Below are 287,763 nucleotides of genomic sequence, written 5' to 3'. Positions count from 1 at the left end.
ACTATCAGATTGACATTGAGCATCAGATCTGTAGATGAGAATGTGAAATGTCCAAGGAAAGCAAAAACACCATCTCCTGTTCTCCTTCTGTCAGCCCTGGCAAGCAAAATGGAATTTCTGTCATTTCCTAAAATTGCTTGTTATTAGCACCCTCAACCTTGTAAAGAGAAGGGACAAGAAACTAGAAAAAAAGAGCTTGTTAACCAGCTCTAGCACAGTGGCAGGGTGTTTTTTCTCTTAACTCAGCAACTCACTTAGTCCACTTAAGACAGTGTGAAAGGTTTCTTTATATTCCTCCTGTTTGAATGAGTTTGTAGGAGACACTGTCTTCAGTGAATTGCTTTTATGATTTTTATCCCAGTTATTTTGTTCTCTAACTTGCAGGCAAGGTGGTCACTGTTGGAAAATGGTCACCTATATTTGATGTCTGGTAGGAACAACTGTTCCAGGACAAAGAGAGAGAAGGCCCTGTCTGTATCTTTTCAGAAGCCCACTTCAAGGACTTTGATGGCAGCTCCCATGACAAAAAAGACTATCCAAAATACTGCTCAGCATGCTTTGTCTCAGAATCCTGTTCACAACTCAAGTACAGGCAGATCATCTGCTTCACCACTTCGGCAGTCTCGCATGCATTTACACAGCTGCAGCAGGAAGAAGGTGTTTCAAAATTCTTTTAATAAAACATACTCTGGGGACCTCCTTGACAAACATGCAATTTACTTCACAGAAAGGAAGCAGTGTTTTACTCCTCAAATCTTAAAGACATCACACCAATCTTTTCTTGCAAAACATAGGTATTATAATCCTCCTCCCCAAAAAAAGATCTCCTCCCTTGGCAAACCATCACTTAACTCAACAGACATCAATAATGGAAATAAAAGAGAGTTGCACAGGTAACTTTGTTTATACATCAGTGCTAGAAGTAAATAATTTTACTATCATGTAAAGAATAACTGGTTTTCACCATGCTTTTATTCTTCCAGGTTTGTAGAAGATACACATGTGAGACCACATTCCGTTCACTTTCCTCAGCAGCCAGTTGAGGTTGGTGTACCCAGTCAGCTATAAAGAAAAAGAATGGAGCTCACACAAAGGTTGTCCTGGTTGTGTGGAAATGAGATGGATAATGGAATAATTTGCTTTGGGTAATACAAGCTAAGAGCAAATAAAAAATATTAAATCATCCTGTGAGAAGTCACTAAGATTTCAATTGAGAAATCTAGCATGTATGACTTGATAGGGACAACAAGGGTTTGTGAGTAAACAAGGAACAACAAAAGTAACTAGTCTCTCTGAGAAACTTAAATGAGGCATTCTATGATGTGGGAGACTTAATCCAACACAAATCTATTCTTAAAGCAGAGTTTTTCCCCACTTGACTGACATTTTGCTGCATTCTAAAACATTTCAAGCTGTTATTTCAGCTTTTTGTTGATTTATAGCCTTTCAGTCCATCCAGATAATAACTTTGAGTCCAGAAGTGTCCAATCAAAGAGCTAATCACTCAGCCTTGCAGTCAGTACTGTAATGTGGAAGTTGCACTCCATTAGTCACCTGGATTTTCAAGATGAATGAAGGTTCAATTTAGTGAATTTTATAGCTCTTAAAAATAAGGGATGCTTAACAGTAGCTAAAGCCATGTATGACAGAGAGGTTTTTGTATGATTACTTGGCCCACTTGCCCCTTTACTGAATCAATATTGAATTTCTACCCAGTTCAGCCAAGGCATCACAAGCATGATTTGCTACAGCCTTAGGCTAGCTAGGACTACTCCATTTCTTCTTCCAACCCACAATACCTTCATTTTGCAATATTATTAAGAGAAGCTCCCATTCCCATTTGATAATCCAGAGCAAAAGATAATTTCAATATCAATCTGGTTTTCTAAGTCTTCTTTCAAAGATACAAATGTATTTTGCATGGCATTTTAAGGAAAGAAAAAACTATCTTATTTGAATGAAACCTGCAAATAGTTCCTATGTTGTCAGAACTACTAATTCTCTTTATAACATTTGCATAATTTTTCTCAGGTTATGCAATCTTATTTCCATTTCTGCTAACACAAACCTACCTGATAATACTTTTTATTTACAGTGAGAGACTGACACTCAATTTTTTTCATATGAGTTGCCATGGCATTTCAGTATGATGTTGTTCTGATTTTGAAATGTTATGAAATCAGAACATTTCCCCCAGGTGCTCTGAATGGAAATTTAAAATATATATATATATATATATATATATATATATATATATATAAATACAAAAGATAATGGAGAAAAAAAATTATGCTACTTTTCCTCTTGGCTTGTGGCAGAACCAGGAATTGTGGATTCCTGATACTGGAATGCCACTTTCTCCAGACTCACATCTTGAAGAAAAGCAAGTTAAGTATTTGTTTGTCCCTTTAAACTATTTCTAAGTTTTACAGAAAAATACTGAAGTAGGAATCTAGTGGAAAATTGTACAAGAGCCAGTTACCAGTGGCTGTATACAACAAGTAGAAGGGTCTCTACTAGGGGTACAGGATTCAGCTACTGCCTTGGAAAGTGGAATTAGGAAGTTGGAAGAGATTTTCTGAGTCATACCACCTAGCTCCTTTTTACTGTAGGCAAATATGTTAAGAATAAGTAAATAAATAATGTTAATAATCATTTATCCTTTTTACTGTAGGCAAAGAGAATAGAATAGAATAGAATAGAATAGAATAGACCAGACCAGACCAGACCAGACCAGGTTGGAAAAGACCTTTGAGATCATTGAGTCCAACAAATAAACAATGTTAATAATAATTTATCTTTTGATACCTACACTTTGCTCATTTAAACTATTTTTTTAACTGATTAGTCACAAGAGGAATAGATATTATTGACTGATGAAATCAATGGATTCAAGTAATAGGAAGCTGACCAGCAGAGCTGTGAAAAATAGTAATTTAAAAATTATAAACCTGAATAATAAAAAAATGCAGATTAGTAAATAGATTCAGCACTTTTCAGTTATGTTGGAGAAATTCTTTATTTCACTTAGTTTAGTTACTCTAAAACTACCAGCTCTTTGTGTGGTATTTTAAACCTTATTTGTTGTGTTCAGTGTATGCAAATGAAAGATGCTGACAGCTTGCATATTTCTGCAGAGTAGAAGAGTATCTTCATTTCCTTCAAGATCTTAGACATGGTATTTTGATTAGAGGTTGTTATCATAAAGAGTAAGTTCTTTGTGTTTCTTATTTATTCATTTGAGTAACAAAATTCTGACCAACTATTTAATGTACAGAATTGGTACTTTTAATGACATTAAAGTGAAACTTGAAGTCAGTTTAATTTGAAGAAAATTTTTGTGACTACACTTTATAGAAGTCATGATTTAAACTGAATTGATAAACAGAAAATATTTGCAGTCAGCCTCCTCTTTCCCAGTGACTTCTAGTAGAAACATGGACAGGTGATGTTCTCTGACCTTGTTCTCAAGCTCATTCTCTTATATAAGATGGTGATAGATATTATTGCTACCACAATCTCATTCCAGTTCCCAGTCAATCCTGAGCTAGCAAGCCATGGAGCTACAAGGAGTCTTCCTTAGCAAAGTGCATCATAGAAAAAAACACCTTTGTACTTAAGAGCAAGAATTGCTTTCTTTAGGATGTTTGTACTATCAGGTTAATGATCCACACATAAAGGCTGGGGCCAAATGCAACCAATGTTGCTGGCATCCAGCTGCAGCATCCTTTCTTGGTTTCATTTTCTGTAAGCGACATCCTGTTACACACACACACTTCACACTCACATTTCTAATATTTAGAGAGCTGTGATAAACCACAGGCCTGTTTGTAGGCCTGCTAAAAGTGACAACATTTTGTGCTCCTTTTCTATGCCATTTCCTGCCCTGCATCTTAAATGGGAGAAACTCTACCTTTGGTAGAGAATTTAACCCCAGCATTTAAGTCTTCAGTCTTTGTCAAGTGCTATACTTTGATGCTGGAGAAGTGCTAAACCCCTGAAATCAATCAAACCAATCTGACACCAAACCAAGATATGTCCCTTTCTATCTGGAGGATTTCAGTTAAAATCCTTATGGCTCTTCTAAATTTTATTTTATTAAGTGGCTCTTGAGACAAGCGGTTAGCAATCAGTCAAAGGTAAGATCTTTTCTCCTTCCTTCTAGATAAAGCAGTTTTAGACAAACTTCAAGGCCCAAACTAAAAGTGAATTTTCTGGTTACATTCAGTTGAGCAGCAGCAGGTTTGAAAAACACTGACTCAGCACACATTGAAAAGATTGCCAAGTATCATGCCTGCCCATACAATAGAGTTATAAAGAAAACCTCAGAAAGCTAATGTGTCTCAGCCTCCATATTAACAGGAGGATTATTATCCCTCAGAGGAAAAAAAAAAATCTCTATAGATAGTGAAAACCAAACAAGAGAATAAAACCTTGTACCTGTATGGAATGACAGCAGCAGGGGTCATGTGTGTGTTCCATATTAAGCCCAATTCAGGACACTGTGGGGTGTCCCTGATCAGGTTTGTACGGTGAAAAGGTCACTCTGTTTGCTTTAAATAAAGGTTGTTTAGATGCTACACACAATTCCCTCAAAAATAAAGGTTACTAAGAATACATTAAAAATCATCCATTGTTTTCTTGGGTATTCTCTAATAACAGGACTTAATTTCTCTGCAGAATAAACATGAACAATCAACAGTGGCCTTTCATTTTAAATCAGAAGTCGAATTTTTAAATGGATTTTGTGACATACTAGAAAAGATAGTACTAATGGCCTTAGCTAACCAGCTGCAGGATTGATGTGACAGACATATTTCTTAAATCTCCATTTATTTAGATTAGTTTCTCTACAGATAAAATTGTAAATGCCTTCCAAATTCAAATATACAGTACACAACCAAAACAGCTCTTCTGAGACCTCCAGCTCATTGCAGATACTGTCATTGTTTATGGTTATCTTAAAATTAAACCATTGGGTTAGATTCAACTGAGTTATGATTGAACTGGAGACCTAATTTCCCTAGTCTGTTAGGTCTTTATTTTTATCAATGTTCATCAAAATCAGCACATCTTGTGCTTGCAGCTGGTCATAGCCATTGTAGAGGGAAAAAAAGTCTTGAGAGGACTTTCCAAACACATATCTCCCTAGTGCACCCAGTTAACAAAACTCTGACCACCAAAGTTCAAATTGTCAGTGTTTCCTTTAAAAATTACTGAAAAGGAAACCCTAGAACAAAGAAACCATGCAAATGAATTGCAGACGTCTAAAAAGTGTTGGCTAGAGGCAGCTCAAAAGTCCTTTCTGAGCAATTCAGAAAGGAAGGACAGCTATAAAATAATGTGAGAAGCTGCCTGCAGTAGTGTCCAACACCCAGGTACTCTCAGCGGTTTCACCCAGTGCATGAAAGTAACAACAGAGAGAGTTAGGCCCCACCAAAATACAGAAGGGAACTGTGGGGCAGTTTTAGGCTATGCCTTTAAAATTCAGTTACAGATTTTGAGCAGAAAAGTAGAAAAATATAAATAAATCACTATTGGGTATAAAAAAGGAAAACAAAAGATTATTCTAAACAAATCCTTTGGGTGGATATCTGGAATAAGAGGAGCTGTACCATAACAATTCTTCCCTTTTCTCTTCTCTTCTGATCTCTGGCTGTTTTGCTTTGCTTGGGAGAGACAATCCACGTGCTTCTGGCTGACCTTGGCTAAGTCTAACCCACTGCTTCCCCTCTCCACTTCTCTCTCTTTCGGGACAGGGGGTGGGGGAGCAGTGGAACAGCTTCCCTGGTCTCTTGACCAGAGGAGTTTTTGTGTTGTTTCCTAATTGTAAATGTCTGTATCATATTGTAAATAGTGTATATTTTGTACACATTCATTGCATTCTGTTGTAGAGTGTTGTTTTTACTTGTAAATGCATCTTCATTTGCTTCTCACTGAGTTGGTCTGGCAAAAAGTTGATGCTGGGGGGAAACTTCAATCCACCACAGGACTGCTACTGGACAGTGGAGACAAGCAATACTGTTATATTTGTATCAAATGTGGAAGAAGGATTGAGATCACACACACAAAAGACTGCCCCTGGCAAAATTCCTGACAAACTGCATGCACTTAGAATAAGAACATTCAACGTGCCTTTTTTTAAAGGGTATTAAAAGATGTATTTCAAATGTACAGTAAAAGTAAGAGGCATAACCTTGATGAGGTGAGCAAAAAATGTCCATTTAATATTAAATACTCTGTCATCTCCAGTGGAAATGTTGTGTAGCAACACTGAGCAGCAATTTATGGCAGATCACCTGCTATGCAATTTAAATACAAGGTGAGGAGAAACTGCTTCTACAAAAGCAGCAGTAAGGGTGTTTTCCATGGAGGACTGTTAAAAATGGATTTCTGTACATTTCTGTGTATTACTCTAATAAGTTTTCTAAAAGATTATGTACTTAGTGTGCAAAATGCCTTTAATTACATAAAACCTGATTATGAACCATCTTTGTTGCTGTGGCTGCTATCTTTTGGAGGAGACCAGCAAGAAAGACTTGTTAGCTGTGACTAGATCCAGTAAGAACACTTTAGATTTTAATAGCTTGGTTTTAGGAGTGTGATCACCAGAGCAGAATATAAATTCTAAGTTCAACATTAAGGCTCCCCATCTGGCACCTTCTGAGAATTATACTCCTCAAAATGCTTATCTGAACATCTCACATGCAGAGAGGGAAGTGGCCTTTGGAGAAACAATAGGAAATGCCAGACATGAATACATAGCCACTGCCCCATCTCTCTGTGCGAGTCTGGCACCTGATGAGTGAAACTGATGAGTGAAATTACCTCTGACTGTTTTAATCCAGATCTTCAAGCACTTTCATAAGAGTAGGACTTATAACTGCTCTTTGAAAAAATTGAAAGGAGATATTGTTTTCCTTTTAATAGTCATTCATATGGTATTAGTGGAGGTGTTGTTATCTTTGCTGTTACTCTAGACTGGTTGAAGCATTTGCCCATAAAACAGGGTAGGCAAATTACAATTCCTTCCCCAGACTGGGGACACCCTGATCCAATACCACACCTCATCAGCAAATGATTCAACTTGGCTTTTGAACTAATTCCTCTAGGTTAGACAGCAGGAGTAAAATGGGAAATATTGCAGCACTCATAGGCACTACTTAATAACTGTGAAACACAAAATCTTCCCTCTTTATAGTCTCTGTATTAAATCTAAAAACAAAACAAAACAAAAAAAAAAAAAACAACCCACATCCCTAAGGGCCTGGAGCAGAATTCTAAGCTCCACAGAGGCTGTAGGCTATTTAGTCAAACTCTCCCATTTCCATTGCCTGCAAGTTTCTTGTCTGACAGTCCCTGCCCTGAGCACAGGGCTTGGGTCATAAGGCTTTTTCATCCCACACTTCTCTCAAGTCTTGCAGGGAATAGAATAGAATAGAATAGAATAGAATAGAATAGAATAGACCAGACCAGGTTGGAATGAAGCTTCCAATTCTACCCTGGAGAAGGATTTGACTCATGATGACCTCTCTAGATCTGACTTTAAAGGCATCTGTACAAGAAGGCATCGCATTTGGTCTGATGATCCAGAGGGTTTATGGTTTGAACGTTGCATTCCAAAGTTCATATTTCAACATCAGGTTCAGGTGGGAACATTTCTGAGAAACTGGTGTAGTTTCTTAAGTGGGTGACCTTTGCTTGTTTTGGCAAATTTTGTAATGCTGCCATTTAGTATTGTACTTTCTTCAACACTAGGAATGTGGGAGTTATGCATATTCTTTGCATGATGAATAAATAAGAATCAAATGAATTGTAAAGGAACTAGAATGTAGAAAGTTATTTTGTCTTTCAAAGTGCCATGATTAGGAGAGAAATGGTGTTTTGGTATCTGTTTAGATGCTGGTCTGACTGACAGTCAGTAGGTGGAAAAAGTGTTTGAAGAATGATCCAAGCTGAAATTAGTGAATTTTAAGTCAGGTCTGGAGTGGGGTGGGGAAATCAACAAATCAGCAGCTGCACCTTAATTTACATCTGACTGGAGGATGCTGAACATATCTGCAAGGTCAACTCTTGCAAGACTCCAAGTGCCCTAGAGATAGAACTGAGAATCCTTCAATAGGAGACTGGAGTTACTTGATTCTTTCCAGAAGGATGAGTTTGTAAAGAGCAGTGGACTATTTCTATATCCTAATGAAATATGTTTGGCATCTATCAATGTACTGTTGTACACCTGAGTAGAACTTAAGCCTGGTGTTTTCCTCTCCAAAAATATTGACTGAAGTCTTCTAAGAAACTCAGGGGGGAAAGGAATTAAATTAATTGGCCAAGAACAGATTCAAAGGGGTTTTAAACAGTATATTTGCATGTTCAGTCATGCAACAATGAAAGGAAAAAGACCAATACTGTCTCTATATATTAGAAGGACATAGCATGCACAGGAGAATGAAATGCTCTTTGGAAAGAAAAAGTGATAAGTGTAAGCATAACCTACAGTAGGAGAACTCTGTGGGCAATGACATTTATTAGAATAGATATAGTTCCCACAAGAGAAGTGACAGAATTTGAGACTTTTAAAACTGAACTGGCCAGTGGATGGAAAGGAGTTCCTAAGTGACTGGACTTCTTGTCCTACAGAAATATATTTTTCTCTGTTGTCTTCAAACCAAAGTATTTTTATTCAGTATCACTGTTTTCTGGACCAGACAGACAAAATAGAATATGGAAACATTTCTCAAGGTCCTTGCCTTATCCTTTTTTACCCATGCTGGATATCTGCCAACTTTTTATTTGGGTACTTCCTTCTCTGGGCTCTGTTCTTCTGAGTACTTGCTATCCAAAACCGGCACCACTTTCCATGTTCCTTACTGGCAATTACTCCAGCATAGTGTCTGAGATATGTTCCCTAAAACAACTTCCACTCTGGCCTACTGCCAGCTAATCCATTATGAAGATGCTTAAATGCATTCAGCTTCATTGCCTGATCCACTGCATTGCAGCCAAGCGATCCTCCCCGCTTACTAGGAAATTCAAAGCTGTAGCACCTGTAGCTTTGAGAAAGAGCAGAACTATCCCTCTTCCAGGGAGAAGGTTATGTGCTCAGTAGGATGTTACATGGTAAGTGAGGGGAAGAAGAAAGGAATTAATTGCCTAATTCTGTAAGGAAAGCAAAACCAAAACACAAAATCAACAACAACGGACAGCAACATCAAAACCCCAAACCCAAAAACAGCAACAACAAAAAAACGTTAAAAAGATGGGAACTGCATAGCTGGGTAAGAAAGTGTGAAGAAAGAATATGGGAAATGCATATATGGAGGAAAGAAGGACAGTGCCTCAAAGAGCCTTTAAAAATTACTAGCACCTTCACATTTGAAGTTAATCTCGAGGTACCAACACAGCATAGTTACGGTGTAAAGTGGTGCACAGAGGGCTGTTCTTTTACCAGACTCCAGCCCAAGGCAATTTTCAGTCTGGTTCATCAAGCTATGTCTGAAAAGCAATTTCTTTGCTTTAGAACACGCAATTTCAAATAGTGTGCCCAGGAGAAAGCATGCACCACTCCTCCCACCAAGATTTATTTCTGCTGTTCATACAGTTTTACTGCTTCTGCAGACTGTATTCTGTGGTCTGCTTAGAAATCTTCAGCTGAGGGTTCTTTTTCCTTAGAGTCTAATCCATTCCTTTATGTTCTAGAACTATATAATTTATTTTCTAGCATACATATTAAGAAACTGGAGAGTTTTTCCAACAAATTTTTGCAGAACAGGTTCCCCTACTTTCTGTAGTAATTAAATAGTCTCCACTCAATAAAGATTGTAAGAGGCTTGTTTCTTGTCATTTAGCCACTTGCTCAAATCCAGCATCAGGCTGTTTGATGTTTTAGAAGTGCAAGGATGATGTTTCAGGTGCACAACAGTGGAGTCAAAACCTGATCCATACTCAGAATTCAAGAAAAATGTTTCCTTAAAAAGAAAAAAAAAAAAAAAGGTGGTTCTTGCTAAGAGTTATAGCTAAAGAGTAGCTCTTGGAATGCAGAGGAGTGGAAAAAGATGTAATTCCTGGGCTTGAAATAGGCACTGAAATGGGTCTGTAAGTGCAACATTGCAGGAAACTGACGGGAAACAAACACCGGGCCAGAAAGGGTGCAGGATCTGGTGCCCATCTGTCTTCCAGTGAGCAGACTCTTCCAAATAACTTATTTACTGGAATTTTAAATATAAAGCCAAAAGGTTCTGAAGACACAAAGTATCATCTTACACTTAGTTTACACCTTTGCTTTTAGGAGCATCATAAAGCATTCATTATCTAAAAAAAAAAATAAAAATAAATAATTTAAATGCATTGCAAAGACACCAAAAGCTTCAGCTCAGGTGTGGGGCAGGTGGAAGACAGCTGATAAATGGCATCTAGCAGTGCTACCAAACATTTCAGGACAGGTACATAGACAGCTGAATGTCACAGATTAATCTGAATGGCCATCTTACTCAAAAGTAAGTACTGTGTCCAGTTCTGTGAGTCCGGTTCAGTGCCCCTCAATTTAAGAAGGATATTGAGACACTTGAGAAGGGCAACAAAGCTGGGGAGAGGGCTGGAGCACAGCCCTGTGAGGAGAGGCTGAGGGAGCTGGGGTTGTTTAGCCTGGACAAGAGGAGGCTCAGAGGAGACCTTCTTGCTCTCTACAACTACCTGAAGGGAGGTTGTAGCCAGGTGGGGGTTGGTCTCTTTTCCCAGGCAACCAGCACCAGAACAAGAGGACACAGTCTCAAGCTATGCCAGGGGAGGTTTACACTTGAGGTGAGGAGAAAGTTCTTCCCAGAAAGAGTAATTGGCCACTGGAATGTGCTGCCCAGGGAGGTAGTGGAGTCATTGTCCCTGAAGGTGTTCCAAAAGGGATTGGACATACTTGGTGCCATGGTTTAGTTGGTAGGTTGGACTTGATGATCTCCGAGGTCTTTTCCAACCTTATTGATTTTATGTAAATTATTTGCATTGATTACTGTGTGAGTATAGCTTCCGTGATAAGATCCCACAAGACATTTCAGTGTCTTTCATAGCCAGTAGGGAAAAAGTCTATTTTTAAGAAAAAAAAAAAAAAAAAGAAAAAAACAAACACCACACACACCAACAAAAACAAAAATTCCTTTCTAATGTACCATACCTTACCACTATCCTGAGTCACACTGGAGCAAACACAGGAGAAAGCAATCTGTGCTTAATCCCTCCTGCTATCTCCTAGGTGTTCTTTGTCCTTCCCTTCAGGTGCCATACCCTTTCTACTTAGCCCATCACATCTTACAGGGTCGCCTTAGGAGGAGATATACTAGCAGATGAGTGTGGTTTTGGATGCTAATGCAATAATTACCCATTTAATCATCAAAGTGGACAAGCAATTTACCTACAGTCCCTTTCAGCAGTGTGCACTGTTACCGTTTAAATACAGATTCTCGGAATGCTCTATAATTAGATAGCGCACATGGGAAAGTTTTAAAAGAAAACCAGTAGAAATGAAAATGGCTGCACTGAGATGAACACCAGACCCAAGTTTATTCTTCTCACAACAGAAAATGTCACTGCTCTCGTATGTGGAAACTTTCTTCCAAACCGGTACTGACCCATTGGCTCCATCCCAGGCAGAAGGGAAAATGTCCCATGAAAAATGTTCTCTTCTGCATGGGATTGAAGTAGGAAACTTCTCTTCTGGCAAAGTGGTGTGGTTAATATTTTTAGAAATTCCAGTGAGGATAGCTTTATTTCAATTTCTTAAATTTCTTCTGAAGTTTCAGCTGAACATACTCATTTCACTGCCTGCTCTGGCAGTACACACTGCATAGCTGAGTATACTGACATGTTGCTCCAGTTCTTCCTACTCTGCATGCACATTCAGCTATCTGTGTGCAGTGGCAAATACCAGTTTCTTCAAGGACACAGGTATCTGTCTTTATAAACCAGGGTTTCCATACATGGAGACAACTGGAAAACATACATTAACCAAGTTTACATGATGCTCATCTACCTCACAATGACAGGACACATGTACAACAGAATCTTCGTACCTGCATAGCTGACAGTTTTGACTATTTTAGCCACTGAAACCAAGCCTAACCAGACCATGGTTTAGTTATGTCAGCAAGAGGAGAAAAGAGAAGAAAAGGTGACACTCACATAGTTAAAACACAGATCAAATCTTCTGGCTCAGCACTCCAGAGATCTGGCCACAAGTGCTCACAGTCCTCAGCCTTGGCTGCCATACTGAGTTTTTCCCTTTTGTTGAATGTTAACTTCAGCAGTCAACTCAGCAAAACAGAACACAAAAGCTATAAAATTACCTTCTAATATTTGCAAAGAGCAGCCTTGTAAATAGGTTTAAATAACTTTTAGATTATTTCACACACAATTATAAGAATCACTTTAGAGTCACAGAAGAGGCTTGGAAGTTGCTCTTTTCACTGTTCTTGGGCATTTCTTAATGACTATCAAGGCCATTTTACTTATCTAAAGGTAAATAAGCCCTTGACATTAAATACTGAAAATCTCATCTGTCAGTTTGACAAAGCATTTGCATGAAGAAAACCACAGGATCTTTATCACAAGGAGTTTGGATTGCTCTTTACTTTCTGAACACCAGAGCAAGAATATGCTGACGTAGAAAAGTCATTCCTTTTGAAGCACTGGATAATATGCATTTCCAGCTCATGGAGAGTGGCTTATCCTTTGTCCTTAATGTTTCAAAAAGAACAACTAGTTTTCTGTTAAAGTTCTTAAGACTGAGTTCCCATCCTAATGAGCTTCACATTTAACTAGTTTTAAGATTTTTCCAGTAAGTTTCTCAAAATCTGCTGAACAGCTTTAATCCCACCCTTCCTTTTTCCTTTTCTACATGACAGCTTCTAGATTCCATTTTGTGTTACAAATACCCACAGGCCTTCTTCCAAGGAACAAAGAGAGGCTTTCAGGATTATCATCTCTTAATAAAGTAAAATTCCATGGAGATGCACTAGTAATGGATTAACCCATAATCCATTTTCCACTTGATTCATTCTGTTACACTAGTAATTTTTCCTGTCTTGACCAAGTCAAATCACACAGGTGAGGCATTCTCAGTCCATTCTGCAATCATCTGCCATTCAGAATCCACTCTTGTGTTTTTCAAGACAGGTGAACTTTTTGACTGCTTACTGACAAGCGGGAAGTCAAACTGCAGATCATATATTTCATCACCATTTCCCCTTCTCCCACTATAGTTGTGCTGGAACGTTAATCTATTTTATCTATTAATCTATTTAACTGTTATCTGGAGATGTTCAAAAAAGGACTGGATGTGGCACTTGGAGCCATGGTTTAGTTAGTCATGAGGTGTTAGGTAATAGGTTGGACTTGATCTCTGAGGTCTTTTCCAGCCTTATTGATTCTATGAAATTACCTGTTGTCCTATCTCTGAGGAACCTGTGCATGTGGTAGGCATAACCTTAGACTATATGGGGTACTAGGCTATGCTTTACTCGCAGTCTTACACATTATTCTTAGAAAGAAAAAGTAAATGTGCTGCTGCCTTATGCAATGTGTTCTGTGGAGCTCTGCTTCATGGTAGCTTACTGCATGCAGGCTCTCATTTTCCCACAGGGACTTTGGACAGAACAGGCTATACCAAGGGAAAGGGATAAAGGTGAGAACCAAGTGCTTTCAAGGAGTTACCTGCACTGTAGAAGTCTAAAAACATTCCTGTACAGGCACAGAAGTACCCCAGATGATGCTTGAGCATTGCTAGTGCTGCAATAGTTGCAATTTTGTAATGCAGTACTTCTAACTGCCTAGTATTTAACATAGATGGAAACAGCATTTGCAATGTTAAAGCCAAACTCTTCACTGCAGTTACAAGAACTTCCCTGTATTGTGTTGTGACTTCTATCTCAGCTCTTGTGCTGTTACTGTGGCACTGTGTCAGGCATGTGGCCTTTTGCCATAGCCAGCTGAACAGTCTCCTCAAATGACCAGCTCTGCTTTGCTTACCTACAGTCACTGCAGTTTTGGCTCAATATTGCATTGCTTTTCACCACCCCTTTAAAAGTCTTGCCTCTGCACTTCTTCCCAGCGTGGGATGCACTTTCCAGAGGGATTTAGCTATAGGAGGGATAATCTGGACTGCAAAATTTCTTACAAATGAAAGATAAAAGTCTCTGAGACTATTTCAGTGAGCTAGAGAAAATAAATGAATGAGATAGTGGGGACAAAACTGAAATACCTACTTAACTGAAACCTCATTTCAGTCTTTTTCTCCAGTTAATTAAGTATTGAGGAAAATGGATGCAGAAAGCACATTTTAAAGCAATCAAGTACTGCCAGAAATCAAACCAGCAATTTGAAGAGAGTACAACACTGCTCTCTGCCATCTGACAAAATAAGATATTTGACATGGAACAATATGTGCAGTACTGGTTAATTGAGAGGCGAGGAGAAGAATAATCATAGCTGCATTACTGAATTTATAGAAGTATCCCTGGTGTACCACAGGGATGATGTGAATTTGTGGAATTCTCTTGCCTGCTACAGCAAGCCAGCAATCACTTACATTCTCATCAACATTTTTACAATGTACCCTAGGCAGCAGTGCAGAAATAGCAACTGTGGTGGCTGAAATCAGGAGACTTGCCCACACTTTCCTCTGCTGGTGAAGAGATATGGGATAAGAATCAAGTGGGGAAGAAATTTTCATTAAGGATTGCTCTCCTTTGTTAGAGCTCATCGGAGCACCATGCATTCTTTACCAATTCAAAGACTAAGGAATACAGCTGTTACAGCACTAATCCTACAACAGGGTAGGTTGTGTATTTTTTCAAAGCATCAGACTTAGAGCAAAGAGAAGACTTTACTTTTCCCACCTTTTAGTTCTAACTTATCACCAAATACAATGAACTCTATCCACAAACTACATTAAAGGTCCCTACTAACCTAAAGCATCCTATGATTTTTGGAGCTTTGGCAGAACTTTCAATGCTATCACAGAATGTTAGGGGTTGGAAAGGACCTCTAGAGATCATCAAATTCAACCTCCCTGCCAAAGCAAGATCACCTAGGGCAGGCTGCACAGGAACACATCCAGGTAGGTTTTGAAAGTTTCCAGTGAAGGAGACTCCGCAAACACTCTGGGCAGCCTGCCCCAGGGCTCAGTCACCCTCACTGTAAAGAAGTGTCTCATGTTGAGTGGAACCTCTTGTGTACCCATTGTTCCTTGTCCTATCACTGGGTACAACCAAAAAGGGACTGGCACTTTCATTTTGACACCCACCCCTCAGATATTCATAGATGTTAAGAAGATCCCCTCTCAGCCTTCTCAAGACCCCCCCAGGTCTCACAATCTTTCTTCACAGAAGAGATGCTCAAGTCCCTTAATCATCCTTGTAACTCTCTGTTGGACTGTGTCCAGCAGATCCCTGTCTCTCCTGAATTGCAGAGCCAAACAGTGGACACAGTATTCCAGGTGTGGTCTCACCAAGGCAGAGTAGAGGGGGAGGAGAACTTCCCTAGACCTGCTGGACACACTTTTCCTAATGCACCCCAGGATGCTGTTGGCCCTCTTGGCCACAAGGGCACTTTTCTAGAATAAAATCAATAAGGCTGGAAAAGACCTCAGAGATCATCAAGTCAAACCTATCACCCAACACCATCTAATCAACTAAACCATGGCACCAAGTGCCACATCCAATTCCTTTTTGAACACCTCCAGGGACAGTGACTCCACCACCTCCCTGGGCAGCACATTCCAATGGCCAATCTCTCTCTCTATGAAGAATTTCTTCCTAACATCCAGCCTAAACCTTCACAATATCAAATGCACTTACACTGTATTTCATGTGGTACTCAGCGAGCCTTCTAAATAAAGGAACCCTGAAACACCATCCATCCAGTACTGAGAGCAGATTCTCACTAAGCCTTCATCTCTTTAATTTATGAAGCACAGCAGCAGAAAAGCAAAATACAGAAAGCTGCTGATTTTTCTGTGCACCCATCAGTCATCAGTGCACTCACCTAAGTATTTCAGCAGCTGAGTTGTCAAGGGAATATTTGTCTAGTGTTAGAAAAGTTTCCAGGAAGACAAATAAAACAATGCAAAAACCTAAACAGACTTAGAAAAACAGGATGCAGCCATAAAATAGCTAAGTTCCATATGATTTCTGAACTCTGCGCGGAATCAAGTGTTTGGGTGTGCCTGTGTGTCAGACAATATGCACACGCACATATATACAACAGAGGAGATGTGCCTGTCTCCTGCCACTGAAAGTTTATAGATATAGATCACAGAATCATAGAATCACCAAGGTTGAAAGAGACCTCAAAGATCATCAAGTCCAACCTGTCACCACAGACCCCATGACTAAACCATGGCACCAAGTGCCACGTCCGATCCCCTCTTGAACACCTCCAGGGACGGTGACTCCACCACCTCCCTGGGCAGCACATTCCAATGGCGAACAACTCTCTCAGTGAAGAACTTTCTCCTCACCTCAAGCCTAAACTTCCCCTGGTACAGCTTGAGACTGTGTCCTCTTGTTATAGATATAGACATAGATATTCCATACTTTAAGCAAATCCATGACATTGCTTTTGAATACTGCTACACTTTCACAACAGTGCACCACGTATTCATCAACATCTTAAAAAAAGCCCAATCAGCTGCTTCCAATTACTGTTTTCTGCAGCCTTTTGCAATTTGTGGCTATTTAGGATAAGGTAGCAAAAGCAGAGGGAGATGGATTCATTTTAAGGGTTAGACAGATGAAATATCAAACAGCAGAACAAGGATAAGGCAGCTGAGACCAGTTCTGTAACAAACTGAGAGTGTTCTCGCCACAAAGGTGGCACCTGGGCCATGAAGTGACACTACTTTTCCTACAGTACAGAGTATTTACATTGTTCAGCTATGTTTCCCTGTCTATAAAAGGAACTCATGCAATGTATAGTACACAGAATATATCCTTTAGATGTGTGTTGCACTTTTCTCTGTCACTGCTGTCAAGGTTTTAGGGTCCTATAGGATTAGTGCCCAGTATGCATACCTGAGACTAGACAGATTTGAATTTACCGTGGCTTCACCTGGCATTATTCTTCCTCTGTTTAAAGTATATTAATTTCCATCTCTTGTAGGGGACATCATCAACATTAGTAAGATGGAGAGAATGTGTTTCTTTCTTCAGCTCCATCCTTCCAGCCCACTGATATTTTCTGGACGAGCAGACCCTTCTGAGTGATCTTGCTATAAGCCAACAAGGACTGTACCCAAGAGTGGAACTACAATGCAGTGCAAAGCATCTTCTAGAAGGTGACACTTGAAAAGTAGCTCAGCCCCATGTTCAATAAGTGGCATTTCTCCTACTAAGGATTAAGGGTTTTTAAGTGCTATGCAAACTCTACCCAAAAGGTAGTTAATTAGAGTGTGGCTGTGCCATGGGAAGCACAGGACTGTCTCAGGCCTGCCACTCCTGTGCTGCTCCTGCGCTCAAGGCTTGGGGAACTCCTGATGCAGCTGGATGGGCTCCAGAAGTCACAGCGGGATCTGACCTGGGAATATTTTAAATTCTAATATATGAGAGCTCATTTCAAACACTGGCCTCTAGTAACAATTCATGGAACTGCAGCAGCCAAACAGATCTCCCTTTATGTTTCCCTTTCTTTACCAGGTAAAAAAGAAGTCTAGTTCAAAAGCTGAAGAAAGAACCAAACATGACAAAGGAATCAACCCCTTCCATCAGCTGTATGGGTGCACAGCAAAAGGATACCAGCATTCCTGAAGACTTACAACTTTGGGCATTTGAAAGAGCATTCAAAATTAATTAGGACAGCAAACTAGATTTTGCCCCAGTTACAATGTAAACCTTGGGCAAACAGTACAATAAAGAGCAGCAAATGCATCTTCCTTTGATGTAGCACAGGATCACTACAGTAATAATCAGCTTAGCATGCTACAAACAGTACCAGGGCACCAAAGACATCTTTACAGGAACTTTCACAATCAGATTAGAAAGCCAGACACAAATGTTCATTCATTTGTTATGGATAGCCACACTGGCAAAGCATGTCCTGTGCCATCCCTTTACAGGGAATTCTGATGAAGCATTTTGATTTTTTTCTACTACATGCTTGATTCATGGGCAGGTTGAAAACTGGTTCTGATACATGAGCTGTGACCTGAAGTCTCATCAGTCTGCAACATGATGTAGATATAATTAAGTCCCATTTTCAATTGATTTCAGTATTGTAGTAACTTAAGATTTCTTCAAAATCTTAACCTGTATTAGCTCATGTACCAAAAAGCTAAGATTAACTAGTACAATTCAAACTACTTACTGAAAAATAACAGGCATTGCAATCTTCCAAAATGCAAATATTTCACACTTACCAAAATCTAAGGGCTTGTAAACTACAAGCATCACCAAGTAGGAAAATAAGTAATTATTAAAACCTGTCCTTTCTTTTAGTGACATTTACTTACTTCAGTATAAGAAAGTCATTTAAACGTGTCTGGGAAATATTAGACAGCTTTCTAAAGATAGCTATTTTTTTTCCACATTCTTTTCTAAGTGGAACACTTTTCAAGGCATCAGATTAAAATAGAAAAACAATGATTGGGATAAAAGAAAACACACCAGTTTTCTTGCTTTTTTCCTGTTGTCTGCTACCAATGTGTTTTCACATCCACACTCTCACCTCAGTAGCTAATTTTTTGGTTTTAGGATAGAATAGAATTAACCAGGTTGGAAAAGACCTCAGACATCATCAAGTCCAACCTATCACCCAACACCATCTCATGCCCTTGGCCTCTGCCCATCTGTCCAGCCTGTCAAGGTCCCTCTGCAGAGCTCTCCCACCCTTTAACAGATCCACACCTGCCTCCAGCTTGGTGTCATCTGCAAATTTACTGATGATGGACTCAATCCCCTCAGCCAGATCATCAATAAAGATATTGAACAGATATTGATATTGAATATTTTTATTGCTATGATTCTACATATGATCCCTAAATAATTTCAAGACAAAAACCTTACCTGAAATAATTTACCTTTTTTGAGCAGCTTTGTTGGTACAGAGACATAAAATGAGGCAATCAAAATGCATTTTTTTTTTAAGATGGACCTCTGTTTGCTCATTAAGAGAGTTTTTATCTTTGTGCATCATATGACTCTCCCTAGTCTTATCAGGGGCAGTTTTTGTTGGTTGCATATACTGGCAAAGCGGTGACCTTAACATAGGTCCTTAACTGGTCGAAAAGCTGTTACAGTCCAACAGTTACCTGTAACACAAACAAAAATCTCCTGGTTTACTGGTCATGGAAAACCATATTAGCTTTCTGTAGCAGGTCAAAAGACTAAATACTGAGAATTTGCCAAAACCATATCCATAAATGTCAAAACCAGATAAAAGTATTTTCAATACGTCAAACCACTTTAAATATACAACACCGTGAGACTTGGTATCAGTCGTTCTGGTGTGGTGTAAGATGCAATATCTGCTGCACACAGATGGCCAGCTATTTGCTAGGAGCAGGAAAAAGCTAAACCAGGAAGAGACAGTACTCTGGATCTGTTTACTAAGATACCAGGTATTGTGTACTGAGCTCTGTGTTTCATTTTTCCTGTACATACTCGGAAAACATAAAACATAACTGTCACTTCTTTTACTGACATCTAGACATTTTAACTGATGTTCAGTCAAAGCACTTGATTTAGATTCTGCATTAAATTCACATAGGAAAATGAATAAAATTGTGCATGAAAATGACAGGGCATATCTTAAACGCTCCGAGAAATTTGCAATGGTTTGAAATTGGGCATCTGAAATTAAGCACACAAGAGTACCTGTCAAACAGGAGGAAACAAGGCAGAGAGGGAGCTGGGGGTGCTGGTCGACGGTAGGCTGAACATGAGCCTGCAGTATGGCCAGGCAGCCAAGAGGGCCAATGGCATCCTGGCCTGCATCAGGAACAGTGTGGCCAGCAGGAGCAGGGAGGTCATTCTGCCCCTGTACACTGCACTGGTTAGGCTGCACCTCGAGTACTGTGTCCAGTTCTGGGCCCCTCAGTTTAGGAAGGATGTTGACTTGCTGGAGCATGTCCAGAGAAGAGCAACAAAGTTGGTGAGGGGTTTGGAACACAAGCCCTACGAGGAGAGGATGAGGGAGCTGGGGTTGCTCAGCCTGGAGAAGAGGAGGCTCAGGGGTGACCTTATTACTCTCTACAACTACCTGAAGGGAGGTTGTAGACAGACGGATGTTGGTCTCTTCTCCCAGGTGGCCAGTACCAGAACAAGAGGACACAGTCTCAGGCTGCACCAGGGGAGGTTCAGGCTAGATGTTAGGAAAAAGTTCTACACAGAGAGAGTGATTGCACATTGGAATGGGCTGCCTGGGGAGGTGGTGGAATTGCCATCATTGGAGGTTTTCAGGAGAAGACTTGATGGGGTGCTTGGTGCCATGGGTTAGGTGTTTAAGTGGTGTTGGATTGGTTGATGGGTTGGACGTGATGATCTTGAAGGTCTCTTCCAACCTGGTTTATTCTATGATGTCAGGGGTTGGAAGGGACCCAAAGAGATCATCAAGTCCAACCCCCCTGCCAGAGCAGGGACAGACAGAGGAGCTCAGCCCCAGTAAGGAGGCCCAGCCAGCACCCATGGATGAGACTGGAGCAGTCATCAAGCATTGCCCTAACAACCGGGGGGCCACCAGGCCCCCCGGCCTTTGTTGTCACCACCACCATCACCCAGTGTGCACCAGGGGCACTCACCAGTGATGAGAGGAGGATCCCTCAGCCCAGATGGGCTCAGCTTAGGGCTTCTGCCTTTCCTGGTGGGGATTAAAAAGGGGAGTGGGTGGGAAGGGCCAAATGGCCACACCTGGATGGGAGGAGACTCCAACAGAGCCCAGGTGCTCTGGGTTTGAGGGGAAAAAGACATCTAAGTGCCAGGTTCTACACATTGGCCCCAACAACCCCATGCAGTGCTAAAGGCTGGGGTCAGAATAGCTGGAGAGCAGCCAGAGAGAGAGGGACCTGGGGGTAGTGGTTGACAGATGACTAAACATGAGCCGGCAGTGTGCCCAGGTGGCCAAGAGGGCCAATGACATCCTGGCCTGAATCAGGTACAGTGTGGCCAGCAGGAGCAGGGAAGCCATTGTGCCCTGTACTCAGCACTGGTTAGGCCACACCTTGAGTCCTGTGTCCAGTTCTGGGCCCCTCAGTTTAGGAAAGATGTTGAGTTGCTGGAATATGTCCAGAGAAGGGCAACAAAGCTGGGGAGGGATCTGGAGCACAGCCCTGGGAGGAGAGGCTGAGGGAGCTGGGGTTGCTTAGCCTGGAGAAGAGGAGGCTCAGGGGAGACCTTCTTGCTCTCTCCAACTCCCTGAAGGGAGGTTGTAGCCAGGTGGGGGTTGGTCTCTTCTCCCAGGCAACTAGCACCAGAACAAGAGGACACAGTCTCCAGCTGTGCCAGGGGAGGTTTAAGATGGATGTTAGGAAGAAATTCTTCCCAGAAAGAGAGATTGGCCATTGGAATGTGCTGCCCAAGGAAATGGGGGCATCACCATCACTGGAAGTGTTTAAAAAGAGCCTGGATGAGGCACTTGGTGCCACGGTTTAGTTGATTAGTGTTGGATTGTAGGTTGGACTCGATGATCTCAAAGGTCTTTTCCAACCTGGTTAATTCTATTCTATTCTATTCTAAGGCTTATTTCACTTTTCAAACAAGACATACCAATTACTGTATTGATATAAAGCATGAAACAACACGTTTTGATAGTTTCAATAAGTGATGGAATGATATTATGAGCAATTCCTCCAGGAATTCCCAGGCGTACATCATCTCCGAATAAACCAAACAGATATATCCAGCAATGTCCAAGACAGAAGGGCACAAATTCCTGGAACTGATGATTTCTGCATATTTACACACCAAAGGAAAAACAACCCTGAAATCTTAATTTCTCCTATACAGTTGAAGGTAAGGAGTAGCTTGTCCTTAGCTTGGACAATACAAGCATAGGCAAAGTGGAGGACTGTTTGGGAAATCCCTCCTGCAGTTAAATTAAAACGATTTGTCCCTGATTACTTGTTCTTTGCTGTAACCTTGACTACATTCAGCAAGGGCCTGCAAGCCTACACCATGCTGGCAGGTGATTACTATGCAATTTTTTGTGGCCAAAGCTTCCTTTCTTTTTTGAACTACTGATTTTCCTTACGGGCAGCACCCTCCATTTGTTTCAAAAGTTAAAAGGAAACATACATAAATGAGTGTAAATAAAATTTATTGGCATCACTAAATGAAACAGCAATAAAACACAGACCTTCAGCCAGCATCTGTAAGAAGAAGCAAATTTTGGCAGGCAGGGTAATTAACCCTTGAAACAACACACAAGAATTCAGTGGATTCAGTCTCACTTCAAAATACAGCTCTGTATCTTCCACTGGGTGCTTTCAGGCCTCAAAACCTATATGTATGTATCCAGAAAACTATGTGGTGCTTGCCTTTACTTACTTTTAGCATCTTGCCAACTTATTTTATGTGCTAACACAAAATAGCTGCATTTTGAAAACAAAAGTTGTTCCCTTGCTTTATGGCTTCACTTCTGGCTGTGCAGCAGATTCCACTGATTCCCAAGAGAATGCTTCTGTGTAACCTGGCAAACTGGAAGGATTTTTATATACTGGTGTATTTCTATGTAGCTCTTATGTAAGGAGGAATCAATATACAGTAACTGCTTACTGCTCTTTCTGCTCTCTTACTGCTTAGCTTGAGACAGCATGGTTAGAAACTTTCTGGATTTCAGGCAAAAGGGTTATTTCTGTCCTAAAGATAGAATGTTTTTCTATAATTTGCTGAGTATTTGCATCAGCTTAGAAAGAATGCCTTATTCTGATGTACTGTGAAACATTCAGCAGTGTGGCATTACTGAAAGCACTTGCAAAGTTACTGTAAATTTCACTTACTCATCTTTTTTTAATAAAACTCAGCTTTCAAAACCCAATTCTGTATTTTTTATTTGTTTTGATAACCTTAAAATCTGGCAAGCATTAACATTAAAAAGGCCAGGTTCTTGACCATCTAAATAGTCCCTAATTATATGTTTAACAGCCTCTCAATTATCTGTAGTTATTTTATAGCATTTCAAATCTGGAATTCCAAGAAAAGTTCTTAGCAGAAAAATGTCAGCCTCAAGTCAAACTCCCAGAGATTAATGCCTTTGCTGTTTGCTTTTTCTGAAACCTAAGAAACCACAGCATAAGGAATATCTGCTCTTTAGCATCCATTATAAGAAACTGAAAATACGCATATGCTTTACTTACATTTCTCAAAGGGTCATAAATTACATCACAGGAACAATTTGCAGACTGAGCGTGGTGAAGACCTCTGTGATGCTTTAGTGATTTAGTATTTATGATCTTATCTTCACTGTGTTGTTGAGAAATGTAAAGAATGCTGATATGCCCTCAAACTTACTTAAAAAGATTAATATATTTGGAGAATGTATTCATTTTTCTCCATGGCTTTCACATTCAGATACATTTTAAGTTATCTTTTGTGGTTTGCTGCCCCCAAGCAGCAAACTCACCAAGCTCGTCTGGTCTGCATTTCTGTATTTCTTATGTGGCCAAAAGCAGCCTCCCACTTGGGGAAGCCAGACAGAGACTGCCTCTTAGACTTATGGTTCTGCGTAAAATGTAATGGCTAATCTTGGCTAATGGGGATATCAGCAAACCCTGAAAAATAAGCAGTTTCTCTGAAAAATAGCTAAGAGGTGGTATTTCCTCAAACAGGTCTCTTTTTTCAACAACAGGGATAAAAATAACTGATTAAAATCAGTAATCCGTTCTATGGATTCAAAAGCTTGATGGACAGGTCTTGTGTATTCCAAAATTCATATGCAAGCCCTGCAAAGTGTAGCCAAGGTACAACAATAATCATAGAATCACAGAATGGTTTGAGTTGGAAAGGGCCTTAAAATCTAGTTTTAACTCTCCTGCTAGACTAAGTTGCTCCAGCTCTCATCCAGCCTGGCCCTGAACACCTCCAGGGAGGGGGCATCCACAACCTCCCTGGGCAACATGTTTCAGTGTCTCACCACCTTCACTCTGAAGAATTCCTTCCTAATATCCAGTCTAAATCCCCTCCCTTCCAGCTCAGAGCCACTCCCCCTCATCCTATAACAAGAAGCCCTTGTATGAAGTCCTTCCCCAGCACATCCTTCAGGTACTGGAAAGCCGCTATAAGGTTTCCCTGGAGCCTTCTCTTCTCCAAGCCAAACTACCCCAAGCAATGTTTTTCCTTCACCTCAGCATTTATTGCCTTTATGCTTTCACAGAGCTGAGACAAATACCTCTGACTGGTCCCATTTTGGTGCATGGTTTTACCCTTTAGAGCCAGCTGGATATGACCGTGCCTGGTACAGGGCAGCCCTGACCCTCATTTGCAGAGTACCCCTGTAGCCCTTGACACCAACCACTTGACATTCAGACCTTGCATACCTCTGAACTGCCTCTTTGATCTCCTAAGGCGCCACAGTGAAGGAACTGCGTGGGGCTATTGCAAGAGCAAGCGTGACTCCATCACAGGACAGTACCCCAGCATACCCGGCTTGTGGCCTTTAAGATTTAGATTCATTCACATCCATTCCCCTATAAGTTCCAGTGAATGGTACAAATAATGCTTTTTAGATGGCTAGAGCAAGTCCTCAGTCAGCAAAACTCTGTTGCTTTTACACATCATAACCTTAGCCTCTAATATGTACAACACAAGGAACTACAAAGTTGTGACTGTCAAGATCATTTAACTCTTAGCAGAAGGGCAGTTATAAAACCATAAATGATTTATGCTGCTCTAACACTACAGCTCCACAAACACTGACATGGCACTGGCACACCTTCCATTTCCACTGCTTTCACCTACTAAAAATAGTCACCTACTTACTCAGAGTAAAACCAAGTCAGCAAAACAAGAGGGGGGAAAACACCTGCTATGCTCAGAGAATGTTTAGCTTTAAGTGTTTTATAAATACCTTTTTTCACTACTGCTGGAAGCACATCTGGCTCATCATCTGTGTTCTCCTGATCCAGCAGATTTTGAAAGATATTACCCTTTTTTTCTTTGATGAAGTCTCTGGCACAGGGGATCTGGGTTCTTCATCATCTTTCCCATTGTCTTCATATCTCTGCCTTTTACTAGAAAGCTTAGTAGTATCTTCACCTGACCTCATCTCTTTCTCTCTTTGATAGACTGACTGTTCACTGTTAAAGAGTTATCTGAATTCAGCAAAGGAGTGGTGACAACAGCACTTTGCTGGGTGTTTCAGCTGAGCACTCAAAAAAATTACTTGTGTTTGAGCAGTATTTCTCCAAGTTTTCATCTGCTTCTCTGATTTTCACTTCTGCGGATTCCTGTCATTCTTCCAGCTTTAACTGAATTTATTCTGCAATGGCATTCTCATCAGCACCTTTCAAAGCAAAGTATCAATGTTCATATGACTGACATTAAAAAAGCTGCACATATAAGAATTTATAATGCAATGGTCACACATCTTTTAATTATATTTGTTCTGTAACCATGCAACTATAACAAAAATATGTGACAGTGTATTACAAACTCAGTAACATTTTAGAGATAACATATTTGCTGGAGAACAAACATGCAAAATTTGAATAGAATTCTTGACCAATGAACAGGCAAACAGCCTCCTTCCACAGCCTCCCAGTACTTCCCAGTACCATCAGAGCCACCCCCCACCCCACCCCGGTGCTGCCCAGTACCTCCCAGTAATCCCCAGTGCGCCCCTCAGCTCCTGCACACCTCCCAGTTCCAGCCCCCCAGAGTCCTTCCACAGCCTCCCAGTACCGTCCAGACCCTCCCCAAGTCAAGCACTGGTCCCTGGACACTTCAGACATGGGTCCAGCAGGAACCCGCCTGCAACATGTGATGGATGCCTCGGGGTGAGCATCACAGCCAAGAGATCTAACCAAAACGGTGTGAGAGACGTGGCACTGACCTCTGGCACGTCCCCCACCGTGGGGCAGCCACCAGCCAGCAGCACAGGGGCTGGGGTGGCTGCAGCTGTTTGTGGGGGCATCCCTCCACCACCCTCAATTTCTCTAGCAGAGCTCCCCTTTTGGGGGGAAGGGGATGTGTACAACTGTGTGAATGTGTATAACTGTGAAAGGAACGAGCTGCTGGCTGGGCAGTTTCCTTTATTTTCTGCCTTTTGGGGGGGTGAATCAAAGAGAGTGGGGGGATTCTGGGTGGACTGATTATGGCACGTGGGGCAGGGGGATGATGCAGCAGGGGAGCAGGGGAGCGAGGGCTGGGGGCACACACCCCACACCCCCCAGAATGCTGAAAATTCTCGGAGGGGATCACAAAATATTTTAAAATATTTAATAAGTACAAGTGTGAGGCGATCCGGAGAAAAAGTTCTCATTGTCATCTAGAGAGTGAAGAATTGGATTGAGTTATATGTTAAAAAGCTTTTGAAATGAGCCCCCGGTCTCTTCTCTCTTCTTAAAAGGCTTTTAGAATGAAAAAAAAAAAAAAAAAAAAAAAAAAAGTCACATAGGAGCTTGAACTATCAACAGAGCCTCTGTCTATACAAATTTTTAAAGTGGCTTTTACGTGCGTCTGCGCTGTGGGGTTTAATTTAAATGGGGGGGGGAAAGCCCAGGGAATTGCCCCCGCGTGTGTAATCGTCGGTACTGCAGGTGTGCGGCGGCGTGAGCAGCCCCTTAACAGAGCTCAATGCTGCCCCCGCGTGTGTAATCGTCGGGACTGCAGGTGTGCGGCGGCGTGAGCAGCCCCTTAACAGAGCTCAATGCTGCCACCGCGTGTGTAATAGTCGGGACTGCAGGTGTGCGGCGGCGTGAGCAGCCCCTTAACAGAGCTCAATGCTGCCACCGCGTGTGTAATAGTCGGGACTGCAGGTGTGCGGCGGCGTGAGCAGCCCCTTAACAGAGCTCAATGCTGCCACCGCGTGTGTAATAGTCGGGACTGCAGGTGAGCGGCGGCGTGAGCAGCCCCTTAACAGAGCTCAGTGCTGCCACCGCGTGTGTAATAGTCGGTACTGCACTTGTGCGGCGGCGTGAGCAGCCCCTTAACAGAGCTCAATGCTGCCACCGCGTGTGTAATCGTCGGGACTGCAGGTGAGCGGCGGCGTGAGCAGCCCCGTAACAGCGCTCAATGCTGCCACCGCGTGTGTAATAGTCGGTACTGCAGGTGTGCGGCGGCGTGAGCAGCCCCGTAACAGAGCTCAATGCTGCCACCGCGTGTGTAATAGTCGGTACTGCACTTGTGCGGCGGCGTGAGCAGCCCCTTAACAGAGCTCAATGCTGCCACCGCGTGTGTAATCGTCGGGACTGCAGGTGAGCGGCGGCGTGAGCAGCCCCGTAACAGCGCTCAATGCTGCCACCGCGTGTGTAATAGTCGGTACTGCAGGTGTGCGGCGGCGTGAGCAGCCCCGTAACAGCGCTCAATGCTGCCACCGCGTGTGTAATAGTCGGTACTGCAGGTGTGCGGCGGCGTGAGCAGCCCCGTAACAGAGCTCAATGCTGCCACCGCGTGTGTAATCGTCCGGACTGCAGGTGTGTGGCGGCGTGAGCAGCCCCTTAACAGAGCTCAATGCTGCCACCGCGTGTGTAATAGTCGGGACTGCAGGTGAGCGGCGGCGTGAGCAGCCCCTTAACAGAGCTCAGTGCTGCCACCGCGTGTGTAATAGTCGGTACTGCACTTGTGCGGCGGCGTGAGCAGCCCCTTAACAGAGCTCAATACTGCCACCGCGTGTGTAATAGTCGGGACTGCAGGTGTGTGGCGGCGTGAGCAGCCCCTTAACAGAGCTCAATGCTGCCACCGCGTGTGTAATCGTCGGGACTGCAGGTGTGCGGCGGCGTGAGCAGCCCCTTAACAGAGCTCAATGCTGCCACCGCGTGTGTAATAGTCGGGACTGCAGGTGTGCGGCGGCGTGAGCAGCCCCTTAACAGAGCTCAATGCTGCCACCGCGTGTGTAATAGTCGGGACTGCAGGTGTGCGGCGGCGTGAGCAGCCCCTTAACAGAGCTCAGTGCTGCCACCGCGTGTGTAATAGTCGGGACTGCAGGTGTGCGGCGGCGTGAGCAGCCCCTTAACAGAGCTCAGTGCTGCCACCGCGTGTGTAATAGTCGGGACTGCAGGTGTGCGGCGGCGTGAGCAGCCCCTTAACAGAGCTCAGTGCTGCCACCGCGTGTGTAATAGTCGGGACTGCAGGTGTGCGGCGGCGTGAGCAGCCCCTTAACAGAGCTCAGTGCTGCCACCGCGCGTGTAATAGTCGCCACTGCGTTGCTATGGATACAGCGCATGCGCCGCAGCGCGAGTCTGTTCGCGCCAGCGTGATCGCGTCGCGAGAGTTGCTATGGATACAACGCATGCGCGCCAGAGCGCGTCTGTTCGCGCCAGTGTGGTGGAGCCGCGAACGTTGCCGCGGACACAGCGCATGCGCCGCAGCGCGGCTCTGCGGGCGCGCATGCGCCAGTGCCGGGGTGCCCTCGGTGCGTTGCCGTGCGTGTGTACAGCGCTGTGTTCCGTGCGCACTGGGACAGGAATTGGCACGGAGAGCCCTCGATTCGGATTCTGACTTCGTTCTGTGCCCCACGCTGCCTGCGAGCCGCCATTCTTTGGCGGGGCAGGGGGCCCGGCGAATTCGGGGAGCTTGCAGTCGGTTTCCGGTGTCGCTGCCGGCCAGGCCCCCAGCCCTGTTCCTTCCGGTGTCTGAAGGTGATCTGGGGGCATCCGAACGGCTTTTGAGGGTGACAGATGAGGTCTGGGGGCACCTACAAGGGTCTGTGGATATCTAAAGTTCTCGGGAGGTCATCTAAAAGGGTCTGGGGTCGTGTGGAGGCGCCTGGGGACCTCCGAACGACCCCTGGGGAGCTCTCGGAGCCTCTGCAGGGTCCCGTGGGAGCTAGGGGTGTCTCGGTGTGGGTTTGGATTCGAATTTGTGCTGCAGACAGTGTTGATAATGCAGGGACGTTTTAATTACCGCTGAGCAGTGCTTGCGAAGAGCCAAAGCCTTTTCTGCTCCACCCCATCAGCAAGAGGCTGAGGTGCACCAGAATCTGGGAGGAAACACAGCTGGGACGGCTGATACCAGCTGACCAAAGGCACATTCCATACTCAGCAAGGATTTCCCATACTTAGCAACGGTATTTCACATGCCCAGCAAGAAAACTAGAGGGCAGATGGCCAGTGGACTACTCTCCAGGAGTGGATTAACATCAGTCAGCTGATGGTGAGCAAGTGTTCATTTCCATTTCTTATCCTCCTTAGGATTGCTATTATTGCTATTGCTATTATGACTATTATTATTATCCCAACCCATGAGTTTTCTCACTTTTACCCTTCCTATTCTCTTCCCCCACATCCTGCTGGGTGCAAGGAGCGGCTGTGTGATGCTTACTTGCTAGCTGGCAAATGCCCTCAGGGCTGTGATGAACGTTGAGCCTGCTTGTGTGATCTTCCTAGGCACACTTATGTGAATACAGCATTCAGGCAGGTGCTGTCTGTTTGAAATATAAAGTTGGACGATTCAGTCCTATAAATGTGATGTCTGCTGTTAGCCACAGTTTGGCATGTTTTCCTGAGCTCAGAGCGAGACAGCAATAACACTCATCTAGGTCCGGAAACTAACATGCTAAGACTGATCAGTGGTAAAAGCTGTGAACAATTTAAATTACATATAATTGGGGTTTGGACACAAGGTCATGGAATTATCAGTAAGAGAGAAGCTCCAGTTTCAGAGGCCTGTATTTCATGTTGTAAGTATGTCCCAGGCAACCAGCACCAGAACAAGAGGACACAGTCTCAAGCTGCACAGGGGAGGTTTAGGCTGGATGTTAGGAAGAAATTCTTCATAGAGAGAGTGATTGCCCATTGGAATGGGCTGCCTGGGGAGGTAGTGGAGTCACCATCACTGGAGGTGTTTAGGAAGAGACTTGATGGGGTGCTTGGTGCCATGGTTTAGTTGATTAGGTAGTGTTGGATGATAGGTTGGACACGATCTCAAAGGTCTCTTCCAACCTGGTTTATCCTATTCCTATGCTATGCTGTGCTATGCTATGCTATGCTATTCATTCTACAACTGAACACAAGAACCATGAAGCGCAAACAAAATGATTTCCTGAGCTTATCCAAATCCCAAAGCTCATGAAATTCAGGCCTGCCTAACTATAGTTTTGGATCTCTTAAGGGGAAAATGAAGAGAATGAGAATTCTTTAGCTTTCTCTCTATTTTTTGTTTCCTTCATACACTTTGTCTTGCTTGGATTTGAGTCACAGCTGTGACATTCAGTTAGGTGGTGAACATGTACTAGTTGGTATGACACCAAAAGAAGGAAAAAAAAAGGAATAATTTGTCATAAACCCCCCAATTCCTGTAGGATTTCAAGTTCCTACTTAATAATATACAGCAGTTTGTGGTTTGGTTGTTGGTTTTTTCCTTGCTCTGCTGCAAAGATTTTGATGGCAATTTATAGGTATTAAATACAACCAGAGCGAGCCTCTAATTGACCTGGGAATGCAGTGAGAACCTTTTGGGAATTGGTTCTGCTTTGTTACTCCTAAAGCTATGAACACATACACACACACAAAGTTGTTAACAGTTTCTTTGTGCATTCCAGGTCTTGTGTGTTCAAACTCACAGTATATCCTGGGCCATCCAATTGCTATTTCAGTTGACAATTTTCAGATTTAACATCCAGTTTGCTGACAGAGGATGTTGGGTTTGTAGGTCCTGGCAGTGATAATTCTCCAAAGACGAGCTCTGAGGCCAGCTACAAGGTTAGGTTTGGATTCTCCTGGGTTTTCACACAGAATGAGTCTCACGATTCAAGTGGTCTGATTTCACAGCTGTGTTTTCTTCTCTCCGTGTAGGTGACAGGATGACCTCACTAATGAGGAGAGACACCTTATTAGAAGAGGAGACACAGTTTGACAGGCCTGGAACTGTGTTGGCCACCAGTGCTGTTCACCAGCTGGGAGTCATCCACAGGGATATTAAACCAGAGAGCCTTTACTGGGTACAAGGGTAAGTGGTGCAAAATGCCTGTGCTTGAAACCCCACAGTCTGCAGCTGATGCCATGCAGAGTGGTGCTCGAAATAGCTCTGTGCAAATCTGCCATGGCCTCAGAAGGCTGTGCAGTTGTTAAACCTTTTTTTTTTTTTTTCCTAGCACAAGTCTTTCTGACTTGTTTTCTTTGATTTTTATTTTTGCTTTCTTTAGGGTCATGTGAAACTGTCTGATTTTGGGCTAAGCACAGCTGTAAAGAAGGCTCAGAGACTTGAGCTCTAGAGGAACCTCACACACAACCCACCAAGTGACTTCTGTGAGTATAAGGTGTCCTTGTTCAACATGGAAATAGATGAGAGCTGAAGCCAGAGCACACCATAATTCATTTCTGCTGTGGTAAACAAGATTGGTCAGGCTGGCTGCATTTAATGGGGAACTGTAAATGCACCTTCCCTGCTCATGGAAGCTTTGATGGGAAAGAAATTATTATTTCTTGGTAATGTCAGTATGGTTTTGCTCATATGTACCTGGACACAAATACAGTTTTGTGCCAATGTCAGTGAGGCTCCAGGAGCACTCATTCATCAGGGACATGGTTTTCATGTGCTGATTTAGTGAGGGTGGTGACCATCTCAAGAAGCTTTTCATTAGAGTGAAGTTGCTCATCAGCTTGTCTCCAGGTGAGTGTTTTATAGAATAATAGAATTGTTTGGGTTGGAAAAGACCTTTCAGATTCTGGAGTCCAACACCTCACAAGCTCTACCAAGTCTCATGCCAAACCCTGTCCTGCAGCATTACATCTCATTGTCTTTTAAGCATCTGCAGGGGTGGCGATTCAACCACTTCCCTGGGGAACCTATTCCAGTGTTTGAGAACCTTTTGGTGAAGAAGCTTCTTTAATAGCCAACCTAAACATCCCCTGATAGCGCTTGAGGCCATTTCTTCATGTTGGGGGGGACACTGAACACCCCCTCACCCCAGATGCTGCAAGACCCCAACATCTAAGACCCCACAATTCCACTGAAGACACCAGATGAATGGGGGGACCACACTGAGACCATCAAAGGGTTTAATTTATGAGGGAAACAGACAGAAGAGATTGGTGATTGCCAGCGATAAATGCACCAACTGCAAGGTGATCTTGGGGTCATCAGTCCTGGGGGACATGCTTAAAGATGCAGAGCTGTGCAACGGCTCTCAGAAGAGAAAGGCAGCAAAGCTCAGCCATGTGCTGAAGGTGCAAACCTTACCCAGAAGGCTGTCCCTGCCTCAGGTGATAAAAAGGAGGGCAACCCTTCACCTGTCTCTGTCTTTCCTTCCATGATGCCACGTGGGGCTGAGTGAGAATGCAGCAGAGGAGCAGTGAGGGAGGGGTGAGGGCAGCCTCCCAAAAACGCTGCTTGCAGTCCTGAATGAAATTCCTGTACATTCTTGGAGGGGATGGAAAGCCCTGGAAAAGTGCAAGTGTGATAGTGTGATTGTGAGGTGTTCCAGCAGAGGAAAAGCTGTGCTGTTTGTCGAGAGATTGCAGAATGGCAGTGATTTGTATGCAGAAAGGCTTTGACAGGACCACCCCTGTATCTCCTCTGTTATCTAGAAAGGCTTCCAGAAGAGAAAAGCAAATCCTGAGCAGAGCCACGGGGGGGGGGTGGGGGTGGGGGGGGGTGAAACATAAATATAAATTGTGCATATAAAAATAAAAACTAGTGGATTTTCCTTTGTGTGTCTTGTTGGTCTAAAATTCACATGGAAATAAAACTGCACAGAGCCAAGGGGAGTGGCGTCCCACGCACAGGCGCCGGTGCCACATCAGTGCGGAGTGCTGCCACCCTGTGTCTCATTGTGGACACTGCAGGTGTGCAGCGGCGTGTGGCCGACGGCGGTTCTCGGTGCTGCTGCCTCCCCTCCCAAGTGCCCTGAATGCTTGAAATGGCGGAGAAGTCCTGGGGGGGTCGGTGGGGCAGGAGAGAGCGGGAGATTAAAAATTACTTAAACTTGTAGCTGTTAGTGTGAGGAGCTATACTAGAGAAAGCTCTTGTTTTGATAGGGATACAAAACATATTAATCTGTAGTTTAGAAAGGATTTAAAAGCAAAAAGCCTTTATTTACTCCCTTTTAAAGAGGATGGAAACTGGCAGTGCGACGGGGCCAGCGCTTCCCAAGCAAGCTGGCGCCTGCGCCGTGGAGCCTTCTGTGGCTGCAGGACCGGAGAGGCGAATTGCTACGGCCTGCGGGAGTGCACTTTGCAGCGCCCCGCGCGTTGCTGTGGCTGCCGAGCATTGCTATGGCCGCTGCGCATTGCTATGGACGCCGGGAGCCGCTATGGCCGCTGCGCGTTGCTATGGACGCCGGGAGCCGCTATGGCCGCTGCGCATTGCTATGGACGCCGGGAGCCGCTATGGCCGCTGCGCATTGCTATGGACGCCGGGAGCCGCTATGGCCGCTGAGCATTGCTATGGACGCCGAGCGCTGCTATGGACTCCGTGCATTGCTATGGACACCGCGCGTGCGTCTTCGAGTGGCGCCTTGTTGCGCATGCGCCGCGGAGCCGCAGTCGTCCGAGTTGACCCGCGGGCAGCCGTAGGCACCGAGCCCCGGGCTCTGTCGCTGTCCTCGCTTCGTGTCTCGTTCGCGGCGGCGGCGTTTGGATTCATAAAGAATTGTGATAGTGAGAAAAGTTCAGTCCTACACACACACACACACAAACCATAGCTAATTCAGTCGGAGAAGCGAAATGGAAAAGAGCTGTGTTTTACAAGCAGAATGGGATGCAGAGAATACATAACACAATGTACAGTGTTTGCAGTGTATACAAAAATATACAGCAAAGAACGTAACACAGAGAACTGTCACAATAACTGATATTTTTGTTACGTCCCTGCCTCCTCATTTCGCAGCAGGGGGCAAGGGTCCTGCTGGCACAAGAAATCTCCAAGGCAGGACAGCCCCAGGCGCGGCAGGGAGCCGGGGGCAGGGAACCGGGGGCAGGGCAGGCTCCCGCCGAGACGTGGTGGCAGGTGCGGGGCAGAGCCGAGCGGCGGAGGCAGGGGCGGCCTGGGGTGTGCCGAGCGGCTGCGAGAGTCCTGAGGGACAGGGAAGAGGGCTGGGCGGGGGGGGCTCGGAGCCGGGGCGACTGTGAGCGCCGCAGCGGGGCCGGAGGCGGCACCAGGCTGTGCGCCCCGGGGGTCCCCGCGCGCCGCTCCAGAGCTCTGCCGCACCGCAGCGCTCGGCGCCGGCGCTGCCCCTCCGCCCCGGTCCCGGGAGGAATCGGTGCGAGAAATGAAACGGGCAGAGGCGCTCGGCTCTGCCGCCAGAGCTGAACCCCAGCCTGGGACCGCGGAGAGTGCGGAGGCCGCCCTGGGGCAGAGCTGCGGCCGTGAGCTCTGGCGGGCGCCGCGGAGCGCCGTGCGGATCCGTGCGGCAGAGCCTGGGCAGTGCGAGAGAAGGAGCAGGGAGAGCTCGAGCAGGGGGGGCTAGAGCGGCAGAGAGGGACTTCTTCAGATTCCTTACTCAATTCTGAGGTCTCTCCTGCGTAGCTCAGACCAGCTACAGATGTAGATACATTTAACAGAGGGAGCAGCAGAGGCGGCCGAAGGCTCTGCGAGGGTCACACCGGGGAGGCGCAGAACTCCGAGCGCCCCGAGGGGCGGGGCGGGGTCTGGGCGGGAGCCGCCTCACCTCCTCCGCGCCTCGCGGGGCCGGCACGCGCCCAGAGCCCCTCCCAGGGGGTCGGCGCGAGAATTCGAACGGCCAGAGGCGCCCGGCCCGGGCGGGACCGACCCCAGCCTGAGGCGCCGCTGAACTTGGTGGGCTTCGAAAATGGCTCTCGAAGAGGATCTGTGGCACAGCTCCGGCTGTTAGAGACCTGGCAGGTGCCTCGGAGAGGGTTCTGCGGATCCGCGAGGGAAAAAAGCCCAGGTGCGTGAGGGGACAGGGAGAGCTGGAGCGGGGCAGACCTGAAGGAGCTTAGAGGGGTTTATTTATTTATGATTTATACCTGAGGCACTCTCCTGTGGAGCTTAACCCACACGTCCATGGAGATCTCGTTAATGGAAGGAACACGAGGGGTGGCTGCGGGCCCGAGCGGTACCTGCGGAGCTGACTGTCAGCACCTGAGGCGCGGGGCGGGGCGGGGCCGCCCACCTCCCCTCAGCGGGCGGGGGGCGCCGCTTATATCCGCCCCGGGCTAGCACCAGGACCTCCCGAGGGGATTCCACCGGCTGAGGGAACTCCGGCTCTGTCGGGAAGGCTGAACCCGAGGCGGAGGCGCCGGTAAATGGGGTGGGTGCGAGGGTGGCTCTTGAAGTCTGCGGGGACAGCGCTGGGGCTGCCGGAGAGCCGGGCGGGCAGCGCCGGGGAGTGCGAGAGGGACCAGAGCCGGGCTGGGGCCGCGCCGCGGAAGGAAGGAATTGGAAGGGACAGAGCTGTGCGGCTGTGCCGCTGGGCAGGGCTGAACCCAACCCCACGCTGCAGCCCCGCAGGGTTTGGTGTCTGCGAGGATCTGCTCCTGCGGCAGAGCGGTGGCTGCCGGAGCGCAGGGAAGGCACCGCAGGAGTTTTGGCGGATTTGTGATGGCACAGAGGGAGACTGGTCGGGGGGAGGGGAATTAACTCGGGGACAAGTTATATTTCACTCAAAATTAAAGTTATTTACTATATAGCTTAAAACTTCGTGTGTGCGTGTTAGTGTGCTTGTTTTTTTCGTTATTTGACATAGAACGAATGTTGGGACGGAAAACAGATTCAGGTAAAGAGAAGTGACATATTGGAGGAAAAAGAGGAGAGGATCTCTGGGAAAGAAAATTAAAAAAAAAAAAAAAAAAGGAGAAAACCCAGAGGTAAATAAGAACACAGAGAAGACATTTTGGAGAGAAAAAATTGCACATAGTTTCTAAGGGATGAAAACAAAGATTTAGGAGGGAAAACCTGAGGAAATTTCAAGGGAACAGAACTGCAATGCATGTGAAATGGGAGGTAATCCATAGGGGAGAACGTGAAAAATATTCTGGGAAAACCTGGCGTAAACAGGAGGGGACACAGGAGAATTTGGGAGGGAAGACCTAAGGCAAATATCTGAGACAAAACACTGAAAAGACCAGCAAAGGTAACCTGTAGGACAAAAAACCAGAAGATTGCAGATGCAAAAAACCAGCGTATCTAGGAAGGAGACAGGTTATATGAAAGGGAACAGATGAGGAAAGATGAAGAGGGGAAAGGTGATATTTTGCAGGGAAACAAAAAGTAATAATGGACAGGCAGAAGGGATATACTACACAGAATTACAAAGAAAATTTTGAAAATCAAGATGACATAATTCAAAGAGAAATTGTTTTAAACAGAAAAAGGTAACTTTGTCACTTGACAGCAATAATCCGTGTTATCCTCAGAAGGAGAGGAATTCCCATTACTAGAGTTCTAACTGTCCTCCTCCATCAGCAGCAACAGCAGGCGCGGAAGGAAGAGGAGGCACAGAAGGAAGAGCGGCGAGGCAAGGTGCGGCAGAGCAAGAGGCGACGAGAAGAGGAGCAGCGTTGGGCCGAAGAACAGGACAACGGGGGAAAGGCGTGCCCTGGGCAATGAGACTTCCCTCCGAATTTGGCTGCGGTAACACAAGATCTCTGCCAGCACCGTTAGGGTGCCCATTGCGCTGGGCGACCTCCCTGTAAGCAGGGCTTGGTCCTTTGCTTGTGCTGTTTTTGGCCTTTTGCCACCTTGCTCCTTTAGGCTGCCCGGAGACCGGCAACCCTGTAAGGAGGGTGCGTGCCAGCGTCTCCAGCCCTGTGGGGGAACTGGAGCTCCCTGGACCCCAGCCCCCCCTGTAAGCAGGGGAGGGCCCTTTAAACAGCCCCGGTAGGTTGCTGGCGGCGTGGCCAGCGTGACCCCCTGTACTCGGGGCGTGTCACGACGTTTGCCCCTTGGCATTCCCGAGGTCCCTCTGCCTCCACGCATCCCCTGGAGGGGCCGAGTCTGACCCTCTGCTCTCCCGCTCGGGGTAAGGATGTCTGCCCCACCAGTGGCTGCCCAGAGCTTGCTCCCCCTCCTGGGAAGGGCTGTGTGTGTGGCCCCCCACTCCCACCCCTGGACTCTGTGCGCCTGAGTCTGCTTGTCCTTTAGGTCCCTTTGAAAAGGCTGCAGGGTAGCTTAGCCTAGCTTAGCTTTAGGCTTCCCAGGAGGGAAAGAGGGGCTCTGGGCAGTTGCCGGGCAGCCTCCTTGGGGGCCTCGAGCGGGGTGGGAGCTCGGCTTGCCCCTCCCTTTTAGTCAAAGGACCCAGCCAAGCCGCTTATAGTCGTGTTGCGGCAAGGTGACCCACCTGTAGTTCAGGGCCTGGGTCTCTGCCTTCATGGCAGCCTGTTCTCTCGGCGGCCCGTCAGCTTAACAGCCCCGTACTGGGGGCCGGTGTGAAGAGTTGTGGAGCCCTCCGGCCCCTCCCGGCCCCTTCTGTCCCCAGCAGCCGCCCGAGGTCCCTGTAAGCAGGGCAGGGGAGGCAGCTTTAGGCAGCTGACAGGAACCAACCTTGCCTGGCCCTTAGAGGGCGGAAGTCAGTCCCCGGGCTCCTGAAGAGGTGGTGCTGTGCTGCAGCCAGGAGGGCCGGCCCGTAAGTGGGGCGCAGGCCAGAGCCTGAGGCTCTCAGTGGGGCTTTTTGGGAGTGCCGGGCCGAGAGCGACTGCCCTGTAGGCAGGGAAGCGTGTTGCCGGTGCCCGGCGGGAGGTTCAAGACGGGACCCCCCCTGTAATCAGGGGGGGTAGATCTGGCCCCGGCCTTTCAGAGGCTCAGGGCCAGGAAACGTGTGGTGGAGGTAGTTTTTCGCTATGAAGGGGTTGTCAAGGATGGAGTAGTTATGATGTCCTTGTGCTGTTTGTTAATTGTCAAATTCTGCAAATATTTTAATTGCTGTCTATTTTGGACATATTCATAGCATTTCTTTGTCAATTGTAGTTTCGGTTTCTAAATACAGCTGCTGTTTGCCTCTACTGAGCTAGTCTGTCAAATTTAGTGCTGGGGGGAATTTTCAGGTGTCCACACCAACCCAAACCATGAATCTTTGTTTTCCTATCAGTTCAAGCAACTGTAATCATGTTTAAGAATCGGTTCCAGATGTTTGTCACTCATTTGTTTGTTTATTCAGACTGTTAGAATGTCCATCCATGCTATGGAAAAAGATTGCCAGTGCTTGGTATCCTTCGCCAAGAGCCACAAAACTGAGCAATTATGTCAATTGCTGCTGGGACTACCATTGGCACAAGCTTTGCAGTACCTTATTTGTTGTTTTATCTTGCTAATTTGTTTGCATCATCTTTTGGGCGTGGTGCTGATGGCGTTTCTCTTGCAGTTGGATGGGCCAGTGCTAACTTGCCTGTGGTTCAAAGAGAAAGAATGGAATGCAGAGAAACTGAAGTATCTGTAAAAGAAAAAGAAACCAAACAGCATCTTGTACTTAATTAGGCTGTTAAGATTTCCGTTCTGGTTAGGAATCTGCTTCCTAGTTGGTGTTTTATTAATTCCTCTAGGGCAACCAGAGCAATTATCAATAGTTACACTGACTCTACTGCAGTCAAATCTTACCTTTTATTTCTCCAGTTTCCAGCAGTTGTGCCTCCTAAGGTTGCTTTTTTGGTTTGTGGTTTTTTTTTTTTTTTTTTTTTTTTTTTGGTTTTTGTTTTTTTTTTTCTCTTTTAAATAGCGGACACAGCCAACCCATAGTGATCTGCTTTGGTTTAGGCCAATTAAGGATCTGGAAAGGGTTTGCTGCTGCCTGAAAGGGATGTGTGCTTCTAGATTAATATCCATGGTTACTAGCGATGCAGTTTTCCTGTGTATTCAGCAAGATGATGCAATTAGCAAGATGCTACCCAAGATTTTGACTGAATTTTAACATTCAGGAGTTCCATATTGAGCTTTATGCTGCTGGATTGTGCAGTTAACACAGTCTGAGTCATAGCAGTGAGGCTCAGAATTAATTCCCCATATGACTGTAACAAGATGGACACCGTGAAGTTCACTAATCCTGGTAATCATATAATGAACACAGCACTTCCAGAGCTACTACCATGAGATTGAGCACCTGAAGCAAAGTCTGCAGATGACACTATACCCTAGTTGGAATGAAGACAATTACAAGCAGCATCTAGCCAGGGATGAGGATTTTATAAGGAACAGTGTTCTTCACTCTATTTCACAGAATCGTAGAATAGCTTAGGTTGAACAGGACCTTGGAGCTCCTCTTCTCCAACCTCCTTCCCAGCCTCTTAACTGGTCTGCTCAAGGCCTCACTGAACCTGACCGTGAACACCCCCAGGGAGGAGGCATTCACAGCCTCCCTGGGCAACCTACTCTTCATTCTGAAGAACTTCTTTCTCAGATCCAGTCTAAACCTGCTCTCCCTCAGTTTAAACCATTCCCCCTTGTCCTGTCTCTGGACAACCTTATGAAACGTCCCTCTGCAGCCTTTTTGCAGGATTTCTTCAGGTATTGGAAGGCAGCTCTAAGTTTCCCCCAGAGTCTTCTCTAGGCTGAACAACCCCAGCTCCCTTATCCTGTCCTCATAGCAGAGCTGCTCCAGCCCTTGGATCATCTTTATGGCTTTCCTCTGCACTCTCTCCAGTATCTCTGTGTCGTTATTATTTCTAGCAAGAATAATGATACCCTACAAAGTCATGTTTACAGCCACTTGGTGAGACCACAGCGAGCTGAAGTGATTCAGACAAAGTCTGGTTTTCCCCCACTTCCATTAACAAAGAATGTAGGGAAATGTCCATGAGGTCTTCTCAGATCACAAATGCATTGTTTGTAATGAACAATTGATGCTAACATCTCAGTCACATGAAAGCACTCATTGCTACCTCATTCGCTTTCATGTGTTCTTAACCACGTGGCTTAAGCATTACTCTTTACAGGGTCACCCATATCATCAATCCTCTTGGAAAATAGGAGAAATAGGAAACACTGGAACTAATTCACAGAACTCAGAATCAAAGAGTTGCAGAATTTTAGGGGCTCAAAGAGACCTTCAGAGATCATCCAGTCCGAGCTCCCTGCCAGAGCAGGATCACACAGGGCAGGTCACACAGGAACACATCCAGGTGCGTTTTGAATGTGTCCAGAGAAGGAGGCTCCACAACCCTTCTGGGCAGCCTGCTCCAGGGCTCTGGCACCCTTACAGTGAAAAAAATTTTCCTTCTGGTCACATGGAACCTTCTCTGCTCCAGCTTGCACCCATTGCCCCTTGTCCTGTCATTGACCATCACTGAGCAGAGCCTGGCTCTGTCCTCCCAACACTGCCTTTCACATCTTTATAACCACGAATGAGGTCACCCCTCAGGCTCCTCTTTTCCAAGCTAAAGAGGAAGCTGAGGAAGCGTCTTTGCCTCTGCAATGTCTGTGAAAGGCCTTTTGCCCATGGGACACTTCTAGTCCCAGGCATATTTGGAATTCTATACATGTTTGCATGCTTATGAAACTGCTGCACAGAATCATAGAATCACAGAATCAGCCAGGTTGGAAAAGACCTCAGAGAACATTACGTCCAACCTATTACCTAATACCCAGTGCCTCCTGACAACTAAACCATGGCTCCAAGTGCCACATCCAATCCTTTGTTGAACAGCTCCAGCAATGGTGATTCTACCACCTCCCTGGGCAGCACATTCCAATGGCCAATTACTCTTTCTGTGATGAACTTTCTCCTCACCAAAACTTCCCCTGATGCAGAAGGATAGAGCCCCAGCTCTCTCAGCCTTTCCTCAGCAGCATCTGTGTGGCTCTGCCCTTGTCTTTAGGAATGCTCCCAAAGCTGAGGATTTTGTCCAGAGGCAGTGAGAGCCTTGCAGGCACATTCTCATGAAACCCAGCAACCTTCCCTACAGTTGCAACAACCATAGTTGCTCTATCTTATGCCTTCAGGCAAGACTTTCTTTGGAACTCTTTGGAGAGTTTCTTTGGAATATGTGGCCTCTCCCTAGATTAGCATTCATTACAACACTTAGTCTAACCACAGCTGGGGAAATGTGTGCTTGTGCTCTCCTCTTCTGCGAAGCACTGGAAGTGTTTTTCATGTCAGTGATGAGGGGAATGGGTGGATGAAAGCCTCTAAAAAGAGGACAAAGCTCATGCTGATTATTTTCCTAGTTGAGGTGACCTTTGGTAGTTTCATGAGGGAAGTGTAGTCAACCATGCAGAGGTTTTAAAATTTTCTGATGAAGTTCAACAGGACAAGTGTAGAGCCCTGCACCAGTACAGGTTTCAAACCTCTTGCACTCACCAGTAGCTGCCACAGAGCTGCTTGCCCACCAGGCAGGAGGGGGCCAGCAGTTGGGACCAAAGCCAGGGATGATAGATTTCTGATAGTGCTGTCGCAAGTACTCTAGGTGACCAGGGGAGGGTGTTAGGAAGAAGAACTTCTGCATGAGGGTGGTGAGACACTGGAACAGGTTGCCCAGGGAGGTGGTGGAAGCCTCATCCCTGGAGGTTTTGAAGGCCAGGCTGGATGTGGCTGTGAGCAACCTGCCCTAGTGTGAGGTGTCCCTGCCCATGGCAGGGGGGCTGGAACTGGATGATCCTTGAGGTCCCTTCCAACCCTAACAATGCTATGATTCTATGATTGATTTCTGTTGCCATTACCTGGTTAGACAAAATAAAAGGCTGGATGATGGTATGCCAGGAGTGTGAAACCAAACTGGTCACATTAAAGATACTTAGAAGTCACACCAAGCCAGACTGTCTCTTTTTACTCTCCCACAGTGACAACATGGGAGTACTCACCTGGTTCAGCCACTGGTATTCAAACCCTGCCACGCTTTAGCAGCTCTGTAGGGCAGCGTGTGGTTCACGGGCTGGCAGTAGCTCTTGCTTTATTTACACAGAGTAAAGCTGTTCCTCATTGCAGTGGGAAGCTTTAAGAAAGGACAAACATGGGATTATCACTCAGAAGTTGTTAGCTTCTTTCTTTGTGCCCAGAGCCGTGTGTGAGGCCACCCATGCAGCCTGAGCTGGGGTTAATTGGGGTTGCAGGCAAGAGTTCTTAGCTTCTAACCCCATGCTCATTTACTCAATGTGCCTGCCAACTGTGCTGTATATAGAAGAGCTCTTGTAGCAGATTTTCCCTAGCAGACACCACGGTCAGTCCCTAAGATGGCCAACAGTAAGGAAAGTCCTACATACTTCTCTCTCTTCTGCTAATAATGACTAGATAATTAATCTATAGTTGGCCAGCCTGGGCACAAGCATACTGGGAGAGGTTTAGAGCAGTGCCAGTAAGGTCAGCAGGTTGCCCTCAAGCTGCTTCTACTAAAGAGGGTTCACTGCTATGCTCAGGGTGTTGCTTGTTTGCTAGTCAGTGGGGGACATAAGAAAAGCTCTCACACCAGCACAGGAGAGACATAGACCTGCTGGAGCAGGTCAAGAGGAGGGTCATCAAGATGATCAGAGGGCTGCAGCACCTTTCCTGTGAAGACAGGCTGAAAGAATTGGGGCTGTTCAGCCTGGGGAAGAGAAGGCTTCAGGGACACCTTAGAGCTGCATTTCAGTACCTGAAGGGGACCTGCAGGAAGGCTGGGGAGGGACTGTTTAGAAGAGCTTGGAGTGATAGGATGAGGGGCAATGGTTTGAAACTGGAGCAGGGGAGATTTAGGTTGTACATCAGAAGGAAGTTCTGCACAATTAGAGTGGTGAAATACTGGAAGATGTTGCCCAGGGATGTGGTTGATGCCCTGTCTCAGGAGATACTCACGATAAGGCTTGGTGTGTTCCTGGGCAGCCTGATCTCGTTGGAGATGTCCCTGTTGAGTGCAGGGGGTTGGACAAGATGACTTTCATGGGTCCCCTTCCAACCCAATGCAATCTGTGAATTTCAGCACTCAATGAGCAAGGTGAATGTTTTTCACAGTCCCACAAGATGGCAGGAGATGCACAAAAATTCATCTTGGTCAGCTGGAAGGGCTTTGCAAGCTCTTATAGCTCTGCTCTTACAACGCCTTGCTCTGGGAGGAGTTAAATGAAACCATGTTTCTTAAAAAGACAGGAGACTCCTGGCAAAGACACATCAGTGGCTGCTCATGGATCTCTTAGGAGCAGTGGGATGTCTTGTCAGTGACAGACCCATGTGGAGGAGTGTTTCGTGTGGGAACAATATACAGGACTTGCTTTCTTGTAAGGAAGTGTGTGTGTGGGGGGGGGTTGTGTTAAAGAGAGAATGAACAAATGAAAAGTGGACAGAGGGAACTGCAACTGGCTTGGACAAAGTTTTTATTTTTAATATCAGGCTTTGCAGACACTGCAGCATTCCTTACATTACTCACAGCATGAAGATATGAGAAAGCCACAAAAATTTAGACAGTTTGTCAAGAAAGGTCAGGTTTTATTCCCTTTAGTTTGCAGCTGAATTCTCCCCCTGCTAAGGTTTGGTTTGTTTGGGGGTTTTTTTTTTGTATCCAAGGGCATAAATAAAGCCAAGTTCCTGCACCAGATCATATTCCATCCCTATGATGGTAATAACCTAAAACACTCCAAAATGATTGAATTCAGTACTAATTAATAGCTCCATGAATGAATTGGGTGCTTCATGAAACCAGTATAAAGAAAAGGTCACTGAAAACTGAGTGAGGTTTCTACAGAAGTATTTCTGATGTAGGAATCACTGAGGGTAGTCTTTGTGTGATCAGTTTCAGAAGGCAGAGAGAGGAAATATCCATCCAATCACCCTGAAATCAGCCATCTCAATAAATGAGCTTTCCTGTGGCTACACAAGTGAGTACCGATTCAGAGGCCAGAAGAGACCAATTTCAGTGATGAAGAAGATTGATCCCTGAACTGATGAATTTCTTTGCCTGCAGAGATCCCAGCAAGGATCTCTTTTCCAGGCTGAACATCTCCAGCTCCCTCAGCCTGTCCTTGCAGGAAAGGTGCTCCAGACCCCTGATCATCTTCAGAACCTCCTGGACCTGCTCCATGAGGCCCATGTCTCTCTTGTGTTGGGAGCCCCATAGCTGGACACACTTCTTTTGATGCAGTCCAGGATGCCATTGGCCTTCTGACACAAGAGTTCCTAAAATCACAGTCTTTGTCCCTGATCTATCAAATCTTCCCCTTCATGTCTTCTCCTCCAAATGTTTCTATAGGGCTAAAGCCTCTGGCAGGCAGTGTCACTTCCTATGTTGCTTCAGGCTCCTCACTGAAAGTATATTGTTTAATTATAAGCCCTTAAATATTTATGGCATTTTTTTGCTCTGTGCTGCATCTGAAATATATCTGTGCTTCATTTGTCTGCTCTCTGCTTGGTTAGCAGATGTATTTTTGTATCTGGTTTGTACTGGCTAGGATACATTATTTTGCAGCCTTCCCAGAAGCAGTTGATACTGTGGCACTGACTGCCTTTGATGAACTTACTTCATCTAGGACCCAGCTCCGTCTATTTGACTGTTACTGTCTGTCCTCTTGTGGACAGAAACCAGAGTTGGTTCAGCCCCCACATTTAACAGTTCATTTGCCTTATGTAAGAAGGACCAGCTTGTTCTGCTGAAGAAGGAAGCTTTTGCAAAGCATACTAGTCCTGAGACACCCTGGGCTTTAATTTTGATGGAAGTAGTTTTCATCTCCAAAATTCAGATTCCCTTTCCAAATATCCTGAAAACTGGTCACATTCATGGAATCACAGAGTGAGTTAGGTTGGAAGGGTCCTCAGAGAGTGTCTACTCCACCCCCCCTGCCATGGGCAGGGATGTCTCTTAACCAGACTCAGCTGCTCAAAGCAGCCTTGACAACCCCCAGGGAGGAGGGATCCACCACCTCCCTGGGCACAATGTTCCAATGTCTGATAAACTTTTCAGTGAAGAAATGCTTCCTAATATCCAACCTAAACTTCCCTTGGTGCAACTTGAGGCCATCTCCGCTTGTCCTTGTTGTTTGGTTGAACAAGCCCACAACCTTCTTTCAGGTTGTTGTAGAGAGCAAGAAGAGTTCTCAGGCCCCAAACTGAAATGACTATCAGTTTTACTCAGACAAGTGCAATTAAGTCTTCTTTGGGTAGTTAACACTAGAAATTCATAGAATCACAGAATGCTAGGGGTTGGAAGGGACCTCTAGAGATTATTGCGTCCAACCCCTTGCAAAGCAGGATCACCCAGGGCAGCTCATACAGGAACGCATCCAGGCAGGTTTTGAATGTCTCTAGAGGAGGAGACTCCATAACCTCTCTGGGCAGCCTGCTCCAGGCCTCCAGCACCCTCACAGTAAAGAAGTTTCTCTCCTTTTGAGATGGAATTTCCTGTGACTGAGTTTACATCCATTGCCCCTCATCCTGTCACTGGGTGTCACTGAGAAGAGCCTGGCTCCATCCTCCTGACAGCCCTGCACACATTTGTAGATGTTAAGGTCCCCTCTCAGCCTCCTCTTCTCCAGGCTAAACAACCCCATCTCCCTCAGCCTCTCCTCACAAGGTGGAGTCTTTTCCTTGGTAAAAATGAGGTCCTCCAGACCCCTCACCAGCTTTGTTGCCCTTCTCTGGACACATTTGAGCATCTCAACATTTTGAATTGAGTGGCCCAGAACTGGACACAGTACTCAAGGTATGGCCCAACCAGTGCTGAGTACAGGGGCAGAATGACTTCAGTGGCAGGCTTTCCTGAAGCACTAAGCATATTCTTGGCAGGCAAACTGTTTGTTCATCTGGACGTAATAAGGAGCTAGACTCTGGCTGATGTGGTGGCTCAGCACAGTGAACCACTTGCACAGGACAGGCAGGGTTTTTGTTCCTTCTACCCAATTTCAAATTGCAGTAGCACCTTGGAAGCAGGTCGTGGTCCAAGTGTCTTGGTAACAGCAGCTGGAGCATAGAGAGGAAAGGGAAAGGAAGGTTTCTAGGAGTCATCTGAACAGCTGGTTTCTAGGGGAGGGGAGGGGAAGGGCAGGGCAGGGTATCCTCAACAAACTGGAGCAGGACAGAAAGCATTCCAATCCCTTAGTGTGCGGAAGGAAGAAGATGAAAATATCCACCAAGGAGGGTGTGAGAAGAGGCATGGGCTCAGCAGGGACTGCTAACAAAGAGAAGGTTGGCACAGTGCCCCAGTGGCACCCCAGTAGAGCAGTGAGCACCACTGCACTTCCCTGGAGGCTTTTAGTTTACTCTTTATCACTGCAGGAGCACCCAGTGTTGCACTAGCTGGGCTGCTGCCACTTCCCTGCAGGAGAATGGTTATGGTTGGAACTAATGATCTTAAAGGTCTTTTCCAACCTTAATGACTCTATGATTCCACTATTCTGTGTGAATTCAAGCAGCACAAGTCAGTGTAAGCTTTTTATCAGGCAGAAGCAGAGTCTGTACAGTTGTCAAGTCTCTGAATCCCTCATGCTAGTGCTTTTCTCTGACACTGTGCCCCATATTTGGGATTTGGGTAAGCTGACAAGAATGTGATTTCTATTTAAAGAAACCCTGTCTGTTACATTTCTACTCAGTAATAAATGTGGGATTCAAAGAACCAACACCGGGAAGAAGCAGTTGGCCAACTTATACTTTGAGTCAGCTCCAATAAAACACCATTACAATAAAACCCCCAAACAAAACAAACAACAAAACCATTCTTATGCAATTCCTCATAATCTTCCCCCCAAAAAATTCCCTTGGCCTGGTATTTCCCACGTTTGGTCTTTGCCCAAATGTGAATATTTTGATCCCTGCCAATTGTTGTCAGTCAGTTTTCAATTACACGAGGATGAAAAAAAAATAGACATTCCTTCCTAGTTCTACAACCAGGAGCATATTTTCCCATAGCTGTGCTGAAGCAATCTGAACACAGAAACCTAAGTCAAGTTGTAAAAAGCTATCAGTAGGGCACATCACCTTCTGTTAGCCTTGGGAATCCTTTTTAAGTCTTACAAATGCATTTTTACCAAGGAAAAGACTCCTACGCTTGCACCTCCTTCCACATCTGTGCTGCATGTGTACATTCAGTCATAGATAATTACTTTTTGTTGAAAGCCAACCAATTCCTCCTTAGCCCCATTACTTTTTCTGAACATGCTCTTTGATAAAAGAGAAAACTGGGTTCTGTTATCTCAAATTTCTGCAGATGGCTTTCAGAAGTACTTAGGAGGGTGTAATCACTTTATTCGCAGCACTTTCCAGCCAATCACGCATGTATCTCTTTAATGTCCTCACCCACATCCAAAATTCCCATTGGAGCTGAGGAATAGGCCAGAAAGGATCCAGTAGGGCACTCAAGTTCTAGACAGCACTGAGAATGGGCAGTGAACAGCAGCTGTGAAGAAGAAGATTCCACAACACGATGTTGGAAACCCAGCATCTGACCTTTGTGGGGGCAAAACCCCACCTGCTGTTCAACCACCAACTTAAGGCTCTTTGCTCTCTTTAAGCCTTGATTTAAAGCACTGACAGTGACCTCCCATCGTACTGACTAATACAGTTGCATCTTCACTTCCCAGTTTCCCAGTCAGTGAAGCACCATGCTGCTGCTCCTCAGAATTTACTGCCTTCTTAGCTCAGCTGGTAGGAGCATTTGCACACTCAAGTGCTGCTCAGTGCAGCATGACAGATTCAGCATCCTGCATCTAAACAAGCTTTGCAAAATCTAAAGCCAAATGAAGGAAGAATCAATGCAATGAAAGGATGTTGGTTGTAATTACAGAACCACAGACTCACAGAATTAACCAGGTTGGAAAAGATCATTGAGTCCCAACACCATCTAATCAACTAAACCATGGCACCAAGTGCCTCATTCAGTCTTTTTTTAACAGGAATAGTGACTCCACCACCTCCCTGGGCAGCCCATTCCAATAGGCAATCTCTCCTTCTGGGAAGAATTTCTTCCTAACATCCAGCCTAAACCTCCCCTGGTGCAGCGCAAGACTGTGTGCTCTTGTTCTGGTGCTGGTTGCCTGGGAGAAGAGACCAACTCCCACCTGGCTACAACCTCCCTTCAGGGAGTTGGCAAGAGCAAGAAGGTCTCCCCTGAGCCTTCTTTTCTCCAGGCTAAAGACCACCAGCTCCTTCAGCCTCTCCTCACAGGGCTGTGCTCCAGACCCCTTCCCAGCTTTGTTGCCAGCACCAGAACAAGAGGGCAGAGTCTCAAGCTGTGCCAGGGGAAGTTTAGGCTGGAGGTGAGGAGAAAGTTCTTCACAGAGAAAGTAATTTGCTATTGGAATGTGCTGCTGAATAAAAGAGGCAAAGGCAAGAGAGGAGAATTTCTCTTACGCAAACAGAACATGTGTTGGCCCGTCCACCCATGACAGGCACTAACGAGACTGCCCATTCCTGAAGCCCTCAGGAGAACATACAGATGACCATTTAAACCACCACAAGGGAGTATGTGTACTACATGGACCAGTGTTTTCTGCTTGGAGAGGGTAGAGAGCAAAAGACACAGGGCTGGAGATGATATCGATAACAGGCCAGGGTTATTGGGCTTGTCCTGTGCCTCAGCCTTCCTAAGTTCTTCAATGAAAATGCTTGGAAAGAGCTAGACTATAAAAATTCCAGACTTTACTGTTGGCGTAATTGATCTCAGATATGTCACCACAGAAGGAGACAGAGGAGTACTCATGTAAGACATACAGACCTTGGAAAGAAACCAAGCATAATATATAATCTTTCCTTCCCAGAAAACCATTCACAGTGGGTTTGGAACAGGTTTAGACTTTTAAAACCTGGTCTTTGACCTGCAGAGAAAAAGCTCTCGGGATCACAATAAAGAACACTTGGATTCATCCAGTTTTGAAATAATTCCTTGATCACGGAATCATAGAATGGTCTGGGTTCAAAGGGACCTAACAAAGGTCATCCAGTCCAACCCCCTCTGCAGTCAGCAGGGACATCCTCATCCCAGTCAGGTTGCCCAGAGCCCTGTTGAGCCTCACCTTGAATATCTCCAGGGATGGGGCCTCAGCTACCTCCCTGAGCAAGCTGTTCTGGTGTTCCACCACCCTCATGGTGCAGAACTTGTTCCTAGCAGCCAATCTAAATCTATTCTTCTCTAATTTCAAACCATTTTCCCTCATCCTATCACTGTGGGCCTTTGGACACAGTCTCTCTCCAACCTTCTTGTAGCCCTCTTCAGGCTACTATTAGGTTTCCATGGAGCCTTCTCTTCTCCAGGCTGAACAACCTCAGCTGCCTCAGCCTGTCTTCATAGCAGGGGTGCTCCAATCCCCTGATCATTTTCGTGGCCTTCCTCTGGGCCTACTCCATCATGATACTTTATATCATAGAAAGGGATCTGAGGTACTTCCTCTTGTAAAGATTTTTCAAAGGATCTGAAATGTTGCCAACAAATCCCAAACCAAACCAAACCAACCAAACAATCAAACAAAACCCCCACAAACCAAAAAACCTACCCAGAAACAAAGCAAGCCAGAGACCAAATTCAGAGTAGGCACAAGTAGGCACTGCCCCATTTGAATATGTGATCTGGGACTTAGAGGAGAAACATTTTTGCTCTGGTTAGAGGTGTTTGCCAACATCCTATAATTATTACAGTCCCACTGCAAGAATTTTTAGAAGTTTGGATTTATTTACTCATCATGCTGTATGCTTCTGGAAAAAAAAATGTTGTTAGTTGTTGTCATTGGCATTTTACCTCTGAGGCGGCTGGGAAAACTTGGTTTCCATTCCTAGTCATATTTTCCTTTGCAGCTTCCTCAGATTCCTCTTCACCTTCCTTCATAAACGGTGATCAACAAGCATCCAAGTTGCTCTCTACAGCTCCCTGAAAGGATGTTGGAGTGAGGTAGGAGTTGGTCTTTTCTCCCTAATATCAGCTGATAGAATGAGAGGAGATGGCCTGGAGAGGTTTAGGTCAGATATTAGGGAAACTTTCTGGACTGAAAGAGTGGTCAGGCATTGGAACAGGCTGCCCAGGGAGGTGGTGGAGTCTCTGTCTCCACCACCTAAGTGTTCAAGAAATGTGTGGACATGGCACTTTGGGATATGCTTTAATGGCCATGTTTTTCTTATGTTGATGATAGGACTTGATGATCTTAGAAGTGTTTCCCAAGCAAGGCACTTCTATAGTTCTGTGATCTTCAGTCCTCCTGCCCCTTCTTTTTTAACATTCTGCTGACTTTAATCTTCTTTGTCTAAGGAGTTCTTACCTCCTCTTCTTCTAAGCTGTTGCCACATCAGTAGTAGAGACCACAGCTGACAGTAGGAGCTGTCATACAGCATCCAACACAAATAGTCACTTCCCTTGTATGCCTCCTCTGCTATTGTTTTACACTCTCAGCATCCACCTCATAAGCCACCAGCACATGTGCCCCAGACTAATTGCTAAGGTCTTGATCTGTGGTCTCTTGGTTGAACATCAAAGAGCAACTCATGCTGGATTCAGCAGCCTGAAAATCAGACCCTAAGAGACCACCAGAAATCTCCATCGGGGATGGGAGATGAAGAAAAGCAAAATGTAGTTTCCTCTGGAAATTCAACCTTGGGCACAAGCTGCTTACTAAGTTAGTCTAAAGGGCATGTGTGTGTTGGGGAGAACTTGTCTAAACTTTGTGTATCTGTGAGTGAAAAAGCAGGAGACATCCTGTGGTTCTCTGTAGCTGCTTTGTGGCCCAGTGTCTAGGAGCTGTGACTCAGTGACCAACTAGCTGCCTTAACATCTTGTTTCATTGTCTTTTTCTCATCATAAAGCTTTGTCTTCACCCCCACTGCTGGAAGGACACTGAGGTGCTGGAGGATGCCTAGAGAAGGGCAATGCAGCTGTCAAAGGGTCCAGAGGAGTCTTATGAAGAGCAGCTGAGAGAGATGAGGTTGTTTAATCTGGAGAAAAGGAGACTGAGGGGAGACCTCATTGTTTTCCACAACTACCTGAAAGGAGACTGAAGTCACGTGAAGGCTGGTCTGTTCAACCAAGTAACAAGTGATAGGACAAGAGGAAAGGGTCTCAAGTTGCACAAAAGGAAGTTTAGATTGGATATTAGGAAGAATTTCTTCACTGAAACGGTGATCAGACTTTAGAACATTGTGTCCAGGCAGGTGGTGGAGTCCCCATCCCTAGAGGTATTTAAGATACAACTAGAAGTAGTGTGTAGGGGTATGGTTTAGACCATGACGCGTCAGTGTTAGGCTGATGATTGGACTAGATGATCTTAAAGGTCTTTTCTGAGCTAGGCAATTCTGTAAGCACACTACAGCACCTGCAGGCATGCCTTGAATGGAGACTGCAAATGAAGTGGCTGCTGCTCAGCCGCTGAACACCTTGAAAGCAACACTGACTGACAAAAGTGAATGCTCCAGGCAGTCTGCCTTGTTATGTGGCTTCCAGGTGAATGAAAGATTTAGCCAGCAAGAGATTTTCAGATGTGCCTATGCAGAGCTCAGGAAGCAAATCTGGGTGCCTTATGAAACAGACAGAGGTGTGTGGGATTTGAGGAGTACATGTGAATACAGAGGGGAAGGAAACAGGGATATTCTGAAGAAATTCTGGGAATCCCAGCTCAAAAAGGACAAAGAACTACTGGAGACAGTCCAGTGCTGGGCCACTAAGGTGATGAGGGGGCTGAACATCTCTCATATGAGGAAAGGCTGAAGATGCTGGGGCAGTTTAGCTTGGAGAAGAGAAGGCTGAGGGGGAATCTTAATGCTTACAAATATCTAAAGGGTGGGTGTCAAGAAGATGGGGCCAGTGGTCCCCAGTGACAGGACAAGAGGTAATGGGCATACACTTGAACACAGGAAGTTCTATCTAAAGGCGAGAAGGAACTTCTTTACTTTGAGGGTCCCAGAGCACTGGACCAAGATGCTCAGAGAAGTGGTGGAGTCTCTGTCTCTGGAAACTCCTGCACATGTTTCTGTACAACCTGCTCTAGGTGAACTGGCTTTAGCAAGAGGGTTGGACTAGATGATCTCCAGATGTCCCTTCTAATCTCTATCACTTTGTGATTCCTTGTTTGAATCAGCATGTGCTACCAAGGAAAGACATGATTGTAGACATCAGAACATATGAACTAAATCTCCAGCTCTCTACAGCACTTACAAAGTGGTAACAACCTTGTCTGAGTGAGCTGATAGTCTTCAGCACTCATGCAGAGGTGTTCAACCCTTGCAGCACTGAGCATATTAGGAGGCCAGCTGGAGAACTCATCCCTGGAAATGCTGAAGGCCAAAGAGGTGGTGACTAACAGACTCTGGGCAGAGTTTGAACCAGCATCACCCAGTGCTGTGGATGCTGAAGAAGCAGAACAGCAGCACCCAGTGCTTTGGCTTTTTAAGGCTTTTGAGCTTCTCCATCTCTGTTTGACTATCACTAGGCAGGAAATTGCTAATCACCTTCCCATGGCAGAAGCAGCTCAGCTCCTCCAGAGCAGAGGAATGAGAATTGGCCACAATAACAGGAGCCCCAGAACACTCCCTCCCTGGCACTGGAGGGGCTGAGCTACAGCCAGCAGTTAAAGGCTGATTAACCTAACTGCTTGCAGTCAGTATTTACAGCCACTTCTCAATTGCCCTTACACTAGCAAAAATGAGATGCTGTCAGCATAAAACTTAAGAAAAAGAATAATAGGCATTTAATTATCTGTTTTCTTTTGATATTAAGTCAATAATCATTTAAACAATTACATTAACAACACGATGTTATTTTTTTTCCTAGCCCTGTAGTGCTACTTTTGAATTTTCCTCCCATGGTTGGGAAAATTTGGTTTCAAAATGAGTGAACTACACAATCCTGGCTTGAACTGGGGGGGGGGGGGGGGAGGAGGCATTGTTCCTAAAAAGAGCTGTGTGAATATTTTAAGTTATTGAGTAGGAGGGGTGGTAACAAGAACAATGTAAGAACTAAATGATTGTTATTTCATCTTGTCTAGACCTCAGTGCTGTCACACATTTGCCCTTTCTCCTCAAGCAGGGGTTGTCTCCCTGATGGGCTCTTCTGGGAAGCTGTCTGAGCCAACACAATTATTGTGTCAAACTCTTCTCTCAAGGACCAAATAATGGAAGCAGGCTTTGACTGACTGTCTCCTCTGATTGCTAATGAACTGCTTGTTGCAATTAGCTCTTCTAGCTGGGCTGGTGGAGGAGTGTGTTTAGAAAGCTCTTTAGGAAGAAGAAACTGGGTAAGAAGCAGATGGTTAATAAATAAATAAGTAAACTATAAACAAAAAAAACCCCAAAGGGGCAGCGGGGGGAGAGAAGGAATGTTGGTAAGGTGGAAATTCACAGATTTCACAGATTGCATTGGGTTGGATGACCCAAAGGTCATCTTATCCAACCCCTCCCTGAACTCAGCAGGGACACCTCCAATGTGATCAGGCTGCCCAGGGACACATCAAGGCTGGTCTTGAATGTCTCCTGGGACAGGGCCTCAACCACATCCCTGGTCAACCTGGTCCAGTATTTCACCATTCTCAGGCTGAACAGCCCCATCTCTCTCCCCCTGTCTGATAGGAGACATGCTGCAGCCCTCTGATCATGTCAGTGGCCCTCCAAATACCGAAGAATAGAATCAGAAAGAACATTTCCGTGGCAAACTATTTGTGCAGACCTAAAAAGACTGCTAAGAATACAGGGGAAAGGTTGACCCCTTCTGAATACCGTTTAGCTCCGGGGGGAGGGGGGTCACGAACACCGTTGATCCTGCGCTCCTCGCTTAGGAGCAGATCACCCAGGGCAGGAGTGAACAGGAGAGGGCAGCATCGCTTTAAACTTAACACTGACGTGCTTGGGAAGCTGTACGTGGACCAAGAGATCATCGCGGGACACGATGCGATAGAGTGAAGAGATTGAGGCAGGTACCGCACTGGAAGAAATGTCTGTATGGGCAGAGGATGGAAAAGAGCAGAGGTGAAGAGCAGAGGTGAAGTGCAGAGGGGAAAGCAACGAGACCGTGGTATTTCAGCAGCGATTTTGGCTTGTTCAGCTGCCGAGTAAAGCAGCCAAAGCTGAGTGTGAGGCAGCATGTGCCAAGTGGAAGAGACTTCTAGCAGTTCATCTGCATGGATCCACAGATGCATTGGGTTGGAAGGGATCCTCAAAGGTCATCTTCTTCAATCCCCCCTGCCCATCTCCAATTAGAAACATCTTCAACTAGATCAGGGTGCCCAGGGACACATCAAGGCTGATATTGAGCATCTCCAGGGTGGGAGCATCCACAACCTCCCTGGACAACCTGTTCCAGTGCCTCACCAGCCTCACTGGAAAGAATTTATTTCTAATATCCAGTCTAAATCTGCCCTCCTCAAGCTTGTCCTCCTCATCCCTTGTCCTATCACTACAAGCCCTACTGAACAGTCCCTCCCCAGCTTTCTTGTACGCTCCCTTCAAGTCCTGGAAAGCTGCTATAAAGTCTCCCTGGAGCCTTCTCTTCTCCAGGCTGAACAGCCCAAATTCTTTCAGCCTGTCCCACAGGAGAGGTGCTCCAGTCCTTTGTGGCCCTCATCTGGACCCACTCCAGCAGGTCCACATCTCTCTTGTGTTGGGGGGCCCACAGCTGGACACAACACTCCAGGTGAGATCTCACCAGAGCAGAGTGGCAGAATCCCCTCTCTCTATTTCTGGCCAAGCTGCTTTTGGTGCAGCCCAGGCTGCCATTGGCCTTCTGTGCTGCAAGTGCCCATTGCTGTCTCGTGTCCAGTTTCTCATCCACCAGCATTCCCAAGTCCTTTCTGCAGGACTGCTCGCAATCTCATCATACCCCAGCATGTACTGGTATCAAGGGTTGCACTGACCTAGGTACAGGACCTTACACTTTGCCTTATTGAACCTCATGAGATTCTCCTCAGCCCAGTTCTCCAGCCTGTCCAGGTCCCTCTGGATGGCACTCACCCCAACCTTCAGTCTTATCAACCACACCACTCAGCTTGGTGTCATTTGCATGATTTCTGAGGGTGCCTCAGTCTTGCTGTCTATAGCATTACTGAAGATATTGAACAGCACTGGTCCCAGTGCAGACCCTTGAGGGACACCACTTGTTGCCTGTCTCCATCTGGACACCCAGTTACATTCCATCTCATCCAGAGATTATTATACTCTGACAGGATAAGGAAACATATTTTGGAGATGCACAAATGGCACCACATGGCATCAGGGCAGCACCTGGATGGCCACACTGCCCTGCTACCCATTGAAACACACCAAGCACATCCACTGCACAAGTGCAGGGCACTATTTTAACAATACAATGCATGTCCAAGATGTAATCAGCAAGGCAGAACTGCTGACTCAGCTTCTGTTGAAGTATCAATACTTTGCTCTTGTGTGTTGTTTCAAATCAGTGTGTTTGGATCTATAAATACATGAAAGCATCTTACACAGGAGCCTTGCTTACATCACCAGAAACACCAATGTAGTGACTTAACAGAGGACAAAATTTGGTCCATTAACTTTTATTTGTCTTCTCTGACAGCAGTTATTAAGAGGCAGTTGTGGATTAATGAACTGCTCTGGGTAGAGTTTCTCTCTCTGACATTTAAAGTTATGCAGCATGCAAAATCACATGGCAGAGAAATTCCCACACACAAAAAATAGCCATACCTATCAGCTGCAGGCTTGGCTCTGCTCCCTCTCTGCTGCTGTGTCCTGCCTGCTTCAGTGAGGACAGAGTCATTCTCTCTAAAATGGTCCTCTACTGTTCCACTGCATCTGCAGAGCCCCACAGGGTTTGCTGCACTGCACCCTTTCACGTCAGGCTCACAAGCCAGAGAAGACTACAAGCACCAGTTCAGAAGAGGGTAATGGTACGGTCTGCATTTAGCCCTCATCTGGGACTAAACTACAGCAGTGTTCTATCACCCAGTGACTCCTCAGCAGCAGGAAAGAGGGATCAGGAAAAGGAGAGGAGACCCACAGAGTGAAATGATAATGGATGGAACAAAATAGCAATACAAGAGATATCACAGTATCACAGTATCACAGTAACTAAGGTTGGAAGAGACCCCAAGGATCATCAAGTCCAACCTGTTCCAACAGACCTCACAACTAGACCATGGCACCAAGTGCCACGTCCAATCTCCCCTTGAACACCTCCAGGGACGGCGACTCCACCACCTCCCTGGGCAGCCCATTCCAATGACGAATGACTAGCTCAGTGAAGAACTTTTTCCTCACCTCGAGTCTAAACCTCCCCTGGCACAGCTTGAGACTGTGTCCCCTTGTTCTGGTGCTGGTTGCCTGGGAGAAGAGACCAGCCCCCTCCTGTCTACAACCACCTTTCAGAGGGCAATGAGGCAATGAGGTCACCTCTGATCCTTCTCTTCTCCAGGCTAAACAATCCCAGCTCCCTCAGCCTCTCCTCATAGGGCTTGTGCTCAAGGCCTCTCCCCAGCCTCGTTGCCCTTCTCTGGACACGTTCAAGTGTCTCGATGTCCTTCCTAAACTGAGGGGCCCAGAACTGGACACAGTACTCAAGGTGTGGCCTAACCAATGCAGAGTACAGGGGCACAATGACCTCCCTGCTCCTGCTGGCCACACTATTCCTAATACAGGCCCGGATGCCATTGGCCCTCTTGGCCACCTGGGCACACTGCTGGCTCATGTTTAGGCGGGTGTCAATCAGCACCCCCAGGTCCCTCTCTGTTTGGCAGCTCTCCAGCCACTCTGACCCCAGCCTGTAGCTCTGCATGGGGTTGCCGTGGCCAAAGTGCAGCACCCGGCACTTAGACTTATTAAATGCCATCCCATTGGACTCTGCCCATCTGTCCAGTCGGTCAAGGTCCCTCTGCAGAGCCTTTCTACCCTCTAACTGACTAAAATCTGTTCCCAACTTGGTGTCATCTGCAAACTTGCTGATGACTGACTCAACCCCCTCATCCAGATCATCAATGAAGATGTTAAAGAGGATGGGGCCCAGCACCGATCCCCGGGGGACGCCACCAGCGACCGGCCGCCAGCCGGATGTGGCACCATTCACCACCACTCTCCGGGCTCGGCCCTCCAGCCAGTCCCCAACCCAGCACAGAGTGTTGCGGTCCAAACCACGAGCTGACAGCTTAGCCAGCAGTTTACTGTGGGGGACGGTGTCAAAGGCCTTGCTGAAGTCCAGATAGACCACATCCACAGGCCTCCCCATGTCCACCAGACGGGTCACCTGATCATAGAAGGAGATCAGGTTGGAGAGGCAGGACCTGCCCTTCCTAAATCCATGTTGGCTGGACCTGAGCCCTTGGCCATCCTTCAGGTGCGCAGTTATTGCCGCCAGGATAATCTGCTCCATCACTTTCCCTGGCACTGAGGTCAGGCTGACTGGTCTGTAGTTTCCAGGTTCCTCCATCCGTCCCTTCTTGTGGATGGGGACCACACTGGCCAGTTTCCAGTCATCTGGGACCTCTCCAGTGAGCCAGGACTGGAGGAAAATTATGGAGAGCGGCTTGGCCAGCTCATCTGCCAGCTGTCTTAGCACGCTAGGATGGATCCCATCCGGTCCCATGGACTTGTGGGTGTCCAAGTGGCTCAGCAGGTCCCGGACTAATTCCTCATGGATTTCTGGGGTATTACACTGCTCCCCAACCCTATTACCCAGCTCATGTAAATTTGTACTCAGCTCATTTGTACTCAGCTCATGTAAATTTGTACTCAATGTAAATTTATACTCAGGACAGCAGTCCCTGAGAGCAGGAAGAGGAGCAAAGGAGGCTCCTCTCTCCTCAGCAAACTCCCTCCTTACGCTGCTTGTGATGCTCATGTGCTGGGACACTCCTGCAGCCAACTCCAGCCAGCTGCTGATGGCCTGAAGCCCATGGCTGGCCTGGGAGTCTTTCCCAGCAGCACCAGGACAGGTAGATTGTCTCCAAGGGAGTTATTTTGTTCAATCCTCTTGCAACACAGGTGAATCACTGGAATCATGTTCATTTAATTTAAAATGTTTTAATATTTGTTCTAGTGAGACTTCACCTGGAGCACTGTCTCCAGCTCTGGGGCCTCCAGCATGAAAGAGACATGGACCTGATGGAGTGGATCCAGAGGAGGGCCATAAAAATGATGAGAGGGCTGAAGCACCTAGGAAGACAGGCTGTGAGAGTTGGGGCTCTTTAGCCTGGAGAAGAGAAGGCTCCAAAGAGACCTTGTAGCTACACTTCAGTATCTGAAGGGGACCTTCAGGAAGACTGGGGAGGGACTGTTCAGAAGGACTTGTGGTGATAGGATGAGAGGCAATGGTTTGAAACTGGAGCAGGGGAGATTTGGGTTGGACATCAGGAGGAAGTTCTGCACAATGAGAGTAGTGAAATATTGGAACAGGTCGCCCAAGGATGTGGTTGAGGTCCTCTCCCTAGAGACATTCAAGATCAGCCTTGATGTGTCCCTGGGCAGCCTGACCTAGTTGGAGGTGTCCCTCATGAGTGCAGGGGCGGGGCTGGACAAGATGACCTTTGAGAGTCCCTTCCAATTCATTGCAATCTGTGAATGAGTGAATTTCTGTTCTATTCCCAAGGTACAGAATGAGGCAACTGAGCTTTCATTTACTGGAGTTCAATGGTTTGTATTTCAACATCCACGTAAACTGAGTGTTTAATTACGCTGTGGAAATTATCAATAACATACCAATACTGACAGGGATGACTGTGGGAAGTCTGTGAAAGAGAACAAACACACATAAACACCAAAGATCTGTTTGGGCTTGGACAGAATTCCTGAAATCCAGGGATGAATGACTGCCTGAGCCTTTCCTCAAAACAGGCATTTCAAGTAACATTTTCTCAACATAAAAGTGGTTTTGATCCCCTGTTTGGTTACATCTGAAAGTGCATCTTGGGATTCCAGGGAAATGTTGAAATGGATGGGATTTTGCCTTGGAAGGTTTTAAAACTTGATCTCAATAAGAACAATTTCTTCTCTTTCCATTATTGAATTCCAATAGCTGTGCTAGAGTAAATGAACCATCACTGCTGGCACATTGTCCTCTAACTTGAGGCACCGCATAGGAGTGAGGATAACTGAAAGATGCTATTTCAACACATTTCACAGCAGTACTGTCAGATGCTCTTTAGTACTGAATGAATTTGGTTGACAGTCGACTGAACATGAGTCAGCAGTGTCCCCAGGTGGCCAAGAAAGCCAGTGGCATCCTGGCTTGGATTAGAAATACAGCAGCCAGTAGGAACAGGGAGGTGATCATCCCCCTCAGCACTGGTAGGCCACATCTCAAGTGTTGTGTTCAGTTCTGGGTCCCTCACTACAGGAAAGACATTGAGGTTCTGGAGCATGTCCAGAGAAGGGCAACAAAGCTGGTGAAGGGTCTGGAGCACCCAGGCTATGAGGAGAGTCTGAGGGAGCTGGGGGTGTTTAATCTGGAGAAGAGGAGGCTGAGGGAAGACCTCATTGTTCTCTACAGCTCCCTGAAGGGAGGTTGGTATGAGGAGGGGGCAGCCCCTTCTCCTTGGTGGCAAGAGACAGGACCAGAGGAAATGGTTTCAAGCTGTGCCAGGGAAAGTCCAGGCTGAATGCTAGGAATATTTCTTCACCGAAAGGGTTCTCAGACCTCAGAATGGTCTGCTCATGGCAGTGCTGGAGTCACCATCCCTGGAGGTGTTTAAGCAGCCTGTGGACCTGGTGCTTAGGGACATGGCTTAGTATTAAACCTTCTATGCAGTGTTGAGGGTTGGACTGGATGACCTTCAGGGTTTCTTCCAACTAGATATATTCTGTGATGCTGTGATTCTGTAATTCTCTTTTCTAGCCCAGGCCATAGAAGTGGCATTCAATGACTTAAAAGCAGGTTTCCATCAGTAGCTTCCATGAGTTAATGAAAACTAAAAATACTGTGAAAGAAACACTAAGCCTTGAAAGTTTCAAATAAAAAGAATCATAGAATCATAGAATTGTTAGGGTTGGAAGGGACCTCAAGGATCATCCAGCTCCAACCCCCCTGCCATGGGCAGGGACACCTCACACTACAGCAGGTTGCTCACAGCCACATCCAGCCTGGCCTTCAAAACCTCCAGGCATGAGGCTTCTACCACCTCCCTGGGCATCCTGTTCCAGTGTCTCACCACCCTCATGGGGAAGAACTTCTTCCTAACATCCAATCTGAATCTACCCACTTCTAGTTTTGCTTCATTCCCCCTAGTTCTATCACTACCTGACATCCTAAAAACCCTTTCCCCAGCTTTCTTGTAGCCCCTTTCAGATATTGGAAGGCCACAATTAGGTCTCCTCGGAGTCTTCTCTTCTCCAGACTGAATAGCCCCAACTCCCTCAATCTATCTTCATAGCAGAGCTCAGAAACAATGCTGTCTAGGATTTTCTGCTCTATGGCAGTATTTTTGCTTTAAGTATTCTGAATCAGAATGAAAAGTAATGTTTCAGTGTCAAATTTCCCTAAAACAGAGTTTCTATGCCTTGACCAACTGTAATTACCAAAGGAATGAGTAATCCATTTTCTCCCAGGCCCTCAGTTTTGTCAGCACTAAATTTACACACAATCTTTTTTTTTTTTTTTAAGGAGATATGGGAGGAAATGCATAAATGCCAAGAATGTTTGCTCAGGGAAATGACACACACCATCCTTTCCCCAACATCTGGTTATTCATGAAGGGCTGACAAATCTTCTTTTAGACTTATTAAGCATGAAGTTATCTATTCTGAGGGGATCTGTGATAAAAGCAATTTTTTACTGTAAAGAAGTTGGAGCTGAAGCCTAGCACAGAGAGAGAAAAGAGCCTGGAAGAAGGAGAGCAGCTTTTGTTGGTCTGTGGCTCAGCAGCATGAGCTGTCTTCCTCTCCCCAGATCTCTATTTTTAGATGACCTCTAGAGCATTAGATCAAATGTATAAATTAGATGAGGTCAAACTGTCTCTGTCTGTGAATATGCAGCTCCCAGAGGTGTGGCAATGTCTGTGGCACACAGCTAGACTACATCATCAGGCTTCCTATTAAGCCTGGGCCTAATAACCTTTTGAGAACTCCAAGTTAAATTCTCATTTCATTTATGCTGATGTGGATGTAGAGACGACAGCAGAGGGGATTTTTGCTCTTACATTGCTTTCCTTACCATATCAGCAGCTCACTGCCACCATACAAGGTCTCTGCAAGTAAAAGATTACCATGCCTGAAAAGAGCAGAAAGCCTGTGATTTCTGATTTTGCAGAAGCTTCTAAACCAGTGCCATCAGAGCAGATTTTATAGAGTGGAGCTGTGTGTGGTGGTAGTCTACAACTCCCTGAAGGGAGGTTGTAGCCAGGTAGGGCTTGGTCTCTTCTCCCGGGCAACCAGCACCAGAACAAGAGGACACAGTCTCAAGCTGTGCCAGGGGAGGTTTAGACTGGTTGTTAGCAAGAAATTCTTCCCAGAAAGAGAGATTGGCTATTGGAATGGGCTGCCCAGGGAGGTGGTGGAGTCACTATTCCTGTTAAAAAAAGACTGAATGAGGCACTTGGTGCCATGGTTTAGTTGATTAGATGGTGTTGGGTGATAGGTTGGACTTGATGATCTCTGAGGTCTTTTCTAACCTGGTTAATTCTGTATTCTGTGGGTTGAAAATTCCCCCCAACGTTAAAATGCCAGCCCAGTTGGAAGCAAATGAAGCTATATTTACAGGCAAAACTACAATCTACAATGAAATGCAATGAATATGTTAAAAATACACAGTAGTTACAATATTTACAGGTATTTACAATTGATAAACAGCACAAGAACCCCCTCCTGGCCAAAAACCAGGGGAGCTAATAGCCTCCTCTTCTCTGCCCCCCTTCTCAGCCCCCTGGACACAAAGGGACAAGAGAAAGAGCAGAGAATTGGGGTTTAGTACTTAGCCAAAACAAAGAACACAGCCAAGGTCAACAAAGCCAGCCAGAAGCAAGTTAGTGTCTCCCAGAGCCAGGAAGCCAAAAAAGAGAGAGAAATTTTGTGACCCTAAGTTTCATGTCTGTTACCTGTCCAATGGGATTGTTTAGAACTTATCATTATTTCCCTTCTTACCCCCAGTGGTCATTTATTTACTTTCTACCACTTGCTGTTCATGATCTGTGGACAATTTTAAAGGTACAGCCTAAAACTACCACAAGCAACTACCACTACCACTATCCCCTCAGCAAGTTTGCTGATGACACCAAGCTGTGTGGTGCAGCAGACACGCTGGAGGGAAGGGATGCCATCCAGAAGGACCTCGACAGGATGGAGAGGTGTGCCCATGACAACCTCATGAGGTTCAACAAGACCAAATGCAAGGTTCCGCATCTGGGGTTGGGGCAATCCCAAGCACCAATATAGGCTGGGCAGGGACTGGCTTGAGAGCAGCCCTGAAGAAAAGGACTTGGGGGTGCTGGTGGATGAGAAGCTCAACAGGAGCCAGCCATGTGCACTTGCAGCCCAGAAAGCCAATCACATCCTGGGCTGCAGCAAGAGGAACATAGCCAGCAGGTCAAGGGAGGTGATTCTCCCCCTCTGCTTTGCTCTGCTGAGACCACACCTGGAGTACTGTGTCCAGTTCTGGAGCCTCTATTACAGGAAGAATCTGGATGTGCTGGAAGGTGTCCAGAGAAGGGCCATGAGGATGATCAGAGGGCTGGAGCTCCTCTGCTACAAGGACAGGCTGAGAGAGTTGGGGCTAATCAGTCTGTAAAAGAGAAGGCTCTGAGGAGACCTTATGGTGGCCATCCAATATCTTAAAGGGGCTACAAGAAAGCTGGGGAGGCAGTTTTTAGGGTGTCAGGGAGTGATAGGACTAGGGGGAATGGAAAACCAGAGAAATGGGTAGATTCAGATTGGATGTTAGGAAGAAATTCTTCTCCATGAGGGTGGTGAGACACTGAAACAGGTTGCCCAGGGAGGTGGTGGAAGCCTCATCCCTGGAGGTTTTGAAGGCCATCCTGTATGTAGCTCTGAGCAACCTGATCTACTGTGAGGTATCCCTGCCCATGGCAAGGGGGTTGGATTTAGATGATCCTTGAGGTCCCTTCCAATCCTAACAACTCCATGATTCTGTGATTCTACGCTGTAAGTATAGGTGTGTGCTTGCACACACCGATATCCACACCAGACAGCTGATGGCACTACATTTATTAATTCAATATCTAGGCAACAGAATAAGTAAGCAACACTTCAGCAGGGCACAGCAAGCTCCCTTCTGCAGAGCACAAGCCTTCTTTGCTTTGCACAGCTCTGAGGGACTCGAGCATCAGCTGCCATTTGGGAAGCCCCTCTGCTGAGGAGGGAATTTCACCTCAAAACAGTGCGGCGTGAACCGGCAGCCCCCAGGCTCAGCAAGATTGATGTGAGGCTGCTGGGTGGTGTTGTGTCATTTGGTAATGTAGGGCTGTGTCTGTGGAGGGAATACTAAGCAGCACGGAGGCAAGCTGAGGAATTAAATGGGATGGGATTTGCATTAGAGCTTCGCCAGAGTTAATCAGCTTTGTCCCTGAAATCTGGCTGCAACTTGCTGTATGGCTTCCTGCTCTGGTCAACAGAAACCTCTAAGACTACAACATATAAAAATGCCTTGAAGAAACAAGAGGAAAGGAAGCAATTATTCCAGTTCAGCTAAAGAAGTGCCTATGGGATCAGCTCCCCATCTAAAGTCTATTGGCATTCTCAACTTCATGACACAGATTCTGCAGTGATCAAACCCCACATCTAGAATGAGGTCAAAAAGTTAGCTGTGAGTGCATTGTCTGGGCTCTACATGTAACCTTGCCTCACATCTAAGCCCAGACAACTGCAGCATTCTGCTAAGTCTTTGTTGCCTGTGATTACAGATGTTTTAAAATATGTGGAAAGCTCAGTGGATCCTTCTCTTCCAATGGAACTGAGGATTCAGTTCAGCAACGGATACAAAGGTCACCAGTTACTTCCTGTAACAAACTCACTTTGCAGAGTGTACCTCATTATTTATCCTGCATGCATCAACAAAGAACACCCATCTTAGGCTGAAATGTGTCTGCATTCACATTCAGAAAGAGAGAGAGATGAGAACTGCCAGGCTGGACTAGCCCAGTGACAGTCCACACAGTCCAGCAATCTGTATTTGATAATAACTAGCACCAGATACTGCAAAGAAAAAACAAAAACCAAGCCTCCACTGAGCAATAACCCCAGTCATGAAAGCGTTTTACCCCAATCAGAGAGCAGTTGGTGCCCAAAGCATGAGTTCTTTTCCAAACATTTGCTAATCCGGCTGGAACATTATCAACGTAAATGTCTGATTCTTTCCAGATCTTGCTCGCCTCTTCAGAGAAACCCTGTGGAATAAAAGGGCAGTTAGATGAAGGAGAAGAAAGACATTTCCAAAATGCAGGATATAAACAAAGAAGTTTTGGGGGCAGAATGAAAAATAAACAGAGTGTCTGGAAGGGAGGAGGGAATGAAAGCAAAATTCTGTCCTTTAAAACTAACACAGGCTTCCTTGAGAGCTTGCTAACCAGTGAGGTTTACCTTCCAGGGAATGCTTTATGACTCACAGCCTGTTTTGGAAGGCCAGCAGAGATCAGCAAGATGTCAAACCAAAATTCAGCCATCTCTGCAAATGTGCTGATCAAAGTCCTGCCCAAGACGTAGCCGCAAACGCTGTGGATTATGTCAACCCTGTGAAGTCAGAGGTGACCATGGAGGATCTGCCAGTCTCCATCTTCTGCCCCTAATCCTGCAGGATAGGGCAGTGCTTGAGGTAGAAAAGGACTGGGATTTTATCTGCTCTGTAGTTCAAGAGGCTGGAAGGAAAAATCTCACTTCACTGATAGCATAAGGACTGAAAGCTACAATTGCACCAACAAAAATTCAGGACTACCAAGATCTGTGCTTTCGGAGAACTAAGACAGAAACAAGTCTGCTTCTTGTCCATGAAAGCCAATGGGTAAAGGAAACTATGCTCTGAATATGGTTTCCAAATCAGTTCAGTGTGGCAATCCTGCTTGGGGAGACTTGAAGAACAACTATTTGCACAAGGCAAGATGGGCAATGACACAGAGTTTACAGAATAAAAGAAGATTGAACTCTGAGACCTATAACCTCAAATACAAAAGAGAAATTCCCTTTCCAGGGCTCTCATATTGTGAGATATGAGACTGCAGACTCTGCTTCCAGATCTCTTGAAAGAATTTAAGGGCATAGCTAATGACACCTGTAAAGACAATGTCTGAGCTGATAGATGGTAGCACTGACATTTTGCATTTATTATTTAGGATTGCTTTGCACTTGTGGAAGCAGTGAGTGGCAATTTGACAGTCACAAACTTCATAGAATCCTAGAATGGCTTAGGTAGGAAGAGACCTCAGAGATCATCGCCTCCAACCTCCCAGCCATGGGCAGAGACACCTCTCAACTAGACTTGCCTGCTCAAGGCCTCCTCCAACTTGGCTTTAAACACTCCCAGGGAAGAGGGATCCACAGCCTCCCTGGACAACCTGCATCAGAGTCTCACCACCCTCCTACCGAAGAACTTCTTCCTAAGATCCAATCTGACCCTGCTCTCCCTCAGCTTCAAACCGTTCCCCCTTGTCCTGTCTCTAGATATCCTTATGTAAAATCCCTCTGCAGCCTTTCTGTAGAATCCCTTCAGGTATTGGAAGGCAGTTCTAAGGTCTCCCTGGAGTCTTCTCTTCTCCGGGCTGAACAACCCCAGCTCCCTCAGGGGAGGAGGGTGGAACTGGATGATCCTTGAGGCTCCTTCCAACCCTGACAATTCTATGATTCTAAGTAACATCAATGGGGACACAAATGTCCTCAATCAAAAATCTCAGAACCTGCATCATTTTCTGCAGCATGAAGCACTGGGAGCCAAGGCCTGGCTATTAGGAAAAGTTCCTTTAGGTCTGGAACCCCATCAGACTTGGAGGAAGAAGTCTAGGCACGCTGTGATTTGGGGTGTGCCAGTCCTCTCCCTGCACATTGTTCCATTTTCTTTGCAGTAATCATAGAATCATAGAATTGTTAGGGTTGGAAGGGACCTCAAGGATCATCCAGCTCCAACCCCCCTGCCATGGGCAGGGACACCTCACACTACAGCAGGTTGCTCACAGCCACACCCAGCCTGGCCTTCAAAACCTCCAGGGATGAGGCTTCTACCACCTCCCTGGGCATCCTGTTCCAGTGTCTCACCACCCTCACAGGGAAGAACTTCTTCCTAACATCCAATCTGAATCTACCCATTTCTAGTTTGTTTTTTTTTACATTGCCCCTAGTCCTGTCACTACCTGACACCCTAAAAGGTCCTCCCCAGCTTTTTTGTAGCTCTTTTCAGATACTGGAAGGCCACAATTAGGTCTTCTTGGAGACTTCTCTTCTCCAGACTAAACAACCTCAACTCTTTCAGTCTGTCCTCATAGCAGAGGAGCTCCAGCCCTCTGATCATCCTCGTGGCCTTTCTCTGGTCATGTTCCAGCACCTCCATATCCTTCCTGTAACAGGGGCTCCAGAACTGGACACAGACCAGGTGGGGTCTCACCAGAGTGGAGTAGAGGGGGAGAATCACCTCCCTCAACCTGCTGGCTATGCAGAGCTTTCATGTCTGACACACTGCATCTTTCCTCCTCTGTCTCACCTGAGATGGTTCTCATCACAGCCCAGGTTCTGATGAGCTGTAATAAAGCAAAAGCAGGAGTCAGATACTGATCCCAATGTGAGACTCAAATCACACACGTAACACTTGTGAAGATTTGCTGTAGCATCAGGCCTTGCTTGCCTCAAGTTCTGTTTTTGTACTTTGTATGTGAAAAGGAGCTCGACACAAATAGCAGCAGAGACTGGCAAAGGAGACCAGCACATACTAGCTCAATTCAACCCTTGAGCAGAAAATACTGTGGTGTGTTGTGATGACTTCATGTTCCAAGCACTGACAGAGCAGCTGTTAGTTATGTCAGACCTTCACACCATGTAGCATCCACATGACAAAGGCAGTGCACAGAATGTTAGGGATTGGAAGGGGCCTCCAAAGATCATCCAGTCCAACCCCCACTGCCAGAGCAGCATTACCTATGGCAGGTCACACAGGAACACATCCAGGTGGGTTTTGAAAGTCTCCAGAGAAGGAGAATCCACAACCCCTCTGGGCAGCCTGCTCCACATGCCCTCACAGTGAAAAGGTTTTTCCTTCTGTTCCCATGGAACCTCCTCTGCTCCAGCGTGCACCCATTGTCCCTTGTCCCATCATTGGACATCCCTGAGCAGAGCCTGGCTCCACCCTCCTGACACTGCCCTGCACATCTTTATAAACATGAATGAGGTCACCTCTCAGGCTCCTCTGCTCCAAGCTAAAGAGCCCCAGCTTCCTCAGCCTTTCTTCAGCAGGGAGAGGTTCCACTGCCTTCAGCTCCTTTTGGCTCTGTTCTGGACTTTCTCAAGCAGTTTCTTGAGGTCCTTCTTGAACTGAGGGACCCAGAACTGGACACAATATTCCAGATGAAGCCTCAAGAGGGCAGACTAGGAGGTGAGGAGAACGTCTCTCAACCCACTAACCACACCCCTTCTAATCCACTCCAGGATGCCACTGGCTTTCTTGGCCACAAGGGCACATTGCTGGCTCATGGGCACTCTTCTGTCCACCAGCACGCCCAGGTCCCTTTCCCCTTCACTGCTCTCCCACAGGTCAGTCTCCAGTCTACACTGGTCCATGGAGTTGTTCTTTCCCAGATGCAAGACTCTACACTTGGCCTTGTTAGATTTCATTCAGTTTGTCCCCACCCAACTCTCCAGCCTGTCCAGGCCTGGCTGAATGGCAGCAGAGTTGTGCCTAAAATACTAAAAACCATATCCCCTTCTATGATCCTTCTTCAGTGGGGTACCAGCAATGCTGCCTTACTGCTTGGAACAACTGCAGGCTTCCAGAATTAACACGTCAAGCACAAACGGCATCTATCTTATGTGAATAAAGAATTGGAGTAGGTTTCTCTTTTCATAGAATCATAGAATTGTTAGGGTTGGAGGAGACCTTAAGGATTATCTAATTCCAATGCCCCTGCCATGGGCAGGGACACCTCACACTAGGAGCCACATCCAGCCTGGCCTTCTAAACCTCCAGGGATGAGGCTTCCACCACCTCCCTGGGCAACCTGTGCCAGTGTCCAACCACCCTCATGGGGAAGAACTTCTTCCTAACATACAATCTGAATCTATCCATTTCTAATTTTGTTCCATTCCCTCCAGTCCTGTCACTCCCTGACACCCTAAAAAGTCCCTCCCCAGCTTTCTTGTAGGCCCCCTTCAGATACTGGGAGGCCACAATAAGGTCTCCTTGGAGCCTTCTCTTCTCCAGACTGAAAAACCCCAGCTCTCTCAGTCAGTCCTCATAGGAGAGGAGCTCCAGCACTCTGATCATCCTCGTGGCCTTTCTCTGGACATGTTCCAGCACCTCCAAATCCTTCCTGTAATAGAGGCTCAAAAACTGGACACCCCTATTACTTCACCTTCTCTTCTGGGGAGGAGTTTGCATGAACTGAAATTGGAAGGCCTTTCTTGACACTGCCAGGCATTGGACATCCCTGGACACAGTGGAAGAGCATTATGAAAGAGAACAGAGTTTATTTTCATTACAAGTTCCTGAGAACACCATCACCAACAGACTGCAGAACAACTTGGGGCTTAGGGAGTGAGAGTAATTTAAAAGTCATGCTCCTTGGGATTGCCCAAGGAAAAATCTGCAGTTTATTTCCTTCCACATTCTTAATCTTTTCTTTTCTTCTTTTTTTCTTTTTTTTTAAAGCCTGGTGGTAAGTCAAACATTTTTGTGTGTTTGTTGACATGTCCAGTGCATTTGGCAATGTGTGAAACCTTTGCTATTTGGGTCAGACAAGTGTCCTCAAAACCCAGGAACCCAGCAGACCTTCCAAGCTTCTGTTTGCTTCGGTTCAGTGGAGGGCACCGCTATAGACAACCTACAACAAGCCCTGCCCTGCACCAGGACTGTGGTCTCTGCAGGGAGCTGAGTTGCCTGGCTCAGTCTCCTCATCCTCTTCCTGACTGCTCAAGGTCAGACCCAGGAATCCACTGCCCTCCACACGGGGCATGCTGAGAGGCAGCAACCTTCATCAACTCCTTCCCTATCACCGCTTCTTGGCCCTGGCCCCAGAGCTGGCTGCTACTCCTTTGGCAACGCACCCTGATTTCATGCCTGCCTGCTAGAAGTCACCACAGAGAGGCAGAAATACAAGTGGCCCATAAGAGCAAAACCTGTCTCTTTCCAAAGCCTGAGTCTGTGCATAAGAAGAGCCCCTGGTGCATTTGCATGATCTTACTGCATGAATAGCAAATGCACACAAGAGATCTATCTCCTAAGTGTATCTTCTCCTTCCTCTTTCAGGTACAGCTGATCATAAGCAGAAAGCAGGATTCAGATCTTTGGTCTCTTCACACCAAAGCCTACCTTCCTTGTCTGAAAGTTCCCTACTTTCTTCTTTGTGGTAGTCTGCAATTAGAAGCTGTTCTCTTGTTTGGTTGGCAATTGCACCTCCTTTAAAGAGCAATCTTGGTTTACAGATGTTCAAGAACCAAAGAAAAGCTTATCCTGGTTAGCAAGTTTATCTTCAATGCTCTGAGTCCAAGCAGCTGAAATGTAGTATGGCACAAACACATGATAGGAACTCTCATGTGTAGGATGGGAACTCTCTGCAGGCTTGAAAGAGACTTGAGAGCTGTATTTAAAAAGCGTGTCATAGAAAAGTTTGGGTTGGAAGGGACATTAAAGATCATCTAGTTCCAGACCAGGTTGATCAAGACCCTGTCCAACCTGGCCTTGAGCACCTCCAGGGAGGGGGCATCCACAACCTCCTTGTGCAACCTGTTCCAGTGTCTCACCAACCTGTCCCCATATCTCAACAACCTGTTCCAGTGTCTCACACTTCAAAATAAAGGGGCTGGGATCCAAAGAGCAGCTACATTTACAGCCACAAAGACAAGAAGATGACAGCTTGGAGATACAATTCTCACAGCCTGGTGTTTGAATCTCACTGGTTTGTGTCTCTAACATAACTTTATGTTGCACATTGTCCTCACTCATTTGGGCAAAAGCATTTCAGTGAGTGACAAAACTGCAAAACCACTTAGTAGCCATGAGATCCACACTGCCTTGTCTTTTCCTTGCTTTAACATGTATGTCACTACACCAAGCCTACTTAGATGAGCAAGCTTCCAGTACCTGAAGGGGACCTACAAGAAAGCTGGCGAAGGGCTTTGTACAGGAGCTTGTAGTGGGAGGTTGAGAGGGAATGGATTGAAGCAGGGCAGACTGAGACTGGAGATTGGGAAGAAATTCTTTCCAGTGAGGGTGGTGAGACACTGGAAAAGGCTTGCCCAGGGAGCTTGTGGATGCTCCTTCAGTAGAGGTGGTCAAGGCCAGGTTGGATGAGGTCTTGAGCAAGATGGTCTAGTGGAAGGTGTCCCTGCCCATGGCAGGGGGGTTGGAACTATGTGATCTTGATGATTTTGGGAGTCATACAATCGTTATAGAATCATAGCATGGTCCGGGTTGGAAGGGACCTCCGAAGGTCATCTAGTCCAACCCCCTCTGCAGTCAGGAGGGACATTCTCCACTGGATCAATCTGCCCAGAGCCCTGTAGAGCCTCACCTTGAATATCTCCAGGCATAGGGACCCAACCACCTCCCTGGGCAACCTGTTCCAGTGTTCCACCACCCTCATGGTGCAGAACTTGTTCCTAACATCCAATCTAAATCTGCTGTTCTCTAGTTTGAAGCCATTGTCCCTCGTCCTATCACTGCAGGCCTTTGTAATAGTCTCTTTCCATCCTTCTTGTAGGTCCCATTCAGGTACTGGAAGGCTGCTATTAGGTCTCTCTGGAGCCTCCTGTTCTCCAGACTGAACAACCCCAGCTCCCTCAGCCTGTCCTTACAGGAGAGGTGCTCCAACCTACTGATCATTTTTGTGGCCCTCCTCTGGACCTGCTCCATCAGGTCCATGTCCTTCATATATTGAGGGCTCCAGACCTGGACACAGTCCTCCAGGTGAGGTCTGACCAGAGCAGAGTGGCAGAATCACCCCTCTGGATCTGCTTCTTTTGATGCAGACCAGTACCCTCAAGACCTTTTCCACAGGGCTGCTCTCTATCACCTCATCCCCCACTCTGTATTGATGGTGACGATTGTTCAGCAGGTAAGGGTGGTGGGAGACCAGGAGCACCCTTAGCATTCTGCCTGCTGCCACACCAGGAGCACTCCCACCAAGCACAGGAAGAGATATTCTTCTATGCTGCACTGCAAATGTGCCCAACATGCCCAAGAGGAAGCACTGTGGGGTGGGCTGATCAGTCCCTGCTGATCCTGCATCCTGAAAGGGATGCACTGAGGCTAAAGAAGCGGATGGGGGTGAAATCTTGTCCTAATTATCTTAATAGCAGTATTGTCATTGCCTTCAGTGAAGCTAGGCTTTCTCCACAGGGAACCTGCCAGAAAATCCCCATACCCATTTGTATTTTCCTATTTCAGGCTGAAAATTAGGTACAGCATGTATTTCACCCACTGGTATAGGGTTGTCACCGTGGAAACCCTGTTCAACAGAGTGTGAAAACGTTTACAGTGTTGGCTGGGCTGGCAGAGCACCATTTTTCCCCCATTAACTTTGTGAAGGGTACTCCCATTCAAAAATGAATTTTGGCTATAATGAGCCATAACTGCTACATATGTCCTCTGAAACAAATCCCGGTCTGGACTTCTGCAGTAAACTCCACTCTTCAGCCATCCCATGATGATATAACAAGAAGCATATACTAATTATGTTTCCCATTGCAACATCCTGTGAGACCCTACCTGGAGTACTGCATCCAGTTCTGGAGCCCCTATTATGGGAAGGATCTGGAGGTGCTGGAATGTGTCCAGAGAAGGGCCACGAGGATGATCAGAGGGCTGGAGCTCCTCTGCTATGGAGACAGACTGAGAGAGTTGAGGCTATTCAGTCTGGAGAAGAGAAGGCTCTGAGGAGACCTTATTGTGGCCTTCCAGTATCTGAAGGGAGCTCCAAGAAAGCTGGGGAGGGACTTTTTAGGGTGTCAGGGAGTGATAGGATGAGGGGGAATGGAAAAAAAACCCTAGAAATGGGTAGATTCTGATTGGATGTTAGGAAGAAATTCTTCCCCATGAGGGTGGTGAGACACTGGAACAGGTTGCCCAGGGAGGTGGTGGAAGCCTCATCCCTGGAGGTTTGGAAGGCCAGGCTGGATGTGGCTGTGAGCAACCTGCTCTAGTGTGAGGTGTCCCTGCCCATGGCAGGGGGATTGGAACCGGATGATCTTTGAGGTCCCTTTCAACCCTAACAATTCTATGATTCTATGATTTGAGAATGGATTTCATGAGCCCCTGACTCTTTAGTTCCTCTGCTCTGATCAGCAGACAACACTCCCTTTCCTCTGAAATAGGCTATTTTGATTGAAAACAGATGGTGTACATTTTTGGCACAGGGTTTTAACTATATTAAAATGCTCCGAATGAATGTGTGCTTATATCATCCCTACAGAGGCATACGTGTGTATACATGCAGCCCACAGCATTGCTCACAGAAATAGGGATGAGTTAAGGACATATTAATTTTGATACATCCTATGCAAATGTAATGGATATGTTGAAAGGCACTGAAGTGCAGCTGGACAGCTGACATACCTAAACACACAAGCTGTGTTCTTCTGTCGTGGTGTAATTACTATGAATTCTCTCTCTCTCTCTCTCTCGGCATCAGAATTTACATCCTTGATGGAGTATATACTTTGATGGCACACATGGATTAATGGTTTTTATCATTCCATGAGACTTTAGTAAGGGATGAATCACATCCTCTCTCATTAGCTCCAGAACCAATATCCATCCCAGCTGAACAATGCACTTAGTGGACACTGCCTAAATTTCACAGAATCACAGAATGCTAGGGGCTGGAAGGGACCTCAGAAGATCATCCAGTCCAGCATCACATGGGGCAGATCACACAGGAACACATCTAAGTGGGTTTTGAATATCTCCAGAGAGGGAGACTCCACAATCCCCCTGGGCAGCCTGTTCCAGTGTTCTGTCACCCTCACAGTGACAAAACATCTAATTCTTCATGTTTCCATGGAACTTCCCATTTTTAGCAGGTCTTTTTCTGCAACTGAATTGTTCTGGCTTAAATATCCTGCTTATCTTTTGAATTTGCTCTTTCTGTCATAAGATTTGCCCCTGCATTAAGTCTTCTCTGAATAGTGTGTTTCCAACCCAAGAATTGGCAAACCCTGTCTTGGACTTGCTGTCTGTCAGGATTAAGATCTCTTCACACATCATACCTTGGAAGACATGACAAGGCCCAGTTTTCAATTATCTACTTCCTTGCCTTCAGGCTTGGTTCAGGTAAAGATGTTGTGCCATATAAGCTGGCAAACAGCTCAGGAGATCTTTCCCATGGGTAGAAATCACCAGAGAGCTTCTATGGCTTGCTGTCTCCTGTGCATCCCTAGCAAAGACAGGAGGGTGGGTCCTGAAAGCTACTCCCAGGGGACACATCCTTGTTATAACCTCCTTTCACAAACTCCTTTTCCACAACTGCTTCCCGTTGACCCTATTTCCATTTTGGTCGACTGGATTTTCCCCTTCACTTACCGCCAAAGAGGCAAGGAAATAAGCCTTCAAATCCACAGCTATGCAGGGGGAGTTGCAAACAGCTCATTCCCCACGGGTGCTAATCCTTTGTCTGCACGTTGGCCCCAGCTACCTCACGCCTCGTTCGCACACAGAGCCAGAACTGGGGGTGAGACCAGAACTTGGGAATTCTGTCCTTGCAGGAAGGGGATCCTGAGCAAAAGTAGTTGCCCCAGTCTGTGCTAATTCCTGCTGGACTGATCTGAGAGTGTGCTACAGAAAAAAAGGAAATCTTGCTGATACACACTACTCTTCAGAAGCCTTCTGTGGTTCTAAAGCTGCAGAACTCAGGAATCAGGAAATGCCTGCAGAAAGGTTTTGAGGAGGTCACAGAACCAGAAGTATGCTACAGTGCTGCTTTATCTAGGGATAAACAAAATATGGCTGCTTGCTATAAAGAGAAAAGAACTTTAAAAAACCCAACAGAACCAAGCAACAGTGTTTTCTCCTTCAGAACTGCAACTCAGACTTCACAGAAAGTAACACTGGCATTTTCTTTTTCACTAACAACGCTGCAATGTAGTATTAAGATGGGAGGTGATTCTCTCCTTCTACTCCACTCTGGTGACACCCCACCTGGAGTACTGCGTCCAGTTCTGGAGCCCCTATTATAGGAAGGATCTGGAGGTGCTGGAAGGTGTCTAGAGAAGGGCCACGAGGGTGATCAGAGGCTGGAGCTCCTCTGCTACGGAGACAGACTGAGAGAGTTGGGGCTGTTCAGTCTGGAGAAGAGAAGGCTCCAAAGAGACCTTATTGTGGCTTTCCACTATGTTAAAAGGCCTATAGGAAAGCTGGGGAGGGACTTTTTAGGGTGTCAGGGAGTGATAGCACTAGAGGGAATGGCAAAAAAATAGAAATGGGTATATTCAGATTGGATGTTAGGAAGAAGTTCTTACCCATGAGGGTGGTGAGACACTGGAACAGGATGCCCAGGGAGGTGGTAGAAGCCTCATCCCTGGAGGTTTGGAAGGCCAGGCTGGATGTGGCTGTGAGGAACCTGCTCTAGAGTGAGGTGTCCCTGCCCATGGCAGGTGGGTTGGAACTGGATGATCCTTGAGGTCCCTTCCAACCCTAACAATTCTACGGTTCTGTGATCTCCACCACTGTGCCTACAACATCAGCCAGCAGCTGCTCATCGGGAGAGTACCTCACCTCACCTTTTATCTTGCAGAGGATGGATCAGCATGTTCATATTTTCCTGTCTGTCATGATACAAAACTAATATTATGGTACAAACTCTTTCCAGTAAAGAGTTTTTATGCCAATTTCAGGAGATACAGTAAACACAAGCACTCAGGATAGCTCTTTTGCAATTCAAGACACTAAGCTATTTTGCTCTGACTCTGCAAAATGGAATATAAATTGCCAAGCAGAAAAAGTGTTAAAAAGCAAAGCCTGTTCTTGCAAACTGCTACGTGGTAACCAGGCTCCTTTCCTATCAATATAAAGCTCTCCACAGTGACACCCTTGCCCTTTCTCTAGCCACTTTTTGCCAGGTAGGAATCAGAGAAATGCAAAACAGCCTTAAAAGCTCTGTATCTGATCAGAGGAAATTCTCCCACTGCAAGCTGGGCAGAGACTGCCAAAGGCTTTGTTCCACTCCCGTTTTAATGAACCATTGCAAAAGGGTCTGAGTTAACTCTCCAGGCTGCTGTATGGCACAGCCTACACAAACTCTGCTGGCTTCACCTCCTACAGTAGGCCAGTGCTGGCAGGGTGATGAGGCTGCTTGAAGGCAGCACAGCCTGACCATTCTGGGCTGCTAGTCGTTTGCAGTGCTGGAGCTTCTTCCACTGTTTTCTGTGGGATTCAGACCACACTCTTGCCTCTTAAAGTGCAAGTGGGCTCTGCTAAAAAGCTACCTGATTTTCATGAATACTCAGTAGAGTCCAGACACTAAAAAAAACCAAAAACACAGAGAAGGCTGTTTCCCCTACAGCAATTTTTCCCTTCCATGATGTTCTGAAGAGGTTTTTTCATGCTCCCTCATTATCTCCCTATCTTTACCAGTCAGAAGAGAGACCCTATGATAAACATGCAGGAAACTAAGCCCCAGAACAACTCCATGATTAGCCTGAGCCTACTTGGTGAACTGGCTGGAGATGGGAAGACTGCCCAGCTCTCCCAGTAATCCACCCTTGGCCTCAATTCAGCAGAGCACTTAGGTACTTGTTTAACTTAAGATACAGTGGTTTGCTGTGAATCATAGACCTTTTTATTATTATCACTTTTACAGCAGGGTGAGGGAATTAGGTCTTAGGAAAAGTCTTGAAGCAAATGAGAGCAATACAGCTAACATCCTGAGGGCTCTGCACCCTGGGTCCATGAGAGTCCCTCACTCTCCCTGACTTGAAGTTCAAGAGACTGTGGCCTGGATCATTTCTTCCTACTGTAGAAGACAGCAGTGAGATTAGTGGCTATAGGATTGCTGCTGTGCAGATCTGTGCTACTCCTAGCTGGGAGCTAATTATACACCTGCTAGCCTCTTTCCTCATTATTCAGTTAAGTGAGAAAACATTCCATACACTGGGAGAGCCAAAAGTACAACTAATAAATGCTGATGTCTTTTTGTTGTTGTTGTTTGGGAACAGTCAAGATGTAAAAAAAAAAATATTTTTGTGTTTTGCCTTCTTTTAAATAACATCTTCAGAAAATCTTTTTAAATTACTTGCAAAGAAACTCAACTTTCAGAGCTTCTGGAATGAAACCCTCCTCGTCAGGGGAGAGTCAAGAAATACCATGGCAGAAAAAGCTGCACTTTCAGCTGCTAAACGTAGCTGGACCTTACTTCCTCCTGATGCACCACACAGAAACTGTCAGTCTGCTGAGCAAACTGTGCTGTCTCCATGTCTGGGAAAGAAAAGATCTGAGTTATAGCTGTATCCCAGGCACAGATCCAGGCTGGGTACACAGTGGGTTGAGAGCAGCTCTGAAGAAAAAGCCTTGGGGGTGTTGATTGATGAGTTGTTCCCCGTGAGCTGACAGTGCCCTCATGCAGCCCACAAGGCAGCTGTGTGCTGGGCTGCATCCAGAGGAGTGTGGGCAGCAGGGCAAGAGAGGGGATTCTGCCCCCTGACTCTGCTCTGCTGAGACCTCACCTTCAATACTGCATCCAGTTCCAGTGTCCTGAGTCCAGAGGAGGGTCACAAAGATGATCCAAGGGCTGGAACACCTCTGCTGTGAGGATAGGCTGAGGGGGAATTTTACAGCTGCCTTCCAATACCTGAAGGGATCCTACAGGAAGTCTGGAGAGGGACTCTTCCTAAGAGTGTCTAGAGACAGGTAAGGGGAAATGGTTTGAAACTGAGGGAGAGTAGGTTTAGGCTGGATCTTAGGAAGAAGTTCTTCATTAGGAAGGTGGTGAGACTCTGGAACAGGTTGCCCAGGGAGGCTGTGGATGCCTCCTCCCTGAGGGTGTTCAAGGCCAGGCTGGAGGAGGCTTTGAGCAGCTGAGTCTAATTGAAAGGTGTCCCTGCCCATGATGTGGGGCTTGGGTATAGGATCTCTGTGGTCCCTCCCAGCATAACCCATTGTAGAATTCTAGGATTCTGTTTAATGTTTCTATGGTGGATGGGGTTGTTCCACCTGGAGAAGAGAAAGCCCTGGGGAGACCTAATAGCAGCCTGGCAGTACCTGAAGGGGGCTGCAGGAAGGATGCAGAGAGACTGTTTACAAAGGCCTGCAGTGATAGAATAAGGGACAATGGCTTCAAACTAGAGAAGAGCAGATGCAGATTGGATGTTAGGAACAAGTTCTTTACGATGAGGGTAGTGGAACACTGGAACAGGTTGCCCAGGGAGGTTGGGGGCCCATCCCTGGAGATATTCAAGGTGAGGCTCTACAGGGTTCTAGGCATCCTGATTTAGTTGAGGATGCTCCTGCTGACTGCAGAGGGGATTGGACTAGATGACCTTTGGAGTTCCTTTCCAACCCAGATCATTCTATGATTCTATGAAATATACTATTTGACCAAAGTTCTACAAACATTCCATTTTATGGGATGATTTTAATCCACTTACTGTGTGCTTTAGCATAGCTTGAAGATGTTAGGGGGAAGCAGCAACATCTCAGTGGTTAAGGCTAAAGCTGGCCTCAGTTACAGCACCCTCTTTCCATCTCTTCATCATAATTTTGGCTTGGAAAGCTGTTTGAGCCTGAAGCTTGCCAGGTATATCTTAGTTTTGCAAATACTGAGGAAAATCAGCCAAATGACTTTCAAGTCATGGTTGTTAAAACTTACTCTGCTCAGAAATATTTACTTTTTTATTCCTTATTTTCAGTTTGATTGATTGATTTGAATGAATTCAGTCCATGGTAATACTCCTGCCTTAAGAAAATTTCACAGTAACTCAAAACTTCTCCCCAGTTGTGGAGCAATGTCCTGTTCCTGAGTCATATGTACCCCTTTACAAGAGGTCATTGTCCCTGACCTCATCTCTGATACTTGTCTTTGTCCATCTGCTGGAAACTGTCTCCTTTTTTTTGTTGTCTAGAGAGAACTAAGTGAGCCTCAACTTATTTCAGCCAAGGTGAACTGGGTTCCGTTATGCAGTGGCAGGGTGATTCATTGCTAACCCTGCTCTCTTGCACTGATGCACACAGGCAGCACTCCTGCCAGCAGATCTCCTCTTACTTCTCTGAGAAAAGTTACCTTCACCAAGGGAGCCACTAGTAAGAAAATGAAGCTGTTCCACTGGCCAGCAGCCCCTTCCACAAGTACAATTATTTTCAGTTCACCCATAACCTTTTTATCCACCCACCAGGATCCAAGGCAGTGCTGCATTGACATTTTCGATTCAATTAGTAGAAACAGTTGTCTTTAACTCAAAAAAGACTTTGAATAACACTCCTCACCTCTCCATACTATTAAATCCTCTGAATTTGTGCACTGATAGCTTACACAGAAAAACAAAGCCATAAACCACTCATTTTTTTTTCATAAATCAAAGACTTTTGTCTGTTTCAGAAGGAAAGATGAGTTCACTTGGGTTCTTGCTGAGATCAAGGAGGCTTTTTTGGCACTGGCTGGAGTAGGATCATGGTTGAACGCTGCCTAACGTTTCTGAAACTGTCTTCCATTGGCCATTTCCCTGCAAGGATTTTTCTTCTCTTTGGGAGGTGACCTCAAGTCACCTGCTGAGTGGCAAGAGGTCTTCATTTACAACAAAAGCTTTCCACAAGCCTCTTATGTTCTACAGAGAACTTCATTTTCTTATTAATTTTCACCACAGAAGGAATAAATCCATAAAATGTAGTATTTGGAAGTAACTTTTATAAATGTTATAAATATATAATTTTAAATTTTTATACATTTATAAATAATATTACAAATAACAAAGCCATTACTTTCTAGACATTGCTAGCTACACCTTTGCCATCACCTGCTTCAAATGGGATCACTGCAAATGTAATCCATGAGGAGAGAGATGAGGGTTGCTGCCCAAATAAAATTCAGCAAACAAACTCAACCTGCTTCAAATGTGATGACTGCAAATTTAATCCACAGGGAGAGAGATGAGGGCTGCTGTCCAAACAAAATTCAGCAAAAAAACTCAACAAGCTAGTTGTTGATGAGACATGGGATTGTGATTTTAATCCACAGACCATGATGGAAGAGTTTCTTTACTTTGAAAGTCCTATTTCTGATTTAAAACACTGACTTGTACTTGAATTGTCACTGTCATCATTGTCCACATCTATTTTCCTAGCTGGCTTAGAGCCTTGTTGCTATTTTGCAGTTTTAAAAGTGAAAATAAGCAACACTGCTGCTTTCAATATATCAATGTTTTTTCAATCAAAATTCAGTAAAGCAGACTTCAAAACAAACACTGCACTGGTCAGACTTCTAACCTGAGAACTTCCCAACCTCAGGGAAATGGAGATCAGTGTGTGATATCTCACACTCCCTTTTGAAATGATCCCTTCTCTGATGTGAAGCTAATCCAGCTCAATCCATCCTGGGCTCACATTCCCAATTATGCCTCTTGCTGGGCTTGTTTTCATCTAAGATGCTTTTCACACTCTTCACAAGCTTCCCTCCCACTTCTTTTGACAAAATCCCTGCCCTTGGCTTCTTCCTGCCTCTCCCTTCCCATATGATCTCTAAATTAATCATCACTCTCCCTCCCTCCCTCTCTCCTCTCTACCCCATTTTTCCTCACTTTGTCCTGCTTCCTACCCCCGCCAAAGATTTCTTAGTCACAAGTTTCCTCATTCCTTGTCCCTTCCATCACTGTTACTTACATGACATTAACAGCTCATTGCATTTAAAAGATAAAAATCACTTTCACAGTCAGGCCCTCATTGCATTCATCCCTAAATATACCCTTAAAATAATAACAATAAAAAAAGTCAATACTAGAGACTTGAGTGTTCACCAGAACAAGGGATACCAGTTTGAAAGGAACAGATATCAAAAACCTTGATTATAATGAGTGAGTGACTATGAAACATTGCAAAGAAAGTAGGTCTAGAAGCAGCCCTCATGCTGAGATGAGCCACACTAGTTTTGTATAGGCATCAGCCAAACAATGTGAATGTACTCACTTTACTCTTGAAACAAAGGAATTTTTGGGGTTCTTCCTCATGTGGCAATTTGTGTCCATCCAGTTTCACAAATAAGTATGTAGGTCTCCCTGAGAACTCCTCAGTTGGAAAAGCCACTTGACCTGAGCACGAGTTCTACCTCATTAATAGCTTCATTTAAGGGGCTGAAGTATCTTGAGGAGAGTTCAGCTTTAGAAGGTGGCATAACATGGGTATAACAGATCAGGAGAGAGTGGAAGAAAACTTCAGTGTAGGAAAGGAATCCCCAGGAGACAATTGTACAATGGAGGGACAAAGGCTTGAAAAGTTGCAGGCAGAAACGAGAGAGAAAAAAGAAAAAAGAGGAGGAAGAGGAAGAGGAAGAGGAAGAAAGAATAGTCTTAGGTTTCTTTTACCAAATCTGGGTAAAGAACAACCCTATGGACCAGGACAGGTTGGGGGCTGACCCGTGGGAGACCAGCATAGGGGAAAGGGACCTGGGAATCCTGGTGGACAGAAGGGTGACCATGAGCCAGCAATGTGCCCTTGTGGCTGAGAAGGCCAATGGCATCCTGGGGTGGATTAGAAGTGGGGTGCTTAGTACATGGAGAGAGGTTCTTCTCCCCCTTTACCCTGCATTGGTGTGGCCACATCTGGAATACTGTGTCCAGTTCTGGGCCCCTGGGTCTTGTTTAGAGGCCAGCATGAGATGTGATTTTGGTCAGCTACTAGCTTGCATCATCTTTTGAAAGATTCAAAAAAATAGCAGCTTCAGGCAGTTATAATTTCCTTGGTCCCTCCCCTCTTCTTTAATCACAGAAGTTATCTTGTTGCTGTTTAGAGTACAGCATCCCTGCACATTTCAGCAGGGCCAAAAATACTTCATTCTTCACAGAAAGTTGTATCCTAGTGGTGGCCACGTTCTCATTAGTTTTAAATGAAGACAAAAACCAGGAGAAAGAGGCCAATACAGAACTACTGTAGGGAGTTCAGTATGATACAGTTTGTCTCTGAGGTAAAATCAGGCAGTTCAGCCATTTACAGAAAACCATTAAGACTATAAATAAGACTCCAAAGACCAATAAAAGAAGCATGAGGGAAGAGGAAGATAATTTCGTATTTACTATATCTATGTATGCATATACATCTATGATCAGTGTTTTGGGGGTAGGAAGAAAGTAAGAACCCATTTTGTCAGGCACTATTTACTGCTTGGACTTGGGATTTGTCTGTAGACACAGAGCTTGGACTTGTCTGTAGACCTCACAGGAGAAATAGGTCTTGGCAATACAGTTAGAGAGGAAAAGAATAGTAGATGTGTAAGTCTTTAAACAGATTCCAGCATGTTACCAAACGTTTTACTATGGGGAGTAAGTAAGTTCTGTGATAGTCATCAGTTTCATTGAAGAGGCCTCTCTATCTGCTTGGCTTAAGTGTATCCCAGTAGCTAAGATTTATGTAATGCAGAATGTTAGGGGTTGGAAGAGACCTCCAGACATCATTAAGTCCAACCCCACTGCCAGAGCAGGATTACCCAGAGCAGGCCATACAGGAATGCATCCAGGTGGGTTTTGAAAGTCTCCAAAGGAGAAGACTCCACACCCTCTCTGGGCAGCCTGTTCCAGTGCTCTGCACCCTCATAAGAAAGAAGTTCCTCCTCATGTTGAGGTGGAACCTCCTGTGTTCCAGCTTGTGCCTGTTGTTCCTGGTCCTATTACAGGGCACCATCATAAAGAGCCTGGCAACTGCATCTTGACACCCAGCCCTCAGATATTTATAGACATTGATCAGAACTCCTCTCAGCCTTCTCTTCTCCAGACTAAACAGCCCCAGGTCTCTCAGTCTTTCCTCACAGCAGGGATGTTCAAGTCCCCCAGTCACCCTTATAGCTCTCTTTTGGACCATCTCCATCAGATCCTTGTCTCTCTTGAACTGGGGACCCCAAAACTAGACACATGCTATAGAGACTAGAACAAGGGTTGCTCACTTTACACGCACAAGCCTTCAGCGTCATCCTGGAGTGCAACCAATGTGTGCTCCACCTGTAGCTACCTGTAATCTCTTATGATATCCTAAGATACTATCACAGCTCAGACAACAGCTGTAGCACCCCTTTCCAAATGGTACCATGCCTAAATTGGGTGACAGTAGTGGTTTTGCATAGCATACAGCCCAAATATTCCTCAGTAGATGAACCACTACACCACTACAAATGTCTGTCTGCGAGTGAAGTTTTAGAAAACAGAAAAGCTGTGATGCAAAATTTTGTCAACACACAAACTACTTGCCCCTAAGCATGTAGCAGACCTACTAGTTGCATTTATTCACCTTTTAGGTGGATAAATTCACCTAGCATTTGTTCACCTGTTAGGATGCACATGGTGTCCCTCTTGATTTTAGAAACTATTTGTGTGCCAAAAACAGGGATCTGAAGCATTTCACCCAAACCAGCAAATCTTATGTCTCTGGAGAGAAAATGCTGTTTGTTATAGTAACATTAAGTATTGCAATGCTTGACATACAGGTTCACAGATTCACAAATTGCATTGGGTTGGAAGGGACCCTCTCAAAGGTCATCTTGTCCAACCCCCCTGAACTCAGAAGGGACACTTCCAATGAGATCAGGCTGACCAGAGGCACATCAAGTCTGATCTTGAATGTCTCCAGGGATGGGGCCTCAACCACAGCCCTGGGCAACCTGTTCCAGTATCTCACCACTCTCATTGTGCAGAACTTTCTCCTGATGTCCCCTGCTCCAGTTTCAAACCATTGCCCCTTATCCTATCACTACAGGCCTTTCTGGGCGGTTCCTTCCCAGCCTTCCTGTAGATCCCCTTCAGACACTGAAATGCAGCTCTAAGGTCTCCCTGGAGCCTTCTCTCCTCCAGGCTGAAGGTCCCAATTCCTTTGGCCTGTCTTGATAGTAGAGGTGCTCCAAACCTCTGATCATCTTTGTGGCCCTTCTCTGGACCCGCTCCAACAGGTCCATGCCTCTCATGTGTTGGGGGTCCCAGAGCTGGACACGGTACTCCAGGTGAGGTCCCACCAGAGTAGGTTGTTAATACATATACTATATTGTTTCAGCCACATCCTCCTCATTCCCCACTATTCTCTGTGCTGCTATCAGTTTGCTTAATATATTGTATGATATAAATTCTGTATTATCATTAAGTTGTATTTTAGGTACCATAAACATTCTCAAAGTTAAGCAGTGAGAAGCAAATATTATCATGATGTTATTAAAACAAGAAGAGGCTGAAACAAGCATGTGATAATTATGAAAGATACTGGGGTATGTTTGCACAACTTGGGTGTATTTTTAGGACACAGTCTGTCTTGGTGACAGAACACACAAAAGGGAAGGGATTTCTGAGTGTTCCACCAAGTTCTTTTGTTGGTTTGCTAAATATTCTGCACTAAAGGCTCTTTTGCAGTCTTTCTTATAAAACAAGAGGAAATATTTTTTCCATCCCACAGGGGTATTGTGAGAATTACTCATCTGGTACATAGGTAATTCCTAGCAAATAAAAACACTGCTAGTCATTGTTGGCATTACCTGTTCCTCACAGCTTCTGTGACAGGATGGCTGACTGCAGCCCAGTGGGTGTATCTCCAGCTGTCGTGGGGACTGCTTGTATGGTTTTGGACAAGCTACTAAACAAGTAGAAAATAAATAACTCTCAGGGCTTTTTTTGTGTTCAGCTGCAGCTTACATAGCAGGGTTTTAGCAGCAAAACATGTCATGTGCCTGTGGTAGCCTCCCTCCAGCTGAAAGCATGCTGGCTCCATGTGCAACTTGTGTCCAGTGGTGCTGACAAAGAGATCAGCTTTAAACCCAGAACTACAGGGAAAGTGAGGGCCTTTGCTGGGTATCTTTCCTTGTTTGCAAACACTTGGTCTGCAATTAAAACAAGGAAAGACTTTATTGTTGGCTGAGGGAAACACAGTAACATAAGCAAATAAGTGAAATATCCACACCCATCATATCTCTGGCAATGGTTGTTTAGTTCACTTTCCTCCAAGTGGTGCCAAAGTCCAAGGAGCTAACATCCCTTTAACTCTTTGTCCTCTCACTTTTCCCTCTGCTAATGGTTAATGGTTTCCCTCTATTAATAGTTAATTTGTGTTCAGGATGAACTTGGCTGATGTGTCTGCAGCTTCCATAGGAAGTGCTATCTGACCTGGTACACCTACTGCAATAGCAGTAATTGAGTTTTATTGCCACCATCAGGCATCCTCCACCCCTGCTTCAATCCCAATTTCCACAAGTTCAGAGGACAGCCAGCAGAAAATACCTCACCTGTGCTGTAAAGCCACAGCTCTGGAGTGGGCTCCTACCACATAGGTACTGCAGGGTAGGCAAGGACCACCAGCACCCCAGATCCTTGCACAGGGCTCCTGTTATATCAAAGGTGTACCCCAGCATCAGAAGGGAATCTTTTTCTTGTCCTCATCTTCCCAGTTTTATCCTATCTTCTGCCCATCACAAGCTCGCTTGTACTTTCAATAGTTCCTAAAAGCATTTCTTGGAGGGTTTCTGCATAAAAAGGTTTTAGAATTACAGAATCACAGGAACATTCAGGTTGGAAAAGACCTTCGGGATCACCAAGTCCAACCTACAATCCTACCCTACAAGGTTCACCCCTAAACCATAGCCCCAAGCACCACATCCAAACCACCTTTAAACACATCCAGGGTTGGTGATTCGACCACCTCCCTGGGCAGCACATTCCAATCCCTGACCACTCTTGCTGGGAAAAAATTCTTTCTAGTGTCCAGTCTAAACCCACCCAGTCGCAGCTTGAGGCCATTCCCTCTTGTTCTATCACTAAGTACCTGTGAGAAGAGACCAGCACCAGCTTTTCCACAAGGTCCTTTCAGGTAGACAGTGATGAGGTTGCCCCTCAGCCTCCTCTTTTTCAAACTAACCATCTCCAGCTCCTTCAGTCGCTCTTCCTAAGATTTATTCTCCAGGTGCTTTCCCAGCTTTGTTGCCCCTCAAGTTCTCTGCACACATCCTCATTCACTGAGAGTTGGGAAGGCCTTTCAAAGGCCATTGCCGAAGCTGGTCAGTCCCCTTCCCAGACTCTGCAACACAAAGCAGACTCTTCTGAGCCCCACAGCCCGTTTGCTCTGCCTCTGCACTGGGAGACACTGGCCCCTCTAGTCCACATCTGACTTTATAAAAGATGTGAGCAACTCTGATCAAACAAGTGGGGGTGTTTAGCCTGGAAGACGCTCAGGGGAGACCTTCTTGCTGTTTACAACTACCTGAAAGGAGGTTGTAGCCAGGTGGGAGCTGGTCTCTTCTCCCAGGCAAGCAGCACCAGAACAAGAGGACAGAGTCTCAAACTGCACCAGGGGAAGTTTAGGATGGAGGTGAAGAAAGTTCTTCACAGAAAGAATTGTTGGCCATTGGAATGTGCTGCCCAGGGAGGTGGTGGAGTCACCGTCCCTGGAGGTGTTCAAGAGGGGAATGGACATGGCACTTGGTGCCATGGTCTAGTCGTGAGGTCTGTGGTGACAGGTTGGACTTGATGATCTTTGAAGTCTCTTCCAACCTTAGTGATACTGTGATGCTATTGGAATGTGCTGCCCAGGGAGGTGGTGGAGTCACTGTTACTGGAGGTGTTCAAAAAAGGACTGGACATGGCACTTCAGGCCATGGTTTAGTTGTTATGAGGCGTTAGGTGATAGGTTGGACTTGATGATCTTTGAGGTCTTTTCCAACCTGGTTGAGTCTATGGTTCTAAGTGGGTCTTTTGTTTGATCATGTTGTGTATTTCATCTTCATGGTCTGTTGATGTTAATATCTGGTAAAAAAGGCATTACACAGATGCTTACTATGGGAATACCCAGCTGAGAGTTTTGGGTTGGTTACTGAACTGAGGAGGTTTTTGAGCTGCTTTGCTCCCTGGAGTTCCAGCAGATGCAGGACTTCAATGAACTTCACCTAGAAGTGGCAGTGATCCTTGGGGTCCTTCCTCCCGTTTCCTCTGACTTCTGAGGAGGGTTGGGCTCACGCAACATCTTGATGTGCAGATGACATTGAATCCCCCGTGGTAGCCACAGAACACCACAGCATTCCTCACAGGTTCACAGAGGGCAGCTTCCACCATGTGTGGCCGTGTTCTGCCATTTTCCACCTCGGAAGCACCCGACGATCCTGTTGTTCTCCCCGGCTATGGGGCACAATGGGCTCCCCGGTTGAGAAGGCACTTCACAAGGAGGGTTTACTTGCTATGAAGCACCGGAGTACCCCTCACTTTTACAGTCCTCGCAGGTGAGGGAGATGGACTTCGTGTCTGCACCTGGAGCTCGCTGCTGAAAGGCTCTGCAGGGAAAGCCCCAGAAACGCCTGGCCAGGCAGGGCACAGCTGCCGCTGCCCTTCGGCCTTAATGAAGCTGTGCTCTTTAACGGAAGCTGTAAGCGTCAGGAGATGAACCGCAGCTCACTGGGGGGAAACCGGGCCGGGGGGAGCCCGCGACAGGAAACGGCTGCGGTGAGGAGGCGACTTCCCTCGGCGAGCTGGGTAAATCCACGGGGGTAACCCCGGCCTGGCCGGGGGGTCGGCTCGGGGCAGCCCAGCCAGGCCCGGCCCGGCGCGGCCCAGCCCAGCCAGCGGCGGAGCGGCCGCAGTGAGCGTGGCGTTGCGCGGCAGCCTCCCCTCTCTTTCCCTCCCTCCGCTCCAGTCCGTCCGTATCCCTGCATTCCCTGCTGCAGCACACCCCCTTCCTCTCTCCTCCCCTCAATCCCAGCAGTAGCGGCGGGCCCGGGCTCGGCTCCTCGCGCTGCGGCGGCGCTCGGCGGCGGCTCCCCTCCGCCGCGACCGCCATGTTGGGCTGGCGCGAGATCGGCGGCAGCGGCTGCGTGTGACCGCGGGAGGGAGCGAAGGAGAAGAGAGAGAAGGAGGGAGCGGCGGGGCAGAGGAGGGCGCGGAAGCGGAGGGAGGGAGCCGCCGTTACCCCTCCCCGCCGCCCCGCGCACGCACACACCCCGCACACGCACCGCGGGAGGATGCCCTTTGCCCGGGGGGGCGAAGCCGGGAGAGCATCTCGCCGTCGGGAGTGAAGCCACCACTGCCGCCGGGGCCTCCCGGCCCGCAGCGGGGGACGCCGGCGCTTCCTCTCCGCCCCAGGACGCACACCCGGAGGAGGAGAAGGAAAAGGAGGGCGCCGTCTCCGCAGCAGCGGCAGCAGCCATGGGAAGGATTTGACAGGATCGGAGCGCTTCGCAGTCGCCCCGCGGCGGTGCCGGTGCGTCCCGCCCGCCGCCCGTTGGCGCAGCGCAGGAGAAGGGCGCGACGATGAAGACTTTAGTTTTTTTGAATCACTGAAAAGCCTTAAAAGGAGACTCGGTAAGGAGGAGGAGGAGGAAGGGAAAGGCTGCCCGGGGCAGGACGTGGCTGCGCCCTGAGGAGGGGCGGCGAGGGGACCTGCGCCCCACCCCCACGGCGGGCGCGGTGGCCGGCGAGGCGCTGCCCGGCGGGCCGGGGCCGCGGCCGGGGAGGCGGCGGTGGGGCTGCGCGGCCCCCTCCTTCCTCCCTCCCTCCCTCTCTCTCTCCTTCCCTGCCGGTGTGCGCTCGCTTTCTTCTTCCTCTCGCGTGTGTAAATATCCAGATCTTTCCCCTTGCCATCCGTGCTGGGAAGGGAAAGGCCGGTGCGAGCCGAAGGGGGCTGCTCGCCTGGAAATGCTGCGGCGGGGGCGCGCCCCGGATCGCGCTGCATGCTCTGCATTGTGAATGCAGAAGACCTTTGCCGATAGCCAAGTGCGTATGCTGCGCGCACCCTGAAATCGGTGTCAGGCAGGCTCGGCTGAGTCGAAGTGCAGTCATCATTATTAAAACATCAGGAGTGGCCGTTCCTGTCCTCTCCTCCATCACCCCCCTTCTCCTTCTCTTACTAAGAGGATTTTAATTTTTTTTTCTTTTTTCTTTTTTTTTTTAGGTTAACTTAACAATGATGCCTACACAGATACATTACACTATATGTGTATATCTAAAACTTAAAAGGGTTTAGTTTCAGCCTGGGAAGACGGAGGTGGGCTGGAAATTAAGCACCTCCAACAGTCTTGACACTTGTTAGAAATACTGTTGACTTCTTAAACAACAAAACCCTCAAAAGAATTTTTTTTTTCTTTTTTTTTTTTTTTTTTGGCGGGGGGGGAGGGCAAAGAAATAACAGTCATTAAAAAACCAAAAACCAATGCAAAGTGAAACAACCATGTCTGGAGAAGTGCGTTTGAAGCAGTTGGAACAGTTTATTTTGGATGGGCCAACTCAGACTAATGGGCAATGCTTCAGTGTGGAAACCTTGCTGGATATACTCATCTGCCTTTATGATGAATGTAATAACTCCCCTCTGAGAAGAGAGAAGAACATCCTCGAGTATCTCGAGTGGGGTAAGTTGGAATGTTTATTTTGTGTACATCCGTCCCTGTTCCGTTCTTCTTTGTATAATGTCTGTTATTTATGTGTAAGAGGGGATTGTTTATAAGTCAGTGTTTTACTGGGAAGTGTTATCAGCTTATATTGTAGATAAAACGTGGTGGTGGTGCTAAAAAGCAATCCCTATTGGTTATTTGTCTTTGAGATATGAATGTAAAACCTACATGATTCTTTTTCTTTTTTTCTTCTTTTTGACATGGGTCAGACTCTGGTACATGAGGCATGTTTGCCTTCAGGCCCAGCTGTTGAGTTTTGGTATCCTGAAGTTTCTGGGATTATAGAGCGGTGAAGGATAAATTCCCATGCCTGGATAAAAGATCACTACACAGTCCTGTGATTTGCATCAGTAGTCAAACCTATACTGATTTATAGTATAAAAGGTGTTGATCAACAAGAAAACCCTTCAGCTCTCTTAGACACAATGAGTTTGAAATGTCTGAACATGGAGAAAATTACATTCTCTTCAGCAAAAAATCATTGCTGACTTGAATCAGGTTGGTTTTCCTGATGAGGAAAACAAAGTTGAAAAGCAAAAGGAAGTTGTATGTCCCCCGCAGTACCCTTTCCATTTTCTTCCTTTGTTTAGGGGAGACAGGGTATTGAAGGATTTTCAGGGTATTGGAGGATTTTTGAATGAAACAGGTGAATGAGAGTGTTCCAGCTCTTCCTAAGATGTCACAGAACTGGTTGTCTCTGTGTTTCTCTTTGTAACTAATTTTCTTCCCCCTCCTAAACATAGATGCAAAACAGAAGATGCAGTCTGACATGAGAGTGGTTACTGTATCTGACCTTCAAACTTCAAAGTCATGCTCCACTTCTGCATTTACATGCAAAACCATTTCCCACGTTTGTTTTGTAATATATACATCAGCAGGCCTCCTTTATTAAAAAGAATTTTTAAAAACCCACTTTTTTTTTTTTTGAAACCATGTAACAGGCACTTGATTAATTAGCTGGTTGAGCTCTTCATAATGAAGTCACTGAGGAAAGACATTGTTTTGATAACTGATCTAACAACTTGAGGCTGATAGGTGTTTTATTTTTGTGCTCCTCACTGTAGACATACTGACATGGAAAGGTCATCTGACTCAGTAATTAAGTTTCTTGTCCTGTTCATATCTTACTAGTCTTTGTTTTCTTATTATCTGGAGGAACAGGCTATAATTAATGTGTTCTAGCTGAGGAGGAAATAGTAATTAGAAGTGCTTCTGGAGAATCTTCCCCCTAAAACTGTCACTGGCACACAGGGGCTGTGCCAGACTGGGAGTATGTGGTAACTTCAAGGGTGTTTTGTGTGTGGAAACTCAGTGTAGTCTGCAGTGGATCTAGCCAGCTGATACCCTGTAAATAAAAATAATAAGGCAGTTCACCATATCTATATGGTAAGAGCAGCGGTGTGCTCAGGATATTTGGTGCATTTGGTGGTGGTTGTTTGGTGGATAAATGCGCCCTGACAAGGCTCTGACAGTAGCAGAAGATTTCTGTAGTAAACTTTACAGGCTGCTGATGGAAATAATACAGTGTTTTGGAAAGCCTGGAATAAGGTTTCTTGCTGGCTTATTCTTTTTCCTGTTAGTTTTCCATTCTCATGCTCCAGCTGTGCCTTAGCAGGACTCTTGAACTTCAGGCAAGACCAGTTCCTCCCATTTTCAGGGCTGAGTTGGCCAAGTCCCCTGTCTGCTCCCAGCCCTGCTATCGGGAAGTCTACCCTAAGAGCGTTGGGTTTCTTTTCAAGAGGGTTGGTGAGGTGAAATGGAAGAGTAATGGTTTCTAGTACTTGCTGTTGGAAATGTGCCTGTGAATGATGCCTTTATCATGCAGACACTCACACAAATTCTCTTCTGCAAGCCAGCCCTCCTAGTGAAACTAGCAGTCTCTGGCATGTTTGTTGAGATCAGGGAGTTGGCAAACCAGGATTCTCACAGAGGTAGGTACCCTGCAGTGCTTTGGTTCAATGAAGTTACTAAGGGTACCCTCTTCTTTGATACAGTTGTGACCTTGCATATCTCTCTTCCCCCAAAAAGGGAAACAATGCAAGTTGTTGATAAGGAAGAAGTTACATGTGGTTTTAAAGTCTGAGATGTGCCAAGTAGTGGTAGAAGTGGAAGGATGGCAGCCAGAAACTGTAGGCTCTGCCCCTGCCTCCCTCAGTGACTCAATGTGGAAGGGCTTTCAGCTGGTTTTGGTTTTTTGTTTTATTTGTTTCAGTTTCCCTTGTTAAAGAGTAGGGAAAATGCCACCAGTTTTGCACTAGGGAGTTCTGAGATCTGCTTTATGTGAAGCACTCCTAGTTTTGGATGTGCTGTATAAAATAATATGCACTAATTTATTTCTCCCATCAGTGATACAAAACTTGGTGCTTGGTATATCTGCTGGTGGAAGCCAGTTGGTTGCTGTCTTCCTTGGAAACACATTTGCTTTATTACTATGAAGAGTGCAGTCTGAGCTTATTGGAACTGGTTTTAGGATGGTATAAAACTGATGTCTTTTGTGCATTTACACATTGCTAAGTACCAATTTACTCCTGAGAACTGTTCATCATCTTGAGCTTAAACTGCTTGTAAAAAATTATTCTTTGCAGAAGCAAATCAGATTTATTGATACAGCTGTTTGTTTAAAGATAAGGCTAATAAATAGGTGTTGGCTGATCACAGATTTGTCCTGGGCAGCAATAATTTTCTTCTTGCTTTTCAGTGGTGCAGTTTTTAGGTGCTGCTGTTTGGTTTTGAGGTGGGGGGGTTAGGGTTTTGGGTTGGGGAGTTTTACATGGATGTGTATCCACGGGTGTTCTTGGTCTGAGATGTTACCTGCTTTATTTCATGTAAGAGTTAATATCAGTAGAACATTCTTAATTTTGGAGCGGGGAAGGGTTTAGGGGGTATTCTAGCTTGGAAAAGCTGATGTGGTCTTAGTGACAACCATGTGACTGCTGCTATATTTAGGGGAATTAAACCATTTCATGCTCTAGTCCTTGGATCTTTTAGAACACTTTTAAGCACTTACTATCTGGATCTCTAATAAAAAATAAAGCAGAGTGAAGCAGTTCAGCATCTAAATGGGCAGTTCATCTTTTGGTTTGAAGTTTACAAGTTTAACTCAGCAAGTGGAGAAAATGGGTCTCTGCAACATCAGGATGAGTTTTACCTTATTTTTTTTTGGTAGGTTTTTAGTCTGTCTGAGGTGCTTGGGATTCATTTGACTGGTTGGAAGTGTTGGGTTAATTATCCTGTGATTTAGAATCTGCATTAGTTCTAAAATACTTTTTTTCTACTGAAAGTGGAAATGTAATTTCTTTCTCTATTGTTATCATTAGTTTTGTGACACGCAAATAAAAGGATTTGGTTTTGTTGGTGATTTTGGGGTACTTCAATTTTTATGGAGGTAGGCGAAGACAATCACAGAAACAACTATTTTGACTTCAGAAGGTTAAATCCTGCCCAGAGACAGGGCAGGAGGCAGTGGGTGGAAGCTGAGGCATAGGAAGTTCCATGGAAACATGAGGAAAAAATTTTTCACTTTTTTTTTTTTTTTTTTGTGAGGGTGACAGAGCACTGGAACAGGCTGCCCAGGGGGTGTGTGGAATCTCCCTCTCTGGAGATATTCAAACCCTACCTGGATGTGTTCCTGTGTGATCTGCTCTAGGTGATCCTGCTCTGGGAGGGGGGTTGGACTGGATGAGCTTTCGAGGTACTTTCCAGCCCTTAAGATTCTGTGATCATGGTGTGTTTTGAGCTGATGGAAAGGAAATGGAATGTTTAGGTTAGGCTCATCCTGTGTATTTGATGCTAGTTTCAAATTTTGTCTCTATTGATAGTTGTAGTTGTGATTTAGAAAAGGGTTTGTTTAATTGTAGCAACTTGGAGCTTACCCGGAAAAGCTGGTTAGAAAAGAATTCCAAGGACTTTGCTGCTGCTTCTTTTCCACAGTGACTCAAGACTGTGAGGGGAGGTAATGAAGTCTGATAAACTGAATTTGAAAGAAAAATCAGAGCAATGGAAGCTTCTAGACATGTTTTTGTTCTGGGAAGACTCCCTTTGCAATGGTTGTGGTACTTGAACATCTCTCCTATGATGAAAGACTGAGAAACATGGGGCTGTTCAGTTTGGAGAAGGCTGAGAAGGGATCTGATTGATGTCTATCAATATCTGAGGGGTGGTGCCCAGTGATAGGACAAACAGCAATAGGCACAAGCTGGAACACAGGAGGTTCCACCACAGCATGAAGAGACACTTCTTTATGGTGAGGGTGCCAGAGCCCTGGAGCAGGCTGCTTAGAAAAGTTGTGGAGTCTCTTTCTCTGGAGACTTTCCAAACCCACCTGGATGTGTCCTTGTGTGACCCGCCCTAGGTGATGCTGCTCTGGCGCGGGAGATGGACTGGATGATCTCTGCAGGTTCCTTCCGAGTCCTAACATTCTGTGGTTCTGTGACTCTAATTAGAATTGATTTTAAACAAGAACAATGTTAGTGTGCCTTGAAAGAAAACAAGAATAAACCTCAAAATGTGCAGAGAAACAAGGGAGAGAAGATGCAGGACACTGCCAATAGCATGCTGAGGTCAGTGACTTGTTTGAATCAGTCCTCTTACAGAAAAAATGTAATCTGTCCTTTAATGGAGTTTATGTTGTTTGGTTTTTTCTCTACCAAAGGAGGCTTTGAAAGATGGATTAAATGGTTCTCATTTCACCTGTAGCAGATCATCTGACATGTTTATTTGGTGCTGATATGTCATGGACTAGACTGTCATTGTTGCTCTTATACTTCTGCCATTCAGATGTGCAGCATCTCTTCTGGATGTTAAAAATGGTTCTATCACCATGAAATATATATTTATTTTTATTAAAGAGAGAGTTGTGGGGAGATTGTGTTTTCTTTCTGGTGATCTCTCTCTGTCTCTCAGGTTTTACCTTAAGAAAAATGGTTGTTCCCATTTTCCAGCTAGGCTTGTTTTTCAGTATTAGTAACAAAAGAAGACAACCGTGCTTCTAATTCTTGCACCTCTTTTATGTTACTCATCTGTTTGTAGGTCATGAAAGAATTCACAGGCATTTTCAGCTGTGAGTTGCTTGCAGTTTGTTTATGAAATGGACTGTTAAAAGAAATACTCCTTTAGGCCCTATTTTTAGCAGACACAGCAATAAAAGACTTAACACAACTTCATTAAGTGTTCCTTTTTTTAAAGTAGACTTTGGTGCTTAGTGCTATCTAAGGCTGGATTGATGGTCTGAGGCCAACTGTATGATGTCCAACAAGGCCAAGCAGCAGGTCCTGCACTTAGGTCACAGCAACCCCATGCAACACGACAGGCTTGGGGCAGAGTGGCTGGAAGGTAGCTTGGCAGAAAGGGACCTAGGGGTACTGTCTGACAGCTGACTTACTGTGAGCCAGCATTTGCTCAGATGACCAAGAAGGGACCAGCATTCCAGCTTGGACCAGGAATAGTGTGGCCAGCAGGACTAAGGAAGTGCTTGTTCTCCTGTACTCAGCCCTGGTGAGGCCCCACCATGAGTCCAGTTCTGGGCCCCTTGCTACAAGACAGACATTGAGGGGTCTGGGGCACGTCTGGAAAGGGGCAACAAAGCTGGTGAAGGGTCTTTTACACAAGTCCTATGATGAACAGCTGAGGATGTGGGTTGTTGAGTCTGGAGAAGAGGAGACTGAGGGAAGACCTCACTGCTCTCTACAAGTCCCTGAAAGGAAGGTGGGGTGAGATGGGTTCTGGCCTCTTCTCTCAGGTGACAAGTGATAGGATGAGAGGAAGTGGCCTGAAATTCTGGCAGGGGAAGTTTAGGTTGAAGATTAGGAAAAATATCTTTGGAACAGGCTGCCCAGGGAGGTGGTGGGATCACCATTCCTGGAGGTGTTTAAAAGATGTTTGGGCATGATCTAATTGTGTACAGGGAGATGTTAGGTTGTGGTTGATGATTTGAAGGGCTTTTCTGACCAGGCTATTCTGTGATCTAACCTTAGTACTATGGAAGCCTTCTGAAATGCATTTCCCATGAAAATTGCATTTGAAGAATTACAATTATTTATTTATTATTATTTTGGTCCTAAAAGTAGGAATACCTCTTGGTCTGATTAACATAAGTGAAAACAGTGATTAAGTTCTTTTGGGGAAAGAATGAGCATCCTGCTTGTCAAGGCCACTTTATGTGCTAAAGCATACAGCTGATTTAAAATCTGAGCTGTTTCACTGCCTGCAGTTGGAAGTATGTGTAGGTATGAGGGTCCACCCCTGGAGAAGTCCTTGTGGCATTCTTCAGGCACCCACTTCTCTCATTGTTCATGAGAACATTTCAGAGCTCGTTTTATATAAACTGCTTCTGTTCTATAGGTGCAGCTAACAATTAAATGATGAGAGAAGGTCCTGAAGCATGTCTAGAGGAGGGCCACGAGGGTGATGAGAGGGCTGGACCAACTCTCTTCTATGAGGACAGACTGAGGGAATTGGGGCTGTTCAGTCTAGAGAAGAGAAGGTTGCGAGGAGACCTTATTGTGGCCTTCCAGTATCTGAAGGGGCCTACAAGAATGCTGGAGAGGGACTTTTTAGGGTGTCAGAGAGTGATAGGACTGGAGGGGATGGAGCAAAACTAGACATGGGTAGATTCAGATTAGATGTTAGGAAGAAGTTCTTCCCCGTGAGGGTGATGACACACTGGAACAGGTTGCCCAGGGAGGAGGTGGAGGCCTCATCCCTGGAAGTTTTGAAGGCCGGGCTGGATGTGGCTCTGAGTGAGCTGACCTAGTGTGAGGTGTCCCTGCCCATGGCAGGGGGGTTGGAACTAGATGATCCTTGAGGTCCCTTCCAACCCTAACAATTCTATGATTCTTCAATGCTGTCAAGTAGAAACAACTTCACATGCCCATGTTTCAGAATACTGCATGAGCAGCTTTTATAGAGTTGCACTTTTATACCAAATGTATTGAAAAAGAAGGGGAAAAAAAAAAAGGCAGCAGGAAAATAGGTAGGAGAATGGATGCCTGTGCAGAACCTTACTGTTAGGTAGCTCTGTGTTTAACCTTAGTATCTTTTGAATTGTGAGCTTTCCCACATTTATTTGAATTTTGATTCTTGTCTTGAACAGAGGAAAGTAATTGCTGTTAAGTTCATCAACATTTCTGATGTGATCAAATGAGCTGTGAGACCATGCAGTTAATTCCACTTGCTTTGCATTAGGGTTAAAGCCAATTTCCAGAGGCATTAACCCATTGTAACACATTTTGGTTCTCAACACACTTACAGCACACCAAGTCTATTAAACTTAACCTTCATTTCAAAATAAGGTGTTTTTTTTTTTTAAGGATGTTGTTTTTGGTCATTTTTGTTCTTCTGGCCTGGGGAAGTCTGGAGGTATTTAGAGGCTGCCTGATGTTTGTGTATTTAGGTTGAGTGACTTCTGTCAGTTATGTCCTTTTTATTGCAAAGAAGTATGAGTATTAGTTAGGTTTTTGTGTAAGCAAGCCATTTTCAGGAATTCTAGGAATGCCTTTATTCTGTGCAGAAATTCCTAGCATGCTTTGGTCTAATAGGGACAAATGGAGAAATACAATTATATGAGTTAGTCTGCTCAGTGGGCATTACAAACCTCATGACAACACAATAAATTCTCTGTTACTAAGCTATTTCCTGCTAAAGGGTTAATCTAACAGTTCATTTGTGGGAGGATTATAATTGCAAAATGTCCTGCTGAAGGTGTGATTGAATTCTTAACCTCTGTGTGTGCATGTACCTGATTAAAGTCCTAGGGTCCTAGAATGGTTTGGGTTGGAAGGGACCTCTAAATGTCACCAAGTCCAGTCCTGCTGCAGTCAGCAGGAGCGTCTTCAACTAGATCAGGTTGCTCAGAGCCCTGTCCAGGCTGACATTGAGTGTCTCTCGGGATGGGGCCTCAACTGCCTCTCTGAGCAACCTGATCTAGTGTTGCACCACGCTCATAGTGCGGAACTTGTTCCTAACATCCAATCTAAATCTACTTTTCTCTAATTTCAAACCATTGCCCCTCCTTCTATCGCTGCAGGTCTTTGGAAACAGTCCCTCTGCAGCCTTCTTGTATCACAGTAACTAAGGTTGGAAGAGACCCCAAGGATCATCAAGTCCAACCCCTTTAGATACAGGAAGGCTGCCCTAAGGTCTCCCTGGGGCCTTCTCCAGGCTCAGCTCTCCCAGCCCCCTGATCATCTTTGTGACCCTCTGGACTTGCTCCATCAGGTCCATGGCCTTCCTGTATGGAGGGCTCCAGAGCTGGATGCAGCACTGCAGGTGAAGTCTCACCAAAGCAGACCAAAGTGGCACAATCACCTCTCTCTGTTTGCTGGTCACACTTCTTTGGCCCTTCTCTCTCCTGAACTTTACTGAATACTCTTTTATAACCCATAGCATGTTATTACTTACCAGTGGCCTGAAAGAAGGGTATTTTGTTAGAAGGACAATGATCTGACTTGGCTCAGTTGAGTTTAATCCTTTGTCATCTATATTGGATATTTTTACGAAAAACTGCTTTTATTTTTGAAGATCTATATTATGTGGTGAGACTACACCTGGAATACTGTGTCCAGTTTTGGGCTCCCCAATTCAAGGGAAACAGGGATCTACTGGAGTGAGTGATTGGGGGAACCTGAGTATCTCTGCTATGAAGAAAGACTGAGAGCCCTGGGGCTGCTGGTTAGCCTGCAGAAGAGAAGGCTGAGAGGACATCTGATCAATGTCTATCAGTATCTGAGGGGTGGGTGTCAGGATGAAGGTGCTGGTCTCTGTTTGCTGGTGCCCAGTGACAGGACAAGGAACAGCAGGTACAAGCTGGAATACACAGTGTGTTTCACCTCAACGTGAGGAGAAACTTGTTTATGGTGAGGGTGACAGCCCTGAAGCAGGCTGCCCAGAGGGGTTATAGAGTCTCCTTATCTGGAGACTTTTCAAAACCCACCTGGATGTGTTCCTCTGTGACCTGCCCAAGGTCATCCTGTTCTGGCAGAGGGATTGGACTGGATCTTTTAAGGTCCCTTCCAACTCCTACTATTCTGTGATTCTATGAATAGTGGCAGAAAATAAAAGTGATTGAGTTTGAGTCATACCTGTGGCTGTGTAGTGAAAGACCAGTGTTGTTTTGAAATATTTTTGTGAATAAATTGGAAGTACAGAATTTCCAAAGGGGATGCATGCTGCTGCTCTAGAAATTAGCTTCCCCATTTTACAAGGGCTTGCAGTGATAGGACAAGAGGGAATGGATTCAAGTTGCAAGAGGATAGACTTAGACTGGAGATTAGGAAGAAATTGTTTCCAGTGAGTGTAGTGAGACACTGGAACAGGTTGCCCAGGGAGGTACTGGATGTCCCTTCCCTGGAGGTGTTCAGGCCAAGTTGAATGAGGCCTTGAGCAACTTGGTCTAGTGAGAGGTGTCCCTGCCCATGGCAGAGGGGTTGGATGTTAAAGGTCCCTTCCAACCTAAACCATTCTATGAATTTATGATTATCTCAATTTATTTTCTGAAACTGTATTCTCTAAATTATCCTGGATGTATCTTTGCAAAAAAATACCCTATTAATAGGATCCCTTTAGTGTTCCTTTACTGTAAAAAAAACACAAACCAATTACTATGTCCGTTGGCACAGAAAACTTCCAGAAGCTCTCGGTCCCTGTTGCCAAGCTGTAAAAGCTGACAGAGAAGAAGGTGCGGTGGGTAGCTGAGAGAATTAAAAGCAGTCTGGTCTAGTTGAGGATCCCCCTGCTGACTGCAGGGAAAGGTGGACTAGATGACCTTCAGAGGTCTCTTCTAACCCAGGCCATTCTATGAAAAGGCAAAGTTCTAGACTCTTTCAGGTTTTGATTTGGCAAGCAGGCATTCCCTCCATAAGCATTTGTACTTGTCTAATTTGATTTTGCTCTTTCTGGCTGAACAACCAGAATATTTTGTTCTCTTCTGTTCTAACTTAAGTCAACACATTTTAATATTTATTTTTTTTCTACAATCCTCATTAAGCTTGGAAATGCCACTAAAGTGGACTAAAATCTTGGGGGGGGGGGAAAAATGCCAAGTGATTTAGGTTCAGTCATGTGCAACCTTTTGTTGACTCCAAGAGTTTTTATTTCCCATGGTTTAAAGATGATACTTGATATAATAATAATAACTGCAAAAAATCTTCTGTTCAGAGAGGTCACTTTGCTTTATTTCTAGTAATGCAGCCTAATTAGGTTTACTGGCAGTCACCATGGATAAAATCCACACGAGGTGTATCCAGACTCCAAAGACTTTGTGTTTCATAATTCTTCCTTATCCGTATGCAGCCTTGCAGTTTGATTTCAATTAGTTTTGTTACACAATGCTGTAGGGTTTTTTATGATTGGGGATCACGTTTCTGAGAAGTTTTTGATGTGGATCTTGGAGATGTTATGAACTGGTGTATTTTGGAGGAGGAACTCTTGACCTTTTTAGATATATTTTGTTTATTGGAAATTGCCGAATGTTAGAGGTTGGAAGGGACCTCTAGAGATCATTGAGTTCAAGCAGGGTGGTCTGCACAGGAATGCATCCAGGCACGTTTTGAAAGTCTCCAGCGAAGGAGACTCCACAACCTCTCTGGGCAGCCTGTTCCAGGGCTCTGTCATCCTCATTGTAAAGCAGTTTTTCCTCATGTTGAGGTTGAAAACTTCTATAGTTAAGTTTGTGTCCATTGCTCCTTGTCTTCTAACTGTGCATGGCCAAAACCAGATTGGTTCCCTCCAGTTGACAGCCACCCCTTAGATATTGATAGGCATCGATCAGATCCCCTCTCAGTCTTCTCAAGACTGAACAGCCCCAGGTCTCTCAGTCTCTCTTTGTAGGGGAGATGCTCAAGTCCCCTAATCATCCTCTCTGTTGGACAATGAATGTCCAGGAATTCTTTTTGTAGAAAAACTAGGAGCGTTTAGAGTGGTATTACAAGAAGGACATTGAGGTGCTCCAGTGTGTCCAGAGAAGGGCAACAAAGCTACTGAAGGGTCTAGAGAGCAGGTCTGGTGAGGAGCAGCTGAGGGAACTGGAGCTGTTTAGTCTGGAGAAGCGGAGGCTGGGGGATACGTCATTGCTCTCTACAGCTCCCTGAAAGGAGGTTGGAATCAAGTGGAGGTTGGAATCAAGTGGAGGTTGGTCTCTTCTACCTACTATCAGGTGACAGGATGAGAGGAAATGACCTGAAATTTTGCCTGGAGAGGTTTAGGTTGAAGATTAGCAAGAAAAGGTGGTCAGGCTGCCCAGGGAGGTGGTGGGATCACCATCCCTGGAGGTGTTCAAAAGTCATGTGGACGTGGAAACATGATTTAATGGCCACAGTGGCATTAGGTAAACAGTTGGAGTGGATGATCTTGGAGGTCTTTCCCAACTGAAACAATTCTGTGATTAAGTGATTCCAATGAGGAGGGAAAAAACATTTGTAAATGTTAATAAGAGGAATAGCATTTCCTTCAGACATTGTGGGATTAGACCAACTATACTTTGTTACTTTTTCATTCAGTTTCTTTCCAGTCTCAGAAGTTCAGGCAAGGAGGAGTACTGTGTCCTACCCTGGAGCATGGAAGTTCTTCATCCTCAGAGTGGAGGATCCATGGGCAGTTTTTCTGTGTGAAGTGATTTTCTTTATTGTTTGTTTTTTTTTTTTTTTTAAGTATTCCCTCTCACTGTTGCCTTTGTTTCATCCTTGTAAGTAATTATTTTAGGCTTGTGTGACTGTCCTGCTTGTGACATGCTCTCACTTGCAGTGTAGGACCCACAGATCTCCATTTCTGAGTTCTTTCTCCTTTCCATTCTGTGTGTGACAGGTAATGTTATTCCAAAGCAAAGCTTTACCATACTTCCCTTCTCTAGGCCTGAGGTTCCTTCTCTTCCTTGCTTCCATTCTGTTGCTTTTCATCTAGTCAAGATCTCATTTTCTTCCTTCTAATACAAGGTAGGGATCCATGTGTCAGCCTAATCTTATCATGGGCAAAATCTTAGTTTCTGAATTTGGATTATTGGTTGGGGGTTTTTGTTTTTTTGTTTGTTTGTATTTTTTTCTCCTCAGTCTCTCCAAGCTGTCATGGTTTTGTTGGTCAGTTGTGTGTGGAGAATAGCAACAAAAAGCTGTCATCTGTATGTACCTTTAGGTGCATTCACAGTGTTTGTTGTATGTTTCTTATTAGCTTTGGAGTGTATCAGTTGATTTACTACTATGAATCAATTCTACTTGTAAGCTCTAGTAGACCTGGGGCCTTGGGCTGTTTGCTCTGGTTGTGAGTAATGAGAAATGGTGATCTGTTTTTACCTCTGTAGTGTAAGTATGAAGAGACTTCAGTGAGAGTATAGGTTTATCATTTTAAGGGTGGTAACGACTTTTACATGACTGCAAAGTGATTTAAGCAAATGTCATTTGTGCTGTGGGGACACCAGAGTCCCAAGGTATTTCCTGCTCCTTCTCATTAAAACTCTTTCACCTTTACCATGCTGCCCTTTGTAAATAAAGCACTGTGTTCTTTGAATGTTTTGCAGAACAAATAGTAACAAAAGGAGGAGGAAATAGGAGTTGGTATTTCACATGTAGCTCACTTGTTTTATCTTGGATAGGACCTGACTTGGTGGTGTCTGAAGGCTGGTAAACCCATTGGTCTCTGTTTTGCTGGGGCTTATGTGGGCAGAGGGACATAACTCTGCAGAAGCATGTTAAAATCTGCTGATGGGGTTGTGTGAAGAGATTGCCGAAGGGAGAGGGCTAGGACTGTGACAGCCCAAACTTCAGTGGCTTCACCTACTGTAGCTCCTGTGCTCCAGGTGTAGAGGCTTCCTCAGGTTCCTCCTGGCATCCAAGGAAGCTACAATTTGGAAGTGAATTTTGATGTTACCAGCTTTTTTATGATCATTTGCTGTGGAAACTCCTTGAGCCTTGCTGCTCCCTAGCAGTTTCCAAAACTTTTCTTCTTGCAATAAGAACTTTTCAGATGGTGAATAGGGGTCTTCAGAACAGCTGTCTGGTTTGGATGATGGGAAAAAGAAAGTGTTGATGTATTTGTGTGTTTTGTGGTATTTGACAGAGTATCACTCAGTCTCTTTAAACACTTCTCCTTGGATGTTCTGTAACTTAAAGACAAGGATCCTAGTTGGAACTGGCACCAGTGCTGCTTAACATCTTTGTCAGCAACATGGACAACCGGGTTTGAGGCATCCTCAGCAAGTTTGTGGGTGACACCAAGCTGTGCGGATCTGGTTGGTAGGCTGGACAGAAGGGATCCATCCAGAGGGACTTGGACAGGCTGGAGAGGTGGGCCCAAGTCATCCTGATGAAGTTCAACAGGGCCAAGTGCAAGGTCCTACACCTGGGTCAGAGCAATCCTAAGCACAAATCCAGTCTGGGCAAGGAGTGGCTCAAGAGCATTCTGGAGAAGGACTTGGGGGTGTCAGTTGGTGACAAAACTTCCCATGCTAGCAATGGTCGCTGGCAGCCCAGCAGGCAGCTGTGTGCTGGGCTGCATCCAAAGCAGGGAGAGCAGCAGCACCGGGAGGGGATTCTGTCTCTCTGCTCTGCTGAGACCCCACCTGCAGCACTGTGTCCAGTTCTGGTGTCCCCAGAATAAGAGGAACATGGATCTGCTAGAATGGGTCCAGAAAAGGCCACGAAGATGATCGGAGGGCTGGACCATCTCTGCTGTGAGAATAGGCATAGGGAGCTGGGGTTGTTCAGCCTGGAGAAGACTCCAGGGGGGCCTTAGAGTTGCCTTCCAATACCTGAAGGCATAGGAAGGCTGCAGAGGGACTTTTCATAAAGGTGTCTAGCAACAGGACAAGGGGGAATGGTTATAAGGTGAGAGATAGTAGGTTTAGACTGGATCTTGCAAAGTTGTTCTTCAGTACAAGGATGGTGAGACTCTAGAATAGGTTGCCCAGGGAGATTATGGATGCCCCCTCCCTGGAGTTCAGGGCTAGGTTGGATGAGGCCTCGAGCAGCTGAGTCTAGTTGAGAAGTGTCCTTCCCCATGGCACTCAGTTTGGAGTAGATGATCTCTAAGGTCCTTTCCAACCTAAACCATTCTGTGATCCTTAAACACGCTGAAATCCTCATAATATCTTGCTGCACATCGATTGTTGCTACAGCCTCAGTACTTTCAGCTGTAAAAAATGCTGAATTTGTGGCACTGAAAGATTCCAATGACATCAGACTACCATATAATTATTCAAAACATGCCTAATTTTGGTCCATGGAATCTTCTGAGTTATATTTTTTCCCCTCCCCCCCTTGAAGAAGCAGAATATCAATTGACAGTTCTTAGCCATGACAGCTTTTGTTCAGCAAAATTGTTTTATCTTTTAAAATCTAGGAGGTAAGCAAATGTTATTTTGGCTCTAAAAGAAAGCTACTTCGTTGTCTTGTGTATTTTATTTCAGAGAGGGCTTCCATCTTTTGGGAGTTTCCTTTGCTTTTGTCTTGAAATTATGTTTTGGGTTTATTTCCCCCTTTTCCAGTTCAATAGGTCACTGTCAGATCTAGTTAGATCAAATTAATTGACTTGTTTGGGGCTAGTATTTTGTCTGGTAAAATAAAGTAGTTTTGGTTTTAGCCCACTGATTCTGAAGTGTTTCAAAAGAAGACTGACTGATAGAGTCTCGTGGTGCTTTTCCTAATGGCAGGCTCCATTACTTGTTTTTCCTTTGACTTTAGATTTTCAGTTTGTTTCAGGCACCACCTTCTCAAGTTCTTTCTGGTTCGCTGCCCTTTCCCCCCCAGTGAAATCCTGCCCTTATGACGGCAGGGTACGAAGGTCGCTCTTAGCAGCGCTGCAGTGCCAGGAGTACAAAACCATTTCCTGTGGGAAGCGGCAGAGGAAATTTGCAGGAGATGGGAAATGAAGTAATTTGGGCCAAGTTTGAAGGATTTCTTCTTGGTATGCCAATAGTTTGTTGGTTGTTTTTTTTCTTTTTTAACACCACCTTGCCCCCACCTCCCTCTGAAAGCTTATGGCAGAATTTTCTTCAGAATCATAGAATGGTTAGGGTTGGAGAACACCTTTAAAATTTCCAGTCCAACTGCAACCCAGCTACCATGACCACAAAATTATGTCCTGAAGGCCCACATCCACAGCTTCTTGAACACCTCCAGGGATGGTGATGGGGCCTACAAGAAAGCTGGTGAGGGACTTTTTAGGGTGTCAGGTAGTGAGAGGACTAGGGGCAGTAGAAAAAAAATAGAAATGGGTAGATTCAGATTGGTTGTTAGGAAGAAGTTCTGCACCATCAAAGTGGTGAGACACTGGAACAGGTTGCCCAGGAAGGTGGTGGAAACCTCATCCCTGGCAGTTTTTAAAGGCAGACCGGATGTGGCTCTGAGCAGCCTGCTCTAGTGTGAGGTTTCCCTGCCCATGGCAGGGGGGTTGGAACTGGATGATCCTTGAGGTCCCTTCCAACCCTGACAATTCTATGATGACTCCACCACATCCCTGTTCAGCCTGTTCCAATGCCTGACCACTCTATGGGGAAAGAATTTTTCCTTAATCTCCAGCCCAAACCTCCCCTGGCACAATTTCAGGCTATTTCCTCTAATTCTGTGTCCTGATACTAAGGAGAAGAGGCTGACCCTCACCTCACTGCAACCTCCTTCAAAGAGAAGCCAGGTCAAGCACACCAGACTCCACATTGGAATTATGCATAAACACCTCTCTCAGGAGACTAGGGTCCTCTGTGTGTGTCTTTAAAATCATTGTAGCTCTTCTGCATTGTGTCTCACCTGATGTCATTTCTCAGAGCATTTGAGTAAGACAAATGCATGAAATCTGTGAGCGTGCTGCTTGCTGACTTGCTGAGCCTCACAATTTCAACCTAGGATATGATGAATAAACTTAAATTGTCTGTCTTTCTCTCTGCCTAGTGACTGTCTCATACCTTGCTCTTCTATGTCTGGCACTTAAGGATTTAGCTGCTATTTTTTCCCTGCTGCTTTTATCTCTTTGAGAGAAAAACAGACTCTCCAGTAAGAAGCAGGTTTCCCAGTCATAGGTGGTGTATCAAGACTTTAGGAAGCTTAGACATCTGAGTGGGGGTGGATTCATGAGTGGATCATTAGGAAGGAGGACTGTCTGTCTTCTAAGATGAGTATGTATAAAATGATGAAATAAAAATTCAGATGATCTATTTAGAAGACTCTGTGTATATGTAGATGATATGTGTAGGAGAATAGGTTTGACTTTTTTTCACAATAACCCTATACAGATTTCAGGTGGGAGGTGTTTCCTCATCAGTGCTATAGACAGTGAGATTGAAGGCACCCTCAGCAAGTTTGTAGATGACACCAAGCTGAGTGGTGCAGTTGATAAGACTGAAGGGTGGGATGGCTGCCATCCAGAGGCACCTGGATAGGCTGCAGAGGTGGGTGGGTTGGGGAGAACCACATGTAGTTTAATAAGGCAAAGTACAAGGCTCTGCACCTAGATTGGGGCAATCCTTGATATTAGTGCAGGCTGGGGGATGAAGAGATTGAGAGCAGCCCTGCAGAAAATGAAATAGGGTGCAGATAGATGAGAAGGTGGACCTGAGCCAGCAATGGGCACTTGCAGCCCAGGCGGACAGTGGCAACCTGGGCTGCATCACAAGCAGTGTGGTCAGCAGATGGAGAGAGGGGATTCTGGCCCTCTGCTCTGGTGAGACCTCACCTGGACTTTTGTGTCTAACACAGGAGAGACATGGACCTGCTGGAGTGTATCACAGTATCACCAAGGTTGGAAGCGATGTCAAAGATCATCGAGTGGGTCCAGAGGAGGAGCACAAAGATGATCAGAGGGCTGGAGCACCTTTCCTATGAGGACAGGCTGAGGGAGCTGGGGTTGTTCAGCCTGGGGAAGAGAAGGGGAGACCTTAGAGCTGCTTTTCATTATCTGAGTGGGACCTAGAGGAAAGCTGGGGAGGGACTGTTTCGAAGGGCCAGTAGTGACAGGATGAGCGGCAATAGTTTGGGATTGGAGCAGGGGAGGTTTAGGTTGGACATCAGGAGGAAGCTCTGTACAATGAGTAGTGAAATACTGGAGCAGGTTGCCCAGGGATGTGGTTGATGCCCTGTCCCAGGAGACATTTAGATCAGCCTTGATGTGTCCCTGGACAGCCTGATCTCACTGGAGGTGTCCCTGCTGAGTGCAGGGAGGTTGGACAGGATTGCCTTCGAGGGTCCTTTCCAACCCAATGCAGTCTGTGAATTTGTGTTGGCATAAGAGCTGTGAGCCAAAGCTGTGATGTTTTTTGTGGTAGTAAGAAGAAAGCATTTGTAAGCCAAGTTCTGCTCCTTATGTCATGGAGCTAAACGTGATGCTAATTCACTGCTAGCCCTGCAGTATTAAACCAGTTCATAGTTGCTGTGGAACTTTAGCGAAAGCCAAGCTTCTTACTTGAAGGCATTAACTTGTTAAGTATTTACAACTAGAGTTCAAGTGTTATTTTGTTTTTTTTTTTCTAGGTACCAACATTTTCTTTATTTTTTAAAGTATGCTTCAAATGTCTATATTAGTTTTCAAACTGGGACTGTTGCAAATGTTCTTTTTTCTTTCAGTGGTAAGATTCCTGATGAGAAAATAATTTACAGTAAGACCAGGTGCTTGGAAATCACAGGATGTTAGGGGTTGGAAGGACCTCTGGATATCTTTGTCCAACTTCCCTGCCAGAGCACAGAATCTAGCACAGGTCACACAGGAACACCTCCAGGTGGGTTTTCAATGTATCCAGAGAAAGAGACTCCACAACCTCTCTGGGGAGCCTGTTCTAGCACTCTGTCACCCTTATGGTAAAGAAGTTCTTCATTGTGTTGCGGTGGAACTTCCTCTGCTGTAGTTTCCAACCATTGCCCCTTGTCCTATTACAGGGTGCAGGTGAGAAGAGGCTGTCCCGTCCTTCTTGACACCCAGCCCTCAGATATTGTATACATTAATTAGATCCCCTCTCAGTCATCTTCTCTCCAGACTAACCAGCCCTAGGTCTCAGCCTTTCCTCAGAAGGCAGTGCTTAATCATCCTTGTAGTCCTCTGTTGGACTCTCTCATGTAGAACCCTGTTTGAGAGAAGTGGGTGATCATTAGCATTTGAAATAGCTCTGCAAAGAAATGAAGGCAGAGCTGTGATCTGTTGAAGGCCATTAAAAAATTCAGTGGAAAAGCAGTTTCTAAGATCCAGGTTTATGTTTGTGTTCCTTCCAAGTAATTTTTTCCCCCCAGAGCTTTTTGGAATGGTTGCTCTTTTTCTTGGTGTGGTTATTTGAGAAAGGTTGGAATCTTCTTGCCCTGATCTTGTTGCTGTGAAGTCCTCTTTCCCCCCTTTCTTCTAACTGTAGCATTGTACAGCTCAGAGCAATGGCAATTGTTTTATTTCTCAGAGGGGAAGTGCTCTTTTCTGCAGTGGTCAGGTGGATGTGTGCCAGAATTGTGTTTTGAGCAACTGCTTATGTATGTTGAACTTCAGCCTCCATTTAAAAATTCATCTTCTTTTGAACAGCAGTTTGTAGCTCACCTTTTCAAAAGCCTTTCCTACAGCCCCCTGGAGTACATCCTGCCACTGGCATTGCAGAGAAGTTTTCCCAGAGTGTCTAAATATCTCATAGAGGATGCAGTACCTACATTTAAATCTTCTCATGCTTACTACTTAGGTTTGTGCTAGCTCCTGCTGTGTTGTAGGCTCTACTTGGCTTGAGTGGACTTTGAGGAAAGCTTTTGTTTGTGGCGGTGGAGCAAGTAATAGGCTGCAAAACTCAGTTCAGAGAGGAGAAAGGGAGTTTGTATGTAACATGGATACACTGCAAACTTTGTATGCTTTCAGGAAGCCAAATATGATGACAAGAGAAATAACCTGAAAACTCTTGATTGTGATCTCCAGAGACACTGGAAATTATCTCCTGGAAAGCTTTATGTGCATAGATATTGCTCAAAGAAGCTGTAACGGAAAGTTGAGGCAAGTCCTTTTGCAACCTCATCTTTAGTTATCAGTTGAGACAAAGAAGGCAGCTTCACAAGATTGTCACTGAACATAGGAACAATTTCTTTCCTGAATGAGTGGTCAGGCATTGGAACAGGCTGCCCAGGGAGGTGGTGTAGTCATCATCCTCTGAGGTGTTGATGGAGCTGTAGATGTGGTGCTTCAGGACACAGTTCAGTGGTCATTGTAGTTGTGTTATGGTTGGACTTGATGATCCTAAAGGTCTTTACTGACCTTAATGATTCTGTGGTTCTATGGTTAGTTCTGTGGATCTGGAAATAGTCTCTCCCTACCCCTTCATCTGTCCTTTGAGGAACTGCCCTAAGTAGAGCACAACTCTCTGTTAAGAATAGGTGCTTTATGGTTTTAGTTATTTTTACTTCTCTATTCTGTGCTTAAGAACTTTTGAACATGTACTGTAGGGTGCTCTGAGGTTGATTTGTTGGTTGGGCTGTTGCAATTTCTCTTTTTGCTTTGCCATACTCCAAAGGCTAAAGGTTCTGGCATGTCACAAGGTAATGTGCCAGGAGCAGTGGAAATGGAGCAGGCTTTGAATTTCTCACAGGTCTTCAGTGAAAAGTATGGCAAGGATTGGAATTGGCCTTCCACAGCCTGCTGCCGTAGCCAGCCCTGGTGCCTGCTTTCTGAACATAGGGAAGGAGCAGCTGTTCCTGTCCTCTGCAGCTGCATGGGCAGTGTTTGTTGAGTGGCAGTGATTTAGGGTTCTCATTCTTGGGTAGGACTTTGGAAACTTGCCTCCTATTCTTTCTTTCAGTCAGGTATTGAAGATCATGAATGAATTGGTGCTCTGAGGGGATGACTAAGTTTGCTTGCTAGTCCATGGAGGGTTTTAGTCCAGTCTTCTGCTCTATCTTCATTAGTGGAGGGATGGAGAAGAATAACTTTATAGTGAATTATTTGATTGTTTTAAATGAGCATTCTTGTGGGGGGAAAAAGCACTAACAGAATATTGGACTTAAAGCCTGACCACGTGGGGTCTGGAGTAATGGGGATTCACACCTGGGTAAAATCAGCAGTGGATGTAGCAATAGTTTGTTCTTTTGCATGGAACAGTAAGATCTGAAAAAAGGGCAAGCTAGTGCAAAACCAGATCCTGCATCAGTATTTGTTTTGGAGAGCATCAGTAGCTCATTTGTGGTTTTTCTGCTTGTAAATAATGCAGTTATCCTGTCTCCTGCTGAATGTTTTTATTCTTGGTGCTCGCTGCTGATGAATGTGTCCGCTCCTCTGAGCTGTGTTAAGGACACAGAGCCAGCTACTCACTGATTTCTTGAGCTAAATCCCAACTTGCAGAGAAGAACTTAATGTTCTCCTGGAGGTTCTTGGGGCCTTTCCTTCTCTTCTCAATTCAATGTACCAGAGGAAACTTTCTTTTGTGTAATGTTAGTAGAATTAATTCCTCTCCCCTTGCAATTTGTGAGCTCAGGACTGCAGTAGATGAGCTGCTGGTTAAATGGAGAGTAATTCCTCTACTTATCCCTTTGAATGCTTCTCCCCTCTTGCTTCTCATGCCTTTAGGTGATAGCTGAGACTGAATTGCCATGGGCTTTGTTAACAGAGCCAAAATAATTTTTTGTTTAAGGTACTTCTCGGTACTAAGGACCATAATAATTTCTCTGAGTTGTTTTCATGCCTCAAAAATGTTAACTGTAGATGGTGGCATGGGAAAAGAATCAGAATGGCTGATAAAAGAAGCAGCATGCTTCTCTCCTGTGATTTCATTCCTGTATAGTCTGCATCATGGAATCACAGAATTGTTAGGGTTGGAAGGGACCTCAAGGATCATCCAGTTCCAACCCCTCTGCCATGGGCAGGGACACCTCACACTAGAGCAGGTTGCTCACAGCCACATCCAGCCTGGCCTTAAAACACCCCAGGCATGAGGCCTCTACCACCTTTCTGGGAAACCTGTTCCAGTGTGTCACCACCACATTTCTTCCTAGCATCCAATCTGAATCTACCCATTTCTTTTTTTTTTTTTTTTTCCCACTGCCCCTAGTCCTATCACTCCCTGACACCCTAAAAAGTCCCTCCCCAGCTTTCTTGTAGCCCCCTTCAGGTCTCCTTGGAACCTTCTCTTCTCCAGACTGAACGGCCCCAGCTCTGTCTGTCCTCATCGGAGAGGAGCTCCAGCCCTCTGCTCATCCTCGTGGCCCTTCTCTGGACCTGTTCCAGCACCTCCAGATCCTTCCTGCAATAGGGTCTCCAGAACTGGATGTGGTACTCCAGGTGTGGTCTTACCAGAGCAGATTAGAGGGGGAGAATCACCTCCCTCTACCTGCTGGCTATGCATAGAATCATAGAATGGTCTGGGCTGGAAGTGACCTCCAAAGGTCACCTAGTCCCACCCCTCTGCAGTAAGCAGCGGGCTTCTTTGCTGAGAAGTCAGAATTCAGAACTGAAACACTTGAAATAACTCATTAATATTTTTTTCTTGTTTGTGTTGCTCACCATATTAAGCAAAACACAAACACATGAAAAGTCAGCATTACAATTTTTTTCTTCCATTTTTCTTACTAGCCTGGTAGCTCAGGAAGGAAACCTTGCCACCAAAAGAGTTGGTTGCCATTTTCAGCGGTATGGCAGAGCAGTGGCTCTCTGGTGGCGTTCAGGGCGCTGCCCTCCACTTAGTGTCTGCACGAGCACACAGAAAATAAATTGTGGTTTGGAAGTGCCTTTGCCTGTTTGCTGAAAGTTATGACTCATTCTTAAACCTTGGTGTTTTGATTACAGAATGTTAGATCATCCAGTCCAACCCCTCTGCCAGAGCAGGATCACCTAGGGCAGGTTACACAGGAACACATCCAGGTGGGTTTGGAGTGTCTCCAGAGAAGGAGACTCCATAACCTCTCTGGGCAGCCTGTTCCAGTGCTCTATGACCCTCACAGTGAAGAAGTTCCTCCTCATGCTGAGGTGGAATCTCCTGTGCTATAGTTTATATCCATTGCCCCTTGTCTTATCACAGGGTGCAACTGAGCAGAGCCTGTCCCTTCCCTCTTGACCCCTAGCCCTCAGGTATTGATAGACATTGATCAGATCCCCTCTCAGTCTTCTCTCCAGACTGAACAGCCCCAGGGCTCTCAGCCTTTCCTCACCAGACAGTGCTCCAGTCCCATCATCATCCTTGTAGCCCTCTGCTGGACCCTCTCCAGCAGATCCCTGTCCCTCTTCAACTGGGGAGCCCAAAACTGGATGAACTATTCCAGGTGAGGTCTCACCAGGACAGAGTAGAGGGGAGGAGAACCTCCCTGGATCTGCTGGACACACTCCTTGTAATGTACCCCAGGATCTCATTTGCCTTCTTGGCCCCAAGGGCACATTGCTGTCCCATGCAGAACTTGTTGTCCACCAGGACTCCCAGGTCCTTCTCCACAGGGCTGCTCTCCAGCACATCACCTCCTAACCTGTACTGGCACAGTTTATCCTTCCTTCCCAGATGCAGGACTCTGCACTTATCCTTGTTGCACCTCATGAGGTTCCTCTCTGCCCAGCCCTCAGTCTCTCCAGGTCTTGAAGAAGGGCTGCACAGCCTTCAGGCAGATCAGCCAAGCCTCCCAGTTTGGTACTTTTAGCAAACTTGCTGAGCAGACACTGTGTCCCCTCATCAGTGTCATTGATGAAGATGTCAAACAGGACCAGACCCAGCACTGATCCCTGGGGGATTTCACTAGGTACAGCTCTCCAGCTGGGCTTGGCACCATTGGCCATCACTCTTTGGAGATCGGTATTTCTTTCTTTCCAGAAATACAATGCCAGATGCTAACTGGTGTGAGGATGGAGTAAGGAATGGCAGTGTTGATGGTAGGAAGAAATTTGCTTGATGTTCTTTGTGCATCTGTGAAGTAACTTAGCTGCATAAAAGCTTGAGGCAGTTCTGGTTTTGCATTAAAGGGCAAGGAATTCCTCCTAGTTTGAAAGAAAGGAAATGTGAGTATCATTTATAGCTTTAACCGAAACAGCTTGTCCCTTGTCCTCAAATGGGAAGGTGAGATGCAATCCAAATGCAGTTTGGGAGCCAACTGCCAGGCACTGGAGTTCAGGAAGAAGGAGCAGCCAGTCTCTGCAGATCTCCTGATGTGTGTGATGGAGAAGTGGGGGGGGGGGATGTTTTAAGAGAGTGCTCATTGTGTAAACCTCGCATCACAGCATGTGTGCGTAAATCAGGGATATTTGCCCACTTCATTGTTGTAGCTGGGGTTGATCAGGACAGCCACTTTCTCTGAACATAGCTTGTATCATTTCTGACAACAGTTTCTCTTTTGGAAGAGATAAGTAGAGGTTTCCTGAATTAGAATGAGGTGTGATGGAGCTACTGATAAATGAAGAAAGGGAAAAAACAGTATGAAAGAAGTGGTGACAAGTTTTGTTTGGCTGAGCCTCAATGGCACTATGATTTGTGGGTAGCTGAGAAGGGGGAGTACCGTGCTCAAGACAGACTGTGTTTTAGAGAAGTGCATTTTGAGTGCATGTTTAAAATTCTCCTAGATTCATTGAGAGTATGCAAATGTATTCAAAGGCTTCTGGAGAGGGATCCTGACTGCTGGCATCAGAGACGTTGTCATGTACTTTTCTCACCTGTTAGGGAGACAACTTCAGCTTTTGTGAAGTGCCCACAGCAGTTTGCTTCATCAACACTTTACAGTGACTCATAGTTCCATGGAATAGTTTGGGTTGGAAGGCACCTTCAAGATCATCTAGTTCCAACACCACCCTGCCTGTGGCTGAGACACCTTCCACTAGCCCAGGCTGCTGAAAAGTGTCATCCAATCTGTCCATTAACATTTCCAGAGAGGTCCCTGGGCAACCTATTCCAATGTTTTACCACCCTCACTTTAAATACTTTCTTCCTAATCCCCGGTCTAAATCTGCCCTCCAAGTTTTGGTCCATTTCCTCTCATCCTATCACTGCAAGCCCTTGTAAAAAGTTCTTTCCCAGCTTTGTTGTAGGCCTTCTTCCGGTACTAGAAGGCTGCTCTAAGGTGTCCCTGGAGCCTTCTCTTCTCCAGACTGAACTACCCCAGCACTCTGTCTGTCCTCATAGGTAAGATGCTCCAGCCCTCTGATCATCTTTGTGACCTTCCTTTGGACCCTACTCCACCAGATCTATGCCTGTCTTGTGTCAGAGGCCCCAGAACTGGATGCAGTGCTGCATGTGGCATCTCAGCAGAGAGGCAGAATCCCCTCCCTGTGCTGCTGCTCCCCCTGCTTTGGATGCAGCCCAGCACACAGCTGCCTTCTGGGCTGCCAGTGACTATTGCTGGCCCATGAGGAGTTTGTCACCAGCTGACGCCCTCAAGTCCTCCTCCTCCAGACTGCTCTTGAGCCACTCCTTGCCCAGCCTGGATTTGTCCTGATGTATCTTTGAACACCCAAGGGGATCTCCAGAGTTACCTTTGATGTTTTTATTTTGTTCATTTGAGAGAGAGGTGATCCTGGGGAAGTTACAGCTGCAAGATCTTTCCCTGTTTAAAGTAAGGTTCCTCTGCCAGTAGGGAAGGAAGCCTGTGTTCCAGCTTCAGTCACTTGTGGCTAGAAGACAGCATCCAGACCCAAAGATAAAGGACATTCTATGTCTCTGCTGCTTCACCATTTTTGGGAAAAGAGCACTGTGTTTTCTTTCTGCAGTGGGTAGGCGTTGGAGTAGGATCATTTCCAAACCTTAAACTGAGAAGAAGCATGACACTGATTTGTCTTTCCAATGTTCCAAGTGTTGTTTTTTGTACAAGCTGCTTCTCAGTTAATCACAGCAATACTTAAAGCTGTGCTCCTGTCATTGTGCTTCGTATCTGTGGACAGTGAAAACCTTCCTTTTGATGAGTTATGGGTTTCTTCAGCCTGGAGAAGACTGTAGGGGGACCTTAGAGCTGCCTTCCAGTGCCTGAAGGAAGCCTCTGCAGGAAGGCTGGAGGGGGACTTTTTGGAAGAGTGTCTAGCAACAGGACAAGGGAGACTGGTTTTAAAGTGTGGGAGAGTAGGTTTAGTCTGGACCTTGGGAAGACATTCTTCAGTATAAGGGTGGTGAGATGCTGGAATAGGTCGTCCAGGGAGGTTGTGCATGCCCCCTCCCTGGAGGTGTTCAAGGCCAAATTGGATGAGGCCTTGAGCAACCAGGTCTAGTGAAGAGGTGCCTCTGCCCATGGCCGGGGGTTTGAAGTAGATGGTCGCTAAGGTCTTTTCCAACCCAAACCATTCTGTGATGGTCTTGAGCCCTTCTTCACTGTCCTGGTAGGTACACTTGTAGCTTTGCTACTCTTGCTTAGATTCATGGTGTGCAGAACAGAGAAAGAAAGCTTTGAACAAAGGTGACAGAGAAAAGGCCTTCAATGATGGCTAACTCCTTAATTCTTATATCTGTACAACTTCTTTCATGCTCTTTGGAGAAAGGAAACAAACGGCAACCAGCTTGTACCTTAAACTGTGCTCCCATGTCACTATTTCAGCAGCAGCTTCTCTTTACAGTTTTCCTTGCTCCTGATGTTTCATTACTGTCATCTTTTCCAGACTTGAAACTTGGAAGCTTGTGCACCATGCCCCTTGCACTAGGCTTGAGGTCTCCTTGAGTAAAATGCTTTAGGCATGCTTACCTAATTCATGTGTAGCAGTACTGGATACCCATCCCACAGAATTGGTGGTAGCCTGTCTTGATTAAGTGCTGCTGTACCTGGAGAGGTAGAGGTGGTAGTGATGTGATTATGTAGGAAGTAAAAACATGGCTGAACCTTGTCCTCCTGAAGCTTCAATCCATTTTCTCTCATCCTATCACTACTAGCCCTTGTAAAATGTCCATTCCCAGCTTTCTTGTAGCTCCCTTCAGGTACTGGAAGGGGTCAGTTGTGGGTAAGAAGCTGAAGGAGAGTGTTGCAATGGCTAAAACTCTATCTAATTTTTAATTTAGAAAAGTTGTGCTGTAGTGGTGAAGCAGAACTACAAATGCTCCATGTTTCTGTGTAATCTGGTGTAGGTGATCCTGCTTTGGCAGGGGGGTTGGACTGGATGATCTTTGGAGGTCCCTTCCAGCCCCTGAAATCCTGCAATTCTGTGAATCCTTCATGGGAAGGCAGGAGCACACACTCCTCTTGCATTGCAAATGGGAGGCTGGAGGCACAGCTTTCCATAAATGGATTGCAGCCAAGTGTAATTTGATTGTTGGGGTCCAGACAGGAAGTAATTAAATGTTTGAGGTTTCGTTTACTTGGGTTCATTGTAAGTACCTGAATGGATGTCTCTGGTTTTGAAAGGCTGGCCCACAGCATCGATGGATGGCATCAAGTGAAGGATTGTTACCAACAAGTGAAAATGGTGTTTTAGTGGTGGTGTCCTATTGGAAGAGCCTAATGTAAAGGAACCTGAAGTGCTTTTCCCACCGGCCTTGTTTGTTAAATAAAAGCTAAATCTAAATGTGTGGCCAATAAAGACGTCTGGCAGAGAGGAGCCCCAGCAGCATCCCCCCTGCCATTGCCTCCCCACAGGCACTCGGTGCTCCTCAGCAGCTGAAAATGTTAAGTAATAGCCAAGAGTTAGGGTTAAAGTTGGTTTTGTTACATGGGATTAATGATCCCTTCATCAATTCATAATTAGGCAAGTAGAAGAGTACAGGTCGAGGCGACTAGCGCCAAAATGAGATGGTGTTAAATTATCTGCATTGCTGCACAGCCCTGCTTTCTATCCCAGGGTGAGACAAAAGTCTAGGATGGTAATTGGGTGGCCAGCTGCAACCAAAAATGTATCTATCAATTCAAACAAATGATAGATTTTATTAATTTAGTGATTTTTTTTTATGATGATGCTTTCCAATTCTAATTGAAAACTACTTACCATATGTGAAAGAACTTCAAACTTTCAGGTTTTAGGTCATTACTCATTAAGATCAAAGTTTGTAACTGTTGCTTCCCAGTTGGTGAAGTTTGCAAGTTTGAAAGTTAACTTTGAGGGCCTTGCTTTCCCACACTGGGCTGGAACTCATGCAGTACAAAGATTTTGTGCTGGGGCTGGCACCATGCTCACTGCTGTCCTTTTTGCACAGGAGGCAAGCAGCCATTCTTAGGGGGCAATTTCAGTGAGCACTGTTCATTGTCCAGCTTAAGAAGGGCACTGAACTGCTGGAACAGGTCCAGAGGATTCCACAAAGATGATCAGAGGGCTGGAGAACCTCCATTATTGGGACAGGCTGTGAGTTGGGGCTGTTCAGCCTGGAGAAAAGACTCCAGGGAGACCTTAGAGCAGCTTTCCAGTACCTGAAAGAGGCTACAAGAAAGCTGGGGAGGGACTTTTTACAAGGAGTTGTAGTGACAGGACAAGGGGGTATGGCTTGAAGCTTGTAGAGGGCAGCTTTAGACTGGAGATTAGGAAGAAATCCTTTCCAGTGAGGGTGGTGAGACACTGGAACAGGTTGCCCAGGGAGGTTGTGGATGCCCCCTCCCTGGAGGTGTTTTATGGTTCTGTGTGTTCAAACACATCTGGAGCTGCTGGAGCTGTCACTCCATCTCTGTAGCTATGAAGCAGTCCTGGAAAGAAGCCTTCCCCAGCTACTGATGCTTGAGTTGGCTTGTTAGATCTGGTTGTGCTCTCAGCTGTCTGATTCCTGCAGCTGGCATAGGTGGTGTATGTAGGGCTGGTTTGCTGCACATCCTCTATGTATCAAGCAGTGTAACTGGTGGTCTTCAGAGACTTTTTGTCTACCCCACCTTGAATTTTTCTGGGAATGAAGCCTCAACCACCTCCCTGGGCAACCTGTTGCAGTGTTTCACCACCTTCATGGTAAAGAACTTGTACCTAACATCCAATGCAAATTAAGTACTAAATAAACAGCCATTTTCATTCTCTGGTGTGCCCCTTTACATAGTGTCCTGCTGCTGTACTGCAGCAGCTGATGGCATGTTAAGCAACCAGGCAAATTTGAAGAATGTTTTCATGTGTCTCTGACCTTTTTTCTTTTCTTGATTTTGTTGCTAGATAAAGACTATTTACATGCCTTTATTAATGGTAGAGAGAGAAGTGGGCCTACAGGAAGGCTGGGGAGGGACTGTTCAGAAGGGCCTGTGGTGATAGGATGAGGGGCAATGGTTTGAAACTGGAGCAGGGGAGATTTAGGTTGGACATCAGGAGGAAGTTCTGCACAATGAGAATGGTGAAATACTGGAACAGGTTGCCCAGGGATGTGGTTGAGGCTCTGTCCCTGGAGACATTCAAGATCAGACTGAGTGTGGCCCTGGTCAGCCTGGTCTCGTTGGAGGTGTCCCTGCTGAGTGCCAGGGGGGTTGGACAAGATGACCTTTGAGGTCCTTTCCAATGCAGTGCAATCTGTGCATGTGTGAATCCCTGATAGGTGTTAAGTAATTAGTAGACCATTTCCTGCTTTTCTGTGAAATGGGTGTTGTATTTCAATCCCTTTTGGGGACAGTTTTTCATGTGTGAACTCTGTCACTGGGTTGCCCACAAATAGGTGAAATTGACTTGCAGTGGCTGTGGTAGAAGTCATGTTTTTGATTTAGAGATAATTATGGAGAATAGAAATCTACTACAGCCACAGAACCTTCCTCCTGCTCACTAATTGATATTTCCTCTATTTTAAATGAGGAAATGCTGAAAATAGATGTGAAAATCTTACTGACTTGTACACTGGTCATCAGTCTTCACTATGAATGCAGGATTCACAGCTTTGCAAATTGCACTCAAAGGTCATCTTGGCCAGCCCCCCTGAACTCAGCAGGGACACATCAAGTCTGATCTTGAATGTCTGCAGGGACTGGGGCTCAACCACATCCCTGGGCAGCCTGCTCCGGTATTTCACCACTCTCATTGTGCAGAACTTCCTCCTGATGTCCAACCTGAATCTCTTATTTATGTGCTCAGAAAGCTGGAATCACTTTTTAACCATCGATCTTCATTGATAAATATTCTGAAATTGTGAATTAGGAAAAGGAATTTGCTGTATTTACTGGAATGATTGCTTGGAAATACAAATTAGTGCTCATTCTGACAACTGCTCTGTTCCAGAAAACCCTGCTGAGGAATAGCCTGCAGAACAATTTCTTCTGGTGCAGTTGTTTTTAAGTAATCCCTGTCAGCACCAGGCATCAAAAATGTACTTGCTATGCCATGGTCTCAGGCAGCTGTCAAATGTACCTCCTGGCACAAAGCCATCCTGAGGTATTGTTGTATCCTCCTAACAGAGAAAAAGAAGAGATCATTTCCTTCTGGGTTGGTTAGATTTGTGGTCAGTGTAAAAAGGAAGTAAATGGCTTGAGTTAGAAAAGAAATTTGTTCAAGAATGTAAATGAGCCTTAATCAGTGGTTGAGTTCAATCAGCTCCTGAGTGTGAGGATAAACTTAACCAAGCGCTTTCCTAGGTCTGGGTCAGAGCTCATCCTCTTGTTTGACTTTAGGCTAAGGTAAGCTATGCAACTGTAATTACAGCCAATTATTAGATGTTATCCAGAAAGTATGTTAAAACAGTACATTCCAAAGGCTCCCATAGACCCATAGAATTGTTTTGATTGGAAAAGACATCTAAGATCATCTAACCACTGACCTAACGCCACCATGGCCATTAAACCCTGTCCCAAAGTGCCAAGTCCATAGGTTTCTTGAACGCCTCCGGAGATGGTGACTCTACTGCCTCCCTAGGCAGCCTGTTCCAATGCCTGACTACTCTTCCAGAAAGAATTTTTCCCTGATATCCAACCTAAACCTCCCTTGACCTGCTCCAGCAGTTTGATGCCCTTCTTATACTGGGAGCACTAGAACTGGGTGCAGTACTCCAGGTAGTGTCTCACCAGGGCAGAGTAGAGGGTAGAATCCTCTCCTTGTCCTGCTGCTTTTGATGCAGCCCAGGACAGGGTTGTCTTCTGGGCTGCAAACTCACATTGCCACCTTCTGTTGAGTTTTTCTTCCATGGACACCTCGAAGATTCTAGGTACTTAGGACACGTTTGCTTTGGGCCAACTTTTGTTGTTACACAATGACTGCAAACAGCTCCCTGGTGATGGTTACCTTTGCTTGGCCATTTTTGTCGTCAGTGTGTGTCACTTGAAAGCCACAGGCACCAGTTCTAACAGGTTTTCTCCTTGTGATAACTAACACAGCAAAAAAGCAACTGAATCTCAAAATGGTCTCTGTACTAAGGGGATACAAAAAATACAAGGTAATACATAGCCACCTTGTGTGCCATGTTAGAGTGGAGAGGGGATTTGTAACTACAGTTTTAAGTGTTGTCTTGTACAGAATGCATCTGTTACTGGTTTTAACTGTCTGCTCCAGGTAATGAGCTGTGAAATTGAATGGGGCTTGTGCGGGCTGGTTAGACAAACTGGTTTGCAAACCCATAACTGTTTCTAACTTTAGATTTCCTGTAAGCAAAGTAGGCTGACATTTGTGGCTTGCTGGCTGTTGATTTCAAGGTACTGGTTTCTGAAAGGCAGGAATTGCTGTGAGTCCAATAGTGGGAGCGTTGTGCCACCGGTTACGGTGCTGATGTTCGTTTGGGTGCTTACTGGTTGTGGGTTTTGTGGAGAACATGTAAGGAGTCAATCCAAAGGCATTTCTACCAGATCACAGAATATTAGGGGTTGGAAGGGAACTCGAGGGGTCATCCAGTCCAATCCCCCTGCCAGAGAAGGATCACCTAGGGCAGATCACACAGGAACACATTCAGATGGGTCTTTAATGTCTCCAGATAGGGAGACTCCACAATGGCTCTGGGGAGCCTGTGCCAGTGCTCTGTGAGCCTTACAGCAAAGAAGTTCTTCCTCATGTTGAGGTGGAACTTCCTCTGCTGCAGTTCACATCCATTGCCCCTTGTCCTATCACAGAGCATGAGTGAGAAGAGTCTGTCCTTTCCTTCTTGACCCCCAGCTCACAGATATTTATATACATTTATTAGATCCTCTCTCAGTCTTCTGCACAACTGCTTCAGTGGTGCATAGTTATTGCTTGGCTGCACTTCTGCTAATCTCTTTGGGTTTCTGCTTTCAGTGCACCTAGGTGTTCACTGTGGATTATTTGTGGTCTATGATATCACCAAGACTTGCTGTACTACTTTGTTTTTTCTGTTGTTGTGTAATCCTGGTTGACAGATGAGTAAGTTCCTCTTGGTTTCCTCCCAGTTTGTCATAGGAAGTCACGTTTAATCAAGTGTGTGACTGAAAAGCAATGATATAACCACAGGAAATCCTGTGGTTGAAACCACTTTTGTTCTCTGCTTTCTTTGGGAGGTAAATTTGGTTTTGCAGAACGCTACCTTTGGTTGAGGACTGCATTGCTCTTAGACTTAAAGGTGACCCCTTTTTTCTGTGTGTTGCAAGCAGAATGGCTAACAGTGTTTGAGATGGGGGTTCTTCCTCTACAAAAGATCTGAAAGAATTTAGGACTATGGACTATGTGGGTGGCTTCAAACAAAATAAAAAGTTAACTCCTGCAGAGTCCAGTTGAGAGCTATGAGGACGATTGAAAGATTTGGACATGTCTCTTATGAGGAAAGGATGGGAGACCTGAGGCTCTTTAGTATGGAGAAGTGAAGGGGACCTTATTAATATGTATAAATACCTGAGGAGTGGGTGTCAAGATGAAGGTGCCAATCTTCTGTATCACATACCATGAGCTGCTGCTGGCATTTGAGCAAGGTATGGGTAGCTGCAGCGGTGCACCTCTGTTTGAGTTGTTAGAAGATGCCTCCAAATCCCCCTAAGGACCTGAGCCCTCTGGGAAGTTATATGAAGACTTGAAAAAAGAGGAGGAGACATTAGCACTAGAGACAAACTGGGATAGCAGTAGCCCAGTAGTTTGGGGAATGTTGTTTTAGTAGGAATTGCAGTTTATTTAAATTATTCTGTTCCTCTAATCTCTCTATTCTGTTGTGGTGTCAGATTCAGTAAATCCAACAGAAGCATTATTGGTAGAACTGTTGACCTCAGATAGTTGTGTGGTCACCAGCCTAAGTGACTAATTATCTGTTTATTCAAACTGATGCTAACAATATTAATGTGTGCTTCCTCTGTTGAGCTAAGTAGCCTTAAATAAATTCCTCTTTGGACCAGAAATTAAAGCTCAGAAAGAATGGAAAGCAATTAAAGGAGTTACTAAGATCTGAAGATGATCTGCAATAATTTGTGGAAGGTGGTCTTTTGGGAATAAAAGTAGCTGTAGGATTAAAACCAAGTAGTTGTAAGATGAGTGAAAATGACTTTGCAGAATCTGGGCTGAATTGACTTAATTTCCTTCCCTGCTTGAAGTGTCAAAAACCTTCTGTGATGTAATAATTTTTGCTGTCATCAGTAGTAAATTTCAGGAAGAAGCATGTTCTTTGCAAGCAGATTTATGGTAACTGATTATCTGGTTCAGAAGTTTGGGCCAGAGGTGGGAATGTGGGTGACTCTGCTAGCCTGCTTGGGTCATCAGATAGTGCCCATGAAATTTATCTGGCAGAGTAATCCAGATTCGTATTTTGGGGACGTGTCTTCTTTGAACTTGCTGCCCAGCAAAGAGAAGGGATGTTTCCATAGCATCTCACTCCAGCAATGTTTTGATGATGTCTTCTGTGCAAAATGTAAAGATTGAGAGGGGAAGTGCAGGGAATGGAGTTTAATTATATGCAGTTCAAAGTACCCAAACAGCTAAACGAGTTCCTGTCATCCATCATAGCTTAAAACTGTGCATAGTGAGCTCCTCATTGTGTAAGTACCTCAGAGAATTTTGAAGACTGTCCTAATTCTGTCATAAAATGGACTGGTCAGACAAGGATTTAAACATAACCCAGCAAAAAAACCCAAAACCAAGCAAGCGAAACCCCCAAACCAACCAAACAAAAACAATAACACTAGTTGTTGGTGAAGTCTGTCTTCATTTTAGTCTTCATTTTGAGTACCTGGGAAAGTTAAATACTAAAAGTCAAAATCCCTTTCTTATGCAGCACTCGGCTCCTGATGAAATCATATGACTAAGAACTTGCAGAATTTGTAGGTTATATTTAATGTTAATGAATTTTATGAAATTCATTAATTCATGCTTAATTTATTCCTAAACTTCTATGTAAATATAGGTATACTATATTCAGATATATTTGTGTAGGTGGTGTGTGCCTAGATGCAGACATACACAGAGATGCATACATATATTTCTTTAGAAAGCTTTTTGCTCCCTAGGTTTCTGATACCCTCCAGAAATTTTGAAACCCTTTGTTTTTAGTGATCATTAAGATCTGGAATAGTATGTCCAATTCTGGGCCACTCAGGTCAGGAAGGACCTCAGGAAACTGCTTGAGAGATTCCAGCACAGAGCCACAAAGATGCTGAAGGCAGTGGAGCATCTACTTGTTGAGGAAAGGTTGAGGGAGCTGGGGCTCTTTAGCTTGGAGAAGAGGAGCCCGAGGGGTGACCTCAATCGTGTTTATAAAGATGTGCAGGGCAGTGTCAGGAGGACAGAGCCAGGCTCTGCTCAGTGACTCCAGTGATAGGACAAGGGGCAATGGGTGCAATCTGGAGCAGAGGAGGTTCCACATGAACAGAAGCCCTTCTACACAGTTCTTCCTCAGCCTTCCTTTAGGTCCCTTTCAGAACCCCAAGGAATAGCCCTTTATTTTTTCTGCTTGCTTGTAGCAGTCTACTCTGTAGGTAAATTTATTACCACACAGACTTCATACTGGAGTTTTTCTTTAGTAAACCTTGTCAGCTCGCCTTAGAAGTGTTTCAGTCTCAGATGAGTTGTTTGATGTTTGCAGAGGAAGGGAAGGATTGTCTTTCATTGTTTGTAATTAGCAGCTGAATCAGAGTTTGAAATTCAAGCTGAAATTGGTTGGATGTTGTGCCTTTTTTTGTGTCCCTTAGAATGGGCTGTAAAGACTGTTGCACTTGATAACAATATGATGGCTACTCAGAACTACTGAAAATGGAATATGGTGCTCTTCCAGTCCTTGATTCTGGTAGTGCAACTTACTTTTTATGGGGGCTATTAAAAGTAGTAGCTACAGGCAAAGGTAGTGTAATAATCACTGGATATCTTTGGGTGGAAGAGACCTTCAAGATCATACAGGCCAGCCTTTGACCCAGCACTGTGAGATCTCCACTAAACCATGTCCCTAAGCACCAGGTCCATCAGCAGCTCCGAGTCAGCCAGCAGAGCTGACTGGAGTTGGCTGCAGGAGTGACCCAGCTCATGAGCATCACAACCAGCGTAAGGAGGGAGTTTGCTAAGGAGAGGGGAGCCTCCTGCTAAAGCCTGCTCCTCACCTCTTTCCTGCTCTTGAGGACTACTTTTGCTGGTCTAAGCATAACTTTCTATGCTTTGTATTGACCTTGGTGTTCATTTGGCTGTTTTATTAAATCCATCTGTATTTCACCCTGCGAGTCTCCTCCTCTTTTTCTCACTGCCCTTCTCTGCTGGGGAGAAGTTACTGGTTGATAAAGTAACTGCTGGAGCAAAGCCTGAGGTAAGGGCTAAATGTAGACAGCTGCCGGACTGCCATTCATGTGCCTTGGCCCTTTATTTGACATCAAGACCATTTTCTTTTGTGCTTTATTACTGTTAATTAATTTTGTGCTTGATCTAAGCAGTAAGAAATTCAGCTGTCTGCAGACACTGGAGATGATTTGTTTTGTAAAACACAGTAATTGCAAAGGAGCAGAGTTCCCTGTTAAAATGTGACTTTTCTGTTAAAATGTGACTTTCTGGGGTTATCTCAAACTGCATGTATAATGTGAGGCCTTTCCTTATCTATGACTTAGACACGAAAGATTTTTTTTTTTTTTTAAATGACTGAAGTCTCAAAACTTCAGCTGTAGCTGCAAAATACTCAGGGCCAAACTCTGGGTCACCTTGTGTATCCCATTCAGTGATAACTGATCAGATACGATTGAAAAGGATGCTTACTTTCATCTGGAATAGGCTGCCCAGGGAGGCTGTGGACGCCCAGTTCCCTGGAGGTGATCAGGGCCAGGGTGGATGAGGACTTGGGAAAGGTGTCCCTGCCCATGGCAGTCAGGTTGGAGTAGATGATCTCTGAGGTCCCTTCCAGCCTAAGCCATTCTGTGAAGTACTTAACTGGGCAGTAGCACTTCAGCAGTTGTAGTGAGTTGTGGTCATGACCCTTTTTAATTTACAGATTAAACTGAAAGCTGGGAGATGGTTAAAGAGCTGCTCAACAGTAAACAAGAATAATGTGTGGAGTCTTACAGGAGTTGCTACAGAAATGAAAGCTGCTTTGCTTTCTGAAATCCCTTTCCCTGTTGATCAAGTGGCTGGTGCTTGGAGCCTTTGAAGAGCAGTGCCCATTATGGTCTGCAGCAGCAGCATTTGTCTCTGATTTTAACACCAGCTGACCACTCCTTAAAAGACTGCAGCTGTTGCTGACTTCCAGCAGTGCAGCTCATTTTATTTATATATATATTATTTTTTTTTCCATTTTCTTGTTCTGAGCTAATGAAGCATTTTTACACCTTACTGGGTGTTATTCCTATGTAATGATTATTTCAGATGTTGCATTATTCAGAGGCTTTTTTTTTTAAGGCATATGTTGTTCACAGACTCAGTAGAAATGTAAATGAGGTGCCAAATGTAACCTGCTTAATTCCGTTTTTTTTCCTTTATTAATAATCATTTCTTCTCAGTTTATTAAAAGTCATATTCATAAAGCAAGCAAATAATATGGTAAATGTGCACAACTCACAGCCCTTGAAAATCCATTTAGGCATCATAATATTACAGGTCCTGTTGCAAAAGTAGAGACCCCCAAAGGCCAGTGGCATCCTGGGCTGCATCAAAAGAAGTGTGGTCAGCAGGTTGAGAGAGGTGATTCTGCCCCTCTGCTCTGGTGAGACCTCACCTGCAGTGCTGTGTCCAGTTGTAGGGCCCCTAACACAAGAGAGACTTGGACCTGATGGAAGTTGGTCCAGAGGAGGGCCACAAAGGTGATCGGAGGGCTGGATCACCTCTTCTGTGAAGACTGGCTGAGGGAGCTCAGGTTGTTCAGCCTGGAGAAAGCTCTAGAAAGACCTTAGAGCTATGTTTTAAGAGCTAAAGGAGCCCTGCAGGAAGGCCAGGGAGGGACAGTTTAGAAGGGCTTGTAGTGATAGGACGAGGAGCAATGGTTTGAAACTGGAGCAGGGGAGACATCAGGAGGAGGAAGTTCTGCACAATGAGAGTCGTGAAATACTGGAACGGGTTGCTCAGGATGTGGTTGAAACCCTGTCCCCGCAGACATTCAAGATCAGACCTGATGTTATCCTAGGCAACCTGATCTAGTTGGAGATGTTCAGGGGAGGTTGGACAAGATGACCTTTGAGGGTCCCTTCCAGCCCTGTGAATCTGTGTCTGCATGGGAGTGGTGAGCCATGGGATGGTGTGTTGATGATCATCCCAGAAAGCATAGAACAGCTCTTTGGCAGAGGTAGCTGCTCTTTACTGGTTCTGGCAAAGTCATACTGGCACATAATACAAAGCTGAATCTTCTGAGCTTGGTTGCTTGTGTTGTGCAGCTTTCATTTGTTCACATATCTTCATTAGCATAAAAATTAATGAAGCTAATCAGTATTCAAAGAGGATGTTATAAAAGAAAATGGATGCTACAGATAAAGCAAGGATGGGACCCATTGGTTACTACACATGATGATTAAACCGTAATTGAACATTAATGTCAGCAGACATCTGGAAGAGACATATTTCTGAGCAGACTTATTTCAAATGGTCTTGATTTGTTTTAATTTCTAGAACAAAATCTTGTGTGCAGTGGTGTATTGCAGTGTAATCAGAGGGCTTGTCTGGGATCAGCTATTATGAATAGGCTGTAAACAGCTTAAACAAAATTAGGGCTGGAGGCTTGTAACTGCTGTCAGGACCTGGATTTCCTGACCTGTTTGGGTTTTGCTTTTTTCCTTTTTGTTTTCTTCCCCCCCACCCTTGTTATGATTCTTAAGCTCTTTAAGATAATTGGTGATTGTCACATCCTTGTAGCTGAGCTGAGGAAGTGTGGTCTTGGGTGATGGAGTAGTGCGGTGGATGTGAACTGGTTGAAGAAGTAAAAGAGTTGTGGTCAGTGGGAGTCTAGTTGGAAGTCTCTTATCTAGCGAAGTCTCTTGGGGTCAGTACTGGGACCTGTACTATTCAATATATTCATCAGCAACCTACATGAGGGCACAGAGAGCACTGTCAGCAAGTTTATTGATGACACCAAGCTGGGAGGAGTGGATGCCACACCTGAAGGCTGTGCTGCTATTCAAAGAGACCTGGATAAGCTGGAGAGTTGGGTGGGAAGAAATGGAATGAAATCCAACAAGGGTAAGTGTAGAGTCATGTATCTGGGAAAGAACAGCCCCATGGACCTTTAGAGTTTGGAGACTGACCTGGTGGAGAGCAGTGTAGGGGAAAGGGACCTGGGCATCCTGGTGGACAGAAGGATGACCATGAGCCAGCAATGTGTCCTTGTGGCCAGGAAGGCCAGTGGCATCCTGGGGTATATTAGAAGGGGTGTGGTGAATAGGTTGAGAGAGGTTCTTCTCCTCCTCTCCTCTGCCCTGATGAGGCTGCATCTGGAATACTGTGTCTAGTTCTGGGACCCTCGGGGGACTGCTTGAGAGTCCAGTGCAGAGCCACAGAGATGCTGAAGGCAGTGGAACATGTCCTGGCTGAGGAAGCTGAGTTTCTTTAGCTTGGAGAAGAGGAGCCTGAGGGGTGACCTCATTCATGTTGTTAAAGATGTGCAGGGCAGTGTCAGGAGGACAGAGCCAGGCTCTGCTCAGTGATGTCCAATGATAGGACAAGGGGCAGTGGGTGCAAGCTGGAGCAGAGAAGGTTCCACATGAACAGAAGGAAAAACTTTTTCACTGTGAGGGTGGCAGAGTCCTGGAGCAGGCTGCCCAAAGAGATTGTGGAGTCTCCTGTTCTGGAGACTTTCAAAACCCACCTGGATGTGTTCCTGTGTGACCTGCCCTGTGTGATCCTCCTTTGGTAGGGGGTTTGGACTGGATGATCTTTTGAGGTCCCTTCCAACTGCTAACACTCTGTGATGTCTGTTACCAACTTTCATGGGAGAATCACTTCTCACCCCTCAAGTCTGTTTACTAAGTCTTTACTATTCCCAGAGTGGCTTTGTTTTTCTATTATGTGACAGTTGCCCTCAATGTGCATTTATGAAGTAGTGTGAGCTTAGAGGATTGACTGAGTGTGGAGAAAAGCTGGAGGAGTTTGCCAAGCCTCATCTATTAACAGGGACTTTATATTTAATACATGTTGAAGTAATGACAGTAAATTGAAAGTCTGATTAGAGTTTTGGTAAAAGTTTCAGTTATAGTGTGATAGAAATTCCTTCAGAATCTCTTAGCAGCTTTCCATCTTGTTTCACTTCAGTGGAATTGTGAATGTAATACTGGCTTCTCTGTGGACTAGAAGTGACAGGACAAGGGTCAATGATTTGAAATTAGAGAAGAACAGGAGCACCCAATTTCAGGTATTTCTGTGGACATACCTGAAATCCCTTTCTTGCTTAGAGAATCTGTCTTGCAGGCCTTTTGAGTGGCAGAAAGATCTTCTCATAGAATCAAAGAATCAATAAGGTTGGAAAAGACCTCAAAGTCCAACCTGTCACCCAACACCTCATGACTACTAAACCATGGCACCGAGTGCCACGTCCAATCCCCTCTTGAGCACCTCCAGGGATGGTGACTCCACCACCTCCCCCTCATCCTCAGGACAGGTCAGCTACATCTTTAGTGATTTTTTTTTATGCTAATTAATTTGTTAGGGCCTCATTAAAGCTGTAACTGCTTAAGCACTTCCTTCAGAACCAGGGAAGTACATTTAGCGGGGCTACTGCTCTGCAGTGGCTGAATGTACCTGAGCAGTCTGGATGTTTTGTTCACATAAGTATCCCAGGGGAAAGTTTTGCCAGGAAACAATTCTGCCTTCCAGCTGCAACTGAATGGGCTTGAACAACAAGCTGAGACAGCTGGGTCCTGTTTTGGTCTTGATTTGTAGGGACCCAAGGGATTGGGAGAGTGGGAAAGGGATCCTGTGCCAGTTGAGTGAGTTCAAATGAGGAAAAGAGAGCTTTGCTCCCTCGGCTGCTCTGCATTTCCACTATTAATACAGCAATAAAGCCTATTCAAAGGGTTCTGTGTTCTTTGTGGGTTTTTTTGAAAGGAGGCTTGTGTGCTTAGCTATTGTGTCTTTCTTGAAATCTAATGTCTTATCACATGAGGCAGAACTTTCCAGGTCAACCACCCAACTTTAATCATGAAATCTTGTAGAGTGCAGGAAGGAAGCTGAGAAGTCCTCACAATAACCAAGGAATAACATCCTACTGGAAGTGTTCTTTCAGGGGGTCAATCACATTACAATTAAAAAAAAACCAAGAAACAAAGTTGTTATAGAATTTAGGCTTCAATCTTGAGCAGCTTTTTAGTCCTTTAAGCCCCTTGCTGTATCTGTATTTGAAATGAGTTTGCTGTGACCTTGAGATGTAGCAGGAGGCTTTCTGCAGTCCTTTCAGATCGGAACATACCCTTCAGATCACTGTAGGAGGGTCAAGTCACTGCTTTCAAAGGGAGCCCTAACTCAAATTTTTGCAGGTTACACTGGTTAAAAATTGTATTTCCCTCAGGCTGACCTGTTGTTGATGATAAATGGCCAATTCTCCTGAAGGAATCAGAGTGTTGTAACAAATGGGTGCTCAACTTTGTTAAATCCAGGTAATGTGATTGCCAAATGAAGAGAAGAGAAGGGTAGAAGTGGGCAAAAAATGAGACTGTGTTTGCACAGTGGGTCAATCACTTCTATTAAGGGTGAGATGCATGCAGAGATTTGTGGAGGAGCTGCCTGTTCTCAAAAATGAGGAAAAAACCCTTACAAAGGCAGAACAGATGATGCCAGAAGGAGCTACTTTGACTCTGCTACAAAGGAAACCAGAGGATCCTGTGCTACCAGATCCATCCTAGCAGTACAGGCTTTTTTCTTTCTCTTTTTCTACCCTCAAAAGAGTGCACAGTGCTAGCACTGGGACCATACAAGCAGGACTGGGGGAAGCTGGTTTACATTATGTCCAAGTGTTCTTTTAAGGGCAGTCTTTCTGTTGTCAAAGTTGGCTTGAAAATCTGACAGACAAAGAGGAAAAATGTTCATAGTGTTAATGTTTTGTTCCAAATATTCTGTGTTGGAAGTGACACTTTGCTTCCCTTTAATGATGTGCAGAAGGGCTGTTTAGTGTCCAGGTTGTAGTCAGGAAGAGTACTCTGGCAGAACTTTATTTTCTGAAGTAAAAGATCTGTAGCATATGAATTTGGGTATTTTAAGTGTATTTTTCTTTGGGATTAGAGGAGATAATTAAAAAAGGAAGAAAAAGAAAAAAGTGGTGAAAATAGTGTTTCAGCTTCACCTTTTTATGAGCTTTCTTTACCGTTGATACTGAAAGCATTGATATGTTTCTCTAAGTATACTAACAGGACTGATAAGGGTTGGAAGGGGCCTGAAGGGATCATATAGTCCCAACTTTCTTGCTAAAGCAGGGCCACCTGGGTCAGGTTGCACAGGAATATGTCCAGGTGGGTTTTGAAAGTCTCCAGAGAAGGAGACTCCACAGCCTCTCTGGGCAGCCTGCTCTAGGGCTCTGGCACCCTCACAGTGAAAGAAGTTTCTCCTTAAATTCAGGTGAAACCTCCTGTGTCCTAGTTTGTACCTGTTGCTCCTTGTCCTGTTGCTGGGCACCACTGAAAAGAGCCCAGCCCAATCCTCATGACCTCCACCCCTTAGCTATAGATCAGTACTGATCAGATCCCCTGTAAAGCTGCTTTTCTCCAGACTAAACAGCCCTGGGTCTCTCAGCCTCTCCTCATAAGAGAGATGCTTCTCTCAGCATCTTTGTGGCCCTCTGTTGCGCTCTCTCCTGCAGTTTCCTGTCCCTCTTGAACTGGGGAGCCCAGAAACTGCACAGAATACTCCAGGTGTAACCTCCCTGGGGCTGAGTAGAGGGAGAGGAGAACCTTCTTCAATCTTCTAGCACTTCCTTACTTATTTCAGAGGTTCACAGATTGCATCACAGTGGCAACATGTAATAGAAATAAATGAGTATCTGATTCTCTTATGTCCTTAAAGTTGTGATTGATAGGTGATTATTTCTCTGAAGTATAGCCTGTGTGATACCTACAATGAGTTACAAACTAAAACATCAACAGGATAATCAAGATTTAAATCAATAAACTCTTAAGTGATGGGTGGTTTATCCTGGTGACTTGGTAATGTGCTTATCAGCAGTCCCATGATGAGTTGTAGGGCAGGGGTAGGATCTGGTCACAGGTTTTTCCACCTTGGTTGCCACCTAGCCTAGTTATGTTTGCTCTCAGGTGACTTTGGGGGGGAGGTGGTGTTTGGAAAAGAAGCGACATTGAAAAGGAGAGTAACAGAAGCCAGTGAGTAGAAGGGAGAAAGAAAGAAAAGGAATGAAGAAATTGACTTCTAGTTTAAATGGCTTTTGCATTACCTCTGGGAAGAAATAAGGCAAATAATGTCAGTAACAGGCCCCTAATGTTGTTGATTAAGTAACAGCTCTCTTGTTTCAGTGGTTTCTAACTACCTAGTTTTCACAGCTGGAGAGGAATTTTCTTGTCTAATGCAAGAAAATAAATTGGTTATTGTGGCTTGTGATTGTGTCACATTTCACAGATTCATAGAATGGTTTGGGTCAGAAGGCACCTTAAAGATCACCCAGTTCCAACACCCCTGCCATGGGCAGTGGCACATTTTCACCCCATCTGATGTGGCCTTAAACACCTCCAGCAAGGGGTCATCCATGACCTCCCTGGACAACCTGCTGCAGTGTCCCTCGTATGCTGGAGGCACCAGAACTGGACACAGCACTTCAGCTGGGGTCTCACAAGACCAGAATAGAGGGGCAGAATCCCCTCTTGCCCTGCTGGCCGCACTCCTGGTTGCAGCCCAGCACACAGCTGCCTTCTGGGCTGCAGGAGGCCACTGCTGGCTCATGGGCAGCTTCTCAGCAACCACCACCCCTAAGTTTTCTTCAGGGCTACTCTCAACCCACTCTGCACCCAGCCTGGATTTGTGCCTGAGACTGGCCCAACCTGGATGTAGGACCTTGCCTTTGACTTGGGGAACCTCATGTAGTTGTCACTGGCCCACTTCTCAAGCCTGGGAAGATCCTTCTGGATGCCGTCCCTGCCCTCAAGTGCACCACACAGCTTGGTGTCACCAGAAGCTTGCTGAGGGTGTCTCAATACCACTGTCCATGTTGCTGATCTATATATACACAAATAAAAAATAAGCATATAAAAATATAAATATCTATGTATATATTCTGCCCTCAGATCCCCTCTCAGGCTGCTCTACTCCAGACTACATAGCCCCAGGTCTCTCTGCCACACAGGTTTGCTGTTTGGTGTGGGAAGGTCTTTTTAAAATGCAAACCATCTATTTTTAATCTTTTATTTTTTCCCCCCCATCAAAATCACTCAGTTATCTCATTTGCATAAATGTTCTCATCCACTGATGTGTTCCAGGATGTTATTTTGCAGAAAGTCAAAATGTGATCTCCAAATGACAGTGAAAACTCAGTGTCCGGGCTCTGCTTTAACTGTGTGGCGTGGGGGTTGTGCTGGGTGCAGCCGGCTGAGAACTGGATGCTGGCTGCCACCTTGCTCTCTGCTTTTGAATAATTCAAGCCTGTAATCTTGACAACAGATTTGTGTGAATGTAGACACATATGTGGCATCCTAAGTATTTCCCAGAGAAAACTGGCTGGGAAGTCATTCTTTTCCTCCGTGTCCAAACTGATAATATTCCAGACATGGTCTAACTAGTGATGGGTAGAGGGGGGAGAAGAACCTCCCTTGACATGATGGACACTCTTCTTAATGCACCCCAGGATACCCTTGGCCTTCTTGGCCACCAGGGCACATTGCTGTCCCATGGATAACTTATTACCAACTTATTATCAACTCCAAAGTCCTTCTCTGCAGAGCTACTTTCCAGCAGGTCAACCCCTAACCTCTACTGGTGCATGGTGTTGCTTTTGCCCAGGTGCAGGACTCTGCACTTACCCTTGTTGAACTTCATTAGGTTTCCTTCTGTCCATTTGGTCCAAGTCTCACTGAATTTGATATCTTCTGATGGTGCTGTTTCTCTTATCTGCACAGGGCCTGGCCCACCAGAATTTGGTTGAGTCTGGGGTGAACTTTACAATTCCTTCACTTGCCTTCACATGGTACAAGCCGAGGGGGCGACAGCCCTTTAGAATGCTGCAAAACTGTCCCCACTTTGTTTGGCTTCAAAAAACAACAGCTGGGGCAGTGCACCTCCTTGAAGGCTGCCCTCATCCTTAGATCTGCTCAGGCATCTGTGCCTTTTTTTTTTTTTTTAACTTTCCTGTTTGCTTTTCTTTCAGAAGATTCTGTAACTTAAACAGAAGTCTCTTTGTCTGGCTCTGTAATTGTGTTAAGATGCATAGGAATCATGGTGCTTCTGTGAGAAGGAACCCTCGAGAAGAAAGGTTCTCATTGAAACAGTCTGGGGACTGTTTAAAGGGGATGTTTGGACACCAAACATAAATTTCAAGGTTAATTGCTAATGCTGACAATTTTTGCTTTCATTTGGTAAGTTTCATGTCCCATTTGCCTGTGTTTCTTACCTGTGTGGCCTTGGTGTAGGGGATTCCACCTGCACCCTAGAGAATGTAGTTCTTGGGTTGATGCAGAAGTTGTGTCATTGTTGGAAGACTGAGGATGTCTTTCAGAAGTGTTGTTAGGAGCCTGAATGTTTCAAATCCAGCCTCCCTAGGGGAGGATTAAGTGATGCTTCTGTTTTCAAGCCACTCACTCCATATATTCCCATAGAAAACATTCCCAGACTGCCTTAGGTTGGAAAGGACCCTCAAATGTCTTACTGTCCAACCCCCCTGCACTCAGCAGGGGCATCTCCAATTAGATCAGGCTGCCCAGGCTCCCTGGGCAACCTGTTCCAGTATCTCACTACTCTGGGCAGAACTTCCTCCTGATGTCCAACTGCCCTGCTCCAGTTTCAAACCATTGCCCTTTGTCCTATCAGCACAGGCCCTCCAGATCAGTCCCTCCCCAGCCTTCCTGTAGGTCTTCTTCAGATATTGAAATGTATTTACTCAGGAAAAAGCCTAAAACGGAGAAGGTATTTTTCCTTTGTGTTCCTCTTGGTTGAGATATTTGTGGTTTTTGGAAGTAATAAGTTGGTCTAAGAAATGCTGCCTTATCATGGCATGGCTCTGGAAATGTCCAGTTAGTGGAATATATATACCTGTGGAATGTGTATATATAAAAAAAGAAAAGGGTGGTGCTGTTTAACTTCTTTGTCAGCAACGTGGACAGTGGCATTGAGGTACCCTCAGCGAGCTTGCTGGTGACACCAAGCTGTGTGATGTGCTCAACTCACTTGAGGGCAGGAATGGCATCCAGAAGGATCTGAGAGGCTTGAGAAGTGGGCCAGTGGCAACTGCATGAGGTTCCACAAGTCAAAGGCAAGGTCCTACATCTGGGTTGAGCCCTGAAGAAGAAAACTTGGGGGTGTTGATTGCTGAGAAGCTGCCCATGAGCCAGCAGTGCCCTCCTGCAGCCCAGAAGGCAGCTGTGTGCTGGGCTGTCTCCAGAGGAGTGTGGGCAGCAGGGCAAGAGAGAGGATTCTGCCCCTCTGCTCTGGTCTTGTGAGACCCCAGTTTGAGTACTGCATCCAGTTCCAGTGTCCCCAGCATAAGAAGAACATAGAACCATGGGAGCAAGTCCAGAGGAGGTCATAAAGATGGGGCACCTCCTGTGCTATAAGGACAAGCTGAGGGAGTTGGGGTTGTTCAACATGGAAAAGGGAAGACTCCAAAGATCTTAGAGCTGCCTTCCAATACCTGAAGAGATCCTACAGGAAGGTTGGAGAGGGGCTTTTCATAAGTGGCTAGCAATAGGACACGGGGAAATGGTTTGAAGCTGAGGGAGAGTAGGATTAGACTGGATCTTAGGAAGAAGTTCTTCACTATGAGGCTGGTGAGACTCTGGAATAGGTTGCCCAGGGAGGTTATGCATTCCTCCTCCCTGGACATTCCTCATCCTAGGGCCAGGTTGGATGAGGCCTTGGGCAACCAAATCTAGTTGAGAAGCATCCGTGTCCGTGGCAGGGAGGTTGGAGTATATGGCTGTATGAAAAGCTTTTGATAGCTCAGTTGACACACACTCCTCCCTGTCACCTCTTGACAGTGACGAAAAAAGGACAGGTGAAGAGTAGGCTTGGCTGTTGCAGCTCCTATACTGATCTATATCATAATTGCTTTATCACTCCTATAGCCTTCCTAGTGTAGCAGCCTGTTTGCTCACAGGGACTCAGCTAACTCCAAGGGAATCTTCATCCAGCAGCTATTCTTCAGTGTACATGAGTGGAAATGAATAGATTGCCACTCAACTGGAGAGTGTATGTCTTAGTCCCTGGTGATTCAGCCTGCTGATTTCAGTAGCTCATTGCTCTCCTGCAGTCACACTCATCTGTCAGGTTGGATCCCTGCCATCCTGCTTTTAGGCTGCAGGACAGGTATTTTCAGGATGTAGGTGTGGATGTGCAACTTGTGTTCCTTCTCCATGTGTTCTTAAATAGAATCTCTAATGAGGCAGAAATTGCTTTGCCTATTTCCTCAAGCCCTTGGGAGAAAGTTTCATTAGGTCTTCCTGATGGAAGCATATCTGATGGATTTTCTTGTTTGTTTTATCTTTCTATTAGTATCAGCAGAGAGATTTGGGCACTGACTGAGCCAAAAAAAGTTGAAATGCCCTTATCTGTAGCAATGTCACATAGATAAGGCCCACAGGTCAGGATGTTGCAGAGAAACCTGCCCTGCCCTTGTTTCTGACAGCTAGTTCTGATCAGCCAAGTAAATCTCACTCAGTTCATATTTGTTCTGAAATGTACCCAAAAAAGTGCAAATGGGGAAAATGCTACGACGTGGGTGGCTCTTAGCTTAGCGGAGCCTAGGCAAGCCAGACTGCCAGCTGCTGAGAGGGAGGAGAAGCTGAGGCAAGTGTTGTCCACTTTGATGGCAAGCAACTGCAGTTCCTGACAGTCACCATTTCTTGAGTTCAAGTTGAATTCTTCTTGAGATTCAGAAGGGAGTTGGGGTTGTTCAGCCTGGAGCCTCAGACTCTGGAGGGACCTCATAGCTGCCTTCCAGTACCTGAAGGGTATACAAATCAATTTCACAGCCCTGTGGTACTAAGTGCTGCCTCATCCAGTCTCTTTTTGAACACTTCCAGGGATGGTGACTCTACTGCCTAGGGAGGTGGTGGAGTCACCATCCCTGGAAATATTTAAAAAGAGACTGGATGAGGCGCTTAGCGCCATGGTTTAGTTGATTAGACTCTGTTGGGTGATAGGTTGGACTTGATCTCAGAGCTCTTTTCCAGCCTGCTTAATTCTGTATCCAGTCTGGTCTGAACTTGGCTGTTGGCATCAGTGTTGACAGAGTTAGGTAGCTGCAGGTGGCCTGTTGATGTCAGAAGTTAAATGCTTGCATTCTTCTGAGGATCTCGGCCCAAGACATCTTGAAAACCCATTGCAGCATGACACTTTCCCCCCAGTCAGTGTGTATCAAATGATCTTCCTAAGAGAAATCATCTGTGGAAGGGTTTGGACTCTATCTCTGGAGATCCCTTTCAACCCTTAGCATTCTGTGATTCTGTATCATGAAGTGAGACCTCACTTTCTTGTTAATTTTCCATAGAAGCTAGAACACAGGGGACTTCACCTCAACATGAGGATACACTTCTTTACTGTGAGGCTGCTGGAGCATTGGAATAGGCTGTCCAGAGAAGTTTTGTAGTCTCCTTCTCTGGAGACATTCAAAACCCATCTGGGTGTGTTCCTGTGTGACCTGCTCTAGGTGATCCTGTTTCAGCAGGGGAGCTGGACTGGGTGATCTCCAGAGGTCCCTTCTATCACCTAACATTCTGTGATTTGGGGAGTTGACTGTTTATTTTTATTTCCTCTGTTTGTTGAAGGAGCTGGAGGGAGTCATCAGCTCTCAAGCAGTTGCATCTGCTGCTGGCACTAGGAGTCTGGTTATGCACAGGCTCTTGATTTAGAAGCCACAGAAACCAGAAAATGACCAAACCCTCAGAAGTGATTCTGTGAGCAGAAGTGACTAATGAAAGCTTGGTTTCCTGTTAATTGTGCCTGGTGGTTGATAGGAGTCCATGAGTAAAAGGTTTTGTTGCAGTGACAGCGACAGCACCTGTAGAGGAAGCAGCCTGCTTCCAGCCCTGGCTGCTTCCCAGGGTGTTGTCCTGGGATTCAGAAGCATGCAAAAACTGAAATGGTTTTGGAGACGTCTTCTGCTTAGTCATACGTGGTTCAAGTCAGGTGATGGGTAGAAGTTCTGAGGAGACTGGGGTGCAGACAGGTTGTGAGCAGGGCAGTGATCATGGCCCTGTACTCAGCACTGGTGAAGCCACGTCTTGAGTACTGGGTTCAGTTTGGGGTCCCTTCCTGCAAGAAGGGCATTGAGGTGCTGCAGCGTGTCCAGGGAAGGGCGACAAAGCTGGGGAAGGGTCTGGAGAGCAGGGCTGGTGAGGAGCAGCTGAGGGAACTGAGGTTGTTTAGTCTGGAGAAGAAGAGGCTGAGGGGAGACCTCGTAGCTCTCTACAGCTCCCTGAAGGGAGGTTGGAGTGAAGCTGGTGTTGATCTCTCCTCTCTGGTATCAGGTGATAGGATGAGAGGAAATGGCCTTAAAATGTGCCAGGGAAGGTTGAGGTTGGAGATGAGGAAAAAATTCTTTGTTGCGAGGGTGGTCAGCCACAGGAACAGGCTGCCCAGGGAGGTGATGCCATCGCCATCCCTGAAGGTGTTTAAACAACCTGTGGCCATGGCACTTTGGGACATGGTTTAATGGCCATGGTGGTGGTAGTTTGATGATTGGACTTGATGATCTTAAAAGTCTTTTCCAACCAAACCAGCTCTATGATTCTGTGTTTCTCTCATCACTGTGTCACTCTCCCAACGATTTCCCTTGTCTAAATGGTTTTGTTGGTAGTGATGATGCTTAGTCATTTATTTTTTTTCTTAAGAATAAATTTGTCCTCTGGGAGCTGTTACAAATCTAGAGAATGAAACCCAAATGTTCCTGAGCACTACCTGAGGTACAATTCTTTACAGGGACTGTGTTCTGCCTTTCAGCTTTGCGTGTGTATTAGCTGGGGGCAAAAAATGCACACAATGGCTATTGTAAACACCGGCTTGCTGTATGTAACATTTCTTCCTTTGTGCCATCATTATATGGAAAAAGTAACAAGAAAGTAGCCCCAAAATAGCTCATGGTGTGAGAGTCCTTTCTATTAGGCAGTTAGATAAGCAAGCCCTTTCCTCTGAATGAATGTCGTTAAGCTGCTTACAGTAGTGCCTATGTCTGGACTGAATTCAGGTTTCCCAGGTGTCTTTCTGATGATTGGTTTTGGAATGCACTGAGAATGGGATGAACTGAGAATATTTAAAGAGTGAGTTGAATATTCTATAGTCATGATAAATGGAGAAAGATTTAGGGAAAAGAAGCATTGGCTTGGAGTAGAAGGCTGGCAAGGTTGACAGCCTGTGCTTACTTGTGCCCTGTGATAGGACAAGGGGCAGTGAATGTAAACTACAGCACAGGAGGTTCCACCTCACCATGAGGAAAAACTTCTTTACTGTAAGGGTCACAAAGCACTGGAACAGGCTCCTCAGACAGGCTGTGGAGTCTCCTTCTCTGGAGACTTTCCAGACCCATCTGGAAGCGTTCCTGTGCGACCTGCACTAGATTCTGTGATCCTGCTCAAAGATCTCCAGAAGTCCCTTCCAGCCCTTAACATCCTGTGATCCTAGGAAGGTATAGATAGATATGAAAAGGTATAAAAAAAATCAGTGAGGTGAATCTGAGTTTTTTGGGGAAAAGCATTTTGAATTTATGCATGTGTTGCACATGTTTAGTTTTCCCTTTCATGATGGAAGCCTAAGATTGCCACATTCAGTTTGGGGAATTGGTTCTTTTGGTTTGGTTCTTTGGACAGGCTGGAGATTTGGGCAGTGAGGAACCTCATGAATTTCATCAAGGATTAGTGTAGGGTCCTGCACCTGGCAACAAAGAACCCTCTTCACCACTACACGTGAGGGGCTGGAAAGCAGATCTACGAAGAAGGATCTGAAATTGCTGGTGGACAGCAAATTAACCATGAGCCAGCAAGGTGCCATTGTGGCTGAGAAGGCCAACAGCATCCTGGGGTGTGTTAGGAAAAGTGTGTCCAGCAGGTTGAGGGACTTCAAGGTGATGAAATAATTAGCAAAATGGGTTTAGTCATTAAATGTGGGAACAGAATACCCATACTAAAAGGAAATTCTGCTGTATTGGGGAGGTTGCAACTAGATGATCTTTAAGATCTCTTCCAATCCAAACCATTCTATGGTGCTGTGGTTCAATGGTGCTGTGTTTGCTTGCATTGTGGGATAAACTACTTGCCTTGCTTTTTTGCAGTCTGTGGAACAAGGTAACATTTACAAACAAATGAGCTGCTAGGAATTCACTTCCCTGCAGCTACTTTGCTTATAGAACAAACCTAATTCCAGAGTGAAAAGCAATAAATTCCCAGCATTTTTTCTGCTTATGGCTTAATTATGACATATAGCTTCAAAATACTTTATTACCTGTAACTGAAATCCTTTTTTATTAGGGCAGGAACACATCCAGGCCAGATTTGAATGTCTCCAGAGAAGGAGACTCCACAACCTCTCTGGGCAGCCTGCTCCAGGGCGCTGGCACCCTCACAGTGAAAAAGTTTTTCCTTGTGTTCTTGTGGAACTTCCTCTGCACCAGCTTGCACCCATTGCCCCTTGTCCCATCATTGGAAATCATTGAGCAGAGCCTGGTTGCATCCTCCTGACACTGCCCTGCACATCTTCACCAACATGAATGAGGTCAGGTTCCTCAGACTCCTCTTCTCCAAGCTAAAGAGCCCCAGCTCCCTCAGCCTTTCCTCAGCAGGGAGATGTTCCACTGCTTTCAGCATCTTTGTGGCGCTGTGCCAGACTCTCTAAAGCAGTTTCCTGAGGTCCTTCTTGAACTGAGGGATTCAGAACTGGGCACAAAATTTCAGGGCAGAGTAGAGGGGAGGAGAACCTCTCTTGATCTACTAGCTACAACACTTCTAATCCACCCCAGGATGCCATGGGCCTTCTGGGCCACAAGGGCACATTGCTGGCTCATGGTCATCCTTCTGTCCACCTGCATGCCCAGGTCCCTTTCTGCTGTGCTGCTCTCCAACAGGTTAGTCCCCAACCGAATCTTGACCATGGGGTTGTTCACCAGAACTGGAGGCAGTGCTACAGGTGGGGTCTCAGCAGAGCAGAGGGGTAGAATCCCCTCCCTGTGCTGCTTCTCTCCCTGCTTTGGATGCAGCCCAGCACACAGCTGCCTGCTGGGTTACCAGTGACCATTGCTGGCTCTTGGTGATTTTTTTTCATCAGGTGACATCCCGAAGTCCCTCTCCTCAAGAAGATTCTAGAATTACTCTTTTCTGCTGATACAAAGAAGGTGTGGATCAAACCCAAAAGGGCTGTGGGGGACATAATGCATGCAGAGGTTTCTGCAGGAGCTCTCTGCTTTCAACAGATGTGTGCTGTGGGCTGGATACAGGTGCTGGGATATATCTGTCATCTTAAAAACCAAGATGCTGTGGCAAGTTTGATTTGTATTAATGGACATAGGAGAGGGCTGGAGCACCTTTCCTGTGGGGACAGACTGAGGGAGAAGGTTCTGAAGAGACCTAATTGTGGCCTTCCAGTATCTGAAGGGGGCTACAAAAAAGCTGGGGAGGGGATTTTTAGGGTGTCAGGGAGTGATAGGACTAGGGGGAATGGAGCAAAACTAGAAGTGGGTAGATTCAGATTGGATGTTAGGAGGAAATTCTTTCCCATGAGAGTGGTGAGACACTGGAACAGGTTGCCCAGGGAGGTGGTGGAAGCCTCATCCCTGGAGGTTTTGAAGGCCAGGCTGGATGTTGCTGTGAGCAACCTGATCTAGTGTGAGGTGTCCCTGCCCATGGCAGGGGGATTGGAACCGGATGATCCTTGAGGTCCCTTCCAACCCTAACAATTCTATGATTCTTTGACATAATTGATCTTTTTTGAAGTCACAGTAGATGATATTTTTAAGGGATTTATCTGCACTGAAGGCCAAATGATTTTAATTGCCTTGAGGTGAAACATGGTGAAAATAAAAATATCTTAATCAGCATTATTGGACAGGGATCACGTAATCAGGAAGGGAGCAAAGATGATTGGAGGGAAGAAATAGAGTGCCGGATCTGGTGCACAGTTAGGTGCTTAAGCAAAATGATGTGGTCTTTATTCTCAAGTGGGCCAAATCAAGCTTAATATAGGCAATTTGCATTCTAATGGCACTGAACTTCCACATGATTAATTATTTTTTAATTTTATTTGTGTTAGTTTTAAGATAACTCTGTGAGAGTGCTGAAGTACAGCTGCATTTCAGGAGCTGAAGGGGACCTACAGGAAGGATGAGGAGGGACTGTTTAGAACGGTTTGGAGTGATAGGATGAGGGGCAATGGTTTGAAACTGGAGCAGGGCAGATTTAGGTTGGACATTCACCAACCTTCACTTGCTGTGAAAGTCGCAAGTCCCTAAATTCTTTTAGCAAAACTAAGCAGAAGAGTTGAAATACAACTTAATCTGGAGAAGAGAAAGCTGAGAAGGGGACCATATCACTGTCCACAAATACCTGAAGGGTGGCTATCAGGAGGATAGTGCCAGGATCTTTTCAGTGATGCCCAGTGATAGGACAAAGGGCAATGGATGTAAACTCAATCACAGGAAATTCCACCTCAACATGAGGAAAACCTTCCTTACTGTGAGGGTGCTAGAGCCCAGAGCAGGCTGTCCAGAGAGACTGTGGAATCTTCTCTGGAGACTTTGAAAAACCACCTGGATGCATTCCTGTGTTATGTGCCCTGTGTAATCCTGTTTTGGCAGGGGGATTGGACTTGATCTTTAGAGGTGCCGTCCAACCCCTAACATGCTGTGATTCTGTGAATGTGAGGTTTGGGCTTCAGTCAGAAATGTGCTTTTACTTGACTTGTCTCTAGCTCTGTGACAGTGTAAGGGATGGAATATATCCAGTGGCCCACTTGGTAAGTGCAAGACCACCTTCCTCCTTCTTTGGTAGCCTTTCAGCTGTTTTGAATATCACAGAACTTTTTGTCTGCTCTTAATTTGCTCCCAGAGCATTTCCATCCTCTGGACTAAGTAAACCAAGCCTTCTCTAATAAAGAGTTTCCTGACTGTGCTGCAAGAGTTGCATCAGTATCCCAATATGCAGGATGAATACAAGTTCAGTATTTCACTGTGCTCCTAGTGAAATAATATTTAAAGATAGGGTGGTTTACTGAAATTCTTGTGATGAGAAAGAATGGGAATATGAATAAAAGTAATGGTTGTATCTTGATGTGGTATGGAAGCGTTGCCCGGCTTTGCAGTGTGTGTTTCATGAGTGCAGGGATTATATTTCATCCAAATCCAGGAAGCGAGAAGCCAGAATTATTCTGTTATGTTTGGGAAAAGTACCTTATTTCTCTCTTGGATTTTAAAGTTCCTGTTGAAGAGTCTTTTGTGGTATTTGTAGCCAAAGATTCACAGATAGAATGGTTTGGGTTGGAAGTGACCTTTAAGGATCACCGAGTTCCAACCCCTCCTGCCGTGGTCAGGGACACCTTCCACTAGACCAGGTTGCTCAAAGCCTCATCCAGCCTGGCCTTGAACACTTCCAGGGAGGAAGTATCCACAACCTCCCTGGGCAACCTGTTTCAGTGTCTCACCACCCTCACTGGAAAGAATGTCTTCCTAATCTCCAGTTTAAATCTGCCATCCTCAAGCTTCAATCCATTCCCTCTCATCCTATCACTACAAGCCCTTGTAAAAAGTCCCTCCTTAGACTTCTTGTAGCCTCCCTTCAGGTACTGGAAGACTGCTTTAAGGTCTCCCCAGAGCCTTCTCCAGGCTGAACAGCCCCAGCTCTCTCAGCCTGTCTCCTTCGAGGAGGTTGTTCAGCCCTTGGATCAACTTTGTGGCCTCTTCTCGACCCTCTCCAGCAGTTTGATGCCCTTCTTGTATTGGGGGCCCCAGAAGTGGATGCAGTACTGCAGGTGGAGTCTCACGAGAGCAGAGGGCTGGATGGTCTCCACTTGACCTACATGAGAACAGATTACTACTTATTTTATTTTGTTTTGTGGTGTTTTCTCCAAGATGAGTAGGATCCAGAATATTCCATCTGTCCATACTGTAGCACAGGAATTTGTGGACATACTTCTCATTCTTGGAAAATGCCAGATTCTTAACTTGTGCTTACAGATGTTGGCCCTTAACCATTCTTGAGGAAAAACATGTTAAAAATGTTCTGAGGGAGGGACAACTGAATCTTAACCGTTGGAAGTGAGAAGGGTATTTGTGCCTCTCATTTTGTACACTGCCTTAACTGATGCTCTGTGGTTGAGCCACTCTCGCTGTCAGGGGCAGTGCTTTGCCCCTAGCTGCCTCCAGAGGGTTGGCAGGAGCAGTGACAAAGCTTCCTTGTGCTGTTTTGCCAGCTGTAGGTGGGTGGAGAGGAGAAATTTCTTTTCCCTTCTCACAATTGAGAATGCACCATCAGCAAGTTTGCAGAGGACAGCAAGCTGTGTGGTGTGGTCGATACAGCAGAGGGACAGGACGTGAGGTTCTGCACCTGGGCTGGAGCAATCCTCACTGTCAATACAGTCTGGGAGATGAGGTCATAGCAGCAATGTGGAGAAGGGTTTGGGGGTGCTGATGGATGAGAGGCTGAACCTGAGCAGACAGTGTGAGCTTGCAGCCCAGAAGGCAAATCACATCCTGGGCTGCCTCAAAAGATGCATTACCAGTAGATCCAGAGAGGTGATTCTGACACTTTACTCTGCTCTGGTGAGACCTCACCTGGAGTACTGTGTACAGGTCTGGAAGGAAGGAAATGTACCTGATGGAGAGGATCCAGAGGAGTGCCACAAAAATGATTGGGGGATTGGAGCACCTCTGCTATGAAGACAGACTCAGGGAGCTGGGGTTGTTCAGCCTAGAGAGGAGGAGGCTCTGGGGGGACCTAATAGCAGCCTTCCAGTACCTGAAGGGGGCTATAGGAAGGATGGAGAGAGACAGTTCCCAAAGGCCTGCAGTGACAGGAGACAATGGTTTCAAACTAGAGAAGAGCCGATTTAGATCGGATATCAGGAAGAAGTCCTTCACTATGAGGGTGGTGGAACACTGGAACAGGTTGCCCAGGGAGGTGGTTGAGGGCCCATCCCTGGAGATATTCAAGGTAAAACTCAGAAGGCCCTGGGCAACCTGATCTAGTTGGGGATGTCCCTGCTGAGTGCAGGGAGGTTGGTCTGGATGACCTTTGGAGGTCCTTTCTGGCCTGGAACATTGTATGATTCTATGAATGAGTCTTTAAGCAGCTCTGCCTTCACTGGTTGTCAGTTCTCCTTTATTTTGAGGCACGCTGTTTATTTTGGGAGGAGCTATTTTCTCACACCTCCTGCTCGGGAGTGTTTGTGAAACCTCCAGTTATGGGTCTTTCTTAACTCAAAAATGCTGTTTGCACATTTCATAATCACAGATGATAGAAGCCAGTGGAAAACAGAAAATACTTTAGGTTTTGGACTGAGCCTGTAAAATAAAAACACTTGTTAAATTCTTTCCAGGAATTTAGCAGGAATTTCAAAAGAGGAGAAGGCTTTGAAAAACAAAGCTGTTGATGGATTTGTCTGGTTGGTTCTTCTTGAATTTCTTTTATTTTTTTTTTTAAGGACAATGTTAGGAACAATCAGCGAGCCTTCTGCCATTTAGTTCAGTGCCAGTATCCTAGGTTAGATGGAGTTTTTTTCTCCTTTGCATTGCAAAGCTCTGTATGTATTTGTAATTATTTTTAACTACTGAAGGAAAGGGAACTTTGTCTTGAAATGCCAAGCAGTTGGTTTCTCATAGGGGTTGTTTCTTTTCCAATCTACTTCTCTCATAGTTCAGCCTGGAGAAAAGAAGGTTCCAGGGAGACCTTGGAGTAGCCTTCTAGTAGCTAAAGGGGGCCTATAGGAAAGCTGATGAGGGATTTTTTGTAGGGGCTTGTGGTGATAGGATGAGGGGCAATGAAATGAAGCTTGAGGAGGGCAGGTTTAGACTGGAGACTAGGAAGAACTTATTTACAGTGAGGGTGGTGAGACACTGGAACAGGTTTCCCAGGGAGGTTGTGGATGCCCCCTCCCTGAAGGTATTCAAGGCCAGGCTGGGTGAGGCCTTGAGCAGCCTGGTCTAGTAGAAGGTGTCATGGGCAGGGACACCTTCCACTAGCTCAGGTTATTCAAGGCCTCATCCAGCCTGCCCTTGAATGTCTCCAGGGAGGAGGCATCCATGACCTCCCTGGGCAGCCTGTGGCAGTGTCTCACCACCCTCACTGTAAAGATCATTGAATATGCCTGGCTTGGGAGCTGGTGTTCTGCTGACTGTTACTCTGTGTGCTTCAAAAGTTACTTCAGGTGAAGTTCTGATCAAATTTCCTCTGGAAAAAAGTTAGTCTGAATTTCAAACATATGTAGAATTCTCTCTTTACTGATTTTTATAGTTTGAATGCATGTGAAGCATAAGTGGAATGAAGGGACTGGAGCATAAAATCTGAGAAAAGACCCACAGAGATGTAAATAAGTAGAAGGAATAGTCATGACAGGTTCACCTTGTTTGACATAACAGCTCAGCTCAGCTTACAACACTTCTGTTCATCGGTCTCCCCTGAGGGTGAATTGGGAGATTGTTCTGTTGTTTGTCTTTTTTTTTTCCTTGCCATGTGTAATTGATTAAGTGCAAGGAATTAAAGTTGAATGAAGTTCAGTAAGGACAAGTGCAGAGTCCTGCACATGGGGAGGAACAACATCAGGCACCAGCACAGGTTAGGGATTGGCCTGCTGGAAAGCAGCTCCATGGAGGAGGACCTCGGAGTCCTGGTTGATAAGAAGTTATCTATGGGACAGCAATGTGCCCTGGTGGCCAAGAAGGCCAATGGTATACTTGGGTGCATTAGGAAGAGTATGGCCAGCAGGTCAAGGGAGGTTGTCTTCCCCTGTACTCAGCCCTAGTTAGACCACATCTGGAATATTGTGTCCGGTTCTGGGCTGCCCAGTTGAAGAGGGACAGGGAACTACTGGTGAGAGTTCAGCAGAGAGCAATGAGGATGGTTAGGGGACTGAAATATCTGTCTGGTGAGGAAAGACTGAGAGGCTGATTAGTCTGGAGAAGGGAAGGCTGAGGGGAGACCTTCTCAATGTCTACAAATATCTGCAGGGTGGCTGTCAGGAGGATGGAGCCAGGCTCTTTTCAGTGATGCCCATTTGATTCATGAGGCTTCTGCACAGGGGCATGGGGCTGTGAACAAGTGGGGGCTGCGTACCTGTGTCTTTCAAGAGAGCTGCATTGCTGGGACCCCTTTGAGCACACTGCAGTTTGCAAACCATTTCCTGACCTTACCCTGTGCTGGCTTCATAACAACTCCAACGACATTGCCAAAGTGGTTGCAGAAAGTCTGCCTGTTAACCTCATAGTCTGGAGAGCTGGATGCACGAAACGGCTGTCTGAAGATCACCCCCTCCAAGCCCCTTGGCCTCGCCAAGTATTTTGTACTTGAGACTGCTGTTGCCACAAGAGCAGCAGATGTTTGCACAGCAGACAAACAACACTGATGATAAAGCAAATTGACCTTTTTTTGGAACAAGCTCTGTGGAGCACATTCCTGGGGCAATTTCTTTCTTTTTTTCATATTTTTTTTTTTTTTCCCCTTCTCTGTATTTTATTTTTCCTTCCTCTCTTTTCTTGGACTGTATCTTTCTGCTTAAAACTGCTTGGCTACTCTTTGGGCTGTCTCTTGCTAGAGATGATAAAGAGAAGGGTTTACAAACTTTTCCACCAACACCAATGTTACAAATCATGAAGTCTACTCCCAGCCTATTTTTGTCGGCCGTTATTTTACTGCAGTAGTTCTAACGATGTTTATTTTCCCAGTGTCCCTATGGGAACCCTGGAAGATTCCAAAATGTAATAATTAAAGAATGACAGCCCTTTCCTTGCAACATAAAGTGAGGAAGAGTTTTGTGGTTTAAACAGCTATGCTGTTGCTTGTTAACAAGATATTTTTTTCCTTGTACTGCAGCCAGGCCTGTAACGGTCAAAAAGTTCTGAAGTGGAGAACTCCACGTTGGTTTTCAATCAGTTGGATTGCAAGTTAAAAGGCTTTAAAGGCTTGGTTTAATTTCTTCACTTTGCATTAAATATTTGCATTAAAGCAACAGATTCACAGGCTGCATCAGGTTAGAAAGGACCCTCAAAGGTCATCTTGTCCAACCCCACTGCACTCATCAGGGACACCTCTGAATAGATCAGGCTGACCAGGGACACATCAAGGCTGATTTTGAATGTCTTCAGGGACAGGGCCTCAACCACATCCCTGGGCAACCTGTTCCCCTATTTCACCACTCTCATTGTGCAGAACTTCCTCCTGATGTCCAACCTAAATCTCCCCTGCTCCAGTTTCAAACTATTGTCCCTCATCCTATCCCCACGTGCCCTTCTAAACAGTCCTTCCTCAGCCTTTATGGAGGTCCCCTTCAGATAGTGAAATGTAGCTATAAAGCCTCCCTTGGAGCCTTCCCTTCTCCATGCTGAACAGCCCCAATTCTTTCAGCCTTTCTTTGTAGGAGGGTCTACAAGAAAGGCCAGGAAGGGACATCTTGCACTGGAACAGGTTGCCCAGGGAGGTTGTGGATGCTCCCTCCCTGGAGGTGATAAAGGCCAGGTTGGATGAGGCCTTGAGCAACCTGGTTTAGCACAAGGCGTCCCTACCCATTGCAGGGGGGTTGGAAGGTCTTTATGGTCCCTTTCCACCTCAAGCAGTCTATGAATCTATTAAAAAGTTCTTTACTCAATAGTAGGCAGAAGGGTTTTGGATAAAGATTTTTGTAGTGCCTTGAAGGAATGTGTCTTAAAATTGACTGTATCTTAGGAAGAAGTTCTTCAGTAGGAGGGTGAGACTCTGGAACAGCTTGCCCAAAGAGATTGTGGATGCCTCCTCTCTGGAGGTGTTCAAGGTCAGGCTAGATGAGGCCTTGAGCAACCAAGTCTAGTTGAGAGGTGTCCCTGCCCATGGCTGGTGGGTTGGAGTAGATGATCTCTGAGGTCCCTTCCAGCCTAAGCCATTCTGTGAAAACACTTATTTTTAAATAATAATAATTAAAATAATTATTAAAGTTTTTAGTATTTAACATTTTGTGGCTTGTTCCCCCATTCTTCCCCCCCAAAAAGCTGTGTTATTTGGTTTCTGGTTATCAGTAACTTGGATGTTTTGCCTGCATGCAGAGAGCATTTGGTAATGATCCAGGACTGGTTAGATCTAGTGCTAAATGGAGCTGAAAGGGGGGGAACAATCCTGCTGAGTTTGTTACACTGCAAAGAGCACTGGGGTTACCTGTCTGGAATGCACCACCTTATTTTCATAGAGTGGTTTGAATTGGAAGTGACCTTAAAGATCATCTGGTTCCAACTCCCCCACTGTGGGCAGGGGCATCTCCCACTAGACCAGATTGCTCAAGGCCTCATCCAACCTGGCTGTGATATCTCCAGGGAGGAGGCATCCAGGACCTTACTTTTTTTGCTTACTGCTTTGAAAAGTACTGTGAAAGAGGGGAAAAAGGAGGGAATTGGAGCTTGACTCTATAAATGAGGGGGTTGATAGTGTCTTGAGTATAACTGTTCTCACTTCCAGAAGCCAGGAATTGACTGTTGAGTTTCCCCTCTTGTGAAGAAGTGATCTCCAAAAATAGTGCATGGTATTGTTTTTGCTGTTTGACAGAGAAATTAATCTTTTCCCCAATAATTACATCATACTTTGCTGGTAACAACTCAGAGCAGAGGTGTTGTGGATGTCTCTGAACTCGAAATGGTGTAGAAAAATGTAGTGAATGTTGCTTCCCCCCCCCCTTTTATCCTTTTTCTTTTTGCTATTTTAATTTTCTCCTTTTCCACCCCCCCCCCCCCCCCCCCCCCCCTGTTTTCCCCCCTTTTTTGTGTGTGGGGTTTTTTCCCTACCTTTTCTGTTTTTTGTTTTTTTTTCCTCCCTCCTTTTCTCTATTTTATTTTTCTCTCATTTTCTCTATTTTATTTTTCTCTATTTCCTTTTGCTCTCCCTCCCTCCTTTTGCTCTCCCTCCCTCCTTTTGCTCTCCCTCCCTCCTTTTGCTCTCCCTCCCTCCTTTTGCTCTCCCTCCCTCCTTTTGCTCTCCCTCCCTCCTTTTGCTCTCCCTCCCTCCTTTTGCTCTCCCTCCCTCCTTTTGCTCTCCCTCCCTCCTTTTGCTCTCCCTCCCTCCTTTTGCTCTCCCTCCCTCCTTTTGCTCTCCCTCCCTCCTTTTGCTCTCCCTCCCTCCTTTAAGGAACACAGTCTGTTGTTTTTAGGGCTCTGATTACATCTATTTTATGCTGGTATTACCTTCTTTGGGTTTTTGTTTGTTTTGCTATGTTTTTGAGGTCGTTTTCTCTTTTTTTTTTAAATGACTGCTATTTTCCTTTGTTTCAGCCAAACCTTTTACATCTAAAGTGAAACAGATGCGACTACACAAAGAAGATTTTGAAATCCTGAAGGTGATTGGTCGAGGAGCCTTTGGGGAGGTATGTGTGTGAGGGGGGTGGAGAGAGGGCTTTGAATAATGCTCTTGCAAATCTGCAGCACTGAGGAGGGGCAGTTAGGAGCAATATACTGATGTCCTGGTTGCTACCTTATTAAGGTATAATAGATACTGTAGGCCCACCTCATGTTTAAGGCAAATACATTCTGATTGATGCATTCTTTGACAGCTCTTTCTCAGTCTCTCTTAAAATTTGAGAGAGGCAAGTTCACATGCCTTAAAAGACCATGTGTCAGCTGTCTGATAATTCATTTGCTTGACTCTAATCCTTTCCAGTCAGCAGCTGGAGGCCTGCTGGAGGGTGATTAAGGAACTTGAACGTCTCTCCTATGAAGAAAGACTGAGAGACCTGAGGCTGTTTCATCTGGAGAAGAGAAGGCTGAGAGGGGATCTGATCAATGTCTATAAATACCTGGGGGGTGGTGGTCAAAAAGAAGGTGCCAGGCTCTTTTCAGTGGTATCCTGTGGTAGGACAAGGGGCAATGGATACACAAGAGGCAACTGGAACACAGGAAGTTGCACCTCAGCATGAGGAAAAACTTCTTTACTGTGAGGGTGCCAGAGCCCTGGAGCAGGCTGCCCAGAGAGGTTGTGGAGTCATCTTAGAGGCTTTCAAAACTTGCCTGGATGTGTTCCTGGGTGACCTGCCTCACGTGATCTTGCTCTGGCAGGGGATTGGACTGGATGATCTCCAGAGATCACTTCCATTCTTTCTCGGTATAAAGACCTAGGTTTTTCTAATCAGTTCAGCAACACTGATACTCTCATTGTAAGAGCAAGGAGAAATCTCTATTCTTGTCACTTCATTTCACAGTTTTGCTGTTTGAATATTTTTTTCCTGTATTCTTCTGAAGAGTTCAGTTACTTAGTTCCTTTGTCAGCAGATCACCTACTGCTATCTAACTCTACAAGTTTTTGCTGCTTCAAATGAGTCCATCTCTTATTTGAAGTCATCACATGAGGCTGTTGATCACTAGGTTTTACAGTAGGCATGTCAGATTATGTAGGTTGAGGAAACTTGAAGAAATAAACATTAGTTTTCTGCCCCTTCTTAACTGTGTTATGTGCATGTACTTTGGTCTTCATGCAGGACACTGTAGTAAGAGCAACTTCATGCATAACAGTGGCTTGAGTTGTTGATAACCAGGGGACAGGATGTGAAGATTCTGCAGAAGGTACTCCATACTGGCTGTGAGAGTACATGTGAACTGATCCCCTAAGAAAAAGGCTTTCTGAGCAACGTAGTCTTTGCTTTTCTAATTGGAAATGTGGGATTTTCATTAACAGAATGAGACAATGTTAGATGTTGGAAGTGACCTCTGGAAATCCTCCAGTCCAACCCCCCTGCCAAAACAGGATCACCTAGGGCAGGTCACACAGGATGACATCCAGGCAGGTTTTGAAAGTCTCCAGAGAAGGAGACTCCACAGCCGCTCTGGTCAGCCTGCTCCAGGTGCCCTCACAGTGAAAATGTTTTTCCTTCTGTTCCCATGGAACCTCCTCTGCTCCAGCTTGCACCCATTGCCCCTTGTCTTGTCATTGGACATCACTGAGCAGAGCCTGGCTTCATCCTCCTGACACTGCCCTTCACATCTTTATCAGCTTGAAGGAGGTCAGCCCTCAGGCTTCTCTTCTCCAAGCTAAAGAGCCCCAGCTCCCTCAGCCTTTCCTCAGCAGAGATGTTCCACTGCCTTCAGCATCTTTGCATTTCTGTACTGGACCTTTCATTTAGTTCCCTGAGATCCTTCTTGAACTGAAGGGCCCAGAACTGGACACAATATTCCAGAGGCAGCCTCACCAGGCTGCATCTTCTCAGATGAGAACACCCACAGAGGCTGTGTGGTGTGTGACACAGAAGAATTGGTTTGATGCTCACTTGCATGTTTGACTCGTGTGAATATTGGCCTTTATTAATCTGTGGTTATGGAAGAAGAGAATTCTCTTGGGTAGTAGCTAGGTAATGTAAGGAACAGGTATTTTTACAGTTGACTGTGTCACCATATGCTCTGCTTATATGCAAATACCATCAGTGGGTAACCATAAAAATGAGAGTAGTGTTTATTGGGCTGCTTTATCATGTATGTCTTTGATCCATCTGGAGTAATGCATCTTGATAAAGGAGACTAAAAGGTGAAGTCAGTGATGGGTGATTTATCTTCACTCTGAACCTCTGACACAGAAGTTTTTGTCTTCTCCATTAATGTGTGCTTGTCTGCCTGTTGCTATAGTAGCTGCAGCTGAGTTCATGCACAGATTGTGCAAGATGCAAGAAAAAATCAGTGATGTGGGTTCCTTCTTGTCACAAGAATCCTATGTGAAAGCTGCCTTATACTGAGTTGTCAAGAGAAGTCATTTCTGTCTGCTAAATCAGCATCAAACTCCACAGCGGCTAAACCACAAAAGCCCTGAGGTTCTTTCTCAGGAAGCTTTTGTGTAGTGAATCAGCCCATGAATAGTGAGAGTGGAACTGTCCCCATCCTCTTCTCAGGACAGTCTGTGTCTTAGTTCTCCTCTTCTGTGAACAGTGTTTCTTTCTAATTCCTTACCTGAGAAAGCTAGCAGGACTCTTACTTAATTGTCTAAATCTTAAGTACATGGGAAAACTGAAGCCCTCTCAAGTAAAGTTGTTTACTTTTGTGTGTTCTTAAAGTAAGACTCACCAATATTTGCAAGGATGTGTATTCTATTTTCTTGAACTGCTTGAAAGAGTCCAGCACAGAGACACAAAGGTGGTGAAGGTGGAATATCTCCCTGCTGAGGACAGGCTGAGGGGGCTGGGTCTGTTTGGCTTGGAGAAGAGGAGTCTGAGGGGTGCCCTCATTCATGGTTATAAAGATGTGAAGGGCAACGTTGAAAGGACAGAGCCAGGCTCTGCTCAGTGATGTCCAGTGACAGGACAAGGGATAATGGGTGTAAGCTGGAGCAGAGGAGGTTCCACAGGAACAGAAGGAAAGCTTTTTTCACTGTGAGGGTGGCAGAGCCCTGGAGCAGGCTGCCCAGAGAGGTTGTGGAGTCCCCTCTGGGGACATTCAAAACCCACCTGGATGCATTCCTGTGTGACCTACCCTGTGTGATCCTGCTCTGGCAGGGGGTTGGATTGAATGATCTTTTGAGGTCTCTTCTAACCCCTAAAATTCTATGATTACTTGCTTAAAGGAGACAACACAAATATCTGCATAAGAAAAGAAGTTCTGTATGAAATGACTAATTGCCTTGTAAAATAAGCAGTAAATATCCTAGCAAGGCTGGGGGGGAGGAAAGGAAAAAAAAAAGAAAAAAGACAACTAAAATTTACTGCTTCCTAAGACACCTGAACCTGTATTAATATTACATTGCAAAGACTTGTATGATTCAGTAGACTACAGTAGTTTACTGAGACAGATTAGGAAATCTAGAGGAATGTATTTTTCTTTCCAGCAAACTATAAAGGAGCCCAAGATTGTTCTAGGTGATTGGGAGGAGTCATTTCTTGTCTCCTGAATCAACAGAATTCTGAAATTCTGTAGACTACAAAGTGACTGCAAGTTTTCTTTGGCACAGTCTCAGGATCGTTCCTATTTTGATTTTTCTGCTCCTCAGTTTCTTCAGTTTGCATAGTCCAGCATTTTGATATAGACAAAAAGTGGTTTAAACTACTTGCTGCTCATAACTGTGAGATTCATTGTTCCTAGTTTGCTTTCCCTCCCTTATCCTGCTTGCTGCCAGTTTGCGAATTCTTCCCCTTTTTTGTCAAATTAATGACATGCCCCTCCCCTCTGCATGCATAAATTTGCTTATTTAGCATTTTATGTGAGAGAGCACTGTCTTTAGGAAACACAGATGTTGTGCTTGTGGAGGAGGAGGATTATCCTGGTAAAATTAATAATGTGGGCATCAAGTGTTTCATTGTGCTGGCTTCAGGCAGCATGGTTTGAAAAACTTAACTCTGAACAGAAAGACCAGGGAGCTGAAGAATGCTGCTGGAAAAGGTGAAGCAACTGGCAGCAACTCTTAGCGTCTCTCAGCAGTGTAAAGTAGGGCATATTGAAGGTTCTGCTAGTACCAAAGTCAAAGATTCACAGATTGCATTGGGTTGGAAGGGACCCTTGAAGGTCAGCTTGTCCAACTCTCCTGCAGTCAGCAGGGACACCTCCAACTAGAGCAGGCTGCCCAGGGACACATCAAAGCTGACTTTGAATGTCTTCAGGACTGGGGCCTCAACCAAATCCGTGGGCAACCTGTTCCAGTAGTTTACCACTCTCATTGTGCAAAGCTTCCTCCTAATGTCCAACCTAACTCTCCCCTGTTCCAGTTTTAAACCATTGCCCTTCATCCTATCACCACAGGCCCTTCTAAACAGTCCCTCCTCAATCTCTCTGTAGGTCACCTTCAGATACTGAAATGTAGCTATAAGGTTTCTCCATACCCTTGTTTTCTCCATGCTGAACAGTCCCAGTTCTTTTAGCCTGTCTTGATAGGAGAGGCGCTCCAGCCCTCTGATCATCTTTGTGTCCTCCTCTGGACCCAGTCCAGCAGGTCCATGTGTCTCATGTGTTGGGGGCCCCAGAACTGGACACAGTACTCCAGGTGAGTTCTCAGCAGAGCAGAGGGGAAGAACCACATCTTGACCTTCTGGCCATGTTTCTTTTGATGCATTCCAGGTTGCCATTTGCCTTCTGGACTGTAAGTGCCCAATGCTGGCTCATGTCCAACTTCTCATCCACCAGCACCCCCAAGTCCATTTCTGCAGGGTTGCTCTCAAATCTCATCATCCCCCAGCTTGGATTAATATCAAGGGCTGCCTCAGTCTAGGTTCAGGACCTTGCACTTAAACCCCATGAGGTTCTCCTCAGCTCAGCTCTCCAGCTTGTCCAGGTCCCTCTGGATGGCACCCATCCCATCCTTCAGTCCTATCAACTGCATCACTTAGCATCATTGTACTCCATTCATTCTATTATTGCTTTAAAAAAATAGCTGAATGTTTCTTACACAAGCAAATGTGATGTCACATTGTTGATAGTTCAGGGATGATGAATTTTGTACCTCTGGTAACTAGTTAGTTGTTCCTAAATTTTGGCATCCAGTTTTGAACAGTAAGATTCTCTGTCCCTGGAGGGATGACTACGCTCTGTATAAGGCTGTTGCTTTTCAGGCACAGGAAATGTGCAGACACGTAGCATAGAGACAAGTAGCTGACTTTGGGGCAGGAGGTATCTCACAGCATTCCAGACTGCACTGCTGTTTGTGGGAAACATGGAAAAGTGTTGGGAAGAAACCCTATCTGACTAAACCAAGATGTTTACATCAGCACATACCAATCATATTTTCTTGGGCTGCTCACAGGAAAATATAAATTTTACTCTCCTCCCCTCCAAAAGTCCACTTCTAAGAAATACCAGTAGCAAGACACTTCAGCATAGCTAGGCAGGAATGAGGACCCCTTCTTCTGTTTGGACAGCTTCACTGGGGAAGGGAGAAGATCAGAAGAACTCTGTGTGTATCGAGGCCTTTGTGTACATAGGTGATTGCCCCCTTGTACTTGGTGTTGCTGAGGCCACACCTTGAGTTTTGTGCCCTGTTTTGAGCACCTCAATATAGGAGAGACATTGAGGCACTGGAGCCAGTGCAGAGGAGGGCAACAGAGATGGGGAAGAGCCTGGAGAAAAAAATCTGATGTGAAGAAGCTGGGGATGGTTAGTTTGAAAAAGAGGAGCTGAGGGGAGACCTCCTTGCTCTCTACAACTACCTGAAAGGGCCTTGTGGAGAGGCTGGTGCTGGTCTCTTCTCACAGGTAATTAGTGACAGAACAAGAGGGAGCGGCCTCAAGCTGTGGCTGGGGTGGTTTAGGCTGGACATTAAGAAAGTTGTTTTTTTTCCCAGCAAGAGTGGTCAGGGATTGGAATGAGCTGCCCAGGGAGGTGGTTTAGACCCCAGGCCTGGATGTGTTTAAAGGTGGTTTGGATGTGGTGCTTGGGGCTGTGGTTTAGGGGTGAACCTTGTGGAGTAGGGTTCTTAGTTGGACTTGGTGATCCTGAGGGTCTTTTCCAACCTGAATGGTTCTGTGATTCTGTATGTGCCTCATACCTCTGTGTGTACATTGATACCATCCAGATCTGTAGACGTGTTTCAAAACCTGTCACAATTGGAAACTGCTTCAGACCGCTCAGTGCTGTAGTGTCAGGTGTTCCTCTCATAGTCCTGAAATAAGCACCTTGGAATTTGCTTTCACACAGCACTGTGATTACAGAAAATGACGGTGTTTGTCATAGAATATAGGGTAGGTGAGGAGTGGCTTGAGAGCAGCCTGGAGAAGGACTTGGGGGTGTCAGTTAGTGACAAACTCCTCATGAGCCAGCAATGGTCGCTGGCAGTCCAGCAGGCAGCTGTGTGCTGGGCTGCATCCAAAGCAGGGAGAGCAGCAGCACAGGGAGGGGATTCTGCCTCTCTACTCTGCTGAGACCCCACCTGCAGCACTGCCTCCAGTTCCAGGCCTCCCAGCACAAGAAAGGTATCAAACTGCTGGAGCAGGTCCAGAGGAGGCCATGAGGCCTGGAGAGCCTCCCCTGTGAGGACAGGCTGAAAGAGTTGGAGCTGTTCAGCCTGGTGAAGAGAAGGCTCTGGGGAGGCCTTCTGAGGTCTAGCAGCCTTCCAGTACCAGAAGGGGGCCTACAAGAAAGCCAGGAAGGGACTTTTACAAAGGCTTGTAGTGTTAGGACAAGAGGGAACGTGGCACTTGGTGCCATGGTCTAGTCATGAGGTCTGTGGTGACAGGTTGGACTGGATGATCCTCGAGGTCTCTTCCAACCTTAGTGATATTGTGATAGTGTGGAATGGATTGAAGCTTGAGGAGGGCAGATTTAGACTGGAGATTAGGAAGAAATTCTTTCCAGTGAGGGTGGTGAGGCGCTGGAAGAAGTTGCCCAGGGAGGTCATGGATGCCCCCTCCCAGGAAATGTTGAAGGCCAGGTTGGATGAGGCCTTGAACAACTCGGTCTAGTGGGAGGTGTCTCTGCCCATGGCAGGGGGGTTGGAACAAGATGATCTTAAAGGTTCCTTCCAATCCACACCATGACTATATGAATCTTCTTTTGTATGGTGGTCTGTGGTAGTTATTGATATGGAATAACAGGAGTGGCTTTCACAGGTCAAAACACTGCTTCTGGCTGAGCGTAAACACAGCTGGTAAACATGAGTCTAAGTTGTGCTCTGCAGTCACTTCTCAGTACCATTGCACATTCACAGGAGGTGCTGAGCCCTTGATCTTGTCGTGAAGCCCTGTGCCTCTCCAGCTGTTAACCAGGGGCAGTGCTTGTAGCTCTCTTGGTTGTGTCCAAATGAGTGCTCTCTAGGAGACTTCAAATGTAGGCAGCTGTGCAATTAGTGGATGTCTTTGAACAACCAAGTCTTTTGAAGAACAGCACAGCCTTTCACTGTGCTTGCTACAGGCAAGAAATGAAATCCTGGGGTTGGACTTGAAGTGCAAGTGTTATCTGAATGCCTCTGGCTGCCTGTGCTACAATGGCTAATGGTGGGGAAAACCTGGTTTGTGACACTGGGCAGTAGCAGTACTCCAGCCAGCTCTGCTATCAACCTCTTCATTTCCCCCTGTAATACTCACAAAGGTCTTTAGGGCAGATTTATGCTGTAGCTTCATACCAGACTGCATCATGCAGAGAGGTCCCTGTCAGCTAGGATGTGATCCAGTTTGAACGCTGACTAAGTTTCAGTGTTCAGCCTTTCTCCTCCTGCCATTTCTCATTTAGAAAGCAATACTGATATGACTTACCAGAGTTTCAGGCTAATTTTAAAGTGCAAGGAGACTCAGGATTCAAATCTGCATTGTGGGTTATGCAGCACTGCACAGGATTCATTTTTTTCTCCTAAAGAAAATGCTAGGTACCATGCAGAGGAGAGTAGACATTCCTTAGGAATTAAAATCAGACTCTTGTCTAAAGAAATAATCTATTTTTATGTTTCAAATCTGAAAGTACCCTGAGGGATCCCAAGTATGGATTTAAACCTCAATTTTTAGGCACAAATCTCTGCTTTCAATTTTTTTTTTTTTTTTATTCCCATCTCCCCCACCCAGTTCTCCCTCTGTGACCCCAGAAGGCTGCAGAGTCAAGAGCAGGGCTGATAATGCTGCACATATGGGAACTGACAGCTGCTTTGGTTATGAATCTGTAGCTAAGGAAGAGGTAGATGTCTAAATAAAGCCTGTCTAAAAGTTTAAGTGTTGGAATCCTTCAACCTGTCATTTATTTTGCAGTATTGATGAAGCTGCTGCAGCGTCAAATTTGAAGGTGGTTGAAAGAGGTTTGCATGTCTGGAGGTGCTGGAACATGTCCAGCAAAGGGCCATGAGGATGATCAGAGGGCTGGAGCTCCTCTCCTATGAGGACAGGCTGAGGGAGTTAGGGGCTGTTCAGTCTAGAGTAGAGAAGACTTCAAGGAGACTTTATTGTGGCCTTCCAGTAATTGAAGGGGGTCTCCAAGAAAGCCACAGAGGGACTTTTTAGGGTGTCAGGTAGTGATAGGATTAGGGGGAATGGACAAAAAAAAATGGAAGTGGGTATATTGAGATTGGATATTAGGAAGACGTTCTTCCCCATGAAGGTGGTGAGACAGTGGAATAGGTTGCCCAGGGAGGTGGTGGAAGAAGCCTCATCCCTGGAGGTTTTGAAGGCCAAGCTGGATGCGGCTGTGAGCAACCTGCTGTAGTGTGAGGTGTCCCTGCCCATGGCAGGGGGGTTGGAACTGGATGATCCTTGAGGTCCCTTCCAACCCTAACAATTTTATGATTCTGTGATGCTTTACTCCAAGTGTCTGATCCCATATTTCCTTTTTTTTCATCACTGTCTTCACAGGTAGTTTACTGATGATGGAAGAGGTGGAAAGAATGTAGGATTCAACCTCTATTTTTTTTTTTTTTTGTCACTGGCCTGCAGGATGAGGATGAGAAGGATCTGTGTGAAACATGTTGGTTTGTAACCAGATGCACACAGAAGTAAACATAACTGCTTAAGCTTTAAGTTTCATTTGAAAGGCAAGAGGCAGGAAGGACTAATTGGGTGATGGTTGTTAAAATGTACCCATTATTGAACTCTTCCAGGGTTTGGGTGGTGATTTGGTGGTCTGCTCTAGTTCTGAGCAGCAGCTCTGAGTCTGTGGCATATTCGTAGGTAAGAATCAGAGTTTTCCATACCTAGGGAAGCCTGAACTGTCAGAAGAGGTTGTCCAGAGAGGTAGTTGAGGCCCCATCCTTGGGGATATTTAAGGTCAGGTGTGGCAAGACTCTGAGCAGCCTGATCTGGTGGAGGATGTCCCTGCTGACTGCAGGAGGGTTGGACTGGATGACCTTTGGAGGTGCCTTCCAACCCAAACCATTTCATGATTTTTATGAACGTGTGTGTTTGTGTAAGCTTCTACATTCCTCCTTCCCTAAAATGATTCCATTTTTGTCTTTTATCACAGCTAATTGAAATTCAGTTGGAAAAACATGAACTTTACTGTATCTTGGATTAAAATCTAGGGTGTTATTTGAAATGAGAGTGGAAATTGCTTTATGATATCCTACAGCCTAAGCTGTGCCTAAAAGCTGAAAGAAATTAATTACTTTGTTCTAGAAAGTACAGAACTGTTGTCTAGTTTGGCACCTCTGTAATTTAAGTGATTGCAGAATGTAGGACTGGAGTTCAGGAATATAAAGCATACAGCCAGTGATAGCTTCATGATGGTATGGTGGAGCAAGAAGTGTGATTGTGAGCAATGCCATTGTTCATCTGCAGTCACTTAGGAAAAAATGCATAGAGTGGTTTGGGTTGGAAAGAACCATAAAGACCATCTAGTTCCAATCCTCCTGCCATGGCAGGGACACCTTCCTCTAGACTAGGTTGCTCATGGCCTCATCCAGCCTGGCCTTGAACACCTCCAGGGAGGGGGGCATCTACAACCTCCGTGGGCAGCCTGTTCAAGTGTCTCACCACCCTCACTAGAGGAATTTCTTCATAACCTCTAGTCTCAGTCTGCTCTCCTCGAGATTCAATCCATTCCCTCTCAATCTATCACTACAAGCCCTTGTAAAAAGTCCCTTCCTGGCTTTCTTGTAGGTCCCCTTCAGATACTGAAATGCAGCTCTAACATCTCCCCCAGGCCTTCTCTTTCCCAGACTGAACAGCCCCAACTCTCTTGGCGTGTCCCTATAGGGCATGTTTTCCAAGCCCTCTGATCATCTTCATGGTCTCCTCTGGACCTGCTCCAGCAGCTCCACGTCCTTCTTATGCTGTGAGCACTAGAACTGGATGCAGGATACCAGGTGGGGTCTCAACAGATCAGAGGGGCAGAATCCCTTCCCTGTCCTGCTGGACATACTGGTTTGATGTACATAACCATACAGAACAGAAGTGTGATACTTAGTGAATGCTTAGAACAGTCCTGGAACCTTTGCAGAGCAGATGCTCTGTGGTGTTAACTATTTCTTTATGTGGATGGTGTGGTATTCTGTGGGTAGTAAAACTAAGTGTCCAGGGCAGTGAAGAGAAAACCTCCAAAACAGCGAGGTTTCATATAAGTGAAAACAACATGCTTTTTCATCTTTTAACTTCTCTTTCACTTTTGTTTCCCAGGTTGCAGTAGTAAAACTGAAGAATGCAGATAAGGTTTTTGCCATGAAGATACTCAATAAGTGGGAGATGCTGAAGAGAGCTGAAGTAAGATGACAGTAATGCTTCCTTTAATCCTGCCCCCTCGTACACTGCTGAATAGAATCATAGAATTGTTTCAGTTGGAAAAGACCTTCAGGATCATCAAATTCAACCACTGACCTTACACCACCATGGCCATTAACCCGTGTCCCCAAGTGCTGTGGTCACATGTCTTGAACACCTCTCGGGATGGTGACTCCACCACCTCCCTGGGCCGCCTGTTCCGATGCCTGACCACTTTTGCAGGAAAGAAATTGTTCTTTGTCTTCAACCTAAACTTCCCATGGCACAATTTCAGGCCATTTTCTCTTGTCCTATCACTTTTTACCTTGGAGAAAAAGCTGGCTCCCACCTCATTGCAACCTCACTCTTGGAGTTGCAGAGAGCAGTGAGTTCTCCCCTCAGCCTCCTCTTCTCCAGACTAAACCACCCCAGTTCCCTCAGCTGCTCCTCACCAGCTCTGTTCTCCAGACCCTGCCCCAGCTTCATTGCCCTGCCTGGACACTCCAGCTTCTTTCTAATCTCCTGTTTAAATCTGCCCTTCTCAAGCTTCAATCCATTCCCTCATGTCCTATCACTACAAGCCCTGGTAAAAAGTCCCTTCCAACTTCTCTGTCTGAATTACCTCTAACCTGAGTTTTTATTTGAGACTCCTACTTCATTACTCTCAGACTGCCTTCCTGTTCAGTTGCTTCCAAGGTTATTCTGATGCCTGCATTTATGTTTTAATTTTATCTTGTTAGGAAATTAAATCAATGGGAAACCTTTAAAAAAAATTATCCAGGCAAATTAAAGTAAATTTGTGATGTGTGCACATCCTGTCTCTTTTACTGAAAATGTTATCATATGAAGAGGTGCAAATGGCATGCAGGCTGAGCTTGGATTTACCCAATGTGTTTCCTCTTTATCCAAAAATTTAGAATCACAGAATTGTTAGGGTTTGAAGGGGCCTCAAGGATTATCCAGTTCCAATCCCCCTGTCATGGGCAGGGACACCTCACTCTAGAGCAGGTTGCTCAGAGCCATATCCAGCCTGGCCTTCAAAACCTCCAGGGATGAGGCTTCCACCACCTCCCTGGGCAACCTGTTCCAGTGTCTCACCACCCTCACGGGGAAGAACTTCTTCCTAACATCCAATCTGAATCTACCAACTTTTAATTTTGCTCCATTCCCCCTAATCCTATCACTATCCAGATTCAGAGCAAGCTGGCAATAGTCTTGATTAGACTCCAGGTGAGGAGAAAGTTCTTCCCAGAGAGAGTTGTTAGTCATTGGAATGGACTGCCCAGGGAGGTGGTGGAGTCACCACCCCTGGAGGTGTTCAAGAGGGGATTGGATGTGGCACTTGGTGCCATGGTCTAGTAGTCATGAGGTGTTGGGTGACAGGTTGGACTTGATGATCTTTGAGGTCTTTTCCAACCTTATTGATTCTATGATTCTATGATTAAGAGAGTTTTTTGTCTCTAAGATTGATGTCATTAGTGTAAGTTTTATTATTTTAGTGAAAAAAAGAATATACCAAGGTAAAAAAGCTACACTATTTTTAAATGTACCCTGTTAAAGGCAGTTTGGAAGCTATTTCTTTCCATTAAAACAACTTTATAAATAGGTTTGAAAGATTTTTTCAGTATGTAAGGTATTAAAAATACTCTCTTCCCTTGGGTCCAGCTGGATTTCTGAAAGTCTCAACTGTTAGCTTACAAAGAATTGCAACTATGGTTTTCTGTGTCTTTGTAACCCATGGGTATACAGTGGAAAGAGAACCATCTAGAGTGAAAATTCATTGCAAAACATCACCTGCAACAACTGTAACCGGTCAGTTTTAAAAGTTGATGACCACATCTCACTTTGTTACTACAGGGAAAATCACCCACTTGGGCTCTGCTAGCAATGTGGTGCACTAATGCTGAAACACAGAGGAAACTCCAACAGTCCAAAATTGCCAGGCAAGCAGAGATCACTCTATGCCAAAAGGGCAGAAAGAAGTTTACAAATGACATTGGGTTGGAAGGAACCCCCAAAAGCCATCTTGTCTAGCAACCCTGCACTCAAGAGAGACACCTCCAACTGGAGCAGGCTGCCCAGCCATCAAGGCTGACTTTGTATGTCTTCAGGCCTGAGGCCTCAGCCATATCCCTGGGCAACCTGTTTCACTATTTCACCACTCTCATTGTGCAGAGCTTCCTCCTGATGTCCAACCTAAATCTTTCCTGTTCCAGTTTCAGACCATTGCCCCTCATCCTGTCACCACAAGCCCTTCTAAACAGTCCCTCCCCAGCCTTCCTTGTAGGTCCCCTTCAGATACCGAAATGGAGCTTTAAGGTCTCTCCAGACCCTTCTTTTCTCCATGCTGAACAGCCCCAATTCTTTCAGTTTGTCTTGATAGGAGAGGTGCTCCAGCCCTCCGATCATCTTCATGGCCCTCTTCTGAACCTGCTTGAGCAGCTTCATGTCTCTCATGTGTTGGGGATCCAAATGCTGGATGTGGCACTGCAGGTGAAGTCTTTCCAGAGCAGAGAGGCAGAATCACCTCCCTTACCCTTCTGGCTGTGATTCTTCTGATGCAGCCCGGGCTGCCATTGGCCTTCTAGTGCCCATTGCTGGCTCATATGTCTAGCTTCTCATCCAGCAGCACCTTCAGTTTGTTCCTGTATCCTTGTATCAGCTGTATTCTTGGTAGAAGGTGAGAGTCTTTTGTAAAAGCAGCAATGGAGTGTGTCCTCAAGAGCTTTACAGATGCCAGGTTAAGATGGATGGCTGCAAGCTCTGAGAGTAATTGTACACAGCTTTGTGATGATGAAACAACACAGGGTGCAAGGTCAGGGATCTCTTTGGTATTCTAAAAAGTGTTAACTTTTCCAAATACTTGCTGCTGTTGAAATCTCAAGAGATGTGTTAGAGGACTGGACATGTTGCTGATACAAGGAGGACCTGGAAGCGTGTGACAGCTGTTACCCTGAGTGGTGATAATCACACTTAAATGTGTGTCCTAAGGTGCCAGATGAGGCTCAGGAGAGGCAGGGGAAAATATGCAGCATGGGAGCAGTCAGCACTCCTGGAAGGTGTTAACTCTGAGCTGTAAGGGCATGAGCTGCAGATAGCAGGGCCTGAATTCTTGACTGGTTGAAGGCCGCGATAACAATATAGATATAACCAAAGCACTAAGTGGGCTTTGCTGTGGCAAAGAGCTGCATCAGATGACCTCTGGAGGTCTCTGCCAACAATTGGAGATTTGTGCCTAGGGAAGATGAAATGTAATGCTGAAGTAATGAAAGACCTTAAAGAAAAGGCTTCATAAAAGAAAATTAATTGATCTGTGTCATATTAATTACAAGAATCACTGCTACAATTGATTTTATTTTGTTCCCCTCTCTGAATTAACGTAAAGCTCATGAACCACTTAGGCTCTTTGGCTGTCTCTGCTGTGGTAATAGCTGTTGCTGTCAGCTCTGGGCATGCTGCCTGGAGGTGGGTGTCTAGAGTGCTCAGGGAATGCGTGGGCTTCTCTTAAAGCATGGCAAAAACAAGTGAAGTTATATAAACTGTCGAGTAACTAATCCTGTGAATTGTGTTACAACAAGCAGTGAAACTCTGTGTCAGTTATCCTTGTGAAAACAAGAACGGGTAGTATCTCTCCCTGAAATGTGGCAAGAGTTTACAAACAAGGAAGGAAGAAAGGCCAGTTGGAGCACAGAAGACCTTCTTCTGCCTTCTGAAGATCATCTTTCTCTTTCTCCCAGCCCCAAGTCCATTTTTCATTTAATAACCTCGGAGGGTATTTGTTGAAGTGCACGTTGTCATTTTCTCCAGGTGCACTCCGTTTATCTCATGCTCTGTTAAATCTGTCAGCTTCCTTTTTCCTGGCCTGCAGTATTCTTACACACTGTATCACAGGATGTTAGGGGTTGGAACGGACCTCTGGAGATCTTTTGAGTCCAACTGCCCTGCCAGAGCAGGACCACAGAATCTAATGCAGGTTGCACAGGAATTCATCCAGATGGGTCCTGAAAGTCTCCAGAGAAGGAGACTCCACAACCTCGCTGGGCAGGCTGTTCCAGTGCTCTGTGACCCTTACACTAAAGTTCTTCCTCCTGGTGAGGTGGAACTTCCTCTGCTGTAGTTTACATCCATTGGCCCTTATCCTATCACAGGGCACAAGTGAGCAGAGGCTGTCCCTTCCATCCTGACCCCCAGCTCTCAGATATTTATAGACACTTACCAGATCCCTCTCAGACCTCTTCTCTCCGAAACAAGACCTGGTGTGGTTTATTTGCGAGGAGGAGGGAGTTTTCTGCTCTCTTCTCACTCTGGGTATTCTTCTAAAATGATATTTTATTATTTCACTCTCCAAATCTTACCACCAGCAAAAAGCATGCCAGAGTTCTGCTATTCACCTCTTGGTTTTGGAAATGAAGTTGAAAAGGGAAAAAAGAAAAGGTTTGGATTTTGTTTAACTTTAGATGTGTCCTAAGATGGAAGGGACAGAGCAAGGTTCGTAACTGATGAAACACCTTTGAAGTACCAGAGCATGCCTCGAGAGATCTGGTCTGTTTTCTCTTCTCTCCATCTGCCTTCTAAACAGAGCCTATGAAGATTCATAGATTGCACTGACTTGGGAGGGGTTTTCAAAGGCCAGCTTCTCCAACCCCCCTGCACTCAGCTGGGAGACCCCCAACTACATCAGGCTGACCAGGGACACATCAAGGCTTTTTGAATGTCTCCACAGACAGGTCCTCAGCCACATCCCTGGGCAGCCTGTTCCAGTATTTCACCACTGTCACTGTGCAGAACTTCCTTCTGGTGTCCAACCTAAATCTCCCCTGGACCAGTTTCAAACCATTGCCCCTCATCCTATCAATACGAGTTGTTTTGTTGTGGGTTTTGTTTATTTTAATATTATTTTTAAGTTTATTTTTATTTTCCCAAAATGCAATTTGTTCATAGTAACTTTTAAAATTATTTTTTTGTTTTGTTTTGTTTTTGGTTTTATTTTAAATTTTTATTTTCTCCCCCCCGCTTCTCTTTTCCTTTTCTTTCTTGCCCCTTTCCCTTGTTCCTCTCCTTCCCTTGTTCCTCTCCTTCCCTTGTTCCTCTCCTTCCCTTGTTCCTCTCCTTCCCTTGTTCCTCTCCTTCCCTTGTTCCTCTCCTTCCCTTGTTCCTCTCCTTCCCTTGTTCCTCTCCTTCCCTTGTTCCTCTCCTTCCCTTGTTCCTCTCCTTCCCTTGTTCCTCTCCTTCCCTTGTTCCTCTCCTTCCCTTGTTCCTCTCCTTCCCTTGTTCCTCTCCTTCCCTTGTTCCTCTCCTTCCCTTGTTCCTCTCCTTCCCTTGTTCCTCTCCTTCCCTTGTTCCTCTCCTTCCCTTGTTCCTCTCCTTCCCTTGTTCCTCTCCTTCCCTTGTTCCTCTCCTTCCCTTGTTCCTCTCCTTCCTTGTTCCTCTCCTTCCCTTGTTCCTCTCCTTCCCTTGTTCCTCTCCTTCCCTTGTTCCTCTCCTTCCCTTGTTCCTCTCCTTCCCTTGTTCCTCTCCTTCCCTTGTTCCTCTCCTTCCCTTGTTCCTCTCCTTCCCTTGTTCCTCTCCTTCCCTTGTTCCTCTCCTTCCCTTGTTCCTCTCCTTCCCTTGCCTTGTTCCTCTCCTTCCCTTGTTCCTCTCCTTCCCTTGTTCCTCTCCTTCCCTTGTTCCTCTCCTTCCCTTGTTCCTCTCCTTCCCTTGTTCCTCTCCTTCCCTTGTTCCTCTCCTTCCCTTGTTCCTCTCCTTCCCTTGTTCCTCTCCTTCCCTTGTTCCTCTCCTTCCCTTGTTCCTCTCCTTCCCTTGTTCCTCTCCTTCCCTTGTTCCTCTCCTTCCCTTGTTCCTCTCCTTCCCTTGTTCCTCTCCTTCCCTTGTTCCTCTCCTTCCCTTGTTCCTCTCCTTCCCTTGTTCCTCTCCTTCCCTTGTTCCTCTCCTTCCCTTGTTCCTCTCCTTCCCTTGTTCCTCTCCTTCCCTTGTTCCTCTCCTTCCCTTGTTCCTCTCCTTCCCTTGTTCCTCTCCTTCCCTTGTTCCTCTCCTTCCCTTGTTCCTCTATTTTCTTTCAATTTATATTTGGTTTTATTTTCCCCAAATGTGCTGCGTTCATATGAGCATAGTCAAGTTGCAAAATGTTTCTGTATGTGTTTTACTTAAACCTTACCATTCCTGTTCTCCCCTGCAGACAGCCTGCTTTCGAGAGGAGAGAGATGTGTTAGTGAACGGAGACAACCAATGGATCACAACATTACATTATGCATTCCAGGATGAAAACTACTTGGTGAGTGTTGCTTTTTATTTATCTGTGGATGGAAATGGCAGATTCCTAGCTGTGCTTAAAAACAGGAATGTTGTTTGTTTGGTAGTTTTGTCTTCTGGACTGAACAGATTTTGTGTCCAAGGGTTTGAATGCTGGAGAGTGGTCAGAAAGTTTGCAAGTTTTAGCTATAAATATCTCAGGAATGCAGCTTTGTTTTCTAAGCCACTTTGCATTTGTTGATAAACCTATCTGCATCTCCCTATAGTTCATCACTCCATTGAAGATCAAAGTGCACTTACTAACATACATTTTCTTTGTGACTTCAAGTTTTCAGTGATTAACATTGCTGATTACTGCTGCACAGTTAGAAACAGGGAGTAGCTCTGTTTCAAAGCACCAGTTGGTTCTCACACAGTCACAGAATGTTAGGGGTTGGAAGGGACCTCAAAAGATCTTCCAGTCCAACTCCCTTGCCAGAGCAGGATCACCTAGGGCAGGTCACACAGGAATGCATCTAGGTGAGTTTGGAATGTCTTCAGAGAAGGAGACTCCACAACCTCTCTAGGCAGCCTGTTCCAGGACTCTGCCACCCTCAGTGAAAAAGTTTGTGTTTTTTTTCTTACATCCATACAGAACCTCCTCTGCTCCAGCTTGCACCCATTGCCCCTTGTCCTATCCTTGGATCATAGAATCTTTGAGGTTGAAAAAAGACTTTCAAGATCATCAAGTCCAACCTTCTATCTAACACCCCCAAGCCCAGTAGACCGTGTTGTGTCACTGAGCAGAGCCTGGTCTTTGCATTTTTGAGGACTTAGACCCACTAAGATATTACAAAGCAAGAAAATGTACTTGCAGAACAGAAGAATGCCACTAAATGTCTTAATAAATGGTTGTAAGCTGCAATTGTAGACTAAAATGTCTTTTTAATGTTAAAGGTTATTTAGCTGTCAGGTATTTTGAAAGACTTGGGGGAAAAAAGGTAATATGAAGAAAAAGTGCCAGTTTTGTATTCTACTTTAAGTGGGAAAGGTTTCTTTTAATTGTGATACATTTTTAGTGTTATTTATGCCTGAAAAAGTAAACACTGATATATTTGTGCTTATTTGGGTTTTATTACCCAGTAGTTTGGTTTTCATATCATTAGTCAGTTGGAATGTTTTCTTAAATGTCCATTATGCAGTCTCATTACTTACTTGGAGTTTTTTTCCCCCTCCAATATGCCCAATAAAACAAATGGAATTCTTGCAGAATTGCAATGCTTTTTGCAGCTACTGCTTTGTGTTCTGCAATCCATGGATTTTAGTGGAGTTTGTATAGAAACAGGGCTCTGTATTTGTGACTCTTACTCCCAGGCAGCTTTAGGCTTTCTTAATTTGGACAGTGAAGATAATCTCAGGTTTTGTGCAATTCTGATCTTACTATTAATAGTATTTGAAAGGGAATATTAAGTATTCTGCAGCAGCCTGCTAGAATTTGTGTTAATCCTGCCAGTTTCCTTATTTACACTAAGCACAGTGAAGCTTCTGGTCCTTACCTTTGGTAGCCTGCTAACAGGAGCTGCTTTTGCAGGCTGCTGGGGAAGATGTCAGCAGTGCTGTCTTTCCTCAGCTTAGTGTGACTGCAGCCCTGGTGCTTCTTATTGAAATATAATGCACCAGAAGTTGCCTTTTTAAAAAATGGAGGTTGTTTACCTTGACTTGAGTGATGCCTTTGACACTGTCTGCCACAACATCAGCATGGCTGAGCTGACAAAGCATGCATTAGGTAAATGATAGGGAACTGGGCTGAAAACTTGCTGGGCCCAGAGAGTTGGGATCAGTGACACACAACCCAGCTGGAGGCCAGTCAATGCTGGTGTGCCCCAAGACTTAACAGTGGGGCTGACTTCATTATTAGGAGCACTACAACCAGTTCTGGTGCCCCTGGCATGAAGAGGAATATAAGACTGCTGGACTAGGTTCAGTGCAGTCCATGAAGAAGGTCATAGGGCTGGAGGACCTTTCCTGTGGGGACAGGGTGAGAGAATTGGGGCTGTTTAGTCTGGAGAAGAGAAGGCTCCAGGGACACCTTAAAGCAGCCTTCCAGTACCTGAAGTGGGCTACAAGAAAGCTAGGGAGGAACTCTTTTACAGGGGCTTGTAGTGATAGGACAGGAAGAAATGGATTAAAGCTTGTGTAGGGCGGATTTAGACTGAAGATTAGGACGAAATGCTTGATAGTGAGGGTGGTGAGACACTGGAACAGGTTGCCCAGGGAGGTTGTGGATGTCCTCTCCCTGGAGGTGTTCAGAGCCAGGTTAGATGAGGCTTGGAGCAACCTGGTCTAGTGGGAGGTGTCCCTGCCCATGTCAGGGGGGGTTGAAACTAGATGATCTTTAAGATCCCTTCCAAACTCAAACTATTCTATGACTCTATGAAATGGAGTTGTGTGTTGTTGCATCTTAAATATTAGTTACTATTTGTGGTTCATTCTGCACTGCTGTAAGGAGTCACTGCTTCCAATGCTAGTGTGTGCTGTCTTCCTGGAAGCAGAGGTTGGAACTCTAGGCAAATGCTTTCAGATACTGTGTGCTTCAGTGGGAAATTATTCTAATTAGTCTGTCCACAATGATGTTGGAAAGCAATGTCATAGAAATGGGTGTTAAATTAGATTGCTTATAATTAGTTTGTTAGTTATAATTAGTTGGATTTTTTTTTCCTTTTCCTCATTTGCCCTTCCAGTTGCTGTTCCACAATGAAACTAAACTAAACTTAAAAGACACTAATAAGGAGATTCACACTTTTTCCAGTAATTTTGACCATGTCTCTAAAGGAAGTGAGAGGAGTGGCTGACACCCTGTTAGGTTGTGTGGCCATTCAGTGAGACTTGCCCAGACTGGACAGCTGGGCAAAGATGAACCTAATGAAATTCAACAAGGATAAGTGTAGAGTCCTGGACCTGGGGAGGAACAATACCATGCACCAGTGTGGATGTCTTCCTGGTGTCCAACCTAAATCTCCCCTGCTCCAGTTTCAAACCATTGCCCCTTGTCCTTTCACTGCAAGCCCTTCCAAACAGTCCCTCCCCAGCCTTCTTGTTGGTCCCCTTCAGATATTGAAATGGAGCTCTAAGGTCTTTCCAGAGCCTTCTCTTCTCCATGCTGAACAGCCCCAATTCTTTCAGCATGTCTTGATAGGAGAGGTGCTCGAGCCCTCTGATCATCTTGGTGGGTTTCTTTTTAATAGATCTGTGCTTGAAATCCTTTACTCCTTTGCATTCTCTCAAAGGTTATTATTTTTACAAGGGAATCCTGAATATCTAAATCATTTCTATTAGATGATGGGGCAGTAGATGAAGCTGATACTATTTTGCCATGAGACTTAATGTATTTGGAGAGGTATAGATACAAAAAGTATTCAAGGAGGTTAAATATTAAAATGTGACTGAACTAGCTACTGTTTTCAGCACATCTGAGCAGCTTGGTTAACCTTTAATGTTTATTGTTATTTTTACAGTGCATTAATTTGTATGCATCAATTAGGTTTTGTTCTCCAAATTCACTCCAGCTGTTTCCTTTTTTCACTTTGCTTTCTTGTCCTTCTCTCTCCATAGTACCTGGTTATGGATTATTATGTTGGAGGGGACCTGCTTACATTGCTCAGCAAGTTTGAGGACAGGCTGCCTGAAGATATGGCTCGTTTTTATCTGGCTGAAATGGTGATAGCTATTGATTCAGTTCATCAGTTGCATTATGTTCACAGGTAAGTCATTTGTGCTCCAAATTCTTGCAGGAGTAGTGGGAAATTTCTTGCTGGAGTGAAAATAATTCCTGTGAAAGAGTTGAAGGTGGTAACAAGTCTTTGCTGTAATAGGAAGGATGATAAAAGTGACCTACTTAGGTCTGGTGGTTATTGAGAGCTGGTGTTAACCTTGTGGTCAGAGGCATGAATGAATGTCTACATTCATCTGATGAATCTTACCCACTGGCATGTTTCAGAGTCAATGATCCATAATTTATAGAAGCAACCTGGAAACCTGTTTGTGAAATCTGATCAAACCCTTCTGAAGGGTCAGAAGCTGTTTCTTAATTAAGAAGTTGAAGCCACCCCATTGTGTGGCCTGCTTTGGATTTATTGGGGTTTTTTTCTTCACCATTTTCTTTTGGTCATAGTGAAATTATCTTCAAGGTGAAATGAGGACATTCTGCTAAATAATTGGAAGTAATTAAATTGTGGTACTTAGATTTATCTTAGATTGGTAAATAAAAAAACAAATCATGTGTTCTGTTCAAAGCAAAGTGTTGAGTCATGTATTGTGAGGTCATGATTGCTTTTTCCACCACCATCAAAGTGGCATCATCTTTCATGTCTCAGTCTTCACTGGATTCCATGGTGGTTCTTGTATGCAGAGGAAAAGGTTACCTTGCAAGAGGCAGAGTTTTCAAATGCAGTAGATTTCCACTGGAGCAAATGAAGTAAACTCTGAGTTGTTTAAACTGCTAAGGCCACAACTTGAGTAATGGGTTCGTATTTGGGCCCCTCACTGCAAGAAGGACATTGAGATGCTGGAACATGTGCAGAGAAGGGCAGCAGAGCTGGGGAAGGGTCTGGAGAGCAGGGCTGGTGATGAGCAGCTCAGGGAGCTGGGGTTGTTTAGTCTGGAGAAGAGGAGGCTGAAGGGAGACCTCATTGCTCTCTACAGCTCCCAAGAAAAGAGGCTGGAGTGAGGCTGGTGTTGGTCTCTTCTGTCTAGTATCAGGTGAGGAGATGGCCTGAAATTATGCCAGGGAAAGTTTAGGTTGGAGATTAGGAAAAAATTCTTTGCTGCAAGGGTGGTCAGGCATTGGAACAGGCTGCCCAGGGGAGGTGGTGCAGTCACCATCCCAAGAGGTGTTCAGGAAACCTGTGGCTGTGGCACTTTGGGACATGGTTTAATGGCCATAGTGGTGTTCAGTTGATGGTTGGACTTTATGATCTTAGAGGGCTTTTACGACCAAAGCAGTTCCGTGATGCTATGATTAAGTTGGCAGAAGGAGCTTGATATACCCATCTGTTGCCCTCAGAGTGGCCGTTGCTCCTTTTACTGTTCCCATGTGGCTGATTCTCTACAGAAAAGGTGGAGGTTTTGTCCAAAAGGTGTTTTGTGGTTGGTTTTGGTTTATCACTGCATTGTGTCCTTTGAAATGGTGGCTTTTCATGAAAGAGCTGTAGCTGGCAATGCTTTGAGGTGGGGGGGTGTGCTAAGCTGCATGTTTCTCCTGGAATATTTTCAAGTCTGCCAGCTTTGTTCAAAACCTGTGTCTGCCTGCCAAAGAGAGCTCTTTGTGATAACACCTTGTGGAGAAACCCAGCCAGAGCATTATTCCTTGAATTCTGAAAATTTCAGCTGTGTCATTTGTGAGAAATTGTTTGCTTAGGGCCTGATGTGAAAGCTTTTCTATTCGGTGTCATTTGGCTCCGGCTTTTAAAATGTGTTTGTGGGTAAGCTGTTGAGGTGCTATCTTCTATTACTTCATGTGCTACATAAGCTGCTCTGCTTTACTCAATGAGTCTGCATATCACAGAATGTTAGGGGCTGCAAGGGGCCTCCAGAGATCCAGTCCAAGCTTCCTGTCAGAGCAGGATCATCCAGGGCAGGTCACACAGGAACACATCCAGGTGGCTTTTGAATGTCTCCAGAGAAGGAGACTCCACAACCTCTCTGGGCAGCCTGCTCCAGGGCTCTGCCACCCTCACAGTAAAAAAGTGTTCCTCTGCTCCAGCTTGCACCCACTGCCCCTTGTCCTATCAGTGGACATCACTGAGCAGTGCCTGGCTCTGTCCTCTTGACACTGCCCTGCACATCTTTACCAACATGAATGAGGTCACCCCTCAGGCTCCTCTTCTCCAAGCTACAGAGCCTCAGCTCCCTCAGTCTCTCCTTGTAAGGAAGATGTTCCACTGCCTTAATCATCTTTGTGGCTCTGCACTGGACTCTTTCAAACAGTTCCCTGAGGTCCTTCTTGAACTGAGGGGCCCAGAACTGGACATAATAGTCCAGATGCAGCCTCACCAGGGCAGAGTATTGTGACATGATCAGCCTCTGAAATGAGACCTGTTCCACTGTTCCTTTGATGAGAATGTTTGCAACTGGTAAAGTAAACAAAAACACATCATCTGCATGCCAATAATACTATGTTCTGGGAAGTTTTAACTCTGATGGTCACATCCTTTGTGGCCTTCAGGATGTGATCTGAGATTTAGCTGCTTAACTAGAAACCATGCTTTAGGCATCTTTCATTCAAGGTTGTTTTTTTTTCTCCCTTGGAATGAGATAGCAGGTTGTTTTGGTTTGATTTGTTTTGTTTTGTTTCCTTTTTGTGCCCCAGTTCTTTCAGCATAGATTTTCGTGTTAACGGATTCACAGATTGTATTGGGTTGGAAGAGACCCTCACAGGTCAGCTTGTCCCAGCCCCCTGCACTCAGCAGGGACTCCTTTAACTAGATCAGGCTGACCAGGGATGTATCAAGTTTGATCCTGAATGGCTCCATGGATGAGGCCTCAACCACATCCCTGGCAGCCTGTTCCAGTATTTCACCACTCTTATTGTGCAGAACTTCCTCCTGATGTCCAGCCTAAATCTGCCCTGCTCCAGTTTCAAACCATTGCCCCTCATCCTATCACCACAGGCTCTCCCCAGCCTTCCTGTAGGTCCCCTTCAGATACTGAAATGTAGCTCTGAGGACTCCCCAGAGCCCTCTCTTCTCCATGCTGAACAGCCCCAAATGTCTCAGCCTGTCTTCTTAAGAGAGGTGCTCCAGCCCTCTGATCATCTTTGAGCAGGTCCTTGTCAGTCTTGCGTTGGGGGCTCCAGAGCTGGACACCGTATTCCAGGTGAGGTCTCACCAGAGCAGAGGGGCAGAACCACCTCTTGACCTGCTGGTTTAGGGGTGAACTTTGTAGAGTAGGGCCAATGGTTGGTGATGATCCCGAGGGTCTTTTCCAACCTGAATGATTTGGTAATTGTATGAGATTAGTCATTTGTACTAATGAAGTGAGGCTTGCTTGTAGGCCAAGGTTAAATAGTGTCTTGTGCCAGTTTTCTGCAAACTGTAGTATCGTACCTGGTGAGATTTTACATATCTTGGGAACCAGAATCAATTTGGTTTATTTTTATAGATTCTTAGCACTGTTTTAGTCCTTTAGCTGATGCAAAAAAAAAGTCTCTACATGCATTAATACTAATTTCAGTTTTCAGAGTTCATAGTCTGTTTGGGGTTGGAAGGGACCTTAAAGATCACCTAGTTCCAGTCCCCCCACCACAGACAGGGACACCTTCCTCTAGCCCAGGTTGCTCAAGGCCTCATCCAACCTGGCCTTGAACACCTCCATGGAGGGGGCATCCATGATCTTCCTGAGCAGCCTGTTCCAGTGTCTCACCACCCTCACTGGAAAGAATTTCTTCCTAATCTCCAGTCTAAAGCTGCCTGCTTCAATCCATTCCCTTTCCTCCTGCTACATTAAGCCGTTGTGAAAAGTCCCTCACCAGATTTCCTGTAGTTTCCCTCAGGTACAGGTAGCCTGCTAGAAGGTGTTCCTCAAGCCTTCTCCTCTCCAGGCTGAACAGCTCCAACTCTTTCAAGCCTGTCCCCAGCCCCCTGATCTAGTTGAGAGGTGTTCCTGCCCATGACAGGGAGGTTGGAGCAGATGATCTCTGAGCTCCCTTCCAACCTAAGCCATTCTATGGTCATCTTTGTGATCCTCCTCTCGACCTGCTCCAGCAGTTTGATGTTATGTTTTTACTTAATGTAAGGTGGAACTTGAGCTTTAAAATGTTTGGTTTTGTCTAAATCCTTTTAAATAAAAAGGAGTCCTTTTTAAAGTAAAGTCCATTTTGGAAGGCCTGGTTGCCACTGGAAGAAATTTCTCCTGGGCATTGCAGAAGACACTCTCTGGGCACGTACAAGTCCCAGGCACGGTGAGTGTGCCACTGGCGGCTTTCCTTCTGTCTGTCCCTACTGCTGCTGCCTTGTGTGCTGCCTTCTGAGGCAGCCCTTGCTTCAGTAAGGGTGCATCTAAGTCTGTCTCTGTCCCAGATTTTATTTGGGACATTCCAGCTTCCTGCACACTACAGAGTTCTAAGCGTTAATGTGCTTAAGCAGTTTTCATCTTGATATTTGATTTCCTTCATCTCTTTGTTCCTCGCAGGGCTGCACAGTGAATTTGCAGCTAGGGAGTGTTGAGCATTCAGGCTTCTGATCTGCCAGACCACTGCACAAACAGACATTTAAAATAGCTTTCAGAGATTGGCACACACCCACCTTAAACAGGCTTAGTTTTCTGTGGAATGGTAAAACAATCCTGCCTTACCTTCTGACAAAGAAAATATTTTGGAAGGCTTATGAAACACCTATGGTAATTATTATTTTTGTTGGTGAAGTTTGTGGGAGGATAGTTAGGGCTACAGGGCAAGCTCTCGAGTTACATACATTGCAGATGTCATCTGCTTGAGAAAAGATAGGCAGAGCACCAACACATCGACTGCCCTAAGGGGTGAGGGATTGCAGGCAGCTTCAACAGAGGGCCACAGGATGATCCAAGAGCTTGAGCACCTTTGCTGTGAGGATAGGCTGAGGGAGCTGGGGTTGCTCAGCTGAGAGAGCAGAAAGCTCCTGGGTTTAACAAGACCGAGTGCCAGGTCTTGCACTTTGGTCACAACCACCCCAGGCAGTGCTGCAGGCCTGAGAATGAGTGGTTGGAAAGCAGCCCTGTGGAAAAGGATCTGGGGGTGCTGGTGGATGGCAGCTGAACATGGGCCAGCAGTGTGTGCAGGTGGCCAAGAAGGCCAACAGCATCCTGTCCTGGATCAAGAGCAGTGTGTCCAGCAGGAGTAGGGAAGTGATAGCGCCCCTGTACTGGGCACTGGTGAGGCCACAGCTTGAGTTCTGCATTCAATTCTGGGCACCACAGTGTAAGAAAGACATGAGGTCAGAGAGGGTGTCCAGAGAAGAGCAACAAGGCTGGAGAGGGGTTTGGAGGGCATGGTGTATGGGGAGCGGGCTGAGAGAGCCTGGGTTGTTTAGTCTGGAGAAGAAAAAGGCTGATGGAAGCCCTCATTGGTCTCTGGCTTGAGTGAGGCTGGTGTTTGTCTCTTCTCCCAAGTAACTAGCAATAGGAAAAGAGGAAATGGGCTTAAGTTGTGCCAGGAGAGATTTAGGTTGGAGATTAGGAAAAATTTCTTTCCTGAGAGAGTGGCCAGGCATTGGAACAGGCTGCCCAGGGAGGTGGTGAAGTCACCATCCCTGTAAGTGTTCAAGAAGTGTCTAGATGTGGTGCTTCAGGATATGCTTTAGTGGTCATGATAGTTGGGTAACAGGTGGTATTGAGGATCTTAAAGGTGATTGTGTGGTTTTGTGACCTTATAGCTGCTTTCCAATACCTGCAAGGAGCCTACAGGAAGGCTGGAGAGGGAGTTTTCCTGAGGGTGTCTAGTGACAGGGCAAGGGGAAATGGTTTGAAGTTGAAGGAAGGAAGGGTTAGACTGGATCTTAGGAAGAAGTTCTTCAGTATGAGGGTGATGAGACTCTGGAATAGATTGCCCAGGGATGTTTTGGGCTGCATCTTCCCTGAGGGTGTTGAAGGCCAGGTTGGCTGAAGCCTTGGGCAACCAAGTCTAGCTGAGAAGCATCCCTGGCCATGGCAGGGAGGTTGGAGCAGATGATCTCTGAGGCCCTTTCCAGCCTAAGCCATTCGGTGATTCTCTTTGACACTTTAAACCTGAAGGATTTTAGCATTCTAAACCACCCAATGCTTTTTATTTATTTATTATTATTTCCCCCTCTCTTTCTTTCCATTTTCTTTATCACCTTTGGAAATTTCAGTTGGGCTTCATTGGCACATTTCGGTTCTTGAAATACAGAGCAGCAGAATTCTCTGTGGAAGTGACATCCTTTCTGAGAAATATTGAGCATAGTGGAATAATGGAGGCATAAAAGAACTGCCTGTGCTTTTTTTCCAAGCCTTCTCTTTGCTTTTCACAAGAAGGCTCTATTTGCCCTCAGTAAAAATAATCTTGGGGACATCCCTGAAATACTTACTGTAGTTAGCAGGCAGCTGGAATCTGGGATTCTTTGGAAGATGCATTTCACTTTCAACTATAAGTTTCAGTGCCAGCATATCCATTTTTGACTTGCTGAATAAGTGTTTTTCTGTCTTCTGGGTGTAGCCCATCCTTCCTGATCATTAATTTGCTTAAGTGGAAAATTTGGGGGTGGAAGGCCCATCCTGGGGAGTCAGATGCGTTGCACCGTGCGCCTGTGAGTCGAGTTGGCAGAAGGGTGAGCCAAGTGCTGTGGCCTTTGGTAAAGTGAACTGTTATTGTGGGCTTGAAAGAAAGCAACCCAAGCATTTGAAGTGTTTACCAAACTTTGCAACAGACATGACTGTTGAATGCACACCATCAAGATGTCCTTACAAAGTGCTGAGAGTTAAGGAAACTGAGCTAGAAAAAATAAGGGGGGGGGGGGGGAAACCCCAACCAACAACGTAAGGTTATTTTGATAGCCTGCTGGGAATGGTCTTGCTTTGAAATGTTGCAGGGTTTAGTTTTACATGGAAAACTGCAGGGCAGGACGTTGTTTTAGTGCGTGTTTGGTAAGCCATTGCTTCCAGACAAGGTATTCCTTTTGCAGAGGTAGGCCTCGAGCAACCTGGCCTAAATGAAAGGTGCCCATGGTGGCGAGCTTGGAACTAAATGTTCTTTAAGGTCCCTTCCAACCCAAACCATTCTGGTGGTCTATGAGAGCTCTGTGAGTTTAAGGCTCTATGTTTGCTCTCCATCTTTCCTGCTGAAGAGGGGTTCAGTATTCAGTATCACTAAGGTTGGAAGAGACCTCAAAGATCATCGAGTCCAACCTGTCACCACAGACCTCATGACTAGAGTAGGGAGGACAGTAGTGCCCACTGCAGGCTTGAACTCACAGGCTTCCCATTAAGGGTCTTATGTGCTACCAACTGAGCCACAGGTTGCAGGCAAAGGCCACCTTGCCAGCTCTGAGCTTTCCTGTTGCCCTGTGGCTCTGTGTGCTCTAAACAGAGCACTTCTCTGCTCTGTGACAGAACAAGAGGACACAGTCTCAAGCTGTGCCAGGGGAGGTTTAGTCTGGATGTTAGGAAGAAGTTTGTCACAGCAAGAGAGATTTGCCATTGGACTGGGCTGCCCAGGGAGGTGGTGGAGTCAGCATCACTGAGGTGTTTAAAAAGAGACTGGATGAGGCACTTGGTGCCCTGGTTTAGTTGATTAGATGGTATTGGGTAATAGGTTGGACTTGATGATCTTGAAGGTCTTTTGCAAGCTGGTTAATTCTGTATTCTGTTACATAGTGCCCCCTCAGGGTGGCACCCAACCTGTAGTGGGGACTGGATGGGGTTAATGCTGCTTGACTAGAATTCATTGGAGGGATTTCTGAAGGAGCCTGTGATGACCTAGTATGTTGAAATAAAAGAACCCTGGAGTGCCAGGAGCTAGTGGGTCAGAGGGGCTGTGTTCTCCTGTGGAAGGCAAATGGTCTCTTGCAGCCTTGTGTCTGGTGGCAGTGAAAGCTGCGCCATGGCTGGCTGAGCTTGCACAGACCCACATTCTGTGTTACTTGAGCAGAAGGAATTTAGAAATCCTAACTCCAGTGCTTTAAGTGATAGTAGCCTTGAGCAGTCCTTTCAGCAGAGGTGCTTTTACAAACCTATCCTTTGGCCTTTGTCCTCCTATTGTTCCTGTCTCTTCAAGACCCCAACTCCAGACATCCTTCGCTCTGCTGAAACAAAGGTTTGTGGGCCTGTGCAGTGAACTGAGTGAGGACACCAGCCCAAATAACTTCACATTTTAAGTAAGCTGGGTCAGTTCTCCAATCTGCTTGATGGAGAAGGAGAAGAGGAAATCACCTCAGAGATGGCGCTGGGTTGGAAATGAGCCTCAAAGTTCATCTTGTGCACCCTGCCCTGCACTCATCAGGGGTAACTCCACCTAGATCAGGCTGGCCAGGGACACATCAAGGCTTATCTTGAATGTCCCCAGGGATCGGGCCTCAACCACAGCCCTGGGCAACCTCTTCCAGTACTGCACCACTCTCATCGTGCAGAACTTCCTCCTGATGTCCAGCCTAAATCTGCCTTGCTCCAGTTTCAAACCATTGCCTCTCATCTTATCATTCCAAGCCCTTCTGAACAGTCTCTCCCCAGCCTTCCTGTAGGTCCTCTTCAGATACTGAAATGCAGCTCTGCCGTCTCCCCAGAGCCTTCTCTGCTTCTGGCTGACCAGCCCCAATTCTCCCAGCCTTTATGCTGCTCTATGTTCATCACATTAAGCCCATTTTCCCCCTACATTTATTGCTACTTTTGAAATGCCTGCTACCACTGGGGCCACAGATACATTCAGCTCTAAGAAGTAGTTGGAAATGAGGAATCTTAAAAGTATTTAGCCCTAATACTTTTGAACAGACCCCTTCCAACACCTGCCTCCTCAGGAAGGAAATTCTTGATTATTGTCAGCTGAGGAAGGCCAGCAAGGAAAGGAGTGCACCACTGTGCTTTCTGGTTAGTCCCTGGCACTCCTGTAGCTAGGACAATTATACCTTTATTGGAAAGAAGACTCACAGGGGGAAAAAAAGGAATTAATAGATGGAGATTGGTGTATCTTCTGTGTGCAGTTGCTTGAAAGGCAGATGGCTGAGAGTGCTGTGTCAGATGGTTTGTAATCCTGTTTAGGTAGGAGCTGGATGTAGCTGTTATAAAACAGAAGTATGTAAACCTTGCTAAGAGTGAAAATGAGAGAGACAGACAAGAAAGAAAAGTTTGATTGAAAAGGGTCTTTTTAAACCTTGTTTTTAGTGGAAAAATGCTTAATGCTGTTAAGTGTTATATAAAAAAGAGCCCCAAAACAAACCCTCCCAGACCAACCAGCCAAAACAACAACAAAACCAAACCAACCAAACCCCACCAAAAATCAAAACAAACAAAATAAAGCCCCCAAACCCAAACAAAACCTGGTCTTGCTTTCCAAGTAATAATGTTTACAGCAAGTCTCAGCAAATGCTACAGTTGATGTAACTTTCCAAGAGATCCTGCTGCCTCTGTCATAAAGATTGATTTGACTTCTTGGTGTTAGCCACCTTAGGACTGTCAGAACTCTGCTATCAGATCTCTTTCAGTGTCTTAGGAAGTTGGAAGAGTTTTCAGAGCTTAGAAATTCATTTTGAAGGCAAAACATTCCCATTTGGAAGCTGGTTTTGTGTGAGTTAAGCTATAATTTTACACTCATTCCTTTCTGATTATTTCAGACCTGGAAATACTTTCTCCTACTAGTTTCTTTGAGGTCCAAAATCAACATCAGGGAACTAGGGCAAAACATTTTCCTTATTTTTGAATTTGTAGTCCTGCTGACCTGTGGTTCTGAGGGTGTGCTTCACTTGGAGGATAGAGTTGGTAATTAGCTTTGGGTGGTTTCGTTCATGTTGATACAGTTCAGAACAATGTAGGCAGAAGTGAGGACGGCAGTTCTGTGATGGAGTCTTCGTGATACTTGTTACAGAGAGGGACACCAGCTGCTTTGTCTTTAGACTTTCCACTTCACTGTCAGTTTGTGAACTCAGTATTTATCTCATCATTGCTTCCTTTCATATTATCTCAGATTTTCATTTATTAATGCCTTATGTGCTCCTAAAGTTCCTCCTTAGAATGCCTTTATCTTATTTACCATTGTGGGTCCTTGGCTTCTTTCTTTCTATTTGACTGCATTGGGTTGGAAGGGACCCTCAAAGGTCATCTTGTCCACCCCCCCTGCACTCAGCAGGGACACCTCCAACTAGATCAGACTGCCCAGGGCTACACCAAGTCTGATCTTGAATGTTTTCAGGGACACTACAATCCCTTCTGAACAGTCCCTCCCCAGCCTTCCTGTAGGTCTCCTTCAGATATTGAAATATATCTCTAAGGTCTCCCCCGAACCTTCTGTTCTCCAGGCTGCATGGACCCAGTTGTTTCAGTCTGTCTCCCTAGGAGAGGTGCTTCATCCCTCTGATCATCTTTTTTGCCCTCCTCTGGACCCAGTCCAGCAGGTCCATGTCTCTCCTGTGTTGGTAACCCCACAGCTGGACACAACACTCCAGGTGAGGTCTCACTAGAGCAGAGTGGCAGAATCCTCTCTCCATCTCCAGCCATGCTGCTTTTCATGCAGCCCAGTCTGCCATTGGCCTTCTGGGCTGCAAGTGCCCATTGCTGGCTCATGTCCAGCTTCTCACCCACCAACACCCTAAAGTTCTTTCCTGCAGGCCTGCTCTTAATCTCATCATCCCCCAGCCAGTACTGATGTTGAGGGTTTCCAGAACCTAGGTGCAGGACCTTGCACTTCGACTTACTGGTCCTGTTAATCAGAGCACTGGTGAACCTCCCACATGGGGGCAGGCTGAGAGAGTTGGGGCTGTTCAGCTTGCAGAAGAGAAGGCTCCAGGGGAGACCTAAGAGCAGCCTTCCAGTACCCAAAGGGAGCCTACAAGAAAGTTGGGGAGGGACCTTTTACAAGGGCTTTTAGTGATAGGACAAGAGGGAATGGATTGAAGTTTGAGGAGGGCACATTTAGACTGGAGATTAGGAAGTAATTGTTTCCAGTGAGGGTGGTGAGACACTGGAACAAGTTGCCCAGGGAGGTTGTGGATGCCCCCTCCCAGGAAACATTCAAGGCCAGCTTGGATGAGGCCTTGAGCAACCTGATCTAGTGGAAGGTGTCCCTACCTATGGCAAAGGGTTGGAATCAGGTGATCTTTAGTGTACCTTCCAATTTTGACTGTTCTATGAATTCTATGAAATAACCTTGTCTGCAGTGAAGCTGTTCTACAGTATTTGCCTGTTCCATTTCCAGAAGATTTGGTGTATTGTTAAAGAATCTGCCTCATGTTACTCTTTAATAACACCAAGATACTAATACATTTTAACTTCTTACATGACAAAAAGTAGGTCACTTTATGTCCTGCAAATTATAGAGTAGTGCTTACAAAGCAGATGCTTGTGTAAGGTCACTCTGGTTCAGTTATGGAAGACTTCATGGTTAGGGTCAGGGAAGCAAAGACCTTGTGGGGCTTTATCTGCAGAGTTGTATTAAACTCTCTATTGACTCAGGTGCTGTGATGTTTATGCTGTTCAGTGGTCCTTTATTAGCTCTTGAGGAGCAGCCTTTTAGTATTTCCTTCTGCAGCAGCAAGCTGTGATATTACTGCCACTGCAACTCTGGAGTTTTAAATCAGATTCAGTGGGTAAAGTCACAGAATCACAGAACTGTCAGGGTTGGAAGGGACCTCAGAGATCATGCAGTTCCAAGTCCCCTGGCATGGGCAGGGACACCTCACACTACATTAGGTTCAAGTCCAGGAAAAGTGCATTGGAAAGGTACAAAAAAACACTGGTTTGAACAGAAGGGAAAAAAAAGGAATGGAGAGGCTGAAATCTGTTTTGGTAATGGTTTTCATTCTCATATAGGAAATCTTTTGATTTAGTCTGGATGTTAGGAAGAAATTCTTTCTGGTGAGGATGGTGAGACACTGGTACACGCTGCCTAGAGGGGTTGTGGACACCCACTCCCTGGAAGTGCTCAAGGGCTGGTTGGATGAGGCCTTGAGCAGTCTGGGCTAATGGGACGTGTCCCTGCCTCTGGCAGGGGATTTGGAACTGGATGAGCTTTAAGGTCTCCTCCAACCTTAACTGTTCAATGATTCTATGAATTTCTGATTCCCCACTCTTGAGTAAAAATTTTACTTTGTGTTTTACTCAGACTTTTCCTGAAGCAGATCAGATAGAACAGGTGTCCAAAGAAAGTTTTGGATTAACTCCATTGATGCATCACGTGAATAAATCATTTGTAGCTGTAACTGGTCTGTTTGCTAGTTTTAAGTTTTAAACTGCTCTTCCCTGCTGTACAAAAATTGCTTTTCAGTTTGGTTTCCTGAGAGGAAAGCAATGCTTGAGTCTCAGCCAGCCAGACAGTAGTCAAGTCTTGTAAGTTCAGATGTCAATCAAAGAGAAGCATCAAAACTAACTAAAAGTACTGGTTATGCGAGTTCTGAACTGCACTTTCTGCAGCATTACCTACAGCCAAGGACTTACTGTCAGGCTCCTGTTAGCCATTAGGTGCACAATAGACAGCTAACTCTTCTTGAAGAGGCAAGCGACAATGAGATTAACACTTGGGCAAAGGACTGAAAATAGCAACTTTGATCATCTGCCGACCAGCTATTGAAATGGAGGAGGATGCTAGACAGAAACACATGGGGGAGAAGGAAAGAAGAAGGCATGGGTGGCTTCAGGGGCCTGGGGAGGGGAGTTTTGTGCTTTTTAATATTCCTAAATAGCTGTTTGTTTAAAGGTAGTATTCTCTGACTTCCTTTTAAAAAGCAAGTTCAGGTCCAGGTTTCACTCTCTGTTTGAATCACTCTTTAATACACACACTTGTAGAGCAGGTTGCTCAAGGCCTCATCCAACCTGGCCTTGAACGCCTCCAGGGAGGGGGCATCCATGACCTTCCTGGGCAACCTGTTCCAGTGTCTCACCATCCTCACTGGAAAGAATTTCTTCCTAATCTCCAGCCAAAATCTGCCCTTCTCAAGCTTCAGTGCATTCCCTATCATCCTGTCACTATAAACCCTTGTAAAAGGTCCTTTCCTGCCTTTCTTGTAGCTCCCTTTAGGTACTGGAAGGGGCCAGTTGTGGGTGAGAAACTGAAGGAGAGTGTTCCAATGAGTAATAATCTATATAATTTTTAATGTAGTTCTGTTACCTGAAAGGATCCTACAGGATGTTTGGAGAGGGACTTTTCCTAAGGATGTCTAGAGACAGGACAAGGGGGAATGCTTTTTAATCTGAGGGAGAGTAGGTTTATATTGGATCTCAGAAAGAAGCTCTTCAGTATGAGGGTGGTGAGACTCTGGAATGGGTTGCCTAGAAAAGTTGTGCATGTCTTCTCCCTGGAGGTGTTTAAAGCCAGATTGGATGAAGCATTGGGCAATCAAGTCCAGTTGAGAGGCATCCCTGCCCTTGACAGGGGTGTTGGAGTAGATGATCTCTGAGTTCCTTTCCAACCTAGGCCATTCTTTGTTTCTGTGGAATAGAATGCCATGTTTGCAGTGTTCAAGATCATGATCAACCTGGAGCAATCAAGAGAGATTATCCTAACTTTGGTGTTACTGTTTCAGGACTAGTAGGTTCTTTGCTCTCTGCTGTTCTACTTTTTCCTTGCTAGGAAGGAGTCTTCTTTCCTATTAGCATTTAACCTATATACTCTTAATTTAGGGTACAGTTAAGCAGAAGACATGTTTGGAAAAGCCATGCTTTTGTCTGCTGCTCTTCAGTACCTCCCCCCTGCCTCCCTTTTTCTTTATCTTTTATTTCTTTGAAGGGGGTAGATATCCTTACCAACACTGCCTTCCATTAAAGAAAGAGGAAACACAAATATCTGTGTCACTGCTGAGTAAAGCTTTATTGGGTGAAGGAGGGAGAAAGAAAAGCATCTGTGTAGCACATTAAATGGCTGTATAGCAGTGTTGTGTTCTGAAGCACTCTTCTTCCTGCTGGGCAGTCAGTGAAATCTAGAGACAGACTAGCCTAGGGGAAGAACAGTAAAATATATAGGGTAAAACAGTGCTTCTTCCCATCTTGCAAGAGCTAGGGCAAGTACTGGATGTATGTATTTCTTCTGTTGGAAATAGCATTGCTTTTCTTCTCCATGTAGGCCATTTATTTGATTGATTTTTTTTTTTTTAGCCTCCAGGGTTTACTTTGCAGCTTTGTATCTTATCTTTGTTTTGTTTCCCACATAACTTCAGGAACAATTACCAATATTTTAAATTTTTTTTTTGTAATGTCCTCCCTATTCCTTTGTATTTTATGTGCCTTAGAAGAATGGAGAAAACACTTTAGTGTGTTTCTTCCCTCCTCCTCCCCTTTAATATATTTTTACAGCTTTGTGGTGATTTTTATTGCCGATGAAATACATGGATGGGAGAGGGATAAGATCAACCTTTTATTAACACTCTATATCCTTCCTTTAGCACAATGAAAAGCATCTAGTGATCATAAAATGGTCTGCGTTGGAAGAGACCCCAAAGGTCATCTAGTCCAAGTAGCAGAGACATCGTCCACTAGATCATATTTCCCAGAGCCTTGTCAATCCAGGGATGGGGCCTCGACTACCTCCCTGGGCAGTCCGTTCCAGTATTCCACCACCCTCATGGTAAAGAACATATTTCTAACATCCAATCTAAATCTGCTCTGATTTCAGAGCATTGCCCTTCATCCTGTCACTGCAGGCCTTTGGAAACAGTCTCTCTGCAGCCTTCTTGTAGGCTTCCTTCAGGTACTGGAAGGCTGCTTTTAGGTCTCCCTGGAACCTTCTCTTCTTTAGGCTGATCTGGTGATCTCAGAACTCTGTCCTGTACAGACCTCCCTTTCCCTCGCCTCCCATAGCTCTTGGTGTATTTCTATCTGTGTATTTATTCCCAGAGGAAGATGGAAAAGGACTAGAGAAGAATTGCTGTGGGATGCAGTCTGGAATGAGCAGGTTGGTTTGTCCCTTCATCACCCCCAGAAATTTTCTAGCAATTTGCAGCTAGCAGCTCACTGAGCTAAGGCTCAAAGCACTTAGAAATATCCCTGATAATTAAAAAACATCCACATGTCTTACAGAGACACTCTTCTGTAAAAAAATATGTGAAAACAGGTTGCCCAGGGAGGTTGTGGCTGCTCCCTCCCTGGAGGTGTTCAGGGTTGAATGAGGCCTTGAGCAACCTGGGCCAGTGGGAGGTGTGCCTGCCCATGGCATGGGGGTTGGAACGAGGTGATCTTTATGGTCCCTTCCAACCCAAAACATTCCATGTATCTGTGAAAACTTGTTGAATTGTCCATACAGCTTCCCAGCAAACACTTCTTCTGTGAACTGCTTTCTTAGCATCATCAATACATTAAAGAAAGGGGGAAAAAAAGGAGTAGGATGCCCAGAGAGGTGTTGGAGTGACCATTCCTGGAGGTGTTCAAGGAATGTGTGAATGTGGCACTGTGGGACATGGTTGAATGGCCATGGTGGTGTTAAGTTGAATGTTGGACTCAATGAACTTAGAGGCCTTTTCCAACTGAAACAGTTCTGTGATTTTTATGAAGAAAAATAAAAAGGAAAAATGTTTGCCTCTCATTGCCAAAACCAATCAAGTCCTGGATTTGTTCCTCAAATTACCACATAGAATGGTCTGGGTTGGAAGGGACCTCCAAAGGTCATCTAGTCCAAGCCCTGTGTGTAGTTGTACTGAAATGCAGAGAGCAGGTATCTAAAATGAGAATCACAAAGGAAGAGTAGAGTAGAGCAGAATAGAATAGAATTAACCAGGTTGGAAAAGACCTTTGAGATCATGGAGTCCAACCTATCACCGAACACCATCTACTCAACTAAATCATGGCACTAAGTGCCTCATCCAGTCTTCTCTTGAACACCTCCAGTGATGGTAATTCCACCACCTCCCTGGGCAGCCCATTCCAAGGGCCAATCACTCTTTCTGTGAAGAACTTCTTCCTAACATCCAGCCTAAACCTCCCCTGGTGCAGATTGAGACTGTGTCCTCTAGTTCTGTTGGTGTTTGCCTGGGAGAAGAGACCAGCCCCCACCTGTCTATGTCCCTTCAGGTAGTTGTATAGAGCAATAAGGTCTCCCCTGAGCCTCCTGTTCTCCAGGCTAAGAACACATTTATCTGCTTACAGATGCATTCAGGTTATCCAGCACAGGTAGTAATTTACAGTCCAACAGCTGGGCATATTCTGGATTCCTCATTAGCCTCTTCCTTCAGGACTTCTCTGACAGATGGCACTCACAGATGGACACAACATTCTTAAGGAGCTTACTCTTTCTACTCCCTTACCCGCCGGTAACTCAGGATACTATTAGAAATGTAAAAGCTTTGACATGAATTAGCCTTACTTAGCAGCCCTTAATTTTTTAATCTTCAGAGTATGCTGCAGGGGTAGTGGCTGTAGAGTTCTTAATCTGTTTACTTAAGTTCTTAGAAGCCAAAATGGAATTCCAATAAAGTTGATGTGGTAAAACAAGGGAAATATACATGTTTTGGAATTGTCTTGATTAAGACCTTTTGTCCCCATCTTTTAGAGGAAAGCTGTAAATGATATGTGAAAGAGTAACCAGAAACAGCTCTGTCAGCTGAAGTTCACAGAGTTCAAACAACCCTCTTGGTATTCCATGGTGATTGGATTGAAATCTTAAGTGAATAAACTTAATATTTAAAGCTGACTGGTCAATGAAACTTGTTTCTACAACCAGCACCTGGGTTTAGGGTTTTGGGGTTTTTTTGAGTTAGCATTGAAAGTAGCATCCAATAGACTGCCACACACACAAAAAGAGCAAACTGTCTTCCAGGTCTGGAATAGACTTCTAGGACAGTCTGTTGTGAGCTTAGGTGGTGGTGGTTCTCAATACTCGGGCAGCTATGGGCTTGAAGGCCAAGGCCATGACTCCCTCAAGTGTTGACTGAAATGGAGGTTTTCTCTGAATACTTTTGGTGTGGAGTTTCTGTTGAGGAATGTGAAGCCATAAGCAGAATGATCCCATCCAAAAAAAGCATTGTGACAGCTGGGCAGGTTAGAGGTGAAAATAGTGAGTGCCCTCTGCCAGGTATTTGTAGCTCATTAGGAAACTAGAAGAACACCAGATGGAGGTAGAGAAATCAAATCAGGGTTGGTGGGGATTTTTTGTTTGTTTATTTTTCAATACTCTATAAATTCAAGGTTCCCAGCTCTTCCTTCACAAATAGTACAGAACCCACTGTGGCAAAACTTCTGGTTCACAGCCGTTTCCAACTGCTCTTTGTTCTTTGGTTTTTTTCCTTCAGGGTCTCTCTGGCAAAGGTGGTTTGTGAGCTGAGCAGCCCACTCCCCACCATTGTATTAAGAAGAAATTCTTTACAGTGAGAGTGATGAGACACTGGAACAGGTTGCCCAGGGAGGTTGTGGATGCTCTCTCCCTAGAGAGCCAGGTTAGGTGAGGCCTTGAGCAACCTGGTTGAGTGGGAGGTGTCCCTGCCCATGGCAAGGGGCTTGGGACTAGGTAGTCTTTTAGGTCCCTTACAACTTAATCTTATAATTCTGTGATTTTTTTTTTTTTTTAATAGAGTTATAGAATCACAGAATAGTTTTGGTTGGAAGGGACTTCCAAAGGTCATCTAGTCCTGCTCCCCTGCAGTTGCCCAGACCCTTGTGAAGCCTGTCCTTGAATATCTCCAGAGATATTTCCCTGAGCAACCTGTTCCAGTGTTTGAGCACCCTCATGGTGCAGAACTTGTTCCTGACATCCAATCTAAATCTTCTCTTCTCTCATTTCAAACCATTGCCCCTCATTCTATCACTGCAGGCCTTTGTAAACAATCCCTCTTCAGCTTTCTTGTAGCCCCCTTCAGCCCTGGTAGACAGCAGGATGACTATGAGCCGGCAATGTGCCCTTGTGTCCAAGGAGGCCAGTGGCATTCTGGGGTGGATTACAAGCTCCAGAGAGGTTCTCTTTCCCCTGTACTCTGCCCTGGTGAGGCTGCATCTGGAATATTGTGTCTAGTTCTGGGCCACTCAGTCCCTTACCAAGAAGAATTTTTCAATTTACCTATTATTTTTTTTTTCTAAAGAAGGGGGCAAATAGATATAGGCAACTTTAAAAATTACAGAATCACAGAATGCTTTGGGTTGGAAGGGACCTTAAAGATCATCTAGTTCCAACCCCCCCTGCCATGGGCAGGGACACCTTCCGCTAGCCCAGGTTGCTCAAGGCCTCATCCAACCTTGCCTTGAACACATCCAGGGAGGGGACATCCACAACCTTCCTGGGCAACCTGTTCCAGTGTCTCACCACCCACACTGTAAAGAAGTTCTCTTTGGATTAGAACCATTAGAGTATTTGAGAGATCCATTACTTGAAAGCAAATCCACATGCACAAAGGCCATTTTACTAAGGTAAATGAATCCTAGGACATTAAACTATGATGTGGTGGAACATATATTTGTAAGCCAGGAACTGCACTCAGTTTAAGTGTTCAGGAATGAATATCAGTGCCTGAACAAACTCAAGATGTATATATGTTGGCTGATGTACTCATTCCCTGTTGTTTGTTATGATTTCCTTTATTAGCATTTGAAATTCCTAAAGACCATTGGATACCACAAGTTAAATACTGTGTTATGTCCTGAATATTTGGCTGAGTGGCAGAAAGAAAGGATGTAAAGGACTGGGAGAGGACTTGGAGAGGTCAGCTAATACTTTTCTTCTGCTGCAAGGCAAGACCAAACCATAGCTGAACCATTCTTGACAGATGTTTGTCTAACCAGTTCTTAAAAAACCATACAGCTGGAGATGGTGAAATTTCCCTCAGCAATTTGTTCTGATGTCCTACTGTTGTTATTATGAGAGTGTTCTCTAGTGTCTCACTACCTATCTTGCATTGGGATTTAAATTCATTATTTTGTGTGTTGTCCACATTCAGTGTGGATAAAAATCGGCCTCAGTCAGTTTTATCAGAGTACCTTAGGTCTGTGGTGCAAGTTCTCTGCAGTGAAAGAGGAATGTGGTTACCTTATTTTTAATGGACACAAGTTATTTCTCACAAGGCATTAAAAAAGTCCACTTGATGGAACAGGTAGCTTAAAACTATGCAAGCTGAGATTCATTACCTCATTGTGTAGGTGTTGTAGCACATCTATTGCATCTAGGACATGGAAGTTGGGTTTCTCTATTGTCTTTCAACTAGTTTTGTGATGTTACTAAGGATAAAACTTGGTTAGGATCATAGAATGGTTTAGGTTGGAAGGGACCTTAAAGATCATCCAGTTCCAACCCCCTGCCATGGTCAAGGACACCTCCCACTAGACCAGGTTGCTCAAAGCCTCATCCAGCCTGGCCCTTCAACACCTCCAGGGGGAGGGCATCCACTACCTCCCTGGGCAACCTGCTCCAGTGTCTCACCACCCTCACTGTCAAGAATTTCTTCCTAATCTCCAGTCTAAATCTTCCTTCCTCAGGCTTAAAACCATTGCCCCTTGTCCTGTCACAAGAAGCCCTTGGAAAAAGTCCCTTCCTGCTTTTCTTGTAGGCCCCCTTCAGGTACTGGAAAACTGCTCTAAGGTCTCCGTGGAGCTTTCTCTTTTCCAGGCTCATCAGGTCAATATTTCCAGTACAAACAGGAACTGCACATGCTGGTCAGTAAAAAATGACTGCATCATAGATCTGGGACCTTTATTGCTTTGGTCTGGTTGCCCTCTCCTAATAATTGCTGGGTGTCTGTCCTCTGATTTTATTGAGATTTAGATGCATGCTCTGCTGCTGAGAGCACTGAGATTCTTTTGGTAGTGGTGAATTACTGGGTGTTTCTGGAACAACACACACACAATGATTTATTGTCAAGAGTTAGTGAGAAAACAGGACACTTTTACAGTAGTAAGATTCTGTTGAAGGAAAAATAAGAAGTTGAACCTTTTTGTGGTGATTCTAAAATAAGATTGCTGATAGCATTGATTTTATCCATATAGTTGCTTTGCTTAGAAGCAACTTGAGACATCACTTTTGCCAAACTAAGATCTTGACTAAGGATGATCCTGTGTTCTGAAGGAAATTTTGGATAAAAAAATCCAGGCATACTGGGGTAGGGTCTTTGTTGTATTTTTTTGCTGTAGGTAACCATTTTGTGAATCTCTGAACCTGGCAGAGGATACCATTGCTTGTTCTGAGTGGTTAATTTTAGTGTTCAGTCTTTGACTGTTCCTTGACTTCAAGGCTACTACAGCTTTTGCAGCTGCAAGCTTTTAATTTGTAATTTTAATTTTGTTTACTGTACAAACATGATGCAACTGTTTGGGTGCTATGTAAATCATAAGGTTGTGATGAGGCTGCAGCTGGAGTATTTTGTCCAGGCTGCTCAGTTCAGGAAGGACCTCAGGGAATTGCTTGAAAGAGTCCAGCACAGAGCCACAAAGATGCTGAAGGCAGTGGAACATCTCCCTGCTGAGGAAAGGCTGAGGGAGCTGGGGCTCTTTAGCTTGGGAGAGCAGAGGAGCCTGAGGGGTGACCTCATCCATGTTTACAAAGATGTGCAGGGCAGTGTCAGGAGGACAGAGCCAGGCTCTGCTCGGTGATGTCCAATGATGGGACAAGGGGCAATGGGTGCAAGCTGGAGCAGAGAAGGTTCCACGTGAAAACTTTTTCACTGTGAGGGTGGCAGAATCCTGGAACAGGCTGCCCAGAAATGTGGAGTCTCCTTCCCTGGAGACATTCCAAACTTGCCAGGATGTGTTCCTGTGTGACCTGCCCTGTGTGATCCTGCTCTGGCAGGGGGTTTAGACTCACTGATCTTTTGAGGTTCCTTCCTACCCCTAGCATTCTGTGATTCTGTAATTCTTTGAATTCAATTGAAATAAGCACTTTTTTGGATTCTACCCAAAAGTGGAGGAGTGTCTGTTTAGGAGAAGGCACAGCAGAGTCTTGATAAGAGGCACAGCTAATGAGGTCCAGCATATCCCAGTTTTCTCATGCTGCTATCTTGTGCAGCCTATCTTTTTGGGATTAGTAAGGAATAACTGCCCCCTGCCCAGATCCCATGTGGCTCAGTGCGTGCTGGCCTTTCTGCCAGAAGGAGCCTATTCCTAGTTTTTCTACAAATAAACTGTAGTTGGCAGAATGTGGCAACTTTGATAAAACCCAGTACACTGTGATGGAAAATGGAAGTAAGCTCCTGGCCATCAATGTCCATAGGTTTAACTTGGAGGGGGGGAAAGGAAGCATCATTTGAGTGACATTCTTGATGGAAGTTCAGCAGCTGTCTCACTCTGCATATCTAAAGCAGGCTGTCAGTATGACATTGCTTGAGTATCTTAATAAAAACTTCACAGGCACCAAATTTCCTTTCACTGGAGTGCTGCCAAAAGCAAATGTCTTCGCTTTTTTGTCATGGATGTGGCATTTCTGCATGAGGAGAGAAGTGGAGCGTGGAAGAAAAGTCTTCCTGAAGCAACAGAAGGGAGTGCAATGAGCAGTTTGCCAAACTTCTGTCCTGACTAAGGATAGTCCTGTGTTTTGAAGGAATTCTGGATAAAAACTCCAGGCATTCTGGCAGTAGGGTCCTGGGGTTTGGGTGTTTGTTTGGTTTTTTTTTGAGTAGGTAACCTGTCAAAGGATAATCTCTCTTGTTCTAAGAGTGGATAATTGTAGAATCCTAGAATCATAGAATTGTCAGGGCTGGAAGGGACCTCAGGGATCATCCAGTTCCATCCCCCTTGCCACAGTCAGGCACACCTCACACTAGATCAGGTTGCTCACAGCCACATCCAGCCTGGCCTTCAAAACCTCCAAGGATGAGGCTTCCACCACCTCCCTGGGCAACCTGTGGCAGTGTCTCACCACCCACATGGGGAAGAACTTCTTCCTAACATCCAATCTGAATCTACCCTTTTGTTTTTTTTTCCATTCTCCCCAGTCCTATCACTCCCTGACACCCTAAAAAGTCCCTCCCCAGCTTTCTTGTAGCCCCCTTCAGATACTGGAAGGCCACAATAAGGTCTCCTCAGAGCCTTCTCCAGACTGAATAGCCCCAACTCTCTGAGTCTGTCCTCACAGGAGAGGTGCTCCAGCCCTCTTATCATCCTTGTGGCCCTTCTCTGGACTGATGTCTGATGTCTGCTTTTAACCTTTTGATTTATAATTTTGGGAAATGCTCTTGCATGTATGATGAGAAAATAATATGCTCTGAAATCCTCAATTAGTAATAAATTGCCTGGATCAATGTCTCGGTGCCAGCAGTTACACCTGAAACTGATTTGATTTTAATCTTTTTTTTTTTTTTTTTTTTAATCTGGTGCTATTTTACTTAGCATTGTTAGCATTAAAAAATAAAAGTAAAAAAACCCAAACAAAAAACCAAACCCACAGCTCTTCATTTGGAGATCTCACAGGAAAAAACAAATTCAGTGAAAGCTGTTCATTTTGTTCTTGACTCTTCAAGGACAGCAAGTGACCTGCTTAGGAAAATTAATTACTTTCCATGCCTTTTAATGTTAACATTAGAAATAAACATTTGTTTTGCAGATTAACCTTTTCTTATGCAATGGACTAAAATAAACTGATAGCTCACCTATCAAATTGTTCCTTTGGCCAATGGCATCCTGGGCTTCATCAGAAGATGCGTGGCCAGCAGATCAATTGAGGTGATTCTGCCACCTTGCTCTGGTGAGACCTGACCTGGAATGCTGTGTCCAGGCCTGCAGCCCTCAATACAGGAAGAACATGGACCTGATGGAGTGAGTCCAGAGGAGGGCAGAAGGCTGGAACACCTCTGCTATGAAGAGAGGCTGAGGGAGCAGGGGTTGTTCAGCCTGGAGAAGAGAAGGCTCCAGGGACACCTAATACCAGCCTTCAAGTACCTGAAGGGGGCTACAAGAAGGATGGAGAGAGATTGTTTACAGAGGTCTGTAGTGATAGAAGGAAGGACAGTGGCTTCAAACTAGAGAAGAACAGATTTAGGTTGGATGTTGGGAATGAGTTCTTCACCATGAGGGCAGTGGAACACTGGAAGAGGTTGCCCAGGGAAATGGTTGTGGTCCCATCCTTGGAGAATACTCAAGGTGAGGCTTGACAGGGCTCTGGGCAGCCTGATCTAGTTGGGGATGTCCCTGCTTAGTACAGGGAGCTGGACTAGATGACCTTCAGAGGTCCCTTTCCAACCCAAACCATTCCAGGATCACTAAGTCTTCCCTCTTCAAGCTTCAATCCATTCCCTCTTGTCTTATCACTACAAGCTCATGTAAAAAGTCCCTCCACAGCTTTCTTGTAGCCCCCTTCAGATTTTGAAATGTAATTATAAGGTCTCCCTGGGCCCTTCTTTTCTCCATACTGAAGAGCCCCAAGTCTTTCAGCCTGTCCCCAAAGGAGAGATTCTCCAGCCTTGCGATCATCTTCATGGCCTCCTCTGGACCTGCTGCAGCAGTTCAATGTCCCTCTTATGCTGGGGGCACCAACTGCAGCTCATGACTGCTGCTTACTCATTCTGTTGCAGTGCTTGCATTAAACATCACTCTATTTTTCATACATCTTTTGATACATCTTCCTTTTTGATTGTCTGGTCTGGTCCCCTGCCTCCACAAGGCTGTCCATGAAACAAAAATAACTGATGATTCTTCTTAAATCTGCTGCTTCCTGTGCTGTAGACCTGAGGAACTCCATGTGGTCTGGCAAATAACTGAAGAGCATTGTCTTTCTTTGAATCATTGAATCCTAGGTGAACCTCAGGAACAGATGTGCTTTGAAACCATAAGATGACAAGATATTTTAAGTTGGAAGGAACTTAAGGAGGTTGCCCAGGGAGGTGGGTGGGGTTCAATCCCTGGAGATATTCCAGGTGAGGCTCGACAGGGCTCTGGGCAGCCTGATCTAGTTGAGGATGCCCCTGCTGACTGCAGAGGGGGTTGGACTGGATGACCTTTGGAGGTGCCTTCCAACCAAAACTATTCTGTGATTCTGTGGTTCTATTAAAAATAAATAAATTAAAAATCACAGAATTATAGGATTGTTTAGGTTGGAATGGACCTTGAAGATCATCTGGTTCCAAAACCCCTGTCACAGGCAGGAACACCCAGGTTGCTCAAGGCCTCATCCAACCTGGCTTTGAACACCTCTAGGCAGGCAGCATCTCCAACCTCCCTGGGTGACCTGTTCCAGTGTCTCAGCACCCTCACTGTAATGGTCTCATTCTGTGATTCTGTGACTAGTTCAAATTTCAGTCTGTGGGACCTCACAACTCCTGAAGTTTTGCTTAGTATTGGAAATAGATCCAGGGGAAAAAAAAATACATTCACGTGTACTAAAAATTCTTTTTAGTTGGCTTTCCAGCTGGAATGTGCTATGGATTTAGCATGTCTCAGAGGGAATACGTTTGCCTGAGTCTTACTGAAGAAATGAAAAGCTACTCTGGCTCATTAACAGAGAAATCCAAATGAATGGCAGTAATCCAGGTATCTGCTGTAGTCCTGTTTCAGAATGTTGTTTATATTAACACAGTGTGTATAGTGTTGGAGTTTTTAATTATGGCTTAAGAAAGCAAACTGTTTTAAAGAGAGGTGAGTGAAGTCATCTGGGTAAACATGCCACTCTGAAGAGCAGCTCCCCAAATTAAACCAAGAAGCATTATGAAAAATGATTCATTAAAGGCTTTTCACTTTTTTTTTTTCCTCAGAAGCCTCCACACTCATTTGCTGTTGCAGTTTCCAGTGACACTCAGACTGTTTATTTCTCTTGCATTGTCCACATGAACAGAAGCAAATAACCCAAGTATGCAAAACAAACACCAAGAGCATCACTTTCCCCAAGTTGCTGTGTAGTGCTGATTGCCTCCATGAGTCAGGACCAGTTCAGCTCACAACCTGATTCTGTGTTGGAGCCACGGCTTAAATGTTTGTAAAGAAAGTTATTCAGTCCCGACTTCTCTCTCCTTTCATACCTTTATGTCAGCCATTAAAGGGAAAAAAAGGGGGTGCAAACCAGCAGTCTGCTCAGCTCACATCCTCACACAGAATCAGAGTCATTGTGGTTGGAAAACACCTTCAAGATCACTAAGTCCCTTACATAACTCACCAGGACCACCACTACACCATATCCCTGAGCACCATGACTTTTAAAGACATCCAGGGCTGGTGATTCAGCCACTTCCCGGGGCAGCCTGTTCCACTCTATGAGAACCCTTTAGATAGAGACATTTTTCCTAATGTCAAACCTAAACCTTCCTCTTGTCCTCCCAGTTGGGACTTCTGAGAAGAGATGAACCCCCACCTCCCCATACCCTCCTTTCAGGGAGTTGTTGAGAGTGAGATCTCAGCCTCCTTTTTTCATAGAATGGTCTGGGTGGGAAGGGACATCCAAAGGTCATGCAGTCCAACCCCCCCGCTGCAGTCAGCAGGACATCCTCTACTAGATCAGGTTGCTCAGAGCTTTGTTGATCCTGACCTTGAACATGTCCAGAACTGGGGCCTCAGCTACCTCCCTGGGCAACCTGTTGTGGTGTTCCACTACCCTCATGATAAATAACTCTTTCCTAATGTTCAACCTCAATCTACTCTTCTCTAATTTCATTGCCCCCTGTCTTATTACTGCAGGCCTTTGTAAACAGTCCCTACCATCCTTCTTGTAGCCCCCTTCATGTACTGGAAGGCTGGTATTAGGTGTCCCTGGAGCCTTCTCTTCTCCAGGCTGAACAACCCCAGCTCCCTCTTTCCCTGCTCTGCATCCAGTAACGGATGGAGATTTGCCCTAGACCACCTTGTCTTGTTACTGGATTTAGAGAAACGTTTACGGAGGCTCTGCCTCAGGTAGCAGTTCCACAGAAAAACTGGTGCAAAGAATGTTTCTCTGGATGTGCAAAATCCCCACGTCCCTTTAGTTCCCTCTGGAGTACATTTGAAGAACTTGATTTGTACCGGGTCTAACTGGCGACCAGTACCTATTACGCATTGGGCTTCTCCCAGAAGCTGCTCTCAAAAGTAGGGCTGAACTGTCTTGGACTTGGGTAGAACTTAGGGTCTTCAGAGAGCATGATTCTGTCAGAGCAGTTCCCTCAATTCCATATTTGTTCCCTTTATAAGTCTAGTTCATAAAATGGCTTCCAAATGCTTATACTTCTTGAAAGTGAATTATTGTTTCATATTTCAAGTCAGCAGAAGTTTTCCTTCTAACTTGGTGAACTAATGGCAGGGTTATTGGAATATTGGTGCTTCATAGCTTTCTAGGCAGGTGAGCATAGTTGCTTGACTGAGCATCAGTTCTCCTTGAGTGACGTTGAAATTATTTGCCCATAATCACCTAGTAACGCTTACCTATGAAGATTCAAGCCAGTGGTCTGTTCACTAAACCAGAGAGCTTTTAATCATTTCCTCATTACTTCTGCCAGTTTGTACGTACTTGGTCTAGAATTTTCCTTCCTTGGTAATCTGCTTGAAGCAGTAAATGTTCAATGAGTCCAGAAAAGGGCTGGGAAGATGATTAGAGGGCTGGAGAAGCTTCCCTATGGGGGCAGGCTGAGAGAGTTGGGGTTGTTCAGCCTGGAGAAGGCTCTGGGGAGACCTTAAAGCAGTCTTCTAGTACATGAAGGGGGGCTACAAGAAATCTAAGGAGGAACTTTTTACAGGGGCTTGTAGTGATAGGATGAGAGGGAATGGATTGAAGCTTGAGGAGGAGAGATTTTAACTGGAGATTTAGGAAGACATTCTTTCCAGTGAGGGTGGTGAGACTCTGGAACAGGTTGCCCAGGGAGGCTGTGGATACTTCCTCCATGGAAGTGTTCAAGGCCAGGCTGGATGAGGCTTTGAGCAACCTGGTCTAGTGGAAGGTGTCCCTGCCCATGGCAGGAGGGGTTGGAACTAGGTGATCTTTAAGGTCTCTTCCAACTCAAACCATTCTATGAATCTATGAATCACTTTAAAGTGTGGGTGAGGCAAACTGCTCCTATGCTGGGGACACCAGAACTGGACACAGTATGTGAGGTAGGGTCTCAGAAGAGCAGGTTAAGGGGAAATAATCACTACAGGAGAACCGCCAGCTGTCATTCAAAACAAAAACCTGGAACAAAACTAATTTGCAGTTGAATCTAACAACTGCAGGCTCAGTGGAGAGGCCGGGTTTGTGCCACATGTTTTTTTTTCCTGTAATCACCACCTTCAAACTCCTTAGTGACACTGGTCACAGGTGCCAGCAATGCTTCTCTTTCAGACTGTCTTTTATTAACAGAATTGAGTTGAAAACAGAGCAGTCGTCCACAGACCACATCTCCTGTTCCAAAAGCAGAGAAGAATTTGTGTGCTGTCATTCAGCCAGACCTGGACAGGTTGCAGAGATGGGTGGGGAGAAATTGGATGAAATATAACAATGACAAGTGTAGAGTCTTGCAGCTGGGAAAGAACAAAACCGTGGACTAGGATAGGCTGGAAACTGACCTGGTGTAGAGCAGCACAGGGGAAAGGGACTTAGGGGGCCTGGTGGACATAAGAATGGCCATAAGCCGGCAATGTGCCCTTGTGGCCAAGAAGGCCAATGGCATCCTGGGGTGGATTAGAAGGGGTGAGGTGAGTAGGTGAAAGAGAAATTCTTCTTCCCCTCTAGTCTGCCATGATGAGGCCACATCTGGAGTATTGTGTCCAGTTCAAGAAGGACCTCAGCAAACTGCTTGAGAGAGTCTAGCACAGAGCTGCAATGATGCTGAGGGCAGTGGAACATCTCTCTGCTGAGGAAAGGCTGAGGGAGCTGGGAGTCTTTGACTTGGAGAAAAGGAGCCTGAGGGGTGACCTCATTCATGTTGTTAAAGGTGTGCAAGGCAGTGTCAGGAGGATGGAGCCAGGCTCTGCTCAGTGATGTCCAGTGATAGGCCAAGGGGCAGTGGGTGCAAGCTGGAGCAGAGGAGGTTCCACAGGAACAGAATGGAAAACTTTTTCACAGTGAGGGTGGCAGAGCCCTGGAGCAGGCTGCCCAGAGGGGTTGTGGTGTCTCCTTCTCTGGATACATTCCAAATCTGCCTAGATGTCTTCCTGCATGACCTACCCTAGGTGATCCTGCTCTGGTAGGGGGTTTGGACTGGATGATCTATGATGATGATTCTATGTGAAATGGTGTTCTTTTCTTTTCTTCCCTTCCTCTAAAAGTTATTCTGATGAAGTTATTATTGAGCCTTAGAAACTTCGCTTTGAAAGAAATACTTTTTTTCCCTTCTGAGTGCTTACAGGTTAATCTTTGTGCAGTGTTGAGAGCCCAGTGAGAGTTTTTCATGTTTTGTGCTGTTTTGTGAGGTTAAGTGGGAGAGGCTGGTATGATGATGGTGATTATTAGTATTACTTATTATTATTAGTTCTCTTGGGAGTATATTAAAAGATAGAACATGGATAAATGGAGCCTCAGGGGTGACTCATGTTTTTGTTTACTTTGAACTAGGTCCAGCTTCTAAGAGGAACTTTATTTTAGGTGCATGTTTTCACAGAGTGTTTTAAACCAAAGTTTGAATTCCAGAGGTCTCAGTAGGATGTGTTTGTTTTCAATGCACCCTGGGGTGCAGCAGGGAAAGTGTGTCCAGCAGATCTAGGGTGGTTTTCCCACTCTGTTATGTGCTGGTGAAATTACACCTGGGATAGTGTGTCTGGTTGTGGGCTCTCCAGTTCAAGAGAGACAGGAATATCCTGGAGAGAGTCCAACAGAGAGCTAAGAGGATGCTTAAGGGACTTGAACATCTCTTTTGCAAAGAAGGGCTGAGAAATCTGGGGCTGTTTAGTCTGGAGAAGAGAACACTCAGAGGGGATCTGATCAAAACCCACCTGGATGTGTTCCTGTGTGACCTGCTTTAAGTAGTCCTGCTCTGGCAGGCGGATTGGACTGGGTGATGTTTCAAGGTCCCTTCTAACTGCTGAAATTCTGTGATTCTGTGACCTCGACGATCAGCTGAGATGTCCATGAGAGAAAAATTCTGAAGACACTAAATGTTAAAATGTTAATTATTTCAGAGGTTCCTTGACCTTCGTTCTTTAGTAAAATTGAGATGCATAAGGATGCATTTGGAGTTGTACCTCACTAAAATTCTTCAGGCTATTTGAAAGTCATTTGCACAGAAGTTCAGAGCAAGTAAGATTCTTCTGTCTGCCTGTGGATTTGCTCACCCAATGCCTACTAAAATCAACAGACTTTACATGATTTGATCTCCAGCCTCTGCCATGAAACATCCCTGGTGCAGCTGTCACTATCTGAGTGACTGTGTTGCACCTGCTAATCTGTTGCTGGTTTGATGCTAAGTGTAGCAGACTGTATGCTATGCACGGTCTTTCTGTACTAATTCAGAAATGTCTTTTTAATTGCAGGGATATTAAACCAGACAACATCTTGATGGATATGAATGGACATATTCGGTTAGCAGATTTTGGTTCATGTCTGAAACTGATGGAAGATGGAACGGTAAATTCCAAAGCATGATACCTATTCCTGAATGCCCTTTTTGTAGTCCTTTGCTTGCCACTAGAATCTGTGTTATTGAAGAGAAAAGGTGCCTTGTGGCAAGTGAAATGGATTTGCAATGGTATTGGGATGTCACTCCCCTTGGTTCAAAAGGTGACTGCTCGCTGCTTGGATTTATGTTGGTAGATTATTTATATGATGCATTAAAAGCTTTTTAGGTGCATGGAGTCAGCTCTGAATAAATAGAGAAGTTACAGCATCCTCACTGTAAAGAATTTCTTCCTAATCTCCTGTCTAAATCTGCCCTCCTCAAACTTCAATCCATTCCCTCTTGTCCTATCACTACAAGCCCTTGTATAAAGTCCCTTTCCAGCCCCCTTCAGGCACTGGAGATGTTTGTTGATGAACTATGAACCTCTTCAGTTTTGAGCTCTGAGCAATAATCATTATTGAAAATGCAAGCTTTAGTAGAAACAGGACAAAATACTGAATTATGATCAGGTGCTAACTGTGCTATATTGAAACTTGCACAGTATCTATTAGGCTTGACTAGAACATGATTACTCTGTGCTAATCCTGTCCCTGAGTGTTAAAATGTTGAACTGGACAGGCTGGAGAGGTGAGCTGAGGAGAATCTCATGAGGTTCAATAAGGCAAAGTGCAAGGTCCTGCATCTAGGTCAGGGCAACCCTCAATATCCATCCAGGCTGGGGGATGCTGAAATTTGAGAGTAGCCCTGCAAAAAAGTACTTGGGGGTGCTGGTGGGTGAGGAGCTGGACATGGTAGGACAAGGGGAAATTGATTTAAGTTGAAGGAGAATTGGTTTACATTGGATCTTAGGAAGAAATTCTTCACTATGATGTTGGCAAGACTTTGGAATGGATTGTCCAGAGAGGTTGTGGATGCCCCCTCCCTGGAGATGTTCAAGGCCAGGTTGAACTTTAGTCTGGACAAGAGAAGACTCAGAGGGGATTTAATACATGTTTATAAATATCTGAGGGCTGGGGGTCAGGAGGGAGGGGGCAGGCTCTGCTCAGTTGCACCCTGTGATAGGACAAGGAGCAATGGATGTAAGTTGCAGCGCAGGAGGTTCCACCTCAACACACGGGGAACATCTTTACTGTAAGGGTCACGGGGCACTGGCACAGGCTCCCCAGAGAGGTTGTGGAGTCTCCTTCTCTGGTGACTTTCAAGGCCTGTCTTGATGCATTCCTCTGTGACCTGAGCTAGATTGTATGGTCCTGCTGTGGCGCAGGGGGGTTGGACTCGATGATCTCTTCGGATTCCTTCCAACCCCTGACATCCTGTGATCCTGTGAATTAGGACCTTGAGTCACTTGGTCTAGATAAGAGGCATCCCTGCCCCTGGCCCGGAGGTTGGATTGGATGACCTCTAAGGTCTCTTCCAGCCTAAGCTGTGCTGTATGATTCTGTGTTTCAGTTGTGATTGTTATAAGCAGAACGCTAGGCTGGACTGACGTGTATGTGCGCATGTGCCATGAACAAGGGTGTCCGTAAGGATGGAAATTGATCTGAGTCTTGGAAATGTTTAACTTCTGCAGGTCCAGTCTTCAGTGGCAGTTGGAACTCCCGACTACATCTCTCCAGAAATCTTGCAGGCCATGGAAGATGGGAAAGGGAAGTATGGGCCCGAGTGTGACTGGTGGTCCCTAGGCGTTTGCATGTATGAAATGCTTTATGGAGAAACGCCCTTTTATGCTGAGTCCTTGGTGGAGACCTATGGGAAAATAATGAACCACAAAGTTAGTGCACTTTCTGTCTCTCTCTAAGCTAATTTTTAAGAGGGTAACTTGGGAAAAAATAATAGAGGAAAAAAGGGTAACTTACTTAAAAATGAGGCTTTATGTACTAATTATCTTACTCTCCTAAATGCAGGGCACAAAATAATGATTCCACGTAGCCAGTTTGTGGCTGTGGGTTGCAGGTGGCTTTGCTTTGGGGTAAAGCATTTCAAAACTTAAGAGCCCTGGGAACGTGGCTGTTGGGTCACTCTATGGAGCAAAGCTTGCCTATGTTGCATCACTCCTGCATTGCTTTCTTCTGGTGGATGCCTTGGTTGGCTTATGCAAAAGGTGCTTAAATGTTCTTCCAAACGGAGGTATCTGTGAAAATTCAACAGCATAAGAGAAATTCAAATGAAGAAGGAAAACAGGGAGACAAAAAAAGTGTCAATAGTTTGTCTCCTGGGGAAGTGTTTCTCCTAGAAATCTTACTGCATGTATTTGAGAAGTGGAGTTTCAGTGTGGTGATTTTTCACATAAAATGAAGAGTGGATTTCTCCCCACTTTTTCTTGGTAATAAATTATTTCCTCTTATTTTAATCTTTAAGGAGAGGTTTCAGTTTCCTGCTCAAGTGACGGATGTCTCTGAAAGTGCGAAGGACCTCATCCGAAGGCTCATTTGTAGCAGAGAGCACCGACTTGGACAGAATGGTATAGAAGACTTTAAGAACCATCCCTTTTTTGCTGGCATTGACTGGGACAACATTAGAAACTGTGAGGCACCTTACATCCCAGAAGTCAGCAGCCCTACTGATACATCAAACTTTGATGTGGATGATGATTGCTTAAAAAATTCTGTAAGTATGGAAGGAACAAATCTGCTTTTGCAGTACGCTTGCTAACAGAACACGTGGAGCACCTCTGCTGTGAGGATAGGCTGAGAGAGCTGGGGTTGTTCAGCCTGCAGAAAAAAAGAGAAGTTAGATGTTAGAGCAGCCTTCCCATACCTGAAGGGGGCTCCAGGAGAGTTGGGGAGGAACTTTTTGCAAGGGCTTGAGGTGATAGGATGAGGCACAATGGCTTTTGAGCTGGAGGAGGGCAGATTTAGGCTGGATGCTAGGAAGAAACTCTTTATACAGTGAGGGTGTTGAGACACTGGAACAGGTTGCCCAGGGAGCTCATGGAAGCCCCTTCCCTGGAGGTGTTCACAGCCATGTTGGATGAGGCCTTGAGCAAACTGGGAGAGTGGAACATGTCCCTGCCCATGGCAGGGGATTTAGAACTGGATGACTTTTATGTCACTTCCAGCCCAAACCATCCTTCAAATCTGTGAAATTATTTCAGCCTGAGGAGAAGCTCAGAGGTATGTAGTGGTTTGTATGTGTGGCAGGAAGAAGAGTCAGTAAGGGAGAAGTGGTCAAAGCACGAATGGGGATAGAAAACCCTCCTTGAGATACTGATTTGTAGCAAACCTCTGAGGTTCTCTGTACATAGAGGTAGCTCACCCAGAAGTGAAGTTGGTAAATCTACAGGCAGGCAGCCTTGCTGAGTAAAAAGGAGAGAGGATGGTAGGAGGGAATCAAAGGTGATGCTCTTTGTGTTAAGAGCTTCTCTTCTCTGCCCTGGTGAGACCACACCTGGGATACTGTGTCCAGTTTTGGGCTCCCCAGTTCAAGAGAGACAGGGATCTGCTGGATTGAGTCCAATGGTGAGATACAAGGATGACTGGGGGACTTGAACATCTCTTCTATGAAGAAAGACTGAGAGCCCTGGGGCTGTTTAGTCTGGAAAAGAGAAGGCTGAGAGGGCATCTGATCAATGTCTATAAATATCTGAGGGGTGGGTGTCAGGTTAAGGGTGCCAAGCTCTTTTCAGTGACGGGACAAGGAACAGCAAGTACAAGCTGGACACAGGAGGTTCCACCTCAGCATGAAAAGACACTTCTTTATGATGAGGGTGCCAGAGCCCTGGAGCAGGCTGCCCAGAGAGATTGTGCAGTCTCCTTCTCTAGAGATCTTCAAAACCCACCTGGATGCATTCCTGCGTGACCTGCCCTAGGTGATCCTGCTCTGGCAGAGGGGTCAGACTGGACAGTCTCCAGAGGTGCCTGCCAACCTCTAACATTCTGTGCTTCTCTGTCTTCCAAAATGTGTAATACTGTACTTTTCTCCAACACTAGGCTGTTTAATGAAAGAAGTGTTTTTATGCCAGCACGCTTTGTTTTGGTGTAGTGCTTGCTGCTGGAAAGAAACTTAGGTGCTGCTATTTGCTATTTGGGCTGCAGATCAGAGTGACTCAGAGTGTAGTTAATGTGATATTGTCACTAACATATGGTCAACCTCAAAAGTATTTTTCTTTCAAGTGCAGCAGGATATTACTTACTCAACTCTCCTGTTATTTTTTTTCCAGGAAACAATGCCTCCACCATCACACACTGCATTTTCTGGCCATCATTTACCATTTGTGGGTTTCACATATACAAGTAGTTGGTAAGTTGAGCGTTCCAAAAATCATCTGTAAGAGAGTAACAGGGGATCTTAAGTTTCTGTGTCTGATACCAACTTCAAACAGATACCAGAGAATGTGGTTTATAGAGGAAATTGCTAGGGCATAATCTAAAATCCTTTCTGTCCAAAAGAATGAACTCTCTGCAGTAAAACTTGACATGAATTTCACAGTCCACCACCTGTGCTCAGAGGAGTTTTGTTGAGTTTTGTTGAGTTTTCCCCCTAGTTCTTTCACACTCTTTTGAGTCTGAAAAGGTGTAAAAAAACAACAACAACCAACTTTCATTGATATTTGGTGTTCATGTGGAAGTTCATCTATGGTCCTTGTTCACTGGTGAAAACAAACAAATTAATAATGTTTGCAGCCATTTGGAAAGCTAGCCCTGTGTTTCTGCAAACACCTGTGCTGAATGCTGGTTATGTGACATGTCACTCAAGGTGAGACTCTACAGGGTTCTGGGCAACCTGATCTAGTGGAGGATGCCCCTGCTGACTGCAGAGGGGGTTGGTCTTGATGACCTGTGGAGGTCCCTGCCAACCCAGACCATTCTGTGTGATTATTTGCATGAATAGTAGCATATGTACAGGAGTATCCACCTCCCTGAGGCCACAGCATCTCTGTTACATAGGTGCCCTAGTTGTCCTGTGATCATTTCACACCATTCGGTGTGATTGTTCTTTTCATAGTATTTGGGGAACTTGATGAATTAGTTTAGAACAAACTGTTCCTTCAGTGTTGAGAACTATCTGAATTCTTGCTTTGTCCCATCTGCCTGAACTCAGGCTGTCCATAATGATTGGTTTCAATCAGGAGTTCAGTCTAACAAACAAAAAAAAATGCATTGAGGACATCAGTCATGGTAGGTGAAAATGAATACAGTTTCTGATGAGCACATCTGGCAAGGTATTGTTTGACTGTATAGTAAATGGCATAGTAAATAGCAATTGAAACAACTGTTCATTGATTTCTATATGTTTTAACATACTTTAAACACAGATTGTTGTCAAATCCAATACTCTTCAAACTTTTCTTTTTCCCCCCTCCAGTGTGCTTTCAGACCGCAGCTGTCTAAGGCTGACAGCTGGACCACCCTCCATGGATCTGGATGCCAGCATTCAACGAACTTTGGAGGATAGTTTAGCAACAGAAGCTTATGAGAGGAGAATAAGACGTCTAGAGCAGGAAAAGCTTGAGCTTAGCAGAAAGCTACAAGGTATACTAAAAAAACAAAACCAACCAAAACCCCATTCAGTCACTTTTTTTGACTGAGATTAACTGGCAGCTTTGTGAAGCCTGGTTTGTACTGTGGAAAAAAACCACCAAATACTCCTCCTGGAATGCATTCTAGCAGAAAAGAATTTTCTTTAGTATTGGCAAATTAAACTTCTGCTGTCTTTATGTCTGAAATACCCCATCTCTGCAACTTCTTAAACATGCTAACTTTGCTCACAGCATGCCTACATCACTGTGGCATCGAGGTTTCATTCTTAAAGCCTTTAAGAATTTAGTTTGTTCTCCTAAAAATTCTTGTAAAATTGGCACTTAGTAGCTGGAAGTTATAAATCGCAGAATCCTCACTTGTAGGGTCTTTTGGCATGTTTATCAATAATACCTTTTTGACCTTCTCCAAAGGCAGGTGTGTGATTGGTCCCTCTTCCATCTTTTTCTAGAGTCCACCCAGACAGTCCAGGCTCTGCAGTATTCAACAGTGGATGGCCCCATAACAGCAAGCAAAGATTTAGAAATTAAAAGCTTGAAAGAAGAAATTGAAAAGCTGAAGAAACAAGTAACAGGTATGTTACAAATACTGATGCAAGAACCCTAACAGGAAACAATACTTTTGCAAGACTTTTCCTCCTAATGTGATGCTAATTTTGCTTTGCTGTCTGAAAGAGTCTTCCGGTCTCTTTTTCACTTCTCGTTTTACCCTTCGCTCTCCATTGGTAGCTCAATATTTTCTGCCAATTCAAGTTAATATTCAGTGCTTCAGGAATTCCAGTTGCAGGAGAGAAGGAAGATTTTGTTTACTTCTGCTGTTATTATTGATAGTAAAGTTCCATTAGTTTGAGATTGCAGTGTTGCTGATTGACATGGATGTGAATCAAGCTCTACCGGAGAATCTGTGAAACCCTGACCAGTTTCCATAGTGCTAAGGGCTTTTTGCCTTCCTCCTGACATGTGTACTGCAGGAGCAGTTGGAGCACTTGATCGTTTTTTTTCTGGCAGCATCAAAAGTCACTGCAGTCCTTCCAGAAGTCATAGTCACTGTAGCATATCTTTGTGTTTCTTGTTTTTTACTTCTCTGCACCTTGCTGTGCAGGTACACAGAGGGAAGGAAGTAAGGGAGGGGAGGAAAGGAGAAGGGAGGGAAAGCGAGGAGCGGGGAGGGGAAGAAAGAAGGAAAGGGGAGAGGAGAGGAATGAGGGAGAGGAGGGGAGAGGAATGAGGGGGAGAGGAGAGAAGAGCAGAGGGAAGGAGGAGAGGAAAGGAAAGTTGTTCTTGCTTACATAAGAAAACATGAAGGGTGAAGACTTCAGCAATTTTGATAGTGTTAAAAATATTTGATGGATTTGTTAGTATATAAACATCAACTGGTATTTTTTATTCTCTCATTTTCTGTTGAATTTTCTTTGAAGGGCCATATCTGTAGAACATGATCACAATTTTGATTGTGTTTTCTTGGAAACCACAAAGGTTTAGAGTGTACTCTTGCTTAGTGCATTGTAGCTGGATGGGGAGCAAAAGCCAGTTCCAACTGGAGATGTGGTTTTCTGGGTATTGTCTTAGAAAAGTGTGGGTGGTGGGCTGCATGCATGAAATGACAGTGGTACTGAGGAAACAGCAGTGGTACTGAATGTTCCAAGTGGCAGGGAGCAGGGAAGGCTGCTTTCCCTCAGAAAGGACACTCTGGGCAGCAGAACAGACCAAACAAACACACTGCCCCCAAAATGGATCCTGCTCACAGCTTTGTGTCCACTTCTCTCTCTGTACATCCCCCAGACTCTGTCTTAACTTCAGTTAACTCAATTAAACAAAGAAAGAGCTATGATCAGTTTATGATCTGAAAAATCAGCACAGGTTGGGCTGATAGAATCATAGAATTGTTAGGGTTGGAAGGGACTGTAAGGATCATCTAGTTCCAACCCCCTCTGCTGTGGGCAGGGACACCTCACACTAGAGCAGGTTGCTCACAGCCACCTCCAGCCTGGCCTTCCAAACCTCCAGGGATGAGGCTTCCACCACCTCCCTGGGCAACCTGTGCCAGTGTCTCACCACCCTCATGGTGAAAAACTTCTTCCTAACATCCAATCTGAATCTTCCTATTTCTAGTTTTGCTCCAATCCCCATAGTCCTGTCACTCCCTGACACCCTGAAAAGTCCCTCCCCAGATTGCTTGTAGGCCCCCTTCAGGTACTGGAAGGCCACAATAAGGTCTCCTTGGAGCCTTCTCTTCTCCAGACTGAACAGCCCCAACTCTCTCAGTCTGTCCTCATAGCAGAGGCGATAGAAGCATCCAAGGACAGGGAGATGGAAGCCTCTCAGTTCTGCTGTCAGTCAGCTTTTGTCTCTTACAGAACAAAACGTTTGTTTTTGATAGAGGATAGTAGGTAGCAGGAACAGTAGAAACAGATTTGGCCTCCTTATGGGGACAGGCAGAGAGAAGGCTCCAGGGAAGCCTTAAATCAGCCTTCCAGTACCTGGAGAGGGCTACAGGAAAGCTGGGAAGGGATTTTTTACAAGGGCTTGTAGTGATAGGTTGAGAGGGAATGGACTGAAGCTTGAGGAGGAGAGATTTAGACTGGAGATTAGGAAGAAATTCTTTCCAGTGAGGGTGGTGAGACACTGGAACAGGTTGCCCAGGGAAGCTGTGGACATCCCCTTCCTGGAGGTGTTCAAGACCAGACTGGATGAGCCTTGAGCAACCTGGTCTAGTAGAAGGTGTCTCTGCCCACAGCAGAGGGGTGGGAACTAGATGATCTTTAAGGTCCCTTCTAACTGAAACCAGTCTGTGTATCTCTCTTGCCAAATGAAATAGGAAAAAGTCTGCATGTTATGTGAGAGAAAACTCACATGCAAGTATCTTCCAGATGGGTTTCTGTATTATGTCCATATCTTACCTGCAGCAAGGGAAAAAACTGCCAGGAGAAAGGTTGGAGGGAACTACAGCAAAACCAAAACAAAAAATATTTATTCTGGGTTGTATTTGTGAAAAGTCTTCATTCAGTTCCTGAAGCCACAAGTGCCAGCAGTGACACCCACAGAAAGAATAACTTGAAAGAATAACTTCCAGGCATTTCAGTTGGTGTGTTTAGAATCTGCTGCTACGTTACTAGGCTGAAGCATGCTGTGTAGGAACTGCAGTGTGCAGCACATAGATGATGTGCTGTTAAAAATGCGGAGACTGAGAAAAGTCTGTCAGGCAGTCAGAGAGCTGCTCTGGCATGATGCAGCAGTTTTGTGTTGGTAGCATTAGCATAATTTCTGGGTTTGAACATGGCTGAACTAGCTCAGGGAGGATCACTGATGTGAGCAATGCCATCTTGGTGCAATGTCAGGACAGAGGTTTTGATGAATTATCTCTCCAGCCAAATGGCCTTCCACTTGCTAGTGTCATGGGGAAAATGACAACGCCATCAGAAGCCTCTGGTTTGCAACAACCCTCAGCTCTGCCTTTGGCTCTTTGGAACCACTGAAAAGCACTGTGTACAGGAACAGCTTTTGAATGGGACCAGCCCTTCACAGGAAAGCTTGAGGAGCAGCTTTAAATTATGTTTTCTCCTTGAATATTGTGCTGTAACTCAGTTTTTAGTTCCTTGCTGAAGTTATTGCTCTCTTTCTTTTGTAATGAAAAAAATACTAGAAAAGGGTGTGGGAATATTCCCCAACAAAACTGATACCCCTTTTCAGATTTAAAAGAAGTCAGTGCCTGGGGAAAACAGTTAGCATTGAGAAGGTTTTCCCATGAGTATCCATTAAGAGTTTTCTGTGTCATGCTGCGTATACACTTATAGAGTCATAGAATTGTTTTGGTGAGAAGAGACCTCTAGGATCTTTGAGTCCAACCACTGATCTTGACACCACCATGCCCACTAAACTATGTTCCAAAGTGCCATGGCCACACATGTCTTCAACACCTTCAGGGATGGTGACTCCACCCCCTCCCTGGGCAGCCTGTTTGAATTTTTTCCTAATACCCAACCTAAACCTCCTTGGGTGCAACTTGAGTTTATATGTGCATATATGTATGTGTGTATATATATATATATGTGTGTGTTTGTGTGTGTATATATTCCTACACATGGTGTGTGCTTTTTGGATTTTGGGTTGGAAATGAATAATATGATCAGTTGAGGAGGATTTGGAGTGCATCAAAAGCAGTGGCCAGCAGGACAACAGAAGGGATTCTCCCCCTCTATTCTGCTCTTGTGAGACCCCACATGGAGCACTGCATCCAGTTCCAGGGCCCCCAGTATAAGAGGGATGTGGAACTGCTGGAGTGGGTCCATAGAATAGAATAGAATAAAATAGAATAGAATAGAATTAACCAGGTGGGAAAAGACCTTGGAGATCATCAAGTCCAACCTATCACCCAACACCATCTAATCAACTAAACCATGGCACCAAGCAGCTCATCCAGTCTCTTTTTAAACACTCAGTGATGGTGACTCCACCACCTCTCTGGGCAGCCCATTCCAATGGCCAATCTCTCTTTCTATGAAGAATATCTTCGTAACATCCAGCCTAAACCTCCCCAGCACAGCTTGAGACTGTGTCTTCTTGTTCTGTGTTGGTGTTTGCCTACGAGAAGAGACTAACCCCCACCTGGCTACAACCTCCCTTCGGGTAGCTGTAGACAGCAAGAAGGTCTCCCCTGAGCCTCCTCCTCTCCTGGCCAAGCAACCCCAGCTCCCTCAGCCTCGCCTCACAGGGCTGTGCTCCAAACCCCTCACCAGCCTCGTTGCCCTTCTCTGGATACGTTCCAGCAACTCCACATCTTTCCTGAACTGAGTACTGGACACAATATTCAAGGTGTCGCCTAACCAGTGCTGAGTACTGGCCAGAATGACTTTCCTGCTCCTGCTGGCCAAGCTAATTTGATAAAACTGAGAGAAGAGGATGTTGTATTTGCTTGATCTTATGGGGTGTTTTGGTGAGGTAGATTTTATAGCCAAATTAATGCCAGAATACAGGCATGACCCAAATGGTGTTTAGGTCTGAATGACTCAAATTTAGGGGAGTTACTTGCAAGTTTTCTGGGACTGTAAAGTATCTACATTTCCAAAGTAAATCTGATGAACATATCCAAGTGCCGGGTTCTGCACATTGGCCACAACAACCCCATGCAGAGCTACAGGCTGGGGTCAGAGTGGCTGGAGAGCAGCCAGGTAGAGAGGGACCTGGGGGTGCTGGTCGATGGTAGGCTGAACATGAGCCTGCAGTGTGCCCAGGCAGCCAAGAGGGCCAATGGCATCCTGACCTGCATCAGGAACAGTGTGGCCAGCAGGAGCAGGGAGATTATTGTGCCCCTGTACACTGCACTGGTTAGGCCGCACCTCGAGTACTGTGTCCAGTTCTGGGCCCCTCAGTTTAGGAAGGAGGTTGACTTGCTGGAGCGTGTCCAGAGAAGAGCAACAAAGTTGGTGAGGGGTTTGGAACACAAGCCCTACGAGGAGAGGCTGAGGGAGCTGGGGTTGCTTAGCCTGGAGAAGAGGAGACTCAGGGGTGACCTTATTGCTCTCTACAACTACCTGAAGGGAGGTTGTAGACAGACGGATGTTGGTCTCTTCTCCCAGGCGGCCAGTACCAGAACAAGAAGACACAGTCTCAGGCTGCGCCAGGGGAGGTTTAGGTTGGATGTTAGGAAAAGGTTCTATACAGAGAGAGAGTGATTGCCCATTGGAATGGGCTGCCGGGGGAGGTGGTGGAGTCGCCGTCATTGAAGGTGTTCAGGAGGAGACTTGATGGGGTGCTTGGTGCCATGGGTTAGTTGTTTAGGTGGTGTTGGATTGGTTGATGGGTTGGACGCGATGATCTTGAAGGTCTCTTCCAACCTGGTTTACTCTATGTATTCTATGTATATTCTATGAACCTTAAGAATGTTCAATTCAAGTGCAGAGGTGAACTTTATGTTTTGGGCTCATCTCTTGGGCAATTAAATGTAATGTAATAACATCCTACAGGGAGTGTTTGCATATATTAACTAAAATGTTAGCAACAAGAAGAGTGTTTAGATGGAAATTACCATTTACTGCACATATAGTCACAACTAGCTTTTGTTTATGTTCTTCAACCTGTTTTACTGCCTCTTCTGGAGGTGTCAGAGTAAACACCTGCTGAAAAAGGTAATAAAAAACTGAGCACAAAACAATATCAAATTCAGGGGTGTCACCAGGGAGACCTCAGAAAAAAAAATAACGCATTTTTCCTCTCTCTCTACTTTTCCAGGAAATGACAAGGGAGCATATGCTTTCAATTTTTAAGGTCAAAGTTAGAATTACTTGTTCCCAAAGTTACATAGGAGAAAACTTTGAGGAATCTTTAATATGGCCAAATATGTAAAGGGCAACGATGGAAGAAGAAAACAGAGCTGTGGAACAAAGTATTTCATGCACGGAAGAGAGATTTATCTTGGCTCAGCAGAGCCATGTGTAAACTTTTCTTATTGCTGGTGACTTCAGAGCAGACTACATAAGAGAGGCAGTTAAGAATTTCTGGCTTTGAGCTACAGCTCTTACTGAAATGCATTCTTTTAAATTTTTGAACCAATGAATTAAAACAATAGTGACTATTTCTCTGGGTATAAGCTAATGGTATTCATTTGCTTGTAAAACATGAAAGCCAGGAAGAGACTTATTCCAAGGGCTTGTAGTGATAGGATGAGGGAACAGATTGAGACTGGAGATTAGGAAGAAATTCTTTACAGTGAGGGTAGTGAGACACTGAAACAGGGAGATGGTGGATGTCCCCTCCCTGGAGGTGTTCAAGGCCAGGTTGGATGAAACCTTGAGCAGCCTGATCCTGTGGGAGGTGTCCCTACCCATGGCCAATGGCACCCTGGGCTGCATCAAAAGAAGTGTGGCCAGCAGGTCAAGTTAGGTGATTCTGCCCCTCTGGTCTGGTGAGACATCACCTGGAGTGCTGTGTCCAGCTATGGAGCCCTCAACACAGGAGGAACATGAAACTGGTGGAGTGAGTCCAGAGGAGGGGCCACCAAAATGACAAGGGCCTGCAGCACCTCAGTTACGAGGACAGGCTGAGGGAGCTGGGCTTGTATAGCCTGGAGAAGAGAAGGCTTTGGGGAGACCCAATAGTGACCTTCCAGTAGTACCTGAAGGGGGCCTACAAGAAGGATGCAGAGAGACTGTTTACAGAGGCCTGCAATGATAGGATGAGGAGCAATGGCTTCAAACTAAAGAAGAGTAGATTTAGATTGGATGGTAGGAACAAGTTCTGCACCATGAGGGTGGTGAAACACTGGAACACGCTGCCCAGGGAGGTAGTTGAGGTCCTGCCCCCTAAGATACTCAAAGTTAGGCTCAACAAAGCTCTGAGCAACCTGATCTAGTGGAGAATGTCCCTGCTGACTGCAGGGGGATTGGACTGCATAAGATTTGGAGGCCACTTCTGTCCAAAACCTTTTACTGATTCCTTCATTAACCTCTTTTCATATGGTTTAAATTCTCAGTTTTATGGGAAAGACTGGAAGAGGGGAAAAAAACATCCACTGGCTAGAAATTTTCAGCTGATATTTTCATGTATTCTGAATTTCAGGTTTTGACTTTGTAGCCTTTGAGTGTATTTCTGTGTGGGCATTTAGCTGCTGCCTAGACATGTAGTCACTGTGTAACTGCCAGTTGGTAAGAAACTGACTGTAACACTTCCCCTGCATTTATAGGAGTAATAAAGCAGATCACATAAACACCCAAGTGGTTTTCACACCAGAAAGAAGCAAAATTATCTGAAGTTCTTAAAGTGTATCAGCTGGAGAAGGCTTCCCAGCTCCTGAGTGGCTGTGGGGGTTGTTACTGTTTCTTTCTAGGGGAAATTTGGGTGAGGATGGAGGCTGTTTCTAATTACAGTGTGATAAAAGATGCATTATTTATGACATGACAGTGTCAAATGTATAGATGATGGTAAAGCACAGATTATTGTCTAAAGTGCATCAATGTTAGGGTGTGAAGAGTTGTTGTTCTCATTTCCTATGTTGTTTGGCAGCAAACAGTGACCTTTTATTCTGTTCCTTTAAAAGCAGATGATGGCAGTTAAAACAACTTACTCCCTGTGTCCCTTCTCACTGCAGTGGGATTGGACAAGATGACCTTTGAGGGTCCCTTCCAGCCTAATGCAATTTGTGAATCTCTACTAAACCAGATCAGAATTGCAATATTTTGTGATCAAATGGAAACCAGAACAAATGCTGAACAAACTTTTGAGTCCCTAGACACTGCTTTTCTAGAATAATGTTTTTTCCTTAACATATTTAGAAGTCTGCTGCTTTTTCTAGATTCTGGTCAGCTAGAACAGCAACTTGAGGAGGCCAGCACTGCAAGGAGGGAGTTGGATGATGCTTCCAGACAAATAAAGGCTTTTGAGAAACAGGTCAGAACGCTGAAGCAAGAGAGGGAAGATCTTAATAAGGTAAAAGCATTTTGTCAGCAATTCTCCTAAACCCTAAAGACTGTTTTATTTTTGTTCATTTTCCCCAAAATAACTTTCAAGTGTAAAATTAATGAGCAGATAAGAAATGTGTAGCATGACCCACTTTGCTTTCTGCCTCTTTTGAAGACAAGGACATTGTTTAACACGTTGTATGTATGACTGCTGGACACTGAATAACTCCATGAGCCAAATTGGAGGGTGGCTGCAAAGGTTTTCTCACTCAGATTAAGGTGATAATAGTAATTGTTAGAAGACAGAGTAGAGGAGAACTATTCCAGACAACTAAGTTAATGTGGAGTATGGGTGAGACTGTAGCAGAAAAAGAAAGATAAGAATATGGTATTAAAGCTGTGTCACAAAAGGGTTTCCAGAAGAGAGATGTGAAAAATAAATGAAGATTGAAAACCAATTTGAAATAACTCCACTTCAAGGATATCCTGACTTTTGATTTCTTCTTCTCTGTCTCCCAGATTCCTTCTTTTCTTATTTCTAACATGCTGTCTTTCCTGGCTCTTTTTATTTTGTATTCCTGATTAAATCAAGCTGTAGTCAGGTGAGAAATACATTAGCCTGTGTTCTCACCATGATTACACTGGCCTGGTAGTTTAGAGTCCTCACTCATTGTTGATGGACCTACTGTATTTAACACTGTTTCTCTTAACATTTATGGCTCTTAAAACCTTGAAAGCTGCCACTTTGTCCAAGAAAGGCCATCCATCTTCTAAAACTGCAATTTGTAGTGATTAGGACCTGGTTTTAACAACCTTAGAAAATGCTTCTGCATTTGTATAGATGTCAACAAGGCCAAATAGTAGTTCTCCCTGCCCCTCCTCTTTCCATCCTCAGATTTTTCTTTTTCTTCCTCAGATTTGCTTCTTTGTTCTGCTCCAGTGTGTTTGAGCATTATTAAACCATTTCAAACTGTCGTGGTGCCTCATTCCTAGCCTAGTAGCACAGATCTAAGACAGAGCAGGCTTTGTGAAGGTATTGTGCTGGGGAGTTACCACAGCATCAGCAGTGTTTTTTCATCTGGGTTTTTTTAATAGAACACTGATTATTACTACATTCTATCAGGAGAGCATTTTGTTGCCTGATGCTTTCTGTAATGTTTGATATTATGGTGGAGTGTGTGGAAATCATACACACCATTGCAGGTCAGCTTTCAGAGAGCGGAATTTTCCATTCAGTTGGTGCAAAAGCTTTTAAAAGTCATTTAGCAGTTGAGACAAGTACTGTGCTTATTTGTATAAGTAGTTCTTGAAAAACTGTGCTAATGCCACTTTTTAATTAAGAAAGCAAAGTCTTTGTACATTTTAATGCAAATGCTTGAAAGCCTTTTATGTTTAACCTGTAATAACGGAGTAAATGCCTGCTTGGTTTATGTTTATCCAGTTTCACTAACTTGAGCAGTGTAAAAGTTGGCCTCATTCCTTGTTTACAGAGGCATGCAGTCTGTGTTGGGGAGATGCATTCATGAAAAGAAATGAATAAATGTAGTTTCTGTTCGCTCTGGAAGAAAGGTGTTAGATGTGCATCCAAAGACAGAAATTGGCCTTGAAGCTTTCTAGGTTTATTACTGAATTCTTTTTTTAAACTGTAGGAACTGGCAGAGTCTAGTGACAGATTAAAATCCCAAGCCAAAGAGCTGAAAGATGCACACAGCCAGCGGAAATTGGCAATGCAGGAGTTCTCAGAGATGAACGAGCGGCTGACAGATTTGCACTCTCAAAAACAAAAGCTTGCCCGCCAGCTCCGAGATAAGGAGGAAGAAATGGAAGTGGTGATGCAAAAAGTAGAAAGTTTAAGGCAAGAGTTACGCAGAACAGAGAGACTTAAAAAAGAAGTAAGTGGTGAGAAGACTGTTTAGAACCTATGAACTTGTAGTTGCCTGTCAAGTTTTCTGACAAAAGCAATGTTGTTGTTCCCTGTAAATCTTTCGCTCTTTGATTGCTCTTTCAAACAGTACTCATTTTGTTTGCCTTAAGAATCTGAATTGTTCTGTTGAGTGCTGAAGATTTACCTCTTATGGTGAAAGCCATCAGTAGATTTTGAGCAAGACAACCCCACCTCGGCAGAATCCTGCCAATTAACAACCTGTGTGCTTTTGTAGCTGGAAGTCCAAGCTGAAGCCGCAGCTGCTGAGGCATCCAAAGACAGGAAATTGCGGGAGAGAAGTGAACAGTACTCTAAGCAGTTGGAAAGCGAAGTAGAAGGCCTGAAGGTTAGTCTGGTTTGATATTAACACCTGCAAGCTTACTAGGCAGCTAGGACTTGGATCTCTTTGATTGCTTTCAGATGTAGGACAAAAGGGTATTGTCATTTCATCACCGTAGCTGATGCTGAATGTTAATGTGAGGGTGCATCGTGGTGGTGTCCAGGAAAATGAACGTGGTTGGGGCCCCATCCATGGAGATATTCCAAGTGAGGCTTGACAGGGCTCTGGGCAGCCTGATCTAGTTGAGGATGCCCCTGCCGGCTGCAGAGGGGGTTGGATTAAATGACCTTTGGAGGTCCCTTCCGATGCCGACTGTTCTCTGATTCCATAAATCTATGGTCACTGCTTGTCAGTGGAGTCAGAATGTGGCCAGAGGTGCTTAAAGTGATGATTGAATTTTAATGCCTTGAAAATGATTCCTGTCTATAAATCACAGCTCAGATTTATGCTCTAACATACTTTGACGAAAAAATGGAGATAGATGTTGTTAACTCTAGTCTGTAGTGAGTTGTTTTCTAGACATACAGTTAGGAATATTGTCTTAAGCATCATTTTCAGCAGTGAGTGCTAACTGGGGGCTGTTTCCTTTAGCAAAAACAGATTGGTCGCTCACCTGGGGTAAGCAGCATAGAACACCAGCAAGAGATCACCAAATTAAAGGCAGACCTGGAAAAGAAAAGTGTTTTCTATGAGGAGGAGCTATCTAAACGTGAAATAATGCACGCTAATGAAGTCAAAAGCCTGAAGAAAGAACTGCGGGATGCAGAGAGCCAGCAACTTGCCCTCAAAAAGGAGATCATGATTTTGAAAGACAAGCTAGAGAAAACCAGAAGGGAAAAGTGAGTATTTGTATGGAATTTCACCTTTAAGCTTAAAAGTGTCTTTTGAAGTCTCCTAGTATGTTTCCAAACACACACTGTCACTTCCTTAATTATAGTGCATTGTGGCTGAGCTAGTGCCAGAGTGGAAAACAGTCAGCTTTAAAAATGCAACAGAGCTAACAAATCTGTATCCCTGTACTTGAAAGGGTTAATTTTGCACTGGCTGACTAGTCTAAGGTATGTAACTTGAGTGGCAGACTTGCAGCTCTGGGTAAGTTGACCCCCAAAGCTTATGTTGCAATTTGAAATAGGGGCTTGGCTATTTATTTATTTATTTGTTTCTTTTCCTGTTTGGTGTTTTCATATTTTGATGCAAAGCTAATGTGTTAGAGATCAACAGTTGCTTGCATTTCTGCCAGCCCAGGAACAGTCACTTAATGCAGACGAAGGCTAATCCAAGCTGGGTTCCATCCAGTGTTGACATCAGTCATCAGACTACTGTAGGCATAAGCTGCTTTATCTCTTCTGACATGGTAATTTGTCAGAGATCTGGTTCTTTCTCTCCCATGTGGTAGAGCTTACAATAACTGGCCCTCAGAGTGTCCGTTGAGAAAATCAACAATAAAAACAATTGGGTTTTTTTGTCCCATTGGATAGTGTAGTACTGGAAATAGTCATAAGCTGAATGTGTCCATTTTAAATCTATAAAAAAATGAGAATGCTCTGCAGGCACTAATGGAGATACTTCTTTTTGCTGCTGGAGCAAAGTGGCATAGTAAAAATATGGAGAAATGCCTGCTGAAAGCTTAGCCAAATTACAGAATCACAGAATGTTAGGGTATGGAAGGTCATCAGTCCAACCCCCTGCCAGAGGAGGATCACATAGAGTAGGTCACACAGAGAGACATCCAGGCAGGTTTGGAATGTCTCCAGAGAAGGAGCCTCCACCTCTCTAGGCAGCCTGCTCCAGGGCTCTGCCACCCTCACAGTGAAAAAGTTTTTCCAAGTGTTCCTGTGGAACCTCCTCTGCTCCAGCTTGCACCCATTGCCCCTTGTCCTATATTTGGATATCACTGAGCACAGCCTCCTGCCACTTCCCTTCACATCTTTATAAACATGGATGAGGTCACTCCTTGGGCTCCTCTTCTCCAACCTAAAGAAGTAAGTAAAATACAGAAAATAGAAAAAAGGAAAAAAGGCAACCTTATGCAAGTCAGGGTGAAAACGTTGCTTTTCTGGTAAATTCTTTGCAGCAGTAGAAGTAGATCATGCAGCCTAGAGTGTAGTGGATGAACTGTTTCTTCTTAGAGTACAGCTATTCACAGACTGAACACAGCACAGCAGTTTGCTGCTTTGTTCTAGGTTGAGAGGCAGCATTTGCATCAGCAGTGTGTTTTCATTGTGCCACAACTTAATGGTCTTGCTGAGCTGACTTCTAAATGCACAAAAGGCTGCACTGGCTTGTGACATATAGCAGTAGTGTGGTACTGCTTCAGTTCTGTGTCAGGCCAGCTGTGTCCCAGAAGGAGGAATGGTTATTAAAGCATCACAGGATTGTCAGCCTTAGAAGAGAATTCAAAGATCATCTAGTTCCAACCCCTCCTGCAATGGACAGGGACACCTCACACTAGATCAGGTTGCTCAGAGCCACATCCAGCCTGACCCTAAAAACCTCCAGGGATGAGGCTTCTACCACCTCCCTGGGCAACCTGTTCTATTGTCTCACCACCCGCTTAGGAAAGAACTTCTTCCTAACATCCAATCTGAATCTACACACTTACAGTTTTGCTCTGTTCCCCCCAGTCCTGTCACTCCCTGACACCCCAAAAAGTCCCTCCTCAGCTCTCTTGTAGGCCTCCTTCAGGCCACAATTAGGTCTTCTTGGAGCCTTCTCTTCTCCAACTTGAACAACACCAGCAAGTCAGTCTGTCTCCATAGCAGAGGAGCTCCAGCCTCTGATCGTCCTCATGGCCCTTCTCTGGGCATGTTCCAGCACCTCCAGATCCTTCCTGTAACAGGGCCTCCAGAACCGGTCACAGTGCTCCAGGTGTGGTCTCACCAGAGTGGAGTAGAGTGGGAGAATCACATCCTTCGACCTGCTGGCTATGCTTTCCTTGATGCAGCCCAGGATACAATTGGTTTTCTGGGCTACAAGTGCACACTGTTGTCCAGGTTTGGGACAACCTTCTCTGGCACCTTCAGGCTATTTCCTCTTCTTCAATCACCTGATACTAAGAAGAGACCAACCCCCACCTCACTCTGACCTCCTTTCAGGGAGTTGTAGAGACCAATGAGGATTCCCCTCAGCCTCCTATTCTCCAGACTAAGCTATCCCAGTTTTCTGAGCTGCTCCTCGCCAGCCCTGTTCTCCAGACCCTTCACCAGCTTCACTCCAACCCCTCAATGTCCTTCTTGTAGCGAGGGCCCCAAAACCGAACCCCAGTACTCAAGGTGCAGCCTCAGCAATGCCAAGCACAGGGGCATGATCACTTCCCTAGTCCTAGTGGCCACACTATTGCTGATCCAGGCCAGGATGCTCTTGGCCTTCTGGGCCACCTGAGCACGTTTGTACAAGTTTGTTTCAAGGCCATTATTTGAGGCTAGATTTACAAAGCAGAGAGCTTTATAAAGCAGCATTTGCTGGTTTCACGTTGTGTGATATGAAGAAGCCTGAAGGCTGCTGTTTGTTTCAGGTGTGCTTTTCTTGGTTTCAAAGCAGGAAGATCAAATGTTTCTGCATTTCATATGGCCACAATAAAGAGGTGGAGTGACAGAGTGATACCATCAATCTGTATTTCATGTCGCTTGCCTGTGGTTTGCTACAGTTACTTTACTGGTTAAAAAAAAGCTCGATCATGTGTGATTTCTTAAACCTGAGGAGCAAATCCATGGCTGCATTTTAGATGAGAGGAAAAGCTTGATGGGAGAGGAGGATAACAGGCTTCAAAGCAAACATCTTATTTTGATCTTCCTGGTTGTCCCTAGGCCTATAGTCTGTCACCATTCTGTGGTTTGCTGAGTTGATACTCAGATGTGATAGATGATACCTACAGCACATTCTTCTCTGTTTAACATTTTGTCTTCATTTCTGTACTATGCTAGAGCAATCTGACTCGCTGCATTAATGACAGTCACCAGTTTAAATAAGAACATAACACACGGAAAGCTACAAATACGCTGGATGGAGTCTTTCTCCAAACCAAAGCTAACTTAATCCAGCACCACTTATGGTTGCTTTGAGCCTTTACACAAATACAGATTTATTTTTTTTAAAAATTAAATTCTCAAAGCAAAAACTTAAAGCCATAAAAGCTTAACTAAAAGAAATTAATTAAAAATATAGTTCAGTCTACTGTTTGAGGTATTAGCCTGTAATCTGTGCCTTGCAAACAGAAGCAGGACCTGTTCTTAATTCCCCTGACAGGGTAGGATGTTACTTTGCTTAGGGTGTAGTGTTAGGTTTCAAAGAGTGCCTGGCAACATAGAATTTCACCATGAGTCTAATGTGCTGTGCTTGATTTCAAAGAGTGGTGGAAGCACTAAATGAATTTCAAATTAGGAATAGGAAATTCAAACCAGCATTACTCTTAACTGGGTTCAATGTAACTGCTGACACTTCTCCTCTTTTAAGGGTGTTCTCTCAATTTGGCAGTTGCAGAAGACCTGCATCTCAGAAAAAGAAGCTGTTTGGAAAAGAGAAGGCTCTGAGAAGACCTTATTGTGGCCTTCCAATATCTGAAGGGGGCCTGCAAGGATACTGGGGAGGGCCTTTGTAGGATGTCAGGTAGTGATGTAGGACTAAGGGGAATGTATCCAAGCTGGAGGAGGGGAGATACAGATTAGACATCAGGAGGAAGTTCTTCACCATAAGGGTAGTGAGACACTGGAGCAGGTTGCCCAGGGAGGTTGTGGATGTCCCCTTCCTGGAGATGATCAAGGCCAGTCTGGATAAGGCCTTGAGCAACCTGGGCTAGTGTGAGGTGTCCCTGCCCATGGCAGGGGGTTTGGAACTAGATAATCTTTAAGGTCCCTTCCAGTGTAAATCATTCTATGAATCTATGATAAATGTAGTTCCATGGACCCTATCTGTTAAGTCCATGCTGAAGTCCATTTTCTAATAATCAAAGTCAAAAGATGATACTATAATACACCACCTGCTTAGTTTTAACAGGCTGTGGTACAACCAATGTGGTACTTTCCTTTCACCTGGTGGCTGCATTGATCTTTACGTGTTCAAGTGACTAGTGTGAGGGGTTTTAGAAGAGAAAAGCTTCTTATTCTAGAAACAGGAAACTTGTGTAATTCCACTGCAATTTATTTCCCAGCCAAAGTGAAAGAGAGGAGTTTGAAACGGAGTTCAAACAGAAGTATGAACGAGAAAAGATTCTGCTGACAGAGGAAAACAAAAAGCTTTCCAGTGAACTTGATAAGGTAAGTGCTGAAGAGTTGAGTCCTGAGTTTACTACAGCTATTGTATGCTGTGTACAATTAGACAACATGGGGTTGTTTTGGTTATTATTAACTCTTTACTGGCATCAGAGCTTAGTATTACACCAAACCTGCTGATTACTACTTGTTTGAATAGTGTGAATATCTATGTGAGTTTGAGAATGTGTGCATGTATATAAATGCATGTGTATTTCTGTGTAGGAATTGAGTTAGATGGTCCTGCTGTCTGCAAGATCAATTTTAGACAGTATCTTAAGCCAAAAAAAAAGAGTATTTAATTGCATGACCCAAATATAAAAATGCATACCTAATGATGTGATCACTTAGGCTGTATTTGCATGTCAATTAGTGTGAAATAGCAGGGTCTCTCCCACCCATTGAGATTAAGTGTTACTTTGGGATATTAAAGGAAATACAAATGATAAGGCATATTAATTAAAGTGTGTTGAGCAAGGAACCATCGTTTTGTGCATTTAGATTATCCCTTCGTTGTTGGCTTTGGCAGGTTAGTCAGGTTCACTGGGGATCAAAGAAGTGTTGCTAAGCTTGTCTGTTCTTTTTGCAATGCATGACATTTTCTGAAAAGACGAGGAAAGCAGAGTTGTTCAAAGTCATCCTCTTTGCGTGGCAGGGCTTAGGCAAAGGAGTGGTCTCTGCGCAGTCGCAGGCCAAGACCAGTAAGAGATGAGCACACAAGTCACTCTATCATAGCTTTCCCCGCCTCTTTCCCCCCGCCTCTTTCCCCCCCCCTCTTTCCCCCCCCCTCTTCCCCCCCCCCTTCCCCCCCCCCCTTCCCCCCCCCTTCCCCCCCCCTCTTCCCCCCCCCTTCCCCCCCCCTTTCCCCCCTCTTTCCCCCCCTTTCCCCCCCCTTTCCCCCCCCTTTCCCCCCCTTTCCCCCCCTCTTTTCCCCCCCTCTTTCCCCCCCCTCTTTCCCCCCCCTCTTTCCCCCCCCTCTTTCCCCCCCTCTTTCCCCCCCTCTTTCCCCCCCCTCTTTCCCCCCCCTCTTTCCCCCCCCTCTTTCCCCCCCCTCTTTCCCCCCCCTCTTTCCCCCCCTCTTTCCCCCCCTCTTTCCCCCCCTCTTTCCCCCCCTCTTTCCCCCCCCTCTTTCCCCCCCTCTTTCCCCCCCCTCTTTCCCCCCCTCTTTCCCCCCCTCTTTCCCCCCCTCTTTCCCCCCCTCTTTCCCCCCCTTCCCCCCCCCCTTCCCCCCCCTCTTCCCCCCCCTCTTCCCCCCCCTCTTCCCCCCCTCTTCCCCCCATCTTCCCCCCCCTCTTCCCCCGTCCCCCCCTTCCCCCCCCCTTCCCCCCCCTCTTTCCCCCCCCTCTTTCCCCCCCCTCTTTCCCCCCCCCCTTTTCCCCCCCCTCTTTTTCCCCCCCTCTTCCCCCCCCTCTTTCCCCCCCCTCTTTCCCCCCCCTCTTTCCCCCCCCTCTTTCCCCCCCTCTTTCCCCCCCTCTTTCCCCCCCTCTTTCCCCCCCTCTTTCCCCCCCTCTTTCCCCCCCTCTTTCCCCCCCTCTTTCCCCCCCTCTTTCCCCCCCTCTTTCCCCCCCTCTTTCCCCCCCTCTTCCCCCCCCTCTTTCCCCCCCCTCTTTCCCCCCCCTCGTTCCCTCACTCTTTCCCCCCCCTCTTTCCCCCCCCTCTTTCCCCCCCCTCTTTCCCCCCACTCCTTTCCCCCTCCCTCGTTCCCTCACTCTTTCCCACTCCTTTCCCCCTCCCTCGTTCCCTCACTCTTTCCCACTCCTTTCCCCCTCCCTCGTTCCCTCACTCTTTCCCGCTCTTTCCCCCTCCCTCGTTCCCTCACTCTTTCCCGCTCTTTCCCCCTCTCTCGTTCCCTCACTCTTTCCCACTCCTTTCCCCCTCCCTCGTTCCCTCACTCTTTCCCACTCCTTTCCCCCTCCCTTGTTCCCTCACTCTTTCCCACTCCTTTCCCCCTCCCTCGTTCCCTCACTCTTTCCCACTCTTGTGGTGAAGGCACATTGTGCCGAGACATTGAATCTTGCCCCAGCATGTGGGCAAGCTCCCCCTCCCTCAGGAGGAAGACAAAAGCCAGGCTAGCACGCTGCTGGTGCATGCTGTGCTCGTGCATTCTCCAAATATGGAAGAATTCTAGCTTCATGCTTTCCCATAGGCTGAAGCCAGTTGTTTATGAGAATGCCCATTGGTCAAACCCAGCCTCGAGGTATTCTATAAGTATTACCCCAGTGAGTAAACAAGTGCTTTTCCTGCCTTCCTGCCTTCCTCCTCCATTTCTGTCTCTGTGCTAGCTCGAGAGTTAAGTCCGAGCCACTGCCTCTGCAACTGAGTTTATTGTTTAGCTTCTGTTACATACATGCACGCACATCAAGGCATCTGCATGTGAGAAGCGACTGGAGGAATTATCTCCATAGAGGAAGGATACCACGCTAAGCTGAGAAGCTAGCGTCACAGCCAGTCACACGACCGGGAGAGGAACCCCCCCGTCGCTACTGCGTGGACTGGATCAACCCCCGAGGGTAAGATCTGCCTAATTATCGGGGAGAAGGGACTTGACCGTGCCAAGTCCCCGCGCAATTGCTTAACCCCACTACAGTGGAGAGAAGAGCGCCACGTGCCGCTCCGAGCCCTGTTAACTCCAGGGATTACTCAGCAGCATTCGTGCTTACACTGCACTGAATTCCCCCCGGACCGCTCCGGGTATCCTGCTGTTGCTTTGAGCCCAGCAAACGAGAAGCTGCTGCCTGAGAGAACTTGCCGATCCGGGTCCGCCCCGCCGATATTCCTCGTTCCCGGGGCCGCCCCTGCGGATCCGCGTACCGCCGCGTCCCCCAGGCAAGTCTGCCGGCGATCGCCGTCCCGCCGTGTGGTGCGGATCAACTCTGAGGACCAGCTCGTCTCCGGACCAGCCCTACCAGCCCGTCCTCTCGTGTACGCCAGCTCTGCGAGACCCCAGTCTCGAACCAGCGGCACACAGGACAAAGCTCCGTCTGAGCTCGAGCAGAAGTTGCGCACGTCCCGTCGAGTCGCCATCTAGTGGCCAAGCGGCGGAACTGCACCCTTCTTGCATATAAATATAGAAATAGCTTGTAATTAGCTCAAATAAGTTCTAATCATAATACTAAGCCAGTTATGGGATATATTTCACGAACGTGCACTAGAACATGTATATAAGTTGGTGGTTCATCGGTTATTGACAATTTTATAGTTATAATAAAAAATTAATTTTCATAAATCATAAGTCATAAGTAATAAAGCAATAACCTCCCTCTTCACCACAATAATGGCGCAGCGAGCAGGGTGTACAGCTGTGAAATATTTCCATAATTTGGGATACAAAATTACAGCCCCAGATTTGGAATGGGCGAAATTAAATTGCAAAAATATAGATGGCATTTTCGCAAAGCTAAGCGAACCCAGCAGCGAACACGCTGTCCTGATGGCATCTTGTATTGTACAGATGCAGGAGGAAATAAAATTCTTTGACCAAAAAGTTTCCCAATTGGAAAGGGAATTGGCAAAGTCAGAGGCACAAAGCCAGAGACTGCATGATTTATTTGAGCTGCACATAAAAGAGACCATGTCTGTCTTTAAGTCTCAATGGCAATCACGTGCTACCTATGAAGTAGCCAGGGCATATGACCCACGAGAGCCAGGCTCTCCTATACTGTCTGTTCCGGCTGACAAGCAGAAACCAGCTGACTTCGATTCAGCAGCTGCTCAGCATCAGCATGTGAGCGATGTTAGCTCACCCACTCCAGACAGATCAGCAGTTATTGCCCCGGTGCAGCAAGCCAAGTCAGGCTCCACATCACTGGATGATAACAATGAAGCCACCAGCTTCAACCAGCAACGAATCCCCAGGAAGCGGGTGAGATTCAGCACAGCATCGTTGAATGACTCTCAAGCTGTCAGAGGACCAGGTTTCCCACAGCATACCAGACCGAGAGGTAACCAGGGGAATAGACGCTCCTGCAATAAAGCAGCCAAGTCAACTCGACAACAGCTTGCAGGGCATCCCAATAAGAGAGGTTATTATGATTCCAGAGGCACACAGAGTACCACATCAGACGCAGATTCTGGATGTGAGTCTAGCCCACAGCATCACCGCAAACGGCGGAAAAGCCAAGCTGCCACAGAAGCCAATGAAGCTAAACCCCGCAGCATCCTGAAAGTAAAGCTGCAGGAAAAGATCTCCGAAAAGGATAGTTCCAGAAGGGACCACAAACCCAACAAGGAGAGACATCAGCAAAAGGCATATACTGCTAACCATAAAGCTACACCGCATTCCCACAGAAGGGAAGAGCAATTCTTCCAAGCATCTTCTGCCAACCCGCGCAGATACAAACACTGCACTGGAAGACAACGCTCACGAGATCCCTGTAACCCCAGTAGAGGGAAAGAAAAGATGGACAGTGACAGGAAGCGCTTTAATTCGCAAGATTCACCTGATTCACTAGATCCATGGTGTGAGCTACTCATCGATATGGAAATGCCCAAGGACTCTGTATTGTCCTTGAAGCCGAAGTTCAGAAAGAAAATGGTGAAGACTGTGGTTGCTAGCCTGATACAAGCATCAAAGGAAAGGGATTCTTTCTTGTCCCAACACTGAGAAATTCCTGTCATAGTGACAGAGCCCATCCTATCAAGGGGGTGGGAGATTGACAAAACTCCGCAGACACTTTGATTGTTTCAGTGTCACATGGGAGTCAAACACCATCACTCAGTCAAGGGGGTGGTGGAAGATAGTCGAGAGTACTAATACTGATTTTTTGGGGAACACACATTTGTTCCATTCTGCTAAGGCAGCATGCTCTGTTAAGAGTACAGTTCAAAGTTTGTATACTGTTCATATAGTGCTAAAGTATTGTAAGTCACTATGTTTGAATGTGTAACCTACCTAGCAGGTGTGAGATGACTTAACCTGTATGGGATAAACCTTGTTAAGGGTAATGTATGCTCGAGGCTTATTATATGCCCATGGGCAAGGGGGTGGTAATGTGGTGAAGGCACATTGTGCCGAGACATTGAATCTTGCCCCAGCATGTGGGCAAGCTCCCCCTCCCTCAGGAGGAAGACAAAAGCCAGGCTAGCACGCTGCTGGTGCATGCTGTGCTCGTGCATTCTCCAAATATGGAAGAATTCTAGCTTCATGCTTTCCCATAGGCTGAAGCCAGTTGTTTATGAGAATGCCCATTGGTCAAACCCAGCCTCGAGGTATTCTATAAGTATTACCCCAGTGAGTAAACAAGTGCTTTTCCTGCCTTCCTGCCTTCCTCCTCCATTTCTGTCTCTGTGCTAGCTCGAGAGTTAAGTCCGAGCCACTGCCTCTGCAACTGAGTTTATTGTTTAGCTTCTGTTACATACATGCACGCACATCAAGGCATCTGCATGTGAGAAGCGACTGGAGGAATTATCTCCATAGAGGAAGGATACCACGCTAAGCTGAGAAGCTAGCGTCACAGCCAGTCACACGACCGGGAGAGGAACCCCCCCGTCGCTACTGCGTGGACTGGATCAACCCCCGAGGGTAAGATCTGCCTAATTATCGGGGAGAAGGGACTTGACCGTGCCAAGTCCCCGCGCAATTGCTTAACCCCACTACAGTGGAGAGAAGAGCGCCACGTGCCGCTCCGAGCCCTGTTAACTCCAGGGATTACTCAGCAGCATTCGTGCTTACACTGCACTGAATTCCCCCCGGACCGCTCCGGGTATCCTGCTGTTGCTTTGAGCCCAGCAAACGAGAAGCTGCTGCCTGAGAGAACTTGCCGATCCGGGTCCGCCCCGCCGATATTCCTCGTTCCCGGGGCCGCCCCTGCGGATCCGCGTACCGCCGCGTCCCCCAGGCAAGTCTGCCGGCGATCGCCGTCCCGCCGTGTGGTGCGGATCAACTCTGAGGACCAGCTCGTCTCCGGACCAGCCCTACCAGCCCGTCCTCTCGTGTACGCCAGCTCTGCGAGACCCCAGTCTCGAACCAGCGGCACACAGGACAAAGCTCCGTCTGAGCTCGAGCAGAAGTTGCGCACGTCCCGTCGAGTCGCCATCTAGTGGCCAAGCGGCGGAACTGCACCCTTCTTGCATATAAATATAGAAATAGCTTGTAATTAGCTCAAATAAGTTCTAATCATAATACTAAGCCAGTTATGGGATATATTTCACGAACGTGCACTAGAACATGTATATAAGTTGGTGGTTCATCGGTTATTGACAATTTTATAGTTATAATAAAAAATTAATTTTCATAAATCATAAGTCATAAGTAATAAAGCAATAACCTCCCTCTTCACCACAACTCTTTCCCCCTCTCTCGTTCCCTCACTCTTTCCCGCTCTTTCCCCCTCCCTCGTTCCCTCACTCTTTCCCACTCTTTTCCCCCTCCCTCGTTCCCTCACTCTTTCCCGCTCTTTTCCCCCTCCCTCGTTCCCTCACTCTTTCCCGCTCTTTTTCCCTCTCGCATTCCCTCACTCTTTCCCTCTCACTTTCCTGCTCCTTTTCCCCTCTCTCGCTCTCTTTCTCTCTCCCTCTTTCTCTTTCTCTCTTTCATTCTTGCTCTCTCTCTGTATTGTGGTTTTTGTTTGCTTTTGTTTCAATTTGTCTAGCTCTGTGTTTTTCTTTGTCAGACAGCACTCAGTAACTGGGCCTATTTAAATCATAAACCCATTTGAATGGCAGCTATGGAGTGAGGTATCCACCTAAGGAATAAAAAGCAGAATAGATTTAGAACTGTGATTCTGTTCATAGTTTTGATTTATTAATATATTGCAGCACTAAGAGCAGCCTTTCACAGGAGGTTTATTCTCCTTGCTCTAAAGTCTGTGTGATCTCAGGTTGCACTTTGACTTTCTGAGTAATTATTTAACGCAGTGAAGGTTTAGTTCCAATACCAACTCAGGTTGGCAGTGTTTTTTGTCTTGCAAAATGTGCATGTAAGAATGACAGCTGTGTGAATGAGTGGCTAATTGCTGGGTATAAGATATTGTGCTCTACAGATGTGCATTTAATTTCAATTTCCCTGTCTGCAAGTGAGCGAAATGACAAGCAGGGGAGTGTGAGACACCTGGAGTATCTCAGGACTACTGCCTGTATCTGTGAAGCCTCTTGTTCTCCATGGTTACTGAATAAGGGACAGGTGCAGCAGTCTTGTCTGAGCTATAACAATTTTTATGTCCTTGTATTGCTCTTCTAATAACCTTTTTTTGTTTGTTTCTGTATAGAACATTCTACACCTATGTGGTGCAAAGCAGAAACCTTCTAAGAGTTGCAGAGGTGTTTGGAGACTAATTCTCAGAAAGCTAGTTAATTTGTTAGGGTAAAAATGTAGTACTGGTCTTTAAAATGGCCTTTCAGTACCACTAAGGTCATACAGGGGAAGAGATTCTGACTTTTGTTGTTAGATGGCATTTATTGTGACAGGTAGTACCAATTGTTAAAGCAGATGCATGACATGGGAGAAGGGAAGATGAGGCTTTGAGTCTGCCCATAGATGAAGTCACAGCAGCTTATACCTTTAACAAGTCATTGCAACTCTCCTTTAGCTCACCACCATGTTTGAGAGGCTGAGTGTGAACAACCGGCAGCTGGAAGAAGAGATGAGGGACCTGGCTGATAAAAAGGAGTCAGTGGCCCACTGGGAGGCCCAGATTACTGAGATCATCCAATGGTGAGTAACTCTGCCCCCTAATCTCATTGCAGAGTGCCCTCAGTATGTGGTAGGGCTGTTAGTGAGGGGTTTTTGCCTTGGCACATGGCACTTGCAGATGCACGTGTGAAATCTCACACCCCTCTGGGCTTCTGCTGTATTGTTGCTTGAGATTTTAATAGGATCCATATCTGGGAAATTATGTTCCTCCTTAAGAGCAAGAGTATCTTACCAAATACAAGGGTTTTTTAGGCACAGAAGAATGGTGGCCATTGGGTGTGGCTTGTGGCTTTGGAAGAATGCTGGAAGGAGTCATGTGCTGAGCTCACGCCTGGGAGAGAGAACAAGCCTGGGAAAAGCAGTGGCTGAGAGTATTTGTGTCTCAGCATTAATTTCCTTCATCTGCTTGGCATGTGGCAGAAGGAAACAAATACAGGGCAACTTCTATGTGATTTTTTTTTTTTGACAAGGAGGGCATTTGAGACTACCACAAAGCCAGTCAAGTGATGTTTCTAATAATACTTTTGCTAAATAATGACATTATGGTTCTAAAGTCTTCTGTCCAGTTCTAATAAATAAAGGAGGGGAGGGAGAAAGTTGAAACCATTAGGAGGAAAAGATTGCTTTATCTAGGTGGTCTTTTTTTTCCCTCTTCATTCTTTACTGAAAGAGTGGTCAGGCATTGGAATAGGTTGCTCAGGCAGGTGGTGGAGTCACTGTCTCTGGAGGTGTTCAAGAAACCTGTGGCCGTGACACTTCAGGACATGGTTTAATGGCCATGTTAGTTGATGGTTGGACTCAATGGTCTTAGAGGCATTTTCCATCTGAAGAAATTCTGTGATTCATAGAATCATAGATTCATAGAATCATGGAAGGGACATTTTCTATGAAGGGACACCATCCACTAGACCAGCTTGCTCAAGGCCTTTTCCAATGTGGCCTTGAACACCTCCAGGGAGGGAGCATCCACAGCCTCCCTGGGCAACCTGTTCCAGTGTCTCACCACCCTCAATGGAAAGAATTTCTTCCTAATCTCCACTCTAAGTCTGCTCTCCTTGAGAGTCAATCCATTGCTCCTCATCCTATCACTACAAGCCCTTGTCAGAAGTCCCTTCCTAACTTTCTTGTAGGCTCCCTTCAGGTACTGGATTTTATTCTCTTCTGTCCTTTTATTGTCCATTGCAGTGTTTAGCATCTACGAAACCAATTTACATCCAGACATTTTTTATACAGATCATCCATGTCTGAGAGGATTTTGTCATCTTATACTAATCTTTTGTTTGCTACTTGATTGTTCCTCCCCCCATTTTCCCTGTCTCTTGTTAGTAAAATGCAAACATGGGGGGCATTTTTTTCAATGAGACCTAGTTTGGCATTTTTGGAATGTCAGAGTAATTTTGTTGTCCTAATACAGAGAAGTTTGCCTTTTGAATGCCTAACAAGATAGGAGGGTTGGCCTCTGGGGTTCTGGAAGTGTTTTAAACAGTGTTTAATACATAAAATTAACCTTAATCTGTATTATGAAGTCCATAGCATCTCAAGGTATTGTATCTGTAGCAGAGGTTAAAAGATTTCAAGGGTCGACTTTATATGCACCTTGTCACTTGTAACTGTGAGCGTAGTAGACAGCTTGCATCACAGAAATAAGGAACTTACAGTTGGTTGAATAAAGTTAATTTCTAGGCAATAAAAAATGTTTTTTCAGAAAAAAGAAATCCAAGTCAGGAGAGAGACAAACTATTAATTCCATTTTATTTTAAGGTACTGCTTATCTGCCTTAATGCACCACAGTAATCAAAATTATATGTGAAAGCACTCCTGAAACTTGACATTTCTGGACAAAAACAAGTCAGAATTAACTGGGGATTGCTTAACACTATGCAAACTGTTACCAACAACCATTAAAAATGTCCCTTCTCCAATTTATGAGAGTGTTGTAATGTTCTAAGATGTATTCTTGATGTGATTCAGGTAGGTGGTAAAGCATCTTGAATGTATTATACGTGGAGAGATAAAAGATGTTTGGGATTGAGGTTATTTTTTTTTCCCAAGATAATTAAAAAAACAATCAGAAATGTGTAAGAACCATAGAATTATTTGGATTGGAAAAGACTCTAACATGATTGATTCAGTGCAACCATCAACCCAACACCACCATGACCGTTAGACCACATCCCAAAGTGCCATTTCCACACCTCCAGGGACTGTGACTCCACCGTCTGACCAATAGTGCACTAGGTTGTTTGAAGCTTGTCATGTTGGCTCCAACCAAAAAATAGAATCTAATTTTACAGCAAGTTGTATTATATCACTGTTCTAAGTTCTTTAACAAACTCAACCTTTGAGAGCACTTATGTTACATATGAAAACAGAACAGTGAATCAAATCTTTGTTTACAATAAAGAAAGAAGTGACTCTGAGTGGAATCTGAAGAATTGAGGAAGGGCAGATTTGGGCTGGAGATTAGGAAGATATTCTTGACAGTGAAGGTCATAAGACACTGGAACAGGTTGCCCAGGGAGGTTGTGGATGTCTCCTGCCTGGAGGTGTTCAAGGCCAGTCTGGATGAAGTCTTGAGCAACATGGTCTAGTGGGAGGTCTCCCTGCCTATGGCAGGGGATTTGGAACTACACGATCTTTAAGGTCCATAGGTCTTTTGCTGTGCTTGTTAGAGCTCTCTGTAAGAAGGGAGGCACAAAGGGAATCCTTAGTAAGAGTAATTTACCTTTCTTGCACGGTCTTTTTTTCTTTCTTTTTCTCCCATAAAAGCCAACCAACTGAAATAAAACCTCAAAACAACACCAAACCCAGCAAAACAGTACCCAGACTCCCAGAACTCCTGGGTTCAGGTAGCATTTAATCAGTGTATCCCATTATGAAGGAAATGTTGCCATCTAGGGGACAAAACCCCTGCATCTCTGCTCCAAACGGTACTGGTTTTGTTTACTGCTTTAATTTAAGAGTCTGAGGAGTTTTGACTGTTTTAATTTAAGAGTCTCCTTGAACTCAGTATAGATTTTTGCAAGGATTAACTTTACCTGTGTGTCATTTTCTACATTTCCACATGTTCCCTGGGACATCTCTGAGTTTTAGATTTTTTTTGGCATGTGGAGCTTTTCAGTGTTGAGAGCCTGAAGTTTCTATGCATCATAAACCAAATAACTGAACTGTTTTCTCACCTTCCATAAGGGAGGATCATTGTAAAAATTGCCAAATAAATTGAATAGTTAAACATTTTTCAGCTTCAATTAAAAAATATTGAAAGTAATGCCCCATTTCCATTTAATTTTTAATCTGACATTGTCCCTTTTTTTTATGCATAATTTTTGCATGTCAGTAAAACCAAGAGGAAATCAAGCACTGATTTCTGTATTTCTTTTCCTTCCTTGTACATCAGAAAAACTGAATTCTCACCTTCAGAGCCTTGCATTCTTTCTATTCCTGCTTACACTCTTCTTTTCACTGTATTTAATTGTGCACCCTCCACCTCCCCGAAAGGATCTTATGCTGCTTCTCACATCTTACTCTCTTATTGGTTTATATAGGCCAAGATTATTTATTATTGTTGTTGTTGTTATTATTACATTAATAATTATTTATTCACATTGTATCCCCCAGAATGTTACGGGGGAATAAAAAAAAGCTTGGATATGCTGCTTCCTTTATACCAATATACCCTTATACCATATTCCATCCCTTATACCATATTTCCAGTATACCTTGGGAAAAGCAGTGACTTTAATATCAGAACTCTGCCTGCCTGTAATAGAGTCAGGACATGTGGGGCTTTTTGTAGGCTCCTCCCCACCTCTGCAACTAAATTGTAAGCAGGGGAGAAAGAGGACAAAGCCCGAAGTATTAAATAAGTGCTTGCTGTTTCATTTTGGGTGTGAGTTTTGTGGCTGATGGTCACTGTTTTGGTATTCTTTTCCTCTGTATTAAAGTAACCTCATAGATCCTTGTATGAATCTTCAGCTGTAAAAGTCACCACAGCCTGTAGATGTTTAGCCCACAGCTTTCGCATTGTGATCTTTCCCTGAGGCTGTTTTCAGGAAAGCTCTTCTGTTCCTGCCTTGCCTGTGGCAGTTCCAGATTCTTTGTATGCATGAACCCCATGGTATCAAGCAGAGAAACTTTAATTGCTTTATAGACACAGGTTAGGAATCACTTTCTGCAGAAAGGGCATTGTGAGTCAAATTCAACCATCTGGAGAGCTCTCATGTTCTGTTCAACATACTTAGGATTACAGCTACTATAGTAGCAAGGATAACTTAATTTCCATGAAACAGAAAAACTGGTTTTCCCCTTTCCTATAAAGTGCTCTGTGTGGGTTTATTTTTGTTTGGTTGTTCATTTAAATAGATGTTTTGTTGAAACACCTTTATTCCTGTGTTATTGTTTAGGGTAAGTGATGAAAAAGACGCTCGAGGATACCTTCAAGCTTTGGCTTCTAAAATGACAGAAGAACTAGAGGCCCTGAGGAACTCCAGTTTGGGTGCAAGAGCTACAGTAAGACTTTACTTCCATACATCTGAATTTTTTTGTTTGAAATAATGCTGATCTGATAGTTTCAGCTGCAGTCTGTAGGGACTATGTTAGGCAAAAGTTAACCTGTCCTAGAGCTTCCCTTCTGAATGATTGGTACCATTCTTTATGAGTTGTCACCAGTCTTTATCAGTTGTCACCATTGTTTATCAATTGTTTATCACTGTTTAAACAATTGATACCATTGCTTATCAATTGATTCAACACCAATATCTTCAGAATGTGTTTGATCTATAATATTGTTCAAATGGTCACTTCACAGTCATACATAAATTTGATGAAGGAAATCTGTACTTTGGAGCTTGAAAGCCTTAAGGTCTTTCACTTGTGAAATGTGAATGTCCTTTATAGTTGTCATTTGCATTGAGGCACATCAAAACTAGAATTAATGGAATCCTTTTGCTTTTGAGATCCTGACTATGTAAGATGTTTGTCTTGCCTGTGTGGCACTTGAGTTTAGAAATAATAATGCTAATAATAATCATCTTCTAATTTAACTCTTTATTACTTTGGAATTAAGAACATAATAGACTGAGAAACATAGTTCCTATCCAGGATCACAGGATGTTAGGGGTTGGAAGGGACCTCTGGAGATCTCAGAGTCTAACCCCCCTGCTAGAGCAGGACCATAGAATCTAGCGCAGGTCGCACAGGAACACATCCAGAGGGGTCTTGAAAGTCTCCAGAGAAGGAAACTCCACAACCTTTCAAGGGAGCCTGTTCCAGTGCTCTGTGACCCTCACAGTGAAGAAGTTCCTCTTCATGTTGAGATGGAACCTCTTGTGCTGTAGTTTCTATCCATTGCCCCATGTCCTATCACAGGGTACAACTGGCCAGAGCCTGTCCCCTTCCTCTTGACACCTAGCCCTCAGATATTGATAAACATTTATTAAATCCCCTCTCAGTCTTTCCTTCTCCAGACTAACCAGCCCCAGGGCTCTTGGCCTCTCCTCACAGGGCATGTGCTCCGTGTTCAGCTTTTTTCTCTTTCACTCTTTTTCCCACCCTTTCTTTATTGTTCCCTAGGACATGCCCTGGAAGATGCGCCGCTTTGCCAAACTGGATATGTCTGCAAGGTTGGAGCTCCAGTCTGCTCTCGATGCTGAAATCCGAGCCAAACAGGCTATTCAAGATGAGCTGAATAAAGTCAAAGCTTCCTGTATCTCTACAGAGTGGTAAGACTGAGTTGTCCTGATGGAAATTTACTTTGATAGCTCCCGAAGGAGAACTGTCATCAAATCAGGATTTAACTATCTTGTCTGTCAAAATTCTATAATGAATGATACCCCAGTGTCCTATAGCTAAATGTGAACAAAAGACTGACTGTCTCTTGTTTGTGTAAGCAGCTCAGCACTTCCTGGGAAAATCTGACATTTTGAAGACTTTCACTAATAATGTCTCTCATAGTTACGGCAAGAAGTTCAAATGCAAGGAGAGTTTGGGTCTCCATCTTCGATCTAGCTCAGAGCACTGACTTGTTTTGCAAGGGAAGCAATTGGACAGTGGTAAAACACTGGAACCGGTTGTGATTGAGGCCCCATCTCTGCAACATTAAAGATCAGACTGAATGTGTCACTGAGCATCCTGGTGTCCCTGCTGACTGCAGGAGGGTTGGACAAGATTACGTTTGAGGGTCCCTTTCAACCCAATGCAATCTGTGAGCTGGAATAGTTGTCTGTAAAATGGGAATACCTTGTGCACATGACTTGAGTGTTTTTCAAACCAGGGAACATGATGATAGATCTTCTAAGAACAGGAGAACCAGAGTTGGCTTTGTTAGGCAAGGGTGAGAAGTGTGGTAGAAAAGCCTACTACAGCTGCCTATCAGCTGTGGTGTGGAAAGCGCTGAGACAACTAACTGGAAAGTAACTGAGACAAAAAGTTCAGTTTAAGCTGTTGGTGTCACAGGCACTGTCAATTAACAAAAAACTTCCAATTTTAAGTGTAAAAAGACATGTATTTTTTTTTTCTCATTCACAGGATACAAGCTGACACAATGACTCATAAATTAGAAATACAAGCCCATTTAATGAGCAAACAGGGAGAATTAATTGCTTGTTCTATTTTTGTTTGGTTTTGTTGTGGTTTGTTTTTAAGATACCATGTTAAACAGGTCCCAGCAGATTGCTGAATTCATGCTGGCATTTGATGAGGTCATGAAACTTGCTGGGCATTCGTTTTGAAACAGCATGCAAAGGTGGGGGTGGGAAAAGTGACTTGTATTATGGGTTCTCAAGATTTGCATTTTTTTTGTTTGTATTCTTTTGAAGTAAATTGCAAGAATCTGAGAAGAAGAACATGGAGCTGCTGGCAGATATCGAAAGGCTGAAAAAGGAGACAGAAGAGCTTAGATCAGAAAAGGGTATGGCAACTGATATACAAGTAAATAACATGTTTCGTGTTGGTGGGTACATCTTATCAATGAAGTGTCACCTTGTAGCTGAAAATATTTATAATAGGCTTTGGCATGCAAAAGGGGAGCACAGCAATTGTGGGTTAAGATATACCTACAGCAACTGCGTTTGCACTTCCAGTGTGCTTGTAAAGTGCTTCAAGTTATGTTGCTATCCTTGAACCAGTAAGGTATTGAGGTGGAACTGCACTGATTTTTATTTGATAAGCATAGAGCAATTTACTGCCAGAAAACTGGCCGGTACCTGGAGGGATCCTTCCAGTACCTGAAGGGATCACAGAATCACACAAATGTTCATGTTGGAAAAGATCCTCAGAATCACCAAGTCCAACCGATTACCCTACTCTACAAGGTTCACCCCGAAACCTCAAGCACCACATCCAAACGAACTTTAATCCTTGCAATACCTGAAGGGACCCTACAGGAGGGCTGGAGAGAGATTTTTTCCTAGGGGTGTCTAGCAGCAGGACAAGAAGGAATGGTTGGACTGGATGATCTTTTGAGGTCCCTTCCAGCCCCTAACATTCTGTGATTCTGTGTGACGCCATGATGAAGAAATGTGACTTAGGACATCTATATTTGTTCCTGAGACCAGGATTTTGCATCTTCCAAGTGCTTAGAGAGGAGCTCCTGACAACATCTTCCCAGAGACAATTATGTTTTGTCATGTTTAGCTTTCATTTGTAGATCCTTGAACTCTCTTAAATATCATGCATGGTTACTTGGCTTCTGAAATCTTCCTTTGTGTTAAGCTGATAGCAATTTCAATTTAATATTTTGTTCTGTATTTTTACCAGTGTTTAAAATCTTACTGTTTTGGTGAAAACAGAGATAAATATTTACTCTTTTCTTTAAAAAAAAAAAAAGGAAATGTAATGTTCAAGGAAAAGTTACTTGTTACACCTTTTGCCAGAATTCAGTTAAGAAGATTCTACTGCAACTTATTCAAATACTGTGAGAGAAATACACTTTAATCCAAACTCCCTATTACCTATCGACACATTTTTTTCTCTTAGAAGAAGAAATATATTGATGATAAGAAGAAATACATTGAAGATGTACAGTTTAGGGTATCAATATATTGTGAACTGCATAGAAGATTCAAAAGTAGTCAGTAGTACAGTGGTGGAGTAATCTCCTGTGTTTGGAAATTGATTTCTGGGAAGGGATTGCTTAGATTGGCACTTGAATCCTTTGTTCCTCATAAATGTGTTCCAGAAACTGAGGATAGAAAAAGATTACTAAAAATTAGTCTGTAAAATAGCAGGTAACTTGAAAATGGGTTTTCATTTGCTGGGGTTGCAGTGTATTGATATTTTGAAGAGAAAAAGGTTCTGGAGCCCCTGTTACAAGAAAGGGATGTGCTGGAATATGACCAGAGAAGGGCCATGAGGGTGATCAGATGGCTGGAACTTCTTTCCTATGGAGACAGACTGAGGGAGTTGGGATTGTTCAGTCTGGAGAAGAGAAGGCTCCAGGGAGACCTAATTGTGGCCTTCCCTATCTGAAGGGGACTACAAGAAACCTGATGAGGGACTTTTTAGGGTGTCAGGTAGTGACAGGACTAGGGGGAATGGAACAAATCTAGAAGTAGGTAGATTCAGATGGGGTGTTAGGCAGAAGTTCTTCCCCATGTGGGTGGTGAGACACTGGAACAGGTTGCCCAGGGAGGTGGCAGAAGCCTCATCCCTGGAGGTTTTGAAGGCCAGGCTGGATGTGGCTGTGAGCAACCTGCTCTAGTGTGAGGTGTGCCTGACTCTGGCAGAGGGGTTGGAACTGAATGATCCTTGAAGTCCCTCCCAACCCTAACAATTCAATGATTCTATGACTTCTTTGTTTACTGTTAGTTACACTTAGAGCAAACAGTTAGAGCAAGACACTGGCATTTAGAAAACCCATATAACCAGCCTCTGATGGCATTAGTCTGCTGAGATGCACAGGGTTCTGCAGGCTCTGATAATGATGAGTGTGCATGTGAGTACCTGTAGCGTTCAGGATGCTAGAATTTAGTATAGATGTGTGGTTTCTAAGAACTCAAACAGCAGGAAGAAAGAAGAAACAAAATTATATCAGTTGAAGTAAGTTGAAATAACAGTCAAGAAGTGACAACCTCTGTGGCTTCTGAGGATGCAGCTTTCCTGCTCTGCTCACTGGCTTCTTGAAAACAATGTGAATGGTGTAGAGTGAGAGAGAGAAATGAGGCTTTATCCAGGGTTGTATGACTCCTGGATATTCAAGAGTGAGAGATGGCAGACAAGCATGGGGCAAGGAAGTGGTATTGTTTGGAAATACAGTGTGCTCCTCAGGCAGCCTGCTGTGCTGTTCTCTATGGTTTTGTGGAGCCTCACTGTTTGCCAAAGCTCTCTCCTCACTGTGGGCCTTCCAGTGTGTGTGACTGGAGCAGGAATGGCACCTGCTGTGGTGGAGCTTGTGCCTGTGTCATGCAGTGTGTGGACAGAAGCACCCTAGAAAGCTGTACAGTGGGCTCCTAGGTGGAGTATGCTTACATCTTGAATTCACACCAGATGCATCCTAGCTTGGCAAAGGTTAATTAAACCTCTGCTGCTTGCTGAGGTGGATGTATGTCTGTTAAAAAAAAAAAAACAACAAACACACCTTTTACTCTGGAAAACAAACTAAATGTGACAACTCACTTCAAAAAATGTTGGGTGCTTCAGGTGTATACTCAAGCCCTGACTGAGCAAGGCAAAGGTCCTCAACGTGAAGGTCATTTTTCTGTAGCTTAAAAACCTGCTGCTGTTTTCTAGGTGTAAAGCACCAAGACTCACAGAATTCTTTCTTGGCATTTTTGAATGCGCCTACCTCTGCTCTGGATCAATTTGAAGTAAGTGCACAGCTATTCCTACTCTCTGCTAGTCACTGGAATTACTGCTGCTTATATGCACATGTGGGGAGAGTTTGCTGCTGGATTTTAATCATGCTGCCTTGTTTATATTTGCATAATCTCCATATACCCTATATTTTTTGTGTAATAATACGTGAGAACTGTTTGTCATTTACAGTGCTGGCTGTCTCCTCTTGAACACCAGTAATGACAGAGAATTTGCAAACCTTGAATGCAGAAATCTTGCCTGGTTCTTGTAGTGAAAAGGGTAGTTCTTCAAATGGCCTTTCTTTGTATTTAGAAAAATGCTAAGGAATGTGGACACTACTTTGGTAAAAATGGGAGAAAATGTGTAAATTATCCTTAAATGTGTTCCATAAATCATTGGTGCTGTATTCTTACTAGGTTGTTTTCATTTTCTCTTCATTGTACACAGATTTGTAAAGTCCAGATAATGACTGCTCATCTCTCCACAGAGCCATTGTCGCTTTTATACAAAAGATCTGTTTAGGAAGGAAACCTGGAAGAAAACAAAACTGAAATGATATTATATGTTCCATATGTTCTTTTTAACTTTCCATCATCAGTAGGCAATGGTTTGTGTTGCTTTTCAATGAGCAACAGGGTTGATAATTTGCTCAAACTGAATTTGGAGAAGACAAGGCACCACCTTGACAATTACACACTAGTCTAAAAAATTCCCCTGTTTTTATTTTTTTTTCTGATAGGTGTAAAGTAAAAGGTCACTTTTTACCTGTGAAAGAGCATAATCCTTGATGTTCCAAAATTTGCTTTCTCTTCATTGTGTATTCTTCAAGTGTTCTGTCTTGAAATCCTCATAATTAATAATTTCTTTCTTTTTTTAATTTACCTTTTCAGTTATTTATCTTTTAAGTTACTTGCAGTATAAAAATCCTGTTGGTATGTTGGTATTAATTTATTGAGTGAATGCTGGGAAAACATTGAGTTTTATGTAGGTAGTTTATTGATTAATTGTCTGTGAAAGACAATTAATGGAAACATACTGATGTAGCTGTTACTGGCACTAGTTATTTACAGTTCTTTATTTTTGCACTTTCATTTATACCAAACCATTTTCTTCATCCATCTCTCTCTCTCTCTCTCTCTTTTTTTTTTACTGCTGTTTTCATTAAAATAGGATTCCTTTTCCTCCTCTTCATCCTCATTGATTGATTTTATGGATGACGTAAGTCTTTGACTCTCAAACCAGTAAAAACCCCTCAGTAGCAGAGATCAGTTGGTTGATTTGGAAAATTCAAACTTTAATGCAGTCAACTTAAACCTGCAGGTGCAGTGGAGAACCAGAATCTTTCTCTAATAGCATACTTAACACCAGTTTACAAAGATTCAATTTTAAAATAAATGTTTTTCTTTAGGTGCTGATGAAGAAATTTCTTAATGGCAAGCAGTTTTTCCTAATGGGAAGACACTGCTTTTTGGGCCTTGTCCTCTGATCTATGACCTGTGGAAAATGATCCCAAACCCACTATCACATTTCTTTTATTTAGCTCTGTTGACTTCATATTATTAAATTGCCATGAGTTGTTCCCAAAAGTTTTCTGATCACTTCAGTGAAAAAAGTTCTTCTTGCACATAGTTAATTTTTATTTACTCAGATAAGATATTGTGTCTTCTGTTGTTTTGGGTTTTTTAGCCTATATTGCAAGAAGTAATTCTCATTAGCACTGAAGTGAAGTATTACTTTTTATTGCCATTTGAGATGCTAGGTTTCTGCCAGGGCATGGTTTCAATATTTACCCTACTTAGTTAATTGAGCTAAAAGCTGAAAATTGACTGCATGATGTTTCCTCCACTTAAAAATAAATCATAATGAACTTTTCAAATGAAAGTATACACTGTGCATCCATTGCAGAGAATCACCCATGGTGACTCTGGAGGTGTATCGTGTGTGTGTGCTTGTATATCTGTGGATATACATACACACATATTTATGCATATGTATTTAAAGTAGAATCCTCTTTGCTCTGAAATGTAAGGGAATTAATTTTATTTTAGAAATCTCTACTGTGAAGGGTGTGACAAAGAGGGTAAAGTATTTGGGCCTGTTCTATAAAGAGGGTAGAGTATTTGGGCCTACTCTGCAGAGAGGATGTAGTATTTGGGCCTGTTGTGCTGGTTACATTTCCTTTCCCCAGCTCAGAAATTATGATTTTCTTCTTCTAGAAGCTTTTTTCCCCCCGCTGTAAATATAGAAGCTTTTTTCTGTATATATACATTCGACAAACTGAGAGACCTGGGGCTGTTTAGTCTTGAAAAGAGAAGGCTGAGAGGGGATCTGATCAGTGTCTATTAATGTCTGAGGGGTGGGTGTCAGGATGAAGGTGCCAGGCTATTTTCAGTGGTGTCCGGTGACAGAAAAAGGAACAGTGGGTGGAAGCTGGAACACAGGAGGTGCCACCTCAACATGAGGAGAACCTTCTTTACTGTGAGGATGCTAGAGCCCTGGAGCAGGCTGCCCTGAGGGGTTGTGGGGTCTCCATTTCGAGAGACTTTCAAAACCCACCTGGATGTGTTACTGTGCGACCTGTCCTAGGTGATCCTGCTTTGGCAGGGAGGTTGGACTGGATGATCTTTAGAGGTCTTTTCCAACCCAGACCATTCTCTGTTTCTATGTGAGCTCTCTTCTCTTTCCATTGTCTCTTTTTGATAGTAGTTACCCTTGAAGGGCAGTGCTTCTTGCAGCAACTCAAGAATTCATCCATGGTCAGTCAAACCTGAGAAGCCTTGTGGGTTCTTTATATAAAGACCAAGAAAGAAGTAGAACTCCTCAGGTTTTTGACTCATGCAGTGCTGCAGTTATTACATGGGTTCCAGGAAATCCCCTCCTTTAACTCAGAGCCTGAAGTAAATACTGTTAATGACACACATTGTTTCTTCATCCTCTGTGCTTTAGTAAGAAATGACAGAGGGTGAAGTACCGCATACTTGTAGTTCCATAGCACTCTTTGTGAGGTCTCTGAAGTCTATTGAACATAGAGATGAATCAGCAGCACTGAGTTTGGCCCACTGATTCCACTTGGGAGTTACTAGAGTGGGTATGTCTTGTGTGTCTGCCATCCAAATAGCAATGGTTTACAGCATACTTCATGACTGGAGTTAATTCTCAGGTTTTCAATGAGGAAAATGGTGGGTTTGTAACTAAAAAGTTTAAATAGAAGTCTCACTGCCACTGTGGCTCACTGTGCAGCTGAGTAGCAGCCACTGATGGTTCCACTTGTGCCCCCTTGAGAAGATACTTGGTCAGGTTGTCAGAAGTGGCATCTAAATCCTCACACCCCTGAAAGCCCATGGGCTCAGAAATCCTCTTTATGTCTCTGGTGTATGCAGGATGGTGCAGAGAAGGAATGGGTTTTGCTGTGCTTGGTTTCTGGTTCTGGTGGAGAAGGAAGTCACTCTCAGGGACTTTCAATACACTGATGTAGAGATCTGTGCTGCTGTTTCTCCTGTGCATTGCAGGCTGTCTCAATGATGTTGTCTAGGTGTTAAGTCTCCTGCATTCCCTAGAAGTGTCTGACAATGGAAGTGTTGGGCTTTGGTTTGTTTTTTGCCAAGTGGATCTTTGTGTATGTCATTTGCTACTGGAAGCCACCAACTTGTTTTGTTTAAAGATGAATTTGTGATTATTTAATAGCAATAACATGGAATCCAGTTTTCCCTTAACAAAAATATTTTCTCCACTTTCTAGAAAAGACTGTTTCCCCCTCCATTGTATTATGAACTAAAAATAGTTTCCTTCAATCCTCCTGCAGCCTGTCCTCATGTGCAGTCCCCGTGGGCTTTGGTTAGCTGCAACAAGTCAGAGCTTTGTAAATAACCACAGAATAAATCACATTCTGAACTGTCATTATTAAACAGATTAAGTAGTGTGTGGTGACAGCCCTGACTCAACCTGCACATTCAGAACTTAAGTTTAGAATAATTCTGGTTCTTAATGATGCTTTAAATTGGGCACACTGTGCCTGCAAGAGATGGCAGAGATTGTTTTATTAGCCTTGTTCAAGGTAGAGAGATGCTAACTGTAAATTAGTAGTGTAACCTAGTCTGCAGTTTCACTGCTATTACCCAGTATAACAAATCTAAACATGAAAATAACTGTTTGGGTTTTTTTCCTTCTTTGTGTGTGTGTGTGTGTATGCGTGTGTGATGTTTCTTCCCTCCTGTTGACCTAGAATATCACGTTTTCAAAACACTTGTGAAAAATTAACATGCTTGTGTGTGTCTAAACACTACCTCTGGTGACAGAGAGCAACAAATGCTGACCTGATGTTTGTGTCACTGTTTGATTTTGTAACATCTTCTCCTCCTCTCTTTGTTAAAGCGCTCTCCTTCCTGTATTCCAGCTAACAAAGGCAGACGTGTAAGAGGCTGTCTTACTCTATGTGGTCCTTTATTTTTTGCCTGTTGTGTACATGCCTTTGTTTAATGTATGGATTGTGTATTTATCTCGCTGCATGTCTTCTGCTGCTGCTGCTGTTTTCTGCTGCTGTGCTGGATTTTTTTGTTGTTGTTGTTTTACAGCTGTGGGCTAAAAGCTTTTGGAGTGTTTCATTTGGTAATCCTGCAAGCAGAGTGCCACAGTAGCTGGAGAAGCTGCTTTGGGTGCTTTCTCTTTCCAATAAGGAAGTTCATTGTGGAGGCTGATCAGGTAGATACAGATTGGGAAGACGAGCAAATGTCAAATGAGGTCCTGTTTGTTTCCTTGCCTTTAGCAGAGGGTGTGTGTCGAGTTCTTGTTACTGCCTCTGGGAAGGTAGAGTTTAGCATCTGGCAGGCAAGTCATAGCAAAAGATGGAGAACATCACAGGACAGAGACAAGTACATGGGAAGTGGGGAACCGGGTAAATTGGAGCATCAAAGAGGGCAGGAAAAACTACTACAAGGAAAACAGAGTTGGATGTGTTGTGGTCCCTTAAACTCCATATATGCTTGTACGCAGTTCAGCATTGCCTCAGACCCACACAGGCAGCACTGTGTAGAGAATTAAGCACAGTTTTAGAGAATAAGTCTTAGGAGGAGCAGCTGAAGGAACTGGAATTTTTTAGTCTGGAGAAGAAGTGCTTAAGGGGAAACCTTCTGGCTCTCTACAGCTCCCTGAAAGGAGGTTGGAGTGATGTGGCGGGGGAGAGGGGTTGGTCTCTTCTCTCAAGCAACTACCAATAGGAGGGGAGGAAATGGCCTCAAGTTCCACCAGGGGAGATGTAGGGTGGATATTAGGAAAAAATTCTTTCCTGCAAGGAGTGGTCAGGCCCAGGGTCTGGTCAGTCTGCCCAGGGAGGTGGTGGAGTCACCGTCCCTGGAGGTGTTCAAGAAATGAGTGGGCATGGCAGTTTGGGATGTGGTTTAATGGCCATGGTGTTGTGGCGTGACAGAACTTCATATCTTGGAGGTCTTTTCCAAACTCAATGATTCTGTGATGACAAGGCTATTACCATTTACTAGCAAATACTGTAATATTCTTTTGCTAATCCAGTGTACTAGTTTAAAACTGATTCTAATGGTGGTGTTATGGTCCACATAAGCTTGCAGCCATAGCTGAGTCAGGTTTTTTTTCACTTCTCATTAGAGCAAGGAATCTGGTGATTACTGCAGCAGTACAGTTTAGGGCCGTGTGTAACTTAGAGGAAAGGTGATGGTTAAATTCCCTTCAAATTCTGTACCAGTAGATAAGGTTCTGAGTGTTTAGTGAGCATTTTATGTTCATAAGATAAGTAAAAATGGGGAATGGAGCAAAACTAGAAGTGGGTAGGTTCAGATTGGATTCTAGGAAGAAGTTCTCGACCATGAGGGTGCTGAGACACTGAAACAGGTTTCTCAAGAAGGTGGTAGAAGCCTCATCCCTGGAGATTTTTAAAGCCAGGCTGGATGTGGCTGTGAGCAACCTGATCTAGTGTGAGGTGTCCCTGCCCCTGGCAAGGGGCTCGGAACTGGATGATCCTTGAGGTCCCTTCCAGCCCTGACGATTCTGTTTCTCTGAAAAAATACATTTGTTACTGGTTCAGCAGTTGTATTCAACTACAAAGGCTTTGGAGTACATTCCAGTAAAGTTTCGTCATTCATATCAAACTAAATTTTTTTTGAGAGACACCATGAAAATACTTTGGTATGCAGATGCTGCTTTGAAAGGGAAAGCCTTTGGAGTCTCTGGAAACCTTTATGAAATAACAGATTAGATCTCTGAGTTGAACTCAGAGAAGAAAAGGAATGTCTGTTTCTTGATATGAAAAATTTGCCTGTGGTTGCTCATTGGACTTATTTTTAATAACACTTTTAAAAAGAAGGTAGATTTGTTTGAGGTTAAACAGTCCTTGAGTGGAGTAATCATACACACATTTAGATGACTTGAAGAAACCCCAAAAGTTTCAAACAATTGAAATGATTTTATGTTTCAGCATGTAAGAAAGTTGGGGAGGGACTTTTTACAAGGGCTTGTAGTGCTAGGAGAGGAGGGAATGGATTGAAGCTTGAGGAGGGCAGATTTAGACTGGAGATTAGGAAGAAATTCTTTGCAGTGAAGGTAGTGAGACACTGGAACAGGTTGCCCAGGGAGGTTCTGGATACCCCATCTGTAGGGGTGTTCAAGGCCAGGTTGGATGAGGCCTTGAGCAGCCTGGTCTAGTGTGAGGTGTCCCTGCCCATGTCAGAGGGGTTGGAACTGGATGATCCTTGAGGTCCTTTCCAACCTGAACCATTCTGTGAATCTGTGCAACTTGGAGTTTACTACTCTGAAGGCAACAGTGTTTCTAATACCAGATAAAGCTTCCAGTTATGTCCTTCTAATAAATCTGAGCACAAAATGTTTGCTTTAATGCTAATTTTTGCCTCAATGCTTGAAACACAGCATCTATGTGTAGAAAACAGGTGTGGTAATTTCCTATTTAATGAAGGGAAATATTTGCAGGCATCTTAACATGCCTAAGTTGACGAAGCTGGTGAGCATTCTCCACTAGATTTATTTTATTTTGGGGGCTATGATAAAAATAGAAGCCATCAAATGTAACTCTCCCCTGTTGGAAAAAAAACATCGACCAGATTAAAAAGAAAATCAAACTCAGTGCAGGAACTGCACCTGTTTGCTACCATGACTGAGTTTCTGGAGAACAAGACTGTATATGCATGTACAGGATTGGCTTGGCAACATCTTTTATTCCCAAGAAGCAGCAAAGTTTGTGAAATTCTCAGTATAATGTAAAATGCAAACGCGATAAAATCCCACTGGAATGTTCAGATGCTTTGTGTCAGCCTTGCTTGTTGTGCAAGCTAGCCAAATCCTTAGCAATGGGGAGCTGATTGTTCCAGAAAAGCCAGATCTGCAATGGAGCCTTCTGTACGCTTCCAGCTTCTAGTTTTTAATGGGGAAAACCATCCTCATCTCATAACATAGATATAGATACTTTTACATAGAAATGTTTGCTGTGGAGATGTCTTGTTTTCAAGGAAGAATCTTTCATTCTCTGAGTTTTTCAGTTGCACTGACAGCAGCTGACTTATCTAAGATACCTCTTTGTACCTGTATGCCTTGTTGTTCTGTGTACTTCTGTCCTGGGCTTAGTTTCATTGTGTGTCAAGGACTAGGAAAAATATTTCCCTGAAGAAACTGAATTTCTGGTCAGGAAGTGTTTGTAGTTCAAACAGGGTACCAAAAAAGCTCCTCAATTTTCAGTGACTATAATTAACATTAACCACAGGACACAGGTTGGTTGAGCTGCCTTTTCTCCTTGATTCTCCTCAATGTGGGCTTTATGGCAATTCACTCCTGACGAATCTCTGCTACCAGTAGACAAAAGTCATTCAAGTGTTTATCAGCCCCCTGAGCTAGCAGCTTTTTTCGTGCATGTGCTCCCCTCTTGGCAGTAGCCTTAGTGTGTTCATATTCAATGCTTTTCATTGCATTTTTGTATTTGATTAGAAAGTTGCTTAAACCCAAATTTCTATCCTCTCAGTTCTCTCTTAGGAATTCTACTGCTCCCATAATCTTATTTTGGTAAGACCTAAGAATTCTTTTTTAATGATGTCTTTGATTTACTTTTTTTGGTCATTTTTCTTTCCCCCCCTCTTTTCTTCTTCTTCTTCTTTTTTTTTTTTCCTTTTTCTTTCTCTTGAATTGTTCTCCTAGATTGATTCAGTTGAGAATTTTACATTGTCTAATACACCATCAAGGGACGAAGATAGCAAGTCTCACCTCCATTCAAGATCAAGGTCTCCTTCTACAGCTAGTGAGATTGAACCAATTGAGGTACTTCAGTGTTTACAACTTTGGTTTTGGTGGGTTTTTTAGGAGTAATAGTTTCATTAATATAAAAATTGCTATTGCAGTTGTTTTCTCCTCTCCAGTAGGCTATTCAGGACCCTGTAGGAAGCTTCTGCACTAGTGGGGAACTGTATTTTGGGGAATGTTGCATTTCCTTTCACACATGGTTAGTTGATCAGGGGTGGGACCTATGTTGAATCCATTATTAGCTACACTCTCTCATAATATACCCCCAGCCATGAATATTTAAGATATGTTGGCACAAAGTTAATGTTAGACTCTAGTGTGTAAGAGTACACTTTGGAGTCCTGCTCAAAGTCTTGTCAATACCAAATACTTAGCCAGGCTCTGCAGCGAGTGCACTGTGTCCCCTGTTAAGAAATTGAATTCTCGGATTATTTTATATAAGAGAAAATTCAACCAAGTGTTTAAGATACATTGCAGATATAATTTTGACTTTTAGGAGATAAGTCTTGCACATAATTTTTCTGAGAAAGGAGATTTTGTTTTGTGAGTCCTGTGTTAATTTATTTGGTGTTTGGGGATGGGGTGGGTAGGATGTTTGTGGCCTTTTTGTACTTTATTCAAGCTGTCTTTGAGAGCATGTGTTGGATGTCTTACTGACCCTTTGGGGACTCTGTTCAGGTTGCAGACCATCCTCCCCGTTCAATGCACACACCAACCATGAGGACAGCATACATTGGATCAGGACTCTCTGCACCAAAGGTATTCAGTCAAGCATTCACACAGTTCATGTAGTAAGGGGGAAGATGTCACTCCTGGGCAACAGCTTCAGGGGAGCTGATTTGCGCAGTAATCTTAACCAGAACTGCCTAGAAGAATCAACAATTCCAGCTGTTGGAGCAAGTCCAGAGGAGGGCCACAAGGATGATCCAAGGGCTGGAGCACCTCTGCTATGAGGATAGGCTGAGGGAGCTGGGGTTGTTCAGCCTGGAGAAGACTCTGGGGGGACCTTTAGACCTGCCTTCCAATACCTGAAGAGTTCCTGCAGGAACGCTGCAGAGGGGCTTTCCATAAGGGTATCTAGCAACAGGACAAGGGGAAATGGTTTAAGCCGAAGGAGAGCAGGGTTAGACTGGATCTTAGGAAGAAGTTCTTCAGTATGAGGGTGATGACAAGGCTATTACAATTTGCTAGCAAATACCGTAATACTCTCTTGCTAATCCAGTGGACTAGTTTAAAACTGATTCTAATGACTCTGAATAGGTTGGCCAGAGTGGTTGTGAATGCCTCCTCCCTGGGGGTGTTCAAGGCTGTATTGGATGAGGCCTTGATCAGCCTGGTATAGTGGAAGGTGGTAGTCATTTAGTTTTGATACCACAGCATCTGCACTGCCATCCCTGAGAGGACAGAGAATTAAAGCTCTCACTCACATATTATGTGTGCCCAAGAAGTACGGAGAAGCCCTTTCAAAATGAACTTCATAGATTGATAGAATGATTTGGTTTGGAAGGGACCTTAAAGATCATCTAGTTCCAACCCCCTTAACACGGGCAGCAGGGACACCTTCTACTAGACCAGATTGCTCAAGGCCTCATCCAGCCTTGCCTTGAACACTTCCAGGGGGGGTAAATCCACAACTTCCCTGGGCAACCTGTTCCAGTGTCTCCCCACCCTCACTGTAAAGAATTTCTTCCTTAAATTCAGTCTAAATCTGCCCTCTTCTAGCTTCAATCCATTCCCTCTTGTCCTGTCACTAGAAGCTCTTGTAAAAAGTCCCTCCCCAGCTTTCTTGTAGCCCCCTTCAGGTACATGAGAGCTGATCTAAGGTCTCCCTGCAGCCTTCTCTTTTCCAAGTTCAATTCCCCTATCTTTCTCAGCCTGTCCCCATAGGGGAGGTTTTCCAGCCCTCTGGTCTGCTTTGTGGCTTCCTCTGAACCCACTCCAGCAGTTCTATGTCCCTTTTGTGATTGAGGGCACCAGAATTGGACACAGTGCTCCAGGTAAGGTCTCACAAGAGCAGAGCAGAGTGGGAGATTCACCTTGTCCTGCTGGTCCTTCATCCATACTCCTGCTTTTAAATTGAGTATTCTGAAATGGCTTGCGCCTAGCTCCATAAAACTGAACTCTGTCATGTTTTCATGCATAAAAATGATGGGGTTTGATCTGAATTAAGGCAACACTTCTTACAGAGGAACAGTGAATTTGCAGCTCAGAAAATAGTGTGGTTGGCTGGCTTTGGCTGCTGGGAGCCCACCAACCACATCCATACACAGACACTTTCAACTTTGAGAGTGCAATGAGAGACTTTTGGTCACTTTCTTATCTGCAATGGAAGCAAATTCATGTTCTTAGACAAGCTCCAGTTCCCCTGTTTTAAATTATCAATACCCAGCACTGAGAAGGAATAAGATCATGTATTAGGAGCTCAGATCTCATTTCAGTGAACACAAATAAGCTACCTTGTTAAACACACCTATGCACTCATGTCTAGGGTGGGGGTTGAGGGGGAAGTAGCTGTTCTTCAAAAGTGTTGCAGGTATTAACATCTTTGCTTGTTTTACAGCCTAAAGCCCACCAGTTTGTTGTGAAATCATTTAACACGCCAACAAAATGCAATCAGTGTACCTCTCTGATGGTGGGTTTGATACGACAGGGCTGCACTTGTGAAGGTGAGCACCTGTGGAAGCTCTTAAATGTGAACTGAAGGTCTTCTAGCTGCACACTGACTGTTGTAGTGTGATAATGCAGGAGTCTTCTGTTTGTAGTTTGAATTACAGAATATCTTCTCATGCCTCTTTTTTAACAGTAGGAGCCAAACAGTGAACAACTTACATAAGAGATTACCTAGTTATCTGGGGACAGATTTATTCCAGTGGGTGGTAGAAGAGCTTAGTTGGCTTAAAATAGCATTCAGGGGCCAGAGTCAGTGGTCATCTATAGCGACAGTAGCTTTGCTTTCCGGCTTAGTACAAAATGTAAGACAGCTTTGCCATTCAGTACCAATTTCATTTGTTTCCAGGACTAATTTATTTGTGTGTACACAAAATGATGCTCATCACTGAAAGGAGCTTCCAGCTCTTTGTTTGCTAATAGAGTTGGGCTTAGAGGAAATAACAGAAATTGTCTCAGTGTGAGCTTCTGATTAGGCTCTTACTTACCTGGATGAAACTAGGCCATATCCATACACCTCTGGAAATGTGAAAGAATTCAGAGCAGATACAAGCACGATGGGTAGCATGATAAAAGCATGATGGAGGGAGACTGTGTACAAAAGCCTGCAGTGACAGGACAAGGGGCAATGGCTTCAAACTAGAGAAGAGCAGATTTAGATTAGATGTTAGGAAGAAGTTCTTTACCATGAGGGTAGTAGAACACTGTAACAGGTTGCCCAGAGAGGTGGTTGAGGCCCTTTCCCTGGAGATATTAAAGGTGAGGCTCAATGAGGCCCTGGGCAACCTGATCTAGTTGGGGATGCCCCTGTTGACTGTGGGGAGGTCAAACTAGATGATCTTTGGAGGTCCCTTCTGGCCTGGACCGTTCTATGATTCTATGAGCTGCTGCTCTGCACCCACTTACATTTGCTCAGTGAAACTATTCAGATATTGGTCAAAAAGAGAAGATTCCTCTATAAACGTTGTCAGCATTATCCTAGCTGTTGCACGGCACAAGAAATAACCATCAAATCTTTCTGTTTCTTCTCCTTTTCACAAGTATGTGGATTCTCTTGCCATGTGACCTGTGCAGACAAGGCTCCTGCAGTATGTCCAATCCCTCCTGAACAGACTAAGGGACCTTTGGGAATAGATCCACAGAAAGGCATAGGAACAGCTTATGAGGGACATGTCCGAGTAAGTATCAGGTAGCTGCATTTGGGGCATTTAAATCTTAATGTTTTCTGAAGAGGGGCACTGGGGGGTGGTGGATTCAATTATACATTAAGGTAACAGTTTGGAAACAAACCTAAATTTTCACAAATCAGCTCTTAGCATTTTCAGCAGTAATTCTCTCTCCATCTCTGTCAGCCATTGTGCTTTGAGTTGGCTTTGAATGACATATCTCTAGAGATCTGATCGTTTTCCAGGGCCTGTGAGGTTTTGATTCTTCCTGTTGATGCTAGTACCATCTAGCGTCATTGCTGTGGGCACTTGTACAGAAATACAAAACAACTGGTCAGCATAGTTTGGACCACATTCCTACTGACCAGCTGGATGGATTTATTTCTCTCTACTTGTTAATACCACTTTGAATGAGGTCTTGAAACAAGGAGAAAGAGTCTGGTGCTATGCATTTTTTAACTCCTATATTGTGGGGTCTACGCTTGGTGCTCTTACAGCATCTGTGCTATTGCTTATGTCGCTTAACTTTATCACTGAATAAAAAGCCTGTCAGCCTAGGCGTATGAATTGATTTCTGCCCTGTGTGGTTTCTGACTGCATGCAAACTTACAGGGTGTTGATCAGAATTTATTTTGCTAAAGGTACCGAAACCAGCTGGAGTAAAGAAAGGTTGGCAGAGAGCGCTGGCAGTGATCTGTGATTTTAAACTCTTCCTATATGATGTAGCAGAAGGAAAAGCATCCCAGCCCAGCGTGGTAGTGAGTCAGGTCATAGACATGAGGTAAGCTCTTTGGTGCTGAGTGGGAGCTTTTCAGGGGCACTGGGAGATTATTTTCCCCCTGCTTTTCCTAATTTGTGAAATCAATAATCAAAGTCCAGAGCTTTTATGCAACATTGTAATCCATGTTGAGAACCTCTAATTTTCCAGGGGAAAAAAAAAAAAAAAAGATTATTTGCAGTAGCCTGGACTACACTTGTGTGGTCATATGTAGCTATTTAAACTTCTATTACTACATCATCATGTGCCAGAATGTATCTGTTCAGCTGTGTGGAAGATGTGGTAAGAAGAAAGAAGGAAAATATGCTCTTTAGGGTTGAATAGAGTTTTGAAAGACAGGTAAATCTTTGTTATCACAGAAGCAAAATCACAGGATAAAACTAATAGAGGATTTTATAGGATAACACTAATTCAGATTTTGGTTCAGAAGAGTTAAATAGTTTTTTCCACTGTCTTCAGCAGTACTGAGAACATTTAACATACCAGATAAGTAAAAGCTTATCTCTGAAGTAGGTTAGTTTTCAGTTTGTCCAAGAAGTCTCAGGCAGCTTTAGCTTAGACAATTTTAATGAAAAGCTGGAGAGCTGTTCTTGATCCAGGCTTATGTTTTAAGTTCATTAATTTGTTGGTTGATTGATTGATTCATTAATTCATTTATTTGGGGGGAGGGGGAATGTTTTGATTTAAAAAGGCAAAACCCAGATACTCTAAACAGATTTATCTCCATCAATATTTACCAGGGATTTAATTATGCAACACTGCATTTGTGAACTTCATCTGCAGATATATAGGAAACAATAATTAAAAAATACCAGGTCTCACTGCTGTCTTGTTTCCCTTCCAAAATGACACTGTTTGTGGTACTCTGGAAATAGAGGTTAATAACTCCTTAATTCTTTGCCCATTCTGTTTGTGGTTTCCATAAGGGATGAAGAATTCTCAGTGAGTTCTGTCTTGGCCTCAGATGTCATCCATGCAAATCGGAAAGATATCCCCTGTATCTTTAGGGTAAGTATTACATCTCACCCCTAGGAACCCAGCAGTGCAGGGTTTCACAGTGTGATGTGTGCACACCAACAGCTTGCTAGTATTTTATTTCCTTTGCAAGTGTGGTATCCATGGCAGCAACAGCAGTGCATAAAGATCTCTACGTGTATCGTTTCTGTGATAAAAATAGAACCCATGCATTTAGACAAGTTCTCATCTACTCCTTTAGGTGGGGTTTATGTTTTTTAAATTTCACAGTCAGACATACTTTTCTCAACCTCCTGTTAGTTGTTTGGAATTCTTATCTTCCTTGTGACCTACATTTTTATCTCCTAAAGTTGCCTTCTGCTTCTCAGTTTAATCTGTTGTGTTATCCCTGAAGACTTTCTGTCACATATTTTCTTTGTATAGATGAGAAACTTAATTGTGCAAACACATGGGCACCATCACGTTCTTCTATACATCTGTGATGCTGAAAGATCATGAGATTCCTCTAGGGCAAGAGATAATGGATTCAAGTTGCACCAGGGGAGGTTTAGGTTGAATATTACAAGAAGCTTCTTCCTTGAAAGGATTCTCAAAGGCTGGAACAAGCTTCCCAGGGACGTGGTTGAATCCTCATCCCTGGTGTTGCAAAGAGGCAGAGATGTGCTGCTGAGGGCCATGGTTTAGCACCAGGTTTAGCAGAGCTGGAGAATGGTTGGACTTGATGATCTTAAAGGTCTTTCCCAACCAAAATGATTCAGTGATTCTATGCACTAGATCTCTGAAAACTCACATTCATCAGATCTAGTGTAAAATGGTCATCCAAATTTATGTCTATTGTCTGGTGTTAGGATTTTGCCATTGTTGGCTTTTTCTAATATTTGTCTTGTATTTGAACTAGTCATTTAAGGTCTCTTCTAACATAAACCATTCTATGAATCTATGAATTAAAGCTTTGACTTAATGAAATCACTTTGCTGTCTTAGTAATTCCACTATCACTTCTTTACTATACCATTGTATTTCAACCCTTGTTTTTCTAGCTTTCAGGCTGTTCATCACTCTGCATGCTGAGGAGATAAACCTACAAAAGGAACTTTCATTTTTATATGCAAAAAGCTGGACCAAATGCAGCAAAAGGATCATAAATCATTCTTCTGTAAAAGCCATTCCTGTTCCCTTATTTTCTTAACAGATCTATTAGTCTTAAAATTACAGAATACATTGTAAGAAACTGTTGTGAGAAACACTGGGTTAGCTTAGTTAGACATTCCTCAATTACAGAATAAATACAAATGTATTTGGAATAAAGAAAAAGTTAGATTCTCTCTCCTTTGCTGCGTTCCTCACATCTACAGGTTTTCTGTGGGTTTTCTGTTCTCTGTTAACAGAAGCTAAAGTTTTGTATTCTTACTTCAGACAGCTCATTAAAAGGGCACTTATAGGCATAGAATGGTTCAAGTTGGAAGGGACCTTCAAACCATCCAGTTCCAACCCCCCCACCATGGGCAGGGACACCATCCACAAGACCAGGTTGCTCAAGGCCTCATCCAGCCTGGCCTTGAACACCTCCAGAGAGGGGGCATCCACAGCCTCCCTGGGCAATCTGTTCCAGTGTCTCACCACCCTTACTATCAAGAATTTCTTCCTAATCTCAGTCTGAATCTCCCCTTTTCCTGCTCAAATCCATTCCCTCTCATCCTATCACTACAAGCCCTTGTAAAAAGTCCCTTTGTGGCATCTGATACTGCAGTAGAAATGATCATGATGAATTTTTTTTTGATTGCTTCTGACTTAAGATGTATCTTTAAAAATTTTCCAGGTTACAGCTTCCCAGCTCTCTGCATCCAGTAATAAGTGTTCAATCCTGATTCTGGCAGACGGTGAGAATGAAAAGAGCAAGTGGGTAGGAGTGCTGAATGAGTTGCACAGGATCTTGAAGAAGAACAAGCTCAAAGACCGCTCAGTCTATGTTCCCAAAGAGGCTTATGACAGCACCTTACCCCTCATCAAAACAACACAGTCAGCAGCAATTATAGGTATGAAATTAAGAACAAGAAAGTGATAAGAGAAATGGGTATCACAGAATGTTAGGGGTTGGAAGGAACTTCAAAAGATCATCCAGTCCAACCCTGCTGCCAGAGCAGAATCACCTAGGGCAGGTCACACTGGAACGCATCCAGGTGTGTTTTGAATATCTCCAGAGAAGGAGACTCCACAACCTCTCTGAGCAGCCTGCTCCAGGGCTCCAGCACCCTCACAGTGAAAAAAATATTTGGACTAGATGATCATTCAAGGCCCTTTCCAGCCCCTGAAATTCTGTGATACTTCCTTATGTTCCCCTGAAACCTCCTCTGCTCCAGCTTGCACCCATTGCCCCTTGTCCTGTCGTTGGATATCACTGAGTATGCCAAAGGCTTGCTTTTTAGGTTAAAATAAACCCAGCCCGAGTAACATATTACATGGAGTTATGTACTGAATAGTGAGTAATATGTAATGTTTTCATCCCATATAGCAGCATGGGTAGATTTAAGAGAGGAGTGCAATTCACTACCCAATCAGGTCTTTAAGACTGTTCCCTCTATTCACACCTATTCATAACTCTGAATAATTTTATTATTCTGTAAATGTAATTCCTTAACCAGGCAAAATTAGCACTGTAGAATAATCATTGATCACTGAGTTTTACAATACCTGCACATGGGACTGGAGAGAAAATCTAAACCCATAATTGATTTAGTTATTTTGAATGCAACTACATCAAATAGGTTAAACTGGTCATTCAAATTATACAATATTACACTTTATTCCACAGTCAGTAGTACACTTAAGTGCTCTGAATATGAGTTTGGGTTTTTTTAATGGTATTTCTTGCTGTTTCTGCTAATAGGACACATGAGAAAATACTTTTTTTTCAGGAATTGGAAAGATTGGGAAGTCGATGAATGTGTTTGGTTTGGCTTTAGGGTTTCTTTTTGTTATTTAAAGATATAAAAAACTGTCTCTGTTAATCAGAATTAATAGAATCATAGAATTGTCAGGGTTGGAAGGGACCTCAAGGTTCATCCAGTTCCAACTGCCCTCCCATGGGCAGGGACACCTCACACTACAGCAGGTTGCTCAGAGCCACATCCAGCCTGGCCTTCAAAACTTCCAGGGATGAGGCTTCCACCACCTCCCTGGGCAACCTGTCCCAGTGTCTCACCACCCTCATGGGGAAGAACTTCTTCAAACATCCAATTTGAATCTACCCACTTCTAATTTTGTTCCATTCCCCCTAGTCCTATCACTACCTGATGCCCTAAAAAGTCCCTCCCCAGCTTTCTTGTAGCCCCCTTCAGATACTGGAAAGCCACAATAGGGTTGTTGATTATTGTCAAGTATTTCCAAAGAAAAATAACTTCTTTTTTAATTATTTTTTTTTAAATCTTACTACAGACCATGAAAGAATAGCTCTGGGGAATGAAGAAGGATTATTTGTTGTGCATGTCACCAAAGACGGTAAGACATTGGGAACTGGTAGTAATTTCCTTAATATTAAACAATCTGGAAGTAACTCTGTAACCTTTTTGCTTTCAATATCTTCTGGTTTCATGTTTTCTCTGCAACGCTATCAGCTGGACAGTCCCCACACAAGAGAGAAACCTCAAGGTGGTGTTCTCTGTTTTGGGGATCCTTTCCCATAACAAAGATTGAGCATCTTGAATGCAGTTGAAGGTTTTCTTCCCTTGTTTATAGCAGGCTTAACACTGAATTCAGACCAGATTGCTCAAGATTTTGTTCAGTCAGGTCCTCAAAATCCCCACAGATGGAGATTCCACAGCCTCTCTGGGCTTTCTCCTGCAAACCATTCTCACAAGGAAGCATTTTCACAGTATCTCAGTATCACCAAGGTTGGAAGAGACCTCAAAGATCATCAAGTCCAACCTGTCACCACAGACCTCATGACTGGACCATGGCACCAAGTGCCACGTCCAATCCCCTCTTGAACGCCTCCAGGGATGGTGACTCCACACCCTCCCTGGGCAGCCCATTCCAATGACGAACGACTCACTCAGTGAAGAACTTTGTCCTCACCTCCAGCCTAAACTTCCCCTGGTGCAACTTGAGACTGTGTCCTCTTGTTCTGGTGCTGGTTGCTAGAGAGAAGAGACCAACCCCTTCCTGGCTACAACCACCTTTCAGGTAGTTGTAGAGAGCAATGAGGTCTCCCCTGAGCCTCCTCTTCTCCAGGCTAAACCCAGCTCCCTCAGCCTCTCCTCATAGGGCTTGTGCTCGAGGCCTCTCCCCAGCCTTGTTGCCTTTCTCTGGACACATTCAAGTGTCTCGATGTCCTTCCTAAACTGAGGGGCCTAGAACTGGACACAGTACTCAAGGTGTGAGTTGATGCAGCTGTGTGCTGCTTCCTGATAAGGAAAAGCCAAAGGTCTGTCCAGCATTGCCACATCTGCTGTTTCTGGAATAGAAGTTCTGATTGCATACATTTAAATATTGCAAGGAAGCAATGAAGGGCATCACTTGGGTTGCTGCCTTAGTTAATCTTTACAGATACTTCTGTTGTAACCACTTTTCACTTGAACATTACTGACTTGGGTTTGGGGGTGTGCGTGTGTGTTTGTTTTGTTTTGTTTCCAGAGATTGTCCGTGTTGGTGACAACAAGAAGGTTCATCAGATCGAGCTCATCCCCAGCGAGCAGCTGGTGGCAGTGATCTCGGGACGAAACCGTCACGTGCGGCTGTTCCCTGTGGCTGCCCTGGATGGAAGGGAGACTGAGTTCTACAAGCTGGCGGAGACGAAAGGCTGCCAGTCCATAGTGTCTGGCCACGTGCGCCACGGAGCCCTGACCTGCCTGTGTGTAGCCATGAAAAGGCAGGTCCTCTGTTATGAACTCAATCAGAGCAAGACACGGCACAAAAAGATCAAGGAGATCCAAGTCCAGGGCAACGTCCAGTGGATGGCAATCTTCAGCGACCGGCTTTGCGTGGGCTACCAGTCAGGTTTCTTAAAATACCCCCTGCACGGAGAGGGCAGCCCCTACAGCCTGCTCCATCCGGATGACCACACACTCTCGTTTGTCTCACAGCAGCCAACTGATGCCATCTGTGCAGTCGAAATCTCAAACAAAGAATACCTGCTGTGTTTTAGCAGCGTAGGGGTTTACGTTGACTGCCAGGGCCGAAGGTCTCGGCAACAGGAATTGATGTGGCCTGCGACTCCATCTTCTTGTTGTAAGTTGCCTTCTCTGGCAGTCTGCCTGCTATTTTATGTTGACACTTCTCAATTAGACTCAAGGCCTCATCCAGTCTGGCCTTGACCACCACCAGGGAGGAGGCATCCACAACTTCACTCTGGGCAACCTATTCCAGAGTGTGATGGTTCACACACAGTCTCCCCACCCTTGTACTGAGAAACTTCTTCTTAAGATCCAGTCTAACCCTGCTCTCCCTCAGCTTCAAACCTTTCCCCCTTGTCCTGTTGCTAGACACCCTTACGGAAAGTCCCTCTCCAGCCTTCTTGTAAGCTCCCTTCAGGTATTGGAAGGCAGCTTTAAGGTCCCCCCCACAGCCTTCTTTTTTCCGAGCTGAACAACCCCAGCTGCCTCAGCCTATCTTCGTAGCAGAGGTGCTCCAGCCCTTGGATCATCTTTGTTTTAGCTTGTTTGAGTGAAGCCCCTTCTGAATGTGGAAGGAACAGCGTTTACGGGCTGTGTATCCTTCTGGTTTTCAATCAAGAGTGTAATTATTACAATGGCCCCAGAAAAAAATGAATCATAAGATCCTGTGATAGACTGAAAAACCAGGTATTTTCATCTTTAGCACATCTCTACTGCTCACTGGTATTGGTGTAGGATTTTTCATCACCTTAAATGAAGTGACTTGATGTTGTTCCTAATCTGAATGGAGGTGTATTTTGTAGCAAAACCTGGTGCACTGAAACACAAATTGGATGCTCTTGTTACTGTTGGCAGACTATGGCAATCCTCTTCCCAACATGGAAATAACAAATTCTCCTTTAGACGTGGTCCCAGTGAAACAAATTTCATCATGGGGAAACGTGCAAGATAAGCAGCACTAGCCTTCTCTTTACAATCCACAAAATGAGAGATTTAAAGCTAGAAGGAAACATGGAGATTTTTATTACTCTTTTTATGCTTAATTCCAACTGATGGTCATTTAGTGTATAGTCATAGACTCATAGAATTGTTTGGGTTGGAAAAAACCTCTTAAGATCATCAAGTCCAACAACTGACCCAACACCACCGTGGCCATTAAACTATGTCCCAAAGTGCTGTGGCCACATGTTTCTTGAACAGCTCCAGGGATGGTGACTTTACCATGTCCCTGGGCAGCCTATTCCAATGCCTCACCACTCTTGCAGGAAAGAAATTGTTCCTAATCTCCACCCTGAACCTCCCCCCACACAATTTTGCAGAGGTTGTTGTTGGGTTACAGATTTATTTATGTGTTTGGGTTTTTTTTAATAAATGTAGTTATAAACTGTGAAATTTTGTCTGTTTTGAGCCCTGTCTCAAAGCACATGACCTTGTCATTTCCTCACAGGTTACAATGCACCATACCTCTCTGTGTACAGTGAAAATGCAATTGATATCTTTGACGTGAACTCCATGGAGTGGATTCAGACTATTCCTCTCAAAAAGGTAATTCAACTGTTTCAGTCCCAGTTGAAAGCTAGGCTCAGTCATGCTCTGCTACAGTCATACCAGGTTCTTAAAGCACAGTAGAAGCCATCATTACAACTGTCTAAATGTGATTGAGTGGAAAGAAGAGCTAGTGCAAAGAAAGTGGGGCTTTTTGTTGGAAATAGAAGACATGGAAGATGTTTGGATATCTTCTCACTGTTTTAGATGAATGACCAATCTGGAGTTTACTTAGTGATACAACACCAAGAACAGTGCCTTGGTGTTAAATGCATCTGGCTTCTTTGGGACTGATTGCATGTCTGCTACTGCCAGAAGATGGCAGGTGTTAAGTACCTTCTGCTGCTTGAGAACACTGTAGACAGAATCATAGCATGGCCTAAGTTGGAAGGGCACAGAGCCTCAGTCACATCCCTGGGCAGCCTGTTCCAGTATTTCGCCACTCTAGTTGTGCAGAACTTCTTCTCTGTACTTGTTCTCCAAACAGAAGTTTTAAAATCCAAAACTGGTTTTAACTTTGCTTCATGGCTTTGAGTGGCAGTTGTTCTTCAGAGCTGCCATGTGTCACTGGGGCTAGGAGACACTGCTCCCATAGCCTGCAGCTCTGCTGTGAAGCAGACTTTGTTCTGGACAGTTGCACTGTTCTGCTCCCTGGTTGGCTTTATTACAGTGCTCCTTTTGAGTTTCTGGTGCACTTTGGAGATTTCAGAATGAGATGCTCTATATGGATGTGAGTTATTACTATCACAGAGCCTGATTTTCCTCCTTTCAGGTACGACCCTTGAATACAGAAGGATCACTAAACCTTTTAGGCTTGGAGACAGTTAGATTAATATATTTCAAAAATAAAATGGCAGGTAAGTAATGAGAAGCCCATTTTCATCATGCAATTGTTTGTTTGTTTGTTTACAAAGTGCTTTTAGATTGTGGTGGGGTTTTTTTGACCTGGATCAGTGCATTGGAGAAAGTAATCCTTCAAACTTATCCTTGTTAACCTGGGAGAAAGTCAAAACTTGCAGATCCCACCGTGACTGCAATAATAGGCAGCTACTCTGAAGTTTTATTCCCTTTTGAATATTCAATGAAGACTTGAATGAAGACTGGAAGTAGGAAACAGAATGACTCGATGCTCCCTCCAAATAGGGGATCACCTGACAGAGTGCTGTTTGGAAATGCTCCCACAGTTAAAGACTTTAATAATGATAATGGCAGTAGCAGAATAATTTTATCACAGAATGCCAGGTTGGAAGGGACTCCAAGGATCATCTGGTCCAACTTTTCTTGGTCACAGTAGAGTTGAAATGAGCTGGCCCAGCACCTTGGCAAGCTGAGTCTTCATACTGTCCAATGTAGGGCTCCTCTTGAGAGGTGATTCCAGTGTTTAACTGTTCTCATGGGGAAATATTTCTTCTGGAGTCCAATGGGAATCTCCCCATCAGTAACTTGTGCCCATCACCCCTTGTCTTTTCCATGGGACTCCTTGCTAGAAAAGGAGTCTCCATCCTCCTGGTAGCCACCCATTATATACTGGTCCACAGAGTGCATAATTAACCTAAACAAACCTTTCCCAAGGATCAGGAAGTAATACAATATTACATATTCATGGGACTTCATACAACTGTGTGCCATCATCTTAGCTTCAGAATTCTGGTTTTGTTGTGAGTCTTAATGATTTATTTTCACTTTATTTAGAGTCCATTTTATAAGCATGCTCCTGAGTAATTTCCTTAACCTTTTGTTTAACCTCTTAGATGAAAGGGGATGTGCTTCATTCTAACAATCAAAAGCTGCTTTTTTAAAAACAACTGTTCTGAAAAGAGTGGAAATTAAATGCTCTAGAAACATCTAGTGGTGGTGTCTGTGTTTCAGTGTTCATTTAAAGGACTAGCAAATCAGCACAAGAGGAGTGGCAGTGGTAAAGACCAGCAATATGGTGGAAGCACATGTAACAAATTTTTTAGGTCCTAATAGAGTTGAAACATTCAAAGTAGAGCAGAAAGGAGAAGGGGGAAAAAAGAAACTGGAGAGTGTAGAATCAGAAGGACACTGCTATCTTTCAGAATATGTTGACAAACAGTAAAGTATCCTCCAGGTATATCTCTTTAACAGTCTGTAAGTTTTATTCCTGCAGCTGCTTTCCTAGTAAATCCCACACTTGGAATCATAGAATGGTGTGGGTTGGAAGGGGCCTCTGAAGGTCATCTGGTCAACCCCCTGCAGGACATCCTCTATTAGATCAGGTTGCTCAGAGCCTTGTCAAGCCTCACCTTGAATATCCCCAGGGATGGGGCCTCAACTACTTGCCTGGGCAACCTGAGAATTCTTCAGTTGATCTTAAGGAAAGAAGAGATTTCAGTTTGTGCAAAAACTGTTTTGGCAGTGAGCAGTAGCTGTGTTCAAGCCTATTAAGTGTAACTTTAGTCTCCATATGTATAAAGCAAGACAGAGCAGTTGGGGAGGGTTCATTCAAAGTAAACCTTCTGTTGTATGATTGCTACTGCTTCCCACATCTTCTCTTTTTCCAAGAGTTGCTCCAAAATTACATCAGTGTTCAAGCATTTCCAAAAGAGTAGGCTCTGAAGTAGGGAAAGCATGAAAAAGCCTCTTCCCTTGAATTTCCAGAAGGCTGGCAGAACAAGACTGTTGTAGAGATTTTTCAGCGAGAGCTGCCAAAGGAAGTTTGACATAGAGGACTGGGATCCTCTCCTGCTCACCTGAATGTTTTGTTTGACGGAATTAATCGGTGCTATTTTGAGGATGCAGTTTTGGCAGCTCAGGTGTGAAGAAAGATTAAGTCTGTTGCTGTCTAGCAGGTTAGAGAGTGACCAAGGACACCACAAAGTGTTTGTTTGAGTTTGGTGGGCAGTAAGGGGTGACCAACAATATCAAAAGCAGAGGGAGAAAATACCTAAATATCTTTGAATTCAAATTCCATGGATACCTAATGAATTGTCCCCCTGGATCATGGTGTTTAATATTGATTTCAGAGGGTGATGAACTAGTAGTTCCTGAGACATCAGATAACAGCCGGAAGCAGATGGTTCGAAACATCAACAACAAGCGCCGCTACTCCTTCAGAGTTCCAGAGGAGGAGAGGATGCAGCAGAGGAGGTCGGTACTCAACGTGTCCTTGCCTTCTGTATGTGCCTGTAGGCCCTGAAGGACAGTGACTGATGCTAATGTAGAATCATAGAATGCCTTAGGTTGGAAGGGACCTCAGAGATCATCTGCTTCAACCTCTCCCCACGGGCAGGGATGCCTCTCAACTAGACTCAGCTGCTCAAGGCCTCATCCAGCCTGGCTTTGAACATCTCCAGGGAGGAGGCAGCCACAACCTCCCTGGGCAACCTGTTCCAGTGTTTCACCACTCTCCTACTGAAGAACTTCTTGATAAGATGCAGTCTAAACCTACACTCCCTCAACTTAAAACTTGTCCTGTCAGTAGACACCCTTATGAAAAGTCCCTCTCCAGCCTATCCTGAAGGCTCCCTTCAAGTATTGGAAGGCAGCTATAAGGTCCACCCACAGCCTTCTCTGCTCTTCTCTAGTGTAGTACTTAATTTGCTGCTTTCTGGAACGCCTATTCAGATGTTTCTGTCTCTTCACTACCATGTTAATCCTCAATGTTTAATCTGTGTTTATACCAGTTAGCACATGGAGATGCACTGGCTACATAAGTACTCATTAGCTCAGTGTAATTATGTGAAGCAGCTGTAATTTGGGATGCATGTCTCCACATACTGGATATAAGAGTGCACAGAGGGGTGCACATCTACTGTGTACGTAAAGATTTGTAATAAACACTTTGCCAAAGGAGGTAACACTGCTAGCTATGCATGTGGATTAACTACTTTCAGACTCTGCTTTTCTTCCTCAAGGCAATTGTGGTCTTAGCAATATTCCAAGACATCTGCTTTTTTCCCCATTTATTTATAGATTTAACTACCTAAACATTCTCTACATACCAGAAAATTCACCTCTTCTGAGGATGCAGGCCTTCAGGATGTGTTTCTAATAGATGTCTTTAACAGGTCACAAATACCTTCCTAAATGCCAGTAAAACTAGGTCTGCACTACTCCTGTTCACAGAGGGTGCTGCTGACCTGACCATTTATGATCACTCACTGAAGATGATCTGCTACTGTGTCAAGCTACACTCCAAGAACTTTTTCAGTCTTCTAATTTCCAGTGTCTTCCACTGATAGCTGGCTCCCAGGTTTTCTGTCTTTTTGGCTCTAAGAAAACTATACAGCTGCATACAGTGGAGATAATACTCAAGTTCTTGTCTTTGCCTTTTCTGAGCTGATCTTTTGAAGTTTTATTTGTTCTGAGTACTGAAATGCATCCTTGCTATTTTGAAGAGCTTTTAATTCTGACCACAGGCTGAGAAAGGTACTGCAGTACTATTTCAATCCTATCGTCATATTTCTTGCTTCATTTGCATCTCCACTTCATAATCCATTACAAACGATTTCTGCTTTTACTCATCTTACAGAGCTTTTTATCAGCTCACAGTGGTTGGATTATCTTTGCTTGTTAGTAACTACTGGGACCTGGGCTGTTAGCCTGCAAAGAACATTCTTTTCTTCTGGCCTCTTGCCTTTTCTTCAAGGCGGAAGCTTGTCCATGCCACTCGTGATATGATGGCAAGGGTTTATCACAGTTAACATGGTCAATTTCCATTTAAAGTAGCTGATAAACAAAGCTGTACATGTTTTATAGATGTCCATCCTCACTTCAGATGAAATTCCTAAACAAATTCTTTTCTCTTCCAGGGAGATGCTACGTGACCCAGAAATGAGAAACAAATTAATTTCTAACCCAACTAATTTTAACCACATAGCACATATGGGGCCAGGAGATGGTATACAAATTCTCAAAGACCTTCCAATGGTAAGTACAAAAATATATCTGAGAGTATGTCCCACTGCAACAGAAGCTGCCAATCAGAGAGAGAAGGACAAGTGCAGTTTTAAACATCTGTTCAGAGTGTTGTGGTTTGTAGAGGAGCAGTGTAACTGGAAAGATGGTACTGAACCTGCTCTGCTGTTCAAACAAAGAGGATGACACTTAGGCATCAAGAGGAGGAGGAGGAGGAGTGGCTAATGCCTCCTGGGTTTTAAGGCAGATTGGCTTCTCTGTGTGGATGACAATTTTTATGAATTTTTTTTTAGAAAGGGGAAAAAATTAAGATGATTTGGGCTTGTGTCCTTTGTGGGAAGGGAAAGAGCAATTCCTTTCTTTGTGAGCTATGCTTTGATTCTTTCCTTTTCTTCCCATCTTTTACTCCAAATCAGCCTCTGTCTTTAGAGCTTTTTTCCCTCAGACAGTGGCACTAGCAGCTTAACAGTGTGCAGTGTCCCAGATTTCTCTCCATGCCAGAGGTGCTATTCTTTTTTTGTGTGTTTTCTCCAGATCAACTAATTTCAGTGAAACAGAATTTCTTCAGTAAAACCTAACCTTTTAAGATGAAAAAATAGGAAAAGGAGCCATGTAATAGCATATTTGTTTCCACTAAATCTTAATTGGGAAATAGTCAAATGGAAGTTACTGAGATTTTTGTGTGAGCTAAAGACCAATTGATGTTTTGTTCATTGGAGAGCATCATTACTCCTTGAGCATCTTGTTTGCGTGTTCTGTATTGTTGTCTAAACTGGTCCATGATGACACAGATGTGTCTCAGAAAATGCTAATTAGCACTGTAAGAAAGATGATATGATGTGATATACACTATGATGCCAAACAGATTACGTGAGTACAACCGTAAGACACAGGCATTAGTACAGAAGTGCTATCTAAAATGATCGCTATTATTGGAATCACAGAACAGCTTGAGTTGGAAGGAACCTCAGAGATCATCTACTCCAAACCCTCTGCCATGGCCAGGGACGCATCTCAACCAGACTTGGCTGCCCAAGGCCTCATCCAGCCTGGCCTTGAACATCCCTGGGGAGGAGGCATCCATAACCTCCCTGGGCAACTCCCTCAGATCCAGTCTAACCTACTCTCCCTCAGCTTCAAACCATTCCCCCTTGTCCTCTTGATAGACACCCAGATGTGAAGTCCCTCTCCAGCCTTCCTGCAGACTCCCTTCAGATATTGCAAGGCAGCCCTAATATGCCCTCAGAGTCTTCTCTTCTCCAGACTGAACAACCCCAGCTCCCTCAGCCTATCCTCATAGCAGAGGTGTTCCAGCCCTTGGATCATCTTTGTGTGGCCCTCCTCTGGACTTGCTTTAACAGCTCTGTGTCCTTCTTATGCTGGAAACACCAGAATTGGATGCAATATTTGAGGTGGGGCGGGTCTCACAAGAGCAGAGTTTGTGCAGAAAGCAGGAAATAGTTCCTGAAGATGGGATTTTTCAGATTCTGAAAAGTCCAAAGGAAACAACAATAAGACTAGAAAATAAAATGTGCCGTGCAGTTGCACTCGTTGAGGAGCTGAGGAGCACAACCTCTGGTCTTCAGACGGTTGTTGTACCTCTGTTTTGCAGCAAATGGTGCTTTAATATTACACTTTGCCCTGGAGTCTGCACATGGCACATGAGCCTTTCTGGCACTGTGTTTTTCTTAGATGGGATATGCAGTGAGAGGATTTACTTTAAATCTCGTGCTAGAGACACTCTAAGGAACCTCTCAATAACAAATATATTTATTGCATTTGAGCAAAAAAACCAAACCCACAGCCTTGTGTGGTTTTGTGTGTGTAGAAAAGAATAAATAGTGAAGCACCTAGATCTAGACAGCACAGGCCAAACCCAAGGGAAATTGGCAAGTAACGTTTGTCTTCCCTGGATGTGAGTTTTCATATGTCTAGTGTTAAATGAAAAAATGACCATAGAATCATTAAGGTTGGAAAAGACCTCTGTGATCATCTAATCCAACCAGCAACCCAACACTAGCCTGCCCACTAAACCATGTGCCCAAAATGCTATGTCTGTACATTTTCTGAACCTCTCTGGGGATGGTGACTCCACCACCTCCTTGAGCAGTTTGTTCCAATGCTTGACCACTCTTCCAGTAAAGAAATTGTTTCTCTTGTCTAACCTAAATGTCCCCTGGTACAACTTGAGACTATTTCCTCTCATCTTACTGCTAATTACTAGGGAGAAGAGACCAACACCCACCTCTCTTCCCACCTCCTTTCAGGGGGTTGTAGAAGGCCAGAAGGTCTCCCCTCAACCCTCTCCTCTCCAGACCAAACAATCCCAGATCCCTCAGCCACTCCTCACAAGACTTGTTCTCCTGACCCTTCACCCAAGCATGACAGTTTGCTTCAGAGCAGGTTGTAGATCGGAACCTTTTTAGTTTTTTCCACTTTTCTACGTCTGGTGAGTTCTTTCAAATACTTCTGTCTGTTCTCAAGCAGAGAAAATAAACTGCTGCTAAAGATAGAGCAAAAGACATCTCATCTCACACCATCAGTAGCTGAAAGCTCATGGGAATCAGAAGTTGGCAAGTGTAAAATGAGAAAGGATTGTATCTGCAGAAGGGGATTTTCTAGGCTTACACAGAGTAATATTTCTTCAGCTGTCTCATCTCTAAATGGATTCATTGAAGTTATGCAAGCCTTGGGTTAACTCAAAGGTAGTATTTGAAGTTAGGACTGGTACTTTGTTTCTTATGATATTTTGAGGGAAATTCACTTCCCACACTTCAAAGTGATGAGAAGACATTAGAAAATGTGTACAATATAGGACCGATTTCTGGACTTGTTCCTCTGCTGCATCTTCTTTTTAAAGTGGCTGTTAAAAACTTGTTTCTGCAAGTAGGTGTCAGTCTTACTGCTGGGAGATGTCACTGCAAGTAAAGCCAATTTGATGTGTGTTTGTTCCAGCAGCAACTTGCAATCACAGAAGGGCTTATGTTGGAAGGAAACCTAGAATTACAGAATAGAATCACAGAATGGTCCAGGCCAGAAGGGACCTCCAAAGGTCATCCAGTCTGACCTCCCCGCACTCAGCAGGGACATCCTCAACTAGATCAGGCTGCCCAAGGCCTCGTCGAGCCTTACCTTGACTATCTCCAGGAAAGGGGCCTCAACCGCCTCCCCGAGTAACCTGCTCCAGTGCTCCACCACACTCAGTAGTAAAGAACTTGTTCCTGATACCCCGTCTAAATATGCTCTTTTCTAGTTTGAAGCCATTGCCTCTTGTCCTGTCACTGCAGGCCTTTGTAAACAGTCTCTCTCCATCCTTCAGGTCCTTTCAGGTACTGGAAGGCTGCTCTTAGGTCTCCCTGGAGCCTTCTCTTCTCTAGGCTGAACACTCCCAGCTCTCTCAGCCTGCCCTCGTAGCAGAGGTGCTCCAACTCCCTGATCATTTTCATGGCCCTCCTCTGTACCCTCTCCATCTGGTCCATGTGCTTTCTATATTGAGGGCTCCAGAGCTGAACACAGTACTCCAGGGGAGGTCTCACCAGAGCAAAGTGGTAGAATCACCTCTGTGGATCTCTCAGGATGCCATTGGCCTTGTGGGCTGCAAGCTCACACTGCCTGCTCATGTCCAGTTTCTCATCCATCAGCACCCCCAAATCCCCAGTCTGTATTGATAGTGAGGATTGTTCCTGGATAGCGAGGATGTTCCCTGGAGAATTCATAGAGAAGGTAAAGAATACTCTCTGTGCAGTTCATCTGTATGGCAGTTTCTTTACAGGACATGGAATTCTTTTAGTGGATTCATACCTTGTAACAAAAAGGTGAATAGTTTTTTTGGGGAAAGGAGGGAGGTTTGTGCTTCTCTAGCACATATGATGATTTTTCAGATGGAACATTTTCTGGGTATTTCAAATAGATTAGTATGTTTCAGAAGGAAAAATACTTCTTTCAAAGGTCTGTGGAGAAAGATGGTTGGGTTTCTGTTGAGGAGAGCAGATGACAAAATGCAGGTTTGCATTTCAAGAGGGCTGCCACCAGGGGGAGCAGGTAGTGCAAGGCTCATCCTTTCCCCACGTTCTCTTTATCCAACTACTACTTTAGGTGCTGTAGCTTCTTTTTTTAGGAGATACTGGAATGAAGAAAGTGTATGAAAGGCTGGAGTGGGCCTTTAACTGCATAATTTATTCCAGCTTCTTTGAGCAATTGTAACTTGGGCTGGATCTACTGGTAGAAGATGTTTCATACAGCATGAGCTCTCGCTGACGTCAGTATAGTGCTACATAGGTACAAAGGTCCTTAGTAATAAATAGGTCTGAATAACAAATTGATATTTTGAGCTGTGTTGGATGAGATTATCACAAACTAAATGGTCAGCTCAGCCTAGCTTTTATATAGCATCCCTGGATGAACTTTGTAAAGCAAATGACAATTTTCATCTCTATGGATGCATTTATGCATTGCTTAGGAACAGCTGCATCTTCACAGAATCACAGAACCAGCCAGGGTGGAAGAGACCTCCAAGACATGAAGTCCAACCCAACCCTAACTAATGAACTAGACCATGGCACTAAGTGCCTCATTCAGTCTTTTCTTAAACACCGACAGTGACTCCACCACCTCCCTGGGCAGCCCATTCCAATGGGCACTCTCTCTTTCTAGGAAGAACTTCTTTCTAAGACCAAGCCTAAACTTTCCTCTGCACAGCCTGAGACTGTGTCCTCTTGTTCTGGTGCTGGTTGCCTGGGAGAAGAGACCAACCCCCACCTGGCTACAACTACTCTTCAAGCAGTTGTAGACGGCAGTAAGGTCTCCCCTGAGCCTTCTCCTCTCCAGGCTAAACAACCTCAGCTCCCTCAATGTGAATCCAATTCTAACTGTTCTCTGCAGTCCCACTAACCTGCCTCTCCTGCCTTTTTTAGATAAAATTTGAATGAAGCAAAAGATTAGAGCTGCTGGTGATGGCCCTTTTGTGGCTGGGCTGTGGTGTGTTGGTGGGCAGGAGGAGACGTAACACTTGCGCTGCCTTAACCCCTGGCATCACTGCCTGGTGGAAGCAGAGACTACAGGAGCTCACTTGCTTTTTGCTCACTGCTGTTCTTAATGATGTCTTTTAGAACACCAGCTTTAGAGAGTTTAGTTTGCATTGTAAATGTGCAAAATGAAAACAGGGTAAGTGGAACGCTTTAAAGTCAGGCTGTTTGATTATGTGGCATCAGATGCTTACACATGTGCAACACATCTGCATGTGCTTGCCCTTGCCGATGCAGCTACACAAGGGGGAAAGATGCTTTCTGTGTGCACGGTTTCCCAGGTCTTGATATGCAGCAGGCACGTGACACAGACAGTGATGAGCTACAGTCCTGGCAAACTGCAGTCTGTCAGCCTAGTCCCACCTTGTTCTCTCCATGAGTGGACACCCTTGACTTGAGCGTAGCCCTGTATTTGGGCAGAAAGGCTCAAAGTCAGATCAGATTTATAAAACATTGGAGGTTATCAGGCAGTTCTAAATTTGCATCCTTCCTTTCTTCGTGCTAAGGGCCTGACTTTGACAAGCTGGTTTGTGGGCTACCACACAAACAGAAAGCAGTTGTTGTTTGCTGTTGCCTGAACCCTAACCGGTACCTATTTGTGTTTTATTGATGTGGATGCTAAATCTGGGTCATGATCTTGTTTTGTACAATGTAGAATGCTTCCTGTTAGTATATCCCCAAACTCATTTATTGACATGTTTTTCTTCCCTAGCAGCCTGTCACCAATTAACTGGCCGTACAGTTCTGGCCTCCCTTCTGCCCTCTTGTTCCTTGAAGCCACTTTTATCGTGGATGCTCCTTTGTAGTGGAAGATCTGAAATCTGGAACTGCACTTAACTGCAGCACAGAACCACCTCTCTGTGTACATCAGATGTACAGGATTGATTATTTTTTTTTTGCTTTCACATTCTGCATGCCTAAATATTTCACATGCAAAAAGCGAGCCTTGACTGCCTTTATATTTCAACATGATGCTTCAATTTGACCTCATTATACATGAGCCATTATCCTTCCATTCTTGATGATGTGTGAAGCTTTGCTTGTTTCAAATGAGAAACTTTATAGACTAAATGAATACTTACCCATATTTGGTATTGTTTAAAGGAAAGTGGGAACCCCCTGCATGCATCTAATGGTGGGAGTCCATGGAGAAAGTTCCATGGAGGAGGATCATTTTTGAAAATGTTTCCATCTCATGGCTTTCTCACACTCATGACTGAATGTTAGCTAAATATTTTCACAGTCTGCAGCTGGCCTACTCGCTGCTTTTTAGCTCGTGGTTGTAGAGACTCCTTATTCTCCCTTATTGGCTTTTAGGAGCATTGCTGGCTTTGATGCTAGTTGTCTGTTGTGACCAGGTAACTCAGCAAGGTCTGCTTTCCTGGATCATTCCTGGAATGGGTGACTTCTTCTCCTGATACTTAGATGCTGACAAACTTCACTAATAATCAATTTAATATGTATAATGTCTTACATGCCCTAATGTGGTGGCTGATGTTTTGTTTTATCATGCAAAGTCTTATCATAACCATGTGTTAAAAAAAATATATATAAACTTTTTTAAAAGTTGGATTTTACCAGCTGAAATGAAGAGAACAATAATGTTTGATAACTGTGTATTGGGATGTGACTTAATGTTCTTCCAAACTTTAATACGTTCCACGTACAAAACAAAGTAGTGCCTTAGGCTTAGTGGAGGGGGAAGCTGGATTTTTACCATATTTTATTTTTTTAAGTCCTAATGTTTCTGATGTTGCTCAGATCTCTTTGTTGGAAGATGATGAAGTCAGTTGGACAAAGGGCAGAGGATATTAGGAGTTAGCAATTAGAAAAGGTGTTCTAATCTGCTAGCAGCTGCTGGGCAAACTCATCCCCTAGCAGGCTGCCCTGCTGCAAAAGTACAGAGGGCACAGGGAGGGAGACAGAGCCTTGAAATGTGGCCCTGGGCAGCCTGATCTGGTTGGAGGTGTTGCTGCTGACTGCAGGGGGTTGGACAAGATGACCTTTGAGGGTCTCTTCCAACCCAGTGCAATCTGTGAAACTCTCTTCCTTAAACTCTGGATTTAGATGGCTTTCAGTTACAAGAACATTTGCGTCAGCACCTTCTGTAGAGATGAGTTAGCAACAGTTTCTCTTCAATGTGCAGGGCTAGTTCTCCCCTCTCTTCCCTTATGTCACATTCTGGGTACACACTGCTCAGCTGGCCAGTTGGAAACACTGGAATTTCCCAACACTTCTGCACCTTAGCTGCTAAGGGCCCAGTCACCTGCAGCTCTGAGGCAGCGGTGCAAGGTCCCTTCATCGCCAAAGTGCAGTGGGGATTGAGTGGGTGTGCAGTGGGGGACAGGTCACCTGTCATCTGTCTACAGCAGGGTCACTTGTCCCAGTTGTCTTGGCACTAACCAGCTCACCTTCCCACACTACCTGTGTCCTCTCGTGTTGAAACACTGTTCCCTCCCATTGGAAATCCCATCTGTGTGTTGATTTTAACGGAGCCGCTGAAGTGCATGAATAACAGAAGGAAATCTCTTTGACAGTCTTTACCTTTGTGTATTCTCAGCTGTCTTTCTTCCCACACCATCTCACCTGTGCTCACCTTTCTTTGTTTGTGTTATGTCGGTTTTTAGATTGTAAGCTCCTCAAGGCAGGGAACTGATGCTTCTCAACTGTCTGTAAAGCACCTTTTACAACTGTGGTGCGCTTTGAAATATCCAATGATGATGATGATGATGATAATAATAAATATCAGAACCTATTCCCAGTGAGTTAAAAGTTTTATTTGTTTTTAATGTTTTAGCAACAGCAAGGGCAGCAGGCCCGTATGACACCGTGTAAGGAAGGTGCTCAGAGGACTGGGGGTGAAAATGTAAGAACCTGTGCAGGTTTGCTGTCTGGCTGTCCTTCAGTGTGCGACTGCTCTTGTGGACTGCTGTTGCCGATGTAACCTGTACAACCCATATCCTTCATTGCTTTCTCTCTCTGTTGTCTTTGATAGCAGCGTTCCCCTTATCAGTTCCCTCATCATCACTCCCGTCTGATCTCCTCTCCGAGCAACTTTGAGCACATCTACCACATGACTGTTAACTCAGCTGAAAAATTCCTCTCTTACGATTCCATAAACCCTGCATTTTCCCCGCCTCCACGCTCTGTCCTGGGTACTCCAGACTTTGTGACTCTGAGGGTATGAACAGCTGAGCCAGGTGTTCACTCTACTAACACTGTGTGGTTTTCCTTTTGCCTGGCTATTAACATGGGAGAAACCCCCTTGTTCACCCCCTTAACTTCCTTCTGTCCCAGGTGACTGATTTTTTTCGGCTCTCAGCTGTGGTATTTCCACAGCTCTGACAGGCCAAGAAAAAGAAATTTCTGGGCTGAACCTCTTGCTGTGAGAAGAGTGTTTTGTAATCAGCAGGAAGGCTGTGGGAATTTTGAAGGAAAAGTTGCCTGTTCCACAGTGTTCCTCCTGCAGCTGTCAGGAGCAGAATGCTGTGTACCAGGTTTCATCCAGAAAAGGTTCTGGACCTGTCCGTGCTGGGCTAAACTTTCAGACTGTTGGTGTAGGATGGAATCCTGTGGAATGCAGGAATTTTTGCACTGTAGTGTACACAGACTGAGAGAGACAAGCACGGGTTGTGCCTGGGTGTCTAGTTCAGTAAGTAAAGGTAGAACACGTAGGAAAAAGATCAGAAATAAAGGTGATGGTAACTTGCTGATCTAGATCCTCACAGTCCTGGTAGTTTGAAGCAGAGGCTGAGGTAGGATTCTGTTCTGTAGGTACCCTTCCAGTTGGAGTGTCACCAGGGGGAAGGGACGTGTTCTTTCCTTGGCTTTTTGGTGTTGCGCATCCTGGTCTGACCACGCAGGGGTTGCTAGGTCCCATAGAAATCCAAACCCATGGAAAACAGGCACACAGGTACATTCTTTGCATTGCCATTATGTCCTCTGCTGTGGTCTGCAGTTCTGCTTGGGACAGATTCACAAATGAACCAGGAGTCATCTGTGAGGTGTAGATGGGTGGGGTGGTGGCTGGTTGCTCAGGGTTTGTACAGGTCAGAGCCATGCCTGTTGCTGTAATGGAGACACTGCTGTTGCTTTCTGTGGCCCTTGGACACCCTTCAGGCCTGTGTCAAACCTTCACTGACAGGCTGCTTTGAGTGCCCTTTGATTGCTCTTCTAGATCCTTATCAGTGGGAAGGGTTTTGGATACCTACCTGCAGCCAGCACTAGATAGAATTTTAAAATATAGGTGGAAAACTAATTCTCTTGTATATGGCTGTGAAGCAACTCAGCACAGCTAAGCTTTGACTGGCCACGTGCCCATGGCCATGTGTCACTGTTGTGAAGTCCCAATTGTCACAGCCATTAACATTTTAACATTCAAACATGGAGTTGCAGCATTTTGGAAGATGTGCCCAGCACAGCATCCAGCCTGGCTTTTCTGGCAGGAGAGATGCAAACACACAAGAGTAATCCTCTATTGAAGTGCAAAAAAAAGTAGTAAGAATAATAATTAAAACAAAATTGCTAAGCTGTTTCTGTCTTAGAGGGTCATTATGGGGTCACTGAAGCTGTATTTCAGTTCTGATTTTAAGAGGCTTTTTTTAAAATCCAAGTGTACTCTAAAATGTTCTGTGTTTAACATACAGCGAGCTATCACGGGACTGTGACCCACCCTCTACCTTCCCTGTCTCCTGTGAGTAGTCTCCTTGGGATCAGTAAGGAATGCCCCCTGGTGTTTCAGACATTAACACTTAATTTTTGCTTTAGGTGCATCCCTCATCCTAATGTTGCAGGCTGCTAGCATAAATGGGACAAAACCAAAGTGGAGGTGGGCAACCTGGAGCATGGAGATCTTGTACCTGTTAGCTCCTTCAAGCACTAAAGCTTTAGTCTTGTATGAAGAAAAACGTTTGTCTCCTTGGTGGCCTGAGAGAGACTGTAAGCTGTACAGAGACCTTAGAGCTGCATTTCAGTATCTGAAGGGGACCTACAGGAAGGCTGGGGAGGGACTGTTTAGAAGGACTTGTGGTGACAGGACAAGGGGCAATGGTTTGAAACTGCAGGGGAGATTTAGGTTGGACATCAAGAGGAAGTTCTTCACTATGAGAGTGGTGAAATACTGAAACAGGTTGCCTAGGGATGTGGTTGAGGCCCTGTCCCTGGAGACATTCAAGATCAGCCTTGATGTGTCCCTGGGCAGCCTGCTCTAGTTGGAGGTGTCCCTGATGCCTGCAGGAAGGTTGCACAAGATGACCCCTCTATGCAATCTGTGAATCTGTATGGAAAACAAGGCTGTGAGGTTGGTTTCGTGTCTACCCAGCCTGCCTTTGTGTTTGGAGGTTGTAGTGTAAGAAGGGTAGCAGTGCCCCTGACGGGCCTGGGGTTCAGATGGGAGATTGGAACCGAACCAGCACAGAATCCATAGGGGAGCATAAAAATGGCCTGTTAAAGTGAGCTTCTACATTCTGTGCTGGTATATCATGGAAGAATTAACAGCTCAGTTCTGTAAGGTACTAAACAGAACACTCTTTAAACAAAAAAGAGTAACAACAGAGAACACCAAGCATCCCAAGGGACACAGAAACAATCCATTTTCTGGAGGTGGTGTAGCTGTTGACTTAGACCCCATGTGCACCTTCCCACCTCACTGCCTGAGAAGCTAAGGCTTGGTACCACTGCAGAGCTTCGCAGGGACACAGCCCACACCTGCCCAGCAGCTCCCTTCTCTGCCTGGGAGTGGGCTGCAGGGCTCTGGTGTGGGTCCTTTGGCCCTCTTTCACACTTATTAACTTGGCTCAGCAAGCAGCTTCGCTGCAGCTGATTTCTTTTTCTCGTCTCTCACCTTTGGTTCAGCAGCAGGGGATGGATTTTCTTGCTAGGATTTGAATTGTTGCTCTACACGAGGGGGTTTTGTCTCTCTCTTTAAGCAAAGCAAGCTCAGGTTTCCTTTTCCCTTTGATTTTAGCTTGCTGCATTTTGCTGCTTTGTAACTATCGCTAATAACCACCACTTATTTTCCTTTGAATCCCCTTTCTGCCTCACCTGCCTATCACTTCCAGGGGTTTTGGTCCAAAATGCCAGGGTCTCTGGCATGTGCTTATTTTATTTTATTTTATTTTTTGGAACAAAGAAGAAAGAAAGATTTGCTTTGTGGAGAAACTTTCTACAAGGAATTACATGGACTTTGCAAGCTGAGGTCATGAAAAATGAAGACGCTGTTAAATGAATCTGTTTCATGCACCCACCCATCCCCCTCCTCCCCCTGATGCCTGTCTGTTTTCTGTGCAATCACTGTGAAGGAGGGTAATTGCCTTAGTATTAAACATAAGTGTTCCCTTTGCAAAATGAACCACTCTGGGCTTATCCAAGTCCAAAAAGCTTTCCTTGCAACTCCGGTGTACCAGCCTCAGTGCACACATTGGCATGGTGCTGCCCTTGGCTTTATTCACAAGACAACACTAACTTAGGAGTTCCTCTCTGAATGATCTGGTGGAGGATGCCCCTGCTTGCTGCAGGGGTGGTTGGGCCAGATGACCTTCAGAGGTCCCTTCCAACCCACACCATTCTATGACTAATTGTCTTGGGAGCCTCCGTTGTCTGCGCACAGCCAGGAGGCTCAGACTCTTTAGCTCACATTGTTCGTTAAGAAACAGGAGCAGAAGTTTAGTATTTCATACTGCAAAGCAGGCTGGTTGTTAACATAAAAATAAAAAACACCCAAACTAAAATCCAAAAGCCCAGAAAGGAGGTAAGCAGGCAACAGAGGTGTGATCCTTACATGTTGAGCCTTTTGATGTAAATGGTGATTGAGAATAGTGCAGCAGTGAATAAAGGCAGAATTAAATGGAGCTCTTTTGTTGGGAAGGTCTCAGCTAATGTTGTTTGGTGTTTGAGACAGATCTGGGAACAGATTGGGAGATTTTAGTTCTTTGCTGTTAAAAATTAACCATTTCTAAACCACTGGGAGAAGAAAAAGCAAAAGGTTGACTTCACAGCCACCATCAAAGGGGTCTGTTACAGCAGTGGCTCTGAGGAGCATTCAAAGACTGGATTTGACAGCAGGGTGGTAATAATTGCATGATAAAGTCTGAGCTGTGTAAAATCTCCTCATTACAAAACCTCTGTTTAATTACTCATTTTAAAATACAGATAGAGAAATGGAAGCCCTGGCAGGGATGGCATCTTTGTTCTGGTCTGAAAGATCCAGAACATCCCAGCTTTAAAAAGGCATCGCAATAGCAGCTGTCCTTTTAGGTGTGGCCACTTTCTCTCAGCTAAACAAATAAATATAAATAGGGGAAAAAAAATAACAGTTGTGTTGCAGGAAGTGTTTTGTAAAGTGGAAATGAAGCACTGCTGGGAGCCACCTGCAGTTCTTTTCATGTTCTGCTTCTGTAAAGGTTCCTTAAACTTAATTCTGGTTAATGGTAATGACTTAACAGTGCACATCATGTTAGGGGCAGGATGAAATCTCATATTTAGCCGGAGGTGGAATGATGTGCTCGAGCATTAGAAAGTCCCTCTGGGCTAAGAAGCCACCTCATAATGGTCCTGCTCTGGCAGGGGTCTTGGACTTGGAAGATCTCCAGAGGTCCCTTCCAACCCCTAACATCCTGTGATGCTGTGATATGCAGAGATGGGCAAAATAAGCTGAGAAGCCATTTCCCTAAAGTCAGCTCTAGGTTAAGAGAAGCAGAAATAAAGTCTCGCAGAACTCACTTCAAAGTACTCTTTTCCCATCTTAAAGACAACTTACGTTGTTAAGGAGGTACCTTATCCAAGTAGAGAATTTGTGTTCTGCCTCTTCCCTCAGCAAAGGACCACTTCAGTTACCAGTTTAGACAAATCCCACTGGAACTCTCAGACTGCAAAACAGGAGCAGTAATCAAAGCAGGTAGACAGACAGCGGTGTGTCCTCTGGTCATCCTCTTTGGGCAGGCCGAAAACAAGAGGCAGGTTCTCACTTTAGCTCAAGCAGGGCAGGCCTGGCTTAAATGCTGTAAAATACTTCTGGAATTGCCTAAATAACTGAAGCACAGAGGGACACACCCCATGTTCACAGCTCTGTAGGAGTTATGGATTAACCTGGTTATTGTAGGCAGTCACAAGCAACAGCATCAAAGAGAGGCATTTTAATCAGATCCTTGGCAAGTGTGCTTTATGTGATACCACTTGGATACATCCACAGGAGCAGCATGAGGCTGGCATAGCCTCTTGGCAAGGGAATTCTGGAATTGTTAGACCTTCTCTTTCAGTTCTCTGCATACGTCCATGTAATTCAGCCACCTCGCTGCGGCGTTGCGTGTGCTTCCCAGTCTCTGCACTCAGCTGCAGAATTGTTGTTTTGCAAACGTTGCTGACTTGCTGCCTAGATAATTCAGCTCTGGTAAGGTTGGGGTGGAGGGGGGGGGTGGGACTTGCAAGGTGGAGTCAGCCTGAATCAATAAGTAAAGGTTGTGGTTGTGTGTGTCTGCGTTGCAGAACCTTCGGCCGCAGGAGAGCCGGACGGTGTTCAGCGGCTCTGTCAGCATCCCATCCATCACCAAATCCCGCACGGAACCAGGGCGGTCCATGAGTGCCAGCAGTGGCTTAGCAGCACGTAAGCAAACACAGCTCTGGGGCTTTGGTGGGGTCTGTGCACAGGGATGCTGGATGTGAGCCAGCAATGGGCATTTGCAGCCCAGAAGGTAAATGGCAGCCTGGGCTGCATCAAAAGCAGCATGGGCATCACTCTGCCACTCTGCTCTGCTCTGGTGAGACCTCTTCTGCAGTGCTGTGTCTGGCTCTGGGGCCTTCAACACAGGGGAGACATGCTTGTGTGGGTCCAGAGGAGGGCCACTAAGATAATCAGAATGCTGGAGTACCTCTACTGTGAAGCAAAGCTGAGACAATTGGGGCTGTTCAGCCTGGAGAAGAGAAGGCTCTGGTGAGACCTTAGAGCTCCATTTCAATATCTGAAGGGGACCTACAGGAAGGCTGGGGAGGGAGTGTTTAGAAGAGCTTGGAGTGATAGGATGAGGGGCAATGGTCTGAAACTGGAGCAGGGGAGATGTAGGTTGGACATCAGGAGGAAGTTCTGCACAATGAGAGTGGTGAAATATGGGAACAGGTTACCTAGGGATGTGGTTGAGGTCCCATCCCTGGAGACATTCAAGATCAGATTGAGTATGGGCCTGGGCAGCCTGCTTTAGTTGAAGGTGTCCCTGCTGCCTGCAGGAGGGTTGGACAAGATGCCTTTGAGGGTGCCTTCCAACCCGATGCAATCTGTGAATGTGTGAATTTTAGGGAAAGGGCTTAACTGCATTTGCCTGTCTCCCTACTGCCACTAGGCAGAATTTTCAGAGGTGATGGCTGACTCTATTCCCATTGAGAGCACACACAGTATTTTAATCTTGCCTTCAAAGGAGCACTTGTGAGAGTCCCACAGCTGGAATTCATCAAGTTTTAAAACCAACATGAGAATTTAAATTACATTCTTACCCCTGGGACTGCTTTGCTGCTGCTGAAGTGTTTGAAATCAGTGGCAGGTGGTTCACAAGCTCCATGGTTATTAACTTTGTTGCTGAACTGAGTAGAGCTTTTTATGCCTCTCTTGCTGCTGGTGCAAACAGAAAGCAATGGAAAGCTGGCTATGGGTATGGAACAGTTGAATTGCATTGCAAACACCTTTCCTAGTACTGCTGTGCCACTGCTGAGTGCCAGAGTCAGCACAGTGGCCTGTGTTGAGACCAGGCAAATGACTGAATAATAGAATGTGTGAATCACAGAATGCTAGGTTGGAAGGCACCCCAGGGATCACCTGGTCCAACCTTTCTAAGTGATGGTGTGGTTGAAATGAGCTGGCCCAGCACCCTGTCAAGCTGTGTTAAAACTGTCCAGTGTAGGGGAATCCACTGCTTCCCTGGAGAGGTGATTCCCTTATCTGGCTATTCTCATGGGGAAACATTTTCTTCTGCAGTCCCAGAATCACAGAGCAGGATTCCCCTAGGACAGGTCACACAGGAACACATCCAGGCAGGTTTTGAATGTCTCCAGAGAAGGAGACTCTGCAATCTGTCCGGGAAGCCTGTTCCAGTGCTCTAGCACCAATACAGTGAAAAAGCTTTTCCTTATGTTCATGTGGAACCTCCTCTGTCCTCCCTGCCCCTTGTCCTATCATTTGCCATCACTGAGCAGGAATGTGATCACCCCTCAGGCTCTTCTTCTCCAAGTTGAAGAGCCCCAGCTCCCTCAGCCCGGCCTCAGCAGGGAGATATTCCACTCCCTTCAGCATCTTTGTGGCTCTGTGCTGGACTTTCTCAAGCAAGTCCCTGAGGTCCTTCTTGAACTGAGGGACCCAGAACTGGACACAATTGTCCAGATGCAGTCTCACCAGGGCAGAGTAGAGGGGCAGGAGAACCTCTCTGGCCCTACTAACCACACCCCTACTAATCCACTCCAGGATGCCATTGGCCTTCTTGGCCAGAAGGGCACATCAGAACTCTCCCCAGGAGTAAGGTGCAGAGGCAAGACTGGTGTCCCAAGTCATGTAGGTGTTTTCCCTTTCTCATGGCGCACACAGCATTTGCTGCACATTAGCAGCTGCTTGCAGAAGTCGTGTGTCTACTGGCACAGCCCGGCCACCCCTGGGAAAGAGGTCACTCAGCTGGGCTGCCTCCACAGCAGTTTCTACAGCTGCTGACTTTGTAGTGTGTGCCTGTGCCAGCTAAAGTGTGTCCATGCTGGCATGCCAAGGGAGGGGGCAGGAGAACTGCAGCTGGCATCAGGCAAGATAAAAGCCTACAAAGCCTGCAAGCCATGAGCTGAGCATCTTTGGACACTGAGCATCTTGGGATGTGCTGGAGGAGAGCAGCAGCAGGGCAGCAGCTGAATTCCTGACTGTGTTGCAGGATCGTCTGCACAGAATGGCAGTGCCCTGAGGAGGGAGTTCTCGGGAGGCAGCTACGGAGCGAAGCGGCAGCCCATGGCCTCGCCCTCAGATGGGTCCCTGTCCTCTGGTGGCCTAGACCAAGGCAGCGATGCACCAACAAGGGACTATGAGAGAGAGGTGAGTGACAGAAGACAAGAGGAGACAGTCACAATGTGTGGGTAAAGATGAGGAAGTCAAATTCTGTTGTGGGTTTGGCTACAAGTTTAGGGGTTGCTGACTATGGAAATTTGGATTTTTTTTTTTGTATTCCAAACTAACCTGGAAAAAAGACTGAGTCAGCTCTGTTCCTGGGGTGACCATGCAGAAAACTCCCTGCACTCTTTCCCTGTGTGGGTAGTGAGGCTCCCAAAAATAGTGGCCCAGTTGAAAAGCAGTTTGTTAGTGGAGTGGTGATATTCCTTCTGCCCCTAACTTGCCAAGACTCTTAAGCTATCTTAGCAACCATTTCACAGGAGACATTTTGTGCCTGAAGCTAACAAGGTAATTTAGGAATTGTCATCTAATAATGTCACTTGGAGCAGAAACTGGGTTTAATAATTTATGTTCTGTGCAGAACAAGACTGTCTTTGTGATAGAACTTCAGTGCTAAACTCAGTCCCTCTGATCAAGAATTGTTATACATGGGAAGGTTCAATCTTAAAGTGGCCAGCAGGTCAAGGGAGGTGATTCTCCCCCTCTTCTCCACTCTGGTGAGACTCCACTTGGAGTACTGCATTCAGTTCTGGAACCCATAAAACAGGAAGTACCTGGATGTGCTGGAACATGTCCAGAGAAGGGCCATGAGGATGATCAGAGGACTGGAGCTCCTCTGCTGAGGACAGGCTGAGAGACTTGGAGTTACTCAGTCTAGAGGGGAGAAGGCTCTGAGGAAATCTTAATGTGGCCTTCCAGTATCTGAAGGGGGCTACAAGAAAGCTGGGGAGGGACTTTTGAGGGTGTCACATAGTCACAGGACTGTGGGGAATGGAGCAAAACTAGAAGTGGATAGATTCAGATGTTAGAAAAAAGTTCTTCTCCATGAGGGTGGTTGGACACTGGCGCAGGTTGCCCAGAGAGGTGGTGGAAGCCTCATTCCCGGAGGTTTTCGCGGCCAGGCTGGATGTGGCTGTGAGCAACCTGCTCTAGTGTGAGGTGTGTTTGTCCATGGCAGGAATGTTGGGATCCTTGGGGTCCCTTCCAATCCTGACAATTCTATGATTCAAATTTCCTCAGCTCCTTTTAATTGCAAGGAGTGAGGAGAGCTCACATAGGTGCTGCATCTGTCTTTTCAGCTGAAGCTGGAATGTGGCTGTCAGCCCAAACTCCAGCCGAGATACAGTTGCATTCTGCTGTACTCTGGAAGATGCACCTGGAGGAACTTGATTAGGATGCTTTGAATTAAATGCTGGGAGTGATACAGAAGAGGTAGCTGTGGTGAAGCTGGCCCCATCAAGATTGCTCAGCTCAGTGCAGGAGCCATTGTGGCTTCACAGGCATCACAAAGCTGCACATTCTGCTGAGGCCCTTGGCAACAAGCAGATTGCAAGGATCCCACAGGTGCTTACTCAGGATCAGTTGTGCCTGCTGGAAACAGTGGTCTGACTGCTTACTCTTAAGTTTCTCTGGACCAGGAAATTCTGTGTAAAAAAAAAATATTCCCTAGAATTTTCCCCAGGGTATTTGGACACAAGAGAAATACTTGGTGGCCTTTAAATCTAGTCCCCTGTTGTTCAGACACCCTCAGTCTCTTTTAGAAACTTGCTGTCCTGTTATTTACTGTTGTTCTTCTGTGTCTTTGGGCTGCAGGACTCTGACTCTCCAAGACATTCTACTGCATCAAACAGCTCCAACCTCAGCAGCCCTCCCAGCCCAGTTTCTCCTCACAAGACCAAGAGCCTCTCCCTGGAGAGCTCTGACCACGTGAGTTGGGACTCATGAACTGCTTCAGCATTCAGATTTGACATCACAGCAGCTCGCTACCCCCATGGCTGTCCCCTTCACTTGCTCCAGTTCTCACCTTCATCATCCTAACCTCCAATCCCTGTCTGACAGTGATCTGGGAGCGTGGGGTACAGAGGAAGGTTAAAGCTGGTCACCTGCAGCACCGTTCGGCACTGCCTCACCCTTCCCTTCCCCACATTTGACAGCAGCAAAGGAGCAAAGCTTAGGGTGTTGGTAAATATCAGATGCTGTAGACTTTGTATTAGCATTGGTTTCCTTTTTGTGGTTACAGCTGCTTCATTTTTAAAGACATATTTATCCCACCTCCTCCTCCACCTCCCCACACACACACACCTTCCACTTCCCAAAAAGTAGCTTCTGTAGACTGGCTCAGTATCAAGAAGAGAAAATTCAGAGGGATTTTGTTTTGTTTTCCTACACTAGTTCATTGTACTGTACAAAAGTAGCACAGAGACCCCTTCCCCCTCTCCCCACCCAGCTTCCTCAGCACGGGGAACCATCAGTACATGTCAGAGGCACATAAAAAAACAAAGCTTTCCAAGCCACCACGTTTGAATGTTAATCTGATTGTCGCCAGCAAATCCTTATCGATGAAGAGGATGCAATATTTTACTACTACAGGACAGAGTTTAAATGAGTATGCAGATGTTAGAGGTTAAAATAGGTTATGTATATATTCAAAGAGAAGAAAAAAAAAACAAAAACAAAGAAAAAGAAAAAAGGGGGGGAAAAAAGAGCATTGTGTATGCAGCAGAAGATGGATGCTTATTTAAGTGAGCCTTTAATTTAAGATTTGTGTTGTCCCTGTTTTCATGCTTGGTAAAAAGACAGACTTGGGAGGCCTGGCCTTCTTGAAACCTTTTGCAGGAAAGATGTTTCCTGTGGCTGGGAGAGGTCCCTGCAGTGCTTCTGCAATGTTTCTTTCTTGCTGGCAGTAGCGTAACTGAAGCTGTTCGTTCCTGCTTTCACGTTCACCCCCCCATCCCGTGCCACAATGACGACAATTGGAAGGCAAACCCCCTGCGCGCCCCCCCAACCCCTCCCCCGCCCCCCCAAGCAAGGGCATCAGGCAGCCAGGTGGTGCCCTGGTTTCTTGTTTGTCAGCTGTGCAGCTGAGGAGCCTTCCAGCAAACTACAGTAGAGGTCCTTAAGGCAGCAAGGGAGCTCACCACGGCAGGGTTCAGCAGGGAAACTGCCTCCTGGGTCAGCCTCTCACCAGGTTTAACTCGGAGGGGAGCAGTCTTCCACACCTCCTTGACCATCCGTAACCAGAAAACTGTTAACTTTTGTTACCAAATACTAGTTGCTAATACACATCAGCCAAATGAGTGCCCTTAGCCTGAGGCCAGCCCCGGCAGGCTGCGCTGTCACTGTAGCAACGAAGAACCTTGATGACTGACCTCACACTGTTCACACTGTGGTAGTCAAAGACACCTACTCACAACTGCCATGCTGGCAAGGTTGGTTTTCCTCTCCCTTCCTGCCCGGACTGTGGGTTTGTGCAATTTGCAGTTGTTTTTTATGTGCTCAACCTGCTGTTTGGTTCCACCTGCAGTTCAGGTTGGAGGGCGGAAGGTATCGCAGCAGAAGGCAGAGCCCACTTGAAGTTGCAGAAAAAAGCAGAAAAGCTGAAGCTGGTCAAGCAGTCAACAGAATAAAGTAAGAGAGACTGATGTGCAAATGGCTGGCACGAGGGAAATGTCCCCTGGCAGGTTGGGAGTGTGTTCAGATGAGCCTCTCTTATCAGTTCCTGGCTTTATGTTCTGACCATCTTCAAACATATCAAAGGGCTTTTTGTATTTAGAATAGTGGGTTTGTGGGGTTTGGGAAACTTGTTATGGCTCTTATTAAACCATTCTGTGTTCTTGCAGTCAGCAGTCCATAGTGCTTCACCCACATAGAGCAGTTGGGAGTTTCCCAGTTTCTGTCTTCCCTAATAGAAGTTCTAGGTAAGTCCAACCCATGTCCAGTGGTTTCCAGGCAGGAGCTAAATAAGAATTACACAGAATCAACTCCAGCCACTGACTCATGCTGGGTCTCTAGGGAAGATTTCTCTTTCACTCTGAATCAAGAGGCTCGTCCAGGTTTAAATTCATTCAGTGTTACTTTGGGACAGGAATTCAGGCAATTTTATTTTTTCAAGGTGAGCTTATCAAAAGCCTGTCTCTCTTTCTCTCTCTCCCTCTCTCTCCTGTGTGGGTTGTTCAGAGTAGCAGACTGGCTGTGTTTTTCATTTTTTTTCACTTCAAAGCTCTCACATTTGCAAGCCTGGCATTTAATATTGAAAGCTTTAGCAACCAGCAAAGCACTTGAAACTAATTCCTCCCAGTCTTTGTGAGGGACAGACAGGCAGGGTGTTATTGGCATTATTCCAGCTCCACATCAGCTTCTTTTTTAAAGGTGGCAGCCAATTGCTTCAATTATAGCCACTGCTTTTGCCCCACAATTCCTCCCCCCCTTTTGGTGAAGCATGTCCACACACTTCTCAAAGCCTTTGCAGACTAGTTTGGTATGTACTGTATGTTGTATTTAAACATTAACCTTATTTTGATGTAGAGAGAAGGCATTGAACCAGCAGTCTGCGTGACAGTCCCCCTCCACCCCCTCCAAGTGAGGGTCACAGGGTCTTGTTTGTGGATTTATCATTGTGTTGTTTATTTTTTGCAGCTGAGCTAATGCTCTGTCTGAAAATGGCCTGGAACAAACAATTTCATTGAGTAAATCCCTCCATGATGGTGCCTGCAATCAAACCCTGACATTTTTCAGGCAGAGCTTAGCGCAGCTGTGTTACAAAACCAAGCTCCAGAGGATGAGCGCTCCAGAGGCCTACACTGTTTGTATACCATAAGTCCTAAGCCTTGGCAGTCTCCTTTAGGATTACTCTATTTAACCATTCGTTTGGTACTCTGCATTTTTATACTTCTCCATTCAGCAGCAACTGGTCTGTCAGTTGAAAAGCAAATGACCACATCACTTCAGAGAAAAACTCTCCTAGGACTTGAATAGTTCGATGTATTTGGGGACCACTTGATTGCAAGCAGTTTTAAACCACCCTCAGCTGAACACTAAAAAACTCTGCAGACTGTAGCCGAGCTTTGAAAAGCCTCTTTGGGCTAGAAGTCATTTGGTCATTTGAACTGCAGGACTCTTGCCTGGTATCTCAGTTTGTCTCTTAAGGTTGGATGTTTGCTACTTGGCACTGTAGCCTTGCTTCAGCTTCACAGTGTGAGGGCTGCATCCTGCCCAGGGAGCTGAAACTCTGGAGTTTCTGACTGTAGCACTCTGTACACAGTGTGGATCTAACTGGTTTTTTTTCCTTCTGGCTGAGGCTGATGGTGTTTCACATTTTTGACACTGTTTAAACATTGGGAGGGTTGGGTTTTGCGTTTTTCTTTTTCCTCTTTTACTGGCAACAAAGGATCTAAACAGATTCAGGCAGCTACTAAGGATTCCAGGCTGTAGAATGACAGAGGGCTGGTGAGTGCTTTTCCCCTGCACATGTGCACACACAGCTGTGTGGCTTCCTCCCACATTTCATCAGCCCCAAAGCAGGGTTGTAGTACTTTCTCCTCTCTTGCCTTGGGCCTGTAGATGACAGCTGGTGGTTTCAAACCAGTGGTGATGTAGTTGCTTCCTTTTCTTTTCATTAGTTGCTGTGGCTTGTTAGGAATGTGCATTTTTGCTCACCTGAACAAGCTTCAGAACTTAGTCAGGAAGGTTGGTTAGCTCTTGGATTGGATTCTGAGCATGTTGGAAGCCAGGTGTGTTATTCTCAGGTATGTGGCAGAGGGAAGTTAAGGGTCCTGTCATACCAAAACTGTCCCAAAAGCAGAGTGTAAGGTACAAAGATGCAGTTGAGCCACACCAAGCTGCTTCACAGCGAGTTGGCCTTTCAAAACATAACAGCTGGAGCAATACACACAGGATCCTGGCACCATACTGCCTTGCCTGGACAGACCCTGAACCACAGGACAAAGATGCTCTTGGGTAGAAGAAAGGGTGTAGTGGGAGGGTTCTCCATTTTATACATGCCGCTTCATTTTCAGATGGGTAAAATCTGTTGCAGTGCAAGTCCCCACACCTCCTCAGCCTTAAGTCTGAGGATCCAAGTGGCACAGAACAGCTTCTGCTGTGGGGTTGTTTGGTTTTGGTAAGAGGAGTCATGGAAGCATGGAGGCAAGGGGCAGTTTTCTGCACCCACACAAACCATGCCCTGCTGCATGCTTTGTGTTCACACTGGATTTGAGGAACACCCCGCCAGAAACTGCTCTGCTGCAGGCTTTGTGCTCTAAATCTTCCCCCTCCACTCTGGCCCTTTCATTCCAGCCACAGCTCAGTCTAAGCTCTTTTTTTGCAGTCTTTGCATTGAAGAAAAAGTCTCATCCACAGGGAAGAAATCCAGAAAGCAAGCAGCGTTGGCAGTTCAGAGCAATGATAACCTGCCTGCCTTTTTATGTAGGACACTTTCATATCATTTTGGTTTTTAAAATTACTTTTTTTTTTTCTTTATTTTTTTTTTTTAGGATTTACATCTTTTTTTTTCCTTTTTCCATTGTAATATTATTGTACAGTTTTGCATGGCATAGATGTAATCACTTTTTTGTTTTTAGAGTATAAAAGCTGACAAGTGTGCGTGTGGGGGAAAGATTCTGCTTTTTGGGTTTTTGCCTCTTCTCACTTTTTTTTTTCCTTTTTTTTTTGGGTTGTTGTTGGTTTTTAATGCCCTCAATGTTGTAGGGGACATGGTTAAGAGATTCTCTGCTACAGAACAATGATGTAGATTCTTTTTTGCACAGAAATATTTAAGGTGGGCGAGTCAATGTAAAAAAATGATTTGCCACCACTATTTTATGTTGGTAACACACTTAATATTAACCTACTTTGATGTACTGCAATAAAACAGGGAACTGTTAGAAGTGCAGATGTTCTGTCTTTTGTTGGTTTTTTTCCTTCCCCCTCTAACCTTCTCACTGCAAGCCTTGAGGAGGAAATGGAAAGGGGACTCGATGGTGTTCTTGAAGGGAAAACCTTGTAACTCATCAGCACAAATGCACAGTGGGAAGAAAAAGGATTTTTTCTTATCTCTTCCTTAACAGCTTTCAGAATTAAAAATAGCAGAACCTTATTGAAAATCCAGCCAAGCCACCTTGTGCTTTGGGACACTGACCTGCCTCAGCCACTTTGCCTGACCTTTTGTCTTAGGTCATCTCTTCTCTGTCAAGATTTGTAGTCAGCATTTCGGATGTCCCTCCTCCATGAAGTTACACATCCAGTGTTTCAGCTGCCCTAGAGACAGAGCCTGGATTCTGAGGTATTTCTGAGTTACCACCATAGAATTGTTTTGCCTGGAAGAGACCTTTGAGATCCAGTCCAACCTTCAACACAACAGCCCCACGCCCTCTAAACTGTGTTTCAAAGAGCTATGTCCACAGGTTTCTTGAACACCTCATAGAAAGGTGACTCCACCACCTCCCTGGGCAGCCTGTTTCCATGCCTGACCACTCCTGCAGCAAAGAAATTAAGAAGTTTTTCCTACCATCCAACCTGAACCTCCCCAGCATGATTTCAGGCCATATCCTCTGGTCCTATCACTTGTTACTATGGAGAAGAGACCAACCCCCAGCTCACCCCAGTCTCCTTTCAGGGAGTTGCAGACAGCAATGAGGTCTCCCCTCAGCCTACTCTTCTCCAGACGAAGCAACAACCCCAGGCCCCTCAGCTGCTCCTCCCCAGCCCTGTTCTCCAGACTCTTTACCAGCTGTGTTGCCCTTCTTTGGACACACTCCAGCACCTCAACGTCTCATCAAATTGACTGTCGTGAATCTTCAAGGACATCTCAAAATACCTGTGAAGTTCTGTATGTGGCCTGACCCTTTCACATCACCCACCACGATGCCTGGGATTCTCTCTATAGCAGAGTGTCTCTTGGGACATCTTCCTCTTTGCTCAGTACCCTGCTGGGTAAAAGTCCTACCTTCGATTGCATGCCTCAGTCACCCCTTCCCTTGCAGCAAGAATAGAGGACTGTGCTGTTACTGATCCTGTGCTGCCAGCAGTGCCAGCCTGGGCATCCTCCCACGACCAAAGACTGCCAGCAGTTCCCTTGAGGAGCAGCCAGCACTCTTCTTATATGGCTACCTCTCCACAGAACCTTCTGATCCTGTCCCTCTCCTTCAGTCAAAAGTATCATTTGCTCAGCCTCCCCTGCTCCATCTTGTATGGATTTAAGCTTGTGGGCTCATCCCACCTAGGCCACTGCAGATCCCTTCTAGCTGCTGTGTAGCTCTGTGAACCACCACCTGTTTCCTGTACTCTGACTTGCACTCCTGGTGCTGTGTTTCTGAATTCCCAGGGTCCCAGTTGCACTATCACAGCTGTGAAGGGCTTGGGAAATGAGCCTTCTATTGTCAAGGGATTTAGACACTAGAAAAGCAGAAAGTGAACTGCATGTTAGGCTTCCTGTTCAGCTCCTCAGCATTCATCTTCTGCTTCGATGTGGCACCCAGGTTGAAGAAAGAAGGCAGGAAAAATCTGTGCTACCACGTGCAGCCTGAATCTTGATTCTATAGAATCAGCAAATCCCTGTCTTCAGAGCAGCAGATTTAACCTCCAGCCTGCCCTGTGGAACAAAGAACTGGTTTCTGCAGGAGTTTTCTACAACTTAAAAGCCTGCTGCAGAAAAAATATTCATCTCATCCTACCTGTGTAGTCCCAGCTAAGGTAGAGCCAGCAGCACAATAGAGTCAAATGCCATCAGAGCACAGCTTTCTGTCTCACCTTTCCTTCACAGCTGTTACACTGCCATGCAGCTTCTCCTGGCACAAACCTCTCTGGACAAAGCTATAGAAATGAATCCCATTAAAAGATGCACAAAAGGTCAGGAGGGTTAGGGACTGAGAGCTCTGATTAGCTCTTCTAATAAAAACCCAAACATCTGACCTCCTGTTAGCTGCTACCCTTTAGGCAAATGCAGAACAGCTTTGTGGGTTTATGCTTTGCTACAGCTCGATGTTAAACAGCTCTCTCTCAAGGGAAGGGAAATGTTTCCTGCCCCAGCAGAGCACACCAGAGACCTGTGGTCACAAGAAGCAACACTTACCAGGCTCACCTGGCTGTGCTCACTGCAGAAGGGAGCTCTAATGCTCTGAGTTTACTTTGCCTTCTTAGCAAGCTCTGAACCCACCGGCTCTGGATCATCCGCCTCAGAAATGCTGCTCTGAAGCTCACCAAATCCAATCCCCTGCTCAGCTTTTAATGCTTTGCTTTTTAACCTTTACCAATGGCATCTAACCTGTCAGACAAATCCACTGCTTTGACAGCTGCAAGGTCTAGAACCAAAGGAGAAAAAATAAACTCAGTCTGTCAGAAGCCAGAAGAAGGAAAGTTACTCTGTCAGTGCACAAAACCTTGATGCAAAGCAATTGCTTCACTCGACAGCAGAGTTCACTCTTCTCCAAGAGTAGCTGAATTAAACTCTCTCAACCAAGTCCTAAATGAAGAGTTTTAGGATCTCAGAAGAAAGGTAACACAACAGCCTGTTCTCCTGC

General features: G+C 45.1%; 1 protein-coding gene across 3 annotated transcripts; it reads left to right on the top strand.

The window, feature by feature from the left end:
- The first annotated feature begins 88,223 nt into the window (after window positions 1-88,223).
- Window positions 88,224-280,922, top strand: CDC42BPA (CDC42 binding protein kinase alpha). 3 transcript variants are annotated; one of them, XM_054169978.1, is made up of 40 exons: window positions 88,224-88,454; window positions 148,102-148,193; window positions 158,814-158,897; window positions 165,070-165,165; window positions 168,735-168,883; window positions 198,045-198,138; window positions 199,701-199,901; window positions 200,489-200,737; window positions 202,290-202,369; window positions 203,435-203,601; window positions 204,059-204,181; window positions 211,894-212,027; window positions 213,649-213,891; window positions 214,159-214,269; window positions 214,855-215,102; window positions 219,410-219,515; window positions 227,036-227,160; window positions 231,543-231,648; window positions 232,711-232,859; window positions 233,955-234,046; window positions 236,866-236,942; window positions 238,102-238,149; window positions 241,303-241,341; window positions 245,098-245,217; window positions 245,878-245,958; window positions 247,760-247,865; window positions 248,908-249,044; window positions 249,674-249,813; window positions 250,737-250,818; window positions 252,604-252,820; window positions 254,220-254,282; window positions 255,417-256,010; window positions 257,343-257,440; window positions 258,213-258,297; window positions 260,428-260,551; window positions 262,216-262,333; window positions 270,341-270,526; window positions 275,827-275,944; window positions 278,235-278,392; window positions 280,061-280,922. In XM_054169978.1, exons 1-40 carry the CDS (start codon window positions 88,259-88,261, stop codon window positions 280,190-280,192), a joined length of 5,568 nt encoding a protein of 1,855 aa, XP_054025953.1. In that variant the 5' UTR covers window positions 88,224-88,258; the 3' UTR covers window positions 280,193-280,922. The 3 variants fall into 3 exon arrangements, with proteins under 3 accessions (XP_054025953.1, XP_054025944.1, XP_054025960.1); XM_054169969.1 differs by lacking the exon at window positions 238,102-238,149; XM_054169985.1 differs by lacking the exon at window positions 270,341-270,526.
- Window positions 280,923-287,763: the final 6,841 nt, after the last annotated feature.

This window comes from Dryobates pubescens, chromosome 2, assembly GCF_014839835.1.
Source record: "Dryobates pubescens isolate bDryPub1 chromosome 2, bDryPub1.pri, whole genome shotgun sequence".
NCBI classification, from domain to species: Eukaryota; Metazoa; Chordata; class Aves; order Piciformes; family Picidae; genus Dryobates; species Dryobates pubescens.
The sequence above is the reverse complement of the archived record's forward strand: the minus strand, read 5'-3'. Positions and strand labels throughout refer to the sequence as shown.

Excerpts from the sequence above, each read along its gene's own strand:
- CDC42BPA (XM_054169978.1), top strand. The coding sequence starts at position 88,259 with ATGCAAAGTGAAACAACCATGTCTGGAGAAGTGCGTTTGAAGCAGTTG. Across the intron at positions 232,860-233,954 it reads TCCTGTATCTCTACAGAGTG|TAAATTGCAAGAATCTGAGA; the intron begins GTAAGACTGAGT and ends ATTCTTTTGAAG. Across the intron at positions 258,298-260,427 it reads TTTCAAAAATAAAATGGCAG|AGGGTGATGAACTAGTAGTT; the intron begins GTAAGTAATGAG and ends TATTGATTTCAG.